At 37.6% G+C, this 280972-nt stretch overlaps 33 protein-coding genes and 1 long non-coding RNA gene across 48 annotated transcripts; 14 read left to right on the forward strand and 20 right to left on the reverse strand.

Annotated features, from left to right (window-relative positions):
* The first annotated feature begins 18969 nt into the window (after window positions 1-18969).
* On the forward strand, window positions 18970-19439 carry LOC108085216 (protein Diedel-like). Its single transcript, XM_017181747.2, has one exon. The coding sequence runs from the start codon at window positions 18992-18994 to the stop codon at window positions 19400-19402; it is 411 nt and encodes a 136-aa protein (XP_017037236.2). The 5' UTR covers window positions 18970-18991; the 3' UTR covers window positions 19403-19439.
* Window positions 19440-19850: 411 nt separating this feature from the next.
* On the forward strand, window positions 19851-20512 carry LOC108085222 (protein Diedel-like). Of its 4 annotated transcripts, none has more exons than XM_017181754.2 (2): window positions 19851-19925; window positions 20021-20512. In XM_017181754.2, the coding sequence occupies exon 2, from the start codon at window positions 20050-20052 to the stop codon at window positions 20452-20454; it is 405 nt and encodes a 134-aa protein (XP_017037243.1). In that variant the 5' UTR covers window positions 19851-19925; window positions 20021-20049; the 3' UTR covers window positions 20455-20512. The 4 variants fall into 4 exon arrangements, with proteins under 4 accessions (XP_017037243.1, XP_017037244.1, XP_070144359.1 ...); XM_017181755.2 differs by having other exon boundaries at window positions 19852-19921; XM_070288258.1 differs by having other exon boundaries at window positions 19858-19925; window positions 20024-20512.
* A 6535-nt stretch (window positions 20513-27047) lies between these two features.
* LOC108085215 (uncharacterized) lies at window positions 27048-31626 on the forward strand. Its single transcript, XM_041775064.2, has 2 exons — window positions 27048-27187; window positions 29980-31626. The coding sequence occupies exon 2, from the start codon at window positions 29988-29990 to the stop codon at window positions 31596-31598; it is 1611 nt and encodes a 536-aa protein (XP_041630998.1). The 5' UTR covers window positions 27048-27187; window positions 29980-29987; the 3' UTR covers window positions 31599-31626.
* A 5-nt stretch (window positions 31627-31631) lies between these two features.
* On the reverse strand, window positions 31632-32092 carry LOC108085223 (uncharacterized). The gene has a single exon (XM_017181757.3). It carries the CDS (start codon window positions 31992-31994, stop codon window positions 31851-31853), a length of 144 nt encoding a protein of 47 aa, XP_017037246.1. The 5' UTR covers window positions 31995-32092; the 3' UTR covers window positions 31632-31850.
* A 12848-nt stretch (window positions 32093-44940) lies between these two features.
* Window positions 44941-45767, forward strand: LOC108085225 (loricrin). Its single transcript, XM_017181760.3, has 2 exons — window positions 44941-45039; window positions 45105-45767. The coding sequence occupies exons 1-2, from the start codon at window positions 44941-44943 to the stop codon at window positions 45765-45767; spliced, it is 762 nt and encodes a 253-aa protein (XP_017037249.2).
* A 3427-nt stretch (window positions 45768-49194) lies between these two features.
* Window positions 49195-50071, forward strand: LOC108085214 (ctenidin-3). The gene is made up of 2 exons (XM_017181745.3): window positions 49195-49268; window positions 49375-50071. Exons 1-2 carry the CDS (start codon window positions 49263-49265, stop codon window positions 49969-49971), a joined length of 603 nt encoding a protein of 200 aa, XP_017037234.2. The 5' UTR covers window positions 49195-49262; the 3' UTR covers window positions 49972-50071.
* Window positions 50072-96452: 46381 nt separating this feature from the next.
* Window positions 96453-98693, reverse strand: tgy (twiggy). Its single transcript, XM_017181743.2, has 4 exons — window positions 98155-98693; window positions 97588-97696; window positions 96855-97136; window positions 96453-96778 (listed from the first exon to the last, which is right to left on the reverse strand). Exons 1-4 carry the CDS (start codon window positions 98691-98693, stop codon window positions 96593-96595), a joined length of 1116 nt encoding a protein of 371 aa, XP_017037232.1. The 3' UTR covers window positions 96453-96592.
* An 8416-nt stretch (window positions 98694-107109) lies between these two features.
* Obp18a (Odorant-binding protein 18a) lies at window positions 107110-107760 on the forward strand. The gene is made up of 2 exons (XM_017181758.3): window positions 107110-107247; window positions 107323-107760. The coding sequence occupies exons 1-2, from the start codon at window positions 107203-107205 to the stop codon at window positions 107647-107649; spliced, it is 372 nt and encodes a 123-aa protein (XP_017037247.1). The 5' UTR covers window positions 107110-107202; the 3' UTR covers window positions 107650-107760.
* A 432-nt stretch (window positions 107761-108192) lies between these two features.
* Window positions 108193-133773, reverse strand: RhoGAP18B (Rho GTPase activating protein at 18B). Of its 2 annotated transcripts, XM_017181762.3 has the most exons (8): window positions 124313-124370; window positions 120210-121977; window positions 119132-119495; window positions 117055-118215; window positions 111572-111746; window positions 109570-109597; window positions 109004-109498; window positions 108193-108934 (listed from the first exon to the last, which is right to left on the reverse strand). In XM_017181762.3, exons 2-8 carry the CDS (start codon window positions 121844-121846, stop codon window positions 108751-108753), a joined length of 4044 nt encoding a protein of 1347 aa, XP_017037251.1. In that variant the 5' UTR covers window positions 121847-121977; window positions 124313-124370; the 3' UTR covers window positions 108193-108750. The 2 variants fall into 2 exon arrangements, with proteins under 2 accessions (XP_017037251.1, XP_070144012.1); XM_070287911.1 differs by lacking the exons at window positions 117055-118215; window positions 119132-119495; window positions 120210-121977; window positions 124313-124370 and adding an exon at window positions 132765-133773.
* A 4645-nt stretch (window positions 133774-138418) lies between these two features.
* Inx5 (Innexin 5) lies at window positions 138419-140598 on the reverse strand. Of its 2 annotated transcripts, XM_041775121.2 has the most exons (3): window positions 140536-140598; window positions 139511-140459; window positions 138419-139198 (listed from the first exon to the last, which is right to left on the reverse strand). In XM_041775121.2, exons 2-3 carry the CDS (start codon window positions 140219-140221, stop codon window positions 138674-138676), a joined length of 1236 nt encoding a protein of 411 aa, XP_041631055.1. In that variant the 5' UTR covers window positions 140222-140459; window positions 140536-140598; the 3' UTR covers window positions 138419-138673. The 2 variants fall into 2 exon arrangements, with proteins under 2 accessions (XP_041631055.1, XP_070144568.1); XM_070288467.1 differs by having other exon boundaries at window positions 139511-140577.
* A 6137-nt stretch (window positions 140599-146735) lies between these two features.
* LOC108085233 (uncharacterized protein C11orf24) lies at window positions 146736-152942 on the forward strand. Its single transcript, XM_017181773.3, has 2 exons — window positions 146736-146838; window positions 151118-152942. The coding sequence occupies exon 2, from the start codon at window positions 151264-151266 to the stop codon at window positions 152233-152235; it is 972 nt and encodes a 323-aa protein (XP_017037262.1). The 5' UTR covers window positions 146736-146838; window positions 151118-151263; the 3' UTR covers window positions 152236-152942.
* On the reverse strand, window positions 147882-149850 carry LOC108085231 (uncharacterized protein F54F2.9). Its single transcript, XM_017181770.3, has 3 exons — window positions 149032-149850; window positions 148767-148974; window positions 147882-148703 (listed from the first exon to the last, which is right to left on the reverse strand). The coding sequence occupies exons 1-3, from the start codon at window positions 149712-149714 to the stop codon at window positions 147987-147989; spliced, it is 1608 nt and encodes a 535-aa protein (XP_017037259.1). The 5' UTR covers window positions 149715-149850; the 3' UTR covers window positions 147882-147986.
* Window positions 152943-155380: 2438 nt separating the features above from the next.
* Window positions 155381-160660, forward strand: LOC108085219 (band 7 protein AGAP004871). Of its 2 annotated transcripts, none has more exons than XM_017181750.2 (4): window positions 155381-155668; window positions 158627-159143; window positions 159207-159372; window positions 159881-160659. In XM_017181750.2, exons 1-4 carry the CDS (start codon window positions 155485-155487, stop codon window positions 160115-160117), a joined length of 1104 nt encoding a protein of 367 aa, XP_017037239.1. In that variant the 5' UTR covers window positions 155381-155484; the 3' UTR covers window positions 160118-160659. The 2 variants fall into 2 exon arrangements, with proteins under 2 accessions (XP_017037239.1, XP_070144734.1); XM_070288633.1 differs by lacking the exon at window positions 155381-155668 and adding an exon at window positions 158343-158536 and having other exon boundaries at window positions 159881-160660.
* A 1302-nt stretch (window positions 160661-161962) lies between these two features.
* Window positions 161963-164569, forward strand: Mec2. The gene is made up of 4 exons (XM_017181765.3): window positions 161963-162205; window positions 163515-164028; window positions 164083-164248; window positions 164308-164569. Exons 1-4 carry the CDS (start codon window positions 162022-162024, stop codon window positions 164509-164511), a joined length of 1068 nt encoding a protein of 355 aa, XP_017037254.1. The 5' UTR covers window positions 161963-162021; the 3' UTR covers window positions 164512-164569.
* Window positions 164570-164571: 2 nt separating this feature from the next.
* On the reverse strand, window positions 164572-165792 carry LOC108085229 (NADH-cytochrome b5 reductase-like). The gene is made up of 2 exons (XM_017181767.3): window positions 165747-165792; window positions 164572-165674 (listed from the first exon to the last, which is right to left on the reverse strand). The coding sequence occupies exon 2, from the start codon at window positions 165603-165605 to the stop codon at window positions 164658-164660; it is 948 nt and encodes a 315-aa protein (XP_017037256.1). The 5' UTR covers window positions 165606-165674; window positions 165747-165792; the 3' UTR covers window positions 164572-164657.
* Window positions 165793-165851: 59 nt separating this feature from the next.
* Window positions 165852-168215, forward strand: LOC108085228 (transmembrane protein 185B). The gene is made up of 4 exons (XM_017181766.3): window positions 165852-166206; window positions 166287-166357; window positions 166429-167003; window positions 167073-168215. The coding sequence occupies exons 1-4, from the start codon at window positions 166169-166171 to the stop codon at window positions 167469-167471; spliced, it is 1083 nt and encodes a 360-aa protein (XP_017037255.1). The 5' UTR covers window positions 165852-166168; the 3' UTR covers window positions 167472-168215.
* A 1045-nt stretch (window positions 168216-169260) lies between these two features.
* LOC108085232 (post-GPI attachment to proteins factor 2-like) lies at window positions 169261-177918 on the reverse strand. The gene is made up of 5 exons (XM_017181771.3): window positions 177519-177918; window positions 174564-174749; window positions 173178-173442; window positions 172888-173106; window positions 169261-172037 (listed from the first exon to the last, which is right to left on the reverse strand). Exons 1-5 carry the CDS (start codon window positions 177675-177677, stop codon window positions 171877-171879), a joined length of 990 nt encoding a protein of 329 aa, XP_017037260.1. The 5' UTR covers window positions 177678-177918; the 3' UTR covers window positions 169261-171876.
* A 1649-nt stretch (window positions 177919-179567) lies between these two features.
* Ulp1 lies at window positions 179568-183736 on the reverse strand. Its single transcript, XM_017181769.3, has 6 exons — window positions 183561-183736; window positions 182204-183431; window positions 181067-181975; window positions 180822-181004; window positions 180550-180751; window positions 179568-180467 (listed from the first exon to the last, which is right to left on the reverse strand). The coding sequence occupies exons 2-6, from the start codon at window positions 183391-183393 to the stop codon at window positions 179853-179855; spliced, it is 3099 nt and encodes a 1032-aa protein (XP_017037258.1). The 5' UTR covers window positions 183394-183431; window positions 183561-183736; the 3' UTR covers window positions 179568-179852.
* Window positions 183737-184264: 528 nt separating this feature from the next.
* LOC108085218 (uncharacterized) lies at window positions 184265-186960 on the reverse strand. The gene is made up of 5 exons (XM_017181749.2): window positions 186585-186960; window positions 186173-186482; window positions 185178-185890; window positions 184768-185116; window positions 184265-184713 (listed from the first exon to the last, which is right to left on the reverse strand). Exons 1-5 carry the CDS (start codon window positions 186750-186752, stop codon window positions 184406-184408), a joined length of 1848 nt encoding a protein of 615 aa, XP_017037238.1. The 5' UTR covers window positions 186753-186960; the 3' UTR covers window positions 184265-184405.
* Window positions 186961-188448: 1488 nt separating this feature from the next.
* Mur18B (Mucin related 18B) lies at window positions 188449-189981 on the forward strand. The gene is made up of 2 exons (XM_017181748.3): window positions 188449-188604; window positions 188681-189981. Exons 1-2 carry the CDS (start codon window positions 188503-188505, stop codon window positions 189824-189826), a joined length of 1248 nt encoding a protein of 415 aa, XP_017037237.1. The 5' UTR covers window positions 188449-188502; the 3' UTR covers window positions 189827-189981.
* A 6137-nt stretch (window positions 189982-196118) lies between these two features.
* LOC108076096 (uncharacterized) lies at window positions 196119-197953 on the reverse strand. Its single transcript, XM_017168819.2, has 5 exons — window positions 197711-197953; window positions 197278-197593; window positions 197144-197220; window positions 196600-197011; window positions 196119-196544 (listed from the first exon to the last, which is right to left on the reverse strand). The coding sequence occupies exons 1-5, from the start codon at window positions 197929-197931 to the stop codon at window positions 196266-196268; spliced, it is 1305 nt and encodes a 434-aa protein (XP_017024308.1). The 5' UTR covers window positions 197932-197953; the 3' UTR covers window positions 196119-196265.
* Window positions 197954-200110: 2157 nt separating this feature from the next.
* On the reverse strand, window positions 200111-202840 carry LOC108076095 (uncharacterized). Its single transcript, XM_017168818.3, has 5 exons — window positions 202601-202840; window positions 202166-202481; window positions 202029-202105; window positions 201451-201871; window positions 200111-201395 (listed from the first exon to the last, which is right to left on the reverse strand). Exons 1-5 carry the CDS (start codon window positions 202819-202821, stop codon window positions 201117-201119), a joined length of 1314 nt encoding a protein of 437 aa, XP_017024307.1. The 5' UTR covers window positions 202822-202840; the 3' UTR covers window positions 200111-201116.
* A 1111-nt stretch (window positions 202841-203951) lies between these two features.
* Window positions 203952-206341, reverse strand: LOC108076078 (ubiquitin-conjugating enzyme E2 S). The gene is made up of 3 exons (XM_017168789.3): window positions 205830-206341; window positions 205053-205523; window positions 203952-204987 (listed from the first exon to the last, which is right to left on the reverse strand). The coding sequence occupies exons 1-3, from the start codon at window positions 205836-205838 to the stop codon at window positions 204838-204840; spliced, it is 630 nt and encodes a 209-aa protein (XP_017024278.1). The 5' UTR covers window positions 205839-206341; the 3' UTR covers window positions 203952-204837.
* Window positions 206342-206840: 499 nt separating this feature from the next.
* par-6 (partitioning defective protein 6) lies at window positions 206841-209788 on the forward strand. Its single transcript, XM_017168788.3, has 3 exons — window positions 206841-207171; window positions 207478-207706; window positions 207767-209788. Exons 1-3 carry the CDS (start codon window positions 207094-207096, stop codon window positions 208525-208527), a joined length of 1068 nt encoding a protein of 355 aa, XP_017024277.1. The 5' UTR covers window positions 206841-207093; the 3' UTR covers window positions 208528-209788.
* Window positions 209789-210269: 481 nt separating this feature from the next.
* On the reverse strand, window positions 210270-212364 carry LOC108076119 (lymphokine-activated killer T-cell-originated protein kinase). 2 transcript variants are annotated; one of them, XM_070287936.1, is made up of 4 exons: window positions 212007-212364; window positions 211131-211489; window positions 210569-211058; window positions 210270-210489 (listed from the first exon to the last, which is right to left on the reverse strand). In XM_070287936.1, exons 1-3 carry the CDS (start codon window positions 212267-212269, stop codon window positions 210580-210582), a joined length of 1101 nt encoding a protein of 366 aa, XP_070144037.1. In that variant the 5' UTR covers window positions 212270-212364; the 3' UTR covers window positions 210270-210489; window positions 210569-210579. The 2 variants fall into 2 exon arrangements, with proteins under 2 accessions (XP_070144037.1, XP_070144036.1); XM_070287935.1 differs by having other exon boundaries at window positions 210270-211058.
* Window positions 212365-212636: 272 nt separating this feature from the next.
* On the reverse strand, window positions 212637-221142 carry LIMK1 (LIM domain kinase 1). Of its 3 annotated transcripts, none has more exons than XM_070287934.1 (7): window positions 220937-221142; window positions 218496-219155; window positions 218191-218256; window positions 216857-218099; window positions 215226-216792; window positions 214814-215169; window positions 212637-214175 (listed from the first exon to the last, which is right to left on the reverse strand). In XM_070287934.1, the coding sequence occupies exons 2-6, from the start codon at window positions 219107-219109 to the stop codon at window positions 214883-214885; spliced, it is 3777 nt and encodes a 1258-aa protein (XP_070144035.1). In that variant the 5' UTR covers window positions 219110-219155; window positions 220937-221142; the 3' UTR covers window positions 212637-214175; window positions 214814-214882. The 3 variants fall into 3 exon arrangements, with proteins under 3 accessions (XP_070144035.1, XP_017024260.1, XP_017024261.1); XM_017168771.3 differs by having other exon boundaries at window positions 220899-221142; XM_017168772.3 differs by lacking the exon at window positions 218191-218256 and having other exon boundaries at window positions 220899-221142.
* Window positions 221143-221382: 240 nt separating this feature from the next.
* LOC108076104 (mitochondrial potassium channel ATP-binding subunit) lies at window positions 221383-224249 on the reverse strand. The gene is made up of 5 exons (XM_017168828.3): window positions 224049-224249; window positions 223578-223944; window positions 222481-223497; window positions 221811-222416; window positions 221383-221740 (listed from the first exon to the last, which is right to left on the reverse strand). The coding sequence occupies exons 1-5, from the start codon at window positions 224096-224098 to the stop codon at window positions 221531-221533; spliced, it is 2250 nt and encodes a 749-aa protein (XP_017024317.1). The 5' UTR covers window positions 224099-224249; the 3' UTR covers window positions 221383-221530.
* Window positions 224250-224408: 159 nt separating this feature from the next.
* MED4 (mediator complex subunit 4) lies at window positions 224409-225374 on the reverse strand. The gene is made up of 2 exons (XM_017168672.3): window positions 225057-225374; window positions 224409-224990 (listed from the first exon to the last, which is right to left on the reverse strand). Exons 1-2 carry the CDS (start codon window positions 225291-225293, stop codon window positions 224451-224453), a joined length of 777 nt encoding a protein of 258 aa, XP_017024161.1. The 5' UTR covers window positions 225294-225374; the 3' UTR covers window positions 224409-224450.
* Window positions 225375-225441: 67 nt separating this feature from the next.
* On the forward strand, window positions 225442-226334 carry Roc1a (Regulator of cullins 1a). The gene is made up of 3 exons (XM_017168663.3): window positions 225442-225628; window positions 225783-225810; window positions 225881-226334. The coding sequence occupies exons 1-3, from the start codon at window positions 225551-225553 to the stop codon at window positions 226099-226101; spliced, it is 327 nt and encodes a 108-aa protein (XP_017024152.1). The 5' UTR covers window positions 225442-225550; the 3' UTR covers window positions 226102-226334.
* A 1202-nt stretch (window positions 226335-227536) lies between these two features.
* Hmt4-20 (Histone methyltransferase 4-20) lies at window positions 227537-236163 on the reverse strand. 4 transcript variants are annotated; one of them, XM_070288731.1, is made up of 4 exons: window positions 235241-236163; window positions 232611-233397; window positions 230872-232540; window positions 227537-228545 (listed from the first exon to the last, which is right to left on the reverse strand). In XM_070288731.1, the coding sequence occupies exons 2-4, from the start codon at window positions 233382-233384 to the stop codon at window positions 228400-228402; spliced, it is 2589 nt and encodes an 862-aa protein (XP_070144832.1). In that variant the 5' UTR covers window positions 233385-233397; window positions 235241-236163; the 3' UTR covers window positions 227537-228399. The 4 variants fall into 4 exon arrangements, with proteins under 4 accessions (XP_070144832.1, XP_017024243.2, XP_017024244.2 ...); XM_070288730.1 differs by lacking the exon at window positions 227537-228545 and adding an exon at window positions 230271-230816 and having other exon boundaries at window positions 235241-236162; XM_017168754.3 differs by having other exon boundaries at window positions 228409-232540; window positions 235241-236159.
* A 229-nt stretch (window positions 236164-236392) lies between these two features.
* Window positions 236393-237704, forward strand: SkpA (SKP1-related A). Its single transcript, XM_017168655.3, has 2 exons — window positions 236393-236674; window positions 236962-237704. The coding sequence occupies exon 2, from the start codon at window positions 236988-236990 to the stop codon at window positions 237474-237476; it is 489 nt and encodes a 162-aa protein (XP_017024144.1). The 5' UTR covers window positions 236393-236674; window positions 236962-236987; the 3' UTR covers window positions 237477-237704.
* A 621-nt stretch (window positions 237705-238325) lies between these two features.
* Window positions 238326-239052, reverse strand: LOC138929151 (uncharacterized). Its single transcript, XR_011445594.1, has 3 exons — window positions 239038-239052; window positions 238567-238973; window positions 238326-238503 (listed from the first exon to the last, which is right to left on the reverse strand). It is a non-coding gene; the product is annotated as an uncharacterized lncRNA (long non-coding RNA).
* A 29386-nt stretch (window positions 239053-268438) lies between these two features.
* Window positions 268439-269793, reverse strand: Or92a (Odorant receptor 92a). Its single transcript, XM_017168688.1, has 3 exons — window positions 268973-269793; window positions 268706-268904; window positions 268439-268651 (listed from the first exon to the last, which is right to left on the reverse strand). Exons 1-3 carry the CDS (start codon window positions 269791-269793, stop codon window positions 268439-268441), a joined length of 1233 nt encoding a protein of 410 aa, XP_017024177.1.
* An 8966-nt stretch (window positions 269794-278759) lies between these two features.
* Window positions 278760-279562, reverse strand: LOC108076043 (uncharacterized). Of its 3 annotated transcripts, none has more exons than XM_017168702.3 (3): window positions 279545-279562; window positions 279231-279268; window positions 278760-279162 (listed from the first exon to the last, which is right to left on the reverse strand). In XM_017168702.3, exon 3 carries the CDS (start codon window positions 279154-279156, stop codon window positions 278797-278799), a length of 360 nt encoding a protein of 119 aa, XP_017024191.1. In that variant the 5' UTR covers window positions 279157-279162; window positions 279231-279268; window positions 279545-279562; the 3' UTR covers window positions 278760-278796. The 3 variants fall into 3 exon arrangements, with proteins under 3 accessions (XP_017024191.1, XP_070144364.1, XP_041630948.1); XM_070288263.1 differs by lacking the exon at window positions 279545-279562 and adding an exon at window positions 279488-279505; XM_041775014.2 differs by lacking the exon at window positions 279545-279562 and having other exon boundaries at window positions 278761-279162; window positions 279231-279398.
* Window positions 279563-280972: the final 1410 nt, after the last annotated feature.

The following is a 280972-nucleotide window of genomic DNA, read 5'->3' on the forward strand; positions in this document are numbered from 1 at the left end:
CACGAATGAGACACAACCCTTCCTTGGGCATTCAAGGGATTCGTAGCACTCGGGGGACTGCCTGAAGTGGCCGTGGACACCAGGCTCCCCAGCTAAAAATGCTCGCAAATGAACTCCAACGTTGACACTGGGGGGAAGGTGGCACCAGGAGAGACTCCTCTCGTCTCGTCTCGATGCCGAGTTATGCGGCAATTAGTGTTGTTGCAGGGAATCTTTTGTCAAGAGCGAGAAGAATTCTCGGTATATTAGCTTTGGATTCTCACATGACGTGAGGGGAATCCCAAACGTTGTCAAGGATCATGGAGTACTCAAAAGGGGAAAGGTTTCTCGACTTTACCAAATTGTGTTTAATTTCCAGCACAAAAACAAGCATCAATTGGACTCAAAATCTCTTACGATTCCTCTGTAAAAAGGTGCCATTTAAGTGACTTCCTTTATGGCCAATGGCTTACGGCTCCTATGCAGGCGAGTTCCGGTAAAAGTCCTTTATATATATAGTAAAAATATACAGAATAAAATACAGCCCCCCCTCCTGAATCAAGTTGCTAATGAGCTGCAATGTCCTGCCGCCCACATTTTGCCCCCAAAGTATTTATGGTTCGGTTTTTTACAACACTCCCTGTGGGTGCTAATAGGATTTCCCTCTGTTTATGTTGATGCTAATTAGAGGGCAAAAACACATTTTTGCTGCCTTTTGGTTAATTGATGAAATGAAAACGAAGCGTTGCGAGTTGCGAGTTGCTGGCTGTCGGCTGTCGGCTGTCGGCAAACTGGGCACAAACAACTTGGCCCAAAGCGTGCAGGCCATAAAAACATGGCCAACTTATCGGACAGGCGACACTCCTCGTGGAACCGTCCTCCGGCACATGCAAATGAGCCCAAAAAGCAGACAACGATGATAAATATCGCTTTAAATGACAAAGAGGTTGAAGGGGGCCAGAATAATAAACCATCAAATTAATTTCAAAGCATAAAAAGCTCTGTCCAATGGAAAAGAAATTAACTAGAATCGAATGGGGGAAGTGCTTCTATATCTATATATATTTTTTAGGAAATTTTCAAAGGAGGATGATTTAAATTAAGCAGAAATCAGTTTTTAAATGGAAGGTGGTAGTATTTCTATGTGTAATATATATTTTTATATATTTTTTAGGAATTTTTAAGGGAGGTTTCAGGAAATTAAAGCCTTGAAATCAGTTTTTTAATTATATTTTTAGCTTTAAATTAATTAAAAAAAATAACTGGAATCGAATGGGGGAAGTGTTTCTGTGTCTTTATATATTTTTAAATATTTTTTTAGGGAATTTTCAAAGGATGCTTTCCTGGTTACCAGTTTTTAAATAATATTCACCTTCCTTTCTTTTTACTTTTGACTTTCATAACTTCTCTCGGATATTTACAATTTAAAATTTAGAATTTCTGGTAACTACTTTCCCCTTAAAACAGGGTATCTTACTGTCAGGCTTCCTCATTACCAGCCACCTGATGCCTCTGGGCCAAGGCGTGTGCTCCTTTGGGCCATCGGTGACTGGTAATTGCCCACCTAATTGGGATGCATCAACATCCGGCATTGGGCGGTTGTCATCTTGGCCAGCACAGCTCGGTTCGAATGCGAAAAATGTCTGCTAGAATTATCGGCACAGGCTGCAACTGCAATTGGAAGTCTGCAAGTCCAGAGTCCTGAGTTCAGAATCCTGAGTCCTGAGCTTGCTCATTTCTCCTTTTTCCTGTGTGGTTTCAGTTGCAGTGGTCAGCATACTGTAAAAAAACCGGTAAAACTCTTTGGTTTTTAGGTAATTTTTGAGAATTTTTTAGCCTTCTTAAAACTAAAATAAAAATTCAAATTGAAATGAATTAAATTTTAGGTTGCTCCTTAAACAAAAGTCCTGTAAAAATACCTTAAATTATAGATTTTACATTTATACTCTCCTACATAGCACAATTTCTCTCAGTGCCTTTGCTCCACACCGCCACCACCGATGTCCTTTTCGGTCAATTATGAAAGCCAATTAACGCGCCTCGATTTTGCGTGCGGGGTACCCAGGTGCGTCAGGCAAAAGCGTTGCAAGAATCCAGAGAACGCGGCTAATTGGAGGACTTGTTGCTACCGCAATTCCTCATTTCTCACCCAGCCAAAGTGCGATGAAGCCCTTGGCCAATGTCTGGAATTTGATTTGCTGCTTACAGGCGAGCGAAAGCCGCAAAATGTTTGTGCCAAAAACAGAAGCAGAAGCAGGAACAGGAGCCTCTCAGCAAGTGGAATGCCTCACCTGAAGTGCTTTTAAATAATCTTTGGTATTCCGTGACGAAAGGCTAATTGTAATTGCTCAATTTAAGCCAAAATTAACTGAAGTATTAAACATTGTTTACAGCTTCCTTTAAGCTTTCGTTTTTTACGGAAGAAGCTCTCAGCCAATTACCAAAATAAGCGCCTATAAATTGTTACGTTTTTTTCCCGAAATTTATGATAATTGTGAAATATGTGACCGGAAAAGCAACTGAAAATCAAGAGCCAGTCAGGTCTTTGGCCAGGTGGAGTGGCATTGCTCCTGCTGCTGCATTGATTTTTTGCTGATTTTCCCAAGCAAATGTCATTGACCACGCGGCGAACAACAAAGGGGCGTTGCAGGGCGTTGCAGGGGGGGCGGTTCCCTGCTCGCCGCAGTCAACAACCACCGAAAGTAATCATCGCAAACGTTGCTCAGGGGCGGAGGCGGATGAGGGAGTGGAAATGGGAGTCGGAATGGTACATCCAGCTGCAAGGACATCCAGCTGTGCGAGCTGCTAGCGTCAAGGAAAACTAAATATGACGGCCTTTGCTCCAGCTTGGACTCGGACTCGAACTGGTCCAACCCTCGCCAGGCATATCCTGGCGCACATCCTCCTCACATATCCCCATTACCAACATCCCCTCTTTCTCTGCTGGACAGTCCGATTCCGAGTTGGAGTTGTTTCCCCGCCGGGAAAACTGCAAGGAGCAATGCGATTAACGTTTCAATATGCGACAGTTGCAGCGCGACTTTTGAGCCAAAGACACTGAGAGAAAAAAGCTAAAGACTTTGATGAAAAAATATGTTTAAAAAAGATAATCAGCAGAAAATGAAAATATATATTTAAGTAATATTTACTTTATATTTTTTTAAATAAAGAAAAACCAAACTATCCTCCTCTTTTTCTCACTGTACTGTTGGGATAAGGGAAAAGCGGTTGACCAGAGGGTTGGGTGTTAATTTACCATACATGTGGCACATCTCGTCTCCGTCTCCGTCTCCTGTCGATTGGGCAGGACCTCCTGCGGTCCATGGATATAGCTGCATTCATAGAAAATTACGCGCTAAGCTGCTGCCCGGATTCGGATTTGGATTGGGTTTGGGATTGAGATTGGGTTTGGTATTGGGTTTGGGTAGCTCTCCGGTCTGGACTTCGGCTGGCAGATTGGTTTGGAAATGGAATTGGTCTGGGGACTGGCCCTGCCGCACCGCGAAAGGTCATTATAACTTTGGCACAGAAACGTTTCAAAAGCAGCAAAGTTTTTTTCCACAAAACACATATATATATGGTACATACATCCCATATACATACGTAATACAGCGTAATGACAATGGCTTAAGCTTACGTAACGTAATGGTTGAGCTGAACTTGGCTAACACTATTGCACAATGCCACTTACTAGCAAGTGAGGAGGCAAGTAGACTTCCCGCTTACGTGGCTGATTAGGTGGAACGTAATGGAAGCTCAGCTGATTAAGCAGTTACGTAGTTGAAGGAGGAGTTTGGGCCTTTAAAGTAACTGCAATATATTTAATAAAAGTTAATGTAGAGTATTTATTTTCTATTTATTTATTTAGGCTTTTTTTTGGATTTAAGAGAAAAATAATTAAAAACGCAGCCCAAAAGATGCTTTAATTTTGTTGCAAAAGGTGAAGGTTTAGCAGTCCCTGAAGCATCTTTTAGGCTGCTGCCACAAAGAGTGCATACTTTCCGGGGGCTGCTTGAATTTCAGCTATTAACAACAGTGCCTTGGCCAAGGATTTGCGGCGCCTAATGCCGAGTCCTGCCCGCTCCTCTGCTAAGCTTGTTAGCTGTCAATTTACATCCCACGTTACGTGATGAATTACATCCTTACGTGGTGGGTGTGCCAGTGTGTGTGTGTTGTGCTCACTGAGTTTTTCAATTAGCTCATTTCTAATAATTCAGGATGTTGAGGCAGTGAGGCAGCAGCCGAAAAGCCCGCCGGCCATTGTTCGCAGTTCAGAGCAATGGTTCAATGCGGTTGGGAGATTACAACAAAAGCCAGCACAGCGAGTGTGTATATGTGTGTGTGCCTCGTGGGCAACTCACCTGACTAATTAATAACTAATAATGTGCAGTGCGCTTATTAGAGAAGCTTGCATACATTAGTCCGGGCCTAATATCATTATACGCCCTGACGGCCTGACACTCCTTTCAATCCAATCCTCCCCCCCCCAGCCCACTGATACGGAGGGGGGGGTGTCCTGTCTCCTGTCTGCCCCTGTCCTGCAGGACACACGCACTCACACACACACTCGGTCGTGTGTTGACGTCCCCGACAGCAAAGCCTTTGCCAATCTAGGAGGCCTACACTGAAAAGTTATCTGAACACAAATTTCTATATGTTTTTTTAAGGATAATCTAAAATTCTTTTATTATATTTTAACTTAAATTAATTAAATAATAATTAATACAATTTAAATTAAAATAAATTAAAGTCAAGCAGGAGTTTTCTTCTACGTTTTCAGTGTACTTGCTTCTCCTGCCTGACTTCCTGCCATTGTCACGTACGCACACTGCAGCCAGGACACCCAGCACACACACACACACTGACAGAGGCTAGACACGCACACAAAGAAATGCAATTATGACAATCAAAGTGGACAAATGCAGTTTGCTGCCGAATGCAGCCTTGCCGGCCCAGTGTCCCAGTGTCCTCCAATCGCTGGCAGGCCCATCAAAGGTGCAACTGCCGCCTGACAAATGACAGGTGCACGGGCCACTCAAAAGTCACCTGTCGGTGTGTGAGATGCCTGGGGGAATTTAATGTTAAGAGGATTGTAAAAAATAAAAAAAAAAATAAAAACTTTTATGGGAAAAGCCTTAAAAATTAATATTAATTTTTTATAACAAAATTTCAATTTATTTTGATTTTTTCAGATATTATTATACATAGGTATATATGTTTAAATAAAAAGCATTTAATTGCTAGTTAATTCAGCCTAAAAGATGCCACATTATTTTTATAGACAATTCCTCTTTTTACTAATTAAATCAGCCCAAAAGATGCCGCATTATAAGAACAGACCATTTTGTATTGCCTACTTTTGCGCTGCAAGTATTTATTATTTAATGCCAGCGTAGTTTTTATACCCAAGCCTGGAAAGCAACCCACAGAAGTTGATGCATACAGGCCAATTAGTCTCCTACCTGCATTGGGCAAAATGATGGAAAGGGTTATACTGGACCGGATTCTTGGACAAGAGAGAGTAAGCAGAGCTATTCCGAAATGGCAGTTCGGATTTCGGAAAAGTCATGGCACACCTGAACAGCTACATCGAGTAGTCAATTTCGCTTTAGAAGCCATGGAAAACAGAATGTATTCAGTCGCTGTTTTCATGGACATTCAACAAGCTTTTGATAGGGTATGGCACGACGGTCTCCTAAGCAAGTTGAAGAATCTAATAACTCCTCAGCTCTTTCTCCTCATTCAGAGCTTTTTATCTGAAAGAAAATTCAGTGTGGTTGTCGATGGAGAAAAGTCGTCAAAACGCCCAATCTCAGCCGGTGTTCCCCAAGGCAGTGTACTAGGTCCGACACTATACTCGCTGTATACTTCAGATATGCCAGATTCCTGGGGCTGTACCGAAGTCGACGATGATAACATGCTCATCGCAACTTACGCCGACGACACTGCTGTTATGGTCAGAAGTCCAAGCATAGAAATCGCAACCTTGGGCCTGCAAGAGTACGTGACACGTTTCGAAAAGTGGGCTACAGAATGGAACATAGGCATCAACTGCAGCAAATGTGCTTGTGTCACATTCTCCACAAGGCCAAAAAACTGCCCAGGCATCTCCATGCTTGGCTCGGTACTTCGGCACGAGGCCTACTACAAATACCTTGGTGTGATCTTGGATAGAGGGCTTACTTTCCAGAGACACACAACGATGATCAAGCAGGCTGTGCTTTCAAAGGCAGCAAGTATGTCCTGGCTATTATCACCACGAAATAAGCTCTCACTGTCCAATAAAGTTAAAATTTATAAATCTGTTCTCAGCCCAATCTGGAAATATGCATTGCAAGTCTACGGCATAGCATCTAAGTCTAACCTGAACAAAATTAGAGTAGCGCAAAGCAAGATTCTTAGATCAATTTGTAACGCCCCCTGGTTTATGAGAACTAGGGATATAGAAAGAGATCTCAAAATCCCAAAGATAGGCGACGTAATACGGATACAAGCAGAAAAGTACCATGAACGCCTTGGTACTCATCCTAACTCCCTAGCGAATAGGCTCATATTGAGACCAAGAAAAAGGAGACTCAAAAAATACCACCCACATGACCTCCCGTTAAGATTTATATAACTGTTTGTAGCTTAATAATTAAATGTAAATAATTAAAATGTAAATAGTATAAAATTAATGTATAATCATGTATAACTAAATTTCGTTCTTCCCCTATAATTTACAACCTGTTTAAGCTGCCACATAGGTAGCAGTATACTTGTTATTATTGAATAAATATATACACATCAAAAAAAAAAAATTAACCCTATAAAAAATAATTCAGGGCACCTTGCCTTAAAATTAATACATTTTTAGCTTAATTACATATTTCTTAATATTTATTTATACCAAAAATAATTATAAAAAAATTATAAACAGATAAAAAACCAACTATTTCACCTTCACCTCCACTGGCATCCCTTTGGTTAACTTCCTTTCTCATTTAATTTGCAACTAATTGCCAGTAATTAAAAAGGCACCTAAAAAATGCGGGAAAAGGTCAGCTAGCAACCAAAAAAAATACAAAAAAATAAAAAACAAGAAAGAGCATAAAACTCAACCCTCAGAAAAAACAAGAAGCTGCTGTGCGAAAAAAAGGCATTTTAATCTAGCAATTAAGGCGTAATGTGCTTTAATTAACCGCTAAAATCTAAAAAGCGGGCATAAATAACCAATTGACAGGGGAGGAGGGGTAGGGGTAGCTCGGGGGGGCTATCTGGAGACTTTGCAAGGCCATAAATTGAATTACGTTAAGCCCCCCCGAAGCATAATGGTCAAAATAACACGCAATTTGCCGGCTGCCCGCAAAGCGCCCAAGAAGAGGCCACCCACTCAAGCGGCCACCCAAGGCCACCCACCACCCACTACCCAGAGCCAAGCTCAATCGATGAACCACCCAAACCCCCCACCCCCACACTTGTGTTAATTTCTGGGAAATCACTTAATCCTTTAAATATCACCCGCTTGCTGCTCTGTGACACCTTAACCCACATTTGCCCCGCGAACCGAAATGACGCGCAAATTTACATTTGCCGCCGCCCCCCTCTAGCAGGGCAAGAGGGGTGAAGGGTGAAGAGGGGTGGCGAGGTGGTGTAAGGGTAGAGCGCCACAAAGTCATCGCATTAGTGACGCTCTGAAGATTATTTACCTAGGAATGCGTGTAAAATGACACCAATGTATTGCGATGCCAAAACCCCTCCTCCTCCTCCTCACCACCACCATCCACGCCACTGTCTCTGTCTGGGTATCACTTCTGACCCCCCTCCTACCATTCCTCTGGGCCACCAAGCGTGTTACTCTATTAAATTTAAATTAAAAATTGATTAAAATGAGCCCGGCCATGGCTCGCCCTTTCGGAAAGGAGGTGCCAAGTGCTGAGAGAGAGAGAGAGAGAGAGAGAGCTCGCAGCTGGAGGATACACACAATTAACGTAAGCTTTTCCCTCAAATTGGAGTATGGAGTGTGAAGGGAGGGGGGTTGGAAATTGGTGGAAAAATGGTTAAGAGTGCAGGGGTTTGGACAGCGGCCGACCGAAATGAATGCGTTGCGGGTAAGCGACTTTCGTCGTTGATGTTCCGTGGCAAAAAGTTCACCAGCAGCCGAGGTTCATCCCAAGATTATATATCCAAGCATCCAAGCATCCAAAAGCATCTTTTCTTGGTGCTGCGTTTTGGTAAATTAAATTTGTGCATTAAGCAAATGAGCAGCCACAACATGAAGGTGATGGACTACACCGGAAATAGTTGTAGGATAATCACCTAAAAGGGTATTATTTTCAATTAATTATTAACTTTAATTAACTTAATATTTATTTTCTATTTTTTAAACATAAACCGAATTATTTTTTGTAAAAGAAAGTGGTAAATATAACCTATATTCTCTAAGTGTAAGCAAAATGCAATGCCGTCGAACCCTTTCCCAGGGATATTCAGTATCTCAGCATCTTGGTATCTATGTTAACCAGTATCTAAGTATTTTAGTATCTCAGTATCTGAGCATCCCAGTACCTTAGCAGAACAGCAACTCAGTGCCCTAAGGCAGCGACTAATGATCCCTGGCCAGGAGATTGGATGGCGAGTGGTGGAAATCGGGGTAAGCGCTGCCTGCCGCAAAGATAATGCTTGTGTTGTGCCCGATGCGCTGCCATTTGATTGGATTGTTGCGGTAAGCAGGAGGAGCAGGAGCAGGAAGAGGAGCAGAAGCAGGAGGAGGAAGAGCAGGAGGAGCAGGAGGAGGAGCAGGAAGAGCAGGAGGTGCGGGAACAGGAGCAGAAGGAGGAACAGGAGAAGGAACAGGAGGAGAAACAAAAGCAGCAGGAGGAGAAGGAGGTGCAGGAGCAGGAGGAGGAGCAGGAGGAGGAGCAGGAGGAGGAGGAACAGGAGAAAAACCAGGAGCAACAAGAGGCCCCGGAAAACCCTAAGTTTCTCTGCAGTTTGTCCTTAAAACCAAGCAGAATCTGCAAGGCTCCACCAACTACTCCTTAACTTTGTTTTGTTTTCTTCAATATTAATTAATTAAAAATTAAAATATATATCTAAAAATATATACAAATTGTACAGATAATCCTCAAAAGACCTCTTCCTTTTGGCCTTTAAAAACAACCTTCAAAGGAAGCGAAATAAAAGACAAACGAGAATGCTTGGCGATTTGATTGAATTTTTGTGGTCTCAGGCGAATTTCTTCGAGAGATTTTCCCGACTTTCCACCCCCGTCCCTGGTTTTCCCTCTCTCTGCGTTTTAATTAAAAAGTGTCGCTTAGTGCGACTGTCCATTTGACTGATGGGTGGCGAGGGGGTGGTGAGTGGGGGTGAGTGGGGGGTTGGGTTTTTAGGGGAAACTCCCGCAATTAAGCCGCCGTGCTGAGCGCTGAAGCCCCCTGTCGCTTGGCTTAATGAAAACGATTATCGACTCGGTGGGGTTGGTGGGTCGCTGCGGGGGCCTGGGTGGGTTACGGAATTGGATTCCGAATGCGAACGGTTGGAAATGGAATTGAAGTTGGAAAACGGAATGGAATGGAGTGGATCGTGGGGCAGTGCTGCTGGTTTTTGGTTTTTTTCTATTTTTTAAAACGATCAAAAGGAAATGAAGTCCCTTTTTTAGTTTTTAAGTAGCTGATTTTGAGTGAAATATATTTATTTTAAATCCAATTAATAGTTACTAACTAAATACTTATAATAAAAAATAAATCATCATTTATTTACTACTTTTAGGAATTAAATTATACATTTTCCATTTTTTTTATATTTTTTATATATTTATTATTTGATATATTTATTTATTTATATACTTAAATATTTGTTTAATCTATTTTTAGCCTCTTTTTGTCTTAAATAATTTGTTTGGCCCCTATCACTGCCTTTGACTGGCTGCAAACTTATTGCTTTTACAAAAATTCCTTAATAAATTAAATGTCCTGCCAGCAGCTCGGATTGCCCGATGATATGCCCATCGGTGAATGGCCTCCTGGATCTCCAATGCTGAGCAACTTCATCATCGACTGTGTGCGACACCAAGGACATGGACACGGACAGAGTCCGGCTGATGGATGGCTAAATGCTTGGCTGCTCTCCGGCGGGCATTGAGTGATGAGGGGGTGTCAGGTAGGAAGCTTGGAATTAAATTAAAACTAATTTGTCCTTGACGGTTTTGCGGGCAGCCCTTAGAAACACGGAGAGAAATAGTACTGTAAGTTGTTTGATTTTACTTGAAAACTAGACAAATGAAAGAAGAAAAAATTATAGAAATTATATGCCAGAAATTATTTTTATATTTATTTATATACCCAACCTTGTTTAGTTTTATTTTCTTGTTTTAGTTTTCCTTTTTAAAGGCTTTCCTTGAAATGAAACCGAAACTGAAACTCAACTCCGGCCAGGACTCATCTCTTTTCTCCTTCTTGGCCGTTTGTCATTTTCATTAAGGCAAAAGGCAACAACTTAATAAGCCGCCTTTTGTGCTACCAATTGTCCATCGAATGCTGGCCCTTAAGCTTGGCCTTTTTTTTTTAACAGGGCATCCCTTTTCCTTGAAGAACTTGAATATGAAAGAGGAAATACCCTGTAATATAAGTGCTATTTTTTACAGATTATTTCACTTTATAAATTCATAAAAATTAAGTTTTAAATGTTAGTAATTTATTTACAAACTTGTTAAGTATTCAAAGGACTCACCCTTTGCTACCCTTTTGAAAAGGAAATGGAAATTAAAACGAGCCACTCAATTACGCAAATTAAAACGAGAATGTAGGCGGTGCTAAGAGAAAAAGAAAAGGAAATAAAAACAAAGCAAAGAAAAAAGAAACAAAACAACACAAAACTGAACCCAAAACAACACACAAAACAAAACAAAAACAGGACGTAAAAGGGCATAAAATATATCTCAAAAGAGAGAGGAATTTTCTTCCCCCTGTTTTTCCATGTCAACATTTTTTTTTTAACAAAATAATAAAGTTCTCGGAGGTCGCCAGGCCGTCATAAAATGCGCCAATTGACGCGGGTCAGCTCCTTGAAGGCCCAAAACCCAAAACCCCTTGCCACCCACTGGGAGGTCCTGCCTGCCTGCCTGCCTGCCTGCCATGCTGAGGGCCAATAAAATCAAATTAAAAGGCGCCAAAGTGTCACGATTATGAGACTTAAGCGAAATCAATTAAAAGCCAAAAGGGAAAACCAGAGAGAGAAAAATTATAAAAAAAGGAAAGACGGAAAACTGGCACAAGTGGGCTAATTTAGGGGGGTGGCTTGGGCAATGGAGACCTTGCCTGTGCCTGTGTCAAAGTCTCTGGCGTCTCTGGGTGCGCCCCAATGCAAATTACAAGGGATAACAAATAGTTGGTTTCTCTTTTCTTTTCCCTCAAAAAAAAACTGGGTGGGTCCTGGAACATGAGAAAAACCCAGGACATACACATGTGCCAGGGAATTTGTGACTCTTTTCAGGAGGTTTTTTGTTTTGTTTTGCATAATTATTTTAAACTTCAAACGAAAGCGTTAGGTGGGGCCTTCATTTTCCTTCATTTTTCAGCTTCAGCTTCGATTTTTCTTGCTACAAAAGGAAATATTAATTTGAGAAAAGATTTTCAGGGGAGCTTTGCTCTTTTTTTTAATAACCCGCAGCAACAACAATGGCCTTGTGTATGTAAAATTAATAAAAGTTTAAATTGTTGTTAAAGGCAGGGGGGGGGGGTGGCAGGAAGAGGAAGTCCAAGAGCAGGAGCTAAAGCTGAAGCAGGATGCCTTGACAGCACAGAGCAGAGCGTCTCCGAAGTCAGTCTCTGGAATGTTTAATGGCCGCATTTCGTTTCATTAAAAATGTATGCGGCCTTAAAAGCTTTCCTTGTTGCCCCCCCTCTACCCTGTACCCCCTCTACCCTGTACTCTGTTGTTATTGTTATATTTTGTTAACATTGCTTTGTTGACTGTCAGGGGGACAGGAAGAAGGAGCGGATGAGGAGTCACCATCCTGGAGGAGCAATTCCAATGCATTGCAATACAAGACTACAAGGAAAAAAAAAAATTGTGTCACAGCTCTGAGAGAGCTGACAGGGCCAAATGAACCATAACTATAGCAATCAGCGGCTGTTCGAAAGAAAGCAAAATGCACTGCAAGAAATAGGGTATTTATTTCTAAATTTAAAATATAGAAAATATATAAGAGAAGAGAAGAGAGGTTTACCTAAAGATTTCCCTGAATTAAGTCTTGATTTTCAGTCTCTGCTTAGTCTCTGGCTTTTTTATCATTATTTTTACCCCAAAATTTCTCTCTGTGTAGAGGGAATAGTTCATCCAGAGCCACTGGAATTTATTGTTGGGGATACTCGAGCCTGGCCATTAATCTGTTTTTATTTATTTCTACTTATGCGTGCAGCCAGCTCACCCTCTTTTCAAGGCGGGGCAACTCGTGCACGAAATTATAAGCAATTGAAATAAATCAAAGTCCAAATGGCAACAAAAATAATGCTTACTTATAGAGTTTATTCGAAAAAGAAACAAACCATAAAAAACTGATATTTGAGACTGGACACAGAGCACATTCCAAGTAGTTATTGGTTATTGGAAAAGAGATTTTCAACTTGTTTAAATTTACTTATTATATTTATACTCTTTAGAATGTGGCTAGTATCCTTGATCCTTTGTAATACCCATCTCTGCCACTCTCCTTCTCTTTAGTTTGAGCTGATCTCTCCCTCTCTTTCAAGTGGCTAGACAATACAATTTATATTTGCCATTCGCCCACATTTATTGCGGTCATAATTCATTTAATTTTCCCTGATTTACTTTGTCAAATGGTTGCTGTGTGTGTCCTGGCTACTGTATCCTGTATCCTAGTCCTTTTTTTTTCTATTTTAGATAGTAGTATTCCGCCTTGGAGGCCACTTGTTAAGAAGGGGAGATTTTCCAGATACTCTTTCGGGCTAAAGATAACATGACTTCAAGCTAAAGCTGGCTACACACAAATAAGTATTTATTTATAAAATATAATGTATATAATTAATTCATTAAAAAAAACTAGGGTAACCTATAAGAAAACCTCCCTTTAAGGGTGTCTTGCCTGCGCTTATTCCCCTGTTCTTCATTTTTTGTGGATTTTTTTGTTGTGCTGCTCCAAACTAGCCACCCCAAATGGGTGGTGGGTCTGTAATTTATGCCACGTTTGCCACTTTTGTCATTTGGCCTGGCTCTATCTCATCCTTGTGCCCGGCTCTACCATTGCTGATATCCTTGGGTATCCTTGTTTTGTTTGCCGCCATGCCGCCAGCCTTTGCCTTTGTTTTATTGACACTTTTGATCTTTTCCAATGCATGCACGATTCATTTATTATGTACGAGGATGGGGGATGAGCAGGATGTGTGGCAGGATATGTGTCCCTGTGTCCCTGATTGATACATAGGCTCGGGTACAGGGCCACGCCCACCTCGAGGGCCCGTAATTTGTTGACAAATGAGTTACAATAATGTCACATTATCAGTTCATCACAATAAAATTATACGCCCAAGGCTATTTCCACCTCCACGAAGGCATCCTTTGGTCAGTTCAAATCCAGCAATTGCCTGCACAGAGAGAAAATAAGACAACTTTCTTTGTAGAAATAAATTTAGTAGAAAAAGATCTACATTTCCCTCTAATTTATAACCCTTTTCATATAGATTTCTTATTTATTACAAAAAAATAAACCCTTTTCCCCTGCTCTTTTCTCTCAGTGTGTCTTAATTGGCACTGGCCGGGTTTATGGCCTCTGGCAGCAGCTTCTTAAGTGCCTCAGCATCCACAACAATCGGTACAATGAGCCTGGGAAACCTGTTAATCATCAGGAGGATGCAGAGAGATCCTGCAGAGGAGCTGGAGGAGCTAGAAGCCACCAGGACGATGCTTTTGCTTGTCATGGAGCGCATTAGGCCCAGATAAATGACCAGCAGGAAATGGCAATTCCAAATTCGCACAAATTCAAATGATATGCCAAAAGATTTGGCAGCTTGTCAGGCCCGAGACCAGAGAGAGAGCCGAGAGTTGTGTGTGTGTGTGTGTGTGTGTGTGGAATCCTTATCGTGACGGAGGCAACTGTACTCCGTCCCGGGGCCAGAGAGTCATTTGACAAATGCCAATTGACAGGAATCGAATCGAAGACAGGGAGACTGCAAAACAGCCAACGAAACAGAGCTCTGAGTTGGTGAAAAAATTCATTTCTGATTGCCAAATGAACGAATGACGAATGACAGAAGCCCAGGAGTTTTTTTTTAGGGGGGGATAAATAATGGCAGAGTGGCCAAAGGAGGAGCCGCAGAGGGAGCTCGTCAATCGGAGTTCGTCAATGAGTGATAAATGCCCTTTTAAGTCTCGGTCGGGAATAATGATTGCTCCACCAGGATCCCGCAGATTCTGTTTGGATTTTCGCATTTTTTATTGATACAGGAAATATTTTTGTAAATGGGATTAGGCAGAAGTGTGCTGGGTTTTTAAAATGTAAAATATTCAAAATTTATCAAAGATTTCATTCTATAAATTTACAAAAAATATGTTAAAGAAATTTTTATATATTTTTTATTTTTCTATCTATTTATCTATCTGTTTATTCGTCTTTCTATCTGTTTTTTATTTATTTTTCCAGCTATCTACGTTTTAAAACTCTTGTAAAATATCCCTAATATAGGCTTTAAACTTGTTTATCAAAGGTAGAACACTGAAAAAATTACACTGTAAATACAAGCTTTTACATAAGATTTTTTTTACATTTATCATACCCTTTCCGGGTATTAAAACTTCAGTTAGAAGCCCAAAACTAAGTGAAAAAATCATTTCCGACCCTATAAATCATATATATTCTTGATCAGCATTGAAAAGCGAATCGATCTAGCCATTTTCCAAAGAATATTTATTTTTATCAATTTTTCCAAAATTTGATAAGGGGTTACATCATTAAAATTGTGAAAATTTATAAAAATATTACATTTAAATAAATTTTTTATACAGTATGCAGATTTATTAGCCTTATAAAAACTAAGACAAAACTGTTTACAGAATTGAATTTAAGGCATTTTTGAATGAGTTAAAGATTTTTAAAATTTTGATTTTTAACCAAAAATTAGCAAAACAAAATTTAACAATATTTGTAAATTTTATATCGGGTTGAAACTTTAAAATTATGGAAATTAAAATACAAAATCGGGTTGAAACTTTAAAATTATGGAATTTAAAATACAAAATTTTATTTAAAAAATTTTTAAATATATATAAAAAATAATTTAAATGAAGCAAAAACCTCTCCAAAGATCGATTACCATCGAAATGCGAGGCAAGGTCTCTCTCTCTCGGCTTTTGTTTATGCTCAAATTTTTATAGCACTTCAGTGCTAGGAAATACTAATGGCCTCGGCTCGAGTGTTTACTTCAGAATACATTTCATTCTTTCCGGGCAGCTTCGTCGCCAGAGATCGAGCCTCCTCGAATTTCCCAGAGCGGCCCTTCCCCCCTACCCAAGTAAATATGTCTCAAATTCACCACAAACTCAGTCCAGTCGCCGCATCAGCGAAAACCAAGGCAAAATGTTTATACATGGCTGGGCTATATACTCGTCTATATAGATTCCCTCGATATATATATATGTAGAGCCGGCGGCTTGGATACATTTTTGAGGGAGTTGTGAGCTTCACTTGAGATCGAGCAGGTCAGCGATTTGCAGCTCTTTTATAAGAAATCAAAGTAGGAAATTTAAAAACTAATTAAAAATTGAAAAATAAACTAAAACTAATTAAAAAAGTGAGTGGAAAATAAAAGGAAATATTAAGAAAAATTTTAAGAAGAGAAAACAAAGTGAAAACTAAGTGAAAACCCATAACAAAAAATTGTAAATAAATAATTTAACTTCAAGTGTTTTACAAAATATTAAAAATAATATTTTTTCTTGCAGAAAATATCTAAATAAATACTACAAAACCTAAATATATAATCTCAAAAATCTTGGCCATGGATACCTTCAAGCCTGAACAAAAGACTCCCACAGAGGAGAACGTGGCGGCCGTGGCCGTGGCCAAGGTTGATGGGGTTGAGGCGGGCAGCAGCTCCTCGGATCTGATCACCCACATTGGCATTGCCAACACCCTCGACATTCTGCCCACCTTCGATGGTAACAAGTTCGGGCTCACCCGCTTCATCCGTGAGGTGCAGAACCTGGTGATCAATCACTTCAAGCATGTCCAGAAGACGGAGTGCCCGCCGCATGTCCTCAACGGCATTCGGATGAGGATCAAGGGCAAGGCCGACATGGCTCTCGTTCGGGCTGGGACCAAGCTCAACTGGGAGGACATTAAGCACACGCTGATCATTAACTTTGCCGATCCGCGGCACACGGATACCCTCATGGCGGACCTGGCCACCCTTGCGGGCAAGGGAATGCCCCTGTGCCAGCTGTTTGATGAGATTCTGACCATCAGGTGTGCCCTGATTGGCATCTTGGAGCGCGGCGACGAGGATGCCGACTATGTGACCACCAGGCGTCGGATTGTGGAGGAGATGTGCGTGGATAACTTTGTGGCTGGGCTGTGGGGTGTCCTCAAGTGGCTGGTGAAGCTGCATCAGCCCAAGACCCTCTTCGAGGCCCATCGCCTGGCCAAGGACATCAACACGGATCTCCATTGGGGCAAGATTATGAAGGAGAATCACTACAAGAAGAAGATGAACAGGATCACCAAAAGCCGGGTGGTGCGTCCCAGCAACACCAATCCATATATGCCGTTCAATAATCACAATAATTTTCAATTTTATTAGAAATTTTTACTTAAAATTTAAAGAGGAAGTAAAGAAGGGAGAGAAGATTTTTAAAAAAAGTTTTTAAATATTTGTAGGAAGAGTTTACACAGAAAATATTATTATATTTTATATTCCATAAATAACAGCCAATAATTAAAGGTAAAGACAAGTTCTTCTCCCTATTTATTGGCTAAAAAAAAGAATTAAATCATTTAAGGAAAATATTTCTTATACTTATAATGTATTTTATACTTGAATAAACATTTAAATAATATCTTTAAAAAATAATACAACTTTGAGCTATTAATTTTCTTGCTTTACAGTTACTCCAAATCGTATGTCAATGCATATAAAAAAATATATAAAAAAAAGAATGAAAGAAGGAAGCCCGGAATATCCTTCTCAAGCTGTTTGACAAGCTCCAACAACGACGACGAAGACGACTTGCCCCGGATTTCATTCACTTTTTACACATTTTTAATAAGTTGCCCGGACTTGGAAGCCGCTGGGATCTGGTCAGGCAGAAGGACATGCCCCAAAGGAGACGGCTTCCTTCCGCCGCTGCCGCCGCCGCCATTGACCATCATTCATCATTAAATTGTTTCGCTAACTGTTTTCAGCAATATAATTTTTTCTGTTTTTTTTTTTTTTTTTGTGTGCTGACAAGCCGCTTCCTGTCGCTCCCGAAATTTGATGAATTTCTTTTTTATTCATTCGGTACGCCCACCCCCGCCCACTTTTGGTCTTATTTCATTTTATTCCCGGCCCGCTTCTTGTGTCTTACAGAATTTTTCTAATCAGTCAGCGTCCACGTCCGCTTGGCATTTTTTTTTTGCTCCCCATGCTCCTGTCTTCGATTTTTCCTTTTACTTATTTTTCCTATTTGTATATATATATATAGTATTTTTTGTTGTTGTTGTCCTGTTGTAGGGCTCCATTGTCATGCGGGCCACTGATTATGACCGACGAAAGGGATGCGGGCAGCCACAGAACTGAAGAGGAGAAGGAGCAGCAGTATTAGTACGAAAAACTTAGGGTTTCTCGATCTTTGCTACTTGAGGGATTGTCCTGGGAATCAAAGGACCTTACATATTTCGAGTTGAGTTTAGTTTGTTAATATTTAAAAAATAATAGGAGTATATCAAAGTAAGAGAAACATTAAATCAGGCAAGGTCCAATGGGAACTTGGGGTATTTCCTGAATTCGTAGGAGCTGCTGAAGGAAATATGTAAATAAAAAATATATAAAAAGAAAATATATGATTAGAGAAAATATAATTAGAAAATCTAAATTATATTTTAGTTACTTGTTACCTGTTTTCCCAACCGCCTGCAAGGGCAATGGTAATCAAAGGCGACAAGTTGATTTATATTTTATTTATTAATCTTAAACCCGTTAGGGCAAGATATAAAATCGGTATTACAAAGATTATTAATTTACACAGCTAAGGCTATGGAGTTACCATTTAAAACTAAACTTAAGGTCTACGGCGGCCGCGGCTTGTAGTCTTCGGAGAGCCGCAGCTCTGCCGCCGCCAAGATGCCTGGTCAGCACTTGGTATCCGACGCATGTCGATCATGCGCTGCCCGGGTGTTCCCCGCACTGCTGGTAAAGTGACGGGTCAGCAACTAGTTGCCGGGCGACGGACTCCGGGCAATTGCCCTCGGAGTGCTTGGTCACCAGGCCTGCAACTCTGCGAATTTGCCTTGTGGGAAATGGGTGTGTTAACTTATATAAATAAAAAATATATAAATAGAAAATCATCAGACTTTCTGCACTTGCTAACTATTGCTAATTTTTATGGTACTTTAACTTCTACGATACCTTATCGTATTTAATATAGTTAAGTACAAGTTAAGTACATGTTAAGTGCATGTTAAGTACATGTAAAGTACATGTTTTAAATTCGAATAGGTATAGTAAAAATTACTCTTAATTATTACTTTATGTACATTTAAAAACATTCTGTTATATTGCACAAATGATAAGCTAACATAATTCTGTTAAATAAAACCTTGCCTTGTTCTCCGAGTCTCTGAATAATCGGAGGAAAAAAACAGATCAATCAGTCGATTGCAGCAAGTGATGCCGAAAACAAGTAAAAATATATGAAAACAATACATATAAATAATATATAAAAATAAAATATATAAATATTATATAAGTAATATATATAAAAAATAAGTATTTAAATAATACAAATTCCTGGCAAGTCGAGAACCCTAAATACCACACCCATGATGATGCCAGTGCCTTGGTTATCCTCACTGATCCTGGCAGTACTCTGCCTTTTGGCTTACCTTCGCTTCTCAGACGCCGAGTGCTGCACCACAATGGCCCACCTGGAGTTCATGATGACCAATGGGAACTGCGGAGTGGTTAATGCCAAGAAAACCGTCCACGGCTGCTCAATTACTGTCTGTGGCGATGGCAGAGCCTTAGTGGGTACCTTCTGTGGACGCGGTCCTTGCAACATCTTTGGTTGCGACTGCCAAGGTGGCTGCCTGCATGGAGACTATGGCCAGAGCTTCCTGGCCAGAAACCAAGACTTCGGCATTACTCTAATGCACACCGAAATCGTGGACTATGCACCAGGAGCTTCGATGTGGTATACGCTTACCAATGGGATTTTCAATAAAATCTTTTGATTTCTATTGGTTTTATTAAGAATTTATGTATTATTTTTAAGGGAAAAAGTAAATAAATGATTTTAATTAAGTACATTTGTATTTGTTTTATATGGAAGTAAAAGGGTTAAGTATGTATATATATATTTTCTTTAGTTTATAAACCAAACTTTGCAATCATAACCTACCCACTGCAAATTGTCAAGTCTCCTTGATTATCTCGTCTATTTTTAGCAATCTTTCTACTATCAAAATGTTTATATAGCACTGAGAAATTATCACCGAATCCACAGATTATTGTTATTACATAAATTACGGCCGTGGAAGATACAAGTCAATGTCTTACAAGTACCTTTCTTATCGTTCGATTGCAAAAAATATACATAGTATATAAACAGCTTGCATTAGTCATTAAAGGTATTATATACAAAGCTGATAATGTACAAATATAGATATTTTCTAAGGTAACACAGCAGTCAGTCGAAGCCCAACTGCAGACCCGGTCAGAAGTGTTTAAGGAAGTGAGACTAAAAGGCCAGAGTAGGTAAAAAACTTGGGCCATTGATTAGTTATAACTTTTCCCTTCAACTGATTCATTGATATCGCAATCGAACTTTGATTATTAACCTAATTTTCCAGAAGTCTTGTACATTTGAAAGCCAGCCATCATGCGAGTGCTATCGCTTTCCTCAATAACCTTGGTAGCACTCTGCCTGCTGGGTTTCCTTCGCTTCTCAGAGGCCGAGTGCTGCACCACAATGGCCAAACTGGAGTTTATGATGAGCAAAGGAAACTGCGGAGCGGTTAATGCCAAGAAGACTGCCCAGGGCTGCTCGGTAACCATCTGTGGCGATGGTAAAGCCTTGGTGGGTACCTACTGCGGACGTGGTCCCTGCAATATCTTTGGTTGCTACTGCGAAGGTGGCTGCCTGCATGGGGACTATGGCCAGAGCTTTCTGGCCAGAAACAAAAAATTCCGCATTACACTGATGCACACCGAAATGGTGGACCTTTCACCAGGAGCTTCGATGTTCCAGACGCTTGCCAGTGTGATTATTAATAAAATCTTTTGATTCCCTATTAAAGGGTTTTTTTTTTCAAAAAATATATCTATCTGCTATTATCTGTAAACCTCGTTGGTAAATCTCCTTATCTATGCCAGTTTCTGTCGCTTTATAAGATGTCCCTAAAAGTTGGTTCGGAAAGTGCCATAAAACACCCGCGAGGATGAACTTTTCGCGCGGAAAGTGCGAGAAAAGTTGGCTTTATGCCGCGGGCATAATCAAGGATCAGTGGGCGAAAACGGACGACAAGGACTGTGTACGTGTCCGCTGAGATGGCAGGACGAAGGACGAGGGACGAAGGACGAACTGGGGGAAATGGTAGAAGAAAGAAATGATAATAATGCCGGGGTCAAAACAATATAAATGCAAATGCAGCGACGCTGGCAGCGCAGTCGCCGCCTCCAACACCTCCTCCTCTACTTTTTTATAGTCCTGCAACGCATTTTAATCAGTTGGCAGTGGGAATCCTGCGACTCCTGGACTACAGACTCCCAGACTCGCGACTCCCAGACTCCCAGACTCCCAGACTCCGATTCCGATTCCGACCACGGTTCCGGCTGCAGATCCCCCTCCCCCTGCCCTGGGAGCACTGTGTCCTGCATGCCAAGCGTGTGACGTCAGCGGGGGACAGTTTACGAGGCGAAAGTTTACACCCGCGGCCTGCAGGGGGCGTGGCAGCAGGCCAAACACTTGAAGAAAATATCTAGGCTTATGGATTTTAAGAAGAATATTTATATTTCCAACGGAATTTTTGGGCTACAAAATTATATAGAATTATTTAGAAGTTAAAAAATATCTTAAATATTAAAATATATGTATATTTAAATAATATTTATAATTAATAATTCTTAATACGAATTATTTCTTAAATATATTTTAAAATATTTATTAAATATTTTCGAAATAAATGAAACCCTTAATCTTTTTTCTGCAGTGCTTTTCCCACTGCACAACGTGTCCTGCTCCTCCTCCTCCTCCTCCTCACCTGTTGCCTCGCATAAATCATAGCCCCCATCGAGGGGGCGTGGCATGCCCCGGGAGGCGCCTTATGCGACATCAAATGGAATTGATTGCGAATATCCCAAGATTGCAGCCAGCTTAAAAGAGGATTCTCCTGGCGTTTCATTTTTTTCGTTTTGTAAACCGTAAATCAATCGCCCGTCCAGGATAATTCCCAGTGAGGCGATTAGCCCAACTGCAGTTAATCGAAGCAATCGATATATGCAAGCGGATATATCGCTAGTTATCGCGTGAAAAGCGCCGCACAATTCGATTTTCGCATTAACTAATTAAGGCAGCTGCCAGGCCAGATGTTGCTGCATTTTCCTTTTGGCCTCGAGGAGCTAACACTCGCATACATGTATTACCAATTTTCCGCCTTGGCTTTGTCGTTGCTTTGAGTTTTCCTTCCTTCCAAGAAGAAAATTTGCATTTCCATTTGCCTGGCAGCCACGCAAGTTGCAGCTGCACAGCCCATCTCTCCTACTCGATGGGGGAAATTTTAATGAATTGCCGAAAATCGCACAAATGCAAAACGAAAATTCAATTTGCAGATATAACAAAACAGGATTGGCGAAAGGCCTAAAATGGAGTTAAGAATAAAGGTAATACCCTGGGGGAAATATAGTAGGTCTCTTAATAAGCTTTAAATACTTGTTGTATAAGGAAATAATATTTATACATTGAATTTTAGCTTGAAATTCCTGAAAATTTATAGTTTTTTGAACTGATAATATTATTAAAATTAATATTAATATTATTTATATTATGATTTAGCAACAAAATCCCTCTATAAATTCAAGTAATTAAGTAGTAAATCTTATAATTCAAATTCTAATAAACTTTAGAGACATCTTTGGCCTAAATAAACTCCCATTTTTTTACGTAATACCTAACCCAAATATTACGTAACCCAAAATTACTGGGTAACTGGAGAAACTGGTAGTAACAATAAATAAATTGCAGCACATTTGCGGACGCCTTTGCAACTCTTGCCAGCAAATGGCCGTTGATTGAATTTATGTGTGTCAGAAGGGGGGCTAGTTGCTGTGTGTGTATGTGTGGGGGCGTGGCACACAAAGATACACAAAAGACTCTTACATGCTTCATTATTTCTGTGGCTAAATTAAAGGATAATAGATTTATATGCTTGCCTGGGCCCAAGCTCAAATCCATAAGATACATACAGCCGACTAGCCGAGTATCTGGCAGATGCAGATGCACACACACACACACAGCCAGCAGAAACTTGGCTTTAAGATGGCTAAAGTATAATAATAATAACAAGCCAAGGATAAAGGCCCAGAAGCATCTCAATTCTGCGTGTTGCTGTTACTGCCAAGGAATTTTAAATGAAAAATATTTGAAATATCAAAAATGTTTATGTTGATTTTTACCACCCACTCTCCACCCCACTCTATCCATCCGGGGGACTTCTCCTTCGACAAGGAAATTGGAAGCTGAAGTATGAAGGTCTGTATGTTCTTCATCGATGGGAAACCTTGTCCTGAGCTGGGTGGATACTATTTCCTAGTTTTGTTTGACCAATTTAAAATAATATTCCAAGAAGAAACTATTTTTTTTTTTTTTGTTATTAATATTTAACTTAACAAATCTAAACATATTGTTTAAATGTAATTAAATATCACAAATTACAGATACATCAGCTTAAGGCAAAAAACTGAAATTTATATCTATTTTTTCTACATTTTTATTTAAATATTTCCAAAAAGCCACAGGACGTGACAAAAGCACACAGGATAAAAGGTGATAATGTGACTGGAATTGAACTTTTACCTGGGCCAAGTTAAGATACAGTGGCCTAAGTATTTTTTATAAATTTTAGACTTGCTTAATTTCATATTTTAAGTTTAAATAAATGATATATTATACATAAATAAATATATAAAAATAAACAAATAATGGTAATACAATAAAATATATTCACAAAATATTTTTAGATATTTTTACAATTTTTAAATAAAGTTTAAATATCTTATAGAATTAAAATGTTGCATAGTAAATTCTAAAAATAATTAAATAATCATTAAACTATTTTTAAATAAATTTGAAATAACTGATAAATTAAAAATGGAAAATCTTAAGTTCATAATTTATGTATACAATTTTTAAATAATTTTTAAATATCTGAAAAATGTAAAATATTAAATAATAAATAAAAAATGAATAAAAAAATATACTTACAATTTTTAAATAAATTTTTAATACCTGATGAATTCAAAATGGAAATTCTTAAGTATATATTTTATTTCTAAAATTTTTTAAATACCTAATAATACATTTATTTCTTTAATAAATAATTAATAAATAAAAAATTAAATAAACAATTTTTCAATAAATTTAAAATACCTGCTAAATTAATAAAGGAAAATATTAAGTTCCTTTTTTTTTAATTTTTAAATACCCTAATACATATAAAATATTTAATAATAAATAATAAAACAATAAAAAAATAAATAAAAAAATTTAAAATAAATTTTAAATTCCGTATTAAATAATAATGGAAAATTAAATTTTGTTATATATTCAACACAAAATAGATACTTTCTTTGGTATCCCCAAGATTGATTGGAGTTGTGCTGTGACTTTGATATACATTGCCATATCCTAGCTGCTTTTCTGCATACTTTTGCCCACTTATTCGAGCATTACAAAAACCGCACTACATTTAACCACAATTTGGCCGCAACTTCAGAGTTCAGAGAGTCCAGAGTCCGGCGGAGGAGTCCATCCCTTCCCTTCCCTTCCCCTTCCAAATTCATTTCGGCTCGCATTTAATTTTTGCTAATTTCTACTGTTGTTGCTGCCTTCGCCTGCCTTTCGGTCGTTAGGCAAATGATTAAGTAATTGCTGCGGCTCAAAACGTGTGGCGTTGCCCCCTTTTTCCTGGGGACAGGGTCGCCGGGTCATGACCATCAGTGGCTCATTAGCCGAAAACAGAAAAAAGGCCGCTCGAAACTCCAAGTTCCAAATGAGCAAGGGAATTACACGGAATGAAGAGTGGCAAATTAAGTGGCAGAGGATGAGGAGTTGGAGGAGGTGGTGCAACTTTAAACTGAAGGAAAAGCACAGCCGGGAAAATGTTGAGAGCCAGCGGACGCGCTTTTATTGCATAAATTAACTTGGCCAAACACAATTTTGCAATTATTCTGCAATTAATAATTAATGTGGCCGCTGCCCCGAGAACCGCAGGCTGTTCTCTGGACCCCCCCACCTCACTTTAAGCGTGCTTTAAGTGGCAGGAAAGCCCTTCTCTCCTACCCCTCTTGGAAAATTTTGCACTCAACATCCTGCGGTCGAGTTGTCATCGTGGCGGATCTCCTCGGCTCCTTGTTGCTGTCTGTCACTTCATTACTGTCACATGATAACTGGAAATTGTTGAGCCCTGCCCTTGGCTTTAAGTGGCTTTCACCTTGACGGCCCCACAGAGCCCCTCCCCCTTGGGTGGCTACATAAAAAGGCCACAAGGGAACTCATTACGGCAAAGTCCGGCTAACAAGTCACATCTCAATGTGGGAGTGTGTCCTTTAGCAGGACGTTTTATGAGTGCCGCTCTCGGTAGCCATTGTATTTGGACATGTGTGTGTGAGAGGGGGGGGGGGGGTTTGAGGGGGAAAGTATCGACTAGGTGAATTCCCTGTATATGTTTTTAGGTGTTTTAGGAATTTTAAAAAATATTATTAAGGCTTATAAATTGAGTTAAATGTTATTATTTTGTTAAAATATAATAATATAGTATAAAATAAAATAATTTAATTTAATATAATAATAATTTAATATATAAAATAATGTAATGTAATTAATAAACATATTTATTGTCATTTGAAATCTCACTTGAAAAGGTGTCTTGTGTATCTGAGACTTTTCGCACATTAGTAAGCAAGCTTAATGTTTGGTTTTTCGATTTTTTAAACCTTTAATTAGCATATTTTATTTGTGTTTACTATTTCCTAATTCAATTAGCAACAAAGAAGCTCTTGAGAGGTGTTATAACCTACTCTACCTGAAACATTTTTAAATACCAAAATAATATATATCTCACTTGAAATTCTCACAAATTCGTGCATACCCTTTATTCTAAAAAAATTCCAGGGTATTCTGAGAATCGCTTCCGCATCTCGCAGACACATTCTGCACATTATTGGAAATCGTGCGCTTCGTTAGCGGCAAATCTGTTGCAAAGTAGCCCCAGACAACAGGCACCTCCTCCTCCTCCTCCTTCGCCGCCGCCCTTGCTGCGATTTTTCCGATATTGACCAGGGAAAGCCTATTTGCCACCCCGACTTGCTGTGACAGTTCTCTCTCTCTCTCTTTCTTTCTCCGGAATCTAAGACGCTTTCTGGCTGGCCTTCAGAATTTTCCCAAAAGAGGAATTTTTACCATCAAACCCATACCCCTCCCTCTCCTGCCTTTGGCTTTGTGCTGCTGCCTCAAAGCTTATCATTTATTGCTGCTGATTGCTTTGGCCGTCCAGCCACCCCCAAGGACACCACCCTCTCTCTCTGCTTGGGTTGGGGTTTTTGCATATGCATATTGCGTGGCAAACGAAATGAAACGAATAAAGAAATTTAATTTAATTTCCAACTTTGAGATATATGTATGTATGTACATATACCCATCTTCTCGCCCAGCCTCCCCCCGCCTCTGGTTGAAGTGGAAATCGAAACGCATTTGTCAGCATTTCGCATTTAAACTTTTCGCCTTAAAGCGCAATTTTCAAACATTTTGCGGCGGATTAAACGGTTGAAAGGAGCCCCAAGAACTCGATTTAACATTTACATATGTTTATAATTTCGCACATTGAAGGATAAGAGGGCGCAGGACATCTGTTTTGGGGGTTTAGGAGTTGTACTCTGTCGAGGGGGAGGGAGTCTTTTTCTTTCCCTGGTGCTTTTCTTGCTCTTAAACTTATTTTTAACTTAAGGGTTAATGCTATATTATTAATAAAAGTAAATTACTTAAATTAAAATAAAATTAAATTAAAATAGCTCAAAGTAAATTACTTAAATTTAATAAATTAAATAATACAAAATTATTTAAAAATTATATTACTCAAATTTTAGTATAAAAATAATTGTTATTTATTTTCCAAGATTTAATAAACCAATTTCAAGGGCTCTTAGGCTGTCTTCAATGGGAAAATTAAAGGCTTATTTTATAAATTTATTTAAAAATCATTAGCCTAAGGTTAAATTTTCTAAATAACTCTTAAAAAAGGAGCCTAAAAGCTTCAATAAACCTTTGAAAAGGTCTTAGGCTGTGGAAAATGTGTTGAAAAAATATTTAAAATTACGGTTACCATGGGAAATTGTTAATATTTATATTTATTATATATTTATTAATATTTATATTCATTATATATTTATTTTATATTTATTATACATTTATATTTATTTATATTTAAGTTTTAGTACTTAAACATTGCTCCTAATTCTCGCTAAGATTCCCCAGTGCCAAAGTCCTTCAGCAAATATCTTTTCTATATTTAAAATTCCCCAGCAGAAAGTCGTAAAGTCTGTTCCCAATCAAAGTCGGCCTGTTTATACAGATATTTCCTTAAAGCCTAGTTGACTCTGAACGGATTGTCACTGGAATTTGTAGACCTTAACGTAGACCCAATACTCACTTTCACTTTCAGTTCGAAGCTCGATCGGTTCGTTTCTAAAGTTAAAGTGTTGCCTGGAAAGTAAGGAAAACACGGAGATATAGCCGCTGTGATTTGGTGAGTGAAAAGCCCAAGATTTTCCACCCAGCCCACCCCTTGGCTTGAAATTGTTGGCGATTTTTATCATTTTAAATGGAGGGAACAACAAGGATGAAGAAAAACTGGTAGGAAAAGCCTGGGGGGAGGGGCGAGCATTTAATGCCCATTTTTGTAGCCTTTTGTTGTTGCTGCGATCTTGAATACGGATTTGCATTATAATTTATTGCAGCATAGCCTGCATACGCTGTGTTCCCAGCTTTTCCACCCAGTTTTTTTCCATTTTTCCAGTCACTCTGCTTCTTGGCTAATTTCGATGCCGTCTCAGCGATAAGGTAACAGCAGCAGCAGCAGCAGCCTTTCTTTAAATGAGTTTTCCTTTAGCGAATCCTTTTGCCTAAGCCTTGTTCCTTGTATTAATTTCCCAGCTTAACTGGGAGATTTCCCTTTCCTCATACACATGTGGCTTCATTTTCCACAACAACAACAACAAAACGGTTAGCTTGGCTTAAACTGTCTCATATTTTTATTAGAGTCAACGGACACGTAGCTTATTAGCAGCCAAAAAAAAACAAACTTTCATCAGGTTTTTGGCTCCGGAAAAAACGTTCCAAGCCCGTAAAGTAGAGTTTTCAATGGCAAGACCAAAGCCAGAAGGGCAATGGGAATAAGTGTATGGCTTAAATGTTAATAGCCCTGTTGGTGTTCCCATGAACCAAAATCATTTTGCTGGCAAATATTCCATAAGCCTTTACTCCCAAAAATATAATATAAAGCTGGTTTTTTGGGAAATACAAAAGGAAAGAGGTACTGGAAAAAGGTATAGTTTTCCTTCTAAAAAGAAGCCTTAAACTTGGTTGTATTTAAACATAAATTGTTCCTTAACAATTTCCAGTTATTTAAAGTTGTTTTAAAATTGATTTTAACTTAATTTCAACTTTGAACTCCAACTTTAAACTGAAAACTCCCAGAGACTCCCAGGTGTGTGGGCCTCTGGTTAGTGTATCGGTTTCGTTATCCATTCCAATTTATAATTTGAATTTTTGGCCTGCAATTAAATACTCACCTGGCCGTCCATAACTCTGCGGTTGATTTTGGCAACCGGGAAATTGTTTAATTATTTAGTAATCCGATGCTTAAAGGCCCAAACGAAGCACTGGCCAAATGCTAATGATGGCCCCGTATCCTAGCGACCTGTCATAATCTGGCCAAAAAATGTTGATGCCGCCATTAAATCAAGAGTCTGGGATGCCAACGCAGGACCTTTGCGGATAAAGTGTCAATAAATGTGGCCAAGCAGGAGCTAGAGGAGGAGCTGGAGTAGCCAGCTGGTGTCCTTAGCCTGGGCAAACAATAAAATATTCAAAGTTTATAATGTAAATTAACCCAAAGTTGCCTGATGTCCTGTCGCTTGGCCTCATGAATACACAATACACATGTCCCTAGCCCCCCCATGACCCGTTACCCGTCTCATATTTCTCCAGGACCTAGTCCTTTTAGCCTCGTCCTGGCTAATCAAATTTTATTGGCCGGCTGAGTGGTTGCCCGGGGGCCCAAGGAGGAGTGATGGGTTAAGTGCAACGAGAAAATGGAACAGGTTTAAGATATTGAAGGAGGACTAGACAACTAACTGGGGTTACATTTTATATATAATTTTTAGTTGAGAATTTAGAAATGAATTCTTGGTTTAAGTCACATCTCTTGTGAAACTTTTTTGGCCTGTAAATTGACCTTTGATTGCTGAAGGAGCGCTCTCCCTCTGCCTCTGTCTCTGTCTCCTCGAATGCCTAACTAGCCGCTTATTCATCAAAGCCCCGAAAGCTTAGGGACGGGGAATGATGGATGCCCCCAACAAATCGGATGAGATGAGAGCAAGTGGAGGAGGAGAAGGAAGACGACGAGTAGCAGTAGCAGCAGGAGTAGCAGGAGGAGAAGCAGGAGGAGGAGGAGTAGCAGAAGGAGGAGCAAGAAGCAAGAGCAGAAGCAAGAGCAGAAGCAGCAGCAGCAGTCCGCTAGTGGTCACAAGTGTTGTTGGGACATAAACATCTCCAGGCCCACATGAAATGTCATCTTTCATTAGATTAACGATTGTTCCAGGCAGCCGGAGGAAGTGGGGCTCCTCTGGCTATGGCCAGACCAGTGGCAAACCTCTCTCTCGCTCTCTCTCTCTCTGCCCAAAATCAAATCTTCAACAATCTGTTTTGTCAAATGCCTTGGCACACAGGCTACACAGGGAGAAATAGTGGGGTAGGTGGGGGTGGTGGGGTTCATTCGCAAAAAAGTGTCAAATGCGTGAAGGGAAGAGGGAAAACTAGGCCTAGGGCCTCGGAATTCAGGATTCAGGATTCAGGACGACTGTCAACTTGAGCCTGACAAAGTATTTGCGGCTTGCCAGTCATTTTTTGTGTGTGTGTGGGGGGAGAAGGGGGTGTAGAGGGGGGTGTAGAGGGGGTGTAGATGGGGATGTAGAAGAGGAGTGAGTAAAGGGAGGTTGTATGGTGTGTGCTTGTACTGAGAGAAAAAAGTAAAGGCTGAAAAATATATTTTTCCTTGTAAGTCTTACCCTCCCAAACTCTAGGTTTTACCCCAAAATATCCCTCACTTCATGACTTTTCTGCCAGTGTATTTGTTAAATGCCCCACAAAGACAAAGCCAAGGGGTCCCGGGACTAGGACAGACTCCCTGGTCAGCAGAAATAAAGGCAAAATAAGGCCTGAACCAAATGCAAATTAATATGTGGCGCCTCAACCACTTTCTCCTCCCCCTCCTCCCTCCCACTGACCACCCTTCTCCCCTCTCTCTCTCTCTTCCAGACCAGACCATGTCCCAGGAAATAGCTGTGATCGCTTCAGGGCCACCGATGACCACCGAAGCTCCCTTAGACTTTGCTGGCGGCCCCTCAACCTCAACCCACTCCAGTAGTGATGTTGGTGATGGTGCCGCCTCCTCCTCATCCGTGGCCATCATCGAGCGGGAGTACGTGATCCAGCCAAACACAATCATCGAACTGGTGGACCTCTATGTGCCGCCCGTGCGCACCGAGTTCCGCATCCCAACCTTCCAGCCACCGGCAGAGGTGCCGGCCTTGAACCGCGACGGCGCCGCCGCCCAAGGGATTCGAGGTCGCCGGCGGGGCAGGCCTCCGCTAGGGAGCAGGCCCAGTGGTGTTTCCGTCCGGAAACCCTATAAGCGCCGAAGCAGGCAGGAGTCGCCGCCGCCACTGCCGCCAGTGCCCAACTATCTGTCGCATGTGATCAATCCGCTGGAGAACGAGATCTATCCCAAGGTGATTGTGCAGCCTGCCTGCCAGCCCTATGTGATGCCCAAGAATCTAAGCAAGAATCCACCGGCAGCTCCTTTAGCTCCTTCAGTTCCTTTAACTCCCTTAGCTCCTCCCATCAAGCCCCAGCTTAGGGACACCGCCAAGGAGGCCGCCCAGCTGCGCGCAAACCTGAAACTCTTTGGACCGAATGTGACCATCAGTCAGGTGACCTGTCACGGCCAGACGCGCTTTCTGGCCATCCAGAAGAAGCCCAATGGCGAGCAGCGCAAGATTCTCTTCAGTGCCGGCCAACTGCAGGCCTTTGTGGCCAGCTGCAGGGCAACCCTGATGTTTAATCGTGGTGGTGGCGTTTCCTGGCCAAAGCTGTTGCCACCCAGCGTGACTCGTCTCCGACCAGGGCCAGCACCCCGGCGTTTGATCGAGCCGCCGGTACCGCAGCCGCCAATGCCGCCGCCGCCGCCGCCGGTGCAGCCGCCAAGGGTCATTGTGGAGCCACCGCCCAATTTTCGGCTGCCCACCATGGCGGCTCTGCGGGCAGCCGCCCTAAATGCACGTCAAGCGGGAGGAGCCGGAGGAGGAGGAGGTGGTACAGCGGCAGGTCCTTTGTCACTGGGCGAACGTGTGGGCTTTGAAGTGGGCGTAGAAGTGGGAGTGGGCGGAAAGCCGGTGGTACGTCCCACGCAACTTGTGGTAAAGGTTCCAGCAGATGTTTGGGTGAAGCCCAAGGTTGAGCAAAAGAAACCAGCAGCTGTCAGGGAGGCGGCAGTGGTTGCAGCTCCAGCTTCAGCTCCAGCACGGGCACCAGCATCATCCACATCGACTCTGGCACAGGCTTTGCCTTCTGTCCAGGCTTTACCTCCTCGCGAGACTTTGCCTTCACTGCAGACTTCGAATCCTTTCCAGACTTTGCCTCCTGCCAAGGCAATGCCACCGTCACTGCCTCGTCCAACTCCTCTAGAATTGTCCCGCTCGAGGGTGCCCTCGATCCTCACCCGCAAGTCCCAGCTGCGTCTGCTCAACCAGAGGGCCAAGAGAGCAGCCGAAAGGGAGGTGGAAGAAGCCAAGAAGCTCCGCCAGGATCACAAGGAGAATTATCTTTTGAACATTTTAAAACACAAAATCCAAAAGCCATATTTACACTCCACTTGAAGTTATTTCGATTTAAAAACATTTTAAACACACTTTAGATCTTAAATATTTTATTGCTTACACATTAAGAACTTAATGATTTATGTTATATTAAACAAAAAAAATAAAACAAAAAACATAAATTAAAGCTGAATTGTTCTTTCTTTTTTTGGGGAAACCTCAACTAAGTCGAGCTTAAAGACAAGCTGGAATAGTTAAGACTTTCCCAAGGCCACACTTGGACTACACTGCTGCTTCCTCCAAGTCGTAGCCTTAATCCTTGGCCACCAGACCCTTGGCCTGCGGCATGGCCACTGGCAGGGAGCGATCCACATAGGCAAAGTTGTCCACCACGCTGATGGAGAGCACGCCGCCCATGACTAGCAGGGCTCCGCTGATGGCAACCTTCGACCACATGGTGATTCAAAGAGGGGAAAGGAACTACGGGAACTGCAGGAATACTTCTGGTGGAGATGCGAACCGAACGCGGAAAGAGCTGCTTGGACTATGCGCGGAACGCACGCCCAGCATGGGGCCTTATATAGTACTTGTATTCCGATCCCAGAGAACCCGCGGGAAGCTTTTCGCCGGCCTATGTGCCGCCGGTCACGTCGGCCAGAAATCGCCTCCAGGTTCCATGGCAGAAAAGCTTCCAGAACCCGCACAACCACTACCACTAAGCCCAGGCAATGCACTTCCTTCGCCGCCACCGCCACTCGCCGTTATTATCGACTCATTAGATAAGAGTGATTCGCACATTGATGGCGAAAAGCTCAGGGGTACACAGGGAGAAAAAACTAGGGGAGTATCTATGTAATTCTAGAAATAAAAGGGAGTAACTTGGATTAAAGAGTGAGCTTATCTAAATTTATATATTTTAATAACAAGGAAAATTTCGATGTTTTCTCTTAACTAAATTGCTTTAAAATAAGTTTAAATTAAATTATTACTTAAATTTTATTAATAATAATTTAAAAGTATTATTTATAATTTTGTTATTATTATTTATAATATTATTACTAGACTTTAAAGACCTAAAAAAAGCAGCCCAAGGCAAGCTAACTATTCTAAAATCTAAACCAAAATCTTTTTAAAATCCATATAAAATCTATAAATATATCTAATATCATAACAAATACGCTCTAATTTCTTCCAGTGCATATTATAAGCACATGTCTGTGCAAATCGGATATTTTTATACATATTTTCGCAATGTTTTGTTTGTTTACCCGCCGCCGCCTCTGTTTATTAGCCGCGTTTATCAAGAACGCCTAATCTCCGGGTGCGTCACTATCCCAACAACCACATTTGTTGGCAAACATTTGATCGCCACTGTCGACAGATTTCCCTTTCTCATATTTGGCTGGGAAATTTACAGTATCTGGAGGAGGAGGGGGAGCAGCAGCTGGGCTGTAATAATTAGGAATTTTTATCGCTGGTAAATATGTACAAAAAAATAAAACATAAATATAAACAAACTAAAGTACACAAGCGATTAGGCAGCCGGCAAAGCTTTTTCCGAAGATTTACAAGCTACGTTTCTACGTTTTTTTTTTACGAGCAGACTTTCCTCAATAAAAAGCGAGATGTGATGTCACCTGTCGGAGGTGTTTAATTGTTGATTTGCAAATATTGCAGGGTAAGGTGAGTGGGTGCAGGGGATTATTATTAATTAAATTATACAATTGAATGGGTTTTTATCTCCTTTAAGTATATTTTTCACATTTTTCCAGGGTATTCTAATTTCAGTCAGAAGCCCAAAACTCTGTGAAGGAGTCATTTCCCACCCTATAAATCATATATATTCTTGATCAGCATTAAAAAACGAATCGATCTAGCCTTGTCAGAAGGAAATACAAATTTTACTAATTTTTGAGAAATTTCATAAGGGGTTACATCATTAAAATTGTCGAAAAATTGGCTAAAATTTTAATTTTTTAAAATGTTAAATTGAAAATGCAGATTTGTTACGGTAATAAAAACTAATATAACAACGCTTTCCGAATGGAAATTGAAACTTTTTTGACTGAGTTATGAATTTTTGAAACTTCAATTTCTAGACAAAAATTTAAAAATATTAAAAAAAAAAAATTTATAAGAAGTTACAACGTTAAAGGATTTTTCTACATTTTATAATCAATAAAATGTTCAAAATTTAAATAAAAAACTGTATTAAGTCAAAGGTTCGTAAAGCCAAAACTCGTAAACTATTCCATTTGTTTATTTAAAAAAATACAAAAAACTCCATAGAATTTCTATATATTTTCTATATATATATTTGTTATTTCCCATTATAATTCCTACTTCGATTGGCACTCAACCGAGCAGATAATTCAGCTAATGGCTTGATAACTCAACTGAATGTGCTAATTTTTTGGCCGCCCTCCTCCTGGCCCTCTTCAATATTTTTGCTCTGAAAAAACAGGGGAAAGAGAAGGGGATCCAAGCTTTTAATCGCTGCAACAACAACAACAACAACAACAACTAATAAACTATGTTTATATATAGCCTCACAGATAGCAGCAACAAATTGCTAGAGGAAACTCTTCCCGCTTGCTATTTACGCGCAAAATTAATCGAAGCTCATAAAGCAGCGTAAACAAAGACACCCCACGGATCGGGGAGCTATATGGTATATGGATATACATATATATGTATAGGGTATATATACTATATAGAAGGGGGTGTGAAAATCGGTTGGCAAGTGGGTGGTAAGTGGAAGCTCGCAGCGACATCGTCGCATGCAGATAAACAGACATTAATAATAGAAATATTTGGCCATACACAAACACAAACACACAACACGCGGATGGAATGTGCAGACAGAGGGCGTGGCAAACCGCACCCACCGCCCCCCCGTAACGGATTTCAGCCCACTTGAGCCACCCAACAGAAGGGCAGACAGATTGCCATCATTTGTATTCCAGGAGCCTCGCAGGACAAGCCAAAGGAAAGGGGACTAATGCCAACGGGATGTTAATATTATTTAGTGAATTTATATTCATAAATTTAATATTTATTTTATTTATTAGAAAATATTTTAAAGGGAATTATAAGTTTATAATCTATGGGTATGCAATGATATTCCATTTTAGTTGCATAAATTTATTTTTATTATAAATTTATTATATATCATATTTTTTAATAAATAAAATAAATTATAAATAAAATAAATTATAAATAAATAAAAATAAATGATACTAAATATTTATAAAAGGTTTTTTAAAAAGCGGCAGAGTTTCAAAGAATTTAAAATTAAGTTTCATTCGAAAGAATTTATTTTAAAGCAAGTTTAATAATTTCAAAAATAAAGGAGCTATTTAAAAAACTAATAAATTTGTTTACTTTAAGTTTAATTTAAATGTTAAGTTAATTTTTTATATTTTGTATGTGTTTTTAAAGCCTTACTGGTATGCCTGTTGATCTTCTTTAAAGCTTAAGGCCTTCCTTTAGAGATAAACATACACAAAAAGACTTCTTAAACTTATAACTAATTTATAAAAAATTAATTATATATTTAGCTAAATATTTTAACCAAATACTATTTTTAAATTTAATGCAATTTATTTAAAAAAAATCAGCTTAGTAAGTAAATAAGATACCCAATTCAAGTCAAACTAAAAAATTAATGTTTAAAGGTAATCCAAAGTTAATCTTATATTTTTTGCACATACTAAAAGTATTTCTATCGCTAAAATTTGTTGCAAATTCTGATAAGATTAGGCATATCAAGGTTGCAAAATTGCAAACACATTTTTGAAGTACTTAAACAAGCCAACGCGATAAGCAGCTTTGGGCTTTACGTGTTTGCTCAATTTTTTCATATTTTTCAAAGAAATCAAAGTATTACTAATAATATTTTAAAAAGTATTTGCTTGGGAAAATATATATAGAACCATATTGGAGGGCTTTTCGCCAAAGCAAATGTTTATTTTCGGAGGCCAAGTCAGCGCTCTCGCAAGTTGGGTTATCAGTGGCTTTTATGCAGAGACCCTTAAACTTTCTCCTCGAGTGACTGGCGACAGCCAACTCAATCGACTTCCGGTTGTGCCAAGACATTTGCGCTGCTTTTCCACTTTTCCGCTTTTCCGCAGAGCCTAAACCGTAACCAAAACCGAGACCAACGCCGTGTATTTGCTTCGCTTGCTCGCTTGCATTTCCTTCCGGCGACTGGCCCTCATATGGAAAAGTCGGTTGGAAAATGGTTGGAAATTCGAGTAGAATTCGGGGCAGGGGTATGGGGGGGGCAACCTCAAGTAAACAGGCAGCAGGCTAAGCCATAGCCTAACCCAACAACACGCTCAGCCACTCGTCCAAACACCATTTTCTTTTCCACAAATTGAATTCTCGCGCGCGCATTTTCATTTGCAACACACTCGCTGCGAGTGTGTGTGTGTGTGTGCATTTGTTTGTTAATTTTCGCACAGGAAAATTGCATCAGTTTCCACAGTTTTCCAGGTTTTTTTTTTTTTATTTTCTTTTTTGCCTCCTGGCCGCAACAGGAGAAATGCTCGGCAACAACTTTCCACGTGTGGCTGCGGAGACTGCAGCTGAAAGGGGGCGGAAAAGCGGGCATGGCTGTGGGTAAAATCCAACAGATCGATAGACAATCAACTAATGATTGCGTGCGAAAAGTTTGCCAGGTCTGTGTGCCGTTTATAGTTGTTAATACTTAATTCATAGAGACCTTTCCCCAAGGTGGCCAGCCAGCCCATTGAAGCTCTTCGATTCGTTAACCCAGATTTTTGACAGCTCGCTGGATATGAGTGGGTATCTGGGTATGTTTCATATTTTTCAATATTTTTAAATATTTTAAAATATTTTTTTATATGTTTTTATACCCTTGCAGGGTATTATAATTTCAGTCAGAAGTTTGCAACGCAGTGAAGGAGACGTTTCCGACCCTATAAAGTATATATATTCTTGATCAGCATCAACAGCCGAGTCGATCTAGCCATGTCCGTCTGTCCGTCTGTCCGTCTGTCCGTCTGTCCGTCTGTCCGTTTCTACGCAAACTAGTCCCTCAGTTTTAAAGCTATCTCAATGAAACTTTGCATATAGTCTTCTATATGCTCTCACTGCTATATATGTCGGAACGGGCCGGATCGGACGACTATATCATATAGCTGCCATACAAATGTTCGATATATTTTTAGAAAAATAATTATAACTTTGCTGTTTTTTAACATTTATGCACCATTTTTTAGATATGGCCATTTTATATTATTTCGAAATTTTGGTAAAAATTTTATGAAAATCGGACGACTATATCATATAGCTGCCATAGGAACGATCGGGAAATTAATAGAAAAAAAATTATAGATTCGTTGTTTTTCAACGTATTTTCATCTACTCCGGGATATAAGCTTATTTTATTATTCTAGAATTTTGGGATAAATTTAAAAAAAATCGGACAACTATATCATATAGCTGCCATATAAACGGTCGGTAGATGTAGGGAAAATGTAAAGCTGGAAATGCAAAACTGTAACTGTCAAACTGTAAACATAATAAGTATAGGTAAAATGTAATGAAATAATATCTGCAAGGGTATACAAACTTCGGCGTGCCGAAGTTAGCTTCCTTTCTTGTTTATATATATTTTGATATATTTTTATATTTTTATTTTTATATATATTTTTAAATATGTTTTTTAATACATTTCTATATACATTTATATATATATATATTTTTTTTAATATTTTTTCATATATATTTTTAAAAATATTTTCATATATAGTTTTAAATATATTTTAATAAATATTTTTTATATTTTTTTATACATGTTTTTATATATATTTGCATATCCATTTTGATTAATTAATTTATTTATTTTTTAAATATATTTTTAAATACACTTTTCTATTAATTATTACATTATATTTTATACATTTTTATTGATATTTTTATTCCGCAAAATATCAATATCTCTAGCATTGCCTGCGGTCAGTGAACGAGCCCGCGATAATAGCAATTCTTATCTCTAAAAAACCCAACAAAGTGGTCTGGAAAAGTGGGTGGCTTTGGGGGGGGTGGGCCTTGGTGCACTGCATTTTAATTTATGGACAAATTTTGCGTATCTAATGCACTGCAACCTGCAGCACTTTGTGGCCGTGTGTGTGTGTGTGCACAATTAAATTTTCAATGTAATTTCATGCACAAATGCCTCCAATTGCCGGTGCGGATAATGTTGCAGTTTGGCCAACAGGAAGACCTCTCTGGCAGCTCTACCTAATATACTGCCATGCCCAGTGACATTTTGGGGGATTTTTTGGGGAAGAATTTGGGAGAAAAGAATAATTTATAATGTATTTAAAGTGGAATAATAATAATAATTTGTTATATATATTAATTACAATAATAATAATAATTGAAAATATATTTTTTAAGTGGATTAATAGTAATAATTTGAAATATATATTAATGAGATGAATAATAATAATTATTTGTAATATAAATGAAGTGGAAAAATAAAATTAATTTATAATAGATATTAAGTGGATTAATAATTATAATTCATATATTTTAGGTGGTATAATAACAATAATAATAATTGTTTATAATATATTTTTACTGGTTAATATTTAATATACTAAAATATATGGTATTTAGGAAATTAAAATAGGCTTAAATCTGTTCTGGAATTTAGTTATTATTTTATTATATATAGTTCCTTCTCATATTTGCTTCTCTTATTTATTTATTTATTTATTTATTTATTTAATTACTTATTTATTAATTTATTTATTTAATAATATTTTTCATAAATTTACCTTCCTCGATTAAAGGTTGCTTACCAATAAACACAGTTGGCCAGCTATCAAAGCTATCAAAGTGGCGACCTTAAAGGCCCCTTCGATAAGGCGGAATAAGTCGATCAGAGTTGGGGAAAGCGGCTTAAGGAAGAGCTCTCTCTCTCTCTCTTTCTCTCTCTCTCTTTATGTCACCCACTGGGCGGAAGTGGGAGTGTGTGTGAGCCGCATTAAACCTGGCCTAAAGGGGCGGCCATAATGACACAGATACGTGTATCGGCGAAGCTGCTTAAGCGGAATAATCAGGCCTGGGAGTTCAGACTGTTTTTGTTTGGTAAAATAATTAAAAAATGTAATTTAAATGAACATTAGAAGTTTAACCATCGTTTTTATAGTTGTTATATATATTTTTATATTATAAAATATTTATTTTAACAATTATTTAGAAAAAATGCAATAAAATAAGAGAATAAAATGGCATTTGGCTATATAAATGTGTTAATAAAACTATAGAAAATCAGGGAAATTAAATAAAATTTTATACAAATTTTAAAACCCTGTTTGCTAGGTTAAAAAAAATAAAAGTCAGGGTTTTTTTTTATTCTTTTAAATACTTTTTTTTAATATCTACTCCATTTACCAACTCTTTACTTTCGCAGTTTTAATTTTTAAACCCTTTTGTTGAAACTTTTCACCATAATTAAGCAAGACTAAAAAACCCTAAGTACAGAATATATTTTTGGGTATTGTTTGATTATTTTTTTAAATCCTTTCGTTTGTTTGTTTGCCTTTTTTTTTAAATCCCCGCTCCGATTACCAACACTACACTTGCATGGCTTTCGCGTGGCGTGAAAACAAATACATTTCCGCACGCTTTGCCGGAAAACAAAAGGCAATGGCCTTTGTATTATTTTGAAGCTCAAACCAACCCCTGCCCCTGCCCCTGCCCCTGCCCCTGCCCCCCCTGGGGGGTGGGTGAGGGGTGGATGGGTGTGCTATGAAGTGTGCGCGTTGTAATGTGCGTTAATAAATTTGATTTTAGATTCTCTCGAACCATCAACTTTAAAGTGTCGCCCTGTGTTCCACCCCCACCCCATTGAAGAGAGAGAGGGCTCTCGTTTTTATCAGTTTAATGGGCGGGTCGTAATGCAATTTGTACCCCCCACACCCCCCTCTCGGAAGCCACCCCCTTTGGCTCCGATGCTGTGTAAAGCAATTTTGATAAATTTATGTGGAATACGCTTTCATGATAAGCTAATTAAATTCAATCGCTGTAACCGACTTGCCCAAAAACCGAAATGCCACTCCACCAGGGTCCCCTGTCATCCCCCCCCCCCCCCTCACTGCTTGCCACCCTTTTCGCACTTGGCACCACTACGCCCATGGGCCTCCTCTCCTTCGTTTTGGTTAAAGCTCAGCGATTGTTTCCATATCGTTGGGTAAACTAAAGTGGCAAAATTAGCGACAAGCGAATGAATTTTGGCCAAAAGGAGAAAATCAAGAGGAGAAGGGAAAGCGCGAAAAGCAACTAAGATGAAAAGTTGCGATTTTTCCAGAGAGCGATTTCAATTGTTAGGATAAGATTTTTGAATAACTTGGATTGAAATTAAAAAAGGGATTTAATATTCATCAGAAATAAGTTGGTTTTGCCTTAGGAATGGCTGAAAATATTGTTGTTGCCGATTGTTTAACGATTTATAATAAGAAATTCGATATACTGTAACAATCTGTATATCGCATTTCACATTATTATTGTTGATTATTTATTATTAATATATATTACTATTGTTTATTGACAAATTAAGCCGAAAATGTATACTTTTTCATTCGGTAAGCATATTTTAATGTAGTTTTTATTAGGTTAGCTTAAAAATTTTAAAGAATAAAATTATATATCAAATTTTTCACAATTTAAAAATTTCAAAAAAATGGGTAAAAGTTTGTGGGACTAACAAAAATTTCAAAAAATATTATTATTATTATTTTAGTTTTTTTATTACCTTAACAAATTTAAATATTTAATTTAACATTTTAAAATATTAAAATTTTTGTAAATTTTTTCCTTTTTAAGTATGTAACCCCTTATGAAATTTAAAAAAAAATGTGTAAAATTGTTGTTCTCTTCCAACATGGCTAAATCAATTCGGCTGTTGATGCTGATCTAGAATATATTTGATTTAAAGGTTGGAAAATGACTTAGTTTTTGGCTTCTGGCTTAAAATAAAATATAAAAATATAAAAAATATCAAATAATACCCTGAAAAAGCATAATAAATGTATTACAAATCTGTAAAAATAACTTTAAAATAAAAAAGCATATATATAAATTAAATACTAATAAAATAACCTATTTAACTTGATATTTGAAAATCATTTTGCATAATAAAACCAGCTGAAATCACAGCTCTATATCTGCTCTCTGCCAAAAAGCCTTCCATGTAAATTCCAATTTTTGTCAAGTACATTCCCCATATTAATTTTTACAATCAGGCTAAAGCACTGCCAATTAGCCAGGCCGAGACCGAGACCAACAACGACACAAAATGTAATGGAATGCAATGAGATACCGCGGTTATTATCGGCCTGGAAATGCAACGAAATTCGCTGATGATTTGGACAAAAATATTGTGTAAATTTTGTGGAAAAACATGCGCCATTAACATAATTATAATTAGGCCTGACAAGCGAATTAAATTCAATTTTCATTATTTTTAATGAAGAATGCGGCTGCAAAAAAACAAAAAAAAGAGCGGAAATGCAAACGGCATGTCCTGGCCCAGGGGGAGGTGGTAAAGGGGTATGGTGGGTAGTAGGTATTGTCGTGGAAAACACGACCACATCAACATATTTATCGCATTTGGCCCGCTCGTGTCTTGTTGCATATGTTTGGGCGTTCATGCGTGAGCCCGATTTGCATATTAAACGCCAAACACGACGATAACGATGATAAATCGAACGGAGACAGGCGGCGGGTCAGGGGGAGGGAGAGTTAGGAGTTTCAGGGAAACTGCGATGCAGGGGAAATATCCGAGCTTTTTCAGATCAAAGCAATCCTTCTTTAAGCTGGAAAGAGTATCTATGAAGTGCCTAATGTTGAGTATTGATGTAAGGTCCTTCCTCACTTCCCAAGTTCATATAATAGAGTTCTTTGTTAAGTTTTTATATTTTCAGTTTTTATTGATTTCATGCGGGGCAGCAGTGGTGGTGCCGCTCCAGCGATTGGATCGTCTCTGAATTTAACAATATTCCCTAAGTTTTAATTTAGGCTAAGTCTCGTAGCTGCGCTGCTCGCAGGCGGCGGCAGAGAGACGGCTGTGTAGATAAATACTTATGTATAAAGGAATGTACTTATGTACATTGCCTATGCGCTCTTAAGTAGAGACGCGAGGGGTATGCATATGCTGTCCGTTCGTTACAATTATGCCGACGCTAGCACTTTCTGTGTGCCGGCTAAGCCATAGCGATCGGTTCATATTTCGGCCACTTATGGGTTATAACCAGGACATTGAAATATGTAAACACTGCAACAAAGTGTTACAGTGCGCACCCTTTAAGTACTCTTGGTACAGTGGGTATTCAATATATGTGCATACTACAGTATATTTTATGGTTTTCCACAAAAATCTCTGGAGTTTTGAAATCTCTTAAAAATACATGGGAAACTATGCCACAAAATGTTAAATGTTAAGAAAATTGTAATTTAAATGAGTTTATGTGGTAAAAAATTAAATAAAAATTTTATTAACATTAATTAGACATAAAAAATTAAATAAAAATTGTATTAAAATTAATTAGTCATAAAAAAAATTAAATAAAAATTGTATACTATAACAAGTATTAAACATTACTTAATATTAATATATAATATTATTAAAACTTGTTTATAAATGAATTAAAGTTTTCTTTTTTAACTTAAAACAAAATTTATACAAAATATTTATATACATATATTTATACCCTTGCAGGGTATTTTAATTTCAGTCAGAAGTTTGCAACGCAGTGAAGGAGACCTTTCCGACCCCATAAACCATATATATTCTTGATCAGCATTAACACTCGAATCTTTCTAGACATGTCCGGAAGAAATTGATTTTTTTGCTATTTTTGCAAAATTTTATAAGGGGTTACATCATTAAAATTTTTCATTTTGATAAAAAATTGAATTTTTAAAATTTTTAAATGAAGTATGCAGATTTATTAACTGTAGAAAATCTTGCACAGAACAGTTTTCCGATTTAAAATTAATGCTCTTTTGGCCGAGTTATGATATTTTTAATTTAAAAAAAAAATCAAGAAGTTTTTTAATATAAAAAATCGATTTTATAATACAAAATAATATTTTTCTAAGTGAAGGAATCATTTCCGACCCCAGAAACCATATATATTCTTGATCAGCATTGAAAGGAGAATCGTTTAAGCCATGTTTGGAGGAAATCAAATTTTGAGCTATTTTTGTGAAATTTGATAAGGGGTTACATCATTAAAATTCGCAAAAATTGACCAAAATTTTGATTTCTTAAAATTTTTAATTTGGTATGCAGTTTTTTTAAATTACTAAAAACTAACACAAAACTGCTTTCCGAATCGAAATTAATGCATTTTTGGCTTAGTTATGATATATTTTAATTGTTACCTGCAAGGGTATACAAACTTTGGCTGGCCAAAGTTAGCTTTATTTCTTGTTTTTCTTTATTTTCTGTATCTCGGAAATTTTACAATATTTATGTTTAAAAAAAATTTCCAAAAATACTTTAAACTTTACTTAATAACTGATAAAAGATTGAAATACCCAAGTCATAAGCGCTTTTTAGGGAAATTTTTAGAAAAATTGTCCAAAAAACAACCTTTCATATGGATTAACTACCTTAATTGCATTTATTTAATTGTAAATTAATTTTTACAAATATTTGTAATTATTTAACCAAGGAATTTAAAGTCACCAGACAATTCTGAAATATAAATAAATAATTAGAAATTTATTTAAAATTTGTAAATTTATTTTACAATTATTTGTAGTTATTTTACTAAGAAATTGTAAGTTCCCAGACATTCCTGCATATTTTATTCAGCTTAAGCACTCATCATGGCATAAAAAAAAATCTAGTTTTGTGGGCTTGGTTTTCTCCCCTTCCCACAATTTGTTTACAAATTTAAGTATATTTGATTGCAAGTCCCCCGGTCATCTCATCAATATTTGCAGCCACTTCATCAGCAAGATGAAGACTGTTGCAACCCAAGGCCAGAAACCGTGTTGGACATGCACTTACTCACATATTGCCAAGATCTAGGAATAATATTTGGCAAAGAAATCATTACAGAATGCATTACAGACATTCGTGATTGCAAATGCCTGTGTTTTATGCTAACGATTACAATGCCAGAAAACGTAAACAAATGTCAGTCGACAGCGAGAAAGTTGCCAAATGGCTTTTAGCTTTTAGTTTTTAGTTTTTTGTAGTTTTGGGTTTTGGGAAATACAACCTCCTCTCTCCGCTTAATTAAGCAACACGATGAGTGGCCGTCTTCCACGGGATTTGCATAATTAACCCATCTAAAGTGTCTTGACGATTTGGTGCACGAAAGTGATTCCAGTGCGAAAAACAAAAAGTCAGAAATGGCAAAGGTAGCAAAAGGTAGCGAAAATTATAGCAAAAACCGGTCTCTAGACAAATCAAAAATCACACCTGGGACACCACCTGTTGAGCGGGAGGTGGGAGGGATTGCATGATTGGGTCACCGGTCTCCAGTCTCCGGTCACCTATGTTTTTTCACAGCTTGTGGATTAGTGTTGTCCAGCATCTAGCTTTTTGGGAGGTTCCAAAATTAGAGAAAATATATTTTAATATATAATAAATATTTAATTAGTCTTATAATTTTAATTTTTCTTTAATAAAAAAATTCCAAAATTAAAGAAAGTAATTAGTTTTTATATTACTATTTATTTTTCTTTAATAACAAATTTTATTTATATAAAAAAATCCTTCTTGAGGCAATTTAGATGTTTCAAAATTATTTTTATGTCTTAACAATTATTATAAAAATCTTAAATAATTTAATAAAAAATATAAAAAATTAATTAGTAATACATCGCAATTAATTCCTATTTCAAATTATTTTTAAAATTTTTTATTTAATTTATAAAGATTTTAAAAATATATTTCTGCTTATTTTTCAAAGTTTGAGCTGAAAATCCCAAGGAAACCCCTTAAAAATAGATTAAAAAATTCCAATTTCTAGCAATTCCTTGAATAAAAACTAACCTTAATGTTTTATAATAATATTAGCTTTATAAGAAATATTTATATATATTTTTTTCTTACCTTAGTCATAGTTCTCACCACTGATCTTCACTCTAGCCCAGAAGGCAGCCTCTAAAAGCCTCGAGACAAATGACAAATGGGCACCCAATGAGTTGGGGAAAAAGCGGTGCATCTGGTTGGGGCTACTGGTCATGCCGCTGGCTGTTACATATGCCGACCCGGGTCAGCCGATGTCACCTTTCCAATTGGTGGGCAGACGACCTCGCTGCGAGGCGCTTGAGGTGGGGGCGAGCATTTCTCTGCGCTGCGCCGTGACCCACATTCGAGGCATATAAATAGTAGCCGCAGGGCATGGCTTACCCATCAGTTTCCGAGCTCAGCTCCCCAATCCCACTTCGTCCAGCGTCAAGCGCCAATTCCCAATCAAGCTCAGCCGACAACAAGATGAAGGTGAGTCCAGAAGGACAGCAGAGTTCCTATTAGAATGGATCCTAATTCAGGCTTTTTTCCTTCAGGTTTTCGTCTGCCTGATTGCCTGTTTCAGCCTGGCCCACTGTGGCTTCATCGGAGGCGGTGGTGGTGGCGGTGGCTGGTCCTCTGGAGGAGGCGGCGGTGGCTGGTCTTCCGGAGGCGGCGGCGGTGGCTGGTCTTCCGGAGGCGGCGGCGGTGGTGGCTGGTCCTCTGGAGGAGGCGGCGGCGGTGGCTGGTCCTCTGGCGGTTCAGGCGGTGCCCCCACCATAGTCAAGGTCATCAGCGAGGATGCTGGCCACGGTCATGGCGGTCATGGTGGATACGGACATGGCCCTGCCCCCGAAGAGCTAAAGATCATCAAGGTGATCAGCGAGGGCGGCCACTCCCATGGCCATCACGATCATGGTCATGGCCACAGTCACGGCGCCGAGGTGAAGATCATCAAGGTTATCCAGGAGGAAGATCACGGACACGGTCATGGTCACAGCCATGGTCATGGTCATGGCTATGACTACTCCAGCGGTGGCCACCAGGCCGAGGAAGTGAAGATCATCAAGCTGATCAGCACGGGAGTCACCGATGGCGGCTACTCTTCCGGCGGTGGCTGGTCTTCCGGTGGCTCTGGAGGTGGTTGGTCCTCTGGGGGATCCAGCGGTGGCTGGTCTTCCGGCGGTGGCTGGTCCTCGGGTGGCTCCGGCTGGAACTAGAGGCAATCCAAAGCGCTGACGTCAGCTCCTTGTTCCTGTTGTCAGAGTTGTCCAGCGTTATTGGCCTTTTGCGATGTTACGAAGTTACTATAATTTTAAGATGCTGCACGTTTTTTGTGTATTTTTTTTTTTGTATTATTTTGTTGCCAATAGTTTACCAAATATAAAAAAAACAGAAAACAAAATAAGTGTTGAACGATTCTTTGTCTAATGGACGGAAAGCCCCCGAAATAAGTGAATACTCATGTTCGGGGATTTTCGAGAGGAGAGACCATCTCGGTTTCGCTTTCCACTTAACCCATTTTGCGACAATTTCGAACACACTCGAGACACTCGAACGATTGAATGATTCAAATTGCATAATAATAGTATTCAAAAACGAGTTTGTCACCTGAGAAGTGACTTGGGGAAAGTCGAAGATATAAGAGTAAGGCCATAAATAAAATATAAAAAAATTATTTCAGGCATTAAAAGGGGTTTAATTAAACATTATAAATATATTTGGGGTGAAGTCTTAATGTATTATTAAATTAAAATTAAAATAAAATAAAAAGAGCTTCAATTTAACATTATAAATATTTTAGGGGTAAAGTCTTGCTTAATTTCTTTAATTAAATTAAATATATAATATAAAAAGATCTTAAATGTAACATTAAAAATATATTTGGGGTAAAGTCTAGCTCAATTATTAATTTAAAATAAATAAATAAAATAAAATAAAATATAAAGAACTTCAATTTATATTTATAAATATTTTAGGGGTAAAGTCTTACCTAATTTATTTAATTAAATTAAATATATAATATAAAAAGAGCTTCAATTTAAATTTATAAATATATTTGGGGTAAAGTCTTGCTTAATTTATTAAATTAAAATAGGTAACGCCATGGGTTAAGCCCAAGGTCGCTTCGTGTTAAGCATCTTGGCAGCATCAAGGGATAGTAATCATTATTGTCTGGTAATTATGTATGTTCATTCTGAGCCCAGCTGTGAGACAAGTATTTCCCCCAAAATCCGTGGATATAATTGCGGATGCGAGACCGTTTTGTTACGAATTTCCATCATTATTTATTTATTGTATATTTTTTTGATGATGCCGTAACACGTTTTTAAGACCGCTTCAAATCTGGTTTCTTGGTTTCTTTGTTTTTATCCGGAGATTCGTCGGGGAGCATGAATATTTTTGGTGGCTTAATTTTATGAATCTGACTAATTAAGATTGCCTGCATCGGTCTTTGCAGCCCATAGATATATCCCTCGGATGTCAAACATAACTCAAACTCTGACTCTAATCACCACCGAAAGGTTACATTAATTTATACACATAATGTATTGGCTTGTAATTAATTATATGTAACGAATGTCTGCCAAGAGATTCGTGTAAAAGAGTCTATTTTTTGTAGTTTTTTGTTGTATTATTGGTTTAAAAATATTAAAGAGCCATTTAATGATCCCAGACACCGTTAAATAATCACTAATTGTATGTAATATGATGTACATTTCAACTGAAGCTCATTAAAGGTAATTGTTTTGGAAAAGATCAGATGATGATGGTGCAGACCTTGGCATTATCTTGGGAAGAAACGAAAGGAAAATGTTTTTATATATATTTAAAACAAAAAAATCATATAAAATGATTTTTAAATTAAATTACAAAGAATATGAAAAGAAAAATGCATTTAAAATATTTTAAAAATCAAAAATGGTTTAAAAACAGTATCTATAAATTTTAGAAATACTTTATAATATTTAAAAATATATAAAAAATATAATATTCATTATTTTCATACCAAGAATATATTTTAAACTATTTCAAAATCCCTTAAAAAACTAGCTCAAACAATCTTCTAGATATTTTTATCCCCAAATCTGGCACTTTTTATGCCTTCAGCCATTCCCCTCGGTTACGAAATCAGTTTTAAACGGCGGAAAAACTTATGGCTCATCCATCAGATCGAGAAGTGAAGGTTGGAGCTGGAGCTGAAGCTGGAGCTACAAATCGGGCTCGGATCGCGGGCAATTAATAAGCATTCTGTTTGACCCATCGGCCAAGAGTTAATGGCAACGAATCAATCGAGTTGGAAATCGAAAATGTGTTGGGTACAGTGATGGTCAAGTAGTGGGAGATTTTTTATAACAAGATTATTATTAAAAGTACCAAGAAATAAGTCTTGGAAATGTTAAAAGAGAGAGAGCTTCATTTAAGCCAAGATTTAAGGCCAGAAAATACACATTTAAGAGGTCTTAGAAGACCTTAGAAGACCTTAGAAGACTTTAAAAGACTTAGAAGACCTTAGAAGACCTTAAAAGAGCTTAGAAGACCTTAGAAGACCTTAGAAGACCTTAGAAGACCTTAGAAGACCTTAAAAGAGCTTAGAAGACCTTAGAAGACCTTAAAAGACCTTAAAAGAGTTTAGAAGACCTTAGAAGACCTTCTTTAGTTGCTTAAAAAACAAGACTTTTTTAGTAAATTTAATTAGCTAAATGTTTGCCTCTAAAGTTTTATATTTTATACAATGTTTTGCAATTATTTTTGCCATAATTTAGTACTTAATTTTAAAGCCTTCACTTAGTCAAGGTAATTAGCAAGCTGACAGCAAGATAAACTATCTCTACGTAAGTTTTTTTTTATAAAAAAAAACATAGAAAAACTTGTATAATTTATTAATTTAAATACTACAAAATTCAAAAAACTTTTTGTTAAATTAAAAAAAAAGGTAAGTACTTACCTTCTTAGGTACAATATGCATCCCATCACTGGTCGGCCCCACCGATCGCTACCTGTTTATTGGATCACGCTGCGGGCTGCCTTTGTTTATTATTTTTTGCAACTTTGTGTCGATTTGGATGAATTGCATAACGAGCTTAAAAAAAAACCAAAAAAAACACTAAACACTCTGAGCTATCAAACGGTTTCAACAAGTGCAACCTGCCGGGAAAGAAGGGATGCCTGTTGCAACACAGCAAATAATGGCCACAAAAGTGGCCAACTTTGTGGGAGTACAGAGAGTCCAGTTAGGGGGGGGCCCTGGGCGGGGTCAGGGCCATTGCACCTTTTGATGACCTCTCAAGTCTGCGGCTGAAAGACGGTAATGATGAGCATCGCGTGGAGCGGCAATTAGTGTCTCATACAGGAGAGGGAACAGTGGGGCAGCGAAAGCAGAAAAATTCAAATAAAAATTAAATTTAAATCAAATTTAAATAATAAAAAATATAACAAAATATATAAATCTATAACAAATATGTAAACACTTCCCTAAACTTATTTTCCATTAAAAATAAAACAGAAAATCATAACTACTTCAACCCACTGTATCTCAACGCCGTTTGGGGCAGGGCAGGGTTAACGCTTAGCTGGTTACCGTCGTGACGGTTTGCTGGCCATAAAAGCCGCTCTCCGTCTATGGCCAGACACAGTCGAAGATCGCCCTTTCAGCCCGACACAGCGGCTGCAGTTCATCCGACATCCGTTGATCATTTAACAGGCCCCTCGACATGAAGGTGCGCCCAGACCTCGCGAATCGTAGCTCTCCTACAAAGAGCTATAGTTAATATTATTTTTTTTAAGTGATTATGTGATTACCAAAAATCCGCCGTATTTTTGCAGGTTTTCGTTTGCTTGCTGGCCGTGTGCAGCATGGCCCAAGCCGGTTTCCTGGGCGGCGGCGGCGGTGGAAGTGCTCTAAGTTCCGGCTGGTCCTCCGGCGGAGGCGGTGGCTATGGTGGAGGCTATAGCGGTGGCCATGGAGGAGGCTATGGTGGAGGTGGGCATGGAGGTGGCTGGTCCTCGGGAGGCGGCTACAACGGCGGCGGCGGCGGCGGTGGCTACGGAGGCGGCGGCACTGTAAAGATCATCAAGGTGATCACTGATTCTGGAGCTGGCGGTGGCTATGGAGGCGGCTATGGCGGTGGCCATGGAGGCGGCTATGGCGGTGGTGGCTACAGCGGTGGCCATGGAGGTGGCTGGTCCTCGGGAGGCGGCTACAGCGGCGGCGGTGGCGGCTATGGAGGCGGCTACAGCGGTGGCCATGGAGCCGGCGGTGGCTATGGAGGCGGTGGCAATGTCAAAATCATCAAGGTTATCTCCGATGCCGGTTCCAGCGGTGGCTATGGCGGTGGCTATGGTGGTGGCCATGGCGGCAGCTCTAGCTACTCCTCCGGCGGCTGGGCTCCTCAGGGTGGCTGGGCTCAGAGCAGCTGGTAAAAGGTCCTTTTGCTGTTTTGTTTATGTTAACAACTAACCACAAAAAACTGTAAATAATTTCGGAAAAAAAATTAACAAATAAAGAGTTAACTATAAAATGGTTTATATATTTTATTATATACATATATTTTTTTCTATATTTTGTTTTTATTTTTATTGCAGAATTTTAACAGTTGTCAGGTGGCTGCTGCTGTTGCTGTTGTTCCCTTTTATTTTTTGTGTTGTGTTAACCCTTCGTTAACCCTGTACGCATGTCGAGCCAGCTGTCCCCCAGCCACACCCACCAAACACGCACACAGACACACATATATACACATATATATATATATATATCTGTATGTGTATTATAGAACTGCGTCCTACGCGCCAGACGCAATTTGTATGCAAATTTCCATGAGAATCTCAACACATGCAATAACAACAACAGCACAAAGGACACAGGACACAGGAGCAGCAGCAGTGGCAACAACAAAAAATTGACTGAGCATGAATGCAGGGGGTGGTGTAGGGTGGGAGGAGGCAGGGGGTTTTGGCAACCAATTGGTTACAAATACATAATAAGAAATGGACATGGATAAAAATCCATTGGGGGGAAGCAACATCCAGGACATTCGAAAGTGAAATGTTAAAAAAAAAAGACTTTAGATATATTCTTTTTTGGTTATTGAGAAGCTCATGAAGAGGCGCACTTTAAGGGTTGGATTTAGGTACAGTTTAGAGGGTTTAAATGGAGGTTGGCAAATATTATAAGGATATAGGATATAGCTACAACTTAGTGGGTTAATCGGAGGTAGGAAAATGTTATCAAAGTTTAGGAGGGGGAAAAGATTAATAATACTTTTTTGCTCTGGAGAAAGCAACAAGAAAATGGGAAAGAGTAATATATAACTCGAAATAAATGATTTAAAAGTCAAATTGTTTACTTCACTTAACATTTATTTAACAAAATATATTTTAAAAAATTTTAAAATCTAGGCAAAGTTAAAGTCGCATAAATAATTTAAAAAAAAATAACAAAGAAATTAATTTAAAAATTTAAATAAATTATTTTTTATTGAAATTATTTATTTTTGTTACAACTTTATAACAAAATGTATAAAAACTCTTTAATTATAAAGAATAAAATATAATAACAAATAACTTAAAAAAATAGCAAAGAAATAATTAAAAAATTTAAATAAAGTATTTTTTATAGTATTTAATTAATTAATCTTTCGAACATTAAAAAATTGTGCATTAAGAAACTTGTAAAAAATTTAAAAATCAAAAAATCTAAACTAACCCAAAGCAACCCAAAGTCCTAGTCTTAAGTAGATACCCTGAGAAGCGCATAGAGAGGCGCTTTTTAACCGGAAGTTCGGATGGCAACCGAATTAGCCAGTTAAATTTGGGGCGTGGCAACCGCATACACACACACACACTCGAACACCTAGGTACAATAATAGCCAAAGTAGCGGGTGTTGGGAATAAAAATAAAAATAAAAATAAAATTAACTTGAATCGTTCGTTTGGCGCCCTCGCACTTAGATAGTGCTACCAGGGGGACTGCAGGGGGGTAGAGTGTGGGGGGAGGGTTTACCAAAGCCACTTTCTATGCAAATTTTTATGTGTTAAATGCATTTTGTTGGATTTAACATTCTCGCTGATTTTTTGGTTTACATTTTTGCATATAAATGAGGGCAAACTTTGCTTTGCTTTGCTTTTGCTTTGCTTTTCACAAGGCCCAAGGAAAAGGGGGCGTGGCCCACACACACACACAAATTAGAGGATTAAGTAGCTTGAGTCCTGCTTCTTCTTGGCAGCCTTGGTATCCTTTTGTCTCTGAAGAAGCCAGAGCTGAAGGCAAAGAAGCAACAGCAGCGGCGAGACAATTACGCTAATTCGCCTGAAATTGTTTTGCATTTTACCAAGCAACCCAACCACCCACTTGTCCTGGCAATGACAATGACTGCTGCATATGTGTGTGTGTGTGTGTGTGTGTGTGAAGGGGGTATCCCCTCCCCCACCGAATCTTTTCATCGCTTGTTTAAACAGTTAAATTTGATTGCGCTGTAAATAAGCGAGGAAATAGAGAAGGACGCAGTCAGTCGAAGAAAACTATGCTTGCAAAGAAGGTGGGAAAAGTGGGTGGTATGGGAGGGGGATGGTGGTAAGAAAGCCCCATTATATCCGCACCAAAGGAAGTTTACTTAATTGTGCAACGATTTCCCTTTTCGCACCAGCCATAAATCGCAGCTCGGTCTGGGTCTTTGGTCTAATTAAAAGATAAGAACACACATCAAAAGAAAAGGGCCACAAGGATGGAAGATCTTCTATCTATATACTATGTATTTCTTAGATGATTTGGTATAGGAAAATAATAATAATAATAATAATAAAAGAATTCAAGATTTTCAAATCTTTGAAAATCATAAACAAAAGTCTGCTATACCTTTAAAGAAGGTTTTAATTGGTAAACTAACTTACTTTAAGGATTTAGCTTTACATTAAATATATATTTATATATTATGATTTATTTTAAGTTATTTTTTTTTAGTTTTCCAAGTTTTCCCAAGAAACCTCTTAGAAAAAATAATACCCAAAAAAATAATCATTATTTTTAGTGCTATTTTTTTACTCAACATAAAACAAATTATTCTTTAAACGATTAAATAAAACTTAAAAATGTATAAATAAAATAAAATTTAAATAAATTAAAATTTAGTAAATAAAAATTCAGATTTTAGAAATTACTGCTTATCTGGAAAGAGCGTTAAAATTGTATAATATATAATTTTTTAATATAGATAATCAACTTTCAGGGTTCCAGATTTTTTTTTATAAATAGAAAATAGTAGAAAAACCCAGAAAACAAAAGCTTAACTTGATCTTAAGGCTTTTAACATTTATAAAAATAGTCTCCAAGCTAAAATAAATATATTAAAATAAATATAAATCATATATGCAAAAATATTAAAACATATAGAATATATACATTATAGAATATATATTTTCTATGATATATTTCAGTCAGTAAATATATAAAAACCCACACAAATCCCACGACCCATTAAATAAATTCCTATTTCCATGCTTTTTGTTTATCGTTTCGCCCGGGGGTTTACCTGTAAAAGCAGCTGGAAAACAAAAAAAAAAGTAAAAACAGCCAAAATAAAAACAAAAAGTTGAGAATGGAAAAACAGGAAAAAGCTGAAAAAAAAGCAGAAAAAACAATTCACTTGCAAGCGAAATATATATATTTTTTGGCCAACATTTTTGCCCACTTTCGACTTTTCCCATAAATAAACATCACAATTATCATAGGTAAACAACAAAATAAATACGCAGGGAAAAGAAGAGCAGCGCCATTGAATTTCCATAGCATTTCCCGGGGTTCCTCTGTTTACATTTTCCCACTCGACGGCAAGGAGGCAGGCAGGCACTAAGAACTGAGAACTGCGAACTGGCAACTCAAACTTTAAGTTTAATTGTTGCTGCTCTCGCAGTTGATTGCTTAAAATTCATAATGATAATAATAATAGTGCGCTCTTCACTAATTGCACCAGCAACAACGCGCCCAAACACTCGAATTGTTCACTTGAGAACGGGGGGAACGGGGTTAACGGGGTGAACGGGGACACTTAAGTCAAAAAGTGGGGGGAAACTTTCCTCTACAGATACGGAAAATTCAAAAGGACGAGGGGATATGCCCATTCACTCACTCATTCATTCGCTCATTCAACCATTTTGCCGCTTGCATTCAGGCAAAATTGTTCCACAAAGATACGAGTAACGAGTGCCGGGAGGAGCAGAGGCAGGACTTGCTCTTCCTGGTAGATCCTAGCTAGTGTCGAGCACTGGCAAAAAATATTGGGAATCTTTTGGGATAAAGTTAAATATTTTTAAATATTTTTAAATATTTTTAAATATTTTTAAATATTTTTAAATATTTTTAAATATTTTTAAATGATTTTAAATATGTTTAAATGTTTTTAAATATTTTAAAATATTTATATATATATTTTAAAATACTTTTTTACATTTTCAAATATTTTGTTATATTTTTATTTGAATATTTGGTAAAGGGGGACATTTTGGGGTAAAATAAATGAGGTTTTGAGTTAGAATTTTGAATGATTTAAATTATTTTTAAGAGCTAGATATATTTAAAATATAAATTTATATATAAATATAACGATTTTAAGGGGTATTTAAGTATTTTATTTAATTTTATGTACTTTACTTTTTTTTATAATTATTTAAAACATTTTTTTAATTTATTTACTTTTTATTTCAAGTTCTTAAAGTACTTCTAAGCTTTTGTTTCTTTATTTAAAAAATTTCCACTGTACCTTATTTCTGGTTCTAATTTTAAAATACCATTTTCTCTCAGTGCCCCTCACACACACACACACTGAGCGAAACAGGGGGACACAAACAGAGCCCCCCAAACACTCCAGCCCCATTCACATTTCGAGTGCACTTCATTGCTGTCGCATCTGCCCAATCCTTGCTGCAAGGACCTTACCCCGACGAAGTCACAGCCGAAGCCGAAGCCAAAGCCGAAGCCTTCCCCACCGTCTCGTCCTTGAAAGCCTGCGAGTCCTTGGCTGCTGCCTGAACGTCGAACGCCTCGGGCGCTGCTTAACTTTAACTTGAACTCTAAAATAACAACCTTCCGTTGTTTTTGGCTTGTTCAGTTTTCGTATAATTTCCTTGCAGGTATTTTCATTGCCCCCTTCTCGTTCGTTTGAGGATCTCCGACGCCCATGACAGCTGAGGAAGGACAATGGCAGGGACATTGACAGCGGTTAAAGCCAGTGAATAACTGACTCGAGTCGAGTCGACTGATGGAGCATATGAATAGCTGCCCATTCATACTATTTGTTGAACTTAAAACTAAACTCATTTTTATTTCTATTCAAGACTCATTAGAAACTGAATTCACTGGCAATCAGCGATTGGGAATCCCTTTTCCAAAGAGTGAATAATTTGCAAAGATTCAGAGCAGCCCAGTAGACAAAAACGTTCGTTATTGATATTGAAAATGATAGTTTTGCGGGTTTCAAGCGGACAAAACGTTCGATTCAGGCTCATAAACGATAATAAAGTTAATCACCTGTCATGTTTTCTATGGAAGAAAATTGTATAATTTTCGGAATCCGAAACATATTTCGATTCCGGATCTTTTACGACATAATTATCGGGTATAATCCGGACATTTTTCGGATTCATCCGCACTAAGTCTGCTGGGAGAGTGTGAGCTTTTTTGCGAGTGTTGGGTGAGTGTGTGAGTGTGACTGCGTGCTGGGGAAAATCGCATTTGATTAAGAAGAAGGGGACTCCCAGTGATCAAATCAGGACACTCGATTACTCATTCACTGCACTCATTACACTTGATGAGTGTTTGCTGCTGCGCTGCTTATCTCAATGCTGTCCCACCCCTCCAACTTGTTACTCAGAGGGAGGAGAGAGGGACGTGGACCGCCCTAGGGCATTACCAGACTGGTCTGCGTTGTTGTCATAATAGCCTCTGTTAGCCACGCCCCTTCCCAGCCTGGCCGAGGGCGTTCTATAATAAAAGAAAACAACTTAACTAAGTAGAGGATGCCATGGGAAAATAAAAGCTTATAAAAACATGCTAGAATATTACATGCAACTATTTAATTTTATAATTAAATTTTATAATATTCGAGACAAGTTTGTTTATGATTTTTTTTTTTTTTTGTATTTTCCCATAGAAAGCAGAATATTCTGTTGCCTTGACAATCAGCTTTTTCAGAGGCGAAGCTGCTGCATCATTGGGCAGCTGTAAGCGGCTTTTGTGACAATAATAAGAGCAACAATAACAGCTATTACAGATACACAGCAGCAGCAGCAGCAGCAGCATTTTCCAGCCAGAGAGCCAGTGGAGCAGCTGCATAAGGAAAAGCGTTAAGCTGCGCAGTCAGCGGTTGTCGGTGGTCGGTTGTCGTTGTTTCGGTTTCGTTTTAAAGTTTCCTTTTATCTAAGATGAATAATCTAGCAGCAGCAGCAACAGCAGCAGCAGCAGCAGTTGAGTCCTGGACCAAAAATACCCAAACCCCAGGCCAACCGACCGCTGACCAGGCCCTCTTTATGGGCCACCCCCCCTTTTCCACCTCATTTTCATCAAGAAAACCGCAACCGCAAACCGTCGCACCTTTTTACATTTTTATTGTGGCTTCGGTGATACCCTGGCCAGGTGAATGGGGGTGTGATGGCACTTTGGAAGCTGGGAAATTTGTAAAAGGATTTTTTGTAATTTCTTAGAGTTCATTAAGTGAATTTTCACTTGGGAATTATAAGAGCTTTCTTTGCCTTTCTGTTATTTTTAATGTTGGGAATTCTTTTATGTATAAAAATGAAATAATTTATATAAAATTAAAATAAGAAAAGTAATTAAATATAGTTAAAAATTGATAAAGGAATTTTGGAATTTCTTGAAATAAATTCACTGAATTTACACTTGGGAATTATTAGAGCTTTCTTTGCCTTTCTGTTATTTTTGAATGTTAAAAATATATTAAAAAAAAAAACTTAATAGAGCTATAATTTATATATTGTATGTAAATTTAATTTTATTAAAAAAATATTTAAATATAGATAAAAAATAAAACTAAAATCTAATAAATTTATATATATTTTCTATGAATTTTGTACTCCCTCTACTTTGCTACTTGTTGTATAAATCTGACCTCACAGAAAATATATATCCCGATACCTTCTCTCTAAGTTCTTGGTAGATTCAAGAGGTAACCCCGGGCTTCTCTGCCTCTGCAGAGACCTGTTCTTGGCCATTCTGCTCCTGCGGAGGCATCTACACTCCGGATAATCCAGCAGCATCTGTAGCCAGGCAACCCCAACCAGCCTGCTCTGGGCTCTCTGGCCCACCTGAAGTGGGGTGGAAGGTCGTTCCAGGGGGGGAGGGGGCGGAGGTTGATGCCACTGGCCAAAAGCGTAATCCTTGTGCGGAAATAACGTTACGCAGAGCAGAGTTGCCACAGTTGCCGCAGTTCTTTTTGTTTTTGTTTTCGTTTTTTGTTTTTTTTTTCCTGTTTTTCCAGCTTTTCTTGTTGCTGTTTAGTTAACTCAATAAACGCAAGTGGCTCCGGGGCGGGGAAAAATAATCTTTCTTCTGCCCCCATACAGACTCTCCCTTTTGCCTGGCTGGAAAAGTGCTGACATTTGCGCAAAAATTCTCTCATGCTCATTTACTTGTTTACGTTATTTCTCATTGTCGCCGGATTGTTTGCTGTTGTTTCTGTTTGTTTGTTGCCGCTTGTTACTAGCTTATTGTTGCTGTTGTTGTTGTTGCTGCTGTTGTTGTTGTTGCTGCTGTCTCCATGGTTGTTGCTGTTGACAATTACACAAAAAACAGTTAGCATTTACCACAAACATACGGCCGGAGTCAGGTTTGAATAGATGGAAATAGCCAAAGGAATGCAAAGGAAAGCGTTAGGTGCACTTGAAGAAATTAATTATATTTTAAGGGGGGGTAAAAATATAATAAGCAAATTAATGTATAAATAAATTAATAAATAAAATTAAAAATTAAATAAATAAATAAATTATTAAATAAATAAATAAATAAAGAAATAAAGAAATAAAGAAATAAAGAAATAAAGAAATAAAGAAATAAAGAAATAAAGAAATAAAGAAATAAAGAAATAAAGAAATAAAGAAATAAAGAAATAAAGAAATAAAGAAATAAAGAAATAAAGAAATAAAGAAATAAAGAAATAAAGAAATAAATAAATAAATAAATAAAGAAATAAAGAAATAAAGAAATAAAGAAATAAAGAAATAAATAAATAAATAAATAAATAAATAAATAAATAAATAAATAAATAAATAAATAAATAAATAAATAAATGAATAAATAATTAAATAAAAAATTAAATAAATAATTACACAATCAAGACCACATTTAAAATATATTATTCGACTTTTACATATAAACTTTATATTTAAATAAATTTCTTGCAAAATTTCTATCTGATATTACGCATACGCCATGTATAACCCAAACCCTTTAAGAGGTTTACTTTATTTTAAAGCTAAGCTGTTTTTTTTCAGTGCAGCGACGACAGTGTCTTGTCAACAGAGAGAGAGAGAGACAGAGTGGGGAAAATGGCCAGCAGTCAGCACTTTTTGGTCGTAAAAGCCAAACAGTTACGGACTGGAGGGGTCCTGGGTGGTGAGCTAACTACCCACCACCACCCACACGCCCACACCGAAGGCCGCCGCCTATCCATTAAAACGTTAAAAGCTTCTTGAGAACGCGTAAAAACTATTTGGCTATCTGGCTCTGCCACTTTCCCAATCTCCAGGCCAAACTCAAACCCAAACCCAAACCCGAATCTGAATCCCCACCGAATCCTGCTCCTTAAGGTCCTGCTCAGCTTCTTCTTCTTCTTCTTCTTCAACTTCAGCTGCGTAACATCATTAAAACTTGAATAATCAGCTATCCATCTCTTTCTGCAACCAAGAGGAAGAACAACAACAAAGTAATTCACTTTTCCGTTTGCAATTTGGTGCTATTTTTTTTTTGGGAACTGGGTTTAGTTTTATTTGGAGGGAAAGTATATCGAAGGGAAATGGTTAGCGAATACAATTGAATGTTAAAGTAAACACAGAATAAGGGGGCGATATAGTGTGGGTTAGAATTCAAGCTAAGAGCTCACTTTTCAATAGGAAAATCGAAGAATAAAATATAGAAATAAATAAGATTTTGCTATTGTTATAATTTTTAAATATATAATGTTTTTAGGTTTAAATACTTTGAATGTTAACTTACACATATTCAAAATATTCACTTCTTTTGATTTTAATTTCTATAAAAACAAAAAACTTAAAATTAAAATTTAATGGAATCCAAAAAGGATGTAAAATCATTTTCAATTAACACACTTCGCAGCCCTTGTGGTTTTACAATTATTCGAATAAATGTTAATGTATTCACATATGAATATTCATGGCGGCGCGAAGAATTCAATAACTGAATAATTACAAGTATATAACCAAAAAAATAAAAATTAAATAAAATAAGAAAATTCAATAATGATTATACAACGAATATTCATCAATGCAAATAGTTCAAAGCTATCTTCTGAGTCGAGTGAAATCATAAAGCAAATAAAAACCGTTTTTAAGCAAATTTCCAATCGAATACATTTGAATAAGTGAGTGTAAATGTATGAATATTCAGGGAATCGAAAAAGGGGTAGTCGCTTGCCAATCGATTGGCCATCGATAATGATTTGTGCCCCCTTTTTTGGGACGGAAATGATTGCCGAATGGCAAGTAAACAAAATAATTTATCATCTTGGCGGAAGTCCCTGCCTGGAGATGGGAAATGCGCCTGCCGAGCCCGGAAAAACACCCTTTCTTCTTCTTCAAAATAAAAAAAAAAAGAGTATGAGAAACCAAACTTTGGCGCAAACAAAATTAACGGTAATAACTTGGACTTGGCCAAGCAAGAAAACCCAAAAAAAAAAAAAACTAAACAAAAATAATAAAAACAAGAAAAGCGAGAAAAGCGTTTCGCTGCATTTGCATGTGTGTGTTTGTGTGTGTGTGTGTATGGCAGGGTTGCCACGTTCTGCGTTGAGCAAATAACCATAATGAAGTTTGCAAAGTTTTTTGACACATGCAACACCCCAGGAAGCGACAGGAAAAATATCAAGAAAAAAAAGAATAGGACAGCTGCAAAGGCAGGACACTGACAAAAAAATTGAACACTTTTTAAATTAATTTTAATAATTAATTTGAAAATTTAAGAATAAAATCTGCATAACTTATTTAATATCTTAAAAAAATGCAAACCTTTTATTTTAAAGAAAAAATTTAATCTTGTAAAATTATGCAAAAATTCGTAAAAAAAAAAAAATTAGTTTAAAAATTAGTTTACCCTTTTTTTTGGACAATGTAAAAGTTTGAAAATCACATAGCTAAGTCAAAAATGCTTTAATTTCCATTCGGAAAGTAGAGTTATGTTAGTTTTTATTAAGTTAACAAATCTGCATACTTAATTTAATATTTAAAAAAAATTAAAAATTAGACAATATTTTTGGACAATTTTAATGATGTAACCCCTTATAAAATTTTGAAAAAAATTTATAAAAATTTTTTCTTTAAAAAATGTCTAGATCGACTGGGCTTTTAATGCTGATCAAGAATATATATGATTTATAGGATCGGAAATGACTCCTTCGCTGAGTTTCAAGCTTCTGACTAAAATTATAAAACCCTGGAAAGGATAAAAAATGTGTAGTTAGCCTTCTGTAGTAGCAAAAGAAAAAAATATATATGTATCAAAATATATACATATATAGATATTAAAATAAATATAAACTCCATTTATTAAAACTAATTAAAAAAAAAATTCAAATAAAACAAGTCATCCATTAATATGGCTTCTAAAAATCTTATAAAAATCCACAAAGCTCTCCAAGACCTACTTAATTTTTTTTACCGTGTAATCGCATGTCCTGCAGGTCCCCGGCCTTTGGCCTCCTTGCTTTTTGGCCACGGCCAAAAGTGTTTTGCGCGACTAGCAAATATTTGCAAAGTGGCAAACAGAAAGTTGGACCAAAGGACTCCTGCGGAGGCAGGACCTCCCCACTTGCCACTCGGCAGGCACCCTGCTGAGCTTGTTTTTTATCCAGCGAAAATATTATTTTTATTAATGCTCGTCTGGACGCTGCTCTCGCCGGCCAAAGACGATGAGGACAATGATGATGGCGTCGTCATCTGGGGGTGAAAATGTGTTTTATATTTGTCAAATAAACGCAGGGGGGGAAGAGCAAAAGACCGAAAAGTATTGGGTGCAAAGTTTTCCTTTCGTTATTCCCAGTTTTTCGTAGGTTTTCCTCAGGGGGAACGGCTGCTGCTGCTGCTGTTGCCGCCGCAGGAAGCGGAAATCGTGCGTGTAATTGAACGGACATTGAATGAAACTTTCGGCGCAAGGTTGCGACAAAACAAGAATCACAAGGGGCAAACCCCCGGCAAGGACTACGATGGGGTCACCATTTGTGGTCAATTTTACGGGGCGCGCTGTAAAAACAAAACGACATCGAAGAGCACCGGCAAATGGCCGGCGAATACAAATAAATATTGAGATAGGCAAGCGCAGATACATTTTGTATTTTTATATGCCATCCATATTTTTTTACGACCCACGGGATTTGCTCGGGGGTGCCGGATTTTAGTGCCTCCAGCTGGGTCTATGCAACTTGCCAGATCGTTTCGGGGCCAATCGAATGGGTCCTTCAGAAACCGTTGGAGAAAAAATAGAGGCAAATAAAACAGAGCCCCCGAAACACTTCCAATAAAATTAATTTACCGTGCATATCTTGTTTGAAGATACTTGTCACATTTACACGTGGGAAAAATTCAACTTAAATAAGTGTTTTTATTTATTTTTAAATTGGGTTTGAAATGGAGAAATTTTGAAGATTTTTTTGGAAAACAAAAAAAAAAAAAGGAAACTATTTAGAAAAAACAAATTATTTATAGAGGTAAATGCTTGACTTTATATAAATATTTTTATAATTTATGGATGGGTTTTTAGTTCAAGTGGTTTTGTTTTAAATTAAGGCCATTACATTTTATTTTTAAATATTTTTAAATTGAATCTTTGGACTAAATCATCAAAATTATTCTAGAATTATTCTATTTAAAAATATAATCCTATGGACTCAAAATGTAATCCTTGGATTCCAATCTATAAATTATAGAATTATTCTATTTTAAAAATATAATATAATGGCTTTCATTTAAAGCTAACAACTGGCCTTAAGTTCAAATCTTTGAATCCCATTTCTTAGCACACATTTCCCTTTTAAATTCCCCCTGTATTCCCCACCATATTTATCAACTTAAATAATTATTTATATACCAAAAGAACTTATTTGTTTCTAAACAGCAACAGTTGACATTTTAACCTTTTTTTTTTTTTTGCGGCATTTCAATAACACTTTTACAGCAGCCAAGGCACGTACATATACCTGCCCCTAAAGGCACTCACTCCTGCCCATCCGTCAGTGCAATCCGTCAGTTGTTTTTCGCCGTGGGCGCGACTGCTCAATTAACAAAATGACAGCGGGAAAATGGGGAAAATGGTGAAGGTTCTAAGGTTCAGGGGGGGAAGGGGGATCTAAGGAAGCGCTTGGGGGCATTCAACGAAAAAGCAAATGTCAAAAGCGTTTTCTAATTTGCGCAACACTCAAAGCAGACAGGGCCAGAGGAGGGGGGTTTAAGGGGGGAAAGGAGGAGGAGGTTCAGGGATAACAACAAAGGCAACAAATAAAGCCAAAATGTATTTAACAAAAAAAAAAATGTTGGGTGGGGGACGCTCTCTCGGCTTCTAAGCTTGACGACTGTACAAAAATGTTTAATTTATCAAATGTCAACGCCTAAAAGACGGCAACATTTGTCGTCGTCAATGACAATGATGATGGCGATGACTACGCCAAGGTCCTTAGGACTTGCGGCAATGTTTTCCCTTCATTTCTTTTTTTTTTTTTTTTTGTATTTTTGGTTTGAAAAATGAACGTGGATTTCCCCATACGGTATTATTTATTACGGCCATCTCCTCGAGACCCCCCAACTTGTGCATTTGTCTAATGAATTTGACAAGCGAAACTGTCCCGGCAGATGGTTTTCCCATAACTATAGGCTTGAATACAAATTTTGAAAATTAACTAAACTATTTCCCTAATTTCCAAATATTTGTAAAATAAATTTAAATTATTTTAAAGCAATTTTAAAGTTAGATTTAAGGCCTGCGACTGTTGAGGGAATTATAAATGGTCAGGCGGGGCACTCCGAAGCCAAACGCTTAATGCTCTACTGGGCATCATAAATATGGCCAGCTCCCCATGTCAGAGCCCCATCTGGGGGGGTCTGAGGAGGGAACTTAGGCCCCCCCCCCCCTACCCTTAGACCCCCCTCTTGTCCGCACTTATTCGAGCAATTAAGCGGCCCTTTCAAAACAAATTGAAATGCAAACGCGCAGCAAATTGACTGACTCCCAGTTCCCAATCAATTGAACCTGGCACACTCGCACACACACACATAGGGACACAGGTGAGGCACAGGTGTATGGCAGGTGTACGAAAGGCTAACAATTGGCAGAAGCCCCAACCGGCCGGGCAGCCTTTCGAATAAATGTCCGAAAAATGATGCAGCTGCTGATTGCTTAAAGCCAATGCAATCGCCACTCGTCTGCACTGCACTGAAAGAAAATTAAGTAAGCGTATTTAATTTAATATCTAAAAGAATAAAAACAAAAACCTTAGAAAATATGGAATGGTTAAAAAATGTATTGGACAAATCAAAGTTTAAAAAAATCATAACTAAGTCAAAGAAATCTGCATACTTTAGTTATTATTTCAAAATTAAAATTAAAAGTTAAAAGTTATGTTTTTAATTTAAACTTAATATTAACGAGATATTTGTGTTTTTATTATTCAATTTTTATTTTTATTTATTTATTATTTATTTTTAATTTCTGTTGGCCCACTTCTTGCTTTTTTTAAATTTTTTTTAAAGAACTTAATGCTTCCCCCAAGATCCTAGATCATATTTTTCCCTGTGCCCCTCATTATATAACTCAAACCAGTGTCCTTGCGCGATGGGAGGGGGACTGAGGAGCTCTAACTAAATGGAGGCCAGAACAGCAGAATAAATCTGATTAATAATTAGAAGCAAACAAGAACAGCCAGTGGAGTTTGCTTAAGCAGCCCGCCACTAAATTAAAAATGTCCCCTGGGCCATTCATCTTGGCAAAGTCGGAAAATACACAAAATACACAAAGAAAAAAATATAATGAAATAGAAAGGAGAAAAAAGAAAAGAGCCAAACAGATGATCAATGCCCCAATGTTGAAAGAGGTGGCCTTAACCCATTAAGTGAGAATTTTAAGTAGCTAAATGAGGATAAATATTAAGAAATAAATAATTTTGGGAGATTATATATTATTTTAGATATTTCTTTAAAATATTATTTTAAATATTAATTTTATAAATTATTTTCTACGTTATTTGATATATTTTCTTATGTATTATTTTTATTTATTTTTTTTATTTATTATTTTTATATTTTATTGTATATATTATTTTAATAAATTTTTTTTATATATTACTATACATATATATTGTTTTTCTATATTAATTTAAATATATATTTTATTATTATTTATTATTTTTATATTATATTATTATTATTTTTATTATATTATTATTATTATTTTATTATTTAATATAATTTTTTTATATATTAATTTATATATTTTTATATATATTTCTTATATATTTCTTATGCATTATTTTATAAATTATTTTCATTCTTAAAAAAATATATATAATTTATTCTACAACTAAAATCAATATCAATCTCTTTCCAGAGCCCATTTTTAGACCTTTTGGCCATCAAAAGGTTAGTCCAAGTGACAAGAAAATGGCAAAAAATAGAAATAGTGGAAGGAGGAGGCTGTGTGGCTTTTGGGACAGACGCTGGAGAGAGCCTGGTAAAGTAAATCCTTGAGCATATTAAAACCCCAAAAGCCTCAAAATGAGTTTGCTTTTCCAGGGGGCGATGGGTGGAAAATTCTGGACCAAGGAAAAAGTGAAAATCAGACAAGAGCAGCACCAGCTCACCCCTCACCCCTCACTTCCCTCATGGCTTTGTGTTTTGAAACCGAATCAGAATCGAAATCAGCCTCAAAGTCCTGCGTGAATGGTCTTAGGACAACATTAAATATCACAGCAGCTGGAAAATATGGGGGGGGGGGACGGAAATGGGTGGAAAACCTAGCCGAATTGATGTTGGAACATGTTGCATGACAAAAAATTGAACAAAGCCAAGGAAAATCTATGGCAAGTTTATTTTGTAACTAAGATTGGAAATCAAGTGGAACACAGAATTGGCTTCAAGTTGATTGTTCAGATGGGTTCTTCTATATATCTGTGAGTATAAAAGAGGCTTTAGTTTCGATTTGAAATTTATAAAGAAATTGCTTTGAAAAAAGGTTTTTAGTTAGATTTTTAGAAAGGAAATTGGAAATTTTGAAATAAGTTTTAAATAAGTTTTTGTATTAAATTTGATTTTTTATATATTTTAGTTTATATTTAAAATATATATTCTTATAAATCAAATAAAGTTCACAGACCCTAAAAATACAATTACCTGATGAACTAAACCAACTTTGTCTGTAGGAAAACGAGGGGTAAGTGCCTGGAAAATGCTCTGCGGTTCTTGTCGAGTGTCACTGCCACTCCCTCCTACTCCCCCTCCCCCTCCTCCTCCCTCCGGATGCGACAATATAAATTGTAATTAATAAATCAAAACAGCAGCAGCAGCAGGCAGCAGCAGACAGGCAGTAACCAGTGATCCAGTGATACGAGTACAGGCCAAAATACAAATATGCAACTTTATAGCCGGCAATCAAAGTCAACAGGGGGGGATGCAAGGGGGGGACAGATACATGGCCAGAGGGAGGAGGAAGAGGCAGAGAGAGAGTACGTGTAGCGACAAAGTTGGCCAAAAGTTTTGGCCCAATGGAAATTATGGCTGCAACTTTTCGTTTATTTTTGCAGCTATACCCAGCTCAGTATTTCTTTTATCCGCAAACTAAATGAAATTGTTTTAAAATTTGGCCAACACACACAGACAGAGGTCACGAAAAGTGGTCATAAAATACGGTAGTTATTCCCTAGACTCGGTTTATATCGCTGTGATTTTTGAAAACATTTATTTAGATTTATTTTTTTTTTATGGTAATATAATTATCAGAATTTATGCTAAAAAAAATCAAATTTAAGGCATATAAAATTTAAATTAAATTATATATAAAATTAATTAAGAATAACAATCTAAAAAAAAAGGGAAAATAAAATACTTTCAAGAGTTTTAATTACTTTAAAAAGTAACAGACTGATTCGAATGCTTAAAAATATTTTATTTTTAATAGAAAAAATCTAAATAAATATTTATTAAATATGAAAATAAAACTAAACTTTTCCACAAATATTTAAAAATTTTAAAAGACCCCGTTTTCCCCCATTTTCTCCGTGCAAACACACACACATGTGACGTGCAGTCAAAAGTTTTCCTTTGCTCTCTCATTAACGCCCCTCCCGAAAAACGTTGCTGGCGCGTGGGCGTGGCGCAAATCAAACGGAAATTAAAAGCAAACTCAGCAAACCGCTTGACACGAAGGCACCCCCTCCCCCTCCCTGATTTTCCAACCCTCCTCCCCTTTGCTTTGGAGTCCAAAAAAAAAACGCATCCAAGGGTAAGCTGTCTGAGCATAACGCATCATTTACGTTGACAAAAATGGGCAACCGGCAGACAGCTCTGGTCCTGGGTGGGTGGAAAAGCGTTAGAGGGGGGTGGGGGTGGGGATGAACCATAAGAATTTGAATTTTCATGCAGGACGAAACAGGGCTGCCTCCTTGGTTGGAAAATGTACAATTTGAAAGCGAAATATAATGAGCCATAGTTGTGCATATTATTTAGGCACTCATCACTGGCAAAAAGCCAGGGACAAGGGACCAGGATAAAGGACAAGGTCCTGGCTGAGCCAAAGCCCCTGCCAGACAGCGAGCGTCTATGGCAACATAAACATTTGCCAACCAAAAGGAGGCAGAAAAGATGGTCATTTGGGAGCAGGTTTTAGGGAGCAAGGAGCAGACAGCTGTTAGCTGGTAGCTGGAAACACGCTGACGTGAACCGTTTAGGAGTCTCGCCTCGAGGTGACATGTTCCCATGGCTGCCAGGATACGAAAAGAATAACATTTGGATTGGATTTTAAATTCAAAGATTTCTGTATCTTTATATATAGAATTCTCTGCTCTATTTGGAAATTAGTTTTGTTCTTATATAAATTAATTATAGCTAAAAAGAAAGCTGGAAATGCTAACACTACTTCGAGGCTTGGTAACACTTAATTATATATATTTTTTTTAAATAATTCTTCACCTTCTTGTGAGCCTCATTATCCACGAAAGATCTTAGGGCCAGATCATTTGGCAGTCGTCCTTGCTGGTCCCTAAGAATATATCCTCACTGTCTGCTCTGTGTTTTTTTATACATGTGTGTGCAGGGGTTTTCTATATTTTTTCTACATTTTTTTGCAGCTTGTTTTGCTTACGACAAGCGACGATGTTGACGATGACGACCATTTTGCCGTTGCCTTGCGAGTTTTTATCACTTGTCTTTGGGCTGCTCTTGTACTTACATCCTCCACCTTGGCTTGTTTTACACCTGGAAAAATTGAATATTAGTTAAAAGCCATTAAAAATGACATTAAACAGTACTTAATTGGAGTTGAAACGGATTGTTAATAATAATTTAAGGCAATTTCTTGTATGGTATAATAAATATTAATATACTTACAATTATATTGATTTATTTTAAATTATATTTTAAATTTAAAAATATATTGTATACTGTATTTTATATTTTAAAATATATTTAAAATTATTTTGTATATTTTAAAATATATTTTAAATAATATTAAATATTTTATAATATATTTTAAATTATTTTAATGCTTTAAAATATTTTTAAAATTATATTTAATATTTTAAAATATTTTTCAAATTATATTTAAGGTTTTAAAATATATTTGAAATTATATTTAATATTTCAAAATATATTTTAAATAATATTCAATATTTTAAGATATATTTACAATTGTTTTTTATATTTTAAAATATATTTTAATTAATTTTATATATTTTAATGTATATATAAAATTATTTTGTATATTTTAAAATATATTTTAAATAATATTAAATATTTTAAAACATATTTTAAAGTACATTTTATATTTTAAAAAATATATATAATTATATTTGACATTTTAAAATATATTTAAAATTATATTTTACATTTTAAAATATATTTAAAATTATATTTGATATTTTATAAAATATTTAAAAGCAATAAACGGGCTTATTTTCTCACAGTGCTGCCCTTTTCCCTGGCTGTCCTGGGCCCAATGTTGTGTAGTTAATGTGGCGTTCTAAAACGCAGTAGCTGCCCTGCCTTCCATCCTGGCTATAATATATGTAAACACTCAACCGCACACACACACACACACACACACACACACACACACCGCACCCACTCCTCCTCCACCCACACACCCACAGCAGGCAAACACACAGACAGGCAGGAAGCGCACATCGCTTATTTGTATAGCATACTTTTTTGCGTAGTTTGTCGTTGTTTTCGCATTTGTTTGCCAAAAAAAAAGTGGCTGGCATCTAGTGGGTGGTGTTGTCAGGGGGCTGGAGTTTACGTTAGCAACTTCATTTATACGCAGGCTAAAGCAAATGTTTGCCAAAACGAAGCTTTCAAAGAATTCCGGCAGAAAGCTAAAAACGGTATTCTATAAAATAAAATTGTAAACTTTTCATATATATTTTATTTTAGTTTATTTTTGAGTTTTTAAAGTGGTTTTCTAGGGTTTTTTCGTACAAATTTTTAGTATTTGTTAAAGTTTGTATTTTTAACAATTGTTAATTATTATTTTATTAGTTTAGTAATAACTTAAAGGGCAAAATCCGGTTTGTGCTTGGCATTTCAAAAGTTTAGGGGGGTTGCTAAAAAAAATATAAAATAAGAAATTCAACCATTAAACAGCGGCATATATTTTGCAGACTTGCCTTACCTTTTCTGGTCCTGCTTTTGACAGTTTTGTGTACTGTCAATTTAAGGCAATGTGTGTGTGTGTGTGCCAGCACTTGGAAAAAAAATAATATAAAATAAAACCGGGTGGCTTCGGTTTATTTTATTTTATTTACCAATTTTTTCAGCCCTACTGTGTGTCCTGGCTTTAAAAGCATCTTCAATTTTTCTTTTCCTTTTTTTTTTTTTGTACTTCAGAGTGGGTGGTGGGGTGGTGGGGTGGTGGGCTGGTAGGAGGGGTGTGTGCTTTGGGCCACGCCAGAAACTTGTATTTGACAGACCCTTGTCTTCATATGCGCCACAACTATCGGTTGTTCGCCTGTTGGTTCTTGAATGTGAATGTCGGCTGTCCCGCCCCCTTGCCCACCTCTGGCCCCCCCCTCCTACACTGACAGAATCCGGACTGTTTAACGATTGTTTATTTCAAATTCCACTCGCAATAAGTAAGAATGGGTCAAGGCGCTCATGCATAAGAAGCACAGGTTTTGGGGCCACCGATCGCCCTCGATCAACGCATAGCCCGTGACAAAGGTGTACATCTTCCTAAGGGTTATACCGGGCTCCTCACCATCAAATAGGTTAAAAAAGGGGGGGTCCTGGTCCGACAGACAGACGCGGCACACTGCCCTGCAAAAAAAAAAGACAGAAGACCTGAGGTTATCATTGATATTTACACTTACGAAATCATTTCGATCGCGGTAGGATGTGCTCCCATTATAAATCCTTTAAAGGCAACTGCAAAAGCTGGTTAGTAATTATTTTAAACAATTTTCAGTGAATAACTTGTCAGAGAAATGTGACTTTGATGATTTGTTTGCCCGAATTTATGGGAAGGAAAGATACCAAGCAATTTTATAGAATTTTTAATGTGTTATGCTTAGTGGAAAGTAAATATTTTTTAAATAAGTTTAAAAATGATATAAGTTTAAAAATGATATAAGTTTAAAAATGATATATATATATAAAAATGATATATTTAATTTTAATGTATCTTAATTTATTGAATTTTTAGATTTTATTGAAATAAAATCCATTTTCAAACAGTACTTTTCTCAAGCAATATTTTAAAATTTAGAATGTGGAAATGGGCCGTTGTTAGTTTTTAATAATTTTAAAAAGATTATAATATTTTTTAAATTTTAAATTTTAATTTATTTTAATTTTCAGATTTTATTTATTTAAATTCCCTTTTCCCACAGTACTTTTTTTTGCAGTGCAAAACTCCTCGGCTAAGCGCCTGCTCGTTATTACATTCAGTTGTGTAAAAAAAAAAACATATATGTATATATATATCATTATATCCGCCTTATAGGGCGCTTTCGAACCCCGCATAAATTGTCGCTGCGGGCAGGTCCTTGGAGCAGAAGGAGCAGCAGGAGCGCCAGAATGCCGCCCCCCTTTGGTGTCATCACATTTGCACTGCATGATTGATCGTTTACAAATAAGCAGAGGGCCTTCCTTCGCCGCCTGCTTAGCAGCTCAGAATACAAAAGGGACAGCAGCAGCAGCGTAGGGTCCTGACAGGCGACAGGCAGTGCAAATGATATCTGGCTAATTTGTCCTGGATAAGGATATGGCGATATTTTTTCATTGGAAGAAAGGGTTATTTATTATTAAAACTTGAAAATAAATGAGATTTATTTGATTTCTATTTAAAATAATATAAAATTAATATAATAATAATATAAATAAAATAAAAATATAAATATAATAAAAATATAAATAAAAAAAAGATATAAATATAATATTAATATAAATAAAAAAACAATAAACAATTAAAATAATATAAAATATAGTTCAAGAAATAGCTAAAGTTGCCTTAAATCTAATAAAAATATATATGTAAAATTATATAAATTATACAAATATACAAAAAAATAATAAAGAATTATATAAATAATAAATAATATAAAATATAGTTCAAGAAATAGCTAAAGTTGCCTTAAATCTAATGAAAATATGAATATAAAATTATATAAAATACAAAATAATATAAATAACAAATATTATAAAATATAGTTTAAGAAATATCTACATTTATCTTGAATTCTATATATAAAGTCTTAATATTTATATTTACTCAAAATCTAAGATCCAAAAGCACCAAAAAAGCCTCGAGATGTCTTCATTTCAATAAGTTTTCCATCAGTTTTTCCAACCAAATTCCCCAGGAGACGGATCTAAACTTTCACCGAGAGAGTGACTCGGTGAAAAACTTCCGTTCCGGAGACGTCTTTATACGCGGCACTCGAAGGATGCCAAAAGGGTGGCGGTCTTAAAATAATTAAATTGTCAGTGGCAACGGACGTAGAGGGGAGCCCCGGCACTCATTAGAGATGTCTATGAGGGAACCCTTTGCCCCCTCCCCGCCCCCCTAGGACTCGGCACACTCACATGGCGCCATCAAAATAAATGCCTGTCATTAAACAAATTGTCGCAATAAATCTGCGCATTTCAAAGTCGGTGGAAAGTAAAAGCCAAAGGCGGAAACAAAGAGCCAAAAGCGAGGAAAGAGGAAAATTCACATATATATATTATATTTTTTTTGTTTATGCTTTGGTGGGTGGGTGGCGACTGTCTGATCATTAGCGCTGCTCAAAGTCAACCCATCGTAATCCGGATGTGAACCTCGGTTCATCGTGGAAAATTCCATGGGCCTTGGAAAATTCACCCCTTGAGAGGAAGAGAGAAAGAGACCGAAAAGAAAAACCTTTTCTTTTATTTGTGGTCGCCGCTGTTAGGGCAATTTTCTAATCACAATAAATAAACAAAAGTCAATCAGACAGCAAAAGCAATTAGAAAATGGTAGCCAAGTTAATTAAGCGCCATAAAAACGACATTTTCCGCTACCCCCCACCCCCTTATGCCAAGCGCTTTTCCTTTATTTTCCTTGCTTTTCCATCCGTTGTTCTTAAGTAGAATGTTGTCTCAATCTCAATGGATAGAAATCAACGTTGTTCGGCGGGGCTTTTTTTATGTGAGCAAAAAAAAAACCGAGCACAGAAGCCGAGCATAAATTAAAATACATAAAGGAAAGGCTAAAAAACAAGGCCATCGGGTTGGGGTAGTGGGCGGTGGAAAGCCCCAAAAGCAAACCAAGGCAAATACATCAGCCGAGCTGAAGGAAGATAAGATGGCATTACAATAAAAAACTGAGACAGAGGAGTGGTGGAGGAGGGGGAGCAGGGCGGTCGGAAAATAAAGCACAATTTTCCTTCGACTCGAAGAACAAAAAAAAGAACAAAAAAATTGAGGGCAGGACTGTGGGAATTAGTTGAGACTGAAAAATACCCTCTAAGGAAATAATTAAGCTTGATGATAACGGGAAAATTATAAGCTTAATTAAATATAAAATAAATTATAAATATAAATAAATATTAACTTAAATATTTAAATATTTTAAAATCAGTGTAAAATATTCTTAGAGACTGAAAAATACCCTCTAAAAATATATTTAGTCATAATGATTTTGGGAAAATATTAGCTTAACAAATTAAATATTAAAATGAACTGAAAACATAAAAAATAAATAATTAAAAATATTTTTTAAGGATAAACAAACTTTTTAGACTAAAAAATACCCTCTAAAGATATACTTACAATCCTTAAAAATGTATTATAAATTTGAGCTGATATCCTAAATATTTAAAAATATTTTTAATGTAGGGAAAAACCTTTTCAGTTCCTATAAGCTCTTCTTACAATACCCTCACTTAGTGCTGGGTACAAAAATAAGTTGGCAGGACATAAAGCAAAAGCAACAAGGACAAGGAGCAGCCACAGCGACAACGACAACTCTCAAGGCAGCCTGACCATCATTGGACTTCGCCTCGGTCGCGGGGACTCCCGGCAAGTTGGCAACAAATTTATGAGCAAATTAATTGAGATTGGAAACGCAAAAGGAAAAAAAAAACAGAAATTGGTACAGAAACAACGGGCAGGAAAAGGACACGGCTACGCAATGTCATCCTTCAGCTGTGTGTATGTGTGTGTTGTGTCCTTGTTAGTGTGCGGTTGGTGGGTGTTTCTAACTTAATTGAGAGACAAGTCAATAAACAGGAAGCGAGTGCTGGGCTAAAAGTCAAAGCAGCCAAACAGGAGAGGAAAAAAAGGAGAAAAAAAGAAAACAAGGAGCCGAGAGCGGAAGGGAAAAAGAAACGAAAAACAACCGGCGAGAGAAACAGGAACCGGAAGACGAGGGTGAGCATAGTCTTGGTTAGCATGTCCCAGATTTAAAACGACTTCAGAAATGGTCTATTTAGGCAGCTAGAATTTTGGAAAACTTTGATTATTTATAATAATGCCATAGGAAATAAATAATAAATAAATACAAGCAAAACAAAGCCTTGAAAGTCTCTTTAAATGAGGTTCTCAGGCTCAGCCATAAGCAGCATTTGATTTTAATGAAATAAATTGAATAAACAATAATATTCCTTGCTTATTAAGGGTCCATTCTGGTTAGTTGGGCCAAAAAATAGGTCATTTTCAGAAATTTTTTGTGGACAAACGAAAAGACATAGAAAGTTCAAACTTGTCATATATTTTTATCATAGTTTAAAGATTATTTAGCAAAATTTTCAAAAATTTGTAGAGCATGTCCTGAAGCAGGACACAGGGCGACGTAAGCCCATGCCCAAAAAAGGCACCCCTCTGGCGACCATCCTGCAGGACGTAAAAATCGACTGAAACAAAAAATTCAAATATGTTCTTGTTTAGTATTAAGGTGGTTATGGAATAGGCTACTTTTTTCAAAATTGAATAAAAAATAAGAAAATGGCGGCGCCTCAAAAATTTTTTTTCGTTTTTTTGAAAAATTTCTTCACTTTTTTGTTGATTAAAAATCCAATGTTTGAGCTATCAATATAATTGTAGCCTATTCCATGGACACGTTAATTACGCGTATTTTTAAAAAAAATTCATTAAGATTCATTAAAAATTGACGGAGATATTATGGTCGCCAGCTCGAAAAATGTAGTTTTCCAGAAAACGCGTTTAAAGTTTTATGTTTCCTCTGTAACTGCTTTGAGTCGGCCGGTTCGGAGGCTCATAACTTTTAAACTATTGCGTATTTCGATTTGCCCTTTTAGTATGATATTCTAGACACCTAAAGCTATCAAAAAATGCAAAAACAAAAAATTCGATTTTTTTTTTCAACTAACCAGAATGGACCCTTAAGTGTTTTAAAATATAATAATAATAATATAAAATAATATCATGGAATAAAAAATAGTATTCCTTGCCTACTGAGTTTTTCTGTACCCTTGCCATGTATTATAAATTTAATCAGAAGTTTGCAACGCAGTGAAGGAGTCAAAACGATCGGAAAACTGTATAAATTAATTATTTTCGGTTTATAGTTTAGATTTGTGTTAAATGATGCTTTGCTCTGCGTGTGCCAAAAAGCGGTGCATAAAAAAATATACAAAGGCAAAGACGGAGAGTGAAACCAAATAAAAAACTAAATACTATAGGAAAAAAGCAATGTATGACTGTACTCCCTCTGTATTTTGTAAATTCCTTTGTAAATTGAAATCCTCCAGAATTTCGACCACAAGCTGAAAGAGAGTGTCCTCTCTCTCTCTCTCTCCGCTCAGAGCTTCCCGTTTATTTCGGCGTCTTTTTATATTCCGCCATTGCCCCTTTATTTCGCTCTCGCACTCGCAAGGATCGGTCGAAAAACAAGTGGCTCCCATAAAAACGCGTGAAAAACAGGGAAAAAAGTGCGGAAAAATGGGAAAACGTCGTCCCGTCGGGAAAACTAGCCCTCCGGAGAGATCGGCAACTGTTTTCTGCGCGAAAATCCGAGTGAAAACCGGGAAAATCAACGCTCGGACTACGCAGTCTTGACTGCCGGTTATAATATGCAAGTGTAAGTGAGATAGAATGAGTGAGCCTGTGCCAGGGCATTTTTTTTGTTTTTTGTTTTGTGCTTGTTTTTGCTCACAGCTTTCAGTTTATTTCGCCGTCCTGCAGAATTCCGCCATTCGCTTTGCATCGGCCACAAGCTGAAAGAGAGTGTCCTCTCTCTCTCTCTCTCCGCTCAGAGCTTCCCGTTTATTTCGGCGTCTTTTTATATTCCGCCATTGCCCCTTTATTTCGCTCTCGCACTCGCAAGGATCGGTCGAAAAACACGTGGCTCCCATGAAAACGCGTGAAAAACGGGGAAAAAAGTGCGGAAAAATGGGAAAAAGTCGTCCCGTCGGGAAAACTAGCCCTCCAGAGGGATCGGCAACTGTTTTCTGGGCGAAAATCTGAGTGAAAACCGGGAAAATCTACGCTCGGACTGCACAGCCAATAAGTGCCGGTTATTTGTGTGCCAGTGGCGTTTTTTTTTGTTTTTTGTTTAGTGTTTAGTGTTTTTGTATAATAATATATATATATAAACTAATATAAAAAGTAAAATGGAATAACGATTTACAGAGGAATTTACAAAATACAAAGTAATTAATAAACTAATATAAAATGTGAAATGGAATTACGATTTACAGAGGAATTTACAAAATACAGAGTGAGTACAGTCATACATTGCCTTTTTTCTATCGTGGATAGTTTTTTATTTGCTTTCTCTCCGTTTTCGTGCATATTTGCACATTCTTTTATGCACCGTTATTTGGCACATGCACGCGCAGAGCAAAGCACAGGATATTTGTGTATGGGTTGCGGCTCACACATATCCAAATATCATTTGCTCTGCTCTCCCGCTCTCTCTCTCTCGCTCACAATTCTTTACTGCCGCCTCGGCTTTTTCGTGTTAGGCTTTGTGTTTCTGATTCTTGCGCTTGCAATAAAATGCAAAAGCAAACGAAAGGACACCTCTCTCACGGTAGACATATACGCCGCCGCGCCACGCAGCCGCCGCCACCGATTTTTGCCTTATTTGACGCGCCGCCGCCAAATTATGAAAATAACGGCGCGCCGCGGCGCGCCGCTGGTGCGGCATCGGCGCAGCTTCAGCGCGGCCTTCAGTGTCATTGTTCTTTATAAAACTTAAAAAAAAATAAATAACTCATTAAAATGGCCTTTTTGCCTTATTTGACGCGCCGCCGCCGCCGGTTCTTTCTGACTACTACGCCGCCGCCGCCGAGTCATTTTGACCTCTACGTCGTCGCCGATGCCTTTAACCATCGGCGTAAACCTCTCTCTCACGGAAGCTACGTTGTAGAATACGATCCACATTTGTGGATTGAATATTTCTGGCGTTTTTTGCTTTGATTTTCTGGCTGTAAACTTTCGTTTTGACTCTTGCACTGCGTTGCCCAACTTTATAATTGATTATAAATACGGTTATTTATAATCAATTATAAAGTTTTCCCAATTAAAAAAGGAAAATATTTAATTTTGTAATATTTAATAATAATAAATATAATAATGTTTAATATTTAATTAAGTGTCAACTCTCTCTTTTTCTCCGCTCACAGCTTCTCGTGTATTTCGCCGTCCTCCAGCATTTCGCCATTCTCTCTCTTCATTTCGCTCTCCCACTCGCAAGGATCGGTCGAAAAGCACGCGGCTTCTGTGAAAACGCAGAAAAAACATTGAAAAACGTTCGGAAAAACGGAAAAACGTCGTCCCGTCGGGAAAACTATCCCTCCGGAGGGATCGGTACCGGTTAATCTCGTGAAAATCCGTGTTAAAGCCGGAAAAAAATCTGCGCTCAGGCTGCACAGCCAATAAGTGCCGGTTTATTGGTGTGCCAGTGCCGTTTTTTTTGTTTTATAAACTAAAAAAAAAACTGAAATGGAATTTCGATTTACAGAGGAATTTACAAAATACAAAGTGAGTACAGTCATACATTGCTTTTTTACTATAGTATTTAGTTCTTATTTGGTTTCTCTCTCCGTCTTTGCCTTTGCATATTTTCTTATGAACCGTTATTTGGCACACGCAGAGCAAAGCAAAGGATATTTGTGTATGTGTTACGGCTCACACATATTCAAATAATAACAAAATTTACTACCGAGATATTAATTGTGCAAACATAAATTTAAAAATTCGTATGTTTACCTTTTGATAAGGGTACTTTCTCAGAGATTTTGCGGAACTTTAAGCAACAAGTATTAAATATTATATATAAAATGATTAATATTTTTAAATATTAGTAAAGATAATTTATTATATTATTTTAAATAAAATATGAATTATAAATAATATTTTTAAATATCATTAAAGATAATTTATTATATTATTTTAATTAAAATATAATAAAATTCACAATTATTAAAATTTTTAAATATCATTAACGATTATTTATATTATTTTAATTAAAATATAAATTATATAGAATATTTTTAATATTTTATATTATTTATTATATTTTTTTAAATTAAAATAAATCCCATCTAGTGTCACCGAAAGTTTCCCTAGAGAAAACCCTCTCCTAGATGCTTCTCCTCATTTTCCGAACCCCCTCCCCCGTTGTAGCGCATTTTGACTCGCATCGCGATGTTCACATAAAAAATAACACTAACACAGAGCGACAGGGATAAAGGGGGTGTCTATATACCCCCCCCCCCACCCCCCCCTATAGATATAGAAAGGGGACATTGAACAAATAAAGCCATAAATCTTTGCCACTCGCGAAAGGGAAACTCAGAGTCCGGCGGAGGAGGAGGAGGAGGAGTTGGAGCGCACTTGGTCAGATCGCTGCTGCAAACAAAACAAATCCCGTTGTCTACACACAACGGGAGCCAGTGGCATGCATGGCAATGTTTGCTCTGCAGCTCTCGACGACGTCCAGTAGAACCACCCACCCCCAACCCATGTGGCACTGACCTCGCCTCCTCTCTAACCTTGCCATTCCCGAGTCCTGGAAGTCTTGGAAGGAGCATTTTCAACTTGAGCTGTGACTGTGACTGCACTTGACCAAAGTTTTAAATGGAATAATTAATTTATATAGTTAAATTTTTTATTTAAATTAATTAAAATATTCAATTTAAATATTACATTTAAATATATAACATTTAAATATTAATTATAAATATTTAATTAATAATAAATATTTAATTAATTTTAAATACGAATTACAATTTGTTTTCGTTCAGTGCTTTCGGTCTTTGGTCCGCTGCAATTTGTGGTGTCGCTTGTTGTTTGCCAGCCGCCTCCACTTGATCCATTATCCTTTCAGCCAGGATATAGACAGAGGACGACAGTGGAGCTCCTGACTCGGCTCCCCCTTTCCCCCTTTCCTCCTCTCTCCTGCCCCCTGTTGTTGTCATTAAAATTCAAGGCATACAAAGTCATTAAATTATACGCGACATCTTTTGTATAGATGCGTTTGTGTTGGTTTAGCTACTGTGTGTGTGTGTGTGTGCGTGTGTTGTTGTGGGTGGTTGGATGTGTGTGTGTTTGTGTGTGCTAGGTGGGCGGTAAAGTGTTAGGCGGGGGGCGTGGCACTGAGCTGATTTCGCAACGACGGCATCGTGATGCGATTAAGCAATCAACCAAATTGCCAGCCCGACACCAAACTTGAAAGGAAATTACACGTTCGCGGGGAATGGGGAAGAGGGGATATGGAAAATCCAGGGGAAGGATGTGATGAGGGGGAAGTATTGCTACGTGGCAGAGATAGAAGATATCGCCAGATATCTTGTTTAAGCAAGCAAACAACAAACTAAGTCAAGTCTTAACAGCGAACCGAAAGAGAAAGGCTGAAAATATGAGAAAGAGAAGGAAAACAATCGGGTGAATGAGTGGCAAAGCGGGAAAAAAAGAGAGAGAAATGGAGGAAAATCTTTAAAGAAAGAGAGAAGATGGGAAAGTGCTCAATAAGGTCAAGTGTGGCGCCAAAAAATACAACTAAATAACTCTAAAGTCGTTTTCCAATACTTTTTCTAGGCTTAAAAGGATATCAAGGGCATTGTTCAGTACTGGAAAAAAGAACTTGAGCAATACTGGAAAGAAAGGATTTTTAAATATGAAATATTTAGGGAGCTCACATACTTACCTTAGCTTTTTATTATTATTATTAAAGTTACTAATATTCGTAAATTTAATAAAATAAAATTATAAAAAAGTTCTGTACTTCCATTCCAAACCGTAAATTAATAAATCAAATTATAGAAAAAATTCCCTTAACTTAACTAGTAACTCCTCCTGCTCTCTCCCTGCCTTCCTAAAGCCCCACAAGTTTGTCCCGAAACTTGCTTGACTCGCGACAACTCGATCAATTTGTTTAGATTATGCTGGCGGGGTATAGGGGCTTACATCCGCATAAATCGGAAGGGGGGAGCCCTGCCTGTCTGCCAGCACAGAACCCCTCTCCAGGCTGCAGGCTTCAGGCTCCAGGGTGCACATCCCACACATAAACCCATCAAAAGTGTCTCGAATGAAGTCGCAATTGCTTTGGCCAACTGAAACTAACAACAACCAGCAAGCTGCCAATTTGCGTATGTAATGTGGAGGAGACACAGTGGCCAGGCTGGGAGGTGGATGGCAGGGGAGGTGGGGATGTGGGGATGTGGGGGAGTCTATGGAAAGCTGCCTTAGACATGACATCGCTGGAGCGTATGGGGAAAACTCTGTTTTGGGAAACAGCAGAAGCGTGAGAAAAACAACAATTCGGCGTAAGACGAGCCAGTAAAGGGTATAGGAGAATGACAGAGTGCAGCGGTAAAGAGATACACTGCTCAAAAAAAAAGGGACTTGTGCTAGTCACAAATTAATATTAATTAATTGAGTTGAGTTTAGTTTCTTTAAGCTTGCTTAACTTTTCTTAGGTTTCTCGAAATAAAAAATATAACATTTTATAAATTAAAAATATATATTAGAAATCATTTTCCATATTTTATTTAATATATATTAATGCTGCGATTGGAAAAGAAAATCTATAAAAATCACCAACACATTTTATTTTTTACTTCCTCAAATATGTATATTTCTTTCTTATTCGTTTATCCTCTACTCTACTTTTTCTAGTTTTCAATTAAGAATTTATGCCTTCTCTCTAACTTATTTCTGTCAGTGTGTCTTGGAGTGACTGCGCCACACGCCAAGACAAATTATGCTGTTGATAAGCGCGACAATGGCGGAAGAGCAGACACAACCTAGGCGGCCCAGACCCCATGGGGGTGGTGTGTGTGTGTATTAGTGTGTGTGTTAAGCGACGGGAAGCAAGTGGGTGGTCGAGGGGTCGGTCGAAGGGGTCTCTTGTAACTGACGCTGACACGCGCAAGTGGCTGTTCCTACCCCTCGTTCTGTCCCTTTTGTTGCGAGCCAACGACCCGGCATTGCATTGAGATTGCTTCTAAAAGGTTATTTAACCCATTAAAAAGCGCCACAATAAGAAGAATATACTTGTAAAATATACTCATTATAATTAGTTAGATTTTAATACCAAAAAAAAACTGTTTAATTCTGAATAGAAATTGGAAATTACAGCTAGAAAGTATCTTATTGTCTTGAAACAGCTTTAATTATTCGTTGTTATTTTATTTTATTTTTATTTTTTATAGAAATAAATATTTCGACATTTTATTTTATGTTTATCTCTCTTAAATTTGAACAAAATTACACAATTTAATAACCGCTTAAGTTGTAAATATTAAACCAGGACTTGCCAGGCGCCCCTCGCAGCCTTTTGACCCTTCGAAAGAAAGACTAAAAAAAAGGGGACAGGGAGCGCGGGCGGCAAAGGGACAGCGACTCGCTCGACCGACATAAATCATCGAGCCAAATAAATCACAGAAAAGCAACCGAGGGGGTGGGAGGGTTGACTGGGAAATAGAAAATCTTTGGCGCAACTTTGAAGATCTAAAAAAAAATTATATTAATAATGCAGCAGGCGCCGCGGCAAAAGGCCGGCAAACTCTGGGAATCTGAAATCTAGGACTCTGGGACCAGCGACAATCAAATATTAAGGATTACGACAATTTACATTTTGGGTTTTGGTTGGAAGCGCAAAAGAAAAAACAAGAAGGAGAAGAAGGCCGAAATCGATTTGAGTGTTTTTGTTGGTTAAAATGGCCCACGAAACCTTGTTGAAAACGATTTTAAAATGTAATTACATTAAAATTAATTTAATTAAAATTTAAAGTCAACATTTATAAAAATTTTAAAATTATTTTTAATAGTATTTTAAAATTAAAATTAATTGAATCAAATTTAAAAGTCTTAAAAGCATTTTAAAAATAAAATTAACTTAATCAAACTCAAAATCTACATTTATAAAAATATTAATAACAAATTTTATTTGTATATAAGCTGTAATAATATTTTAAGAAATATTATTCATACGCAGTGTTGACCTTTTACTTACTAACCAAAATAGATTATATTTATTTCGGTTAAAAGTAAAATTTAATTATTTATTTATTATTATTATTATTATTGTTTTATTTCGGTTGTAAGTACATAAAAATAATAAAAATAATAAATACAACATATATAATAATTATATAAATATAATATACAATATATATATTAATTGTTAATTATTTTTAAATTTTAAACTAAATTTTTAAAGGAGGAAAATATAGTATCACTCATAAGCAGTCTTAACGTCCTACTTTTGACACCTGTGCCTCTCAACCTCAACTTATTTCATATATTTTGTCTCAATTTTCACCGCTTTTGCTTGCTTATTGAATTTGACATGATAAAATATTTATATTTACGGCTTTTATTAAAACGTGAACAACTTATTTTATCGACTATTGATAAACCCTCGCCACGAACGGTTATTTGGGGCATTCAAAGGGAGCCAAACTCTGGCTCGTATATCATTTTTGGGCCTGGCCAAAAGATAAAGGCAATGGCTGTTGGCCATTCAGCCACCCTAGGAAAGACGTCAGGATGGCGATAAGACGACATGAACCGCGAAAAGGGGACCCTGGCAAACATGCAAATGAATCCGAAATGCTACACAGGAACTGGCTTAAAGCCGAGGACTCTTTCAAGGACTAAGGGCCGCGGACAAATGGCTACTTTCTGTTGTTGTTGTTCCAAAATTTATGCAACAGGCTTTTGGCCCATTTGTAAATTATGCGCTGTCATAAAGCAGCGGGCGAGCAACCAGCACCAGCTCCAGTTCCAGCTTGGAGTTGTCCTGCGAAAGGTTCCTGCCAGTCCTGCCAGTCCTGCCAGTCCTGCCAGAACGAGTTGCAGCATTATTGAGCCTGTTCTCCCGCTGCACGTACGGGCATATAATTTTTGCCAAATCAGAATATTTATGCGTCTAGCCACACACATGGCGAGTGTGGGGGGGGGGGTGTTTTTGGTGGGGTGCGCAGATTCACTGAGGACATAAAAAAATTACAGCACGCTTGAAAAAACGCGACAAAAACACGCAATGGATATGACTTTTATACAAAGCTCTCTGGCTGCAGACTCTCGCTTGGCTTGCCTTCCCATTTTTTTTTTTTGAACTCCCCTTTCAGTTACAGTTGAACACTGAAAGAAAATGCTTTCAATAAAACAATAAATATTAAAAATAATTAATAAAGAATTATATTAAAAATTATGTGCATAAAAAAATTGTATAAAAACAAAAAAAATATATATTTAAGAGTAAACATATTTAAAATTTAATTTATTTTTGTTTTTTATTCAACAATATATCCACTAAATATTTATTTAAATATTTTAGACTTTGAAAAGCTTAAAAATATTTCTTACAAATTTCTAAATTATAAATATCCTTTTTTTTCGCTGTGCATGTTGCTGCTCATTGAAACGCATTTGCAGTGCAGCCGGTGCATGTGAGCTCACCGACACACACCAGCACACACAGCTGCACACACACATAAAGTGTTCTGGGTGCGGATATATCGATTATTCGATTATTTCTGACCTCTCATCAAAGGCAGGAGTCTGAAAAAAAATCACAGTGAAAAAGTTGTGCAAAAGAATAATATTAAGTATACGCAGGGGATGCTTTAAAATGGAAATATCTATTATTATTTTAATCCATATTTTTTATTAATATCATATATGGTTATTTATTAACTAATTTTAATATTTCTAAAATTTAAAAATATAAAATAAACCAAATAAAAATATTCTTGCTTATAAAATGCATCTACAAGCCAGAGTTTATAACAAAACCAAACTAAAAACTACAAAATTCAATTTAACAAAAACTTGAGAGATTTGAAACCTTTTAATTTAAGCTCAAATAATATACAGAAATATTTAATAAACAATTTTTTAAACTAGAAAAACCTCTAAAAACTAATTTTATGTTTAAAATTTCCACCCATCTTAATCTTTATATATTTATACATTTATCCTTTAATTAAATATAAAAGAAAATCCTACAAAATTCATTTGAAGAACATCTTATAGGCGGGCTTGGGGTCAACGCAGCGAATGGGGGGGGGTTATACTCCCCTCCCCCGCCGAACAAAGGAGATAAAAAGCAATTGCTTTCGTAGTTTTTTGTCGCCTGTTCAATAAAAAAAGGGGAGAGGGAGAGCACTCACCGGCTCTGGCAGCGGCGATAAGTGGGTGGAAAAGGGGGGGGTGGGTGGGGGCTGGCATGGAGTCAGTGGGGCGTGGCAGTTGTTCAACGAGTGGCAACAATTTCGTTGCATTTCGTCGCTTTTTTGTTGCCTGCCAGCAAACGTTTTTGGCACTTTTTGGGTTTTTGTGGCCAATTTGAAGAGTCGCACCGAACCGGAAGGCGTAGGTAGGCGTGGCATGGTCAACTGTACACCCCCCCTACACACACACCCACACACCCACACCCATACCCACACTCATACAGACAGAGACAACCGTGTGCAAAACCATGTGGCAAATTTTTGTGGTTTGCGAAAAGTTGAAAACTTTGCCAGGCCCTAAAAACCCCAGCACTATCGCCGAATTCCCTCACTGGCACTGCCGCCGCTGCTGCCATTATAATAGTTTTTAGCGAAACTTTTTCAACGCCTCTCCCAGTCCTATAAAATATGTACAGCTGCGGCCGAAGGAGCCCCAACGATAATCCACTTAAATCAAGCAACTAACTAGCTAGATCGGGCAGTTATAATGGGGATAATATAAAGGTGGGAATATATATCACAATTAAATGTAATATTTCTAGATTTTATTTCATAGATTTTACTCCAAAGTTAAGGTATTTCAAACTCGTCTATATACTTCCTACTCCATCGAAACTCCTAGCCCCTTATTGCTTTTTTTTTTATTGCAATTTATTTTGCGGCTGCTTTTGGTTATATTGTTGGTCAGCGGCCGGCAAGAGCTTTTGATTTATATTTAATTCAATTTTTATTGTGCTCCAAAAATGTGTGTATAAAATATTGCATAACAAAACGCTGGAAGTTGGGGTCAAGGGTTGCCCCCCATTCATAAATTGCCAGTTGCCTTGGCTTAAGTTTAAGTTTATTTTGTTTTTATATTAAATTATAAAATTAAATTATATTAAGTACACAAAAAACTATCAAAAAATAAATGATCTTTAAGTATAATTTGGTTTTTTTAAAGCACATAAGCACTTTCCTAGTAAAAATTATCTTCATATGAAGTCTTAACTATTAAAGAAATTTTTTTATACCTACATTCTGAACTAAAATCAAAGTTTATACAAATATTATCTAAATAAATATTATATATAAATTATCTAGATAATATTTCTACAAAGTTTTGCCTGTTGCCTGGCTGCCTTTGACAGCGGCCAATGCAAATTGCGGTTAGAGTGGCCAAAAGGGCAGGCTAAATGGAAAGGTGGACAACAAGAGTGAAGAGGGATGTCTAGGAGGGGGAGAGCAGAAGGAGGAGCAGAGGGAGAAGTTGGAGGAGGAAAACTACGTGTCGCCTTTGGCCACAAGATGTTGACAATGACAATGAACGTGGCCCAAGTCGCACATGGTCAACACAACTGCAGCTCCCCCCCAGCTAGACTGGGTTGAGGGGGGAGGCTTGGGGGGTTGAAGGAAAATCGGGTAAAAGCATCTCTCTGTGTACGTGTGGAGCCAACTCGAGAGAGATTGCCGCCTGTGTGTTTGGGTCAAATGACGCGAGCGTGACACGACAATCGTGATAAACGAGATTAGTTATAGAGCAAACCGAGCAAACTGTCTCATAGTCATGCTGCCTTTCCCCCACTTTCCCCACTTTCCCCGCTTTTCCATTTTCCGCCAAACGGGGCTCGAGCAACAGCTGCGTGTGTCAAGCCGAAAAGTGTGCAATGGAAATTGCGTGAAAGTTGCCCAGACCAAGTGGAGTGGCGGGGAAATTGGCTTAGAGATGACAAACGTACTTCAGTCTTGGCCCAAAACTAAGTTAAAGCTTGTAGAATACTGAAGGGAAATATCTTAAAAGTTTGGGGAAAATATTTAAGAATAAATTTTACTTGGTGTTTTGGTTATTAATTTTAAATTTCAAGAAATATTTTCATTGATAAAGGTAAATAAAATATTCTAGAAACTACTATTTAGATTAGCATTTTTAAATAAAAAAAAAACATTAAGCTTATAAATAAATATTTTAATAAATAAATACATATTTTTGTATGTAAATAAATATTTTAGTAAATATATAAATATTTTAGTAAGTAAATAAATATTTTAGTAAATAAAGAAATATTTCAGTAAGTAAATAAATATTTAATAACGATAATTTAAATTTTTTTTTTGAACAAAATAATATTATTTACACTACAACTTACGCTTTATAGCCCTAAAAACCTCTTAAGTTCTATTTTTAAAATGTTATATTTATTTATTAAACATTTTTTTATTTATTTAAAATATACATTTAAAATTTATCTTAAAGTTGCTTATATATCTAGGCAAAACTATCGTTTTGATCTCACGCTCGCATCCCTTTTTGATGTCCTGTCATAATTTGAATTTAATTACAATTAGTTTTTATTTCAATACTGTTTGGGTCACGTTTCCATTGTCCTCGGAAAATATTTATATAATATATAACCAGAAGGAGAGATACTTTTGAACCAAGCTACAAGCTTTAACTTAGTTTAAACCAAGATATACTTATAATTTATTTATTTTAATTTATTTATTTGTTAATTAAACCAAAGATAATAATATAATAATTATACTTTTTACTTCACTGCACTCTTCTTCTGCATTCCCCATATTTCTTATTATTTATTTATTATTATTTGTGGACATAATCAGTCGAGGAGCTCTTACATTCATTACGTAATGTGGCGCGGCACGAAGCGTAGCGGGTTTTATGTCTTGGCCGACAGACTGACAAAAGGCAGTGGCATAAGGCTGGGGGGGGGGAGCAGGACTAAGCAGTAGGAGGAAGAAGCTGACGAAGGAGGTGAAACAAGGCCAAGGAGGAGTCGAAGGTGGAGGCGGCACCGCAAAATGGCAGCAGCGTCGGCGGCGCCATGGCATTTAAGTCACGTAGCCATGTTGAGTAATGCGACACGTTGTCATTGATGGCCCGTTGACGATGAAGTGCAAGCTGGGAAATAGAAATAGAAATAGAAATAGAAATGGCAGCATCCGTTCAACCCATTTCGTAAGTAAAGAGCTTCTAGGTCCTGGCCCTTGTTTACTCTTGATTTTGCGCATTGATTAGCTAGCCCAAAAAACTGCATTTGGGCTGCACACACACCCGGAGGAAACCACAAACTTTGCATATTTATTATGCACTCAAAAAGCTCAAACATTGCGGCAGAAGGAAAAGTGAAAAGCGGAAAACTTCGCCGGAAAGTGGCGCAGCCTTGCACTGCGGCGCTGTCAAATGCCAAAAAAGAAAAACCCAAGACCTTTCTGCACCTGAACAGGCTGTGGTGCATCGATAACTTGAAGCTTTTTATTGCATTCGCAGCAAGACAATGCACAGGACGAAAAAAAAAACCTTTGAATCCTTGAAGACTAACTTTTAAGACTTGTAGCTATTTGTAGAGCTCCGTTTCGGGCTCTAAATTTTGCCTAGTGTGGAGGTTTCTCGCCTAATCGAAGGCTGGCAGGTGTGGCAGAAGCTTAGGTCCTTGCCCAGGTAAATTGCAAAAGGTCCTGGCGGTATTCTCATAAGCCTGAGCCCTGCCTCTAATCGCAGACAGGCATATTGGCAACATTTGAAAAGAGGCATTCTCGGGGATGCACTTGGCGAATTTTCTAGAATTTTCTACAATTTTTTAGAATTATCTAGAAATTTCTAGAATTTTCACAAATATTCAATAATTTTTAAGAATTTGAAAGAAATTGAAAGAATTTTCAAGAATTGTCAAGAATTTTTAGGAATGTTCAAGAATTTTCAAGCATTTTTAGGACTGTTCAAGAATTTTAAAGAATTTTAAAGAATTTTAAAGAATTTTAAAAAGTCCTTAAAGAACATTTTTTATACCCCTTTATTAATTAGGTTTTAAAAAATATTTTTCTACTGAAATTGACATTGAATATTCCTGTGATTTTCCCCTGTGTGCAAATGAGTGGCTTTTGAATTTTTGTGAACTCATTCTCAGAACTCGGAACCTTTTTGGAAGTTTTCGTAATTGGAGAGACATCACTTGCTGCCATTCAGCACTTATCAACAGCCGCCAGGACTCTGATTTTGTGGAGTGACTTGCGAGGGGCAGTCAAGTGCATAATAATAGTTCCACATGCCTCAGGGTCCTTGGGTCCTGGAAGGTGTTTAATTAAATGCTTTTACAGAGACAATAGACCGGCCGGCCGCTTCCACCAAAAATACTAACTGAGGGGGCAGAGATGAAGCCATGGCAGCAGCCGCTGGCCAATTTGTAGACACGTAAAAATCTTATCACAAACAAAGGACTTACCGCAGGACCTTAACCCCACAGAGAGAGAGAGAGAAAGAGAGAGCAGCGAACGTCATGGCAGCGATAAGCCCTGCACGTTGTCGCCATTCCACTCGCATTTGTCGTCATCAGAGAAGTCGCTACCGGAAACGGTAGCCGAACCCCTTGGCAACCACCGGAAGTGCTCTCGCAGGAGGCTCACGTACGGCATATAAATAACATTTCGATTTGGCCGTGTGACAAACCCAAGCCCCTCTCCTCCTCCTCCCTTTGAAAAAATAATGCAAAATTATGCCAACACCAAGCTGAAAGAGAGAAAGTCAGCAAAATGAAATAAAATCAAATAAAAATGAAAACGAAAATGAATAATAAAAATAGTTTGCAGTTTTGAAGTTTTGAATTTCAATAGGAAGAAACGAAATCACTAAATGAGCCCACAAAGGGCCACTTAATGGGAAATGTCATTCCGGGCCAGGGAATTGTTCGGATGCCAAAATAAAATAAATAAAATAAAACCAAACCGAACAAGGCAAATGAATGGCAAATGCCAATCGCAAAATTGAACAGGGCACAAAAGATGCAGACGAAGATTCAGATTCAGATTCAGATTCCAACAGGGAGTCTGCTTATTTCAATATATTTGTGTGTGTATATATTTATTTTTCTGGAAGAGCTTTCAATTATCAGTCGTTGTACTCATAGTTTTATCAAATTGTCTAACAAAATTTAAAGGAATTGAATTTCTAGGCAAGTGGACTCTATATTTTTCATTAAGAAAGGATAAGGAAAAGAGAAACTGAATTCTTACTTGGGAATTATAAGACCACTCTTTACCTTAGAAACTCAAAAACTCATAGAGGTTTTTTGTGAAATTATTAACATTATTAATTATTATTTTCTAATAAGTAATAGCCTTTTTAAGGATTATTTATACTGCTCTTTTTTTATATAAATATATATTATGCCTTATTGAAAATCGTGGCTAATAACTTTTGGGGAAGAAAAACTGTAACATATTGCAATCTCCATCAGGCGCCATAGCTTAGGCAGGACTTTCAGCCAGCTTCAAGGCGGAGTGCCTTTGAACTTGAAGAGTCCTTTGTCTGACTCCTTGGGAACCCTTTTCCGGCTGCAGCTTCCAAAAAGAAACTTAAGCTTCAATTTCGACTCTATTAGGTTTATGTGTGTTGTGTGTGTGTGTGTGATGAGTGAGTGTGTGATGTGTGTGTGCTCTTTTGCTGCTGAAATCGGCTTGCATGCCAATGGGCCAGGCCAAGAGCCAGAACCCCCCCCCCCCCCCCCCCCAAGTCCTTTTACCTTGAATGCACGAAAAGGACAGCTAAGCACAGAGAAAAAAAATTAAGAAATTAAAAAAAATAAACATTATTAAAGATTAAATAAATTGTGGCAAAAAATTTAATTTATTTTATTAAAATTCATTCATTAAAATATTTTTTTTTTAATTTATTTTCACCTTCTTCCCTGCTCCTCCCTTTTTTCTCACCGTGTATCGTCCTGTAAGCTACTTGAAGGAAATGTGTTGCATAGTTTAAGGCTGGTGCTGCTGCTGCAAGGAGCAGAAACAGGAACAGAAACTGAACTGAAACTGCGGCAGGAGCAGCGGGACTATCAACTATAGTCGAGGAAATTACTTTCAACATTTCGAATCCCCCTTCACAACCCCCTCCCCCTCCCCCCCTCTGCCAGACAGCACAAAGTGTGTATTTATATTTAAAAATAATAAGAAAAAGAGAAATACAAAAGTGAACAGGAAAATTATTTGATTTTTATGCATTTCACTTAAGCAACAAAAAGACGAAGACGAAGATGAAGATGGAGATGGAGAGTTTTGGAAGTCAGGGGGACAGGACATGCATGCATTATAGATGAACTTGCCGGCGAACACGAAATAAAGCAAATAAATGCAATCAGGAATAATAATTCCAGGGCAAGACAGCCGGGGATAACTTGATTTCCAGCGCAGCCCACGACGAGTCCCACCGCCCAAACGCACATAAACAACAATTTTCCTTTTGGGCTCCTGGAGGTTGGATAAAGTCATGCACTTGGCTCGTAAATAAAGCCGAAAGCCTATCTTCAAGGACCTGCCCACAACACAAGCTCAAAGTCGGCTCTAAAAATACAAAAAAAGCAAGTAAAGGATACACTGAAAAATACTGATTTAAAAGGAATATTAAAACTTCAAAAGAAAATCTTTTTTATTTATATTTACAAGAAAATCTTTAGAAAATATATAGAAAATATAAAGAAAATATATGGAAAATGTATAGAAAATATTTGGAAAATATATAGAAAATATATAGAAAATATATAGAAAATATATAGAAAAAATATAGAAAATATATAGAAAATATATAAAAAAAATATAGAAAATATATAGAAAAAATATAGAAAATATATAGAAAAAATATAGAAAATATATAGAGAATATATAGAAAATATATAGAAAATATATAGAAAATATATAGAAAATATATAGAAAATTTATAGAAAATATATAGAAAATTTATAGAAAATATATAGAAAATTTATAGAAAATATCTTAAAAAAATATATAAACCCTTTTTTTCTATGGTGTAGTTGGAAATCTGAAGAGAAATTGGGGGCCAGACGTAACGCCCAGCCAGTTTTTCACTTGGAAAAACTTAATTATGCATGGTTAACACGAAAACTCAATAAATTTTCAAATAAATTCAGGACCAGGCCCAAGGAGAAAAAAAAAACGAAGAGAATCCGCATTGCCTTCGGGTCTATGTAAATTTTATTTGCCAAAGGATTTTTCACCAAGTTTCCTGGCTCTCTGTTGCATTTAGATTTATTTGCAACGTGTGTGCTGTGCGAAAACCTATTAGAGGCTCCACAGCCACAAAATGCCAACCCAACCACCCACTCAACTGTTGCGCAAGCAGAGGACGAGAAGTCCTGAAGTCCTGGCGTCCTGGCACCTTTCGCAAACTAATCGCCTGTTGAAAATGCTCTGCCGCCGCCGCCGCCGCCGCCGCCGCACTGTGCCCAGGCCAGAATTTATTGAGTTCTCATATATATATTGAGCAATGCTATAAAAATAATGAAGCCAAGTCCCAGCCAAGCAGGTGGAAGGCCACCTGCTGGGCAAGGATAACAGGTGAATGCGCTACGCAGGACTTGCTGTGTGATTTTATCTTAGAATAATTATTAAATTTTATTACAAATTGAATTTGTTCTTTAAATAAATATCTAAAATCACACTTTACTCAACAGCCTTTGATTATCCTTTAAGAATTTAATTAAATTAATTATTTAACAGTTTTATTTTATGTTTTTTTTTTAATAATTTAAAAAAATAAAAGGAGTTCCTGGTAACCCAAAATTCCCGATTGGCGCTACGCTTTGTCGTCAACAGCCGGCTTAGTGACACGCCAAAAGCCCACGCAGCTTAGTGTGTCCTGCAAAGGACATCCACCGCCTCTGGTGTGTGGGCGGGGAAAAGGGAAATGGAAAATGCTGCTGTGGATACTTGGCTTTTGGGGGGAAAAAGTGGCAGGAGCAGCGGCAAAAAGTGAAATGAAGCCGAAAGGCAAATAGAGCATAAATTACGCAAATCCAACACGACACTTTACAGCGTCGACGCAAGGCAGTGTATGCGTGTGTGTGTGTACATATATATGTGTGAGTGTACAACAACAACAACCATAGCAACAACTATAATAACAGTAACAACAGGAACAGGAAGAGCAACAAATAAGTTAAGTCAAAGTCGAAAAAGCAAGCAAACAGCATGTGGGGGGGTAAGAGAGATGGCAGTACACACTATGCAACTACACTGCAAGAAAATTGTGTGATTTCATGAAATGTAGGAAATTAATCTAGGGTATTTAAAATTAAAACTTAACTTTTTGGAACAGAAAAAAGTAGTTTAAGTTGGAATAAAATGTTTAAATATTTTTAAATATATTTTTAAATATTTTAAAATATTTTTAAATAGTTTTAAATATTTTTAAATATAATTTTAAATATTTTTAAATAATTTTATACATTTTTAAATATTTTTAAATATTTGTAAATATTTTTAAATATTTGTAAATATTTTTAAATATTTTTAAATATTTTTAAATATTTTTAAATATTTTTAAATATTTTTAAATATTTTTAAATATTTTTAAATATTTTTAAATATTTTTAAATATATTTAAATATTTTTTAATATATTTTTATATATTTATATATATATACCTTCTTTTAAAACCCATTTTTTCCCACAGTGCACTGCACTGCAACAAGAGTGTGGCATGCAATCAGGCGCCAAATGCTCAAGTGTCTCATTGTCAGCGCGCTGCATGTGTGCAAGGCAGGGAAAATAAAGTAAAATGAACAGCAGGAGCAAAAATGTTAAAGCAAGTAAATAAACATTGTATGCCATTATCAGGCACTGTCAGCAGCAACTACAACGGCAACTACAACGACAACGACAACACCAACAGTAGCAACAATCAACAACACCAGGCAACATAATTTGCAGTTGCAACTGAGAACTTTTCAATGGCTTCAAGCCGCACAAGCTGACAGATCCCCCTCACCTCTCACCCCATCATCAGCCGAAAAATAATAATAAAAAAAAAAAAAGAACAGGGAAAACCCAGGGAAAAATCAGGGAAAAGGGCAAACACGAAGGCAACAGGGCATGTTAGTTACAGTGATTCAGGGAAAACGAGGGACCTATTTTTAAGCCTTTTAATTTAAGGCAATGCAAAGTTATATAAGAAAAAAATGTATTATATTAAATATATTGGATATATAAATATATAAAAAAAATATATGTACAGTGGTGCTCATAGACTTAAGCCACAAGACTTCATCCAAGAATTTTAACGAAAATTAAGAAAAGTTTTTATTCCACAGCTCCAATTATTTGTGTCACATTAGTTCTATATATCAGTGTTCTAATGAAAGAATAACCAAGTTATAAAAATATATATTCAACGAAAAATTAAAAAAATCTGAGACCAACCCCAAAATGTCCTGCTCACATACTTAAGCCACCTGGAAGAAAATGATCCAAAAAGTTAAAATTTGCCCAATATTCCTTATAATTTTAATAAATTTAGTTTAATATTAAGTGGGATGACCTTTCTGATTAAGAACAGCGGAGCAACACTTTGGCATTAAGCCCACAAGACGTGCGCACTGTTGAGGGGTGATTTTCTTCAACTCTTCCTGCAAAATATGCCAAAATCGTTTTTTTTTTTGCTGTTTTTTTTTGGCCAACGACTTGTTTAAGAATACTCCACAAGTTCTCTATAGGGTTCAAGTCGGGGATCTGCGGTAGCCATTGCAAAACATTGATTGTCTCTTGGCTAAGCCACGACTTGACTATCTTGCTGGTGTGTTTCGGGTCGTTGTCCTGTTGAAATATCCAGGCAAGTGGCAAATTATCGGCATATTCTCCAGATAAATTGTTAATAAGGATGTCCCTGTACATTTCGCCGTTCATAATGCCTTCTATCTTCTTTTGGAGACCTACGCCCGATGCGGTGAAACAGCCCCAGACCATAATCGAAGAGCCACCATGTTTAACGGTCTTTCTCGTGTATTTGGGGTACAATTGTTTGTTGGGAGGACGTTGTACATATGGTTTACCATCACTCCCAAAGACATTAAACTTGGATTCGTCGCTCCAAACAATCAAACATACACGAAAAAGATCGTTAAACATGGTGGCTCTTCGATTATGGTCTGGGGCTGTTTCACCGCATCGGGCGTAGGTCTCCAAAAGAAGATAGAAGGCATTATGAACGGCGAAATGTACAGGGACATCCTTATTAACAATTTATCTGGAGAATATGCCGATAATTTGCCACTTGCCTGGATATTTCAACAGGACAACGACCCGAAACACACCAGCAAGATAGTCAAGTCGTGGCTTAGCCAAGAGACAATCAATGTTTTGCAATGGCTACCGCAGATCCCCGACTTGAACCCTATAGAGAACTTGTGGGGTATTCTTAAACAAGTCGTTGGCCAAAAAAAACAGCAAAAAAAAAACGATTTTGGCATATTTTGCAGGAAGAGTTGAAGAAAATCACCCCTCAACAGTGCGCACGTCTTGTGGGCTTAATGCCAAAGTGTTGCTCCGCTGTTCTTAATCAGAAAGGTCATCCCACTTAATATTAAACTAAATTTATTAAAATTATAAGGAATATTGGGCAAATTTTAACTTTTTGGATCATTTTCTTCCAGGTGGCTTAAGTATGTGAGCAGGACATTTTGGGGTTGGTCTCAGATTTTTTTAATTTTTCGTTGAATATATATTTTTATAACTTGGTTATTCTTTTATTAGAACACTGATATATAGAACTAATGTGACACAAATAATTGGAGCTGTGGAATAAAAACTTTTCTTAATTTTCGTTAAAATTCTTGGTTGAAGTCTTGTGGCTTAAGTCTATGAGCACCACTGTATATTTAAAATATAAAATTTATTTGTATAAAAATAAAAATAAAACATATCACTCTTCAAGTTAAATAAACAGAAATCCAGGACTGAACTTCTCTTAGAACACAACTTTTCCAAATAAAAACGAAATAAAATAATTTTTTTTAATCAATTATTTTATTTATATTTACTTAAATTTGTATTGCCTTTTTTTAAGATTTTCCTGAATGATCATTATGTATTTTCCTTGATTTTTCCACTGTCAGGCAGGCTTTTCAGCCGTTGGCAGAGTCCATAGCCTGGCATAAAGCCCGGAAATGCCGGCGAACCTGTTACTGTGTGAGTTACATATACATATACAAGGCTTGTGCTAATGTGAGTGAGCGAGGGTGTATGTGTGGGTGTGACCCTGTGTGTGTGTGTGTGGGCGTGTGTGTGCTTGTATGCATCTGCATGGTTGAACAGTCAATGACGGTGCAGCCCAAAAGGCCGGAAGTGCAGTCGAGCAACAACGATTGTGTGTGTGTGTGTGTGTGTGTGTGTGTGTGTGTGTGTGTGTGTTGTGTGTGTGTGGGGGTTATAGGAGATCCTGGCTAAACAAAAGTGGTACTACGAGCTGGCATTGTGGGCGGTGGGTGTGCCCCAAAAGTGAGGACAACATAAAAATAAGAACACAAAAAAAAGAAAAGCCAACACGAGTTGACATAGAAATTGTACAAACTGAAAATGATTTGTGTGTCCCCATCACAAACACCAGGACACACACTGGCACACATACTAGCACACATACTAGCACGTACACTGGCACATACACTAGCGTACACACACAGTGGTACTAGCATTACTTCGTTCGGTTCAATTTACTTTTGGAAAAACTCTTGAGAGCCAAGTAGCCAATTATGAACTTTAAACGGGATTATTAATGATTAATAAATAAAGGCAGAAGGTGCTTTCTTAGACAAAAAGGATGTACTTGTTATCCTGGAATCCCAAAGATACATATATCCTTTTTGTAGAGCAACAATTAATTGGTATTTCCATACAAAATTTTTAAGCTGCTCGGCACAATTTGCGGGCGAAAAGGCATTTAATTTCAAAGAGAAACCGCTGAGCGTTGCCAGAGGATGTCCTGGATACAGGACGGGACCCGATTCTGCCAGACAGTCTGGGAAAGGCATGGAAGGTGGAAAGTGGAGGGACCTACGGCAGACAGTTGAAATTGCAAATTATGTTTTTCGGGTGGGTGGGAAGAGAGGACGCAGGCAGCGAGGACAGCTAGGACAGCGGCGGGGAGTCCACTGTCTGCGCTCTAATTATGCAAACTACCTGCTGTTACTCAATTAATCTTGATTACGTTTGTGTTATCCAAATACAATTATTTTGGTATTAATTACAGTGGCCAGGAGCCAGACGGAGGACCACTTTTACGAGCGGAAATTGTCCGGGTTCTCGTTTGGGCGAAACAATGCCGAAAGCCTTGGTCACCCACACCCACACCCACAAACCCACACCCACACCCACACACAACACATTAGAGGCAAGTGTTTTTCCATTTTTCTCGCTGGGAAATTCGTATTTCGTATGCCACTCGCATTTGATGCGACTGGGAATTTTCCTAATTAGCCTAGAAAAGTCCATTCAAGCCAAAGTAGGGAAAGAGGGCAGTGACCTTAATTAGCGACCATCGAAAATGAGAGTTAAGTGCTTTGGATTTTCGGGTTCGGGGATAAGCCATGGCATAATCCCAATGGTGGTCCACTAAGGAATATAAAGCTATATGGCAGCAGGAGCTATTATGAGATGCGTAAGGACGTTTCTGTAATCTGAGAAAAACAGAGATGATCCCTTATTTACTAAAATCGATATAATATCGATTATTGGCTTTAGCTGGAACTAAATTCCGCTAGTAAACCCTACCTATTAATTTAGTATTAATTATTTTAATATTAACAACTATAAATTCGATTGTAAAATATCGACAAGTGTCTTTAGTAAAAATTTGAAAGTGCGATACATTGGAAATATCGAATATCGGCACTATCGATTGCTTTGCAACTCTGTTCTGAAGCGTATATAAAGGACAACTGAGTTCCCTTTGACATGTAGTCCATAGCTGGAATTAAAAGCATCTGCATCTATTTTTTGTGTTGTTAATTTTTAGATTAATTTATTTTTTACGTTTATTTATTTATTTATTTTTTTTTTTTTTGAGTGCTGTTTTAATTTGATTTAAAATTTTTGGGAATTAAAGTTGGACAAGTTTATACTTTAGTCTTTATGTTTTATATTTAGTTTCTATTTTCTTAAATTGTGACAAATGCACTGCTCAAAAACATGGTGCCACTCTTCTGATCCCCTGTTGTGTCTGCGCCACAAGCTGCTCAATAATGAATACATGGCCTGGGACGTGTACAAGGAAAACTCGCAACAGGACAGCAGCTGGGTAGACCTGCTGTGTTGCCAAATTTTGGCTGTAAAAATAAAGCTGGGAATTGTTTTAAATTTTAACTTGAAAATCTATAAAATTATTTATTTGTTATTAAAAATCAAAGAATCTCGAGAGCTAAGAAATCCATATAAAAAATAGATTTCAAAATAAAAACTCACAAAATTCAACTATGAATAAGGCTGAGAATGATTTGAGGCGGGAAAAAAGCTTAGTTGGCAACGCCGTAGTCTTGGCACGTTCGCCTTATAACCATAATATATTAACTATATGATAAATAAACACACGAAAAAAAAAAAATATATATATAGAGTAAAGCAGAGATTGTTGTGGTTGGTGGGGGAAGCTGGCAAATGGGGACTCCCTCCTAGGACACCGAGTTGTCGCTCTCGGGAATGACCAGGTCCTGCTCCCGGATCTTGGCTGGCAGCCGTTCGGCCACCTGCTGCCTGCCTGCCAGCTGAAACTGGTAGTTAAAGTACTCGTACACGTACATCTGCTGGCTGTTCACGTAGTGAAAGGCCACCGGGTACTCCGACAGGCAGTCCATGCACTAAGCGAAAAAAATTATAATGTTTTTTGTTCGATTAATTATGTAAATTAAGGACCAAAAGGACTCGCTCTCTCACCGTTCGGGCATTGTAGTAGGCATATTTGTAGAGCCAAAAGTCCATGCCCACATTGCCCGAGAGCAGGGCTCCAAAGGGGGCAGTGGGATAGAAGCGATTTCTAAGCTGTTCATCCCGCGAGTCACCGGCCTTGACGTCCAGATTGAACAGACATTTGCCCATCTCTACGTCCTCGGCATGGTCGTCCTCCTGGCGGCATTTGGTGGTATCGTTTAGGCCCTCGGCAAAGGTTTTCAATGCCTCGCGACTCAAGACATAGCCACTGCCACCGGACATGTAGGACTGGGGAAGGGAAGGGGAAGTTGTTATAAATATTAATAAATTCACTTTGTATAAAATAATTTTATTTAAATTAATTTTATTAATAAATGTTTTTTATTTAATTTCATTTTATTTAATTCATTTTATTTAAATTCATTTTATTTAAATTAATTTTATTTAAATTCATTTTATTTAAATTCATTTTATTTAAATTCATTTTATTTAAATTCATTTTATTTAAATTCATTTTATTTGAATTCATTTTATTTAAATTCATTTTTTTTAAATTAATTTTATTGATATTCAATTTATTAATAAATTCATTTTATTGATATTCATTTTATTAAAGAAAAATCATTTTATTAGAATTCATTTTATTAATAAATTCATATTTTTAAATTCATTTTATTTAAATATTAATTTTTATGAATAAAAAAATAGTATATTATTTTTTCTTATAAATTTCACTCACCGAATTCTTTGGGTGCGTTCCTATCATCTTGTAATTGAAACCAAAATAAATCGATGTGTTGGGTGAATAAGGGTACAGCATATATCTGAGGTTTTCCAGAAACACAAAGCTATAAGTAGTGAGAGATATATAATTATGTATATAATAATTGTAATTTAAGAATATTATGTAAATTTATAATAATTATAATATAATATACTAAGTATTTATTATATTTTCTTGAATATATATATATTTTTTTGTAATTTAATTTACAAGAAGCTAACTTCACTATGCCTTAATTAGTTCCAACTGAAAGTAACCTTTCATGTTGCTACATAAAACTGCGAACAGGAAAATGATAAGGGTTATTGCTGATATTTGAAGGTGTCAATGTTTAGACCAAGGAAAGAAGAACTTTGCAAATTCTTATAATTAATAAATTAAAATGCTTCGAACCAGATTTCTATTACGATTATCTCTCAGCTTATCTAACCCATAAAATTCGATGTGAAAACAACCTAATATTCATCTATGAAATATAGATTTTTCCCCGTATCTTTTCCATTTTCACCTTGGAGTACCTACGTGTCGTCGTCGGCCTTCATGAACCAATCGGCCTCGTCGCGCATCTCCTCATAGAGGCGCGTAAACGCCTCCTTGGTCTTGCCCCACAGCACCTCGTATCGATCCGGCTTGGTCAGCACCATGGTGGGCAGTTCCTCATCCGGCTGCGAGGTCATGAATAGAATCTTATTGCAGCGTCTGCCCCAAGTGCGCAGTACATGGGCAGCCCTGGTCTTGTGGTACTTGGGTGTGGTTAGCACCCAACAGAGGATCCGCACCTCTCGATGCAGCTTCTCTGACAGAGTCTCGTTGGCGTTGGCCTCGTGGCGTCTGGCCATGGGAGAGGCGCCAGCCGTTATCATCATTACGTCCCAGTAGGCATAGAGGAGGATCACCAGGGTGCCCAGCAGAAGGGCCAGGAGTATTAAATGCCCGGCGGGCATTCGCTGGCCAACGGAACGCTGATGTCGCCCGGCCACGGAGACGGTGCCGCTGGAGCTATAGCCCGGATAAGCTGGCGACGGCGACGGGTGCTCCACTGCTATGTATTCCCCGTCCATTCTACCACTGATTCCCAAAGCATTGAAGTCGTAAAGTGCGCCATTCGGAAGCCCTTATCGAAGACGCAGGCCCATTTCTTGGGCTGAGATAAGACAAGCTGGCTGCCGAAACTGATAGCCGGTTCCGGAACATCAGAACCATTAGCCTAATGGGTAGAAGTGGATGGAAAGAGAGGTGGGGAGAGCTAGGGAGAGTAGGACACAGGTGGGGAGAAGTATTGAGAAGCGGAGAGAGTGGACTTTACGTTTGGGAGATCCCCCTTATGTGGGATTACGTGGAAGTAAAATCATCAGGGAATCATCAGGGAAATTATTTTCCTAGCCTTCAGTTATTTATTTTAAATTTAAAGATATAATATAATCAATATTTAATTAAAACAAGAAAGGAAGCTAACTTCGGCACGCCGAAGTTTGTATACCCTTGCAGATACTATTTCATTGCATTTTATCTATACTTATTATGTTGAGAGTTTGACAGTTACAGTTTTACATTCCTAGTTTTACATTTTCCCTACACCTACCGATCGGTTTATATGGCAGCTATATGATATAGTTGTCCGATTTTCATAAAATTTATACCAAAATTCTGAACTAATAAAAAAAGCTTTTATCTCAGAGTAGATAAAAATAGTTTGAAAAACAACGAAGTTATAATTTTTTTCTATTAATTTCCTGATCGTTCCTATGGCAGCTATATGATATAGTCGACCGATTTTCATAAAATTTTTACCAAAATTCAGAAATAATATAAAGTGGTCATATGTAAAAAATAGTGCACATATGTTGAAAAACAGCTAAGTTATCATTTTTTTTCTAAATATTTATCGAACATTTGTATGGCAGCTATATGATATAGTCGTCCGATCCGGCCCGTTCCGACATATATAGCAGTGAGAGTATATAGAAGACTATATGCAAAGTTTCATTCAGATAGCTTTAAAACTGAGGGACTAGTTTGCGTAGAAACAGACAGACGGACAGACGGACAGACAGACAGACGGACAGACGGACAGACGGACATGGCTAGATCGACTCGGCTGTTGATGCTGATCAAGAATATATATACTTTATAGGGTCGGAAACGTCTCCTTCACTGCGTTGCAAACTTCTGACTGAAATTATAATACCCTGCAAGGGTATAAATATAATAATAATAATAAAAAGCACCTAAATAAAATCCATACTTAAGGCACACAAACTAATTGTTTACGACGTCAAAAGCCCGTTGGAAAAGTAGCATTTGATATTCCAAGAAAATTTATTTAAATCTCGCCCCGCTTAGAGTCCATTAATCAAGACACTTTTGGACAAGCGAAACACACACCAAAAGCAACAAGCTCCTCGGACAAGCGAAAAATAAAAATAAGAAATTTATATGGAAATAATAAAAGGGGAAGGAAGGAAGGAAGGCAAACGCAAAGCCCGAAAACCCGAAAACAGTTGAAGTTGAGAGAATCTTTCAATTAATCATGAGCGACATGTGGTCGTTGCTGGACGTGGAGCTAGGGAGACCGCCAAGAGCGCCAGAAAAATTATATAGCGTATACGCCCTGTGGAGCAACGGAACCGCGACTCTCGGATGCTCGCGTGCAAACAAATGGGCTGCCATAATAGCGACGAGGCGGCATCCTGGTCGCATCCTGGACGCATCCTTCTCGCCCGCCCTTTTTCGGGGGGAGTGAAAACAAATTCCCATTAATAAAATAAAATGCAGCCAGCGGCTAAGAATGAAAACTATTTGGCATTGTGGGCGTGACCCGCTGCGATTTCCCAACGATTTCCCCCGGACTCCCAGTCGAAAGCAAATACAAATACAAATTTTTCCAATAAAAGCGGCGGCTTTTTCACTCTTTTTCATTCTTTTTTTTTTTGCGCCTGTCAAAATTAGTTTTGGCCAAAGCAAACAGGTCGGCTAGAGAGCCTGCCGGTTTGATAAATGCCTTTGACCTTTCGTTGAAGTGACCCACATGGGGTCACAGGGGTGTTTACTTGGGGCATCAGGCCCAGCAAACCTACACTCCCCTTCCTCTCAGTGGAGTAATAAAACTTACTTGGGTATTGGGCATTTTATTAAACAAGAAAAACTAAGGACTTGACTAGGTCCTGCATCGGAAAAAGAATCCTGCGGAGGATGCTAAGATCCCCTTTAGGAAGCTGGTCTTTATCTACAAGGTTCTCAAGGAGGATATCGATTATCCTTAACAACTTCATCTTGTTCCTGATCACAACTTTGGCCAGTACCTGTTAGCCTGGCCAAGGATCACCAGGGAAAATCTGCGAAAGAAGAACAGCAGGATTTAACAGGAAGAGACAGGACTGAGGCTGACTGCTAAAAAATGGAACAAAATGAAGTATTCGTAAAAATATTAAAAAGATTTCTGTTTATAAATCATGTGAATTTATTTTTTTAATCTCACTTAACCGATGTTTTATCTGGGGATATACATACATAAGTATTCTTGATCTATCTCCTTGATGTACACTCCTTTTCCATATATATGTACTTACAGAAATCTATATATATGTATATATATCTATATATTCTTATACCCGACAATCAACAGTTCCTTTCCATCTGGTTTTCCATTTGCCAGGGCGCTTTTTCAGCCTTTCGCGGCGACACAATAAAAAATCAGCCAACCATCAACCTGGGGGGGGGAGGGATGATGGTCAGAATGTGAAAAGCCTGGTGGGTCGGTCAACTGCAAACTGTGAAAATCATAAAAATAAACCAAAAGTCAAATGTATAACTGCAGATTTTTTGCAATATTGTTAGCCTTTGGATTTCACAAGAGCGCCAAGGCAAACGCCATTTGTCTCGCTGTCTGACTGTACTTCTGCCCCCTCAGCTGGCTTTCTCTGTGTGTGTGTGTGTTTTGCATCGGAGATGACGGCGTGAGGAAACTAATATTTTAAATCTCCAAACTTGTATACTTAAAATTTTTTAAAATAATAAAAACATCCGAATATGATATATTTATGAATAAACGAAAATAATCATCGATAAATCATGGTAGAACAAAAATTTCTTTCTCAAAACATGGTTACTTTATTCAAATTGAATGCTTGGAATTTTTGCATTAACATTAAAACTTTGTTCTTTTTTTAGAGTTTTTGAATTTTGATTTAATAAACCAATATTATATTTTCTTTATTTTGATTTCTTCAGACTATATCTATCCTCTTTCTCACTCTCTGGCATCTCTCTCTTTCATCTCCTGTCTGCGCCACACACACACACACACATATATAGTGAGACATCAAACGTGCAAACATTTGCCATATTTTTGTAATCAAAGTAAACAATCCACTTAACCCAACACGGACATGCACATGCAAAGCGACTGCCAGCTGGCTATTTGCCTCACCACCTCTCCTCTGCTTATTCCCATCTCGCTCTGCTGCTATTCCTATCTCACTTACTCCCAGAGAAACGTCTTTGGCAATTTCATTTCGCCACTTTTGGGTGGGGAAATAGAGGAGACCAGCGATGGCCCTCCCCCTAGTTCAGCAGGGGAAGGACACTAGAAAAATATAACAAATTTAATAAAGTATTTAAAAAATATATATATATAAATATAAATATGTAGTATTTTTTAAATATTTTTTAAATTTTTAGATCAAATTATTTAAGCTTTTATTTTATATATTTGGTTTTTGGAAATAAATTGAGAATATTCACAGATTTCTCTAGTTTTTTTCCCAGTGCAGCCACTGTCCAATGTTCATCCATCTCGTCAGCCATCCGTTTGTTGCTATTGTCACTCCTTTGAAGGGGAGAGGGAGCTGCAGGGGGCATCCTTCCGAATTCCAACAGTTTTTTTCTTTTTTTCTCAGGGAATGTGGATCCTGGGCACGTGATGCCTTTCGATGTCTTGGCTCGTTTTTTATGCAAACAGCATTTGAATTTGAAATGAAAACGCTGACGGGCGCCCGCCAATGCCAATGCACAGGGACCCCGCCGACTCGGACTCGGTTGGTATTGGGATCCACGACCTACTGGTCGTCGTTGTCGTTGTCCTGCAGCTGAAGTCCCTCTCGGCAGGAGGCAGCCGGTTTCATAGCATACTTCTTCAGCGTCGTGCGGTTACTTTTGGCACATTGATATGAGAACGTACCCCGATCCTGTTATAGAAGGGTGTTTCAGTTCGAATTATTATTCAACTAGTAGATTTTTTAAACAAATATTAAGAGATCAAAAGTGCTCAAGGGGCCTCTGGAGCAGCTGAGCACTAGTCAGCAAGGGTTAGTAAAGAGAAACAGGCTTAGATCATGGGCAGATGTACAAAAAAAAATATATATATATAAAAATTCATTTTAAAAATATATAAAATATAAACAGAAAATATTTTTAAAAAAATATATAAAAAATGCCTCAAAAATAATTTTAAAAATTTTATAAAAAATACAAAATTGTTGAAAAATTACTGGCCCATTGACTCACCCTGCCTTCAGGGACATTGTGACCATTGGCATTTTGCTGGTAAACACCGAAGTCAGGGACGCACTGGGAATGGTTACTGGAAGGATCAGAGGGAATGCCTGGGAGCCTGGGCAAATAGTTTTTTACTTTACACACACACACACACACACATGTATAGAACGCAATGACAAAAAAGGCCATAAAAAGCAGCGACGTCGCCTCCAACTTTGTTATTACATTTTTATACCAGTCGCACAGACACACATACACATATGCAAACCGCTTTTATTGGCATAAAGAAGCAAGTGGAACACCTGTTCCAACCTCACCCGACATCCTCCGACATCCTGCTGTCGCGGATTCATTTGCATTTGCATTATTTCCCTGTTTGCAGAGGCAACTCTTTGGCCAGCCCCGACTTTTATTATTTTTGGTTAGTTTTGCTGCATTACAAAATGTGTGTTGACATGTTATGATTTCGATTTTAATTTCAACAGCTGCAGGCAGTGGGGCAGGTGGGAGGGGGGTAAGGGTATATGTATGTATGTTGGTCCTGCAAACATTTGCCAAAGCCAAAAATCTCTGAACGTAGTGAAATTTAAATGGGAAATATGGAGAATCGAGTTGCGCTGTGAAAATTATATTTGTAGAAGCTGTCTGAATAATTCTAAGCAAACATATAAAGAATAAGATGAGTAACGGTTAATAATTTAGCTCTAAAGATATGTAATTATTATTATATTATATTATTATATTAAATTAAATATAAATTAATATTTATTTATATCTTAACCCCTCTAACCCATTAGCAAACTAAATACGAAAACCAAGTTACCCAAACCCTTGTAGATTTACCTACTACATCCATTATACCCTTTATATGCCTCGATATCAAATGTAGTATTTATGTTATTATCCTTATCCACAAATAGCCATAACATATCCCTGGCCATTTCCTTCAACACAAAGCATAAAGGCTGCTGCCCTGCAGTAGCTTAGGATATATTATTACCAGCCATCAAAAGTCTTAGAGCTCATCAAAACACTCATTATCGATAACAAGTACTCAAATAGATCGATTACAACCCACCACCCAAGGAAAAGAAAGGATATGGATATCGTATACTCGAATATATATATACTTTATGTTTGTTCTAGACCAGTTTTCCTCAAAAAAGCTTATTACGGGTATTGATGTCGTCAATATGCCAGAGAGTTCAGTGTGGCAAATGCCTGGGCTGTGCATTATCCTTGCGCCCAGGTATCCATTACATATTGCACTTAATAGCTGAGAGCTGTGCGCTTACATTTATTTAAGGGGAAAGACTCTAGTGAATAGTGAAATTTAATTTCAAGATCTTGCTCTTAACGCTTCATCTTCGGTCTGATCCCCCGAAACATTTGTCAGCTGGGTTGCCTTGGCTTTTAATTAAATATTTTGCTGCGCTTAGGATGTACTACTGGCGATGCAGAGGTGGCTCAGAAATGTCACGAGGAGACTCCTCTGACAGGACATAGACATAGTTGTCTTTCTGTGAATCTCCACGAGGAAGCCGGAACAAAAGTTGTCACTCGGGTGTCAGTCGAGGAAGATAAATAAATAAGCTGTGGCGGGGAGAGTGGGGATGAGGGCGTTAAGCAAGTTGTGTTGTTATCCTTGGTTGCTCCTGCGGTTTATACTTATATTTATGTTTTCGTTGATGCTGCGTTGTTGCCATTGTCCTGCCCGCCCTGATGTTGTTGTCACGCGAGCCGGTCGCGCATTTTCAATAATAATCTCTTGTCCTGGGCATAAATGTCGCATTAAAATGTCACGCACTTGTGGCTTAATCACGCCAAAGGATAACGGCATGCCCGCAGGCGCCTCAAATACACTTGGCGAAACAAAAGGTATGCTTAGAAATAGGGTCTTTAGGAGGACAGTTATCCAGGATTTTTGAATTCTAGGATATTTCCTAACAGTTTAATATAATCAATAAATATTTGTAAAATGTATGGAATAATTTATAGTATAAGCCACCTTTAGGTGATTTTTTTTTACCAGTGCAGCATCGCCATACAGGACATGCTGGACACGACAGGCTAGGCGAGGATTCAGCTCTTGACAACAGCACTTGAATAGTCATCCCCAAGCCCCTCCGTTGCCTCCGTTGTTGTTATCTCAGCGACTTGGACCTAGAATGAAGGACTCTGGGTCTGCAGGATACCGGTTCGTAGGCATTACTTGTTTGCGGTTTTTATTATATCATGCTCATGTCAAACGGGCTCAGGCATTGTCACATCCTTAGCCGCTGCTCCGCCTTCTGCTGCTGCTGCTGATGATGATGATGATGACGCTCTGCCAGCTCAGCGTCCTGTCATGCCGGCTCTTAGTCCAGTCTCCCTATAGTTCATACCCAATCCCCAGCTAAGTCCTGCGGCTCGCTCTTGTCCTTCATCTTCAAGCTGCCAGTTATTACACATTGCCAGCGTCTTAATGTCGGGATTGCCTGACGAAGGCTCTCGAGTGTTTCGTCCTAATTCGCCAACAGGTGGGTCCTTGGCAAGGGGCTGTTGCTGCTGCTGCTACTGCTGCTGCTGCTGTTGCCAAGGCGAAAAGGCCAAACCAAAGCTAGATTAGATGTCCCTAACGAAGTGCAGTGGCAGCAATTGCAATACCCTAAATATAGAGGAGCTTCTTGGCTCTTAAAATATTTTTAAAAAATCTTTAAAATGTAGAACGTTTATTATTGACTTCAAAAATAGTTTATTTTTTCAGTCAAATAATTTTTAAAAATCATAAAAACTCTTTCAAAAATCTAAAAAAATCTAAATCTCTTTAAAAATACTTTAAACTGCAAGATGCATAACGGAGAGAGCGCTCTCTCACCCTCTCTCATTCTCTCTTTTTTCAAGAGATCCTTCAGCCTGTCGTTATGCATCTTACAGCCTTTACTGCCTTTCTTAAGAGCATTCCAGCTTCGTTTTTAAAAAAATGAGGCTGCAAGTCTGCCTGCAATTGGCAGCCTAAGAGTCCTGGCAACATTTTATAAGTTAAGGCACGTTCCAGTGGTTAGGTCCACTCAAAATCCTGGCCAGCACCCCCGCTGGTATGTGTATGTGCGGTCAAAGGGCCAACTGCAGTCGACGATTTTGCCGCAATGAAAACGCAAAGTTTATTTGCTGAGCTGGACCAAAAAAGCCGGCAGCCTCAAAACGACAAAGAGTCAGAATCAGAGAGTCAGGAGTCAGAATCAGGAACCAAAAGCCCCATTTTGGTAAATCAGAAATTGAATTATGAGCCCGAGAAAGGACACTTTCTGGGCGGCTAATTCGATTAGACAGTTACAAATGTTGATTCAATTTGCATTGTCAATTAAATCGCTATCCTGGCTGGGCCAACGTAATTGCATTAGCAGGATATTTGCTTGTCATCAACATATTTTGCCCACAAATTTTCGGTTGACTTCAGCATTTTGCGCAACGCCCACTTTTTCCCTAATCTCAAAAATGTGTATGTGTGTGTGTTGCTGGCTGATTTACAAGTAACGCTTTCTTGGTGATTGGCCAGCAAAAAGTTTCTGCGGCAGCCGCAGCCTCATGTCCTGTATGTATCCTTTGCACTCGACCGGAGCCAAGTCGAGTCGAGAGTTGATGAAAGGCCAAGTCAAATGGCTCACTGATTGCATTGACATCCGAAAATGTATTTCGGTCGGCTTCGGAGAAAACTTTACGTATGATTTGCTGGCTAAATTGAAAATTTTCCCAGCATATCCTGTGGGCAGGATACAGCTTCATTATGCCTTACACACACACACAGAGCCATTGCATTCGGCTTGCATTTCAATTATGTGCAAATTGCAGATCTCTGCGACTTGGTATATTATTTCGAAGTAAGCCTACTTCCTGCCGAATTATGGATGCCACAAGATTATGAGGTTTTGGTTGCCTGTTTTTTGCAAAAATAATTTAAAAAAATAAATAAATAAATAATGGAGATTTAAAAATAAAAACACTGACTACTTTTGGGCTGAATTTTAATGTAATGTTTAACTATAAACAGAAAACAGCTTCGGATCGCTTTCAGTTTGAAAATAGTTGTTCGCCATGAAGGTTGCATTCGCTGTGCTAACCCTCTGCCTAGTGGCCCAGGTAAGGGTTTATTTTCTGAGAAATTTCATACCACTTAAGACCAATTAAACCCCCCAATTAACCCTCAAAACACAGTTACCTTCAACCAATTCCGCAGAGAGCTGTCTGAGGAGGCACAATGTCACAAGCTCCCAGGTGGAGGCTGTGGCTCCCAATACCCCCGTGGCCGATATTTCCTCAAATATCAAATGCTATAGCCTCTGTGTGATCAGTGATTATATTGGCAGTGATAACAAAGTCGATTTGCAATTGGTAGGTACTCGAGCCAGTCCACAAGAGCAGCGAATTTTGGTCGAGTGTAAAAAGCAAATCGATGACAACACAAATCTGGAAAAGTGCGATTATGCCTATCTGATGTTACAGTGCTTGTTTTTGGCAAAAACAAATGGAGGAAAGGCCTAATGAGAGTCATTAATCACATGAATATATTATATATGGTCGATTTATATGCTATATATTAAAATAATAATTATTGTAAATGGTTGAATGGAATAAATTGGTCATTTGATTAGAGTTTTTATTTTGCTAAGCTTTTTAAACTTGGCCAACACGAACAGTGATGCTGATATATGTGATTGTAATAATCATGGGAATATATTTGAATTTTTAGAGAATTCAAATATAATTATTATTTCAGTTTGTTATATTTTTAAATTTAATTAAAACAAATTTTTAAATATTTTTAAGCTTTGCATAGGGTTTTCTATAGGGTTTTCCCTTACTTACTTTTAAAATTAAAATTTTCTTCACTTTAGTTTCTATAGAATCAAAATATAATTATTATTTTAATTAGTTATATTTTTTAATTTCATAAAATTAACTATTTTAATTTTTGTTAAGCTTTGAATAATTTTATATATATTCCCAAAAATGTTTCTCTCTTTTTACTTTTCAAATCAAAATCAACTTTAAAGTTCACTCTAAAAAACAACAACCATATACACATGTTCTTTACTGCACTTTATTTGTATATATATTTCATATTGTTAATTTATAGATATAAATACACATATTTTATTCATGTCTTGCAACAGGGAATATCACATCTCATATACGATGTTGTACAAAAAAAAAAAATAATAATAATAATAATAATAATTAAAATTATTTTGCTGAATATTCCGTCATGTTATGGGGTGCTCACTGTACCGCCACGCAGTCCTTATAACCGAGTTTTCTCTTTAGCTTTTTTTTTTTTTAGTATTAACTTAGTCTACTGTCTTTTTGGTAAGTATTTGCTGGATGACGATGGAACGCTTCCAAATGAATAAATAAACTAGTAAAAACATTAAAATTAACAAAAGGAAACATATGAGATACAAAAAAAAAAAAAAAAAAAAAAAAAGAAAATAGAACTAAAATTAAGTGAAAGAGGATGGTGATGTCTTGAGGCACTTAAATCGATGCTGGGTTTGTCCTTAAAGTGATGCTTGTTGAGGGTGGGGTGATGTTGAGGGGGCGTGGCAGCAGGAGAAGATTAAGACAGAGCAACCGGGGCTTGTATTAGCACACAAGACGCTCATTGTCGGCATGGAAAATGCGGTCATAGTTCTCAATCAGCACCTTGGCCAGCATATTCATGCGTCCAATGTCCAAATGAATCTGATTGGCACTCAGCAGACAGGGGCCCCAGACAATGGCCAGATTGGTGGACGGCATGCGGTTCGAGGCACTGGCGGCAGCCACTCTGGAAAACACACGCACACACATTTTAATAAAGACCCTATTATAGGACACACACAATTAGAGATCTCACCTGGTCAGGTGCTTGATTAGGAAGCGCAATGTGGAGCGATTCGGCTCTGGCATATCGTCAAAGGCCAGGCTCATCCGCTCAATGGCCGCATCGTCGGCCAGGCTTTTGCCCAGACGCTCGTATGCCTCCTGGGTGATCAGCGGAGAGGTTAGCTCCCGGAAGAACTGCTTATGCAAACTGGTCAGCGTATGTATGTCGTCCGTTTGCAGCCATTGGGGATCGTACAGGTGGGTCAGCTTGCGGCGCAGTTCATCCACCAGCACCTTGTTGCCAGAGGCCCGATAGATACCATCCTGTTCGATGCACTCCGGCTTCTCGATATAGGCACACACATCCACCACGAAGCGTGGCACATTCGGATGATCGGTCATGTTCAGCTCCAGGGCATTGAGGGGGGCGGCAAAGAGCGGATACTTTTGCTGTTCATCCAAATACAGGCTGTTCACCTGACCGCGGCGACCCCTGGACTTTTTCTCGCTCTTGGGCGAGCGGTTGCTAAATTAAGAATAATTTAAGGATTAATAAATTATATGCAAAAATATTGGGTTAAAGGGGGAGCTACTTACATGCGAAACACATTGCTGTTGACGGCGACTGCAGGGGTTTGACGATTTCCAGAGCGATTTTGGGAGACATGAAAAGAGAAATTGATAGAAATTATTAAGCAATTGAGCATTTGTTAGCTTAGTTTATTTATATACATTTAAATAATTATTTTATATATTTTTGATATATATTTTATATGTTTTTTATATATTTTTTCTTTGTATTTTTTATATATTTTATATATTTTATGTATAATTTTTTTTATATATTTTTTATATATTTTTTATATATTTTTTATATCTTTTTATATATTTTTTTTATTTATATATATTTTTTATATATTTCATATATATTTTTAATATATTTCTTAAATATTTTTTATATCTTTTCATATATTTTTTATATTTTTATATATTTTTTATATATTTTTAATATATACTTTTTATTTGATATATTTTTATTTATGTTGAGATATTTTTATATATATATTTTTATATTTTTTTATATATTTTTATATTTTTCATATATTTTAATTTAATTGTATATTTTTTATTTATGTGTTATATATTGTTTTTAGTACAGTTTATATCTCCTACATTCCGACAAACGCCTGTCAAAGCGGGACATGCTAATGGAATTTTTCAACATTCCCTGTGAGATCGATTCGTGCCACTCCCGGCTGCCTGCCAAGTGCTTATGAATTTTTCTGTGCAGGAAAACAAATCTGTCCCCGGGAATGTTAGTCAGTCAGTCAGTCAGTCAGTCAATAAGCCACTCAGTCAAGTCGGCAATCAGCAAATTCCTCGCCTTACGCAGATCGTGTGATTCATTTTTCCAGCGTCTCATTTGCATTATCCAAAATAAGCTACCGACTCAAATAAATATATATAGAGAATGAGAGGCTAGAAAACTCCCAGCTAAAAGTGAAACCAGCTTGGGGAAGCTTCATTAACGAAAAAATCCCAGCGATACTACATATAGAGAGAGGCCCAGAGAGATACTTCTAGCATTCGATTTCGCATTCCCATTCATGTGGCAGCTCAATAAGTCATTCAGTCAGTCAGTCATTCGATCAACTCGGTCTCTGTGTGGGCTGCAACGACCTTAAAAGGCCAACACCTCGAATATGTATGGTTGTGTGCACTTGAAGAAAATATGAGCATAAATAAAATGTAAATAGAAGAATTTTAGGTGAATTTAAAAAGAATTTTAGCTGAATTTAAGTAAAATTTAAGTGGAATTAAAATAGAATTCAAGCAGAATTAAAATAGAATTTAAATAGGATTTCAATTGAATTTAAGTAGAATTTAAATAGAATTTAAATAGAATTTAAACCGAAGAAAAATCAGAGAAGTAAGCTATAATTAGGATTTAATGTGGTTTTTAAATCCTAAATATTCCAGCTTACTTCAGTGACTTTTAGACTCCTTTTAGTTGCTATTTTACTATCAAATTTAAAGCCTATTTTTTTTTCAAGTGTTTTCTTGGTTTCTACTTGGTTATGGAGGCTCCCCAGATCATCGCTATCTTGTGCAGACTGTCGGGCGCCCTCCTTTAACCGGTTTCTTGGATATTTACTCGGAAGGAAAGTCATCTTTGGTTCCATTTTAAGGCGATGACTAAAGGCCTCTAAGCGGACATTAAAGTCTGGCTAAGATCTGGATTTGGTTATATTGGGCCAAAATAAATAAATATTTGAACCGGAAGATGACTAGGGTTACATGTGCTAAATATTTATGTGTATTATTAGCTCATAATACTCTGACTTTCCTCACAGCTGTTTCAATGAATTATTAGAAACCATTGATATGTTTACCTAAAAAGCTGACATATTGGTTACCTTTACTTTTAAATAAAGATATATATTTCTTTTAGTTGTTTATCCAGGCAGTGGAGTGAATATAATAATCAAATAAAGACTCTAGGAGCAGGCTTTACCCAAAAAAAAAAAGTCACAAACTAACCCTTAGACATTGTAAATAATTTTAAAAAAAATTAATAAATAATAAACCTAAAACTTACACTTCATCCGCATGCGATTCTTGATAGACTTCTTATCCTCCTCACCGGGCAGGTCCAGCAGGTTACCAATGGATACGCTCTTGAAGCGCTGCAGGATCGTTGACTGCTGCGTCTGCTGTAGCTCATTGTCCTCCTGGATCTGCTGCGCCTGCAGAATGTCAGTCACTGGCACAATCTGCAAAAGACACGCAATGCATAAATATATTCAGTTCGGGAAATATCTGTGGGAGTTGGGGGAAAGAGCTACATGGCATGGGAGTAAACAATTGAGATATACACAATCCGACAATCCGAGTAACGTCTGCAAATTAATTGCAACTTTTCGTGCCATTGTCGATGTCTAGTTCTATTTTTTTCTACGATTTTTCGCCACACAATACCCTTCACGGGGGGCAACAGCACACAAAGGGGAATAATGGTTTAAAGAAAAAATTGTAAAACTATTTTAAATATATTTTTTAAGCTAATATTAGTAGCTTTGAACTCAGGCTGAAATAAATTACTTTAATTAGTTTAATTTTTAAATAAATTAAAATAATTAAAACATAGGTAAAATTAGTGGTAATATTTTTAAAATATTTTTAAAAGAAGCTTTGACTTTAAAATAGATATTTAAGTCCTAAGAATGACAAAAAACTTGCTTAATTAATTAATAAAATAAATTAAATACATTTAAAGAAAGTGTTTGGACGTAAAATTCGTTGCTATATTTTTTAAATATTTTTTAAATATTAAAAAAAATCTTTAACTAAAAAAATAGCTATTTAAGTCTTAAGAAAACCACAAAACTCGTTTAATTAATTTATTAAATAAATTGAAAGAAATTATGTAGTTGGATGAAAATATGGATAAAATTCGTTGCTATATTTTTTAAATATTTTTAAATTATTTAAAAATGAATCTTTAACTAAAAAATGGCTATTTAAGCCACAAAACTTTTGCTTACTGTCACTGCTCTTGAGGAAACTACACCAAACCCGATCATTCAAGAAAAAACACGGTATTTCATATTCGATAATGTCTTGTAGATCTCGGCGGCACAGCACAGTAACTTTTATTTCTAGAGGGGTTCCTTCTCTTTCCTTTCCTTCCTTCTTCACTTTTCAGTATTATTCTTTCTTTCTTTCTTTCTTTATTCTCTCACTCTCTTCGGTTCCGCCCATCGCTCACCGTTGTTAGCCTTCGCTTTGGATTCAATCTGCCCGTCATTTCTTATCTCCTTCGATTTTTTCACTCGCTCACTCGCACACGCTATATATGTGTATATGCCAGCTATATCTTTCTCTGCTCTCCGTCCGGAACGGAACACAAAATAAAAACACACACTAAAAACAATACACAAAAAAAGAAGCACGAAAACAGAAACCAAACAAAAAGGCAACAACACAAAATGGAGCGATATTGATAAGGAATTGATTGCGATTTGTAAGAAATCGTGCAGAGCTACGGCTCCGCCGCGAGAAGTAATGCAGGCGGCAAGCGTCCAAGATAACGGCTAATCGAACAGTGCCGCTCCAAGGTGTTGCAGCGGATGCATTTATCGCCACTGGATCCACCCACCAACGCCCGCTGTCCACCCCGCGGCAGCTGCCACCACCCACTCCACCTTATTTACTGTGGCATAAACAAAATCAGCCGGTTAAATGGGTGACATTTAAAACCGTTCTTACGCTATACATGCAGTAGTTACTGTCTATAGGGGAAATTGTATTCAACAAAATTAATGCATTAAAAAAGAAAATAAAATAAAAGTGCTACGAAAATATATACTAGTTAATGCTGTTAATAATTTGATTATAATATTTTAAATAATTTACTACAGAATTGTTTTCTTTAGCGAATCTAACCTGTATCCATAAAACACAGCAAAAGTTCTAGTCAGTTTTCCCCTCAAATAAAAAAAAAAAAATAAATAAAAACAGCTTAGTTTTCGCACCTGAAGTTCCCCTGAATATTGTCTGTTCCAACATCTGGATTTCTGCTTTCCTGTCAAAGGTAACTCCAACAGAAAAATTCTAAAAAAAAAATCCCTAAGCCAGTTGAAAGCTTTATGATATTATTCTCAGAATCTCGAATGTGTGAAAATTAGAGTGAATTTAAGCAGAATTTAAAATTTATTTATAGTAAAATGCTCTAGGTACTAGTAAAAATTAAAAAAAAAAAAATGTTAATATGTAATTTAAGTTTTTAAATAATTTCTTAAACATTTATAAATACTTAAATATGTATAATATATATTTATTATAAATTATAATATTAAATTTAATTCCCAGTTGGAGTTATTTCTCCTTTTTTATAAGAAAAAAAATACAAAAATAATGTTATCTTTAAATGTTTAAATTATAATATTTTAATTGATTAAAGAAAAATATTTGACAAATATTCGGCTATTAATATTAAAATAAAATAATGAGCAAAAATATAATTTAAAATAACATAATAATATAAAATAATATAATTTTTAGTCTAAAATATTTAACAAATAAAGTAGGAAACCCTATTTCAGAAAGAGTATAGTGAATCGGCTCGAATTCCGTCACATCTGCTGCGATTGCTATCGGAAAATAGAAAAATAAAAAATATATAAATGAGAGCCTTTCCTCTCTCTCTCTCTCTCTCATAAACAATGGAAAACTTTAAACCTAATAATTACCTTCGCAAACAATCGAAATCATCGGGATCATATCACTTTCGATAACTTATAACCCAATCGATAAATACAAGCAATTAAAAGTCAAGCAGCCCCGGACTTGTTAACAGATTTAGAGTCAATTGGTTTTTTGGCCAAGTCGGTTTCGTTTTGTATTTTTAAATATTTTGCGCTAACATTGATTTTACAAGAGCAGCAGCAACAATAATTTCTGCCAAACTGGAATTTATGTGTTGAAATAATAACGGCAGAAGGCAGGCAGGCCAGCCGCCAATTTAATTGATACGACCTCGGGGCCGGTAGTACATGTGTTCGCTTTGCCTTTGCAAAGCCACAGCTACAGCTACAGATACTGTATCTGTATCTGTATCTACATATATTGTTGCTATATCGTGATTCATTGAAAACACCAAAAGAGCCACACCGAAAAAACCGTAGCGAACCAAAGAAAATACACAAATAAACCGAAAGCCAAACAAAGGCGGCTCAGTTCGACCTTTTTGTTTTGGTCTTGTGGCTTTTTTAGCTGAGAGCGAGGGGTTTTTTTGAGTTTTTTTTTCCCAGCCTCTTTCCGTACAAAAAAATTGAGTATAAAAAACTTGGATCAATGGCCCTCACATATCTGCAAAAGTTAATTCGTGATCAGTTTATCTCGAAACCGCTTGACAGGCTGCTTTTCACATTTCAACTAGAAGCGAATTTCTTGCATCTCATAAAGCGTATTAAACGAATTAAAAATAAGCAACACAATGGTAAGAATAAATATAATTATTTAAGGTCTTAATCAGTCTTATTTATAACTGAATTTTAGGTGCCCCTCATCACTAGCTATATATGTATATTATATATATAAATGATGATATATCCGCTAACCACACATCACAAAGCCTGGCCTCTTATTTATGGAACACTCAAGTTCCGTTATGATTTTTTACAATCCAAGCGATAAAATTTTGTGGCTCAGCCAAAGGTTCGGTTCTGAGAAGGCAAAGGAAGGAGAAAATGAAAAAAAAAAAAATTTTATATATATATGAGGCAAAATACAAGGAAAATCATTTCAAGATTTACACAAAATATTTGACTAATGATTAACCAATTAAATGCTGATAAATGCTAAAGCCGGCATATCAATGCCCTTAAAAACTGCTTTAAATAATAATAATGAATCACAACAATATGCCATTTTCAGACATATTAATTACTATAAATTAATAAGTTATTTAAACCAAAAACGAACGTCATGGAGAATACAAAGGTATTAATATACCCCCTCAAAAGGTTATTAAAAACCAAAAGCACATTCCTCTCAAGCGGAGAACCGGTTTGCCAAAAAAGTTTATTATAAAAAACACACAAAAATTTAACTATAGACACCACACACATGTGCACAGAATATATGCAAAGCTCACAAAAAATATAAACGAGCAAAATAAATCAAACAAAATAAATAATTGTTGTTACCCGAAATCTGATACAACATTTTGAAAAAAAGGGGTATCAAAATAAGGGGAAAATCCCCTTTTTTCCCAGCAAAATTTCTATGGAATTTCTGAATGCATCAGCAGCGGCGGCAAATGCAGCAAAACAGAAAGCAACAAACGTGAGAGGCAAAAATAAATAAAGATACATTATGCAGAAAGCAGCAGCAATGTAGGTAGGTACATATGTAAATTTTTATACAGGGTTATAACTATATATATGTATGTGATGATTTTTTTTTTTAAATTATTCAAACTGCTATACCGTTGACTTGCTGTTTTTTAAAGCTTCCTTTTTAATCAAAGATACTCTTATTGATTGAATTTAATATTTGAGCTACAAATGCTGATATCATAAACCTAAATATTCCTATATATTTTTTATAAACCTTTAAAAAACGTAGACATTCCCAGTGCTTTAAGCATTTCCCAAAAACTTTGGTTACCCCAAACAAAACGGAAGGTTGGGTAACTTGTTCAGTTCCAACACCAAAGAGGTTCGCATAGATCGGCTGAAAACAATCGCAATGAAACCGTTCCGTTGAATGTAGGGGCAAAGGCACCGAGATACAGATACAGATACATTTGCGGGATTTAATTGATGTGACAGGTGACATGTGTGGAAACAATGGCCAAATAAAGAAGCCGAGGGAATGTAACCATCATGAATTGCGGGTGACAAGAGTGCACTAAGAAAAAAATAACTAATTACACAAAAATAACTAATTAACTTAAAAATAAATAATTATGTAACTAATTAGACAACTAAGTATATTAAAGATATATTTAACAACATTTAATTTGTATTTATTTTTATTTAAATTTAAAGATACAAATTTTTAAGAAATAAATTTAAATTTAAATTAAATGCAAAATAAATGTTTTTAAATAATTCTTAAACATTTGTTTCAATTACATTTAAATTAAATGTTTTTAAATATTTCTAAACAAATTTTTCTTTAAATTTAATTTAAATTAAAACATTTCATTTTAATTTAAATTTAATAAAATACAAATTAAATGTTTTTTAATAATTCCTTAATATACTTTGCTATCTAATTAGTTAGTTATTTATTTTAAATTTAATTTAATTCCCAGCAAAAGTTTTGATCACGATCAATTAGCAGTCAAGTCACGGTCGCTTGCTTGATGCAATGTGAATATAAAATTAATTTAAAACTAACTATAGAGAGATATATTATATAGAATTATTATTTTTATAACAACAGTTTGTTTTTAAGTTAAAAAAAAGCCACACAAAGTTAAAATTCCTTAAATATTTTAACCCCTAAATTTATTTATATTGTTTACTATATTTCCCACCATTACCTATATCTATATTATCGATTCCTTACCATATCCTCTTCGTCCTCGCAGCAGTGGACATCCTGCAGCTGCTCCCGCCATGCCAGCACCGAATCGGTGAGCAGAAGCCGGGCATTGGAGCGCACTCTTAGCTTGCGACCCGCTCGCGAGGCCACGCCCCTTTTGCCATGCACAACACCAGCGGCCAGAACCGCCCGCGCCCACTCCTCCTTGAGGGGCTTGGGAATGGCCGCCTCCACCTGATCCTCTGCCTCGCAGCTGCAGCCGCTGTCGTCGTTCTGCTGCTGCTGTTGGACTGTTGCTGCTGGCGGTGGCTTCTGTTGAGGATGCTGGGTGGAGGATGGAACTGGTGGCGGTGGAGCAGGACGTCGGATGCGGGTCATGAAGCGGAGGTGGATCTGCGATCGCTGGTACTCGTAGAATATGGCGCTGTACTTCTTGGGCTCCTTGGGGCTGTAGAAGATGCATATGTTCCGCAGGATGGGATGAATCAGGGGTGCCTGCTCCACGGGCACCTGATCCCTTGGCGCAACTGGATGCCTGGCGCTGCTCCCCGTGCTACTGATGGAGCCCATAGTGGCTGTACTGTTTGTGATGGTGCTGCCCAGACTCAGGCTATCGGCCGCTTCTGCTGCCGCCTCGGCCTCCTCGGCGTTTTTGCTTTCCCGATGGAACATGAACTCCATGTCCGTCTCCCAGGCACCCTGGTCCATGGAGGCGGTGGGCGATGGCAGGGGCGTGGGCAGCATTAGCTTGGAGCGCTTTGTCAGCGTGGAAGTGGAAAGCTTGTGGCGAACGCCAGCGGCAAAGACAGCGGCCGCTTGGAGGGCCATAACGTCTGCATCGGCATCGGAGGGCAGGGACTCGTCGTAGTCCTCCAGGACCTCCTCCTCATCCTCATCATCATCATCATCATCATCATCCTGCTCCTCATCATCCTCATCGTCGTCATCTTCTGCGTTTGTAGCCTGGGCCTCAACTATTTCCGGATGCTCCAAAGTCTTGAACTGCCAAATGGGCTGGTAAATGGATTCTTCTTCCTCGTCCTCCTCCTCCACCTCCATATCCATCGTAGGACTATGCTTCTCCTTATCCGGCTCACTATCCGCCTGACGGGGATTACTTAAAGCCGTTTGCGGACTTCGAACCGGAACCTTGGGCGCCGGTCGTCGCACCTTGATAACGCAATTCTACAGAAATGAAGGTGGGAAAACAAAGATCGTCTTCAGGTTGACATATATTTCGGTAGAAAATATTGGGCGTTATCCTTTTGAAATTGACTTAAGGAACGCGGCGTTAGTTAAGGGATTTAAAATATTTATTTTATTTAACAATTATCATGTCCAATTAGATATTATAGTTTTTTCAATTTTTATAAATTTTTAATTTAAAAATTTAAAAAAAATACTTCAGTAATCACTTTGTTATTAGTTTTAAAATTTTATATACTTAATTTTCAATGAGTTAATTTCCTAATTTGGTTTCTTAATAGACATTTGTGGGGGTTTTAACCCTCCTTACTTTGTTTTTTATAATTAACAAGCTCTCATAAATGCAAAAAAATTAACCTGGTTACAAAAAAATAAAGAACAAAAAATGGTAACACTTTTTTGCAATCATCCAAAACCACCACAGAAAAAAAAGAACGTTAATTAAACGCTGATTATTTTATAGTTATCTTTTGTTTGCATAGCAAATTTGCTTGTGTTTCCTCCACATTTCTTTTTTTTTTTTTGTTTTTTTTTTTCATTAATTTAATGGTTGTTTTTAATTAGATAAGTTTGTTTGTTTGTTTTTTGTTGTTGTTTTTTTTCCAATAGCCAATCGAATGTTGGCATCCCTGTCGCACGCGAACCGTTAGTCAATTTCAAACTGCAGTGAAACGCATCAAGTAGTACACAGAGCAAAAACAGGGAAATACACTTGAAAGTTATCAATTTTAAATATTCACATTTTATCACATTAACACTTGGCATAATTATAAAATAATATTTTATATTTTGTAATGTTTATAATATCACTATGTCTATATTTTTTCTCCCTGTGTTTGCTTTATTTTTAATTTACTCTTTGTTGTTGCTTTTCATTTTCTTAATGAATGTTGACCTGTGTGATTTGTTGCTGCTGCTCCTGTGGCTTTTGTTGTTGTTGTTGCTGCTGATCGCTGACATTGCAATTGCTCATGTTGCCGTTATTGTTGTTATTGTTGTTTGTGCTGCTGTCATTGTCATCATTGTTATTGCTGCTGCTATTGCTGTTGTTGTTATTATTATTATTGGGGCGCTCTGCCTCGCCTGTTGTTTTTGGCGCTGCCATCAAAGCTCTGCCGCCTGCGCAGTGGCCGCTGTTGTTGTTGTTGTTGCTGCTGCTGCTATTACTATTGTTTATTGCGCTATCACTCGCACTAACACTGGCACCCTCTCGCGCTCTCCCGCTCGCACGCGCAGCAGCATACACGTCGTCACGTACGCTGAAAAAAATGTTTTGAAACTGTTTCTCAGCTACTCACATCTTTTATACGGCGCCCTCTCAGGGGGCACAGCAAGAGAGAGCCACCAGTGCTGGCGCTTTTTTAATTTCGTTTGATAGATCTGGCTACTATTAAGTAAACTTAAATATTTTTTTAATTCTATTAACCACAAATCTGTAATTTTTTACATTTCCACTAAGTTTTTGTAAGTTTATTACAGCGAAAATATTTTTTTATTTTTTGTTAAAATGTTTGCCTATTTATATATATTTTATATATTGACTAAATATGGACGTTACTATAAACTTTAATTTATTTGTAGAAAAAAAAATATTGAAAGTACCTATATTCTTTAATGTTTCTCTATGGCAAATATACAAAGATACTTTTCTATCCAAATCCAGCAATTTGTACTTCACAGATTGCGGCGGCAGCACTGGTGCCTCTCCGGCTTACAGAAATTTCTGTTACGCTGAGAGGCGCTCTCTCGCTAGCTCCCCATACTAACAGAACTGCTGCTAATCGGAATTCGCGGGATCGGTGGAAGAAACTACATTTCTTTCTTCTGCTGTAAATGTACTGCGAAGAATGCTGATAATAATGACAAATAGAGGCCCCATTAATCAACAAATGAAATGTATATTCCCCTTTGGCGCTCGAATTCCGGTTAACAGTGACTGTAAGTCAGCATTTGAATTAATTTTTAGTTAATACCGTTTGTCAGAGGAAGGCTTCTGGTCTGCTCCCCCTCTGCCGAAGTGGGGGGATATGCAGCTCCGGCCAACAGACATTCCTGTTAAAATGAGAGACGCTCTGCTGCTAACAGAACTGGGGGCTCTTGGGGCCAGAGCACGAGCAAAGAGACGTCGCCCCCGCCCCTCGTGCCTTGGGTCACGCGCTCTCCCGCGATAACCGTTGATCAGCAGGCGTTGTTGTTGCTCCCAAAGCCACTGGCTGAGCGATTTGTCATAGGCACTGAGCGGGCCACGCACACACACGTGCAGGCTGATCGAGAGAGCGAGGCTCTGCATGAGCGGCAAGAGTGGGATTTTGGGCAGTGCCGTCATCTCTTCTGCTCTGCTCACGGTCATTGGGGGCTGGCTCTCTTCAGGCTGGGGGTGGCTCTTCTGGCTGAGAAACTCATTCACAAACTCGGCCGTTATGCCGCAACGACGATCTTGGGGCGGCTCCCTCTTCAGCTGCAGCTTTCTCTTAAAGTCACTGATCAAACTTAGTTTGTCCTCCTTGCGCAGCGTCACAGGTTCTTCCGCCGTTGGCTCCCTTTCGTAGGCGGCTGGCACGCTCTTTGGCAGCTGCTGCCACGCCCCCGCTCCTTCGTCATAGTGATGCACTTGTTGCCGCAATGACGTCATCCAGTGACAAATGCTCTCGTTCAAATACAAGGATGCTGGTGCTCCATCGCCAGCGCTGCCTTCGTTGGAGTCGCTGCCGCTGTCCCGTTCGCTCTGCTGCAGCAGACGCATGCGTGAAAGTCGCGGACGCTTGCGCTCTGCCTTATCCGGCTCTGGCGGCTCCCTTACCCGCCCATAGATGTGCTGATCGCTCTGGCTGGTCTTAAGCTGCAGCTCGCTCTTAAGCTGGCAAATGCGCTGCATGTCAAAGGTCTCCTGGGTGCGAAAAACCTCGTCCACGTTGTGGATTATCTCCAGGGAGCCACCGCCGCCGCCGGCCTTCACCTCGCGCTGGAAAAGCTTGCGCTGCAGGGAGGCCGAGCGGTTGAGCTGCTTCAGGGAGCCAAAGAGACGTGTCAAGGTCGCGGCGCTGCTCTTTGAGTAGTTCAAGAGCGTTCGCGATCGGCTGTTGGTCTTTGCCGCTGGAAGTGACGTAGACGTAGGCGTTGGCAGAGGCGTGGGGGTGGGTGTGGGTGTTAGGGTGGTGTTTCTAGGGGTGCTATAATTGTCTTTGGTGTTTTCTTTTTCATTTTCCTTCTGGCACTGACACTTTTCGTTGTCACTGTAAATGCCGCGGCACAGTTCACAGATATTTTCATAGATATTGCTATCCTGAGGATTCTCTGAAGAATTCTCTGCAAGAGGGGCTGCAGGCACCACCACCCCCCCGCTAACGATGCACTGACAGAAATGGCAGTAACGACCTGGAGCTCCAAATACCCCGTAACCGCAGCCGGCGCACAAATTCTCGTAGATTGCCTCGCGTCGAAAATACTTGCGAAGAATCGGTACAGGGTGATTCTTCGGGCTCTTGGGTGAAGAAGATTTAGGGGATGTACCACCCGGCAGGTTCTCGTAAATGTGTGAGTCCATTCCAAAGTTGTCATTAATGTCAGCCCCCGATCCCTGACAATCGATTTCGTTTGGTAGCGCCGGCATTTCGAATTGATTTCGGAGATTCACTGGCACTGGCTTCTTCTCGGTTCTTTTCCGGAGATTTAGCTTATCGCATGCTGAGTTATGGGACCACAACTCATGGTTAAGTGAGAAAATAACAACAAAATGAGGCACTTGAAGAGATAGTGGTACTATATTGTCAGAAGGAGTGAGAGATAGGGAGAGGGAGTGAGAGTGAGAGAGCACAGAAAGAAAATCCAGATAAGGCACGTGAAATACAAAAAGGATTCAATGATCATTCCTGTTTTAAATCATAAAAAAATGGATTTAAAACAACAAATGTTTAAACTTTATTATTGTATTTTTTTACGGTGTTCAGGCTGTCGCAATTCAATCTCTTGAAAATGTTTAAAACTTTAATGTTTAACTTCCAGTGAAGGCGCTATCTCAGTGGCCTCTGTGGCTGTCTTGCTTCCTCCTGAGCCCAGCGACTAGTACTTATTATCTCACTCACACTGGAGCAAGAGTCACTGCACTCTGCACTTCTCAATGGGCCCCCCACTTCCACTGTCTTTCCAAGCCGAGTCTTCCACATGGCAGCACTCTCCTTGTGCTTTAACCCTCGGAGTGGTCAGTGTTCTCGAATTGAAATGACACTTTTTCTTGAAAAAAACTAAGTAGCATTAATTATGAAATAGAACTCTAACTATAATTAAGAAAATCTAATATTTCAAAACCCTAAATATTCCAAATTAAAAATCACTTTAGATATTAACTCTCTTCTTAACTACCAAAAAGTATAATTTATGATTCGCTTCATTAAATACAAAAAAAAAAAAGAAGTTAATTCTTATCGTTTTTACATTTCTTTCAATTAGGGAAAACCATTTCCCGCGGCCATAGAAAATTCCCCTAAATCATTTTTCCAAACCACCGCCGCAAGGTTAAAACATTAACTGTTTGCATTTCCTCTAGCTGAAAATGTATTGTTTTTGTATATGTTGTGGTGATAATGGGGGATGAGTCACTAACCGAACCGATCCAGCAAACCATGTCGGCCAAAAAGGGGCTTAACCCTCTCCCAGTTCCAGAGCCCAAATTAAAGACCATGAAAACGTGGAAGAGAGGTGAGAAGTGAGACAAGATAACCGAGAAACGAGAGACGTTCATCGAGAGTCGAGAAACCCCTGGAGAAACAGGTTGGCCAGCCGAGAACTGTGCAACATCACCTACGCCTCACAGGTGCCGCCAGGTAAATGGAATGTGTAATGTGAAAATATGGAATGTGCACTCAAAAAAATAATATATATGGTGTATTTTTAGATTTTAATATAATAAGCTGGGTAATTTAATAAACATTTTGAGAGAATTTAAATAGCTTATCTTTTTGAAGGAAAATCGAATATGTGATTTGAATAATTGATAATAAAATATATATTATCATTTTAAAATTTTAATACACTTCAGCACTATATTTTACTCCCTAATTTATACCTAATTTTAATTTAAATACAAATTAATTAGACTCAACCTCTATATGTTCTCTTTTACTACCTTGCTTATACATTGCAGGCAAGGCTTTAAAGATATTTTTGAATACCATAAATATATTACATTTCAACCAAACTTTTTTTTATAAGTGCACATATTTAAAATATAAAAACGGAAGGCGAGAGTGGCCCTAATGGAGTTGAGGAGCTGCCAAGCCACGAGGCTCCGCAGATTAATCTCTTGATCGTCATAAGTGGGGAACATGATGCCTATCGCAATGGGAGATCTTTAAATCTTTTTCGGTTTGGCTTCTTGTTATTAGTCATTCCATAATCTAGGATCTTGGCCATTAATCATGATCGGTTTTCGGTTGAAAAAAAAAAGATGATTTTGATATGGAAAATAAGATGGTTAACGAATTTTTTAAATTAATTTAAATAGAAAACATGACTAATTCTTTTCCTGAAAATTTTCCCCTTTTAAATCAAGTACTTAAAAAAATAAAAAGATATAAAATTAATCCCATTCCTTGTTAATTTTTGTTAATTAATGTCCATAAAATCGTCTATCATCTCTAGGAGCATGGCTTAGCGCTCCACCGATAAGCTCACATCCTTATCACTGGCATACTTTTGGGCTTTGGTTAAAGACCCCAATGATCCCGTCCATAGAACCCTTTCCAATTATGCAGATCCCAAGGAAAACATATGTATATAAAAACACTCATGTAAAACAACAATCGTAAATTATCTTTTGGATTTGCCTATATGCTGACGATGGGATGATTCACCGACATCCATTTGCGGATAGCGACAAATGAATGAACGATGATGAATGCTTACAAAGTATTGCAATTGAAAACACACACGATATGTGTACTTATTTACTAATATATGTACATGTATGTAAATCGTGTACTATATATGGTAAATAGGGGAAATAAAAAAGGGGTTTGGCCCCTGGATTTTCCCATTTCTGTGCCAGTTATCTCTCCACTCTTTACCCTATTTTTCTCACACAATAGATCCACTCTTCCGTTCGATCGATCGATCACGTTTTTCCTTTCATTTTTCAAAACTCGCGAGCACAGAACAAAAAAAAATATAAAGTTCAGTCAGTTTGACTGATAAGCGGGGATTTGGGATGGCGGTATTACGAAATCGGACTTTATTATTCTCTTATTATTTTCTCTTATAGAGTAGATCCTACAGATCGGAGCTGCAGGCGCGACGCGTTCGCGAATTTAACAGAATATCAACTGAAATTGAACTCAAGATGCCGCCGAGCATTTTTTCTTGGGTGGCGGCGGCGGTACGCCTCGTAAGCGTCGACGCTGCTGCCTCTGCCGCAGTCTCTGGCGACGTCGACAGCAGATGTCGGTGGCTATAGCGATGCCGACCTCCGGTCACCCACAGAAAGCGAGCACCACTCCCACACTAGTCTGCAAAATATGGGATTCTTCTTCAAATAAAAAATATATATAAATTTTATAATATTCTCTTTGGTTTTTGACATAAAAAAAATTAATATTAATTTTTCTTTATGCCAAAATCGATGAGAATAATATAATTTTTAAATAAATAAATATATATATTTTTGTGATTTTATATTCTCTAATTAACTTGAACTAAGAGCAAGAAGCTCTACATTTTCTTTTATGAAAAAGAACTTGGGAATTCTAAGCAAACGTAAATTTATATATACATATATTAAATTAGTTTCATTATTATGAATTTTCTAAAATCGAAATTCGAATTTTCGACCTCTAAGTTGGGAATTATAAGCAAGTAAATCAAACATTTACTCACTTATTTCATTTATATATATATATCACATTATTGAATTACTTTTTCAAATAAAAATAGTCTGAATTCCACAAACTGTAAAATGGAAATTACAAGCAATGAATCACACATTAACCACCGAGGTTTTTAAATTTCCTGATGACTAGTGTTGGTCACAGATCAGAGCGATGGGGAGGTAAAAGCCCAGAGCAGAACCAAACCACGCAGGCCAGTGCAGTGCGGAACATGTGTGTAATGGAACATGGACAACATGTGTGCCCCCTTTGGGTGTGTGTTTGTTGAGAGGGTGGGCAAGGGGGGGCGGGGGCTATGGGGCGTGGCAGCGACAAAAGACGCTTTTTATACCCAACGCCTGTTGCCTAATTAAGCATATCGAGAGTATTACCCGCAAGATCCGCGATATCCCTTATATATAAATATATATAGTATATTAGTATATACAACAGTTGCGTAAACCCATTACAATATATGGTTTTTGCAAGCGATTCAGATATGGAAATGAGAGCTGCACTTTGGACAAGCCCCACAGCTCAACTTAAAACAATAGCTTTGATATCAAGCTTATACTTGGGATATGTTTCTAAGATTTAAGAAAAATATTTATATATATTATATGATCTATAACTTTGAGTACATATATTTATAAAATATATTTCAAAATTTACTTTAATAATTACAATTGTAAACCCAAACTTATCTTGAATGCTAACAGTGCGAACCCAGCTGTAGTAGTTGATATATGTATATTCCTGATCCCCATACCATATATATTATAGTCCATATAGCAAGTGTCCGATATTTAGACTGGGCAAACAACGGATTCTGTAGAAGCTAGACCCAATGGGAAATGCTAAAGGGGGAGAAGGGGGGAGAGATCAAGATGGGAAAGCATCTGCCTGTTGGAGAGCGGGAAGAAAATGGGGAAGAAAATCGAAAACGAAACGAGTCTCAGTCTGAGGAAGAATCGCAATGCAGGCAATGTTCAGCATTATGGTCGCTTGATCTTTGAACTAAATTAATTAAGCACAATGAACAGCAGTGTTGTTGTTGGCTCTGCCTCTTGTTTTTCCGCTTCTGTCAGCATCAAATGTATCCAGCAGATACACAGCCGACGACGAGAAAGCAAGAAATGCATTCAGGCTGTGACCAATATTGCAGGCAACTTTTCTTATTGAAAGGGGTAAAGAATTTCCCTTACCCTGTAATTGTAATTAAAATTACAAATTATTAAAATTAAATTAAGGGGAATTTTAGAATATTTTAAAAATTATTTACTTTTAAATATATCAATCATAATTATCAAAAAACAAATAGAAAGAAAAAAGTTACCCTGTAATTGTAATTAAATTTACAAATTGTAAAAATTTAATTTAGAAACATTTTGAAATATTTTAAAAGTAATTTTCTATAAATTATACCAATAGATATTATAATTCTCATTGGAATTGTCATAACAGGGTATTATTTATTCGCAATTATGGAAAAATCAATTTCTTAAGAACATATTTTTCCATGTTTTCGCTTTCAGTTGCCGTCGATTTTCTTTTTTTTTTTTATATTTTTTGTACCCGGCTCATATTTGGTTTGGTTTTTCTGCGGGTCTTCCTCGGCCGAAATAATAATAAAAAAAAACAACAAGAGAAAATAAAAAGGGGTGGCCTTAGGCTTCTGGCCCGTGGATGATGACTGACGGTTGGCCATGTCCCCATCCAAGTCCCTGTCCAGATCCAGACTCGCGTCTTTGGCAGCATTATGTTTTTGTCGGTAATGAGTTGACTGCGACGCCGGCAGAGGCAGTGATGTTGAGAACTTACAGCCAAAAGTGAAAAAGTGTGTTTAAAAAAAAAAAGAACAGGAATTCTTTAAGAAAAATAAAAATAAATAATAAATAGCATAAATAATGTTAAAAACAATATTAAAAAGATGCTAGCTAGAAGACTTTTTATCATTGTTTATCGAAAAAAATCGTATAAAAAATATCGAAAAAATCTCTCTCCCTCTCTTAAGATTTTATAGAATATATCGTATATTTTAATATAATGAATTTTTTAAATATAAAAGTGTCATATTTATTGCTTAAAAGATTTATATTATTGATGTTGTATTTATTTTATAAGTTTGTCTAATTTATTTTAATTTTTTTCCTTTGAATATATCGCAATGTTAAACTATCGAAGTTTATGTTTTAAAAAGTATTTTTCTCTTTTTCCGATTAAATTATTTTAATATATTAATTCTAATTATATTTATTTATTATTTAAATTGATAAAGGATATATATATCACTATTTCCTGCAAACTCTAAGCTAAACCTAATTGGAAATTTTACTACGAAACCAAAAGTAAATATTTAACAGGCTCAAAAAAAATGTAAATAATTATTATTACCAAAATTTAACATAAAACAAGCTGCACCTGTAGTTATATAAAATTATCCACCTTCAAAGTATCATCAATATACATTTTTGATCTGAACTATATAGCCAAGCTGGCCACCTCTGATGCTGCCCTGCATGCCGACTGTGCTTGTATGGGTGCCCACCCCTTGAAGCCATCCCCCACCCACTTCATTCCTTCCACTTTATTATTTTTATTGTTGCTGTTGCTGCTCCGCTTCTCCGCTCCCCTGCTTTTTAATGAATTTTATTAAGCGCGACAGCAACAGATAGATCGAGTGGACCGCATGGGGGGTGGGGGAGGGGTGATGCCAGTGGGGTGACCAGGAGGGGCCTTTGGCGACGCACAGTAGCGCCTTTTCTCATTTAGCGTTGCAAAAATCATATCTTTTGAACCAAATAAGGTAATCGAATAATTTAAACGGCATTGGACAGGTAATTGTTGTAAAATATATATATGTACTGCATAAAGTACCACGCCCACAAATACGCCTTTTTAAAGGGTATCAAAGTGAAAAAATAATTTTTTTTCAATGAAAACAATTTTTAAACAAAAATTTTTATTTAATTTTTTATGTTTATTTTTATGTATTTGCTCAAATAAAAATAATTTAAAAATTGATAAAAAAATTTTTTTTTTAATTCGAAGTGTAACCGCCACGCGCTACAGTTAGTATATTTCTTGAAATGTATGAACTTGTGTCGGTATTTTGGTATATTTTACCCTGAGTTGTTTTGGTTTTTTGCGTTGCATTTCCGCAGACGCAGCTCGACGCAGCCGATGAAAGTTAATTCTGATCCAGGAAAGATCCACGGAACTTGTAGTCATAGTGTAGTCAGTGGCCGGCATTGGCGACAAAAGATATAGACTACTTTAGGCAGAAAAAGGTGAAAAAAATGGACACCTGGCAGGTAGCGATTTACCTGTAGAAGCCCAAACCAAAGTGTCGTTTTTTTTAGGTTCTTTAATAGTTTATGAATGTATCTATCATTTAAAGTTAAAACCATGACTATTGGTTTTATGGTTTTTTTGTAATATTACTTGAAAGTCGACCAATTTACACATTTTTTTTTGTATGATGCTAAAAACTAAACAAAGTTCAACTTTAAATGCTCATAACTTCTACAAAAAAAATCCTAAAATTTATTTTATTGCAGATTTTGAATCCTTGTTAAATTTCCTGTCGAATAAGTATGGTTAAAATCGTTTTTGCGAACATGACTTTTTCGATTTTTGCAACGCTAATTGTTCGAGAGGCGCTACTGTGCGACGCCTCAAATTAAAATAAAGAGCTGGTGGTAAAAAAGCGACTCAAATTAGTTCGCTCTTTTTTTATTGGCCAGCATGAGTGACTCATTTGGTGTTTTATATGGAGTATTCAGGCGTGAAATCTAATCCAGGGAATTAGTCAATAATTGATAAATAAAAACAATTTGTGGAAAATTGTGTGGAATAGGCGATAAAAATGTGCTCAATTTTTAAGTGTTTTCTTTGGGTTTAATGATTAAAGTGGCGCTAAATTAAATTAGTCAGGCTCAAAGATATTTTAACTATTATGTGAAAATATATTAAACTAAATAGGTAAATATGAGGAATTTATTTCAAATAAAATACTGTAGTGTATATTATCGAAATCTTTATAATAAATAACTTGATCTATAGCTTTTACATTTGCATTTATTATTTATTGCAATTTAATTTATCAGTTTTTAGAGAACGTGACAAATGCATTTTGCATACTGCGTCACTTGATATTGGGAAATTCCATAATATTATTCATTTCAAGGAGTGGAATAAGGAAATATATTGCTACACAGCTATTCAAAAGAAATTTTACAAAAAATATAATTATATAAAATTAAAAATTAAACTAAATTAAATTAATTAAAAACTAAATTTAATTAAATTAAAAGTTAAAAAAAACACGGAATAAAATAGATAGAATTAAGAAAAGATTTTAAAATCTGTGTATTTATTTAAATTAAAGGTTTTTCTGAATTTTATATATTTTTAAATTTATTTAAAAATTTTACAAAATCTTCAACAAATTTTAAAAAATAATTAAAGATTTCTTATTAGCTATTTTCTAAATTTGCAGGCAAGTAAATTTTAAATACATAAAAAAAACACTGTTAAAAATAATTATAATTCTCATTCTGAATACCAAAAAGTAAACCCAAATTTCCACTATTTTCCCATAGAACCTACAATAACCCATATATCTCCATCGCCCTCGAATAAACCCTAAAAAGTGACTCATAGAACACATTTAAGATACCAAAATTATAGATAAAAAAAGAAAAATTCAAGAAAACCTAAAGGGACTGGCGATAAATGTGAAAAACAAGTGGCATAAAGAGGGTGAAAATGGAAGCTGAATATGGGTTTTGGGGAAGCCGAATTCGAATTGAAATGAGAATGTCAACTCAAGTGTCAATCAGTTGACGACAATTCCACTTGAAGGAGAACAAAAAAAAAAAACACTATATACAAAATTGAAAGAGAAATTTTGCTGGTGGTGTTTTATTTTGTTGTTGTTGCTATCAGAAGTACGAGGCAAATCAGAGCGAGAAATTGGGAAAATAAAATGCATAAATACAGCCAAATGGGAATGAAATGCACACACAACAGGGTCTATGCGACGCCTCGCATCGTGAACTGATGACAAAATTGTCTCACTCGCCACTCTTGGGCGAACCGAATGATAAGCCCAGTTTTACACGGCTAGAAAATATGGGTATTATAGTATATTTTAAAAATAAATAGAAATATTATAAAAACAAATATAAATGTGGCAAAAATTAATATAAATATTATACAAATAAATATAAAAAATATAAAAAAAATATAAAAAAATATAAAAAATATAAAACATTTAAAAATATAAAAATAAATCTAAACATTTTAAAAATAAATCTAAACATTATAAAAATAAATAGAAATATTATAAAAATAAATCTAAATATAAAAATAAGTAGAAATATTACAAAAATAAATCTAAATATTATAAAAAAAATTTAAAATTTTAATATATAAATATTAATATTATATGATAATATTTAATACCTATAATAAACATGCAAGAAGACAAGAGCTTATAAAAATCCCCAACAGAACTTTACATCAAATACAGGTCCATTCTTGGCACTATAATTCCCAACTGCCAAGATTTGCGCATGTATTTTCAACAAAACCTCCCTAAATCGCATCATTACAACCCTAAAGAGTTCTTAAATTAAATATTTAAATTGGAAAACATCATTTTCGACTGTGTACCCTCATTTCCATCCTCAGAGAAAATTACAGAGTAATTTCTATGCCAATTTGACTCGGTTTAATATTATTCCGGCTTCTTTACTTAATTCGCTTTTAAACCGCTAGCAACTCGCTATGAAAACGCTTGCAAGTCGCCCTTAAAACGCGTGCGCAGCTGCACATTGCATTTAAGTCACAAAGTTTAAGAGGAAAAACAATAATAGTAAATAAAAATATATACAAAATGGAAATATAAATGAAAATGAAAACGAAGACGAGGAGGATGATAAAGTAGGCGAAAGCAGAGGCAAAAACACGCAACTAAAAGCAAACAAAGACACGAAATAAAGACCATGCGCAATGCATTTTGCCATTGCATCAGTGCACTTCCATGGGGTTAAGAGTAGGGGCAGGGGGGAGGAGGTGTATGTGGTCTGTGGTGTGTGGTGTGTGTGGTCGATGTGCAGTGTGTGGTGTGCCGTGTTGAGCACAATGGAAACTTCTGTGCAATCTGTTGGCCCCTCGCAATCGCATTTCGAAATAATATTTACTCAAACCCAAACTTATTTTAAATGATTTACTGCTTGCTTTTTTTCTTTTTAGTACAAACAAATTAATTCAGGCCACATTTTTTGTAATCAATTAATTAGTAAAACCTTACTTCATTATGTAATTTGATGGGTACTGTTTTTTATATAACCATTTAAGAAATGAAATGAAATGAGTCTTGCTTCTTCTGGCATTATTCTAAAATCTACCTATTTTATCTTTAGCCCCTAACTTTTAGAAACTGCATTTAGGAAAACCCGTTTCATTTCACTTTCACCTGAATGTTAATTTTTGGCACTCAACCCTACACAGCTCCTCCAAATAAAAAGCAAAAAGCTCTAACAGACCGTAAACGAGTTTGAATCCGTCAGGCCCAGTGAAATTTGTTGTGGAACAGGGAAAATCCTACGAATCGGTGATAAATCAAACTGATACTGATACAACTATCAGTCCAAGATCGCCAAGAAAGAAGAGTTGCCCCTTTATGGGGCTTTTGTGGGCAAACACCTGTGCCTAATCTACATTTTTATATGGCATTTACTGTAGTATCCGTGGACTTGGGTTATAAATCAGTATTCTTGGGTCTTTAGTTTTCACAATTACAGTTTTCATTAGGTCTCTGATAAAGCAGTGAATGATATAACATAATTAATATTATATTTGTGTCTTGTAATCTCTAACACATATTAAAAATTAATTAAATAAATTATATTGGTAGGTAGATAATTTTAAGGTATTTTATAAGCAACAAAAATATATCGTACAATATCGAAATTATGATAAACTTATACATCAAATATAGAAATATATTATAGTATTTTCAATATATTTTTATATTATATTTTACTTATTTGAAATGCTGTATAATTTAAAAAATATATAAAAATATGACGGATCATATCATCGATTTCTATATCGATTTTCATGTCAAATATCGGTATTTGTAAATATTGAAAAATATGACATTTAAAATATCAAGAAAATATATTGTCACGTTTAATTATAGATTTATATATCTACTTTTAATATATATATATATTTTTAAATATACAAAAATATAGCAAACAATATATCATAAGGTCAAAATATCGAAAATATCGATGTATATATCGTGTTAATACATCAATATTTGTAAAAAGAACCCCTGGGTTATAAGTGAAGATTTAAAGCAAATTTAAAAAAATCAATTTTAAAAAATCAAATATAGATATATAAAATCATTAAAAAAATTGTAACATGAACCTCTAGGGCTATTTTAATTTTTTAACTTCTCGTTTCTATATGGTGATTATTTTTTGTATTTGGCTTTGCCCTTATGAAATACCCTTTTGATGGATGTCGCTGCCTGTGATCGATGGGTGCCTCATATGTTTTTCAAGGAGGACAATTGATATATTTCCCCCCAAGGGCTCGTTAAAATTCAAGGTAATGAATATATATACAAAAAAATGTTATCAGACTCACCCTCAAGGCACTGTGCTGGCGATTATTGGCAGTCAAGTCCAGCATGGAACTGGCTCTTAGCTTCTGATTTTGATCCGGATTAGGTGTAGGACTAGGAGCTGTAGATATATCCTGATCCAGAGTCTTGTCCTGACTTACAGCCGACTCAATCCCAAGTTTTATTTCTTGATTTTGTTCTGGATCCAGGCACTCATTGCAGGATATATACTCGGCCGAGGCCGCTGACGACACAGTGGATGATGCTGTGGTGCATGTGGAAATCGTTGGTGATGTCGATGTCCATGTGGCTGTGGGTGGTGTTATGCTGGTGAGGGTGACTGTCAGCCGGCCGATACTATCATTATTGTTTTCACTGATGATGCTGCCGCTGTTGCTGCTGTTGTTGTTGTAGCTGCTGGTGTTGTTGTTGTTGGTGAGATTGTTGTGTGAATTGTTGTGGTTGTTGGAATTATTGGAGTTCTTGGCATTGGCATAGAACACCTGGGAAATGCTGCGAAAAATGGTGCGATAGCCCCTTTTGTTCTCCGCATCGCCAGCCATGATCACTTAACAAAAAGTTTAACACAACAAATTGCACTTAAAAAAAAGTCTGCTTGGGTCTTTTCACTTTACACTCATGAGGTTTTTTTTTGTTATTTTGTGTTATTAATTTGTTGCGTGGGAGAGCTGTTGTTAAAAATGTTTATAAATAAACTTGTTAACCTAGAAGCTGTACAAATTATCTTATGGCCTTAAGACTCAACAACACCTTTTTTTTTGGCAGTGAAGACGACAAAAGAAATGTAAAGACATGAGCAACACCTTCCACTTGTTATCTCATTATTTTGTGTGTTATTTTTTGGGGAGGTGTGACGACGCCTCTTTCGAGTCTTTGCACAAATCAATAATTGGAACAGTTACACGGCGAGAAATATAATCAAAATTACACGCGTGTGGAGTGGGTGAATTGGGGAACTGAGGTGTGGGGAGTAGAGCACGGGAGACGCGGGTTCGGGCAGCGACGATTTAGAGTAGACTAAATCGCTTGGCGCGACGCTTTTGCTAACCGCCTTGGGCGCCAGCGTCGCTGCCGGTGGAGACGTGGCAGAGAGGCCAGGGCCGGATTTAGATGGGGGGGTAAGTGGGGGGACTAATATGCAACATTTTATACCATAATATGGAGTGTTTATTGCAAAACATGGAATGCAAAATACTTCAAATTGAGTTTTTTAGTAAAAGAAAAATTATCTCACAAATCTTATATTTAAAAACAATTTTTAAGATTTTCTATAAAATTAAATGTTCTCAATTTTTGAAATTTAAATTATTATTTATAATTATTCTTTTAATAAATTATTAAAAATACTCTGAATTATTTTATTTATTTAAAAATATTATTTAAAGACACACAAATATTTTCACAATTATTTTGGTTAACACAGGCACGGTGGAATATTTTTATGCAATATTTGTAGAATTTTTTCCACTATTTTTGTACTGATTTTGTACTAACAAATATGCTTTGATATTAATATTTCTAAATCTTTGTAAATATTAAAAACCTCCCCCTTATTGCGGACCTGGTCATAACAGCCCTCGTTGACGTAATCGCTTTTCTTGCCTCCTCTTCTTTTTGCGTACCACCGTATTGGTCTTTTTGGCGTTTGTTTTGTTTATGAGGCTCTTCTAGGCGCACAGTGGTTGTGAAGTGATTTTCACAGGGCTATAATTATTAATTTTAAAGTTATGTTTTCTTAGCACTCAATTTGTAACTCAGATATTAATTATATTTATTTAAAAATGTTTGTTTTTTCAGTTTCTATTTTAAGGAATTATCTTGCACTGTTTTTCTTACATTTTTCATTTAAGCTTTAATGACAGTTTCTATGCTTGGTGCACATTTTGATTTATTGATTTGGTAAACATGTTTTTCAAAAGCAATCAACCTGCTGTTTTTCCCCTATTTATACTACACATTGATTTTTCCAAGCTAACCACTGTGGGCCAATTATGCGTGTTTCATGTTTGAAAGGTGACTTTTATAAAGGTATTTCTACTATTTCTCTCCCCCCCCAGCCTGGTTAAACACAAAACACCCCGAAAGCTTTCTTCGTCTAGTCCAGCGAATACAAAATCGGACCCACAACAATGTGCGGTATGTAAATATATCGAAAACCGAAAACCGAAAACCTGAAACCAGATGCCAATGACAAAAGCACCGGATTGGGGAGAACAATAGTGACACAAATTGGACGAGGCAAAAAAAAAAAACATATATATACATATAAAACGGGAGACAGAGACTGGGGGCTTTATCAATCACGACTTTCACCGAAAATAGCCAAACGAAGGAAAATAAGCCTCACGCTCAGATGATGCAATTGCCCACTGTGCTCTTAAATGTTTTACACACTTGTCGCGGGCTGTTTATCAATGCCCACCGCTGTTGTTTTTTGTTGTTTTTTTTATTGTTATCGCTGTTATTTTTGTTTTTGCTGCCGCTCATATCACCAGTGTCATGTGTGTGTGTAAGGTGTGTGTAAACGCACAACTGCAGTCAAAATTGTAGCTAATCTGGCACTGATTAAGCACTTGGGAATTATAAAGGAAATTGGGAACTCAAAAGTTGCACAAAAACTAAGGGTATATCAATAGGAGCCTTTTGTTTTTTTTTTTAGGTTTCAAAATGTTTATATATATGATAAATATATGGTCTCTTATAAAAAAAAAATAAAATTTAAATTCTTTACAATACATATTTAACATTTTATAACAATTCACTTTTATATATTTGTAGGTTTTCATTAATAAGTAAAACTTTCGTTTAAAAAAATTAGTCACTTATTTTTTAAATATTTCAAACTTGTAAAAATAATATTTAATGTTTTTTTACGGAATCTATTTTTAATAAATTTATATTTCTATTATTATTTTAACCTCGTCTGTGCCCATTATTGTTATTTTTCGGGACACCTTATGTATTTTATATATTTATAAATATTTTTTATATTATATATTTATTGTTCCATTATTATTTTAATACAATTTAAGTATTTTTATATTTATAAAACTTTTTTTTTATTTTATTTATTTATTGTTTCACTATCATTTTAACCCCTGCTGTGCCCCTTTTGGTGGGTCGTTGATTTTGTATCTCTGCAACAGACCCAATTACGAGTGCATTACTCACTGCGGCGATAGCGATACACTATTGATATTGCCGCGGCAGATGCAACGTCAATTGGCAGTGCAACTGTGCAACACACAACGACACACAGAAATTGCAGCTGCAATCGTCACGTACGCGGCTTAATTAAATGCGCTCGGCACTCGCGCACGGCACACCACGACGCATCGCAACAAAATCAAAATCAACAAGAAATTAACAAAAAGCGACGGTGAGCAGCAGCGAAAGGGACGGCGGTTGACAGGCGACTAAAATACTAAAATAAAGCCAAGCGACTAACTACTACTCTGGCCTGGCCAAGTGGCACACACACGAACGAAGGCACACGGCAACCGAAAAATAAACAAAAAATCAACAGAAACCAAAAACCGACAAACCAAAAAACCAAAAACCGAAAAATCCAAGCAAAACAATACCGAATGGGAATAGGAATACGAATGCGAATGCCATAGAAATGGTAATGGAAATAGATGTAACCAAAAAGCTAAAGAAATACCGGCCGCACCTCTGCCGCCGTCGCAGTCGCTGCCTCAGTCGACGCCAGGCGGCCCACGCAAACGTAAAACGGAAAGGGAGAGACCCCAAAAAGTGGTAACACAGACATTAGGCCAACTTTTGTGATACCTAACAATGGTAACAACATGGGTAGACTATCACTTTTAAAGAGAGTTTTTTAAAATATTCATAAAAATAATTAAATATTAGAGATCAGGAATATATATCCATATAGATCGGTATATTTATAGAGAAAATAAATCACTGAATGGGAGAAACACTTAATACCCGGTTCGTAATAATAGAGATAGTCGTCATTATCCCTGTTTGCAGCTAGAACCAGTTGGGAATCATAGTGCAACGTGTTGGCATTTTTGCTAATAAGAATGTAGTTAGCATTTGTCATTGTTTTTATATTATTTTTTATTAATGTGCCATTATTCCAGATATGTTGCAGAAAAATACATTTCTTTTTTGTTTATATGAATATAATACATTTAAGAAATTGCTAAATATTGAAATATTCATGGTTATATTGCATTGCACTCTACTATCTGGTTATCTGTTATCATTTACGTCTTGGTGGTTATTTGCAATTGAATTTAATTTAAAAATATGATAGGGAAATACACAGTGATGATAATACAATGAAACGTCATTCAAATAGTACAGAGAGCTGGCACATGAGTTCATAAATTAGTTAATCTTTCTGGGGAACTTTTTAATCAGCGCCCAAGTGAGTCACACTGAGGCAAATGGGTGGCCCTCCAGCTGATATGCCTCACGTGTGAATAGGGCATATTAAACGCCACTCGAATGAGTTTTGAATAATATTTACATTTATTCACATGAGTGCGAGTCTCACTGAGCGAGTGTGAGTGGGTAATTTGTGTGCAGAGCGAAAAATTTTGAATATTAAATATAACATTTTGTGATTTATTTTTAATTAGTTTGGAATTTAATTTGAAAAGGGTTTCTTTTTGAAATTTTTTAAAATTTAATTTCTAAAAACAGAAATCTGAAAATAAAAAAGAATAGTATATATTTTTCTCACTGTGCAGCGGAGGTGGCCAAAAACGCGAGCGAGTTGCGTTGTTAATGTGCGCAAAACAATGCCGAAACTTTTGGGGGATGGGCAACTTGGGGGACTGAGGATCGTCTCAGCGAAATATAAATGACGAAATTATAGCAGCAACAACTAGTTATAAACAATGCACATTAAATGCCAGCAGAGGCATAAGAAGCCAGTCGACAGACAATCGTTTCGTATGTCGACTTCAGAAGCAACCTGAAGAAGCGCTCGTGAGTTTTGCGTTCAGGTTCAGAAGATTTGGCAAGCTGGATAGTACACAAAAAAAAAGTCAAGTGAAACCGGAGATCTAATCAATGGAAAATCCAGTATATTATGTAAACTATAACTTTATAGTTTCAAGTACTACGCTTATGGGTCTTAAGAGACCTATTAAAAATGACTCAGTCAACTTGGCTTGAAGAGATCACGCATTTAAAGAATGAATAGGGTTCACTGATAAGTTATGTAATGACAAGAAATTGGGGGTATTTTTTATATTAAAATATTAATTATAAAAATAGAATACAAAAGGAATTTGTTTAGCTAAGGGCATAAGATCGGAACAGAAAAAAATAAGTAGTATATAATTTTTGGGAGAGACCCAGACTTCATCTTCATCTCATAGACTATCCCTCTTAAAATTCGATTTTTTAATATTATATTATAAAATATAATAAAATAAAGATATATCAGGAATCAGGAATATTCATCCCCAAATTCACAAAGAAAATAAATTACTGAATAGAAAAACTCCCAACACTCGTCCTCATCAGTACTGACTTCACCTAGTTGCAGCCAGAACCAGTTGAGAATCATAGGGCAACGTAAGCGGCAAGTTTATTCTTTTAGGTGATATAAAATTTTCATATAAATTTAATTTTAATAATTATTATTATAATTATTATTATTATTGTGCTTCAATAAAGTTGCTGCCTCTACTCAGATTTATTTTTTATAGTATTAAAATATTATTACTTAATTCATTTCAACAAATTTAGACTCTTTGGTATCGAGCTTACAATGTTTTCAAAAGGAATTTATCAAGCTAATGGCATACGATCGGAAGAGAAAATAATATTTAGTATAGCATATTTTTAGTTATACATACACAGACTATAGAAAACCGTTGAATTAGATAACGACGACAAGGGCACGTTTGCGATCCTGATAACCATCCTAGACGGCGCTTTCCAGAATGCTCACCGAGGAGGAGGTACGCAGCTCGCATAGCTCCTGCATGAGATCCCGAAAGAGCATCGGGTTCACATTGACACTGACCTTCATCAGGAGGAACCAGTCACCGATGGTCAGGTCCCGCAAAGCGCGCTGCACATGCCGCATGCTCATGAACCGCAACTGGCTGCGAATCATCTGTTCGCGCAGGTAACTGCTCAGGATCATGGCCAGCCGACAGAGCAGATTCAGGCCGGACATCAGGGCCATCAGCAGGAACCAGGCCCACAGGAACACGAAGATCTTCTCGTTCAGGATATTCAGCGGCAAGATGCACAGGTTGTCCATGATGGTGGCCGTGCCACTGGCTCCGAACTTTAGCACCTCGCATTTGGCGATTTTCGGGAAGACGCTCGATGAGATGCGATTCCAGTGGTCCCAGTCGTACAACGGTATAGTGGCCAGGGCTTGGAGGTACTTGGTCCAGAAACCGTTGAGAAAAACTTCCAGGACTATTATGTTCACTATCTGCAGGTTGGCAAAGGCCGTCATTAGCTGGGTTTTGGTGGTTTTTAAACAGAAAAGCCTTCCAAGAAGATGATTTTTTCGGGGTATTGTTGAAAATTGGAATACGTTGGCCATCATTAACTGGTTTAAGCTGAATTTTGTTAGCAGAAAACCCTTCTAAAAAGATGATTTCTTGGGGTTGTGTTGTGTTGTTAGCTAGTGTTTTTGTTATTGAAAAATTGAAATACATTGCTGGACTGTCGCTGTTGTTGAAGTGTGTCTTTAAATTTGTTGTTGAAAGTATGCCGGTTGCTGCCCGGGTGTCCTACTCACACTGATTAAGAAATTGAGGACCTCGCAGAAGACATACTTGGCCATGTAGCTCAGGTGCATGTCCTCGTAATCGGTGGTGAAGTACTTCACCAGCAGGCGCAGCCTTGTGTTGTAAGTCTCCTCGGAGAGCAAAGCCTCGCCAACCTCCGAACAGAGTTGCTTCAGTCGCTGACCCTCCCACACCTTCCACAGGCACGAGGGGAAGTAAAAGACGAACGCCTGGAAGAGCAGCAGGATGATGACCCACTGGTAATAGCGCAGATACACCCGCTGCGACTGACCACGGATTTCGGGGCCCACGCCCTCGGCTATCGACATGGCCCGGGCATACGCCTCGTCGTAATCCCCCAGCCGGCGGAGGCTTGATCGCTGGTAGGAGGAGCGATAACGGCTGCGGGAATTGACCTTCAACTGGGATTTGTTGGCTACCACCTGGTCGGGATAGGGTGGCGGGAGGGGAAGCTCGTTGTAATTGTCCAGCCTGAGGATGTAGGTGCCCATGGTCCAGCAGTAGGATTGCACATACTCGATGTTCTTCTCCTCGGTGATGCACTGAATCGGATCCCCAAAGTACTGACGCGCCGACAGGAGCAGGGAGCATGTAAGCAGAATCACCACCGTGCATTTAGAGTGGATGGTGAAGACGGCGTCGTAGATGCGAATCGATTTAAACTGCAGATATTTGGACAGCGGCTTTACCGCCGAATACATTTCTTCTGCCTCCGGAAAGAGTTCTTCGAAGACTGCTTCCAATTCTCACCGCTCCGTTCCGCTCCACCTTGGAGCGCTATCCTCGTCTGCGTGCCTGTCCGCCTCCCAGTTCTAGTCCACGTCCACGTCCACCACGTCGTCCTCGAACCCCGCCTTGTCCTCGTTCCAGCCTGCTGAGTAGCTTGCTTGTGTTGGGTCCTTGGATCGCTTCTAAAGCTCAGATGCAATTGCCGCCGGCCTAGGATGGTAGCCAGTTCAGAGTTCAGATCGTCGCTTGGCTTAACATATTTTTTTGTGCGTGCCGTCATTATTACCTACTTATTTTTTTACCTCATTTCTCTCTCTCTCTGAGATCTGTCACTGTCAGACACAACAAAAGACAGCTACAAAATCACTCAGCCAGGCATGAAAAGTCAATCGAAAATCTTTGAAATTATAAAGTTAATGAGAGTTGTTGCCTACTTTTGGGCATTTGAAATAAAACCAATACTTCAGCTTTGCTTCGATCACATTGCCTTTTTTATTTATTTATTATTTTATTATTCTTAACCACATCTAGATCCTGATCTAGAGAAAAATAATAATCATTATTCTCGCGATGCAGCGCTTCAGCCTTGGCTCTCGGGGTCAGCTCATCGTCGCTCCATTTCGTCAGTCCAAGTTCAGGAATCCAATTATCGAAGGTATCTGCAATTAGGCAAAAGGTGTGTGCACAGGGCTAATTACCATAAATCAAATAAATTTATAACGCGACCTTCAGGGTCCAAATAACTTGGCATCACCTTTTTTGTTCACAAAAAAATAACAATAATTGGTGAAGAGATGTACCCAAGGTGGTGGGTTTTTGTATATTAAAAAAAATGTTGAAAACTTGAAAAAAAATATTAAAATAAATGTTGATATTTTTAAAAATATATTTACAACTTGAAAAAAATATTTATGTAAATATATATAACTAAAAGAATAGAAAATAAATTATTTATTTATTAATTTTGCTCTTAATTTCATATCGAAAATATCATAATAATTAATCGCATTGAAAATTAAAATATTAATATTATCGAAAATATTCTAAAAAAAATTTAACTTAATTTATTTTATTTTCGATAATATTTTAAAATTAAATTATAATTTAATTTATCAATTTTTTTTTATTTATATATCATTTTATAGTTTTGATGTTTAACAGAATTTATTGACCAACACTAACAAAAAATTCATATATTCTGACATTCAAATTTGCTTAACGTTTCTCTTGAATTCCATTTTATATTTTTTTTAATAAATAAATATTTAAATTTAATATATAAAACCAAGACTTATTAATAAGCTAAGATACCACAATATAAAACTATATCTCATATGCATTTTTCAAGCCATCAATTAATTTTCAAGTGTATAAACTTAATTAGGAAGTGGCAAATTAAGACTAAAGCTAAATAAAAAAAAAAAACAATATTTATTTGCCATCAATTTCCTGGCAGCGGTGCTCTTTGTCCAAGTCTCTAAGTACTTGTGCAAAACAAAACTCCAACACCTCCACTTCCATGGAGCTTGAAGCTTCGGCAAAGCAAAGAAGATGAAAATCAACCATAAACTGGCGGTGTTCCCTGAACTTGACCTCCATGGTGGGAGCCACCACTGAAAGCCACTCGAAAAACCAACACGAACACGTCACGATCGCTGATCGAGCGGCGGAGCACCAAATTGAGCGTTAAGAGCTTCTCGTTTGGCTTCCTTTTGTAATTTCAATACTTATTAATTCTTCTTGTGTTCTTTTTTTTGTTGTATTTTTTTATGTCTGGCCCCAATGAGTTGGCAGGTTTTTCTTCTTTATTTTGTTGTCCAAATTAAAAATTCAGCAAGAAGTATGCGGAAGTCGAAGAGGTATCTGGTGGATACGACTAAGCTTTTGAATTTATTTTTAGAACTAATTCTAAAGTATATATACTTTATAATAAACTATTTATTTAATTTAATTTTATAATTTTTGATATATCTTAGCTGCTCTTTGTCTCCATCTGATTCTGACTTGTCATTTTCCCATTCTAATTCCAAATCCGAGACATCATTGTAGTCATCGTCATCGTTCCGCAACGCTGAGCTCAGTAATAATTAAGATACTGGAGCGCTAAAGGCACAGATACTCGTACTGTAAGATACTTGTACTCTGAGCTACTACTCGTACTGCCAGATACTAGCTTCTACACAGTCTTGATATTCCTTGGCTAGTTAGTAGTAGCCACTACTGTACCATATCTGTTTCTATATCTCTTGAAACTACAATTGTTTATTATTCACGAGAATGGCAGGAGGCGGTAGAGCCTTAGGACCATATCTCAATGTCCCCCACAACATATGCTGGCCATTATTTTTATTTTTGTTTTTCAGCTGGTCAAATCATTTAGGCACAGTGAAAAATATTTAAATAAATAATTAGAATATTTAATTCAAGATTTAATTCAACAAAATATAATAAATAAATATTTAAAGTTAAGAGTAATAATTTTGTAGGCTCGTTAAAAGTCCTTTAAATATATTTAAATTTATTTAAATTAAATATAAAATATTATTAAATAATTAAATGTATTTTAATTAAATATAAAATATTAAAAAAAAATAATTAACATTTTTAACTATTAAAAGTTATAATTTTAGGCTCTTTAAAACCAGTTTAAATTTATTTAAATTTATTTGAATTAAATATAAAATATTGAAATAATAAATTAAAATATTGAACTACAAATTTAATTCAATTAAATAGAATAAATAAATAATTTTAAGTTAAAATTAATAATTTGTAGGCTCATTGAAACCCCTTTAAATATATTTAAATTTATTTTAAATTAAATTAAAATTTATTTTATCATTTTCCCCCTGTTAGTCTGGTCTTTCAGTGTTGTCCCGATTGCCACATCCACCTGGCCAGGTGTTTTGTGGCCGGAATTGCCTGGGCTAGTTTGCAGAAGGAAAGTGAAAGATCTTGGATATGGCAGACCGAATCAGAGATCAGTGGAACCCAATTAACCCCAAAAAAAAAAACTAAAAAACTAAAGCCAATAATCGTTGCTGCCCCTTAAAATATGCACACGATATAAAGCTAGCTTCACTATTATTATTTATATTTATATTATTTTTATTTTTATTTTTATTTGTAATTTTTAGCTTAATTTTAAGACAAGTGCAACCTTCATTTGGCAAACGCTAATAAAGCTAATTGTCTAAATAAAAACAAAATAAATTGGATCAACAAAAGCTCTGTCTGAAAGAGCTAATTAGCAACACGCTTCTATTAGGTAACACACTTTCTATTAATATAAAGTAAATAAATAATTATATAAAGAATTGAATGAATTTAAATATTTTGAAATCTAATTTTGGCTCTAATACATATTCAAAATCCAAATGTGGTTCAAGGTTCAGTTTAGTTCGTTGAGGTGAGAGGTGAAGTTCACCTTGGCTAACCTTTGCTACCTCAAAGTGCAGTCCAGTTACACATACGATATTTGGCTTTATAATTATATATAAATATACATAACATATATATACTTGCTCAATTAGCAAACGATGCTGTAAGCAAACTCAAAACTCAAACGGGAAATCACTGAGAAGTACGATGGCCCTTTTTGGCTGGTAACTGGTTTCACTTCCGCGCTAAACAAATTTGATTTATTTTATTTATTTATTATTTCCCGCTCTCTATTCAAGATGAATTATGTTGGCTATGGCCCCCAAAAACCTTGACCATGCCCCAAAGTCACCACATCAGTGTGGAAACCCCTTCTCATACACTAATTAGCGATCCAACAGATCAATGCTAACACCATTGGATGGATGCTACTCTGCACGCTGCATGATTAGCGAATTTCGATCAAAATTTTAACTATAAAACAAGAAAATTGGTAGAAATTGGCCTGAAGTTTTATTAAATACAGATTTTATGGTCTAAATATTCTGTATAAATAATTATTAATTAATTTTAAAGAATTCCTAGGAATATAATATAATATAAGTTAAGTATATCTTTAAAAAAATGTGTGAGAAATATTTTAAATTTCTTTCTAGAGCTTGAATAATAAATAAACATTTTGTACATCATCTCATTTATCACCCAAATGCTAAGATATCCATTTTCAGCTTTTAAACAAATTATTTTTAGTGATAAATGCTAAGTAAAGTTTATTAAACCACAAGATGAGTCTAAGAAATTTGTTTAAATTTCAATAACTTGTGCTACAGTATTTATTTTTTATTAAACCATTATTATAAAAAAGAAAAATAATTATAAATAATGGCTTTGAGAGTATTTTTAACACTATTAAATGCCAAGTGAAGTTTATTGAAGTCGAAAAAAATTATTAAAAATTTTATAAGTGTACTCTCTTAATTTTTTATTAAAAAATAATTAGATATAAAGTAACTGATTTTAAAAGCGTTAAAAAAAATATATAATTGTTAACCTAAAATATTAAGTAAAGTTTATTAAACCACAAGAACAGTTAAAAAAAAACTTAATTATTATTGAAACTCCAATAACTTAAACTCCAGCAATTTTTTTAATTATCAAAAATTTCTTTTTTAATAAAAAAAATACTTGAAATAAAAAATATAAAGGATAAAGCCTTTTAATAATATTTTTAACACTCTTAAATGTCAAGTAAAGTTTAGAAAAAATGTGTAAAAACTATCAAAGCTGATACCCTAAATATAATAATAAAATAATAATTATAATAATACTATTATTTTACAGAATAAATTATAATTATAAACTATTCTTTATCATAACTAATTTAAATTTAAATTTATTTAAGCTCCCCTCCAGTTTAGTCTTTAGTCTAGAATTTTTTTGTATACCAGCAGCATAAATTTATGTTTTAATTACACACGTTCTTCCGTCCCCTTAACTCACCTTGGTGGTTATATCGTCCTCGGGTTCCTCTTGGGGCGGGGCCATGCTGAGGCTGGGATCTGCTCGGTTCCTTGGGTTAATTGCAAACTATGATGATCTGCACCAACAGTCCATAAATTGTCATTTCTTCTCAGAGAAAAACTCGCAAACTCAAACAACAAATAAACAAAAAAAAAAAAAACAGGTGGAAAAAAAAGTGATGTGTGTTGTTTCTAGGTTCGCGCTTGATCTAGCAAATTGTTGGGGATTTTATTGGCCAGGTAAACAACCGCCTCGTTTGGCGCTCCGTTTGCGACTGACTCCGACTTGCGATATTATCGATAAAGTCGCCAAGTTGAGCGCTTATAGCCGCTTTTGGCCAATAACTGGTTCTGGGTTATGAGTTCTCGGTTCTCGGTGCTCGGTTCTCGGTACTCGGTTCTTAGTTCTCTGTTTTGCAGTTCTCTGTTCTCTGTCTTCGGGCTACTTGGTCTTCAGAAGAATCAAAATGAATTGGACCCCCACCAGCCCACCTGGCGTGACGTCACGTGAACTTGCCGCTTGAACTTTGAGTTGAAGGCCAAACCTGAGTCAGAGTTTAAATGGAAATTCAATGAAAATTAAATGTCTAGCTCAGTCATTTTATTATGATGTATATTTTATTTTTAAAAGCTTTTCCACCTGCAACTCAGAAACTGCAACTGGAGTCGCCCTTGAAATGCTAGCAAACCGCTTCGAATGGTTTTATATATTTTTCTCTTTTATTGTTGTTGTTTTTTATTGTTTGTCTTAGTTAGTTAATACCTGTCGGTCTGGTTAAGCTAATAAAGCCAACTTTTATTAAAGCTTATCATAGTTATATTTGCAATGAAGCCCCAATTGGTCTCTAACGAATTTTAATTGACTTTTGCTTGGGTGTAATTAACGCATTATTTTTGGAAAAATCTATAAAGTGTAACGAGTGATCTATAAAATTTTATTTTAACTTGGGATTAAAGAGAATTATTAAGTATTTTTTTTTTTATAAATTTGTTTGTTTTTTCAATTTTTTAATTTTATTATAAATTCAAAAAAAAATATATAAAATCCCATTTATTTTTAAATAAATTTTATTTTTATAAATTTAAAAATTAATGAATACATTTATAAAATCTCATTTATTTTTAAATAAATTTTATTTTTATAAATTAGAAATAATAAATATATAAAATTACATTTATTTTTTAATTTATAAAAATAAAATTGTTTAAATATATATATAAAAAAATATATATATATGAAAAAAGTTAAAAATTAATTAAAGTATATATTGTAAAATATATATATATATGTATTACAAATATTATAATAAATATTTATAAACATTTTATTATTTATATATTTTTTTCAATTTATTTATATATTTTTTTATATATTTATAATAATTGTATAATTCATATAAATAAACATTTTTCGCCTAAAAGAGCCTACACTTTAATGGGAAAATCATTTTGACAATTTGGTTTGATTCCGTTGCGCCTACACTTGAGGCTTTTGAGTCTTAGATTTCCAATTCGACTTTGGCTTTTGAGTGATTCAACGGGTTCTCGGCTTTAAATCGAAGCTGGCCATGTTTCTAGTGCACGCTGGTTTTAAGTTCATTGCAAACACGAATGGTGACCAACCAAAATTGGGAGGAGACACAGCCACCGGCTCAGAGTCACAGTCATAGTCCAATAATTATCAAAATGTAAGTTGAGTGTAATTAAAAGCAAATCGTTCCAAGGTTAGCCACACACACACACACACACAGACTGGCTAGTAATCCGACTGGCAGCCATATAAATAATGAATACGTATCTTTGATTAAACATTTTCGGGCGCCGAAAGTGCTTAACTTAACTTTTATAAATAATAAATCTGAGGAAACTCCACTTTGATGGCTGTCAGGTTCAAGCCAACTGAGAATTATAATTAGTTAGCATTCAACTTGGATGGATGGAGTTTAAAGCTGCATTTCGGCTATCAACTTTAAAGCCATGTTCGCGGCGAGGAGATTAGAATGGAGTTTGTACGTCACCGAAACCGGGGGTATATAATTTAAAATGTATTCTTGAAGAGTTTCTTACATATTATTGGTTAAGAAATAACTTTTAAAAGAGTTCAAAGGGATATTTTTAAGTAATATCATTTTTTTTTATAAATTTTGAAGGGTTTTTTTACATTTTTTATAATTTTTACAAGAGTTCAAAGTTCAAAGGAATATTTTTAATAAATTTAATTTTTTTTAATAAGTTTTTAAAGAGTTTCTTAAATTTTTTTCGCTCAGATATAAGTTTTAGAAGAGTTCAAAGGGATATTTTTAATTTATTTAAATTTTTTAATAAATATATATGATATTTCTTGGCCAAGAAAACCTACGATATTTGCATTTTATGATCTTAAATCAACTTTTTTTTTTTAAATACATTTTTTACAAATTAAATTTAAAAAGAAAGCCTCTAAAATAGAAGAAAGCAAAGGTTAAAATACTCACCGAAGCTTCTTGAGGAATTTAAAACCTCTCCAAACTCTGCCAAAACGAAGAATTCCAATCTCTTCCCATTACACCCAGCAAAGAGTCGCTCGTTGTCCACTTCCTTCCACAGTTCGTTTACTTAGCACAGGAATCAATCGACATTTAGATTTGTTTACAAAATATAAGTATGTACAAAACACAAGATAAGCAAGGAAGAGGGGAGGGGGAAATGGCAACAAAAACAAAAAACGGACAATGGAGGACACTCAATATGGTTCCAAATGCTAGGTCAGAGAGTTTTTAATGCAAAGTATAAAAAAAATTCAATTACAACTAGGTTTGAGCCACGCGAGGAACTGCCGGAGCAGGAGGACTGGTATCTAACTGATCTCGTACTGATATGCATCGTCCGAGTCCTCGCCGCTTGAGAGATCTCGCTTCCGGCGACGCTGCTCCCGCTTGCTTAGCTTTTTAGTGGCAGGCGCCGCAGCTGCTGGTGCTTCTGCCGGCGGCGGCGGCGGCTCGTCCTCTGGCAGCACCTCCTCAACGGCGGTCACATCGTCGCCTGTTGCCTCGTTGGCCTCCTCCTCGGCCCGCTTCTGCGTCTTGACCAGCTCGCAGAGATACTTGTAGCGCACCAGGCACTCTTCCTTCGTCTTCTCTGGCACACTGTTGGCAATCTTTTGCCAGCGATCGCCGCCAGCCGTCTTCCGGTACTTGACGATGGCCGCCTCAAGAGCCCGCTGCTGCTCCTGCGTCCAGTTGGTTTCCGGGATGAGCATGCTCTTCTCCCCGGAGGCGGTAGTAGCGGCGGCGGCAGATGTTGCCGCCGTTGCCGCAGACTTTTTGACCTTTTCTTTGCGCTGCGCCTGCTGGGACTCCTGGACGAGAGTCTCGGCCACGCTGTCCGTTTGGCCGGGTATTCGGTAGCCATTTTCCTTCATTTTGGCCGCCATAAAGGTGACCTCCTGAACACTACGATTCATGGACTCGGCAATGGTGTTCCAGCGGCTACCAGCTCCGCCGGGATACTTCTTAACTAGGCGAATTAGCTCGGTGAGATCCTCGTCTGTCCAGAAGCCACCACTCACAGAGCTCTGTAAGATCGAAATTGTGTAGAATTTTCACAAAAAAACCAAGAAAGAACCCAGGAAAGATACCTTTTGAGAAGCGGGACGCACAGCATCGTCGTCGGTCATCTCGCGGGCCTGGATTTGCGAATAGCCGCGCAGTTCCTCCTCGGTTTTCTCCGGAGCCTTGGTGTTCTGCTTGCGCTTTCGCAGGTTCTCCTTGTGCTCCTTGCGCAGGCGTGCCTGCTCCTCGGCCTCCCGTTCCAGTTCCTCTTGGCGTCGGGCGGCCTCCAGTTCCCTGCAAATTAAACATTAGAAACTGTTTTTTTCCTTGTCTCCCTTCCCCGAAACTCACTGCCTGCGCTTCTCCAGCGCCAGCTCCTTCAGCTCGTTGGCCTTGCTGAAACCATTCTTGATGGTCCGCGGCAGGTTCCATAGCGCCAGCGGTATCTGGATGGGCAGTGTGTTGAGCAGCGAGGGCATCGGTATTTCGCTGAGTATCACGTCCATGTCAATGTTCTTGTTTTTCTTCTGCAACTTCTTCAGCTTGGTGCCGAACACCTGCTCGGCGGTGTACTTCTTTTCGAGGTAGGCGGCCCAGGCGAACAGGTACTGGCCCACGGTGGTGATTAGGAACAGGATAAAGGCGCCCTCGTAGAGGCCAATCTTGCGCATGCGACGGTAGTAGTACAGCGCCGACTTCCAGTTGGGCATGCCCTCCTTTAGCACCCGGTCGTACTTCTCACGTCGCGACGGATCCTTGAGGACCTCGTATATGGAGACGAGGTTGCGAAACTGGATATTGGCATCCTCGGCGGGATTCTTGTCCGGATGCAGGACAATCGATAGTGTGCGAAAGGCGCGCTTCACCTCTGCCCCGGTGGCTGTCTGGTTAATGCCCATGAATTCGTAGAAGTTGCGATTCACCTCCTCGACCAAATCGAAGATCTCCAGCTCCTCCGAGTGCCAGGCGTGGGCTCTGCCGCTCCACAGCAGCAGGCTGCCTAGCAGCGTGCACCACACAGCTTCCACTCGCATCGCAGCCCCTTGTCCCGGTCGGAAATCCAAGTCGAAATTCCAAATTTTATGCGGCAGAGAGACCCACGCACGCACAAACACGCACACACACGCACACACAAGCTCACACGGCACACGGACACACCAGCTGGCAAGTGGCAACGTCAGCAGGCGAAAGGGGATGGCGTTGCCAGATGAGTGCCGCTAGTTTAGCGGGAAAATAGCCAAGACATTGGAAAATAGCCAAAAATGTATATATATTATAATTTAATATATACATATGTATTTTTTAATTTAATAATTTATAATTCAGATTGCAACAATTATTCTCTGTACATGTATAACTTTGTAATTGATTATATTCTCATCCAAAAAAATTCTAAAAGTATTGAGCTAACTTCTAACCTTCTTATACAATTTAAAGGATATATTTTCTAAAATATTGGGAAAATACCACATTTTTTTACAACATATTGTAATTATTTTTATTTAATTTATATTTAATAACAAGCATGGTGCCTCGAGTTTAGCGAGAAAATATTATTTCTATTAATATAAAAATTATTATTCCTTGTTAATTTAATAATTTATAATTCCATTTGCAATAATAATTCCCTGTACTATGTTGTTGTTTATTTTCTCATACATAATTTTGATTTACAAGAAAAAAAATATTCAGCTAACTTCCAAGTGACTTCTAAACTTCTTATACAATTTCAAGAATATTTTCAAAATATTTGGAAAATACTAAAAACAGCGTTTGAAAAACTACGCTACTCCCGTAGTATTTCGTTTTGCTATTGCTACCGCTCTCGCTATGACGAGAGCCGTAGCAGAGCCGTAGCAGAAGATCGGCAAAGCATATGCTCTGCTCTGCTCGTAGTTTTCTCGGATCAAAAACTACGGCTATAGCTATAGCAAAAAATAAATAGCAGTGCTCTGCGTAGCCGTAGCAAAAAATTGAGAGCGAGATGAGAGCAGAGCAAAAGGAGTTTCGTCGTATGCTACCTGCTGTCGCGTGCCCCTGTTTCTCTCTCCTTCTGTCCTCCTGTGTTTTGTTTTTGTTTTCTGCTGCAGCGACAGCAGGTAGCATATGACGAAACTCCTTTTGCTCTGCTCTCATCTCGCTCCCAATTTTTTGCTACGGCTACGCAGAGCAACTGCTTTGAATTTTTTGCTATAGCTATAGCGTAATTTTTGATCCGAGAAAACTACGAGCAGAGCAGAGCATAGGCTTTGCCGATCTTCTGCTACGGCTCTGCTACGGCTCTCGTCAAAGCGAGAGCTGTAGCAATAGCAAAACGAAATACTACGGGAGTAGCGTAGTTTTTCAAACGCTGATTGATTCTTAATAGTCAAAGTTAAAAATATTTTTTTAATTTTTATTTTTTTAATTCTCTTGAAATATAATTTATTTTTTCAAGTGCATCCACCGGCATCGATGCCATAGAGTGACCATACGTACAGAGGTTTTTTCGAACGGGCAAACAACGGTCACACTGGAAAAAAAGCAACTCAAGAATCAGAATTGCGAATTGCCATTTGTGATTTTGGGTCAAATCAACAGACAATGAAGCTGCTTCCATTGCTCTGGCTGCTGTGCGGCCTGCTCCTGGTAGTCGCCGACCAGGATCCACCGGTTGCCTCGGCCCCCAAGGCTCCCATTGCTGGCAATGGCACTGTTGCGACATTGGGAAATGCCACTTCGCCTGCTGCTGGCGCAACAGGAACTCCCATAGCAGCAGGAGCGCCTGCAGATAAGGCTCAGACCAACAACAACCAATCGCCGCCCAAGGCTACCCAAGTTGAGCAGCAGCAGCCCAAGGAAGCCACTAAGACCTCGCCAGCGCCGGAGAATGTGGGGAAGAACAGGAAGCGCACGGATACGGACACCCCCAAGGCCGCAGGAAACGCCCCAGTAGCTGCCTCGACTCCCAAGCCTGCCGCAGTGGAGACGAAGGCCAGCACACCTGCTGCAGCAGCAGCCCCAGCATCAACAGCATCTTCCTCCAAGCCAAAAGCAATCGAAAACTCTCCAACGGTCACCAAACCCGCGACGGCGGCCAAACCGACTGCCGGATCAGCCATTGTGTCGGAGGGCCAATCAATGAAGGATGTCACCAAGGCGAACAATGCAACCACCCACTCAGGCAGCACCAGCACCACGACTTCCACTTCCAAGACCACCATTAAGACAACCGCAAAGCCCACTAAGCCACCTGTGGTCTTCAGCATGGGCACTCACGGCGAGTGGGAGAAGGAACAGGAACAGGAGAAGGGAAAGCCCGGTGACAAGCCGCCATTGCCCAAGCCCGTCTCCACTCTAGCCGAGCCAATGGTGGTGCCCCAGGTGCAGGAATTAACCGGAACCCTAGCTGATCGCGGCGACACCAGCTACGTGGTGCCAATTGTGACGGTGCTGCTGACAGTACCCCTGGCCATTGGCGTGGGGACCATCATGTATCGCCGCTTCCGTGACATGTGGAGTACCCGGCACTATCGTCGCATGGACTTCCTGGTGGACGGCATGTACAACGACTGACGAAGGCGAAGTCAGACAGGCAAGAGCAGCGCCGGCGGCTCCTCTTCTGCGCCAGCAATGCCACGAATTTGTTAACCCCCTGCGAGGAGTTTCAGCCATCTGATAATTAGTTGTTAAAGTTGTACGTTGACTTGATGCTTGCATCAAAGATGCAAGATCTCTTGATGGGACGCACGAAAGAGTGAGAGTGAGAGGAGAACTAGGATATTGCTCAGTCAATTAAAAAAGGAGAAACGAAACGAGGATAATATTCGGCTAAATTGTAGCGTGGCTGGGGGGGAATCCCCCCTCTCCAAGCGGCCAAATTGAAAGTGAAACTGATTTTAAAAAGCAAAAATTGAGATGTCAAGAATTTTATTTTAATTTTTTTTGTGTGCGTACGTTTTAAGCATTTCTTACCGATAAGAGAGCGCAGACATACATTTGTATATGTATCTGCTCAGAAAGAGACTATTGCATTAATATACACCAGCTATTGTATATTGTATATTGGAAGCTGCGACCAAATTGTATCGAACTATCATCCATCAAGCGCAATTAGCAATCACTCATTCAGTCTAGGATCTTAACATTAACCGAAAAGTGCCTTACGAAGCATCTATATATATGTATACACTCTCTGCTACAACTCCAAGGCGACAGGACTTTCTTTCGAGATGAATTCCACGCATTTACTTAACTCAAAAAAAAAAAAAAAAAAAAACAAAGCAGCAGCAGAAACCAAAACAAAAACACAACTCAACTCACAAGCAATCGGCCTGAAACAAGCAAAATTTATTGCATTACGATATATAATATATTTAGTATATACATATATTTTTTGTTGTTATCAAATGTAACAATTACAATAAAGCGAAAGGCAGTCAAATCAAATTTCAAGCGAACCGTGCTATGGTGTTTTGTGTTTATTTCAACAGAAATATATAGGTACTTGCTTTTCGCAAGAACATTGGTCTTATTTACGCTTTCAGCTTGAATTTCATATCGCTGATTAGGCAGAAGATGTACTTTAATTTAATCATCTTTGCCAGCAAAGCTTATCGCTTGTGAAGAATTCAAGGTAATTTTTTTTTAAGTGGAAAACCCAGCATCCAAAATAAGTCTTTTGTTTTGGGTTCATTAAGGATTTAATTTGATTTTTATTTTATTTATTTTATAATTTTTAAGGCAATATTATTGCTAAGAAAATATTAAAATATTTACAAATTATTAAATATGTTTATGATTTAATAAATTTGAAATTTGTTGAGTTATTGAGAATGTATTAAAATATTTTAAAAATGTATTAAAATATTTTTAAAATGTATAAAAAAAATTTTAAATTGTCTTAATATTTTAATAAATATTAAATTTATTATATTTTAATAATTTAAAATATTTGAATATTGTCTTAGCTGAATATTGTAATAAATGATATAAATAATATTTATAATAATTATTATTTTTAAGGCAGTATTTTTTCTAAGGCATATAAATATTTTCAATTTATTTATTTATATTTTTTATTACAATATTATTGCTTAAAATTATTTTAAATATAATAAAAATATAAATATTCATTTAATTTTAAATTTATTTTATTTTAAAACATTTAAAATTAATATAAAATATTTTTTATTTCTTTATTATTGTCATAATAATTTAATAAAATTCAAATTTATAATATTTTAGTAAATTTAAAATATTTTAATAATGTGTTAGCAATAATATTGTAATTAAAAATATAAATAATATATAATAATATATTTTAATAAATTTAAAGTATTATTAGATTGTCTAAATAATTTAACAAATTTAAAATGTATTATACTTGAATAAATTTAAAATATTTTTATATTGTTTTAACAATAATAAATTATATAAATAATATTTATTTTTATTTATATATTATAAAATATTTAAAATTTATTAAAAAATTTAAAAGTTAAGTTTAAGTTCTCTTCGAAATCGCTCATAAATAATGATAGACTGCCGTGTGTATTTAAATTGTTGGTAGTAAATCTTTTGGTTTACCCATTAATGTCAGAATTTATGCTTTATGTGCGGCCAGAGATGGATACCCACCAGATACACTCCCCGGAGCCTGATCCCCGCGGTGATTTGTGTTCCCGGAATATGGAGAAATAAGCAATTGTTAAGATTTCCTGCTACTCCTCCGCCTTAGCCGCCGCCTGTGACCTTTGGCGATAACAGATCACCAGCGCCTGCTTCTCCATGCTTGATTTAGACAAATGAGCAACAACACGGGGCCTGATGATGGCGTGTCCCCCCATCCTCTTCGATATGTGTGCTAACCATATCTCACCTCGCTACCACTCCCACTCTCACCCTGTAAGTGGAGCAAAATAAACCAAGTAGTGCCTACTGCATCGCTCGCCTCTCTCAATGAAGTGCCTTATAAATGATCTGCATCGCCGAAGTTGTTCGTAGTTCGTTTCAATAATTTAAACAAAAACTAAATCAACAACAAAACGATGCGCGACCTAGTGCGTGTGTTTGTGTAAAGTTAAAATTTGGAAAATTTGGGAGAGAAAAAAGAAAAAGATTTTGGTTATGGGATTGTGTGCCTAGGATGCAGTTTATCATGTCCATTAAATTAATGGTATATTAGGGTAGACTGTGTAAGAGTACCCTGTAAAAATGTAAATTTATTTATTTATTTATGAATTTATTTATTTTTTATGAAATTTTTAATTTTTTATTTATTTATCTGTAATTTATTTTTTATTCATTATTTAATTTTTATTTTTTATTTTATATTATTATTTGTTTAAATGAATTTATTTATTTTATTTATTATTATTATTTTTTTTTTTAATAATTTTATTTATTATTATTTGTTTTAATGATATTATTTTTCTTTTTATTTTATTTTTATATTTTTTTATATTTTTTTTTATTATAATTTTTTTTAATTATTTAATTTAAAATAAAAATTCCAATTTAAACTTGATTAGTTTCAGTCAATTTACTAAGCCTAAGCATTCATTTTATTTTTAATTTAATTAAATTTTAATACATATTAAGATTTAATTTATTTTAAAATGCCTCAGACGTCTGTGTCTATTATGGAATGGTATTCCATTGTTGGAACGCCGCTCGCTGGTTTCCAAATTTTCTTCTCAGCTTCTCCGTTCGGGAGGCGCTCATTCGAAAACGTGCGCTGGACGCGGGCAGTTCTATCGATCGATCCGCCGTGGGTTTTTGAAATCTCATCTGATCGGTAACGGTATCTTGTCCTGGAAGACCATGCATCCAGCCTCGCCGCACCAGCATCGTTCGCGTCTGAATGTCGGCTCGCCGGGATCGGGTTCGGGCTCGGGAAATGTCCAGGCCTCCTCCTCGACGGAGACATTTCCGCTGACACCGCAGCATCAGCATTCGGTTCATATACCACCAGCCACGTCACTGCCCTATCAGGGACTAAAGACCTGTAAGCAATCGAAGGGATAAGGGTTATTAAGGATATAGATACTCACGGAGATGAAGAAATTATAAATATTTAGAAATATCTTGTGGAAAAATATTTTTTTTGTATTTTTTTATTTGTTTTGTTGTTATAAATATTTTTGGTTTCTTGAAAGTAAGAAAAACCAATGATAAGTTGTGTTTTAAAATATATAAAAATATAAATAATTAATCTAAAAATATACTAGGGATGTTGTAGAAGTTGTAAAATATTTAAAAGTTTTTTTTTAACATTAAACATTAAAGTAAATAATCAAATAATATTTTTAAACATTAAAGCAAATAATCAAATAATATTTTTAAATATTATATAATTAATATATAATATTTTTAAAATATTATATAACTAATTTATAATATTTAAAAATATTATATACTTAAAATATTGCTTAAAATATATATTGATATTTAATTAATGCCAAAATTTTATTTTTAAAAATAAGTAAAAATTTTTAATTGAAGGATTTCAAGTTCTCATTAACTTTAAAAATCGAATACATTTTTAATTTATTTTATATTATTATTTAATATTAATCTAGCTTCCCTTAAAAATCTGAAATTATTGTGAGTTTTTCTATATATTTTGATAAGTAATTTGGAATCCATAATATTTTTCTTTAACCCATATAATTGTTATCCCTTTTTCCAACTCTAAATATTATTCTTTGTCCTAGTAATCTCGAATATTTTTGGTAATAAGTAAAGATACCTCTATTTCTGGGCCGGATTTCCAGTTGCACATACAAACATTTAACAAAAACATTCGCTCGGCGCTTTGATTAGCTCATAAAACTACACGCACATTGACTGCCAGATACAAATAGTTTTTCCACATGACCTCACATACATACATACATACATACAGGCTCCGCCAAGACCTCCATGTGCCCCAGAATAATTCATAATTTATAAATGAAAGGGGGGAATGTGAAATTGATGCGATATTAAATCATAAACACCGCGCGAGGTGGGCAATAAATCAATGCCATTGAACCGAATCTCGAACTGAATGGACCCCAGCAGCAGCATATTGAATCGTATCGATCGTAGGCGACCACCTATGAAGTATGCAATATAAACTGTGCGCCGACATGTGAAAATAAATAGCGATTATCGGGCATGCCAGATACCATCTCCAGGCACAGATCTGCACAGATGAACCGACCTGTATCCGTGATATAAATCGTATTGTCGAAACCAGCCAGTAGGTAAACAGAGGAGGATGGCAAAATACATACTCAGTCGTACGTAAACATGGGAATAAATAGTCCCAGGCAGTAAGGGATAAGCTAAACAATTCTCAGAGATCATATTCACGAACGAGGTCTCTACCCATAAACAAAACTAGTCGAGCATACAAAAAAAAAAAACAAGAAATATATATAAAAAAAATATTTTGAACTAAAGAAATCCATAGCATTCCCTCTGGGTATTTATGGAATTCTCTCTAGTACATTTCGTACCAGATCAAAAGCAATTTGTACAAATTAATTGCCATGGAATATGCTTGGGGCAATTGGAGGAACGAACGCCATGCCCCAGAAACTACTTTTCATAATACCAATCGGGATAAACAAACAAACACAATATATATACAACAAGAACTGACTAAAAAATGTTACGAAAAATAACAAATTATAAACGAAAATTGTTAGGTCAATGACTTTTGAAATTCAACAATCTGGTTTTATTACTAACATATAGCTTTCTATACATAATGTTTAGTTTAGGTGTGAAATAACTTTAAACATATAAGGAAATGAAAAATAAATAATAAATAAAATATAAAAATAAATATAAATAAATAGTAAATAAAATATAAAAATAAATAATAAATTGAATATAAAAATAAATATAAATAAATAATAAATAAAATATAAAAATAAATATAAATAAATAATAAATAAAATATAAAAATAAATATAAATAAATAATAAATAAAATATAATAATAAATTAATTACCCATTAAAAATAAAACAAATAAAAATTATTATTTAAAAATAAAATAAATGAATAATTAATATGATAGATTATAGACTATTTTTTATAAAAAAAAAGAAAAGTTTAACCCAAGACTAAAAGGTAATGGAATATAATAAAATATATATACTTTACCCATAAATAAATAAAAAATAAATGATAAATAATAATAAGAAAATAAATTAAATAATAAAATAAAATAAAAATAATTATTATTCTACCCTAGACTAAGAAATAATAACTCTATAAAATATATTATTATTATTATTTTTAAATCAAATTTAATAGTTTTAGAATTTAATTGAATAACTGTTTTAAATATAAATAACACCTAATTATGCTCTAGGTAACCTTATTAACCCAATATTACCCAATAACTCCAAAGAGTATTATCAAATTTCCCATAAATTGTCTATTAAAAATCCTCGCACCTGCTAAGAAATAATATATATATATAATATACACATATATCTCACAGATTACCTTTATGTTATCAAAATATCAATCACAATTTCCACTTGTTTGCTATATAATCCACATTTGATTACCCAGAAATTCTCAAATTAAATCAACGAACGGAAGTGAATTTCATTTGAATTTAATTTCAAATAGCAACAAGTGCTCCAGTTGAAGGCGGGAATCCGAAACGGAATCCCAAGTGCCTGGGACGGACAGGCGGAGCGTGCCAGGCGGGATATGTACATATATATGTATATATTATATTCGCCTCCGGAGTCTATATGCCAGATGTTGCCTTCGATTGCCTTTCAATTGCTTGTGAAATTCGCGGATAAACAATCGACGAAGCGAGCAACGAGGATCCCTTTCCATTTTTACACAGAAAAAAATGATGTAAAATTCAGGGAAACAGGGAAAATAATAAACATATATCATATTATTATAATAATGATCATAATTATTCAAATTGATTTATTTTTGCAGCTGAAAACGATGACATGGGCTGCGTGGAGATCCTGGCCACGGTGGTCTCTGTGCTGATCATGGTTCTTACCTTCCCAATCTCGGTCTTCATCTGCTTCAAGGTCGTCTCCGAGTACGAGCGAGCGGTGATCTTCCGTATGGGACGACTGCGCAGCGGCGGAGCCCGTGGTCCTGGCGTATTTTTTGTCTTGCCCTGCGTAGATGACTATTATCCGGTGGACCTGCGCACAGTCTCCTTCGATGTGCCGCCGCAGGAGGTGCTCTCCAAGGACTCGGTGACGGTTACTGTGGACGCGGTGGTCTATTATCGCATCAGTGATCCCCTCAAGGCTGTCATTCAGGTGTACAACTATAGCCATTCGACCAGTTTACTGGCGGCCACCACATTGCGCAATGTCCTGGGCACCAGGAATCTCTCCGAATTGCTCACCGAACGCGAGACCATATCGCACACCATGCAGATGTCCCTGGACGAGGCCACCGATCCCTGGGGCGTCAAGGTGGAACGTGTGGAGATGTGAGTTGGAGTTTCGCTTGATTCTCTTGGTTGCTTTCTCTGTAATCTTTGTCTCTCTCGCAGCAAGGACGTCTCTCTGCCCACTGCCCTGCAGCGGGCCATGGCCGCCGAGGCGGAGGCGGCGAGGGAGGCGCGTGCCAAAGTCATTGCCGCCGAGGGTGAGATGAAATCCTCTCGAGCCCTTAGAGAAGCCTCCGAGATCATTTCAGCCAGTCCTTCCGCCCTGCAGGTGAGTTAAGAATTTTATTTTAATAATTTTTTTTAGATTTATAAAAAAGATAAAAGTAATATTTATTTTAAATATTTTATTTTTATAGATTTAAGAATTTTTATTAATTTGTATTATTTATTTTATTTTATTTAATTTTATTTTATTTTATTTTATTTTGAAAAGTAATATTTATTTTAAATAATTTTTTTTTTAGATTTTTAAATAAAATAAGAATAATATTTATTTTAAATTATTATATTTTTTTAGATTTATAAATTTATTTTAAATATATATTTTTTTAGATTTATAAATAAAATAAAAATAATATTTATTTTAAATATTTTATTTTTATAGATTTAAGAATTTTTATTTATTCTATTTTTAGAAATAATTTCATTTTAAATATTTATTTTAAATATTTTTTTAGATTTCTAAATAAAAGAAAAATACAATTTTTTTTTAAATATATTTTTTTAGATTTATAAATAAAATAAAATAAAATTAATATTTTTTCTGCTCCCCACAGTTGCGATATCTGCAAACTCTGAGCAGCATTTCCACCGAGAAGAACTCAACTATTATCTTTCCGCTGCCCATGGAGCTGCTCACGCCCTTCCTCAACTCCCACGCCCACTCGCAGCAGTTGCAGCTGCAACATCAGCAGCAACAACAGCAGCAACAGCAGCAGCAGCAACATCAACACCAGCAACATGTGGCGCCTGGCACGCCACTCCACCGGCACCAGCATCAGCACCATCAGTGACGCTCGATGTCGGTGCTGCAGCCATATCTGGAGGCACTGCATCGCTGCGAGCTGCGGCGCCAGCGCCGGCAGCTGATGGTCGGCGCAGATGCAGTGCCAGTGCCAGATGACGATGATGATGACATCGTTGGCTATCTGCTGTAGCGGAGCAACGGCGGCAGCAGCGGCAGTTCAGCGGAAATTGCGGGGGAAATCCCCGGAAAATGATTCATCAGTGTGTTCGTATCAATGCCCTTGCAGAAGGTCTTTATATAAGGTTTCTGATAGGAAATGTATGCTCTTTCTAATAATTATTTACATTTTAATTTCAAATTTTAAAGTAAATTAACATAATTTTATTTATTTATATAAAACTAGCTAATTTTACTACCCTGCAAGGGTATTAATGCAAGTTAGCCATCTTTTCTTGTTTTTGTTGTCATTTATTGTTGTAAAAAATAATTTTTCTTTTTAGTTTTAGGCCAGAGACGTTAGTTTTAAATCGTAAAAAATTTAAAAATAACATTTAAATACCTGAAATACGTAGAAAACATTTTTTTTAATAAATATAAATGACATTTTTGGCTATATGACCCAAAGTGTGATCATAAAAAATGTTATTTATTTTTTAAAAATAGATTTCTTCCAGGAAACAATTTTATTTAGTTTTTAAAAATAGATTTCTTCCCGGAAACAATTTTATTTATTTTTTTAAAATAGATTTCTTCCAGGAAACAATTTTATTTATTTTTTAAAAATAGAAAATGCCACTTAAGAGTTACTAAGTTAATATTTACAAAAATATTACACTCTTTGGAGAGCAGCTGACAGAGGCATTAAAAAATAAACACGCTCTATTAGTCGAGGTAAAAAAAAAACTCGTATTATTAGAGCTGCAGTTTAAATTTGCATAACACCTATAGCAGCAGATAATATTATATTAAATATGACTTTAGCCTCAGTGTCTCAATGTGACTCATCTCGGCTCTTGACTTTCCCAACGTCTAGACGTGTCTTTACCCTCTGATATAGCCTTTTGCAGGTTATTATTATTTCAGTCAAAAGCTTGAAACTCGGTGAAGGAGTCATTTCTAAGCCTATAAATCATATATATTATTGATCAGCATCAATAGCCGAGTCAATCTAGACATGTTTTAAAGAAAAAAAAATTTTTTAATTTTTTTAAAACTTTTGTAAGGGGTTACATCGTTAAAATTTTTAAAAATTTGAAAATTTGAAAATTTTTTTATATGTTAAATTTAGTATGCAGTTTAGTTAAGCTAATAAAAACTAACATAACACCACTTTCCGAATTGAAATTAATGCATTTTTGGCCAAGTTATGGTAAATTGAGATATTCGGTCTCCTGATGCAAACTTCGGCTTCCCGAAGTTAAAATTCTGCCTTGTTAATATTATAAATTGATTACAATAATTATGAAATTGCGAGCGAGTTTTTAGCAATGATAGACGTTTGTATAAACCCACTGAGAGCAAAAGTGGTGAATCACTAGCATTAAATTTGCGATCTACAGAGCTGCTCTTTGTTGGAATTTTTGTATTTCCCCAGATAAATACACTGAATGAAAAAATTAAAATAATTAATAAACTAATAAATTATGAAATTCAATTAAAAATGGCATTAAAAATAAATTATTTAATATCCTTCCTATAAAAAGTAATCCTTAATTGAGCCAAATAATACCCTTTGATATTATAAATATTTTTTTCTCAATGCTCGCTTGAAAGCTTGATATCCGCTATCTCTGAGAACCCAACGGTTCTGGCTGTGTGTGGGCTTGCAGCTTGGGTCTTATCGCATGTTTGCGCTTTTTTCCCCTTGGGCAAATGGGCTTTTGCAGCTCAACCGGCGACAGTTTCGATTGCTTCGCTGAACGGAGGAGAACTAGAACGAGAGCGAACAGCATGGAGTCGCAGTCGCAGCAACAGGATTCGCCGGTTTATGCCAACTACGAGGACATGCGCAACTCTGGTCCCACCAGCTCGACGGCCTACATGATCAACATGGGTCCGGGAGCAGTGGCAACCGAGCAGCCGCAACAGCGCAAGCGATCTGGACTCAATCAGCAGTATCGTGGCTTTAAGACATGTAGGTATTTATATTTAATATAATATTTATACAAGGTGGCTTTAAATGATTCTAATTATAAACATTCATAAGAGATATCATAGACAGATAAAAGGTATATAAATAAATCCCCAAGAGATAAGATTCTGTTCTGTTCACAATCTAAATCTAATTTTAAATTATTTAAAAATTACAAAAATGCAAACATGAGTTGTTTAATGAACTCTTAAACAGCAGCTGCTAATTTTAAAAAGCTTTTAATACTTTATATGAACTGTATTCATTTTTAGAGCCTTTATCAGTTGAAATCGATACACATTTCAAGCGAATTTCTTAGGAATCGCAGCTTTAGATAAGATTAGGGTCAAACAAAAGGTGTGAGCAACTCTGTAGTGACCGCGTGAGAGAGTTCTTCTTTTCTTTTTTTTTTTTTGGCAATATTTCAGACATGCAATATCGTAAATCAATAACAGCCTTATCGGGGCGATAAAAAGGGTTAAAAAGGTAAATACATTTCGAACAAATAATTGATAAAAACTCAAATAATGGATTATTAAGGTCTAATGAACTGAACAAGTAAACGAGTAGGAATGACATTTATTATCAAACAAGATAAGATTTTGTTTGGTTTATATACGGTATAATTATTTTGTATTTTTTATTAAATAAATTTAAATTAAATAAATTTAATAATTAAAAAATTAAAATTAAAATTGATTCCTTATTTGTAACATTATTTAAAATTGGTTCAAAGTTGAAATTTATTTGAATACAAATATTTAAATTTAAATTTAATAATTAAATAAATTTAATAATTTAATTTAAATTTAAATTAAATAAATTTAATAATTTAATTTTACATTTAAATATTTTTATTTAAGTAAATTTCATCTTTCAACCAATTTTAAATCATAATAAAAATAGAGAATCAATTGATTTTAATTTAATTTTATTAATTAAAATAAATACTCCTCATTCCTCTCCTCTTTCTGGTAACCCCTCTGTCACCTAACTATATTTCTCAATGAATGAAAGATAAGTTGGCTCAAGTAGGGCCGACTTCCCGGAATTACGAAATTACCTTGTGCCGGATATACTTGAAAAGACAGGGAGATTGAACCAATCTTATCGATCGTCTCCAATCTTGGGCAATCTGAATTTTATTTTTGTAACAATTTTATGTTACTTTGCCCCATGGTTTTCTCCCAGTGCAGCTTGTACAAACTCCAAAAGGAGGCTTTATCTCGTGTATATATTTATATAAAAATTCTTTACCGATATTAAACATATATCCTCTTGATCTCTATGCATATATCCCTTTCATTTCCAGCTGAAAACGAACCCCGCGGCTGCATGGAATGGCTGGTGACCATCCTCTCCGTGCTGGTCTTCATCATCACCTCGCCCATCTCCATTTTCATCTGCTTCAAGGTGGTGGCGGAGTACGAGCGGGCGATCATCTTCCGATTGGGCAGGTTAAGTGGTGGAGCCCGTGGCCCTGGCATGTTCTTCATCCTGCCCTGCATCGACGAATACCGCAAGGTGGATTTACGCACAGTCACCTTTAATGTGCCGCAACAGGAGATGTTGACCAAGGATTCGGTGACGGTGACTGTAGATGCGGTGGTCTACTATCGCATCAGTGATCCCCTCTATGCGGTGATCCAAGTGGAGGACTATAGCCTATCCACCCGCCTGCTGGCGGCCACCACGCTAAGGAATATTGTGGGCACACGGAATCTCTCGGAGTTGCTTACCGAAAGGGAAATCCTTGCCCATCACATGCAGGCCACTCTGGATGAGGCCACCGAGCCCTGGGGCGTTATGGTGGAGCGTGTGGAGATGTGAGTTGTTTTGTTTCTATGCATTTTGGGAATCTCTTAATCCCCCACTTCCAGCAAGGACGTTTCCCTGCCAGTGTCCATGCAGCGAGCCATGGCCGCCGAGGCCGAGGCTGCCCGTGATGCTCGTGCCAAGGTGATTGCCGCCGAGGGTGAGAAGAAGTCTGCCACCGCCCTAAAGGAGGCCTCCGATGTGATATCCTCCAGCCCCTCGGCTTTGCAGGTAGGTCTATCCTCGAGGGAAAGGCTTTCGTTGAGTTATAAGCAAGTTTTTCCTTTCAGCTGCGCTACCTGCAAACCCTGAGCAGCATTTCGGCGGAGAAGAACTCCACCATTGTGTTCCCACTGCCCATGGAGCTGCTGACCCCGTACCTGGCCAAATATGCACAGTTGATGCCACCACCGTCAACCCTGCCTCCAGTGCCGGAGAAATCAGACGCCGAGCTGATCAATGCAGCGGCCGCCTGGCCAAAGACCAATCTGTAACCAAATTCCAGAGATCCCAAATATTTAGTATTTCCATATATATTTTTTTTTATAAAAAGTAATTAGTTTTTATTTACAAATTTCCTAAATTTAAACTTAAAGCCAAGAGTTTTGCTTGACTTCCATGACTTTAGGGTCCTTGGAAATCACAGCAAATAAACATGGGCAGGATCTATGGCCAAGGCAGTGGCTGCCACTTCCTGTATAGCCTTTTGGAAGGTTGAATCTCCTGCCACAATGAGGGTTCGCTGTCCAGGAATACTGGGATTCATGTGACTGGCTAACTCGATGGCATCCAATCGGGCAACCTTGGCCACCTCCTTGTAGCGTAGACTCCGTCTGAGTTCCTGGCACTCTGCAACGCAGTGACCCGCCTCCTGGCAGCCGGGGGAATCACACTGTTGGTGGGGCAGATAGAGACAGCACCTGTAGTTCCAGCTGTGGCCAAATTCCAGCAGCTTCTCGCGGAAAAAGACATGCTCCAGATCCCGGGCGCATACCAAGTGCCAGATGCGACTCATGTCCTCCTCGTTCTCCAGCACGTCCCGAACTAGCGGCATTGTGGGTGCAATGGCCACACCTTGGGCCACGATAAAGATGCACTTGGTCAGGCTGGGGTCATTGGTATAGTTCCCAATGGGACCACGGAACTCGAGCAAATCGTTGGGCTGCACGGCAGCCAAGTGCCGGGACATGGGTCCACCCGGCTGCAGTTTCACCAGAATCCGAAACTCTCGCCGCCGGAAATCGCTCCAGTAGGGGGAGTAGGGACGCAGCAGGGAGCCCATACGCAGCATTACATGGTGACCGGGCGGAATGTCCAGCACGGTGTCCTCGGCGACGTCGTCGCCAGCATCTGCAAAGTGGAGGAGCAGCACCTGGTCATCGGTTTGGTGGGTTGCCTTCTCAATTAAACGGAATTTCGTGTAAGTCAAGAGAATGTTCCGCTTGCCGGCCAGCAGGATGCGCTTGCTCGGCTGGGGCTTGTTGTCCAGGATGCAGTTGGTGCAGCCATTGCCACAGCAGTCGGATTCCTGGATCTGATCAAGATCCTTTTCCCCCTTCTGTTGCTCCTCCTCCTCGTCGAACACCATGACGCTGCCAGTGTTGGTCAAGTTTTAGCTAGAATCCGTTATAGCTAAAAATAGCTAAAACCAAGCAAACTAATTTTTTAATTAATTTAAAAAAAAATGCATGGAAATTATTTAAAAGCATACAATAATGTTAAATATTACCAGGAAAAACAATTTCGTTTAGTTTGGCTTACAAAAACTCGCCAACACTGACAGCACCCCCGCTAGTGTTGCCACCTATCGGACAGTCATCGGTATCGCTGTCAGTGTTATCGAAACGGAGCACAACAAGACAACACGAAGACTATGCCAGTGGAAGAAGTGTGTAAATAACGTAAAGAAAGAGGAGAAGCTGAAAAGGAAAAGGAAACAAATACAAGGCAGGCAACGCAGCAGATCCGGCTCCCGTTGGCGGGGAGTTAGTTCTTTGTCCCAACCCATAGACAGTCCGTGCGACGGAGGAGGAGGAGGTGGGGACTACGAGTGGATGCAGTGTGTGCGCTGGAAGAGCATGAGCAACTAGTGTCCAGTTACGGTCTCCCGTGTCCAGCCTATATAATCCCTCCTATGCTGGCATCAGCAATATGAACCTAGAATCGCTGTTCCGCGACTTCAATCCCTGGTGAGAATCTCTTTGGAACGGATCTCTGAGAGGGAAGCCTTTCCTAATCTTGAATTCGCGATGTTTTCATTTTCCTGCAGCAAGTTCATCGTGCACTGCAGCCTGTTTGCCTTTGTCACGCTCTTTGCCCTGCGCCTGGACAACTATATTGGTGAGTAGTAGTGTGGATTTCTGCCTCCTGCTAACCAAATCCACTCTCCCAATCCATTCTCCCCCCTGCAGATTGGCCTTTTTGGGCCATTTTTACACCGCTCTGGATATGGAAGAGCACCGCCATTTTGGGGGCCATTGTGGGCGCCATTGTCTGGTGCCGCTATCCCCACTATCGCCTCGAGGGCGATGCCTATACACAGTTCAAGGCCATGCTCATATCGCTGGCTTTGCATCTCATCCTGCTAATGTTCGAGCTGCTGGCCTGCGATAAGCTCACCTCGGATCGTCATCTCTGGGTGCTGGTCTTCATACCGCTGATCTTTGGTTCGGTGGTTAGCGTTGGCGCCTGCGTCTGGGCCGTCAAGCATGATCGCTCCTTTGAGCTGGAGCTCTTTCTGGCCGTCAATGCATTGCAGTTTGTGTCGCTGCCCTTGAAACTGGATCGGTTTGTGTATTGGAACTGGGATGTGGTGTTTGTGCCCATGTGGATTGTGATTTGCCTGAGCCTGGTCAGCGTTCTGTACAATATTATCTTTTGTGGGATCATGATGCGAACGCCGGAGGTGTCGCTGCAGCAGAAGAAGGCGGCCTTGAATGCGGCTGTGGGCAATATATGCACGGTGCTGCCGCTGCTCTGCTTCCAGGTGAGTGTGTCCTAAGAGTCCCATTTTTATGGCATCAGATCTCTCAACCCGAAACCTCTCTGGGGCCAGGTGGTCATCTGTGACAAGCTGGATGGTGAGCTGAAATTCCCCTATGTTGTGGTATTCTCCCCGCTGCTGGTGTCCATTCTGGCGCTGATTATACTCAGCTTTACGGCCAAGGGTGGCAATATGTGGTGGTTTGGCATACGCAAATCCTTTAGCCAGTTCCTTTTGTCGGCCATGCCCTTCCTGCAGGAGTACGGCAACATAAGCTATCATGCCGAGGATATTAGCAATGCTGGGCAATCGGTGCCGCTGGATGCCACCTCATCGTCAACGAGCACGGGGACGGGGGGCAGTGAGCAGCTGCATGAGTTTGGGAGGCATGACAAGAAGTCGAAAAAGGCGGCCAAGAATGATATCCTCAAGCCGGTGGTGCCCTTTGTTAGCATTGATTTGCCGGACTAGAAAAAAAAAATACACACGGACTAGAGAGAGATAGAGAGAGAGAGAGAGCACGCAACAACAACAACAACAATAAATAGCAAGAACCACTTAGGCTTAAGGACAGACTCTCAGCACAAACACACACACACGCGCACCTTTCCAGGTGTTTATATTAAACATACTCCTCCCCCCATCACCACCTGCAGTACCAGACCTCTGGAATTCATGAGGAATTCCCAAGGATTTAAGCAATTTCGAAAGGAATTCCCGGGGATTTTTGGAAGTTTCCCGAGGAATTCCTTAGGAAGTTCCTTAAGGAATTCTGGTACTGCAGGAAACATACTCCAACCCCCGCCCCCCCCCCCCCCACACACACACACACTTACACACATCGGCCGTAGCTTTTAGACTCGTACTGAATTTTAATTGTAAGCCAAAATGCTAACACCAAGCCCATCCATCCACATCCCCCAAAGCAACCATCTTCCCCACCCGCCAGGCACTCTTAGCATATAATAATTGTATATACATACATATATGCATATTCCCAAACCAAATCGGCGCTTTTTGATCTTGACAAACGAAATGATTACTATTAAATATATGAAAATGTATGTTTATATGTGCAATTATTATGTGCTTTTATCGGCTCACCACGCTAAAAAAATGAAACGCCGCGAGAAAAAGTGTAAATAATTTACAAATTAAATGATTAAACAAAAGAAATATCTACTTAAGTGCTTCCAAAACACACACAAAATGAAAGCGTTGACTATTTGATTATTTCTTTGGGGGGGAATATGGGATACAAAACACCAGTATTACTTTTTCGATTTCAAGGGTCTTCATTTTAAATATCCTGAAAAGGGTATTTTGACGTCGTCATATTTTATTTTTTTAATTTTAATGGTGATTATACCCTGCCAGGGTTTTATATTTTATTTATTATATTATATTATATTTATAAATTCTAAAAAAATTTATAACTTTGCAAATTTTTAACACATTTTCTTAAATTTTGAGATATGCCCATAATTTACTAGTTTTTAAATATAGATTTTAATTTTATGAAAATTGAAAAACTATATATTATAGATAGCATAGCAAAAATTCGGAAAATTTGTAGGAAAAAATGTAGAACTTTGACGTTTTTCAACATTTTTGTATATACTTTGAGATACAGCAATATTTATAGGTCTATAATTTTGGTTTTAATTTAATAAAATAAATAAAATAATTTTATAAAAATCGGTCTACTATATCTAAAAGCTATCATAGGAACATTCCGGAAATTTTTAAATAACTTATAATAACTTTTCCGATTTTAAACACATTTTCCTAAACTTTATTTTCATAATATTTAATTAGTCTAGAATTTCGATTTTAATTCTATCTATCTAAATCGGTCTAATATTTCTTAAAAAACATATATATATATATATATATATATATTCCTTAAAATCTACTTTAAAATAATAAATTAGGTTCCTTAAAAAAAGTATTAAAAAATATAAAAATGTTTAATTACTTACTGTAAGGGTATTTAAACTTTGGCTTGACAAAGCTACCTTCCTTTTATTTATATTTATTTTGTTTTATAATTCTGTTAACCATACGTACACATCAGCTGGAATTTAAATAAATTAAAATAAATATAAAATATAAATATAAATATAAAATTTAAATATATATATAATATATAACCCCTTGAAATTAGTACAGAATTCCAAAATTCTAGAATAGAATTTTACACGAAATTCTTCCGGTCTTCCGATTTCCGTATAATTAAATATATATCTCTGGATCTTTTTCTCAGGATGGAAGAAGTTTATTATTATTTTAGCCACCTGCATTTTGGTAAACATGTTTTTGGAAATTAAGCCTAAAATAGAGTTGTTTAATTAAGATCTTGTCCGATATATATATATATATGTACATACATATATCTTAGGGAGTATATATATATATATGATCTAACTTATATTCTTGATCCGCATTCACCAAACATACTTATTATTGAACTAAATCTCTGAAAAACCATGAATGTTTCGAATTGTACGTATCAATAATTGTGGTATTAATCTTTATTTAAATTAGGAAGCTACAAAGTTTACATATTTTCATAGTTAATTTCGCATACGTTGTGTTCTGTGTGTTGCCTAAAAAGTTGTTTGCCTTTTAAAAACTGCTATATAATTTGTTTGTATACAAAAAACAAAAAATCAATCGAAAATAGAAGCCGCTGATGGATATATCCGAACTTGGAAGTACAGATTTTCTAGAGAGAGAGAAACGGAACGAAACGTTTTAGCGAGAAAGGAGGGAGGCGTGTAAACATTAACAATAATTCAAGTATACCCAGCAGACAAAAACTTGTGTTTCCAATATTAAAAACGATAGTTTTGCGGACCATTTTTGAAGCCACCCCCGCTTAAGGTCCGTTTCTTTGTCTGCTGGGTGTATATTTTGCAAGGTGCTAGCTGGCAACTCAACTATTGCCTAACATATATATCAATATATATATATATAAATCGTGTGAGAATTAACAATTGTTTCATTGATTTAGCTACGCATGTATGTGGGTTTTTTTTTTCGGGAAATACACAAGTACAAAGGCTACTTCTCCTCCTGGCTAAGGTTATCCAGGATGTTACAATGTGGTAATAATAATAATAATAATAATAATCATTTTACTTATGGAATAAAAGCTTCCGCTTGACTCTCTTGACTCTGCTTGCCCGTCTGAATGTGTGTATAGTACAAAGTTTAAACACGTAAAATACCTATTTATGGTTCTTTGTGGCCGTAAAAGTATTATGGTTTACAATTCGGTTAACTATAGCTACATACATGGTGTGGAAAGTATTTGTTCGATGATCGCTCTAGAAATATATTTGGTTTTTGGTTGCTGCCTTTTTTCGATTTATAGTACTCTTTTTTGTTGCTATTCAAATTGGCTAAAAGAACAATTGTTTATTTTCTACACTTGCCGCCACACACAATATGAACAAGACAGAAAGAAAGAATCACCCAGCAGACAAAAAACGTTCTTTTATGATATTGAAAACGATAGTTTTAGGGGTCCGAGATTCAGGCTCATAAACCATAATAAAGTCAATCACCTGTCGAGGGTTTTGTGGCAGAAAATGTTATAATTTTCGGAATCAAAATAAGATTTCGATTGCGGACCTTTTACGACATCATTATCGGGTATAATCCTTGCTCGCTATTCGTCCGTTTGCGTGTCCGTTTTATGTTTGATTTTCATATTTTTAGCGAACATTTTTCGGATCCAACCGCACTAAGTCCGCCCTTTGTCTGCTGGGCAGTTGCCAAGTCACATTGTAATTTTGTGGCTAATTTTTGTATTTTAATTTATTGATGTCCTCGTTACCGTTACTCATCTTTGTATGTAGGTTTCAATTCAATACCAGGAACAGTGATGGGAAAGGTACTCTATATAGTACTTGGAAAAATAAATAAAATACTTGAAGACTTTGGTAAAGATAGTTCTATGATATTTCAAATACATCATATTTTGAATATTGAAATTAAATTGGAATTACTTAAGGAATACTGATTGAAGTAAGGAAATTGGTGTTTATCTACAGAGATCATTTTCATATATTTTAAAAAAATGAATCAAAATTTAGAAAATCTTTAAAAAATCAAATATTAAAATCGATTTTTACCCAGCTAGATTTTATAATATAGACTTCCCATCACTGTTGTTTTATCCCATCTATATTTGGTTTATATTTGTTCATTCGTTGTTGCAGCTTAATGTCCTATTGTCTGAATTCTGAATGTGTGGTGGTTGGAGGAGATGATGGGCCGGGCCAATAAGGCCAATACTGGCCCAATCTGCTCGCTTTACATTTTGTATAAACGATATGTACTAAGTGGTAAGTAGGTAATACAATCTCTATTTTTATTCACTTTACTTTAAGTTACTTTTACTTTTACTTTTAATTTATTTTTTACTTGACTAACAAATGAAACACTCTGACGCGCTCGATTCGAAATTGACATGAGATCTGGCGAGCTGCGAGCTGCGATCTGCAATCTGCAATCTGCTATTGTTGGTTTGGTTTTTGGGTGCACTTAGTCCTTAGTTAACTTATATATCGTGTGTTCAGAATGTTTACATAATTTTTGTATATTTTATAATTATTATAAATTGCGGAACTCTATGGAACATTTCGCTTTCGCTTAGGTTATCATTTTTCTGGGTCTTTGGTTTCGTTTTTTGGTTAAGAGGAGAATCGAAGTAAATAGAAGAATTTTAAGGGGATTTCTTGTTGTGGAAGCGCTTAGTTTTTAAAGTTGAAGAAGTTCGTTAATTGTACGTTTCGTATGGGAATTATACACACACACACACACTCACACACACACACACACACACACTGTGCGACGATCCGAAGATCTAGTCCACTTTTGGGCGATTGCTCAAGTACTGGGCGAGATTCTTGCGGGGTCCCTGCACAATTATCATGAACTGTGAGGGGAAGTCCCAGATGATGGTGAAGTGGAACAGCATGTTGGCGATGGCGATTAAGTACTCGAAGAAGGCGAACCAACTGAAGGCTATAAAAGGAGATGAGAGTGAGATTTTAATACAAAGTTTATTTAATTTAATTCAAATTTAACTTAATTTAATAAAAATCAAGTGTAAGTCTAATTTGAATATATTAATTTAATAAATATAATAATTACCAAATTATAAAATATACATAAAAATAAGAATTATAAAAAAATTATTAATTTAACTAAAAATATATATATATATAAATATATAAAACACTTATCAGAGAATTTTAAATTAAATAAATATAAATATATAAAAATTAAACAAGTAAAAATAAAAATAAAAAAAAAAGTAAAATGAAAATAAAATGTATATCAGAGAATTTTAAATTAAATAAATATAATAAATCTAAATAAATATATAAAATAGTCATTAGGGAATATATAATTAAATAAATATATTTATTATAAATATAAAAAATATATAAAAGAAGAAAAAAAATAGTATTTATAAAATACTTATCTCAGAATATTAAATNAATTAAATAGATTGAATATAAATATTAAAAAAAATTAAAAATTATAAAATATTCATTTGAGAATCTTAAATTAAATATGATAAATATTAATAAATAAAATATATAAAACACTTATCAGAGAATTTTTTAATTAAATAAATATAAATATATAAAAATTAAACAAGTAAAAACTAAAATTATAAATCACTTAGCTGAGAAAAATATATAAAAAAAAAACCAATATAAATAAAAATTGTAAAAAATCAATTTTCTGAGAAAATAAAATTTATTAAATATACTAATGATAAATATATAAAATTTAATAAATAAATACAAATTTTAAAACACTCATTTGAGTAAATTAACTGAACACTACCACTAACTGAACTAACCCAAATCGTGACAGTAGAAACGGTGTTTGGCAAAGAACACCAGCAGCCCGATGGTGCTCAGTATGGAGACGATAAACAGGATCTTCTTCCACTTGATGGACTGCCGCTGATTGTGGCTCAGCGATTGTCCGGCATTGAGGATGCCGTTCAGCTTAATTGTGGCCAGCATATAGCACAGCGAACAGATCATGAACGTGATGAAGATTCGCTCGTGGACAGCTATAAAAAAAGATGACAAAAGATCAACTAAAAATCAGAATCTCTTCTATTGTTCAAGAAGCTAGACCTACGATAATTCTCTCGATTCGATATATAGGTAACGCCGCCCAGGGCCGCTATCTCGATGCAGTTTAACACAAGAATCACCGTGATCAGCAGGCTGGTCTTTGGCACCAGGGCGGGACTGATCCGCTCCAGCTGCGAGCGGTAGTAGTTCTTGTAAACAAAAGCTATGGGAATGCGGGGTCCGATGTGCAGCGCAATACTGAAGCGCCAGAAGTAGCGCTGCGGACTGACGCCGGTAATTGCACTTATCGAGGGTATTATGTTGTAGACCTACGGAGAAAAGTTTAAGGAATTTAAATTAAAACAAGAAAGGAAGCTAACTTCGGCACGCCGAAGTTTGTATACCCTTGCAGATTGGTTTCGATGTTTATATTATAGATTTAAATGCTGAAAAGACTCACAAAACAGTGTTTCATTACATTTTACCTATACTTATTATGTTTACAGTTTGACAGTTACAGTTTTACATTCCCAGCTTTACATATTTTATACATTTACCGATCGTTCTATGGCAGCTATAAGATATAGTTGTCCGATTTTTATGAAATTTATACCAAAATTCTAGAATAATAAAAAAAGCTTATATCTTAGAGTAGATAAACATACGTTGAAAAACAACGAAGCTATAATTTTTTTCCTATTAATTTCCCGATCGTTCCTATGGCAGCTATATCATATAGTCGTCCGATTTTAATAAAATTTTTACCAAAATTCAGAAATAATATATAATGGCCACATCTAAAATATGGTGCAAAAATATTGAAAAACAGCAAAGTTATAATTTTTTTTCGAAAAATATATCGTACATTTGTATGGCAGCTATATGATATAGTCGTCCGATCCGGCCCGTTCCGACATATATAGCAGTGAGAGCATATAGAAGACTATATGCAAAGTTTCATTCAGATAGCTTTAAAACTGAGGGACTAGTTTGCGTAGAAACAGACAGACAGACAGACGGACAGACGGACAGACAGACAGACGGACAGACGGACAGACAGACAGACGGACAGACGGACATGGCTAGATCGACTCGGCTGTTGATGCTGATCAAGAATATATATAGTTTATAGGGTCGGAAACGTCTCCTTCACTGCGTTGCAAACTTCTGACTGAAATTATAATACCCTGCAAGGGTATAAAAAGGCACAAATTTAATCAGAAATTTTATTGTTTTTATCATGAAGTAGAAAAAAAGCAAACGTAATTTATTACTTTACAAAAAAGCTTCTGGTTTTTTGTTTCCTTCTAAGCAAAAAGTGAATTTGCGTGTCTGTTCCCCCCTGGGGAGACCAGTGATTTGTTGGCCAGGGGATTAGCCGAGATTGAAAGCAGATTAGCCAAGGAAACACTCCCAATTTGGACAACAAAAACAAAAAACAACAACTCACGCGGCAATGTGTCTCGTGTACATCGTCGTACTGGAAGACGTAGGCGGTCACAAAGCACGTGAATAGCGTCACCAGTGGCAGCAGGGCGGTGACTACGCAAATCTCATGGAAGCTGGCCAAAAAGTGAATGGCAACCTTCTGATCCTTCTGCTCCAACTGCTGCATGGAGCCAATCGTTGTGCTAATCTGTAATTATTAAAAGTCATTAAAATCAACTTAGAACTAAGCTCAGCAAAGGGATAACTCCGCTGTAACAATACAATATATTTTAAATGCGAAAATGATTTCAAAACAAGAAAGGAAGTTAAATTCGGCATGCAGTTTGTCAAATTTATAGAAAAAATTAACAGGAAATGTATAAAAGTTATATATTTAAATATATTTAAAAATATATTGAAAAGCAGTGAAGCTTTAATGTTGTTTTCAATAAAATTCCAGATTGTTCCTATGGCAGCTATATGATATAGTTGTCCGATTTTTATAAAATGTATACCAAAATTCTGGAATAATAAAAAAATCTCAGAGTAGATAAAAATACGTTGGAAAACAACAAAGTTAAATCTTTTTTCCTATTAATTTCCTGATCGTTCCTATGGCAGCTATAAGGTATAGTCGTCCAATTTTCATAAAATTTTTAACAAAATTCTGAAATAACATAAAATGGCTGTATCCCAAAAATGATGCAAAAATATTGAAAAACAGCCAAGTTATAATATTTTTTCTTAAAATTTATCAAACATTTGTATGGCAGCTATATGATATAGTCGTCCGATCTGGCCGGTTCCGACATATATAGCAGTGAGAGTATTCAGAAAACTATATGCAAAGTTTCATTGAGATAGCTTCAAAACGGAGGGACTAGTTTACATAGAAAAGAACGGACATGGCTAGATCTACTCGGCTGTTGATAAGAATATATGATATATACTTTATAGGATCCAAAATATACCCTTCACTGCATTGCAAACTTTTGGCTCAAATTTTAAAAACATAGAACTACCATTTTCGTAAAGTCACAGTGGGATTAACCCTGAAATATGGAAGAGTCGTTGATGGATGACGACGGCCTTACCTGGCAACTGGGTTTTAGGTTCTGTATTCGATATTGTTAAATGCACAACAACTAAAAAGCGCTAAAAACAAAGGTAAGAAACAGAAGAGGTATAATATAGGTGTGAATAAATCAATAAACAAAAGACAATGACGGAGGCACGGCTATATGGAAAACTATGCGAATGTGCCAACTGAGTGTAAGCTGAATAATGCATGAGGTCCCGCATGGCATCCCAAATTGGATGAGCCGGAGTTATAAATAAACCAGTCCTTCAGTTTGGCCAGGGAATGGGTCTGGTATGGGTTCTGGGCTCTAGGGGGGGGTGGCAAGGCCGCCTTCCCGCTCCTGGCAAGGCCTCTCTCGCCAGCTATGTGGCTCTCTCTCCGGTTCGGAGCGGAACCAGCAAAGGATTAAGAGCCAAAAATAGATGAGCTTTGCCTGACGTAATCATCATCATCATCATCATGATGAGCAGCTGCTGGCCAAAATTAATTAGCACCAGGCGTTTGTTAGAAATGAAATTGAATATGCTCGGCGATTAAATCCAAGCCGGAAGCAGGAAGCGGGCACAAACGATGTGGGAGTTGTTAGGAAAATGGCAGAGAGCAGGCCACAAGGACATGGCCAAAATCGAATAAATGATTAAAGCCAAGAACACAACAAACAAGCAAGGAGCAAAAGTAAATATAACGCATTTCCCAAAAATTAGTCAGAGGAAAAACTGAATGTAGGAAAACAACACACGTGAAACGTTAAGATGCACCCTAAGAAATATTTTATTCAAATATATTATATATTTTATTCAAATAAATTATATTCAAAAATTAAAATTATATACAAAAATATTATAATTAAATTTAAATTTAATAGAGCTAAAAAAAGAATAATAATAATATTTATAAAAAAATGGTATTAAATAAATTTTAAAAAATTGAAATTATTATAATTAAATATAAAAAATATAATAATAATAATATTTATGAAATAATACTCTTAAATATATTTAAAAGTAAACAAAATATATCAAATATTCTCAATATGTCAAAAAAAATGTTTTTTATTAAATTATTAGAATTAAATTTAAATTCAATAAAATTAAAAAAAGAATAATAATAATATTTATGAAAAAATTATAATAAATTTTAAAATATTTAAATTATTATAATTAAATTATAATAATATTTATGAAAAATGGTATTAAACAAATTTTAATTATATTATAATTAAATTAAAAAAGAAAAATACTAATATGTATTTATGAAAAAATGATAATAAATAAATTAAAAAATATATAAATTATTATAATTAAATTTAAAAAAATTAAAAATAATACTAAACGCTCTCAAATATATTTAAAAGTAAAAAAAATATATATAAAATATTCTCAACAAGTCAAAGATTTTGCAAGTCAAGACATGAATGAACAAGAACTTCTGAGGGCTTATTCAAGAGCTGATAAAAATCCTTTTTTTTGTGTTAAATATTTTCCCGCTGTGGAAAACAAGGACCAAGAGCAGGACGTTTGAAAATGTGGATGTGGGTGGCGGGGTGGCATGCGCGGTGGCTGCGGAAAATTACAACAAACGAGCCGAGGAGCATGGCAAATAAAACAGGCGCGCATACACACTCACACACACAAACACGCTGCCACACTCCCACACACGCACACCCACACACACAGGGGTTTTTCATGACGACTGTAAGGGGAGGGCGTGGGTGCGGGGTCAGGTCACTAAGCGTGCGCTGCCTTTCGCTTAATGTTATATAATTTTTGGCCAGGCCAAACAAACCGTAAATATATATACACACACACACACACATGCACTGTTAACAAAAAACTATAAAAAAAAGAACTTTTACGTAGGCAATTGTAACGGGATTTCTCCCATCACGCCTCTCACCGCTGCTGTATCGGCGGATCCTAGGCCACCGCCGGAGGAGGAGCAGCTGTTCCCGCCGACTCCGCCGGATCTGAATGCCGCCGCCTCCGACTCCGATTCCGCTCCCTTCCCGCTATCTGACGCCGATGATGACGTCGCCGCGTCCGTGCTCCGCTGCATTTTCTGCGTCCGTTCGTTTGTCGGCTTTGGCGTTGTTGCTGCTGCTGGTCGTGTGTCCGTGGATGCTACTATTTGGCATAATTTGCATGCCCCAACGCCGCCGTCACCAGGTTATGACCGCGCGCGCGCCTCTCTCGCAACTGCTGCTCCCACGGTCGTTTGTTCTGTTCCGTTCCGTATTTTTTCCTGCTTTTCTCCCACGCTTTTCTCCAGCTTTTTTTTTGCTCTCGTCTTTCTCCTGGCTGGCCCCCGGGTGGTGGTCACACTGGCGTCACAGAGTGGGGTTACACTAGCAGCCATGTACCGTTATCTTTTCTCAAGAAATATCGATTGCATGCGCATCGATAGCTGCAGGATAAGCGATGATTCTTAGAAAATTTAGCAACAATTTGTGTGCATATATTTTAAGGGAAAAACTTTGTTTTGGTAAACTACGAGTGTGGGTTTTAGAAATATATTTTATAATTTTTTTTCTATAGAAAATTATAATAATAAAAAATCATAACTTGGCCAAAAAGTGCATTAATTTCAATTCGGACAGCTGTTCTGAATTAATTTTTAATGAATTAATAAATTTGCATAGGTTATTTAATTGAAGTATTTATCCATAATTTAATAAAAAAATTATTTGGAAAAGGTAAAACCTAAAAATAGCATAACTCGTCTAAAAAATTACTTATTTTAATTCGGAAAGCTGTTCTGAGTTAGTTTTTATAAGCTTTATAAATCTGCATAATTAATTAACATTTTTTTTTAACTACAATTTTTGGTCAATTTTTTGTTAATTTTTATGATGTAACCCCTTATAAAATTTTGAAAAATGGCAAAAAAAAAAATTTTTCCTCCAGATGTGGCTAAAACGATTCGGCTGCTGATGCTGATCAAGAATATATATACTTTATAGGCTCGGAAATGATGTCTTCACTAAGTTACAAGCTTTTGACTGAAATTTTAATACCCTGCCTAACTTTGAAAATTCATAACTCGGTCAAAAATGCATTAATTTTACTTCTGAAAACGGTTTTATGTTAGTTTTTAATAGGTTAATAAATCTGCATACTTAGTTAGAAATTGAAAATTTGATCAAATTTTGAGAATTTTAATGATGTAACCCCTTATCGAATTTCGAAAAAATCACAAAAAAATTTTTTTCTCCGGAGTTGGCTTAAACGATTCGCCTGTTGATGCTGATCAAGAATATATATACTTTATAGGGTCGGAAATGACTCCTTCACCTAGAAAAAAATATTTTTATATATTATTTAAACTGATTTTTTATGATAAAAAAAAACTGATTTTTCATGTTAAAAAAACGTATAATCTGATTTTTTTATGTTAAAAAAAAACCTAATAATCTGATTTATTATATTAAATTTAGTAAAATATTATAAAGTTATTAATTATTAAATTATACATTTTTTTTAAATTGAAAATCAATTGACGTCTTCACCTAGAAAGAATATTCTCGTATATTATATAATTATTTTAAATTAAAAAAATTAATAATTATTAATATTTTAAAAATTTAAAAACACATTTTCCTGCAAAATTAATTTAAGACACGCTATAAATATATATATACCTGGTAAAAAAAAAATGCCAAACTAAAATGTGGGAAGTAAGTTTATTATAGTACCAACTAAATTATATGTTAAACTTACAAAAAATACAAACAAAATTATTTCTAAAAAATAAACAAATGTGCAGACTCCAAACTAAAGTATAAGAATTAACTGAAATATAGCTTACGAATTAAGATTACACAACCTAAACTTACAGATTTAAGAAAAAAAAAATAAAAACATATTTTGCAAGTTGTAAATTCACATACAAGAAAAAAAAAACATGTACATTTGTTTACACAGTTTCATATTCAAAAATAAGTATTACTTCTCTCGATTTTAGATTCCGTTGTTTTATTTGAAAAACTAGTTACTCTTTTACTCTGTTACAATATGGATGTATGCTTTTGTGTCTTTTGTTTACACATTAAGAAGATGATTTGACAAAAATATCTGGAATATCCGGCTCAAGGGGTTTTATTTTCAGAGGTTACAGATCGTTGCAAGAGGTGTTTATGTTTATGCTTCTGCTTGGGACACACTTATGTAGCTATTCAATAAATTAGGATCCCCCCCTGCGTATATCTTATATTTTTTATATATATATATTTATTTACTTCCACAGCTTGCCCTCGGCTATCTCCAGGACCATCTTCTTGCGGAAATAATCCATGTGCTCCTGACTGAATGTGATCGGTGCATCGCGCGTTATATACTCGGCAAACATGCAGCTAAAGACGCCACAATCGCTGCCATTACTCTGTTGCGGTACATTCGCCACGCTCTCGATCTTAAAATCGCTGGTATCAAAGGGCTGCTTGCGCTTGTCGAGCGACTCCAAACGCAGGTACATCTCCAGTGCGTCCAGCACATCCTGGTTGGGCTTACCCATTGAATCGTAGTAACGGATCGTCTTGTTGCGCATATGGATAATGGCCATGCACCAATGCACACCATTGCAATGCACTGGCACCGGTATAATATCCTTGCTGAATAGATCCACTTTGCGTGTCCAACGTTTCACGCCGCCATGTCCAGTCTGTAGCAAACGCGGCACAAAGAAGGTATTCATCGCATATACCCTGGGCAGCTGATCAGAGCGTAGCTCTGAGCGTTCCGTCAAAAGGTTCATATAAAAATTGATGACCTCGTCGTTGAGCCAGCTGCTGCCAAGCAAAGTCCGTATATCGCTGCGATGAATTTGTAGACTAAATTTGTTGACAAGCACCTGAAGAGCAGGGGGAACAGCAGAGAAAGAAGGTTTACAAAGTCACAAAAGTTTTGAAGCATTTTCCCCTGTAGAAACTCACCTGTTGAGGAGGACCATTTATCAGTTCACTGAAACGCTTCATGTGCTCTTCGGTAAGCGGTACAAACTCGGGCTCCTTTTTCTCCTGGGTTTTCTCTATGGAACCGATTACCAGAATCGGTTTGTGGGTTAGACGCATTTGGAAAATGTTTGAGCGCAAATGCTGCTCAAATTCGAGGCGTACGGCGCGTGATTTTTCAGCTCTACAACAAAAAATATACAAAACATTTAAAAAAAAATATAAAATATAGAATAAATCATATAGAAACTCACTGAATCGTGGCCAATTGACGACGTTGTTCCAGCTCCTTTTCCTGTCGCTCAATTTTCTTCATATGATCCTCGGCAAAGGTGTCCTTGAAGAAAACACAATTCTCCAAGCTACGCTGCAGCAGCTCATGACGCGACACTGTGGTATTTAGCTGATCACTCTTTGGTGATGACTTCAAGGAAGCACTGAGAAAAATAATAGTTGGATTTCAAACTAGATTACAATATTTACAAGTGAAACTACTCACATTTTGTGGTTGGTCAGGTTAGCAGGAGCAGCAGCTGCTGCCTGATTTTCATCGGAGGCATTTGAGCAGCTATCTGAGGAACTCGATATGCTCTCCGAGATGGATATTGTGGAGGCATGACTGGTGAGGCTCTTGGCACTGCCCAAGCGTATAAGCGGCGGCGGTGGAGGTATGTTCTTGTGCTGCTCTCGATTAAGCAGCTTGGCATAGTCCTCAAAATCACGGTTACTAATCGGTTTTGGCGGCTGTGGCTTCTGCTGCTCCTGGCCCGCTGGTGGTGCCTTGTTGTTGGCCAATATGGAGCCCCAGGTGCTAGAACGTTCAGCGTTTCTGTTAATTACCCGCAGCGGCGGAGGATTTGTGTTATTTAAAGCACGAAGCGAGGATTTGTCCGAGCAAAGATTGCGCAACAAGGCCAGATATTGCTCCCGCTCCGAACGACGCTCCTCCTGGCTTAGCAAGCTATCATCGCCATGTCCCGATGGTTTATTGGGATGCCCATTCATGCGACTTTCGGCGAAACCATTCTGTCCCAGACGCACTGCATCGGAATACAGCATTTGGGGACGCATGGTGGTCGAGGAATCAGAGCCAAGCGGGGCGGCAGATGCCGCTGCCGGCGGTGGTGGTGGTCTATAGGAAGCACCCGGTCGAAAGAGGGGCACCTGCTCATCATCATCCGACAGATCGATCTGTATGTCGGCGGCATTGTTGCGAACACGCTGCTGCGTTAGTATCGGTGCATTGAATATGGACAGTCGCTTGGCGTACTGCCGCTGAGTTTCCCTCTCAGCCATGGACCTGTTGTTGGGCACGGGTTCCTCGGCAGCCGCCTCATTCGGTATGAAGCGCGGAAAGGAGTTGTCCACGCGACGGTATTTGATCAATGGCGGTTCGTCCTCTGCGATGCTGTGAAGAAATAAGGTAATTTTAATAATAATAAGTGAAGTAAAGAGATAATTTTAAAATAATAATAAGCAGAGGTAAAAGCAAACTTCAAGCAAACAAAAAAATTTTTAGAAAATTCTTTAGATATTTTTAGGGGTTGTGTAGAATTTGAGTTAGAAGAGAGTTCAATGATTTTGAAAACAAAATTATATTTAAAAAAGAAAGCTTCGCTTTGCTCAAAATCCTCACCGTCGCTTACGGCTGTCACGCTGTTGTTGTTGTTGTTGTTGGTCCCCAGCGGGACCAGATCCGGAACCCGCCTCCTCCGGCTCCAATTGTGCCTCGTTGCTCCTATACCAGCCAGATATAACTTTGCGTATACGATTCAAAAGCTCCAAACCCATTGAATAGCTTGACTTGGCGCAACTATTATTGACCCTTGCCACCTGCTGCCCCAAGTCCTGGCAGACCTGCGAGGCACCTTCTATGGCCAGCTGGAGTTCCCTGAGTATGGGCAAGGCTAGCGGATCGGGATTATCTATTAAAAGTGGCCGCAAATTGATCAGTTTCTGGCGCAATCTTAAGATCCCTAAGATTTGCGATTCAATAAGTTCCGGGTGGCAATCTGGTGTCAGGTTGAAGGTTTCGCGTAGGATGTGGAAACTTTTAGACCCAACGATGGCTATACGATTCAGCAGGTGATAATTTTCAGTTAGATCTTCGATCTGGTGCTCTCTGCTGGAAAGCTGAACAAAATCCAAAAATAATTTTTCTCGGCTGATCGATGATTGAGTTTCTGCTTTTTGATGATGGATTTTCTTCTGTCCCAAGACACTTTTCTGCTGCTGTTCCTCAACGGTAAACTGTTGCTGTTGGTGTAGCTGATCCTCGGCTCCTAGTTTTACCTTCGATTCTGATACGGCGGCTGCCTGTTGTGGCTCGCCTAGTGGGATATGTGGCTGCTCGTTAAGGAAATTCTCTTGAGAGGCAAACTGTTGTTGCAGGTAGGCTAGCTGCTCCTGGTTGTAGGTCTCAAACTGTAGGCCAAGTCCAAGCAAGGGTTGTGTATTGTACTGGGGCTCCTCTGCCTCCGGCTGCTGGTAGTCTACTTCGAGCTGCTGGCTCTCTGCCGGCAGATACAGCTGCTCCTCTTCTGTGGCCGGTTGCAGTTGCTCCTCTACTGTGGCCAGTTGCAGTTGCTCCCCTACTGTTCCCAGTTGCATTTGCTCTTCGGCATCATTGTATTCCGGCACATGGCTGGACGTGTAGGAGTCGTGGTTTAGATTGTAGAGCTGGCGCTCCTGCTGCTGCTGCTGCTCCTCCTGGCCAGCGCTGGCGGCAAGCGAGTAAGTTGCGCTTAGCACTACAGATTCGTGTGGGCCTGCGTTGGGTTTGGTAGCGTACGCATTATGCCCGAAACCATCGGGAGTCAGCGACATGCGTGTGGGGATGTCCGCTTCCTTGGAACCAGAATTCTCTGCAAGGAATCGAAGAGCGTCTCTTGTGAGAAAAGCCGGCTTCCCGCTTTTCTGTGCCGCGGCTCGGGGAAAATGTCGCCTTCAACACGGGCCGCTGGGCTACGGTACAGACCCGACCGATCACTTACCGTTTTGCTACGTTGCTGGGGGACACTTGGGATATGTGGCCGTTAATGTTTATAAATCGATCTAAAAAGGAAACACGCAGGCAGACACAGAAGGAAACTATGAAATAATTTCTACATCTGAAAAATTCGCGTTTTTTGGCGTGCTGCTTGAAGGTGTGACCGTAGGCGGAGATCTTCAAAAATCTCACAATCTGAGTTTTAGGACATGGCAGCGTTGCCAGACTGTTGTTATGACTACTACTGTTGAATATTATTTTTAAAATATATATATATTACTCATTTTTTACTATAAAAATTAAAAATGAAATAAAAAACATTTTTTAGGATTTATGGCAATGGTCTCACAGTGGTACACTCCATTTGACCTATAGCTGTCTCCCTCTAAATTGTGCAACTCGCAGGGGAACACGAATTAGAAGAAACCAGCATCACTTTTTCATTCTACTAATTCAACAAAAATGTTAACAGTTTAGTTCATAAGAAAATAAGTGACTAAATTAAATTTTTATAAAAATAAATATAAATATTTCCTCTGTTCACCTTCAGTACTATAAATGGTATTTTTGAGTGGCAGTATGCCGGTCACAATGGTATTTTTGAATGGCAGTACTCTGGTCACACTTTAGCGGAAAACATTTTTATTTTCAAAGATTTATCTATAAAAAATTATAAAATTGTTTTAATTAATTTTAGAACGCAAAACATAGATATTTTTGTTATTTATTAATATCACTGCACAAGTACAACAACTACCGACAACATTAAGATCAACAACAGACAGACTAGGCTCCCCCAAGATCCTTTACTCCCAGAGCTTAAGCTAACCGAGATCGCGCCGCTTCCTCCTAATCCCTGCCCTGGCAGCAGAAGAAAAGAAAGTTCCAGAGCAGCGAACTGGCTCCGTAAAGGGCGCCGGCAAGGCCAACGGTGGCCTGGAACGAGTAACGTTCCACCACCCAGTGGGCGAGGGCACCCCACAGGAGCACCAGCAAACCATTGGTGAAGTGTACGGGTCGCCGGATGGCCGTCCAGTTGGCCCGCGTCATGCCCATCTGAAAGACAAGCTCCTGTAGAAAGGCGGTGACCACCTGGCCGAAGCCCAGCAAAACGGCAGATACGCTGAGCAGCAGCTTCGAGGTGGAGAAGCTAATGACTGAATAGAGTTTATTAAGTTTTAGGGTCTCAAGAAAAAAGAGAATCTACTCACAGATCAGGGCCAGGCACTTGCAGAGGCTGCCCAACGTGTGCCACTGAAGCTTGCGCTTGTAGAGGCTCGTCCCGAAGCGTGGCGTCATCAGGGAGAAGCACATCCAGGGAAAGGCCAGCAGCGAGAAAAGAAACGGAATCTCGGCATTCTTCAAGGCATGATGACTGACAGCCAAACCCGGGAGCACCGTCAGGCACATCACATAGCTGAAAATGTCCGCCGAGAGCAGCAGTGTGGTGGCATACAGTTGCGGCACTAGCAACGCCTGCTGCAGCGGCATGGCAATCTTGTCCAGCAGATTCCACCACAAATGCGAGGTTACCGCCCGCGACATTCGACGGATGCGTTGCTGGAAGAGATTTCAGGTTCCAAATCAATGGGAATAGCACACAACATAAAGCCATACTCACCAGATTGGCATGGTCGGGCGGCAGCGGGGAGGAGCTGCCGGTTCCCGCTCCCGTGACCGTGGGATTTAGAGGCGTCAGCGGATAGAGGCGTCCATTGGAGAGGGACTTGTGCGACGTTTGCGAAGCAGACATGCCATAGTTGTCGATTGTCGCATTGCTCGATCGCATCATGGACAGCGTCTCGTCCTCCTCGGGTATGATCTCCATGATCTCCACACCATTCGGATTCACGTAGGTCACATAGGCCTCGTCCGTGGCCAGCATATAGTTGCTGTGCGTGTCCACCACGGCGGCGGCCACTGCTGCTCCCGGCGAAGCACCCATTTCGGTGGCCGGATTACGCCATGACAGCGTGTCCAGGCCATCCAGTTGATCTGCCACCAAATTGGCGGCCAAAGCGGCTCTCAACGGCAAAGCAGCGAAACCCGTCTCCGCCTTAATTACCGAGATGCGTTTGGTGGTAAAGGCATCCTCCCGATGCTTGGTGATGATCAGGCTTAGCGGTATGAGATTCACCAGGAGGGCGGACATCAGGACTATCGACTGGGCGGTGCCATACAGTGTCCGAAGGCTGGTGAAGACGAACGAGAGGAACAGCTGGCAAAAAGCCTCGCCGCACAGGTGGATTGTCTTGCGCACATACTTGTCCTCCCGCGGACGCACTGCCTCCAAAATGACGTGCGTCTTCCACAGGTACAGGCTAGAGCCAATGCCTGTGAAGGTAATATTTTTTAAGAAATTAATCAATTTTGATTTGAATTTAATTGAAATTTTGTTTAAATAAAGAACCTGCTTAAGGCAACTTTTACTGTTTAAAAAATGCCTAAATTTCCTGTTTTTGTTTGTCACAGATAAGGTTAGCTCTGGGCCTCCATAAATGTGAAATAAACCAAATCAAACTGATAATAAGCCTGAAATATCGACCCGTGCACACGTGTTGTGTGCGTATACGTGATATATTGCGTATACGCAGCGTTTTTCATTGGCAATTTTACCTGCAAAGCAGCCGTAAAAGACAATGGCCACCACCTGGGTGGTGGTGGTCACCACTATCCAGGCGGAGGAGAACAATATCCCAGCCACCATTAGCGAGACGCAGGCAATGAGGGTGGCCAAAAGGAAGACCCGCCGATACTGTGTGGTCTCCCGAGATCTGCCGCTATATTCCGTATCCAAATGCTCCATAATGGAGCGGCACAGCTCCCCGGTGGCCTGGTAGACAATGGCGGGCCAGATTCTAAGCACCAGATCCTTGTCGGATTCCACCACATTGCCGTACAGGTAGGCGGGTGTGGCCAGAAAGGCCTGCGGAGGGGAAAGCAAATAAATAAAATATTGAAAAATATGCTAAACTTTAGAGAGTGAAAATCTCTAGGTTGGCGTTACGAAAGAGAAGCTGCTATTTACGTGTATGGCAAAGCCGCAGAGCATGTACTTCTGTTGGATGTGCTTCTTGACCACTCGGCGTCTCTGGATGCCCGCGGTGGCCCTGGCTGTGGGCCGACGAACAGCACCGCCGGCTGCCACGCCCATGCCCACGCCAACGCCCACTCCGCCGATCGATGTGGTGGCCATGGCTCTCCGCTCTCTCTCTCTCTTCTAGCTGCTCTGGCACAGTTTCCGTTGACTGAAAACAATCCTGTCCTGGCAAAGGCTCAACTGGACTGCTGACTGCTCCCTGTGGAACTTGTGTGTACACTTTGTCTAGCCGCTGGCATTCATCATTCCAGCCACAAGCCAAGCAAAGCCCGCAAACCAAAACCGAAACCCAAATCCAAACCCAAAAAAAAAAAAAAAAGAAAACACCGAAACGTTTAGATATAATGGCGAACAAAAAAGACTGGCTGACAACGGATCCGGAGAGCCCCGGAGAGGGAGACTGATAACCATCGGGGAGCTTATCATGCCGCCAGATAGATATATCTGTGTCCACACAACACAGAGGCGCAAGTGTATCTGCGCAGCTGCGTATCTAAGTATCTGAGCCAGCGAGTATCTATCTGGCCAAGTATCCGTGAGATTAACGTCAGATATGTAAAGCGTTTGCGTTCTGCGTTTGCAATTCTGTCAGCGGAGCAGCGGATTATGTTTATGGCTGGAGGATACGCCGGAGATGAGCACGCTAAAAGAGAGGGAGACAGGGATTCTTTTTTGAAACCGGAACACTGCAGTTTAATTGTTTATAGTTTGTTTATTATAGAGTGCCTTTAATAGCTCAAGGTAAGCTTAATTATATGTTTTTTGGTGATATTTTGAAGCTAAATTCCATTTAAGATATCAACTTTTCTAACTCTTAGTTAATTTATGTATAATTTGGGTGTTTTTTAAGCGCTAAAGCATTGGTTGTGAGATAAACTTATCATACTTTTGGGCGCCTTGCTTTAAAGATATAGCTTAAAGCTAGAAAATTGATAAATAAGTAGCACTTGAAGAAAAAAAAAAGAGTTTTAAAATGTGAAAAGTGTTTGAAAAGTCTAGGAAACTATATAGTTGATAAATAATTAACTAATTTATACCTTAAATATATATTAATACAAGGAATAGTGAATTTAATAGAGCTCTCCGTTCAAGAGAGCTGTCCTTATAATGACCTTCTATATTTCCCTGGAATCCGGGACATAAAAACTTTAATCTTTATAAATAATTTTAATAGTTTTCTGAGACTTTATAAATAATTTTAATAATTTTCAGTCTTTATAAATAATTGTAATAATTTTCCAAGATCTTATAAATAATTCTAATAATTTACTATATCTTGATTATCCACTTGCAGTTCAATTATACTCCAAATTTTCAAAAATCTGCCAATCCTCGAGACCCGTTGAGGCTGCAGCAAAGCTGCAAAGATTCCATTTTCGGAATGTCAACCGGCGATCAGTCCCCAGATGCGTCACGTTTTTTGTTGTGGTGCCGCTGCTCTGGAAAGATCCGCGAAAGATAAACAGATGGACAAACAGATATGTACATAGGTAGGTACGTGCATAGGTGGATCATATATAGTATAGTGCAGCCGGCGTCCTGACCTCCCCCTTTCGGTATTATCTGGCGCGATGCGAGTTATCTTTACACACTTCCGTTTCAGATCCGCGGGGGCAGCTTCTGGGGCTTTATGGGTTTACAACTGTATTTTGCAACCCGAAAGAGGCGACGGATACGTCAGAGCGGAGCAGAAAAACACCCGCCAACGGCCTGGCTATCTATCAGGCGAAGGTGCTAAGCCGTCAGATAAGGCGGTCCCAGCATCCCGTCCAGATTTGGCTATATAATCGTCGGCGGCCCTGCCGGCAGCTCATACAACGATCGACCGACGTAGCCACTGGCAACGATGACGATGCAAACGACAACCAACACCACCTTTACCGTACGCAAGATGACCGGCCGCCGGATCTCCAAGCTGTCCACCATCCTGCTCTTCTGCGCCGCTTTGGTGAGTATCTTCGGATGAGTAAAGATCCCTGGTTGAAGGATCAGATATCTGACACCTGACCGTTGCTAACTTGCAGCTGCTGACCAAGTCCTGCGGCATTGTGGCCCTCAGCGGCGACGGCGAGTCCGCCAGCTCGGGCCAGGGCTTGGCCCAGGCAGAGCCCTGGAGCGATACCACCACCATCACCACGCTGCAGCCAGGCGAAGAGGGCAGCGGCGACTGGGATACCACAACCTTAACCAATGAGGAGACAACCGAAGCTTCGGCGAATGAGGAGACCCCGATTACCACGCTATCGCCCGAGGAGACGACTCAGCCGGAAGAGGAGACCACCAAGGCAGACATTGATGATGAGACAAGCACCGCGGCCGCAGGAGGTTCTGGCAACGGTGAGACCACCACACCGGCCGAGCAGGAGAGCTCTTCTAGCGGCTCTGGCGATGGAGAGACCACCACTGATGCTCCCGAGAACTCCTCCTCCACCTCAGCACCCGAACAGTCCTCCTCCTCGGTGGCCCCAGAGAGTTCAGCCGCTCCCGAAGATACAACCACTGTGGAGCCAGAGACTACCAGCTCCACCGCTGCTCCGGACACCACCATTGCACCCACGCCGCCTACCTTCAACTGCCAGACGGCTGGACTCTTCCCCGACATCAACGGCAACTGCCAGCGCTATCACAACTGCCTGCTGAATCCTGTGCTGCACCAGCTCCAGGATGTGGAGGTGACCTGCCCCGATCTGACCGTTTTCTCGGCGAGCCTCAAGCGTTGCGTACGCGATGTGGCCGAGTGCCCGGATGACACCTTCCAGTGTCCCGGAGTGGGACGATTTGCCGGACACGATGATACCTACTACTATAGCTGCGTGGCCAGCTTGCAGGGTGGCTTCCACAAGTTCGTGGTGCGCTGCTCCAGTGGCCAGCGATTTGAGGCCACCATCGGTGGCTGCTGGCGTTACGACTGGACCCAGATTGTGCCCGGACAGGAGGCCAGCGAGGTCAGCGATTTGGCGGCCATCAAGCGGGAGCTGAAACAGTACAAGGCCGAGGAGAAGCTGCGCCTGAAGGCACAGAAGCAGCAGGAGAAGCTGGCCAGGAAGCAGCAGAAGCTGGAGGAGAAGGCCGCCAAAAAGGCGGCCAAGGAGCAGGCCAAGCAGCAGGCCAAGGCCGACAAGGACAAGGCCAAGGGCGAGTCCATCGAGAGTGCCGAGTCTGCGGAGTAGGCTCCACCCAATGAGCCACCACTTCTATGTTGGTCCCTTGCCCTAGTCTAGAGAAATTATCTTTTCCCAGCTACTTTTTTTCTTGTTATATTTTTATCCTCTCATTTTTTTTTTATTTTTTGCTTCCTGGTATGAATAAAGATCTAAAAAGTATATATATACATTTTTTTTAATTGTATTTCTTAGCTGGAAACTAGAAAAAGGCGAAAGGCTACCATAAATAGCTTAGGAGATAACAGTTTTTCCCCAGATAAACCCTGAATACGCATATAGAAGGTCGACAACTGGAATTTCTGAGAGGTTTAGCGGAAGATTAGGCAGCTTGAACAGGTGTGAAGGCTTCTGAATGCAAATAAACCTCTTGATTCTAGAATATATTTCTTGATTTCCAGGTATTTAAATTGATATAATTCATTTTAGTGTGGAAAAATTTAATTTAAAGTATTATCCCAAATGTATGTTTTTAAAAAGTAGTTTCAGGATTATCCACAAGTCACGTTTAAGTGCATTATACTTTTTAATCTCACTTATAATTTAAATAAATATTTTTACGCAAATCGTCTAGTTCTCTTATCTGGGATATATTGTGTTAACAACACACTATCTTAATGACACAAAGCAAATAATCAATAAAAGAACATTTTAATTATATACTATTTTATTTAAATTCATATTAGTTTTCCCAGAAAAGAAAAAAAAAGAATTAAAACTGAGCATTAAGCAGTTTTGTTAAGCTTAGGAAAACTAAAAAAATATAAGCATAAATAAATATATAATATAAATACAAATTATTGCAGCTCTTTTTTTAAAAAATAAAGCCAAAATACAACCAATAAACTATTTAAAACCATATTTACTTTGTGTTTTATTATTTTTAGGCTATATCTATATTTTTTATACCCTTGTATGGTATTATAATTTAAGTCAGAAGCTTCAAAAACAGTGAAGAAATCATTTCCGACCCCATAAACCATATATATTCTTGATCAGCATCAACAGGCAAAACTTTCTAGAGATGTCTGGAAGAAAAAAATTTTTTGGCCATTTTTGCGAAATTTGATAAGGGGTTACATCATTAAAACTTTCAAAATTTGATAAAAAATTTAATTTTTAAAATTTTTAAATAAAGTATGCAGATTTATTATCTGTAGAAAATCTTGCACTGAACAGTTTTCCGATTTAAAATTAATGCTCTTTGGCCGAGTTATGATATTTTTAAATTTTAAAAAAATCAGATTTAATAATACAAAATAATATTTTTCTAAGTGAAGGAATCATTTCCGACCCCATAAACCATATATATTCTTGATCAGTATTGAAAGGAGAATCGTTTAAGCCATGTTTGAGGGAAATCAAATTTTGAGCCATTTTTGCGAAATGTGATAAGGGGTTACATCATTAAAATTTGCAATTTTTGACCTAAAATTTTTTTTTCAACTAAGTATGCAGATTTGTAAACCTCATAAAAACTAGCACAGAACAGTTGTCCGATTTAAAATTAATGCATTTTTTGCCGGGTTATGATATTTTTTAATATAAAAAATCAGATTTTATAATACAAAATAATATTTTTTTAAGTGAAGGAGTCATTTCCGACCCTATAAACCCTATATATTCTTGATCAGCATCAACAGGCGAATCGTTTAAGCCAACTCCGGAGAAAAAAAAAATTTGTGTGATTTTTTCGAAATTCGATAAGGGGTTACATCATTAAAATTCTCAAAATTTGATAAAATTTTCAATTTCTAACTAAGTATGCAGATTTGTTAACCTTATAAAAACTAACATAACGCCGCTTTCCGAATGCAAATTAAGGCATTTTTGACAGAGTTATCCCTTTTTTAGTTTTTAATTTGCTAATTTTCTCTTTTCAATTACAGACTTTCCCCCGTCATTGCCATCGTCATCGCTCCTAGTCATCAGTATCAGTAGACCTGATACCCACCCCGGCCAAGAACCAAGAGAAAGGACCAACGACACACGCAAAAGGATTGTTGACAAGGGATGGGAATGGAGGAAGAGGGATCAGGAATCAGGGATATGGAGAGAGCACCGCCAGTCAGGTCTGCCGGCTACTTTTAAACCAACAGCAACGAATACAACAAGCAACATTTAAAATACTTTATTTTATACCATGTTAATGAACTTAAATAAAAACAATGAAATACATTATTTTATATTATTTTGTTTTATTTTATTTTTCCTATATAAGAACAATGAAATGAGCATCGCTTAGTCGCATTTATCGTTATCAATTGGCAGCGCCAGCTTTTCCTAATTGCCATCCAACAAATTTTGTTTTGTGTTGTCGCTCCCCAAAAAACCCCCCAGGCCCCCCCCCCCCCCATTTCCATGTGCAAAACGGCAGCCACAAACTTAAGCTGCTTAAAATGTACAATTGCAACATGGGTCATAAATATGATGGCCGAAGGGACAAGCTGAAACCAGCAAAACTATGGTAAGTATGCCTTTTTCTCCCAATATTTTTAATATAGCTAGGTGAGCGTGGCTCAAGCTGCGCTCCCCTTTCCCCAGGATTTTCCCGCTTTTCCACACATGCACTCTGCCAGCGGCAATTGCTTGAGGAGGCGCTAACAATGGGTGCAGGTTGCCCTTGCGGAAACAGTGGGGCCAAATGGATATTTATAAAAATAAAATGAAAATAAATAAAAAATAAAATAAAACATATTTAGAGTGTTTTTTTATGGTCTAAAAAGTTGTTGTGGTAAGTATTTTAGTTGTTGGTAAGTACCTAGATTTTTGTAGATATTTTCTAGATATTTTTTTATTTTTTAGATTTTTTGTTCGATTTTTTAGATTTTTTAGATTTTTTTTAGATTTTTTAGATTTTTTTTGATTTTTTAAACATATTTTTGAAAATTAACGGCCAAACTCGAATTTAAATGTAACGTCCAGTTTCAGTGTGCCCAGGTGCATTTAGCAACATTTTAGACAGAAATTAACAATATGGTCACATCTGGTTTGAGTCTGTGCTTATTCTTGATCAGTATTGAAAGGAGAATCGTTTAAGCCATGTTTGAGGGAAATCAAATTTTGAGCCATTTTTGCGAAATGTGATAAGGGGTTACATCATTAAAATTTGCAATTTTTGACCTAAAATTTTTTTTTCAACTAAGTATGCAGATTTGTAAACCTCATAAAAACTAGCACAGAACAGTTGTCCGATTTAAAATTAATGCATTTTTTGCCGGGTTATGATATTTTTTAATATAAAAAATCAGATTTTATAATACAAAATAATATTTTTTTAAGTGAAGGAGTCATTTCCGACCCTATAAACCCTATATATTCTTGATCAGCATCAACAGGCGAATCGTTTAAGCCAACTCCGGAGAAAAAAAAAATTTGTGTGATTTTTTCGAAATTCGATAAGGGGTTACATCATTAAAATTCTCAAAATTTGATAAAATTTTCAATTTCTAACTAAGTATGCAGATTTGTTAACCTTATAAAAACTAACATAACGCCGCTTTCCGAATGCAAATTAAGGCATTTTTGACAGAGTTATCCCTTTTTTAGTTTTTAATTTGCTAATTTTCTCTTTTCAATTACAGACTTTCCCCCGTCATTGCCATCGTCATCGCTCCTAGTCATCAGTATCAGTAGACCTGATACCCACCCCGGCCAAGAACCAAGAGAAAGGACCAACGACACACGCAAAAGGATTGTTGACAAGGGATGGGAATGGAGGAAGAGGGATCAGGAATCAGGGATATGGAGAGAGCACCGCCAGTCAGGTCTGCCGGCTACTTTTAAACCAACAGCAACGAATACAACAAGCAACATTTAAAATACTTTATTTTATACCATGTTAATGAACTTAAATAAAAACAATGAAATACATTATTTTATATTATTTTGTTTTATTTTATTTTTCCTATATAAGAACAATGAAATGAGCATCGCTTAGTCGCATTTATCGTTATCAATTGGCAGCGCCAGCTTTTCCTAATTGCCATCCAACAAATTTTGTTTTGTGTTGTCGCTCCCCAAAAAACCCCACAGTCCCCCCCCCCCATTTCCATGTGCAAAACGGCAGCCACAAACTTAAGCTGCTTAAAATGTACAATTGCAACATGGGTCATAAATATGATGGCCGAAGGGACAAGCTGAAACCAGCAAAACTATGGTAAGTATGCCTTTTTCTCCCAATATTTTTAATATAGCTAGGTGAGCGTGGCTCAAGCTGCGCTCCCCTTTCCCCAGGATTTTCCCGCTTTTCCACACATGCACTCTGCCAGCGGCAATTGCTTGAGGAGGCGCTAACAATGGGTGCAGGTTGCCCTTGCGGAAACAGTGGGGCCAAATGGATATTTATAAAAATAAAATGAAAATAAATAAAAAATAAAATAAAACATATTTAGAGTGTTTTTTTATGGTCTAAAAAGTTGTTGTGGTAAGTATTTTAGTTGTTGGTAAGTACCTAGATTTTTGTAGATATTTTCTAGATATTTTTTTATTTTTTAGATTTTTTGTTCGATTTTTTAGATTTTTTAGATTTTTTTTAGATTTTTTAGATTTTTTTTGATTTTTTAAACATATTTTTGAAAATTAACGGCCAAACTCGAATTTAAATGTAACGTCCAGTTTCAGTGTGCCCAGGTGCATTTAGCAACATTTTAGACAGAAATTAACAATATGGTCACATCTGGTTTGAGTCTGTGCTTACTCCAAGATCAATGGTTCGAAACTTGGACTTTTTATAACAGTTTATACCAGTTTTCAGTTGCTTGCTGCTGGTTTCTGTTCGCCTGGTATCCCAGTTTGGGAAACGGCCAATTTGTATGGAAAATTTCAGAAATTTGGATGGGCTGCTGTAGGGATGTTGTTGTAAAAAGGTTGTTATTCCCATCAAGCTGTTGTTGTCGGCAACAAATAGGTATAAATGCATAAAATGAAATATAACAGTTTATACCAATTATTATTTTTGCCCATAAGTTTTTATAACAGTTTATACCAGTTTTCAGTTGCTTGCTGCTGATTTCTGTTCGCCTGTTACCCCAGTTTGGAAAACGGCCAAATTGAATGAAAAATTTTGCTCACTTGCATCAGTGATGCTCATCTGGCTATATTTCAATATTGGGGGGTTTAATGGCAGTGATGCCCAAGTGCATCAGTGATGCTCATCTAGCTATTTTTTTGCATTATTGGTAGAAAATGGCATCTATCTCACTAGTTGCCAGTGATGCTCATCTAGCTATTTTGCATTATTGGGACAAAATGGCATCGCACTAATTGTCAGTGATGCTCATCTAGCTATTTTGCATTATTGGCACAAAATGGCATCTCACTAACTGCCAGTGATGCTCATCTAGCTATTTGCATTATTGGGACAAAATGGCATCGCACTAACTGCCAGTGATGCTCATCTAGCTATTTTGCATTATTGGGACAAAATGGCATCTCACTAACTGCCAGTGATGCTCATCTAGCTATTTTGCATTATTGGGACAAAATGGCATCTCACTAACTGCCAGTGATGCTCATCTAGCTATTTTGCATTATTGGGACAAAATGGCATCTCACTAACTGCCAGTGATGCTCATCTAGCTATTTTGCATTATTGGGACAAAATGGCATCGCACTAACTGTCAGTGATGCTCATCTAGCTATTTTGCATTATTGGGACAAAATGGCATCGCACTAACTGTCAGTGATGCTCATCTAGCTATTTTGCATTATTGGGACAAAATGGCATCGCACTAACTGTCAGTGATGCTCATCTAGCTATTTTGCATTATTGGGACAAAATGGCATCGCACTAACTGTCAGTGATGCTCATCTAGCTATTTTGCATTATTGGGACAAAATGGCATCTCACTAACTGCCAGTGATGCTCATCCAGCTATTTTGCATTATTGGGAGGCTATAAAATCGGGCTTAATGGCAGTGATGCTCATCTAGCTATATTGCAATGTTGGGAGGCTATAAAATCGGGCTTAATGGCAGTGATGCTCATCTAGCTATATTGCAATGTTGGGAGGGTTTTTCTGATTTTTTGCTTAAATTTTTTATAAATTATAGGTAAGTATTTTAGCAAAACTGAGTATGCAGTTTTGTTAAGCATAGAAAAGGCAACTCAGAACAGCTTTCCGAATTGAATTTCATGCGTTTTTGGCCGAGTTATGAGGGTTTTTCTGATTTTTTGCTTAAATTTTTTATAAATTATAGGTAAGTATTTTAGCAAAACTGAGTATGCAGTTTTGTTAAGCTTAGAAAAACGAACTCAGAACCGCTTTCCGAATTGATAAGAAATAAAACAGAAGAAAGCTTAGAGTATGCAGATTTATTAACCCCATAAAAACTAAGACAAAACGCTGCCGATTTATAAACCTTACAAAATCCGAATTGATATTAATGCCTTTTACGATATTCTTAAGTTTTACGTTTTCGAAAATGCCCTTATAAAATGATTATCCTATTCAAATTCATCATTTGAATCGGTCAACACCTGTGGAAATTTTCCTGAGGGCTTATACCCCAAACCAAAAACCGGTGCAACGGTTGTGGTCGAGGCAGCCACATCAACATATGCACCAGGGAAATTGTCCAGCTTCTGGGCCACGTCCTCCACGCGGCAACACTGAACCAGGCCGTAGGCGGGGAACTCATGGAGGCTGGCGAACAGAGTGCCCTTCAGCCAGGGCACCTGGTCGCACATCGAGGAGCACAGGGCACTCGAGTTGTCGCTGCGGAACTGCCAAGAAAACATCCAAATAGTTAAAATTCTAGGCCGAAACTCGGGTACATACGAAAGGTGAATTGTGGCCGATGAGGACAAACTCGTCTCCGGCTCCTCCTGTGGACTCCAGGGCGCGCACATGCGCCCAGATGTGGGCGGGCACCGGCAGAAAGGTGCCATCACTGAGTTCAATGATCATAGAGCTACTGGGACTCACGGCAGCCACTGGTAACTGCAGCGTCCCGGAGACGCCTATTCGGACGTCGAAGTCATCGCCAGCATCGGTGGCCATGCGCATAGCCGATAGCCAGTGAGCCCAGTTGCCGGAGCGCAAAACTCGCAGCCAGACGGTGCCCAGCATGTCCTCGTAGCCACCCAGCTGTTGCTCATCCTGGGCCAGGCTGGCATACTGGAAGGCATTGCTGACAAACAGCGATGCCACTTTCTTTTCCGTTGACATGAAGGAGTCTATATCACTCTGGCTGCTCAAGCAAAAAAATTAATAATAAAAAATTACGAATTATAAATTGTTTTCAAAGACATTGACTATTTAGTATAGAAACTACATTATTCATCAATATATATAACACTAATCTAATGCGATCTCAACTCACCTGATGCTTCTGATAAGATTTTTGTTGTAGGTCACATTTATGTCCAATCCCAGCTGATACAGCTGGCCAACTTGGGTCTGTAAACGGAAGATTAAATAAGGCAAGGAAAATATATATATATATACCGCTCTTACCGTCTCCATAATTCGATTCTTTGGGATGGTCGTGTAGCCAAAATATTTTTGCTTAGCTTCCAGGATGTCATAGCATAGGGCGGCGTTTTTTAGGGATCCGATTTCACCGAAATCGTAGCCCAAAACAAGGGTCATATCCTTTTCGCAATTCGGCAACTTGATTCGACTCTCAAACATTTGATAAACTCTATTCAGGCAGTGGATACTTCTTAGATAGTTATCCTGGTGTTCATCAAGAGAATAAAACCAACCATTTGAATCGCAACGCAAAGTTATTTTTGTTTTAGAAGTTGTTCTGGTTTGGTCTCCATAACGTCTAAAAAATCACATAAAATATTTTATTATCATTTAACACAGTTCTCTTTAAAGTTGTAACCCTTGACAATGTTGTATCATTCCACAGTACAAAAGCATAATCAATAAATAAACAAACCCGTATTTGTAAGAGAATCCGCCCCCGCAATGCAGCTCAATATCATCGCCATCTTCTCGTTCGTATTCACTGGCTTTGGCGTTGACGAAACTTTTTGAACCGAAAGTAGTAACAACCAAGGGCGCAGGACTTAAGGTTGGAATCGAACAACTTCCTTTTACATCCTGCGGCAGTCCACTAAGAACGAAGAGTCCCAGTAATAGGGCAAGTAACGGCAGCATCACGACGGATTTTACTTTTCAACTGAATATATTCTCAACGGGGAGGCCCCTTATATAGGCGCCAATACTGCTGATTCTGCAGAAATCGGATCACTACGATTACAGAGCAGGGTCTCCTCTGCATAATCATGCGGCGACAGTAGCGATAACCCAAGGGATCAGTTGTAATGGCAACAAACTCAGCGAAATATATTAAAAGAACGATCTGAATAAAAAGACTTCTTCCAATACAAATTGCTAGATTAAGAACCAATCTTAATATATAAATATTAATAAATAATAAAAATAAAATAAAATCAAATGAAGTATAAGCTTGTACTTAAGCTGATTAATCAGTTGCTCCTCATTCAAGCTGTAAATAATGGGATTCCCCGTTTTGCTATTTACATTATCAGAATTTTTCTATAGCTTGCTGATAAGAAAATCTACATTTTCCTCGGGCAAACGAGCTGTTTTGATAATGGCCTGTACTCACCTAGGTAAATAAATTATTGAATAAATAAAATCATTAATTGAATTAATTAAATAAGTAAATAAAATAATAAATTGAATTAATTAAATAAATAAATAAAATAATAAATTGAATTAATTAAATAAATAAATAAAATCATAAATTGAATTATTGAAATAAATAAATAACATAATAAATTGAATTAATTAAATAAATAAATAAAATAAACTTTTTCAAGTATTATCAAAGAAATTACTGTACCTGATTGAAGACCTTTTACTCTATAAATAATTTATAATTTTTTTTCCAACTAAGTATGCAGATTTATTAACCTCATAAAAACTAACACAGAACAGTTTTCCGATTTAAAATTAATGCATTTTTGGCAGAGTTATGATATTTTTTAATATAAAAAATCAGAGTTTATAATACAAAATAATATTTTTTTAAGTGAAGGAGTCATTTCCGACCCCATAAACCATATATATTCTTGATCAGCATTGAAAGGAGAATCGTTTAAGCCATGTTTGAGGGAAATCAAATTTTTAGCCATTTTTGCTAAATGTGACCTAAATTTTTTTTTCCAACTAAGTATGCAGATTTGTTAACCTCATTAAAACTAACACAGAACAGTTTTCCGATTTAAAATTAATGCATTTTTGACAGAGTTATGATATTTTTTAATATAAAAAATCAGATTTTATAATACAAAATAATATTTTTTATAGTGAAGGAGTCATTTCCGACCCCATAAACCATATATATTCTTGATCAGCATTAAAATACGAATCGTTTAAGCCATGTTTGGAGGAAATCAAATTTTGAGCCATTTTTGCGAAATGTGATAAGGGGTTACATCATTAAAATTCTCAATTTTTGACCTAAATTTTTTTTTCCAACTAAGTATGCAGATTTGTTAACCTTATAAAAACTAACATAACACCGCTTTCCGAATGCAAATTAAGGCATTTTTGACAGAGTTATGCCTATTCTAGTTTTTAATTTGCTATTTTTCTCATTTCAAATTCCATCGTCATCGCCATCGCTCATTAGTACCACCCACCCCGGACAAGAAGCAAGGAAAAGGACCAGCGCAAATATTGACCAACATTTTTTTTTCTAACTAAGTATGCAGATTTATTAACCTCATAAAAACTAACACAGAACAGTTTTCCGATTTAAAATTAAGGCATTTTTGGCCGAGTTATGATATTTTTTAATATAAAAAATCAGAGTTTTTAATACAAAATAATATTTTTTTAAGTGAAGGAGTCATTTCCGACCCTATATACCATATATATTCTTGATCAGCATTAACAGGCGCATTTTTCTAGACATGTCCCGAAGAAATCGATTTTTTGGCCATTTTTGCGAAATTTGATAAGGGGTACCATCATTAAAATTCTCAAAAATTACGAAAAAATGAAATTACAAAGAACCCAAAACGTAGTATGCAGTTTTGTTAAGCTTAGAAAAAGCAACTCAAAACAGGTTTCCGAATTGAATTTCATGCGTTTTTGGATGAATTATGAACACTTGAAAATGAGGTTTTTTTCTGGCTGAGTTATGAACGTTTGAACATTACTTTTTTGCTTCTTATTGTTTAAAAAATTCTTTAAAAATTCCAGATAAGTATTTCAGTAAAACTGAGTAAGCAGCTTTGTTAAGCGTAGAAAAACGAACTCAGAACCGCTTTCCGAATTGATAAGAAATAAAACAGAAGAAAGCTTAGAGTATGCAGATTTATTAACCCCGTAAAAACTAAGACAAAACGCTGCCGATTTATAAACCTTACAAAATCCGAATTGATATTCAGGCCTGCTCCGGTAATCGTAAAATTTTTTCGATTTCGTTTTGGGCGAAAACGAACCGTTTTCGTTTTTAGCTGCTCCGGTTTTCGGCAAATTTCTGCTATCGGATGTTTCGTTTTCTCATTGTTTCTCACTGCTCAAGCAGCTAACTTGTGTTGTTGGTAATAAGCAAACAACGTAAAGTACTGCCTATTATATTTACAATTGCCCCTTTTCTAAGCCAGAAAAAGGCAAAAAAATGGTAGAATTAAGCAAATCCAGGCACCTAAGATGCTGCCACACTTTTCACAGTTCTAATTCCGGTGGTCTTAAATAATTATTTGGTTAATTTGGACCATTTAAGTAATCACATTAAATAGCATTATTTATAAACAACCATTTTGGCGGTCCTTTAAAGTTATTAATGTATTCATTTATATTTTATAAGTATTTTTAACTGGATGTTTCGTTCCACCAACAATATGGCAACCTTGGCGATAACTTTTTGCGGTGAACTTATCGACCTATCGCCAAACCGAGAAAACTGGTTGAACACGGCAAAAATTTTGTTGTCAAATCTGAGGAGGGGTCAGAAATAAATTTTTTATAAAATAACTAAGTGCCAGAATGATCTTGTGGTGGTGTGGAATAAACATCAATAGACCACTGAGTAAACTATTTTTTTCCTTTTGTAAATAAGATCTGATTTCATTTAAAAAAAGCCATTTACTTTTCATTCCGGCCAGAAAAAGGTGCCCGTTTTTCAAATCGAAAAAATCTTTCGATTTCGATTTCCGGAGCACCAATTTCTCGTTTTCAAAAACGAAAACGAAAAATTCTTGCCGCTTTCGATTACCGGAGCAGGCCTGATAAATGCCTTTTTGGCCGATTTACGATATTCTTAAGTTTTACGTTTCCGAAAATGCCCTTATAAAATGATTATCCTATTCAAATTCATCATTTGAATCGGTCAACACCTGTGGAAATTTTCCTGAGGGCTTATACCCCAAACCAAAAACCGGTGCAACGGTTGTGGTCGAGGCAGCCACATCAACATATGCACCAGGGAAATTGTCCAGCTTCTGGGCCACGTCCTCCACGCGGCAACACTGAACCAGGCCGTAGGCGGGGAACTCATGGAGGCTGGCGAACAGAGTGCCCTTCAGCCAGGGCACCTGGTCGCACATCGAGGAGCACAGGGCACTCGAGTTGTCGCTGCGGAACTGCCAAGAAAACATCCAAATAGTTAAAATTCTAGGCCGAAACTCGGGTACATACGAAAGGTGAATTGTGGCCGATGAGGACAAACTCGTCTCCGGCTCCTCCTGTGGACTCCAGGGCGCGCACATGCGCCCAGATGTGGGCGGGCACCGGCAGAGAGGTGCCATCACTGAGTTCAATGATCATAAGGCTACTGGCGTTGCAGGGACCCACGGCAGCTACTGGTAACTGCAGCGTACCGGAGACGCCCATTCGGACGTCGAAGTGACCGCCAAGATCGGTGGCCACGCGCATAGCCGATAGCCAGTGAGCCCAGTTGCCGGAGCGCAAAACTCGCAGCCAGACGGTGCCCAGCATGTCCTCGTAGCCATCCAGCTGTTGGTCATCCTGGGCCAGGCTGGCATACTGGAAGGCATTGCTGACAAACAGCGATGCCACTTTCTTTTCCGTTGACATGAAGGAGTCTATCGCACTCTGGCTGCTCAAGCAAAAAAATTAATAATAATAAATTGCAAATTATAAATTGTTTTCAAAGACATTGACTATTTAGTATAGAAACTACATTATTCATCAATATATATAACATATATATATATTCATCAATATATATATATAACACTGCGATCTCAACTCACCTGATGCTTCTGATAAGATTTTTGTTGTAGGTCACATTTATGTCCAATCCCAGCTGATTCAGCTGGCCAACTTGGGTCTGTAAATGGAAGATTAAATAAGGCAAGGAAAAAATAATATGTATATATACCGCTCTTACCGTCTCCACAATTCGATTCTTTGAGGGGAAGGTCGTGTAGCCAAAATATTTTAGCTTAGCTCCCAGGATGTCATAGCATAGGGCGGCGTTTTTCAGGAATCCGATTTCACCGAAATCGTAGCCCAAAACAAGTGTCATATCCTTTTCGCAATTCGGCAACTTGATTCGACTCTCAAACATTTGATTAACTCTATTCAGACAGTGGATATTTTGTACATGCTGATTCTGGGATTCATCAACATTATAAAAATGATCACTTGAATAGCAACGCAAAGTTACTTTTGTTTTAGAAGTTGTTCTGGTTTTGCCATAATATCTAAAAAATCACATAAAATATTTTATTTTCATTTAACACAGTTCTCTTTAAAGTTGTAACAAGGTTGACAAGGTTATATAATTGTACAGTAGAAAAGCATAATCAATAAATAAACAAACCTGTCATAGTAAGAGAATCCGCCCCCGCAATGCAGTTCAATATCATCGCCATCTTCTCGTTCGTATACACTGGCTTTGGCGTTGACGAAACTTTTTGAACCGAAAGTGGTTATAACCAAGGGCGCAGGACTGAAGGTTGAAATCGAACAACTTCCTTTAATTTCCTGCGGCAGTCCACTAAGAACGGAGAGTCCCAGTAATAGGGCAAGTAACGGCAGCATCACGACGGATTTTACTTTTCAACTGAATATATTCTCAACGGGGAGGCCCCTTATATAGGCGCCCATACTGCTGATTCTGCAGAAATCGGATCACTACGATTACAGAGCAGGGTCTCCTCTGCATAATCATGCGGCGACAGTAGCGATAACCCAAGGGATCAGTTGTAATGGCAACAAACTCAGCGAAATATATTAAAATAACGATCTGAATAAAAAGACTTCTTCCGATACAAATTGCTAGATTAAAAACCAATCTTAATGTATAAATATTAATAAATAATATTAATATTGTAGTAAAATAAAAATAAAATAAAATCAAATGAAGTATAAGCTGTACTTAAGCTGATTAATCAGTTGCTCCTCGTTCAAGCTGTAAATAATGGGATTCCCCGTTTTGCTTTTACATTATCAGAATTTTTCTATAGCTTGCTGATAAGAAAATCTACATTTTCCTCGGGCAAACGAGCTGTTTTGATAATGGCCTGTACTCACCTAGGTACATAAATCATTGAATAAATAAAATAAATAAATGATAAATAAAATAAATTAAATAAATAAATCAAATAATAAATTGAATTAATAAAATAAATAAATAAAATAATAAATTGAATTATTTAAATAAATAAATAAAATAAACTTTTTCAATTATTATGAAAGAAATTACTGTACCTGATTGAAGACCTTTTACTCTATAAATAATTAAAATTTTTAATTTAATTTTTAATTTAAAAAAAAACATAAAAAGCTTCAAAAACCCTTTCAAAATCCAAGTAAATTCTTGTTTTTTTTTTTTAATTTTCTGGAATTTTATTCTTTTTTATTGCTTTTTACTCTCCGCCCTCGACTTATGTGTGTGTGTGTGTGTGTGTTAAAGAATGTTCGAACGAAAGAAGTGACAAAGAGAATGAGAGACAGAGACAGAGAGAGAGAGAGAGGGAGAGAAGGGGATAGAGAGCAGCAGGCCTCCTTATCAGTGCAAAGGAGATGGCGGACGAAAGGATAAGGATATTTTCAAAGCACTTATCACCGTGCCATTCCGTTTCATTGCCCTCCGCTTCGCTTCATTCCGCATCAAGTGTTTTTACAGCTATAAGTACTTAGCCTAAAATCCCTACAGAATGTGCCAGCGATCGCATTTAGTTTTTTTTTTTTTGTTTTTCGTTTTCATTCATAATTTGCTGTATTTTTGTGGTTGTGTGTTGGATGTGTGTGTGTGTTGTTGGTTGGTTTGTTTCTAGCTTAAAACCTATGCAGGACAAATCAAGGATATATTTACTTTTAAAACTAAAAGGTTACAACTTTAAAATAAAGGACACAGAATTAAAACAAAAGGATCATTAAGGTAAGTTGGTGATGCTTTTTTAGAGAGAATTTGGAGAGGTGATGGTGGCATATATGAGGCGATAATGTTCTCCTTGTTTTCTATAATCTAATTACATAAATTATGCTAGGATATAGCTCATGTGTGTGTGTGTGTGTGTGTGTTAGAAGAAAAGAGAACTACATAAATTACTTAGAAGATGGTTTGCGTTTCCCCCATTTCTCTTGGTTGCTTCTGGTTTGTATTGTTTCCTGTTTCTACATGCTAGTTCCTTCGGCCGACAGTTGCTATTCTGTCACCAAAGTGTGTGTGTGGTTTAAATAATCGTATATATGTATATGGTAACTGGATGCACATTTCTTTGGAGTGGTTCTTCCTTGCCGATCTCCTCAAACGATCTCTACCGGAATAACGCCTTAGCTTTCTTGCTCTCGTTTTTTGTGTTTTTTTGTTTCCTAATTTTCGTCTTCTCCTTTCTTTTGTTCAGATCAGTGTAAAATTTCATAGCGCGCCTGCTCCAGCATAGCTCCCGATCCACGCCATCCATCTTTTGTCCTATCGTTTATCTTAATCTTTCTCCACCTCCCCTTGGTTTCCGTTTCCGTTCGCGTCGTTCTACTGCTTCTGCTGCCTCTCCGGCTTCTGCTTCTGCTCCTGGTTGATTAGCTAGTCCATGGAACTCGGCCTTATGCCTCTCATAATCTCTTCAGCATGCGCTTCTTCTCCTTGAGCAGCTTCTCCTTCTTCTTGTCCTGCAGTTTTTTGTCCAGGCCCGCATGCTTCTTTGTCGAGGGTCCATCATCGTCTTTGGCATCGCCAGCAGCGCCCGCACCGCACTTGGCCGGCTAGAGTTAAAGAAAATAATTCAAAATACACATAGTTTTTTTTAAAGATATTTTGCAGATTCTACCTGGGCGTGAATCTCCGTCATCATGCGCGCTCGCTGCGAGTAGTCATCATAACGCTCCAACAACATTTTGCCAGCCTCCTCATTTAGCGCCGACTCCGGATTCGGTACAATCAGCAGGCATTTGATGGTGAGCAGTATGTGCTTAATGCCCAAATCCGGCTTCCAATCCTTCTTCAGTGTGTTCACACAAATCTCACCATTGGCGGCCACATTCGGATGAAAGATCTTGGTAAGGAAATACGCCTTTGGCGGCGTCTGTGGGAAATCTTTGTTCAACGTCAGCTTGACCCTAAAGATGCCGGCGGCATATGGAGTGCCGGCTGGACCATCGATTAGAGCCTGGACATCTGTCACATCACTCTCGTTGATCAGCACCTTGATGCCCTCTGGCGGCGTGGTCTCCATCTCCTGCAGTTCCCGCATCACCTGACGTATCGTCTGCGGTGACAGGTTTTCCACATTCGAGTATTGCTGTAAATATGAATCAATAAAATGGATTAGTTTTGGTTTCTTTAAGAGGGGGAAACACTTAATGAATAATAAAGAGTAAACATAATTGTTTTATTTTTAGAGAAACTGTTAAGAATAGAGCTCGAAAGAAAGGTCCTAGAAGTATCTGCCCATAACCTAAAATAGTTTTTCCTGTTTTTAAGTTAAAGTAGACCTCATTGGGATAATTAGGGAATCGCTAGCTTATTGCATAGCTTCCAGGCTTTGGGTATATGTAAATGGGGAATCTGCTTTTGCTGCCCTTGTTTAATATTTTGTTTACTTTACCGAACTCATGGTGCCTGCAGTTTCAGTTCCAATTCCACTTCCTGCTGCTGCTGCTGCTGCTCTTGCGCCCGTGTGTGTGTGTGTGTGCGTCAGTGCGTGCTTGTACGTGTATGTGTGTGTGTCTCAAGGTTTCGCGTCAGCTTATTCCTGCAGCTGAGCTACCGAGTGCTTCGAACGTCGCAATTTCACCGCCCGCCTTACGGACGCTGGAGAGGACGCCTGCCTCTTGTTTCTTTCAGCTGCGTCGTGATCACACTGGGCTTTTCCTAGTCCCACCTTCCGTTGTTTGTGTTTTCCTCGGCTGTTTTCCCACGCTCCGCGTTGGTGGACTCGTCGAGCACCCTCGAATTGGTCGTGTTTTGATTTCAATCAACTGGCAATTAGGTTTTAGATTTGTTATTGTTTTGAAATCGAACCCGTTGTTGTTGTGAGGGTTTTTTAAACAAATTCCCAATTCATTTGCACACTTCACGCTCAACAACAACACACAAAAACAGTTTCCCATTTACAGAAACCCTCGTCTTGAGCGATGCCCTACCTGTGGGGAGTATGCGAATAGCTCGGGTCGTTTGCTTCAACTGGATTATTAAACACTTTTAAACTTGATTTAAAAGAAATTTTTAACTTTAAAAATTAGTAAATAATATAGTGGTAGATATGCAGTAATTAATTATTTGTAAAGTTGGCAGTTACAGCTTAATATAAGACATTTTTTCAACTGTAGCGCATTGCTAGGTCCACATGGCCAAAGCAAACAAAGTGTCTCTACACTAATGCGCCGTTCAGGGCTGCTCAGACTCTATCGATATATCGATAGACAGCCATTAGCTTCGGTGGGGCTTGTTTTGCAGTTTATATAAAGTCAAGTTAATTAAATCCGGCTTATTTAACTAATAATTAGCCTGGCATTAATTGTTTCAATAATAATTTGGAATTATTCAGCACTAGCACTACAGCTTGACATATCGATAAAAGTATATTTATACCGTGCCGATAAATAATACCAAACACTCGCCCGAACGAGATTTAATACCATCCACCTCCATCCATTTCTTTTATTTAATTAGTTTTTAATTTAGACTTCTAACTCTAATTTATTGGCCTCGCAGCCTTTTAATTTCGGTGCCCCCATCGCCCATCGGTTCGTTTCGGTTTCCATCGTCCGGATCCAGAAAGATCAGCTCGGTTTTTCACAAGCAGAGAAACTGAACTTGGCAACTTTGGGTGTTGTGTGTGAAAATTGCGTGGAACGGTGCAAGGAAAAATGTCAAAGAACAAGATAAACACAACCACTGCCACGGCGGCCACTGGGGAGACGATTCTAATCGAGGTGAAATCGAAGGTGAGTCCCGGCTTCGCGTCCGTGTCCCTACACCGCCAGAGAATCCCACGCGCCGCCCCCTCCGCCATCCACGCCCCGATGCCGCCGCCTGAGCTGCTGATTCATGCGCATAGAAATTGGATTTCAATTGCTTCTGGGATGTGTGTGAAACTGGAGGCCACGATATTGATATATCAAACCTTGGCGCAGCTCAAAACGACAACTACCTGTGGAGTTTGATTGATTATTCCGTGGGAAGGGAGGGAGGAGAGATAGAAAACCCACCCCAAAAAGTCTAGTTATTACATCTTGATCATCTTCTCCTAGTTCGATGCCGAGTTCAGGCGCTGGAGTTTCAAGCGGAATGAGACGGAGCAGAGCTTCGACAAGTTTGCTGGCCTCATTGAACAGCTCCACAAGCTGGCCAACATACAGTTTCTCATTCTGTATATCGATCCGCGGGACAATGATCTGCTGCCCATCAACAACGATGATAACTTTCTCCGGGCTCTGAAGACGGCACGTCCCCTGCTAAGGGTAATAGTCCAGCGGAAAGGTGTGTACAAAAACCTTCCTCCTTTGACAGGTTCTTATATCTTTCTCTCCTAACCCACAGATGACCTGAACGAGTATTCTGGCTTTGGAACGATGAAGCCGCGTAATCTTATAGGCAGCATTCTAATGGGACACACGCCCGTAAAGACCAAGGCCCCATCGATATCGATACCCCATGACTTTCGTCAGGTGTCGGCCATTATTGATGTGGATATAGTACCAGAAACGCATCGGAGAGTGCGTTTGCTTAAGCATGGCAGCGACAAGCCGCTGGGATTCTACATTAGGGATGGCACATCCGTAAGGGTAACGGCCAGCGGTTTGGAGAAGCAGCCGGGCATTTTTATATCCCGTTTAGTGCCGGGCGGTTTGGCCGAAAGCACCGGTTTGCTGGCCGTCAACGATGAGGTAATCGAGGTGAATGGCATCGAGGTGGCTGGTAAGACGCTTGACCAGGTCACCGATATGATGGTGGCCAATAGTTCCAATCTAATCATTACCGTAAAGCCGGCAAATCAGCGAACGCTGACCTCGACACATCGCGGCTCCTTTTCGCGGAACAGCCAGTTGTCGAGTGGATCGCATCACACTAATAATACAAACACCTCCGATGAGATTGAGCATGACGATCAGGATGATATCGTTGATCTTACGGGGGTGACACTTGACGAGAGTCCCACAGCCACTGGCAATCACAATCACAATCAAGCGGCATCATTGCAGCCATTATCCTCATCACCCTCGTCGCATCACCAGCAGGCAGCCTCCAATGCGTCAACGATAATGGCCAGCGATGTCAAGGATGGAGTGCTGCATTTGTAGGATTAGCCTAGCCATCATCATAAGCATCATTTTTGTGGTCATTAGATTGGAAAGTCGAGTCAATCTTGTAAAGTTATGCCAGCTAGGAATCGCTTGAATCCGCTGCTCAACGCCGGCTTTTGGTGAGGAGTATCTGTAAGGAGAATATCCTTGTTAATCATATCCCTTAAAGGCGGCGATCCCATTATTATTTGTGCAGAGTTTCCCCCTCATAAACATTCCACACAATTATTCATTTGCACGTTTTTTTGAATGCAGTTCCAGTCAGTTGTCCCCGAAAGATATATTTATATATTTTTGTGTGTGTGTGTGTGTATTTAAATTTGTAAGATTTACGTCTTGTTATTATTAGAGTGAGACGGAGCATCAAATGCAGAAGGCAGCCAGAGTGAAAGAGATAGAGAGAGAGAGGGAGAGAAATTTACTTAATTATTAATTTAAACAACAAAGATCATTATACACAAAAGCACGACTAATTTATAACCAAAAAAAAAAAAAACATTCCATTCGATGTAGCAGAATCTATATATATTTTTTTAAATGTGTGAGACAATTTATTAAACTCGGTGTACTTTTTATCCCAGCTTCATTTTGTTTATTATTTTAACTTAATATATATACTTTATATTTTTTTGTTTTATTTTTGTTTACTTGTCGTCCTTTTTTTATTTGTATTTTTTCTTTTCAAATTATTTTATAAACAAAAACCTTATAAAATAAATTGAAAGTAAAAGTATACTATATAATATTGTCCCAATACTCGTTCAATTTTGTTTGTTGTAAAAATTGTAAAAAAAAGACACAAAACTGTGGAGACAAAGTTAACAAATAACAAAAAAACGAAAAACACCAACAGCGCCTTCGCCTTCAAGAGAGCAATTTCGAAACTTTTTTATAATATACATATATATACAAGAGAATATTATACAAAATCTATATAAAAAACACACGTATCTACGTAGATCTAATTGTAAAGTCTGTGTACGCTTTAGTCAACAAAATCAAAACAAATCGAGCAAAGACACTGCTAAGGCACTCACCTACAAGTACTAGATAGCAAGCGAATCTGAAAACTAAGATGCGTAACGTAACCCAAAACACCCTCATTTCCCTCAAGAACAAGAGCGAACCTTGTGTATCCCAAAACTACCCCCTATATCCATATATACGAAAAGTAAGCAACAAGCGAAAAAAAAACTTATATATTTTGATGTATGTATTATTATTTTTTAATAAATCATAAGTGAGCCCTGTAAAAAGAGTTGTGGGTGTGTTTTTTATTCATTTAATTTATTTATAATATTTTCCAAAACGCTTCAAGGTAAACCCTATAAAGCTGGTAAGTAATATAAATAAATTAAAATTTAAATTAAATAGATTAAGTTTTAAGATTATTATTTTTTAATAAATCAAGAGAACTTTCTAATCGAGTTTTGTATTTTTTTTAATTTAATTTTATTTATTTATAATATTTCCCAACGTGAAAAGCTGTTTAATATTATAAAAACAATTAAAATAAACTTGATTAAATTTCCAGATAATATATATTTTTTTTTTTTAATCAAGAGAACTTTGTAATCGAGTTGTTTTTTTTTAAATTAAATTTAATTTATTTATAATATTTCCCAGCTCTACAAGGTTACCCTTTTAAAGCTGTTAAATCTTTTAAATAAATTAAAATTAAATTGATTAATTTTTCCAAAAAACCCAAATAAAGCCCGAAAAAACCACAAGCCTTGGGCTTAGTTTTCATACTTAGTTTAATCAAGGTCAAAGCTCATTTCGTAGTTTATTTAAACGGAATTCAAATTACAAGATTTAACTGGATAAACAATGCCACATGACATGATAAATCTTGTTTGCTCTACTTTTTACTTCCCTTTCAGCCAGAGATATTTCTTAATTTCTTGCCACTCTCCTTTGACTTTCGTTATGTACATTTAAATTTAACTTATAAAGTGCCTAATTTGGCATTAAAAAAAAAAGGAAATGTAAATATTTTGAGGAAGCTTCTGTTGTGTTTAAAATCACGACGACTTACATACAAATCACTCAGTCAGCAGTGGAGACATTTGCCGTATTATTCTCGAGGCACTGCCAAATGGTCTTGGCCGCGGGTCGATCCTCGCTGAGAGCATTTGTGCACAGATAGAACAGCTCCACGATGCAATTATAGTCGTCGCTGAGCTGGAAGGCCACGGGTAGAGGCGGTCGCGTGCCATAAGCAGATTGTAGATTGTTCAGTGAAAAGTCAGAGACATCAGACTCGTCATCAGCATCTTCTTCTGATTGCTCCTCTGGCATCTCGGTGTCGGAATAATTAAGCTGCTTGCCCTGCAGCTTGTCGTGATCATCGGTCAAGTTGTGGGAATTCTCCAGCTCCTCGCCCAGCGCTGCATCCAGTTCTAGGGTATGTGGCGGCACCAATGCCAGGGTTTCGTATATAACCAGGCCAAAGCTGAAGATATCCGCTTTGCTGTCAATTATACCCACCTCGTCAATGACCTCCGGTGCAGACCAAAGCCTAGTTCCTTAAATAGGTTTCTCCATGAACACAATTTCCCTCTTTCGCCACAGGTTTCCCCCTTCAGGAAAATACTTACCCACATAGTTAAGCTCGGGATTCTTGTCCATATTCACCTCGCCGTTCTCGTCTAGCGGCAGAGATACACCGAAATCGCAGAGCTTGCATATCTCAAATTCTCCCTTGACCAGAACATTGAAGGACTTGAGGTCACCGTGCAACAGGCGGGCCTCATTGTGCAGGAAATCCAAGGCCATGGCTATGTCCATGATTATTTTCAGTGTGTTCTTTGGCGGCAGCGGCCCCAGATCCTCATCGTGACGCTCCTCGAGAATGGAGCCCAGCGATGTGGTGCATAGTTCCAGAGCTAATGTGTCCACGCCCTCGGCGGTGGAGACCACGCCACGGAATCCAACGATATTTGGATGCTGCAGCTTTCTGAAATTACAATTTGCGTTGTTAAATGGAATTTCTAGGGTAAAGGTTGGGAGGGTGGAGTTGAGGCTAAATTTTGGGGGATCATTTTGAAGAAAACTTCAGGGGGTCAATGTGCTCCTTGCCCATCCTTGGATGCAGTCTGTGTCTGTCGCAGGAGGAACTTAAGCACCCGCTACGCATGCACACTAGGGTGATTCATATTTTTTAATATTTATTAATTTTTTTAATTTTTAATTATTAATATTTATTATTTTTAATTCCATTCTTTTGGGAAGACACCCTATGATTTGATATTGACCCACAAACCGAATCACCCTATGGCACACGCAGCATCAAGCCACCAGGAACAACGCATTGCGACACACACACAAGCACAAACACGCACACAAACACACACACAAGCACAAACACGCAAACACCCACGTACAGGAGGCGGCACACGCACACCAACAGGCGCTTTCCTGTGCGTCGACTGGAATATATAGGCCAGCCGCAGCGCCAACTGACATGGACTTACCGCAGGATCTCGGCCTCGTAGACAATCCGCTTGTTGAACAGAGGATCCTTCCTGATCCGGGGATTCTGGGTGATCCGCTTAACCGCCCACGGCGAGCGGATCTGTCCTTGGCGCGGCGAACGGTCCAAACGATAAACGCTGACGCCGGTGCCATGGCCCAGCAGCGTCTTCAGCATCGGTGACGGCGGTATGCAAATGGAGGTGCTGCTGTTCTGTACATTCTTCAGGTGCAGGTCGCGCAGCTTTCGGCGCGGTGTCTCCATTTGTTTTCTAATTTAATTCAATTCAATTGACGGGTGAAATCTTGTTGAAAAGCGACGCGCAAAACCTCACCAAGTATTTTAAACACAGCAAACGGTCACATTGGTGTGGTCGCCAGATTTACCGCTTATAATGACCTAATGAGGGGCTTTTTCCCTCCACAGCCGCTGGTCACACTGCGTACCAGTTGGGAGGCGGGAAAAAATAAAATTTCAAATTAAAAACACATTTCCAAACTGTAATTAACATTTAAAAATTAGTGTTCAAAATTTAAGGAGAATAATTTTATTAAATCACCGAAAAAATACTCACCCTAAACTGTTATAAACTTATTCCAATAATTACACAAACCGCTTTCTTTTCATTCAGTTTTTTTTTTTTTTTAAATTTATTTATTATTTTCTCACGGAGGGTTTTTTAGATAAAAACAAAAAATGGGAAGCTGGGTAGTCGAAATACAACACATTACATTTTTCATTATTAACAGCATATAAAAATATCGCACATATTTGTTGTTTGTATATTGTGTATAATAGATTATTAAATGCTAAAAACAGTTGGGCGGAGTCACTGTTATACTGGCCTAAGTGGAACAGCGCGCATAACAGTGGCAAGGCTCAAGTGTTATACAGAAGCTGTTAATGGCAAAGCGTTTCAATTCGATCCTGTATAGTGGATACATATACATATATAAAGTACAGTTTCAACAGTATAACAGTTATTAGGCTTGAGCGTGTGCGTGTTTTGTATAACAGTTAGCATTGTGTGTGTGTCTGTCTTAAAACTTAAATCGCCTTTGAGCAATACATTTTCGTATAATTATTTATATAACTTTATATTTTTATTGCATTTTGTTTTTTTTTTACTTTACAAGTTAGACTTTTTCTCGTCAATACAAAAAATGTGTACCCTTAGCATGGTTAATTATTGTTCATGAAATGGGGTGAAACGATAAATAATAAATTAGATTTAAGCACTAACATGGAATACGTTTATCGTTAATCTATATAATTATGGAATATATATTATATATATATGTATATAAAAAAATATGTAAACCACAATTTACCTAATACAAGTTCTTTTCGTTCCTTTGTCGTTTGTCTTTTGTTTTTGTTTTTGTGGGTGGGTTATCCCCTTTCCTTTCCTCAGATTCTTCTTTCGCTCAGCTTCATGGCACAATTTTCATTTCTCCTCTCTTTCTCTCTCTCTCTCTATATCTTTCTCTTCCTTTTCATTGAGGTCCTGTCTGTTATATTACCCGCCTAATCAATTATTTAGGTAATACATAAACCGGGCCTTATAGTGGCTTTAAAAAGTAATTGCTTAGCAGTTTAGTTGAGTTCTCGTTAGGTTAGCAGATAAGTTAGTCGGAACAGTAGTAGTCGCTGTTATATAATACCCTGTAATCTTAAATACTATAATTATTCGCTTGGTTTCTATACAATTTGTTATGTAAATATTGCAACTTGTTGAATTTTACTTGCTTAACAGGCACTTAACCTTCGCTATAACGGTAATCATCAGCTTAAGCCTAAAAAAAAAATATTTGAAAAAAAATAAACACTTTATAGAGAGCTGGGTATAACAGTTTTCGTTGGGCTTATTGAGCATTTCTGTTATATTTAGCTGCCTCTCTCTTTTTTCTTTTTTTGACAGTTTTTTTTAAAACTGTCGTCGATTTCGTTATTCGTAATTGCTTAATGGAATCTTGTAGCTTTTATTTTTGTAATTGATCGGTAATCCAAGTGTCGATTATTCGCTTTTCTTTCGCTATTCGTTTGTTCTTTTTTCGTAGTGGGTTTCTTGATTTGTTTTGTTGGAATGTTTTCAGTTTGTTTAGGGGGGAAAAGGGCGTGCTGCATGTGCGCTTTTTAACAGTGCAACTGTTTTGAATTGTCCGGCTTCCTGTGGGAAAAGTTAAATGGTAAAGAACACAAGCAAATTTTATTTAAATAAGAAATATCGATAGATAAAATTCCTATAATAATAATATTAAAAATCTATGATGTAAATCCATCTAATTTAAATGATTTTCGATTAAGATTTTAATTGATTTATATGTATTTTAACAAAAATATATAAAAATCGATATATTTAAATGATTAAAATACAAATATCGATAAATAAAAGAAACAATAAATAATAATAAAATAATAATAGAAAAAAAATAACAATAAAATAAATAACAAACAAAAACACAATAACATGAAAAATCTATGATCTAAATAATTTAAATAATTTTCGTTTTCGATTAAAAAATCGATTTACTTGTAAATTTAAAAAAAATTATATATATATGTAATCGAAAATCTATTTATTCAAATTATTTTAATACAAATATCAATATATAAAATTTATATAAAACAAAACGAAAAATCTACGATCCATATTTATAATAATTATAATTTAAGTTATATCAATTTTCGATATAAATCGATTATAATCGATGTAGTTTAAAAAATAAAATATATATTCATAAAAAATCAAAGTATTTCCAGCTCTCCTGCTAAGTATATATGTATATATTATGCCTTAAGACTTACCACAGCCTTTTTACATGAGCTCCCTGAGTGGAGGAACAGCTTCCCGAGCTGCCCCAGTATTTCCGCTAGCTAGCAACGCGTATTGAAATGCGTACGCACAGGCGGCGGTGGTGCTGCTCTTCGTCTCCTCTCACCCGTCGCCGGATTTGTTGCTGCTCCTCCAGTTGCACTAGACCGATGGACACCATTACTGGCTCCCTGGGAGGCACTGCCGCTGCCGTTGGCTGCCTCTTCCCGAAGCTTTTGCTTCTGATCCGTGAGTCGAGCGCCCAGGCGATGCACTTTCTCCGGACTGAGAATGTTCAGGCGTGTTGTTCTCGAGGATTGCTGCTGCTGTTGCTGTTGAGTTGCAGTCACTGGATAGAAGCAAAGTTTAGACTAGAAATTAACCCAAAAATAAAGCTCTTCTTACCATTGGTCAGTCGCTGGGCCGTGGCGGCGGTATGCCTCTGCGCCAGATGCTTGCTGGGCGATCCCGGCCTGCTGCTGCTCCTGGTGGGCGAGGAGGTGTTGCTATTGCTGTTGGCGGTTGTCCGACTGGAGGTTGGCTTCAGTGGCTTCCCCTTGCTGTTGCTGGCCGGCGGCAGGCGGTGATTGCTACTGCCGATTCGCTGTGGCGTTGTCGGGGTATGCGTGGGCGGGGGTATGGGCAAAGTGAGCCTGTGCTTTTTGGGCAGCCAGTCTGGAGCGTTGGGCGGCAGGAAGAGTGCCTGAGGTTGGCTACTGCTTGGATTGCTTACCGACACGGTTTTTGTTGTCGTTGTTGTTGTTGTTGTGCCTGCCTTGCTTCTTTTGGGCGCCGGTGCTGGCTTGGTAGCCAAATGCTCTAGGGACTCGGCCTGCTGGAGCTTTTGCTTATCCATAGCTTCTACCGCTGGCGGATTGCGACGGCCAAAGATCGGCGTTTGATTGATGCGCTGGGTGCGTGGCGGTGGAGGCGGCGGACAATTGTGGCCACCATTCAGGGCGGCGGCCTCATGCTCTAGGCGCTGGAACATCTTCAAGGCCACCGGCGGTGTCTTGAAGAAGTTGCGCATGGTGTGTTGCGTCTGACTGAGGTTCCGTCTGCTCTCCTCCTCCAGTTGCTCGAACATGCTGCGGCATTGATGCAAACGGTTGCGCATATCCTCGATGGCCAGGCGGTGGGGGGAAGGAGTCGTGTCCACCATTTCCAGTTTGTGTGAAGGCTTCTGCTGCTCCTCCACCTTCTCCTCCACCACCTCCTCCTCCTGTTGAGCTACTGCCGGCTGACTGTTGACCTCCAGGTAATTCAAGCTGGTGTCGCAGCTGGAATCCACATCGGAATAGGTATTCAAGTCGCGCACATCCTGCAGCTGCAGCTCACCACCTGGCCGCAGATCCACCAGGTAGCCCCTTTCCCCAAAGGGCCGGCATTTGCGCAAAGCCTGCTTCAAAGCCCGCTCCTTGGACTCCGTTTCGGGTGTGAGGGTGCGTCTTTGCTCCTGGGCACCCAGAAAACGCTGGCGACGACGCGCCCGCATGCTATCTCTCAGTCTTTCGCCGCTCGGCGAGAAATCCTTCCCCAAATGCGGTGATTTTGGTATATCCTGCGGCCGTATCACCAGATTTTCCTTCTCCGTCTCCGTTTCCGTAGACTTTTCCTCTTCCTGGAGAGGTTCACTTACCAACTGATCCAGATTGTCCAAACTGCGCTGTGAGGTGGGCGACAAGGCATCCTCGGAGCTGGCATAGCACTCCTGGAAGTTCTCAATCTCATGGAGCAGCCGTTCCGGCGGCACACGCTCCACGGCCAAGTGTTCGCCCAGCCGCTGCAGCCACATGTGCAGGGTCTCAAAGGAGGGTCTTAGATCCGGATTGAGGTCGCAGCAGACAAAGGCCACTTTGACAAAGGCCTCCGGGCACGAGTGGCAGAACTTTTCGCGGAACTCCTGCTGATTCAGGCTAAAGTCCGAGTTGCGTGGCATGTAGTCCGGGTCAGCCTCCACGCGTCCAATGATCTGTGAACCCAGAAAGTTGAAAACATAACCAGGAGGAGAGGCTCTTTCCTCGCTACACACTCACCTCACACAACATGATGCCAAAGGAGAACACATCCACCTTCTCGTCGTACTTGAGACCCTTCATCATCTCGGGTGCCATCCAGTAGGGATTGCCCACCACGGTGTAGCGCTGCCTGCGCTGCCGGCTCTTGCTGCGCCTTAGGGTGCCGCCCGGTGACATGGCCGCATCGCTGCCAGCACCAGATCCATAGCCGCCGCCAGCCGGCGTTCCCTGGCCACTGGAGGAGGAGGAGGATGCAGGCATACCACCAGGTAATCGCGGTGCATCCACACTGCGTGCCAGACCAAAATCCGCCACTATAACCGAACGATCCTCGCGCACCAAACAATTCATAGAGTTGAGATCTCGATGGATAATGTTCATCGAATGGAGGTAGCTCATCCCGCAGGCAATGTCCCTGGCCAGGCATACCCGTTGCGACCAGGTTAGAATCTGGGCGGAATCGTGTATTAGCTCCTTGAGGCAGCCGCCAGCCACATATTCGGTGACCATGTGCAGCTTCTTCTCCTTGTAGAGCACACCGATGAACTTGAGGACATGCCGATGGTCGAGCAATCGCAGGACGGCCACTTCTTTGATGAAATTCTTCTGGGCCTCCTCGTCCGCCCGATGGAGTTCCTTGAGAACCATCACCTCGCCACTCTGCCGATGGGTGACCTTGAATACCTTGCCAAAGAAGCCCTCGCCTAACTTCTCGCCAATGACCAAGTCGGAGGCACGAAAGATTCGCTGTGGCTTCTGGACAACGCGACAGGATTGCGTCCTGGACAGATCGTAGAGCTGCGGATGCGCCGATTGCTGTTGCGCCTGATGCTGTTCGTCGAGCAGCTTGGACAGACTGGAGCAGCGTTCCTTCTCTTTTAGCTGCGTCATGGCAGCCGCTGCCACGGGTATGGTGGTGGCCGAGGCATTGCTAGCCTGTCGCAGCTTACGCGCCTTGGTGCCCTGATTGGGTTCACCATTGGGTGTCTTATACAAACGCTCGCGGCCACCAACTTCCACACTGGAGGCCGAGGTGCTCAGTGGCAGGATCAAGGTGGAGGCGGAACAGGCTCGCTGTATATCCGCCTGGCTGCAGGAGCGGCACACCTGCACCGGATCATGCTCCACGGTCAGCTGTAGCATCTTTTCATTGCTGCGTATCAGCTTGTCGATTTGCTCCACCGAAGAATCACTCACAGGTGTTCCATTCACCTCCAGGATGCGGTCGCCAATGTGCAGGTTGGTTAGATTGACATCGATCCTTGGGAGGATAGAGGATAGAGTAGGGTCAGGGGGTTAATTGGGGGAGCTTGGATCTGGTATTTAGGTAATCATTTTAATGGAGAGGTTACCTATAGGAGGCACCACAGCACTGCTCCGCCATCGAGGTCAGCCAGAGGAAGAATTTGCAGAACAAGCTGCTTCCAAATTCATTTTTTTGTTTTTTTTTTTTTATGTTAGTAAGCATGTTTTTAGGGGGGGGGAATGCAGAAAGAGGAGGCGCCAGTGGAGAGCCACCAGCGGGATTAGTAGATGAAACAGAGACTTGAAGAGGAGCGGGTCAACGTTAAGGGAGAGCTTTCCCAGCTACCTCAAGGGGATTCAGGGTATAAACATAATGAAGAATGAGGAGTTCACTGTTAATATTAATACTTACTCCGTTATCCGAACAGTGGGACAGCCATCGTCCAGCGCTACACCATCCACCCGCAGTCCCGGAGTCGCATCCTTGGGTATCTCCACCAACCTAATGGAATGCATCGGCTTGCCGGCCGTCGTGATCCTTGCCTTGGCATCTGCCGGCTGGCAAGATCGCTTCCCATAGCACTGGCCACAGTAGAGCTTGGATCGCTCAACCAAGGCATACGATTCACCCTCGCCAATAAAGGATCCGCAGGCGGCACAGCAAAAGCACTCAGGATGAAACTTATGCTCACCGGCCACCATGACAGGACCCGTAATGACGGCCGTGCACTGCTGGCAGGCATCGCCGAACCGGGCATAGTAATCCTCGCGACAATAGAGCAAACCCTCGCGCTCAAAGTACCAGTTGTGCAGGTGACCCTCGCACACGGAGCAGCGGAAGCAGTCACAGTGCCACTGCTGACCCAGGGCCATTACAATGGGCTCCTCGGGATGCGGCAGCAACTGGCCACGACAGTGGGCGCATAGTGAGGCTCCAGGACCTGGTCCTGCTTTGGTTCCTGCTCGCCCTCCTCCGCCATTCGGCCGAAGGCGTTGCTGATGATACATGGAATGTTTTGTTTCCATTTCTATTTCCTTTTTTGTTGTGGAATCGGCCAAGATTAAGTTATAACTGTGGAAAATGGAGCAATGAAGGGGGATTAGCGAATGACGGAGTAGGCATTAAATATAGCAAATATATCATAGACTTGAAGGGTGGAGCAACAGGAGTATCTCATAATATTTATATAAAGAAACTGAGCACATAATGTAACTTATCTCGTATCATAAATAACAAACGTCGGTTACAGATGGAATAAAGTGTCAGCAAGCTGATTTCTATAATTTATCAATCAATATCCTTGTTTCAATTTGCATATTTCAATAGCTAATGACAGCTATAGGATATATCTGATGTAAATTAAACAAAAGATTTATCGATTTATATAGTATTATCCCGCTTTAATTATTTTTTTGTATTCTATTGTTTTCTTAAAGCTTTTTTTTAAACACTCTGCCAAAAGGAAAAACAATAAAATTTAAGTATTTATATAACCTAACTCATGTATGTATATAAAATACGTAAGTCGGAAGTTGATTGGACACACCATATCGCCACGATATAGATTACGATCCTGAGTCAGCTTTACCTTCGCTGGAATGCGTCTTAACTTGCCAATCGATGATTGCAATAATTAAATATAAACTAATGAACAAATGTATTTTGTAAATATAAATTATATAAATAAATAGTAAACTATCAGATACAAATGGTTTCTAAGTAATTAAGACAAAATTTCCGTAGAGCCTGAATCTTCTTAGATCTTGGTTAAATCTTAGAATCTTAGGTCTTAGAATCTTAGATCTTGGTTAAAATGTAAAAATATCATAACTCGGCAAAAAATGCATTAATTTCAATTCGATAAACTGTTCTGAGCTAGTTTTTCTAAGGTTTATAAATCTATGTACTTTATTTAAAATTTTTAAAAATTAAAATTTTTTTCAAATTTCGGCACTTTTAACGATGTTACCCCTTATAACATTTTTAAAAAATTGGCCATTTTATTTTTCTTGCAGATATGCCTAGATCGACTCAGGTGTTGATGCTGATCAAGAATATATATATGATTTATGGGGTCGAAAATGACTTCTTCACTGTTTTAGAAGTTTCTGATTGAAATTGTAATACCCTGCAAGGGTATTAAAAAGGGGAGGGCATGGAGCAGCCATGGGCGCTGCAGCGCTAACTGTAGTTGTTGTGCTTACCTTCCCCCGCTCCTGCCCCCGTAAACGCCAGGGCAATGACGAATGCGCCATCAAAACACACACTCACACTACCGGCCTAAGCACAATGGGCAGGTGGGAAAGAATTCATCAATTCTATAAACATTTAATTGGTGTAGCTATTGTTTCTAAGGCTTTAATTATTATTTTTTTTTTTTTAATTTAATAGTTTTTTAAAGCATTAACAAGCCAACCTTATGTTAATTGACTAATCGCTTTTATAGTTACTGCGTTTAATCAACTGTAACTAACAACAATTTATGTTAATTAATCCAATTAATGCGCAAAAGCAGCCCAAATTCAAGCACATTTCATTTGTTTAGTTTATGAGAGAAAAACTCCCAAATGTACCCACTGTGCGGCCGCTCAGCGCTTACACACACACACACGAGTACTCGTACAGGTGCTCACGCTTACTCATACAAACACAGCAAAAACACACTGCCCGAAAATGTGAGTGGGGGAACGGGAACAACAACGACATTAGCAATGCCCCAAAGCAGCTCCAACAGCAACAACAATAGCAACAACTGGTCTGTTGTACAATAAAAAAAATAAAGCAAATACAGCGCGCATACACACACACACTTACATAATTGCTCGTTTGTATTTGCTGTTGACTTAACGCACATTGTACATTTGTTGGGTTTTCTGGGAAAATAAAAACGATTCCCGCCGCCACACAATTTACGCCATGCGATTTGCCGAAAATAATTAAATACGCGCACAGCAAAACTGGCAAGGGCCGAAACCGAACTCAAACAATAAACAAAAAATTCATTTGTTTAAAAAAAACAAAAATGAAACTAGCGTTGGGGCACTAGAGATGAGCGTTACTGGGGCCCCCAACCTGTTACTTGGTCATGCAGTCAATCGATAGTCACCTCACGGGTTGGTATTTTTTCTTGGTGTTATCGAAATTAAGACGCTAGAGGGCGCTTTTAAATTTGAAATTAATTTTATTTTCATTTAAAAAATTAAAGTTTTTTAATTTGAGTTTTTTTTTTTAAATAATTTTAAATGTTTGTTTGATTATGACAATGAAATACTGGTTTTATAACAAAAACAATACTGTCTTCAGCGTCTATTTTATTGTAAACTTATCCTTACCATTTTTTTTTTTGTCATTTGAAAAAAATAAAAAAAGAGGTGAAAACAAAAACAATCTCAACTAAATTTAGAGGGAATTATCATCATCATCATCAACAATTTGCCTAAAATCGCTTAGCCTTGGGCGGTGTTTGTCCTGCCGCTGGAACTGCTGCTGCCCCCCACTGTCGCCGGCGCTTCACCGGGCGCAGACTGCTGCTGCTCCTTGACGGCCACCGCCTCCTCCACGGCATCTACCTGCTCCAGGATTTCACGCCTTTCCTGCTGGCGCACTAGCTCAAAGTATAGGCCGCGCTTGACCATCAGCTCGTCATGTTTGCCGGTCTGAAAAAATAACAAAAAAATATGGAAATTAAAATAAATAATTTTAAATTGATTTCCAAAAAACTCTTACCTCCACCACACGTCCCTGGTCAAGGACCACTATCAAATCCGCATTTCGTATCGTCGACAGCCGGTGAGCTATCACCAATGTCGTCCTATTCTGCACCGCCGTGTCCAAAGCCCGCTGCACCTCCGCCTCGCTGGTGGCATCCAAGGCGCTCGTCGCCTCGTCCAGTATCAGGATGCGCGGATTCTTTAACAAAGCTCGGGCTATGGCAATGCGTTGCCGTTGACCACCGCTCAACTGGGTGCCACGCTCGCCCACATGCGTGGCATAGCCCTCGGGCAAGGCGGTCACAAAGTCATGGGACTGCGACAGGCGTGACGCAGCAAAGACATCATCCTCGCTGGAATCCGGCTTGCCATAACGAATATTCTCCAGAATGGAGGTACCAAAAAGCACCGGTTGCTGTTCAATGAAGCCCAAAACATTGGCACGCAGCCAATAAGGTGAAATGTCCGAGAGTTTGTAGCCATCGAGCTTGATGTTGCCCGCAGTGGGTTCATAGAAACGTTCCACCAGCGAGGCTATTGTGGATTTTCCTGAGCCACTGGCTCCCACCAGGGCCACTGTCTGGCCCGGGCGGAGCGTGAGGCTAAAGTCCTTGAGCACCACCTGAAATGAAACACAAAAGATAAGAGATTTCTTTAAAGGCAGAGAGATTCCTCTTGCCACTCACATGATCCGGTCGCATGGGATAGGCAAAGGAGACATTCTCGAAACGAATCTCGCCATGTAGCCGCTCCTGCGGTATCACATAACCCCGCAGCAGCTCCACCTGCGGCTGCAGCGAAAGGAACTCAAAGACCCGACTCCCAGCAGTCATGCCCCTGATCATGGTTCCGAGGAGTATAGAACCCTGGGCCAGGGATCGTTGCACACCCTGCGAGGCCACCAGGAAGGCCATTAAAGCACCCGGCGACAAACTCTCCGTGGACATTAGATGGCCGCCCATAAACAGGGTGGACAGCACCAAAGTATTGAGGAAGAAGTTTGTGAGTCCCTGGAAGATGGCAATCCCATAGCCCAGTTCCTGGGCTAGTTTAGCTGCCTCGTTGGTCTCCGTCTCGAACAGCTGCATCTCGCGGTATTCGCAGGCACTGGAACGCACTGTTCGTATGTTGGCCAGCGCCTCCTCGCACACACCCGTGGCCCTTTCCGCCTGGGCCTGTGAGCTTTTGCTCAGTGAACGCAGTTTCCTGCCCAGATAGGACATAAACATGACCACACAGGGAACACTGGCCAGGGCTATGGCCGCCATGTGTGGCGATATCATAAAGAGGGATATACTGCCGCCAATAAGCTGGGCGGCACTCCTCAAACCCTGGGCCACAAACTGCTTGAACGAGGTCTTAAAGTCTTGGACATCGGCGGTCAAACGATTGACCAGCTCACCCGTACGATTGTCATCAAAGAAGGCAATGTCCTGGACAACAATCTGCTTAAACAGATCCTGCCGCATCTTGGCCGCCATCTGCTCACCGACGCGGCTCAGCAGGTAAATGTACATGAAGGTGAAGCCCGACTGGAGCATATACAGGCTCAACAGGTTGCTGGCCGGCTTGCTAACATCCTTCACAAAGGAGTTGTTGATGGGATCCGTCACATAGGTGTTGGCATAACGGGCCAGCGTGTTGACCAGGTCGCCGAGCAGGTTTGGTATGCGTATATTGATATAGGCCACTATCAGGGCGGCCTGAGGGAGGAGGAGGAGGAGGAGGAGTAAGTAAACCAGTGATTGGAATAGCTCTTGGCTTTGTAAGGCAAACTACTCACGCATACGGCACCGATCAGCTCCCAGAGATGTGGCTCCAGATACGACCATAATCGCAGCCAGTCAAACTTCTCCTTGTCCTGATCCTCCTCCAGCGGTTCTTTTCTTACTGCCAACCGGCTGCCTTCGCAGTGAACAATGTGCCCTCGTCCTGCCCACCAGGAGCGGGCGCCCAGTCCCAGGGTGAGACTACCGCCGCCCCACAGAAGGAGGCGTGTGGTGTGCAGCAGGCGAGTGGCAGGAATACCAGCGGGCGTTGTGGACGTTGCTCCTGCCTTGGCATTCGTACCTCGGAGGTGCTGTCTCATCAGGCGGGCGGCATTCTGGAGGCGTGGCAGTGGCTGCTGCGTGGGCTGGAGCAGGTGGCGACTGAGGGAGAGAGAGAGCCGTTGGAATGATGACATAACCGGGAGAGAGAGAGGCGAAGGCGAGGCGCGGGCCAGGGTCAGGTGCGTGGTTAGCATCATCCTCACCTGAACAGGTCGCTGCTGCGACCGCAGTTGGACACGAGTAGGCGCAGCATCGGGGGCTTCTCCTCTCTCGTCTCGCGTGGCTGGCAAATAACAACAACAACAACAACAAAAAGGAAAAACGCAAGCGCTAAGGCATCAGAGCGGTGTTTTTGTTTTTGTTCGCCGTTGTTTGGCTGGCGCGGCAGTGTGACCAGACCTTGAACTTTTTCAGCCAAAACAATCATTGCAATTTCGATTAATCTATCGATTACAATGTGAAAAAATACTAAAAACTGTTTACCTCTCGCTCGCTCTCTTGAAGTTTCTGCACAAATTTTAAATTATAGAAAAAATTCAATGTTTCAACCTTTTTTTGTACGAATTATGCTTTTAATTATTGTCTAGCTTATAATAGATTATATTCTACTGCGAGTCGCTGGAACTAGAGCTGGAGCTGTCGGTGGACATGACCTCCACATCGTCCTGGGCCCGAGTTTCCAGGGCCACAGTGTTCCCCGATGCGCCCATGGTCATGTGTAGTTCACCAAGATTCCAGTTGAATTGATTTTGGAAGGCATTCGGCACTTCGCCGCCCGCCCCACTACCACTGCCGCTACCAGCGCTGCCGGACAGAGATCGTTGCTGCTCGGAGGGAATCCCACTGTTTTGATGCGTGGCAGGTCCTCCATTGATATTCTGCTCGGATTTGCCCAGCAGACCGTTTCTCATCTCAATGTCCGTGGGATATGGTCGTCGTAGGTCTCCAATGCACCAGGTTAAGGGAGCACTGACCGCATTTGCGGAACTAATCCGATGGGCATACTTGATTAGCTCCTCGGAGGAAACCGGTCGCTTGTTGGCCTGATTTATGCTGGCCAGCTTCTGGCGAGCCTGGAATATGGCTGTGGATAGGATGAGCTCGGCATCCTTCAGTGACTTTTGTAGCTTCTGTATTTCACGGTCCTGATTCGTGTGGGACAAGTTATAATGACAAACTGTAAACCACTACAAAATAAGATGAGAACTTACATGCACCTCCACCTTGGCCCGCAACTTGTCCATGGCCTCCTCCACTTTGGCCTGCTCTTCCGCCAGCTCTAGCATTTTCCGAAACTCCTCATCTTTGGCCACCAGCAAGTCCAACAGATCCACCAACTCTGTACTGGATACCTTCTGGTGGGCCTGCTCGATCAGCTCCTTGGCTATTATCTCGATGTCGTCGATTAGGAGGAGCAGGCGCTCCTTGGTGCTCAGGTGAAAGGACATTATTTCGCTAATTTGCAGACTTTTATGCCGGTTTGCAATTTTATTTTCATTTACAAGCTGTCAAGAAGTCGATAGAAAGTTATCGATTGTTAAAAATGCTCACAAAGTAAAACCTTATCGATAGCTAGTATCGATTGGTTTTCATCGCCTTTGGCTCATCTCTATCTACCTTCTCAGGAAATTCGACCATTTTGCTAAACTTTGCAAATTCATTTTGCATTTTTAAGGCAGGGAAAACTTATTAGCAGAGAGCCAGGATGGAGGTCGATGATGAAGAGTACGAGGTGCCCTCCAGCAGCAACAAGGGCGAGAAGAAGCGCTTCGAGGTGAAGAAGGTAAGTTTGGTTGAGTGAGGCCCCGCACACAGTCAGCGTTTTTTTTTTCCGGCGGTCATTGCCTTGAGGGAAATTTCATTGATCCGATCTCTTTGTCTCTCTCCCTCTCCCCTGCTTGCATTTCTGGAACTCTTTTCATCCTGGCCTCGTTCAGTGGAATGCCGTGGCTCTCTGGGCCTGGGGTAAGTACCAAGTAGCTACCAAAGCCACTGCCTAACAGCAACACTTCCTAACGCTCCGCCGTATCCCTAGACATTGTCGTGGACAATTGCGCCATTTGCAGGAACCACATCATGGATCTGTGCATCGAGTGCCAGGCCAACCAGGCCTCCGCCACCAGCGAGGAGTGCACCGTGGCCTGGGGCGTCTGCAACCATGCCTTCCACTTTCACTGCATTTCCCGTTGGCTAAAGACGCGTCAGGTCTGTCCCCTGGATAACCGCGAGTGGGACTTCCAGAAGTATGGTCACTAGACGGGAGTCACGGGAACGATGATGCACCACCATGCGATGCATGCCACAACCCTATAAAAAATACCTTCTTAGATCTTAAGCGAGCACGGGAGAGAGCTACACATGGCGGCTGAAGTTGCTTTCCCGGAAAAACCACACACACAAAAAAACAACAACAAGAACAACAGGAAACCTTTTTGTAACGCTACGGAATAAACAAAAAAAAATGTACAAGTTGGAGAAGTGAAGCGTAATTTCAGGAGTCATTTTTACTGGGGAAAAGGGAAATTTTGGTAATTATTTTTCTTGTTTTTCTTGAAGATTAAGCAAGTAACTACTTCCAAGGTTCAACAAACAAAAAAGAAAGTAGTTAGCTAAGCATAAATAAATATTAAATTTTAATCAAGTAACTTTAAGGAAAATTAAAAAAAAAAATTAAGAATACATATATAGAGCAAATAGTTTGAGGCAAAAAATATATATTTTAAAATATTAATCTAAAAATTTGTTAATTATTTTTAATTTTTTTTCAAAAATTTAAATGAAGGAGTCATTTCCGACCCCATAAATCATATATTCTTGATCAGCATTAACAGCCGAGTCCATCTAGCCTTGTTTGCCAAAAAAAAAATGTACCCATTTTTTCAAAATTTGATAAGGGGTTACATCATTAAAATTATGAAAAATTGAAAAAAATTTTAATTTTAAAATATTTTCAATAAAGTATGCAGTTTTTTTAATAATACAAAAACTAACTTAGAACAACTTTCCGAATTGAAATTAATTAATTTTTAGCTGAGTTATAGATTTTTTTAATTTAAAATTTTTTCCCAAAAATTATTTAAAAAAAAACACTTTTTCAAAATTCTATAATGCTTAAATTTAAAAAAAAAAACGTAGGGGAAAAAAACACTAATAATAAAAATAAAAATTAATTTAATTATTTAAATTAAAATAAAAATAAATTGAATTATTCAAATTAAAATAAAAAGTAATTTAATTATTTAAATTAAAATAAAAATAAATTGAATTATTTAAATAAAAATTTATTTAATTATTTAAATTAAAATATAAAATAAAGTTAATTATTTTAATTAAAATAAAAATTAATTTAATTATTTAAATTAAAATATAAAATAAATTTAATTATTTAAATTAAAATAAAAATTAATTTAAATATTTAAAGAAAAAAAATGTAATTATTTGAATTAAAAAAAAAATAAACAATGAAAATAAATATAATAAAAAGAACTCTTAAAAACACAAAAGCAAAAGCTCTGTGATGATGATCTGCTGAAAAGCCTTGATAGAAACGTGAAACTCGGTGTGGAGTGCAAATGCAAAAGAAAACGAACATGCATTTTGCAAAAGAAAACTTAATTTTCTTGTTTAGTTTATTTATGAATGTTGTTGTTGTCGGCTGCTGCAGTGTCTCTTAGGAAATAATACACAGTAGTTACACAGTATGAATATAAAGTATATATAATATATATGCATATCCGAATATGATTTATGTATAATTATACAACTAAACTAATTTACAATTAAAACTTAGATGGTAAACACAAAAAAATAAACTAAAAATAAATCATAATTAAAAAAAAAAAAAGAAATTTATATATCGTAATAAAAACAAAATCGTATTCATGATATATTTATCGTGATGGGTGTGTGTGTGTGTGTGAGCAGGATGAATGGATAGATGATGATAGACCCCCTATGAATCCTTTCGACTTTTCCTTTTCTTTCTTTCTCTTTTTTCTTTCCCTTTTCAGAATATATTTCCCATCATTAGTTGTATTTGCTTTTTATTATTATTTCTCTCTCAACTTGTTGTAATTCTTTTTCGCCTTTTTTTGTATATACAATTATATTTTCGGGTTTATTGTGTTTTTAGCTTTCTTCCCTCTGCATTTATTTATATATATTTTGTTGTGTTTATATAATTACTTAAAATTGAGTTGTTGATTTTATATATTGCTGTTGTTGTTGTTTCTGGTTTTGCTGGTTGCTGCGCTATATGGTTGGCTCTTGTGGGACTTTCTAAAGTATATCCTTCATATATATATATCGATCTGTATTTTTTTGTAAATATATATATATTTATATATATATATATATATATAAGGTTTATAAAGTTAACATTAAGGTTGGTAAGGCGTCTAAAACCGCTGCTAATTGCATTTGTTTTTGTGTTTTTCTCTTGCATGGCTTTTATTTATTTTTGTTTTTTATTATTTGTTTATTTACTTTATTTTATTATTTAAATTATGGTTGAATGGCTCCTCCTCCTGCTCCACCGTTGTGTCTCCCTCTGTCTCAACAGTACATGATTTGTATGCGATTTAATTCTATTCTTAGCTTTTTAACTATCAAGTTGCCGCTGCTGTGGTGGCTCCTTTTCCGCTTCCTTCGGTTGCTGCTGCTGTTGCTACTTTTATGCTTTAAATCTTCTCCAACTTTATCTGCAAAAAGAAAAGCACACACACACACACAAACACGCACGCACACACACACACACACACACACACACACAACATAGACAACACACAATGAGAGAGAAAATAGAAGAAAGCAAAGAAAGAAAGAAAGGTTATCATCAGATATATATAAAAATATATCCAAAATGTGGCATATATATCCTGCTTTCCTGCTCTTCTGCTTGCCTTCCTCAAGGGGTTTATATAGGGGATCTATAGCTAATATATATGTTCTTGTGTGTGTGTGCTAAGGCTAAGGTCTAGGGGGCTTAGTCTAGGGGGGGGGATGGTAGCTACAGGTCAGCAGCAGAGGCAACGCAACACGCCAGCAGTGCAACAAGGCTCCTCCTCCTTGGCCTTCTTTTCCTTCTCCATCTCCCTTGTTGTGTTGCTCTTCACCTGCTTCTCTTCCTGCTCCTGCTGCTCCTCTTCCTGCTCCTGCTGCTGCTCCTCTTCCACTCCTCCTCCTCCTCTTCCTCCTCCTCCTTCCTTGAGCTTAGTCAATTTGCTTGGAGATCAGTCGTTGGTTATTTCTGGCCATGATGATGATTGTTGTTAAGATGAGTTGTGGATGTTGAAGTGGCCACCACCACACCTCCTCCTACTCCTCCGCTGGACTTTATCTGTTGCTGTGCCGCCGGCTGCTGCTGCTGGAGGCTAGCAAAGCTAGTGGGCGCCAACAGGGCACAAGTGCCAAATGTATGCTTGGGCATGCTCAGGAATCCTCCAGCTCCTGTGGCTGCTGTTCCTGCTCCTGAACCACTGCTACTGCTAACTATGGCCTGTCCCTGGCCGGGACTCGAGGTGCTGGCAAACTTGCCCAACTGGTAATAGTGCAACGCATAGGACTCCTCGCGCTGCTGCTGCTTGCTCCCGTTGGGAAAGTAGCTATTGCTGTTGGTGGTCGACGTGCAGGCCGATTGAAAGGAGCTGGTGGTGGTGGAGGATGGCGATTGGGCAGCGGTGGCATTGGCTGGAACAACACTGGACGAATCCACGGCCTCTACAGAAGATGTGTTGGTGCTGGTGCTGGCGGCACTGTTGCTGCTGGTTGTCTGCGAGGAGGTATTAACCGTCAGGCTGGTGCTGCTGGCATAAGAGGCATTGAAGGACTCATCATCGCCGCCGCCACTGCTATTGAGCTCATCAACGGTGCCCTCTGATCCAGCTGCTGCTGCTGGTGGTGTTACTACTGCTGCTGGTGGAATGTCTATGGTGTGGGACTCGTTGCCAAAGATCAAGCGGAGTCGCTTCTTTTGCGGTGTGCCGTACACAACACTGTTGCTGGGAGCCGGCGATCTCCGCTGGCAGCTCCTGCTCCTACTGCGCTGTTTTTTTCTTTGCTTTTTGGCCAGCGGCTCGTAGTGTGGCGGCTCTGGTTCTTCCTCTTCAGGTGCTTTTTTTTGTTCCTCTACTTGACTCTGCTCCTGCTCCTCCTCCTCTTCATCTTCTTGCTCCTCCTCTGTATCTTCTTCCTCCTCCTCCTCCTCTGTATCTTCTTCCTCCTCGTCATCATCGTTGCCATGCTCCGAGATGCCCTCCATCCGCAATATCTCATACTCAATGCCATTGGAGCTACTGCTGCTGGTTAGATTCAATGCTCCTCCACCATCCGTTGATGCTCTGCCTGCAGCAGTTCCTTCTGCTCCAGCTCCTCCTTGCAGACCTGCTCCTCCTCCTCCACCTCCACTCGCTGCTGCTGCTGTTGCCCCACTGCGGCCCAAGACGCTGCCATTGTGCCGCATCGAGTGACGATGATCGTTGCTCAAACTCGTTCCCAACTCAATAACTTCGTCCAGAATGGGCGAACGCTTCATGCGCAAGGTAAGCTTTAGCCTGCGCTCCGGCGTCTTTAGCAGGGGTTCCAAGTTGGCAGTGGCAAGGGGAGCAGCTTCTCCAGCATTAGATCTCTTTCGTTGGCTATTAGAGGCTCCACGATCGCCGCCCGCCGCCGCCGCTGTTGTTCCCAAGGCATCACAGTGTATACTTTGGGCTGCTGCCAAAGCGGCCGCCCGGCGACTGCGCTTCTGCTTGACGAGGGGTATGGCTCCTTCCTGCTGCTGCTGCTGTTGCTCCTTGGGAGGATCGAAGCTGGCCAAAAGGTTCTTTTTATAGGCGGGACTGTGGCTGCGACTGCGACGCGTTGCCTGCTGCTGCTGCTGTTGCTGTTGCTGCTCTGAGGATGTGGCTGAGGTTGAGGATGTGGACGAGGCCTCACTTGGTGCTGGCTTCTTTGATTTAACACTAAGTCTACCGCTAAGATTAGAATTATGGTTAATTCTACTGCTATTAGTACTATTATGATTATTACAATTTGTAATCGTTGCTTTGTTGTTGCTGCTGCTGCTGTTGGTTGCCATGTTATTGTTTTGGGCAGTGGCTAATCTGGCTCCCAATCCTCCTCCTCCAGCAGCACTCGCTCTTCCCGCACTGTTACGCGTCACACGCTTCTCCTGCTGCTGCTGCTGCGGCTGCTGTTGCTCCTCCTCCGAAAGTATAAACATTTTGCGCTGCTGCTGCTCCCGCTCCCTTTCTCGCTTCTTTTTTTGGTGCTGCTGCTCGCTGGCATCGCTGCTCTCGCTATCCGTTTGCTTCTCCTTCTGCCGCTCGCTGCGTCTCAGCTGGCGTTGCTGTCGCATCTTGAGCAAAGCTGCAATTTCCGCGGGCTTGCAACGTGGCACCAGGACCATCAGTGATGTGCTCGTAACGGGAGGCGGCACCACCACCACCTCATCGGTGGAGGCTGTGGAAATGCTGCTGCTGGTGCTATTCACACGCATCGATTTGCGCAGGCTGCTGGAGCGACCGCTGTTGCTGCCATTCACTTCGGAGCCTGCTCCGCTGGCCACGCCTGCTGTTGCTGTTGTGGTTGCTCCTGTTCCTGTACCGCCGCCTCCCGTTCCTCCTGGCTTTTGCATGGCCATCTGCTGCACGGCTGCCGTGGCCTCGGCCCCGGTGCTAGCATGCTGGCCATGATTGTGCTGCTGATGGTGGTGATGATGATGATGATGGTGGTGGTGGAAATGATGCTGGTGATGATGATGCTGCTGCTGATACGCAGCATTGGCCATTATCATTTCGGCATCATACTTGGTCATGCCTTTTTGGCGCAGCTCCTTCATTGTCAGCGGGGAGACAACCACATTCGTTGGCAACTTTTTCTCTAGAAGAGAGACGGCGGCAGTGGCCTCCTTGCCTTGATGAGATGGTAACGTTAAAGCGGAGCCAGTAACTGGAGGTAAAGCAGGTGCCGCCGCTGCTGCGGCTGCTGCAGTTGCTCCTCCTCCACCACCACCATTCGTGGTGCTGCTGCTACTCTCGCTGGTGCCAGTGGAATCATTCGTGTTGCTATTACTGTTCGAGGTGCTATTGGTGGAATTGGCACGGCTCTTGATGCGATTAATACGATTATCCGTTTCACGGAGACGATAGCCACCGCCATTGCCGGCACCACCGGTGCCCAAACCGAGACCCAATCCTAGGCCCGAGCTAAGACCAAGCATTAGGCCATCCTCCTTGCCGGCAAAGGCACCCATATGCCGTCGCTCGCATGTCTCGCACTCACAGTAACGATTTGAATCACCAAAAAAGTCCTCGCCATAGAAGCAGGTTATCTCCTCGCCCACCTCAATGTCGCGCAGCACTTTAACGCAGGCAGTGTCACGTCCGGTGGCCAAAAATTTGCAATTGGCACGACAATCATGATTGATGTAGGCAGCCGGTCCTAGCCACAGCTGGGCACAGTTCTTTCGGCAGCTATACATCACCGAGAAATCATTCTTGCCCGAATGCAATAAAGCCGCTTCCTCGGATTCGGTCAGCTCAGCGATGCAGCCCACTAGGCATTCGATTTTGTCATTCTTTGACCAGCGCTTCGTTGAGCTTATCTTGGCGCCGCGCTGCTCCTCCAGCGAGTAACGATAGCAGGCCTCAATCGCAAAGCCGCTGTCCTTGTCAAAGACCCGCAGATAACGAACGATCTAAAAGGGATAAGGAATAATAGATATTATAAGTTTATTGCCTCAATAAAATCATCATTCTGATACTCACATGATCGTGCAACCGCTTGGTGGCTATCTTGTTCTTATTCTTGAGGTGGCGCGGTATCCAGGGGCCATCGTAGATCCGCTGTATGGCCACATCATAGTTCTGCGTGTGTATAAAATCATCAACAATGGCTTTTAACTGCTGCGTATCCACTTTAAGCGGCCGGAAGCGTATGTTCATCTTGTGGGTTTGGAAACCAAGATGCGGATCAAGGATCAGCGATGTGGCCAGATCATCGTTCTCGGATAGTTCGCGCGGCGACATTCCGGTGGATTGGGACAGACGACTGACGGCGCTGCCGTTGCTATGGCAGCCATTAAGAACACCTGCTGATGATGATGATGATGATCCTCCCGAACCTGTAGCCGATCCAGCGGTTCCTCCATTCGAGTGATGATGGTGATGCGTCTGCTGATAGTGGGCATGATGGGGATGCTGCTGCTGGTGCGGATTCGAATGCGGCGGCGGCGGTTGCTGTTGATGCTGCTGCTGCTGCTGCTGCGCGGATGGTGGTGCTGCTGGTGGTGGCGGAACATGACCTTTGTGGGACATTGACGACAACAGAGCTGCCGCTGCCGCTGACGCCGCCGTCGCCGTGGGATTTGTATTGGGATTGGGGCTGGGGTTGTTGGCTAGTGAAGACGTTGCGCTGGTGGTTATACTGCTGCTGGCCGAGGAGGCTGCTGTGGAGCCGCTGGAGCTGCTGCTATTGTTGTTGTTGCTTGTAAATCTGCTGCCAGTTTCACCGCGACGCGTGTGATTCGAGCCGACGACCATTCTGCAGGACAGTCTGAAAGTGGTAAAAAAAAAAATTAGGATTAATGAGATTTTCAATTTTTTTTATTTTTAATTTTATTTTTAGATTTAGTAATTGGTTAAAAAAATTAATTAAAATTAAAAATTAATAAAAATTTTTAAACATAAAGAAAACCTTAACAAAATATTTTTTTAATTTTAAAATTCTCCATTTGGCAAATTATCAGCTGTTTTTTTTTTTTTTTTTGTTGATTCTTCTTATTCCTAGCATCTGGCAACGCCATCTGTTCTTGGGTTACATGGTTCAAAGCGAGATAGCTAGAGTGCTAGAGAAAGAGAGCATATGTTTTGCAGCAGGACTAGGACAAGTGCAAAGTATTTGCAGCACTTACACACACACACACATACACACACTTCCTCTCTCTCGTTCACTCACTGCCCCGAAATACAGGCTAGTTTTGCAGAAATTATTAATCTACAGTTGTGTCAAGTCAAGGGGGTGGCAAAAAACAGCTGTTTTGGCACTAATCACATTGTACAACACCTCAGCTTTTACTTATCTCTTTCTGACACACACAAAATAATATGATTATTATTATTTTTTTATTTTTACGCATACAGCTTCAGCGGGGAGCGAAAGAGCGAGGGAGAGGTGTAACTGCTTGCTTGCTGATGGGGTCGTCGACAGACAACGCTCTCGTTCTCTCTCAGTCTCGTTCTGGCTCTCTCCCACTCCAGACAAGTCTCGCACACACACACGTGCAAAAAAAAATCAATTAACTTGGCAAGCACATGTGTAACAATAAAAAAAAAAGACCATATCGATCCACGAAAATCCTGCACTTATTCCAGATATTCCACCCGCACACACACACTTACGAGGCCAACTAAAAGTATTGAACATTATTGCTATGCCGCTCGCTCACTCAATGTCCATCGCTTGTGTTTGCAAAGGCAACCAAAAACAAAAGCCAAAACGAAGAAAAAAAGGAAAGGAACAAAATGCGGACACAACAAAAAAAACGTATTATCGATTTGCATGCGCAGCGATCAGCAATTTGCAATTTTGCATGTTCTTGTCCGCCTTTCCGATTCGCGAGAAGCTGCGCGGCGTGGCGGCGTTACAATATAACTGTGACTGGGCGACGTCACAGTTATCGCTGCTCCACGCCGACGCCAAACTCTTTTTCGTTTTAGCTTTAGCTTTAATTTCGGTTTTAGTTTCAGCTTCTTTCGCCGTCACCTCTTGGTTTGTGTACAAAAGTCAGTTTGGCAGAAGTAATCAGATCATGGGATAGCATAAAAGAAGACTTATAGCAGGGGGGAGAGCAGTGGGTGGCAGCTAGGCAAGTGTGCGAACTTTGTTGGAAATTGATATTTGTTGCTGCCCGAATTGTTCTGAATGGATTTCGATTGCAAATTACTCTCAGCTGTTTACAACGCACACACACACATGTATACACGCAAACGCACACGCACCCATATGCACGAGCGAGAGAGCAGCATATGCGCAGTGAGAATAGGTGAGCAGCTGAAAAAGGGTTGCCAAATGTCTGGGAATCGGCTTTATAATTATTAGTATCTTTATAGACTGGTGACTGCTACAAAAAACAGAATCACAAGTTTATTAGAACACAAAAAAAAAAATTAAACAAGCCACATATAAGTTTCACGCTTCTTGGAACAATAGCTGGCAGCTTTCGGCACCTTGCCAACCCTGGACGAACATTTGCAGCGCTCGTTACATGGGAACGAAAAATGGCGGCGCCTGTTACACACTCTCGCACCAACACACGGCACACAATCACACTCACACTCTGATATGTTTATACTTCTTGATTTTCTTTTGCACTTATTCGATTGTTTTAAACATTTACCTTAAATGAATTATTCACTAAGGCGCTACTGGCTGCTGCTTCTCGGCTCCCCACTCCTCTCCTATCTCTCTCTGTCGCTCCAATGTATGATGCTTTGTCCACTTCGTCTGTGTGCGTGCGTCTTTTTCAGCTTTTTGTTGAGACATACACACACCAACACACTCACAACAAACGGCACGTACACGGGCTTGTTTAATGTTGTTGCTGGATTGGATTGGATGGTTTAGCTTTGGCTTCGTATCCAAAATATATCACAGTGGGCCGTAGCTGATGCTGGAGCGCGTGCTGGTGGGCTTGGAGTCGTCCCGGCTGCTGCTAACGTTGTTGTTGCTGGCGACTCCGGTGCGGTGGCAAATCATTTTAACGCCTTTGTTCCCAAAACATCAAAACGCCGTCGTCCATAGCTCTCTTCGCTCGCTCTTTACCTCTCTCCTGGCTCTCCTGCTAGAAGCTGCAGCCACCACACGTCTGTGTATGTGGATTTGTGGACGCACACACACGCACGTCCGGATACATATATTCCTTCGCAGCGGCGACGTCGACGCGTTTGTACGTGCGTACGTGTGTATGTATGTATGCCTTTTTCTTGCCTCTTCTCCACGCCTCGCTTCACCTGGCAGAAACTACTTAATTCTCGCGTCTACCGCTGGCGACGTCTCGTGGAGGCAGCGCGCCTGTGTCCCTGCATTTGTGGAGCCTGCGTTGATTAAATTAGCAAAGTGAGCTCGACTTGGGGCGCTGCGATCTGCTTTTTTCGCGTTGATTTTCCGCGATATTCCGAAAATCCGTTTTTTTTTTCGCCACCCGATAGAGCTGACAAACCGAACAATTGATGGCGCTATCGATAACAACAGTGGCTTCAGCCAGCCGGTATCTATCGATGGTTTTCTGACAAGGGCGATAACATCGCGCAATTCTGTATTTCTTGATTATTTAATTAAAAATTCACTAATATTATAAATGGAAAAATAAATACAAATAATATTCAAGGGCGGCCATTTGGTAAAGGCCAAAAATTACTTTTATTTCTATTAAGGTAGAGCTTAGCATGGTTCCGCACCTTTTGTTCAATGTTCCTTACTATTTTTGTCATTCTACCAATCTAGTGCTCACTTAGGTTAAGGAAACTGCTTTGACAGCTCGTTATATACAAATAAATATTTTAAATTGAGCAATAAATTAAATGATTTCGTTCTGGTCCTAAACTAATTTGTACTATTCAATTCCTCAAAAGTTTTCCACCATTTCTTCAGCGTGACCAGCTGCCGTCGAGGAAATAACCGTTCTTCTGGCCATTTTTGGCTACTTGAACGGTGACCACACTGCTGTCTTTCATCCCTGAATCTTCGTTTGTGGAAATTATTTTTTCTGGAAAACGCAGGCAAAGACGCTTCGCAATTACGTCTCGACGCAAATAGTTCGCTGTACGCTAAGGTAAGCCACCGTTTTCCGAACAAGTATTAAAGTATTAAAAGGAATCGGTAGAGAAAAACGCACGGCAAGCAAACGCCATTCGAGATGGCCGCTGTTGGGGGGCAGGGGATAAAAAAAAAATACACGCACACCGATACACCGACTGCATATACTATGTATGTGTGTGTGTGCATTGGTGTTCGTGCTTGTGCATGACTATTTGTGTGCGTATTTTCTCGAAAATGTTTTTGTTCGCTCTTTTCCAACGAATTTAATCCCTGTGTCTGCATTTTTATTTGGTATTCCAGAATCCATCCAGTCCTTTTGTGTAAACATGCCGAGCATCAAGCTACAATCGTCCGATGACGAGATCTTCGACACTGATATTCAGATTGCCAAGTGCTCGGGCACTATCAAGACCATGCTTGAGGATTGCGGCATGGAGGATGATGAGAATGCGGTGGTGCCGCTGCCCAATGTCAACTCGACGATCCTACGAAAGGTGCTCACCTGGGCCCATTATCACAAGGATGATCCGCAGCCCACGGAGGATGATGAGAGCAAGGAGAAGCGCACCGATGACATTATCTCGTGGGATGCTGATTTCCTTAAAGTCGATCAGGGCACACTCTTTGAACTGATTTTGGCGGCCAACTATTTGGATATTAAGGGTCTATTGGAGCTTACCTGCAAGACGGTGGCCAATATGATCAAGGGCAAGACACCGGAAGAAATCCGCAAGACGTTCAACATCAAGAAGGACTTTACGCCCGCCGAGGAGGAGCAGGTGCGCAAGGAGAACGAGTGGTGTGAGGAGAAGTAGAGCAGTACGAGCAGAAGGAGCTGGAGATATGGAGGCCAAGTTGAAGTTGAATATGCGCGAAAGCAGCATAATCTTACTTTAGTTGCTAATTTTATAACTCATTTAATCCCATTTAAAAAATTTTTTTTCTGTAAACTTGTCTTCTTCTTCTCTCTATGATGAAGCCTAAATAAGAGTATAAGACCTTATGATTTCACCAGAATAAATATTATATTATCCAAACCAAAAGTGTTTTTTTTGGGGCGAAAGGGTGGAGGGTTTCCTTTTGAAAATTAAATTGGACAAGGAAGCTAGTCAAAATAAATAAATAAAAAAAAATTTTATGAAATATTAAAATAAAAAAAATATTTAAATAAATTAAATATTACAATAAATTAAATAATAAAATATTAAAATAAATAAAATATAAAAACCAAATAAAAATAAAATAAACATTAAAATAATTAATATAAAAAAATAAATAACAATAAATAAATAAATGAAATAATACAAATTATATTTAGTATATATTCAAGGGAATCCATTGAGAGTAGCATTATCTCTCCATGTTATCAGAACTATTTGCAGGTATGTATGTATATACATATGTACATATATACAACATATTTCTTAAGAAATTAATATTAATCATTAGTTTTCAAAGAGTTGGACTTTGGAGTAAGCCACTCTCTGTAAAAGCTTCTATTGGGGAAAACCCATGATTCATGCCTATAAATTAAATAAAATAATTTAAGCTGGTAATGTTTTGTTTTTTTTTTTTTAATATTATAAAGCTATTTAATAGTTTTATTCAAGATAATATTGTTCATATTATGAAAATATGTAATATTTTTAATCAAAATTTATTTTTGAAAAATAAATCAATTGAGATCTGAGTTTACAAATATATGTAAGTATGTTATTATACATATTTATTTATTTTTTTTTTTGTTAAATTGTGAAGAGTGTCAAAAAAAATATATTTTTTGAAGTAGAAGCCCGTCCAAATGTGATTCCTTCAGGTATATAAAGTACTATATGGCTGCAGCTAAAAGGCAATTTAACAATAGTTAATTTTAAATATTATATATATATGTATATTTCAGCTTGCCTTATTTTTTTTATATTTTTTAATTAAAGAGTTTGACGACAGAGCGGGCAGCGGGGAAAGGTCATGGAGTTGCTAGCGAGCAGGTTCAGGCAACCAATGCAGAAAATGTGTCCGCATTGGGTTATGGCAGGCTCCTCGAAGGGCAGCAAACATATTGGGCAAGGTAAACCCAGATGCGGATGCACAATGGTTGGTCCTCCTTTCCCAGAACCCTTGCCCGATACCGATCCTGATTCCTGTCCGTCGGCGTTTTCTCCGGACTTGTTGGTCTTTTTTTTCTGCGATGAAGACATTTTCTTTTTTTTTAGAGGTCTCTCTGATTTTTCGACTTGAAAGTAATCAAAAATGTTGCGTCTGACCACGTGATTTGACAGACAACAAGAAAGAGGTTCCATTTCCCATTGGTTCTATTTAGGAAGAAAATCTTAAGTGTTAAAAAAAACCATTTTTTCTCATAGGGCCCCTACACACTTTGTGACATCTGCAAAAAAAAGCTGCTTTAAATAATTAAAATTATATGTTTATACCAAAAAAAAAAGGAAATTTCTTATACATTTTCTTTAGTAGGTTTTTGATACGTGTTTTTTTACATTTTATATTAATTATAATTACATTATGGGCTAAACTTAAAAAGTGCGCCAGGATTATAATCGATAGACAGATAACTTGCGTCTAACAGCGCTAAAAAACTGTTACCAAGTAAATTAGCAGCACTAAAAATGATGTCAGTTAACAGTACTTAAAAAGGATGGTTAAAAGTTGATAATAAATACAATTAAAAATTTATTAAATTGTTCAATAAATAATATTGCTTTTTAGTACAAGTTTGATTTTGGTTTTTTGATTTTCTGTTTTTTTTTTTAATCTAACATCTCTTTAAATCTTTAACAGAACTGTTATCTGGACTTGGCCTCAGCGCCATCTGGTGCTATTAAATGGAACCCCATTTTCACTCAAACCGCTTTGAGTGAACTTATGCGCGCGCGCGTTTTTAAGTTTGAGATCAAACCAACAAGTGTTGAGTTATTATTATTATTATTTGTGTTTTTTTATAATAATTAAAATAAAAAATATAAAAACAAATAAAATAAAATTTTAGTTATATATAAATAGTATAATAAATATTAATTTATTAATAAAAAAAAATATAATAATAATTAATGAATAAATGTTGTGGAGTTATTATTATTATTTGTGTTTTTTTTTTATACATTTGTTGCTTTAAAAATATTGTTTTATAATTAATAAAATAAAACAACTAAAAAAATTAAACAAATTGATAAAAAATTAATATTTATTGATTTAAATAAATAATAAAAAAAACTAAAGCTGATAGATAAATATTAAAATAATTTTTCTAACGAAATTGCAAATATTTTATGAACCAAAGAGTCTATTTTTAGTAAACCCACTTTATTTTTATTTAATATTTAAATTAATATATTTTATAAAAATTTTAAAATCATACTAATTAATATTTAAATAATTAACCACATATTAAAATGAAAATTAAAGTAAAGTAATATTTTAAAAACCCCAATAAAACACTGCCAAAAAGTTATAAAATACATTTTTTGGTAGCCCCAAAAACTTGGTTTCTTTTTTTGTAGCATACTTTCTGTCCACAATTTTCAATAGATTTCAATTGAGGATATCAAATTTAAACAAATTCACTGGCCAATTGGAAATATCCCCGTGGAAAACAGAGCACAAAAAATCGCTTCTTTATCTGTTTTCGCTTTTGTTGTTGCTGCTGCTGCATTTTCCGTCTGCATTTTCTTTTGCTACGTCATTTTCTTTGTAGTCGCGCGCTCATTTCGCTGGCCTGTTTATGCGTCTCGCTTGCCAATACCAAACAAAGTAGATAACGGGGGGCTTAAAGAGGGTAAACGAGGTGTCACCCCCCAACGTCCACCTGCCTCCCCCCAAGAGGGGGGAAAATGCCAGAATGCGAATAGCATCGAGAGCTGGAAAACGTATTGAACAATCGCTTTGAGTGTGCACTTGGCTTAAATGTCCGTGCCAGACTTTGGGATTGATCGATGGCCGAGAGTCGAGAGAGCGAGAGTCCAGGTTGGAAATAGGTAAAAATAATAGTAAAAATAATAAAAAAAAACAAGGGAAAAATCGAAGAAGAAAACGTTGGCAAAATGAAAAGTTCTGCCAGTTTTTAGGTGAATTTTTGGTCACTTAAATGATTTTGAAATTAAGGCAGGAAAAAGGTACAAAATGTAAACATTTTTGTTAATTATTTTCTTAAAAATAAATACGAATAAATTATAAATATAATTAATTATAAAATTATAAATATAATTAAATATAAATATAATTATAAATATATTGATAAATTAATTAAAAATTGAATGGAATTGAATTAAAAATTGAAAAAGTTTTACCTTTCAAATTGATATTAAAACAAGAAAGGAAGCTAACTTCGGCACGCCGAAGTTTGTATACCCTTGCAGATATTATTTCATTACATTTTACCTATACTTATTATGTTTACAGTTTGACAGTTACAGTTTTACATTCACACCTTTACATTTTCTCTACATCTACCGATCGCTCCTATGGCAGCTATATGATATAGTTGTCCGATTTTCATAAAATTTATACCAAAATTTTAGAATAATAAAATAATTTTATATTTTAGAGTAGATGAAAATACGTTGAAAAACAACGAAGTTATAATTTTTTTCCTATTATTTTCCGGATCGTTTCTATGGCAGCTATAAGATATAGTCGTCCGATTTTCATGAATTTCATTTTTACCAAAATTCAGAAATAATATAAAATGGCCATATCTAAAAAATGGTGCAAAAATTTAAAAAAACAGCAAAGTTATAATTTTTTTTCTAAAAATTTATCGAACATTTGTATGGCAGCTATATGATATAGTCGTCCGATCCGGCTCGTTCCGACATATATAGCAGTGAGAGTATATAGAAGACTATATGCAAAGTTTCATTCAGATAGCTTTAAAACTGAGGGACTAGTTTGCGTAGAAACGGACAGACGGACAGACGGACAGACGGACAGACGGACGGACAGACGGACATGGCTAGATCGACTTGGCTGTTGATGCTGATCAAGAATATATATACTTTATAGGGTCGGAAACGTCTCCTTCACTGCGTTGCAAACTTCTGACTGAAATTATAATACCCTGCAAGGGTATAAAAAAGGTATAAATGTATTTAAAAGAAAAATTTTAAATATCCTATGGAAAATATACTTTGATTTTTTTATATTATTTATTTTGTTGTATTTTTTTTCTTTAAATATTTTTTTGATTTAAAGATTTTTGCGGCACAGCGGGCAGCGGGGGTGGGTGGTGGCGATGATGACGAGCGTGTTCAGGCAAGCAAAGCAGAAAATGTGCCCGCAGCTGGTGAAGGCTGGCCGATCGATGGGCAGCAGGCAAATGGGGCAAGGTGAAGACAGATCCGGATGCTCAGCTCCTGATTCTCCTTCTCCAGAATCCTTTTCCGAATCCGATCCTGATTCTCCTGACAGGTAGGTCAGCCTATAATGCGTTGTAGACATCTTTTTTGCTTTCAAAAACTCACAGGTATTCAAATTGAAAAATCCAAAAATTATTCGTTTGACAAGGAAAAGAGTTTTGACACAAAACTTAAGGAAAAGTGATGCTTTTTCAACAGAAATACGATTTTAAGTGTTAATAAATATTTGTAAGCCCGTATAGTTTTTAAAAAGAAATACCAGTAAATGTAAAAAAAGAAGTAAAAAATATGTAACCAATTATTCAAACAATTTCCCAAGAAAGCTGATAGAATTCCAAAACAAATTGCTATTTCTTGTGCAAATTATAATTGTTTATTTTTGAGAGACACTTAAAATTCAATCGAAATTGCAATTTTAATTGGCCTTTTGTGTTTTGATTGCGCAATGTGGCCAGTTATTAATATTGTTGGTTTATTATTATTATTATTTTTTGTTCTCTCTCTTTGCCTGTGACTGTGGCCCCTTCATTCCCTCCCTCTCGCACCCTAGGGGCGCAGCTCGCCATTTCAATTATCATAAGGGAGGTCTCTCCCTCTCTCTCTCTCTCTCTCTCTCTCTGGTCTTGAGTGAAAGAAAAAAAGAAAGAAAGGAAGAATAAAAGAAAAAAGAAAGCAAGAAAGAATGCAAGAAAGAAGAAAGCAAGGCAGAGAGCCAAGAAAAAAAAAAACAATGAAGAAAAAAAATGGTGAAATGGCCTGAGCAGAGGAGCGTGAAAGTAAAAAGGGTTTTTCCACTGCCAAGGAGTAATTAGTGTGCATTTCCGTTTCAATCCCCCCCCCACACGGCTCCCCCTTTTTCCACTTCCATGCGTGTGTGTTTGTGCAACATTTGCTTTTCCACTTCGTTTGCGACAATCAAATGTAACAAAGGAGCGGAAAAAAAACGGTTGCACACAGAAAAAATCTGGCCAAAAAGGGGGAGGAGAGCCAGAAACAGCACAGGAAGATCGGGAGCCAAGCAGGAGATACACAGAGAATAAAAAACATGAAAAATAGGTCGTTATGGGTTAAAGCCCTTTTTTTTGGGCAGCCAAAAATATTTAATAAAAATGTTTTGGTTTAAAAAAAATGCATAACAAAGTCAAACAATATATTAAAAATATTTATATGTATTTTTTCTGCGTTTTTAATATTTCATTTATATTTATATTATTTTTTCGCAGTTTTTAATATTTAATATACACAAAACTAACAAAAAATTAAAGATTTTGTAACAAAATATTTTTTTAAAATATTTGTTTTCGCTTTAAAATGTCTACAATTTTTTTTTACAATTTTAAAAATAAATTTTGAGTAAATTAAAATTTTGTTTATATAAATTTGGCAACAAAAAATCATAACAAAGTAAAAAAATATATTTAGTTTAATTTGAAGCGCTTTTATATGTTATTTCAGTTCTTATTATTAAATTAATAAAATAAAAAATTTCAAAAAATTAAAGTTTTTGTGATATTATATTTTTATTTAATTTTTGGCGATTTAAAATGTCTACAATTTTTTTTTGATAATTTATTTATTTCATTTATGTTAATTAATTATTATTTTTTTATTATTTAAGTAATTTATTTATTTATTCTATATTATTTATTTATCCCTTTTTCTTTTTTATTTATTTATCCCCAAGAATTTCATATAAATTTCGAATAAAATATATATTTTATATATTTTTCAAGGGCTTCAGATTTATAAATAAATATAGTAAATACAATTTTTTTTGTAGTGCATAACCTGAAGCACCTGGCATTGCCATTGCACTTACCTGGGCTGGGGCCCTTTTATCATCTAAGTCGTCGTCCTCCACTGGAACGTGACATTGAATACGTCTGCATCCTGGCTGCTCCATCTGCTCCTTGCGCTCCTTGTGCTCTTCTGCTCCCAGCTCCCAGCTCCTGCTCCTGCTGCTCCTGCTCCCCCCCGACGCTTTCTTCCACTTTTCAAGCCCTGGCCATGCTAATCTCTCTGTAATTAAGACTGTCACTCATTCAGGCATTTGCTTGCCATTCAGTTGGCCCATCTTGGTATGGAGTGCTCCTCCTGGTCCTCCTACTCCTCATCCGTCTCCTCAATTGCATCCTTTTGCTCCACCATTTCTTTTTTTTTGTTAGCAGGCTGCACCAGGGGCGTGGCCCATCTGAATTGCCTTTAATTGCATGTTGTTGTGCATCCTTCGGCAGTTCCTAGGATCAACCGGGGGCTTCAACGGGGGGGCGGTGGAGGATACAGGCAGAAATTGGCTGGCTAAATTGTTTGGCCAAGAGCCTAAATGTGATTTTTATTTACTTCCACTTGACTTGGGAGTTGAGTAAAGAATATTGAAATCACACACAAAAGGTTGTGAGGGGGAGAGATTTAGTAATTAAAGTCTTGTCTTCTTTTTTGTATTTTATTTTTAAAGATTTGAAACAAGGGAAACAATTCATTTAGATTTTCAGGGGGTAAACTCTCAACAAGGTAGGTTTAATTACAAAGTTGAAAAGAGGCCTTTGTACTAATCATTATTGAATTTCGATTAAGGAGTCACACATATGATAGGCATATTCCGCAGTATTTATATATAGATCTAAGGTACACTCATAAAAATTGTTACCTATAATTGGCCGTAAGTCTGAGCCTGTGTAGCTCTTTCTCCATTTGTGTCTCTCTTTCACTCACGCTCTTTCTTTCTTTCTCTTTCTCCCCTCTCTCACTCTCACCTCCTCTCTCCATCTCTCTCTCTCTCACTCTCTCTCCATCTCTCTCTCTGCCTGCTCTCCGCCTACACAAGCAGAGACTATAAAATCTTAGCTGACACCAGTCACTTCACTTAAATTGTGTTAAAACCAGTTGGGAATCATAAGCGCACTTGCACGAAATTTATTTAATTGTTGTTTTTTTTTTTAGAAAAAAAGTCTTTAATTTAAGAAAAATATAAATTTACTACTGAAAATTATATATATAAATAAATTATATATATTTTTATAAATTATATATCCCTTGAACAAACTAAAAATGACATAAATTATTGTCTCGCAATTAAGAACACCAACAAAAACAACGATATTAACACGCTGTGGAACTAGGCAAATTAGCCACCAATTTGTGGAGGTCACCTCGTAAATTGTCAACCGATAAATGAGACTATAAACAGATTTTTCCTGCTGCTGTTTAGCTTTTATTTGATTTTCCTTTTGTTTTATATCGATTGAGAAGCAAGTGTTTTGGGGCTGCTGCTGCTTGGCCATTAAGTTTGCCTTATGATGTGCCGCCATAAATTAGCGCAAAACATTGGATCAGCCGGAGATGGAGCAATGGAGAGAGAGAGAGACTACGACTTGGACTCCTCCACTGTCGACTCTATTAATATCCGAGTGGAGTGGAGGAGTAGCGAGAGGAGACCCAAAGATTTATGGCCACCGAGGGGAATGTGCGTGGGACGTTATCGTAGGACTCGACATCGCATCGGCAAATGCATAATCCACACACATGCTTATGTAAGTGCGGATGGGCGATGGCTATGGCGATGGGTAAGTGTAAATTTCATCTGGCCCCCGAGAATTGCCCCGCATGCAAATGTAAATAATGCAACTTTTGGTTGCTCCACAACAAACATCCCATCTATCAAAGTCTTGGGGTCTTTAGTATAGAGAGCTCCCCCCCCCCCAGCTCTGCTTCTCTCCTCTTCTCGAGGTTTTGTGACTAAAACGTTTTGTTTATTGTTGGCATCGCCTTCTGTCGGCCAACAACTCGTTCGCTTTTGCTTCCGCTTCGCGTGCATTTTTTCTAAAGCACTCGTGACACGAACTAGAGATGGTAGTGAGTTAAGAAAGGGAGGGACAAAGGAGAGATATAGTCCTAATATCTTATTCTTGAGCTACCATTAAGGTATTTTTTTTGACCTAGCTGCTCAAATAGTTTTTTATAAAGCCACAACCTTTAAATTTCTTTAGATTAAAATATATTTAAATTAAAATAAAACCCCACGTGACACGAACTAGAGATGGTAGTGAGTTAGGGAAGGGAGAGAGAAAGGAGAGATATAGCCCTAATGTTTGATTTTTGAGCTAAAATATTAAAAAATTATTAAAATTTAATAAAAGTTACAGTTTTATAAGAATCTTTAAAAACAATTCTGGAGTAAAAATTAAAAAACAAAATCCTAAGAAACAATAAAGCTGACTTTAAGATCCCTTGGCTCGTTAAACAGGCACTCCACCCATCGCTATATATACCATATTCAACCCTTGCCACAGCCCTCGTGTATAAATGCTATTTTTAAGCACTGTACTTCAAAGTACATAAGGGGAAGAGGAGAGGGTCGAGGCGGAGATTCACGTTTGCGAGGTGTTTGAAATCTTCAAAAGGGGCACTTGAGATGAATTTTCATAGCGATCATTACTTTTGGGAACGTACTATACTACCCCTCCCCCCCCCCCCCAAATCTTTATTTCTTCCCTATTTCCCCCTTGTTTTTTTATATTCGCTTCACACTAGTTGATCAATGTGTTTGCTTTGCACATTTCTTGAATAAGTTTTTCCCGATTTTTTCAGTTTCAAAGTCCATCTGTTGCCCACTAAGCAAGCATCTAAAAATTGTAATGGTCAAACAGTACAGTGCGTTTCATGAAATATAATTATTTTTATTTATTTAAAAAATTTAAAAATTTGTTCAGAAAAAATTTAATTTTAAATTTTATTTTTTAAGTATTTCTAATATTATTTAAATAAAATTTAAAATTTATTTCTTAAAATTTAACAAAAATAAAACTATATAAAATATATATAACAAGAAATCCTTAAAACCAAAATGTTTTAATGTAATTTTCAAGTTTTTCCAGTATTAGCCTTAGAATTCCCAAAGGGTTCTGGCTAAAGTTCGATCTCTGAATATCGTAAATATTTTCTTTGAATATTTAATATACCAAGAAACACGCTGGTGTATCGCAGCGTACGATTTAACAGATGCTTACTATATATCTTATGTGCATATATGTTCCTGAACAGTCATAAACAGAGCGTGCTGAATGCAGCTTTAGTGGCGTCATAAACTTCACCTCCGCCTCCACAGCCCTTTACATTTTTTTCCGCCGTAAAAATTGCACAACAATAAAAGATAAGAGAATGACTACGTAGAACTTTACGGAAGAAATAGTGCTAGAAATTCAAAGTTTTATAGACAGAAACAGAGAGAGAGAGAGTGTGTGTACTATTCAAATCACTTTTCCCCCTCGATTTATTTACTTTGTCTGGTAACATAATTTTTATATTTTTGCCCTGCTTTGCATATATTTCAAAATGTTTATTTGGCCCCAAAAATATATGTACTTTCCGTTCGATTGAATATTTTGTTGCAATTAGCCTGCATGAGTGAGAGAGAGAGAGAGAGAGAGACAGGAGGTGGTAGAGTGCGCCTGACAGCTGTTTCCTTCGAATTTCCAATCGAGTTTTCCCGAATATCAAATCGAATCGTTTTGAATCGTATTGAGAATTCGAATTAGTGGCGAAAAGCAGGGGAAAAGCAGGGATTGGGAGCTCATTTGTTTATACAGGCAATGTGTGTGTGAAAACTGGTCAGGCGTCCATGCAAATTGTTGGAAATCACACACACTCAAGGCTGAGGGGGGTGTACAATTGCAAGGGGGGGCACTGCGACAGTTGCATGGACAGTTGTGCATGAAATTTACATAAAAACTAAAGAGCCAAGAATGACTCTAAGAAGGCTCAAGGCTAACTTTATGCACACACTGAACGGCAAAGTCTCTTTCTTATAGAGAAAAAACATATAATATATTTAAGCATTATTAAAACCATATTTATCGATATTAGAATATTTTATAAAAAGCATATTTATCGATATTTAAATATTTTAGAGTTCACAGAATATAAGAAAAATTTTATAAAAATTATATTAGGAGTATTGTATTTTTTTAATATATTTTATTATATATTTATTAAATATTTTTAATTATATTCTGTGAACTCTAAAATATTCTTATATCGATTATAAGAAAAAATACAGTTAAAGAAATATATTAGAACACAACAAAATTTTTTAAAAATATTTTTGGGGCTTTAAAAAAAAAATTAAATAGGTATAATTATAAATATTATTTGAATCTTCAAGTTAAAAATATATTTTAAAAGCAAAAAACAATAAAAAGTATTTAAGTAATATTTTTAAAGCCAATATATAAATAAATTAAACTTTTTATAATTTATTAAAAATATATAATATATTTTTATAATTAAAATTATATTTTTATAATTAAAAAATATATATATTTATAATTAAAAATATTATAAGAAATATAATAATATGTTATTAGAAATATAAATATATTAAAAAAATAAATATATTTTTATAATTAAAAATATATTTTAATGACTGAGAAAAAAAAAGAACTTAATTGTTGTGTTTCCTATAATAAATTCTAAAACTGCTTTGTCTTCTTTAGAAACAAAGCTTAACTTTTTATAATTTTCAAATTTTTCTATAATTTCTAAAAACACCACCAAAGGCACTTTGTAGCCCATGTTACCTCTTAAAAATTTCTCAAAAAGCCGTACCAAGATTGGCAGCAGCTGTTCCTGCTGGTCCTTGTCCATCTTTCCTTTTACTCCCGAAAAACGGCATACCGTTACCGCCCCCCAAATCATTTGAGCAATTGAAGCCAAAGATTGGATTGACTGGCCAGGGGAATTTTTGGGGCTCCCTAACACCACCACCAAGTCCTAATCGTGGGATATATGGACATACACACTATATATGGTGATCCGTAGGGAGACACACATCTGCTGGCTGGACACAAGGACAATGTCTTTGTGGAGCAACTAAAAAAAGGATATGGACAAAGGTGAAAAAGGATGTGAAAAGGGAGATGCTTTGGAAAATGCGGGCAGCAACGCAGCAAAGTATGCAACAAAATACGAGAACACGCCGGCAATGCAATCGAGAGAAATGTATTAAAAAAAGTCACTCTCTGTTTCTATCTCTCTCACAGTCTCAGATTTTTCCAGGTCGCCAACAAGATAGAGATCCTTGAGATAGAGATAGCCGGCACGGGCCAAGCCGGTTTCAGTTCGTGACCATCCATGTAACCGCCGGATTTGCATATGGACAAAACAGTGAAAAGTGAAAACGGGAAAACGGGAAATGGGAAAGTGAAAAGTGAAAAGAGCTTGGTCCATTGATAAGCGGCTTAGAACCGTGTGCCTCTGCTGTTAATGAGTCAAACCCTTAATAAAGCCGGTATCTATTTCTCTCCCCTAACGCTGCATATTGTATCTGGCAGATACATATAGTATTCAGATTCCTGTTTTCCACCCGCTGGGCTTATTAGTTTTTTTTCGTTTTTGGAATTATATACCCTTTTCAGAAGGGTAGTAAAGGTAATGAAGTCTGTGATTTTGCGGGTTGTATATTTATCGAGGGGAATATATATATGTATAACACATATATCGATAAAAAATCGATATACTCATATTCAACAAAATTTGGAATTTTGATCAAAATATAGCACACAATAAATTAAAAACATTGTGAACTTTAATACATAGATTTTTTAAAATATTAAAAATATCGCATTTAATTTAAAAATATCGATTTTAATCGAAAAATAAATTCAACAAATTTTTTTAAATAAATAAATACATATTTTTAGTTTATTTATATATATTTAATTTTTTGATTTGATTTTTTTATTTTATTTTAATTGTAGAAATGCGATATATCGATTTTATCGAAAAAATATCCTTAAATTAATATTTAAAACACTTTTTTCTCTCTGCCACTTTATATAAGACTGATTTTTAGATTATTCGCACAAAATACTCTTTAAAAAATAGATTTTATCAAAGAATATGCTTTATATATTAATTTAATATTTTTTTCCGCCATTTATCTAGATATAAAATATAATTCGATTTCGATTATCGATCAAATTAATTGATTCGAATATATTCCTTGTTTTTAGAAATTTTATAAATATTTATTTATATTTTTCAAGAAATTTTTAAATTTCCTTCAAGTGAAAGAGATAGCGATGGTGAAAGTGAAAGAGAGAGCATACAAAACCTCATTGACCGCATTTATCGCCTGTTTTTCCCCGGCTTGAAGTCGACGCGTGTTTTCCAAACTTTTGACAGCAGCCGCCGCTCACATCATGTACCCCTTTCGCCCTCTTTCCCTGCTAACCTATCCTCCCCGCCTCAACCCTTTTTTTTTTCCTGGGGAAAATAAAACCCCTTTAGCCGACTCCAAACGAACCGCAACTTTCGCCACAAAGTATTCAAAATTAGCACGCAGCCCTGGCAAACCGCACTCGCATTCTCGCACTCTCATTCCACGGAACACAAAAGTTACTTCTTGGCGCAAAAACCATAAAAGTGAAATTGATGTCAGTGGAGGGACAGGGTTAGGGGTTGGGGGGTGGAAACTGGGGGATTATGACACGTAGCTGGTGCATATATTAATGCCTCCTTCGGGCTGCCAGTTTGCTGCTGTCACCTCATCTCGCAACCTCAAGTCATCTGGCGAATGCTGAGATTTTGTGCGGTTTTCGGGGGGTTCATTTTAGAGGGTATATATTTGCGGCTCAGAAAAGGGGTTGAGTGGGTTGCCAGAATAGCAGGATAACAGGACATGGCAGGACAGGACCCTTGAGCCTGGTCAACGTTTAACCATCCATTATCCATTAACCGCAGCTTGGACTTGGAGCCATTAGCGTTTAATTCCCAATTCCCCATCCATTGCAGAGCTTTCTTGTTCCCAGGATATAAATAAGGATCTTTTCAAGAATATATAGAATATATATACCTTCGATTACAATTGAATTTGTATCGATAGCAGAATTCATCAGATATCAAGTGCCTGGGAATCGAGTGCAATTTCTGCTAAATTGAAATAACTCTGAGATGCAATTACCCAAACTGAATGAAATGGTCAACGATAGAGGGGGGGGGGGGGGGATGGGGCTGGGACTGGGAGATGTTTCAGAGTTGGGGGAGTGACTGAATGGCGGATGGAGGCAGGAGGCAGGAGGAAAGGGGAGTCGCTGCTGCCAGGTGCCTGCCAGAGTTATGCAATCCAAAGTCATTCGTTTTGCCTGGCACTAAACAAGCTTCGTTTATACCGGCAAAGCTGACCAGTGATGGGCTATAAAAAATAAATAGAAATTAAATAATAATAATAAAATTTAATACAAATAACATATAAAATAATTATAAATATATATTTAATATTAAATAATATTAAATGAATTCTTACAAGAAGCTTTTTAAATCCAGTTTACACCAAGATAGATGATATATCGATACTGTAAAAATATTTCAAGCTGAAATCGATGCAGAAAACGATAAATTCTAACAAAATAATTGCGATAAATCGATAGTTTCATGAATATAATGAATAACTAAAATAAAAAATTAATAAAACAAATTAAAAAATATAATAAATAAAATAGAACAATTTTATAAATAAATTAAAATATTAAATGAAAAAAAAAAAATAATAATTATAAAATAAAATAAAAATAATAATAAATTAAAATAAAAAAAGAGGTAATTAAATTAAGTTAAGGGATTTGCAAATTGTTTAATAATCAAAATTAATTTCGATATTTTAAAAATCGATATTTTTGATATCAATATTAAATCAAAAATATCGATTTTTTAGATATCGAAAAGGCCTGAAATTTGTCTATAAATTAATTTAGATATTTGCTCTTAGTATGAACCTTTCTAATTTTCAACTTAAATTTTTAAATAAATAATTATTAAAGCTAATAAATATTTGCTAATTAAAAAAAATAATAATACAAAAAATAAAATAAAATATAAATACTATATATAAAATCCTGTTAAAATTCATTTTAAACTTGGCTATAAAATAGCTTGGCCTCCAGCTGCCCCATAAAATGTCGCCGTACCTGTTTCGCTCTCACCTTTTACCTGCCAGGCACCTCTCACCTGGCTGGGCTATTCGCTCTGCTCGCTTGTTTGTTAAATTGAACAATTTATTTTATTTTATTTTATTTTATTTTTATTTTTGTCCTTTCCTCCCCTCTCACCATTTCAATGTTTGCCGCTCGACTCCCAGCAAAGGATATCCTGCTGCTCCATAAAGGACAACGGCTCCTTGCCGCTCGAATCCAGCTTCATCCTGGCCAGGGGAAATGGCACTGAAGTGCGATAGTTTAGCATTTGTTTGCCTTGCTTTTGTTGCAAACGAATGCGCTAGATTTCACTTGCATTTTATTTGCAAACAATGTTCAATGTCCTCCATGCTCCTGGCTCCTGGCTCCTGGCTGCTCGCTCTCCACCGATTTTTATTTCTGTTTGCCATTTTCCGTCTCTCCAGATATGACAGCGAAAGTTGTCAACTCGGGCCGGAAATGTCCTGAACCCAATTAAACAAAAAGATATATATCTCGGGCAAAAGGTAAGCAACAAGGAAATGCAAAGCATTATTTTCTTCTTTTTTTTAAAGGGGGTCTTTATGGCAAAAATATATTTTATAAATAAATGAAATATATTTCTTGTATTTCTATATTAATTGGAGGGTTAACCAATATTTAAGAGACAAGGAATATGATTAACTATTCTTGCAGGATTTTATAATTTCAGTCAGAAGCTAGTAAATGCTGTGAAGGAGTCATATATATTCTTGATCAGCATCAACAGTCGAGTCAATCTAGCTATGTACGCTAAGAACATTTTTTTTTAATTTTTCAAAATTTTCTAATTGTTAAAATTGTAAAAAATTGACAGAAATGTTGATTTCTTAAAATTTAAAATTCATTTTGAAGATTTTTTAACCTTAAAGAAAAACTCCAAAATTTTATTCGAATTTAAATTAGTATAAATATTTTTGTTAATTAAGAATGCTAAATTATAGAAATTTCAAACACAAACATAGTTGAAGAATTAATATAAACATTTAATTATTAATTATTAAATAAAAAAAAAAGATTTCCCTGAGTTATAAATATACATTTAAGAATTTTTAATGCAATTTTAAATTTAGAAAGAACTGAATTTGTAAGAATTACACAAATAATAATATTTTTCCGTAGTTCTTAGACATTTAATAAACAATCAGCGCGAGACTATAAACATTTGATTAAGCCAAATCCTTGATTTTCTTTATGAACCTTATTCCCGCTGCGACTTGCAACGACTTGGGCGTGGCATTTGGTCCTGATTAGGCCCGCATATGCGGGGGGGCGGAAGGGCGGAGGGGAACTGTGGCTAATTACCGACTTGATGCCGGTCATTAAGCTGCAAGTGGCTCCCAATGGGGCTGGACTTTTGGCCTGGTCCGGTCCGTGAAAAGGTGGGCGTGGCAGCGGCCACAATTAGAGCAAGTGCAGCGCGCCTTTGATTTTCCCCACAGCTGCTGGTGCTGCTGCTGCTGTTGCAGCAAACTCGAGTTCGTCAACGAGTTCGCGTGTTGTCACGCCGGGTCCGCTATTTGATGACAGGCCATAAACAGCAACAAAAAGAGCCTGGCCAGGCCATAAAGGAGGGTCACGTCGGGTTTAAAGGGGTCGAAGGATGGCATACCCCTTGAGGGTCCTCAGAAACACAAGAAAAAAAAATATTAAACATTATTTTTAAAACTTAATAACTATATTTTATATTTAAAATTTTAATTTCCATTCCAGCTTCAATAAAAAATACAAATCAAGAAAGAAAGCTAAAAAAACATTAAACATTACTTTTAAAAAACATCTAATAGCTATATTTTTTTTTTTAAATTTTAATTACCATTCCAATTGGAACTAAGCTTCAATAAAAAATACAAATTAAGCGGTTGATCGTGCTTTCTTTGGTCCTTCCTTCGTTCGTAGGCGTTGCCAACATCGCTGAAGGATGGAAGAGAGAGAGAGAGTGTCGCTCTCTGCGCTCTCAGCTTACCGCTTATTATGCCGTCTACAAGAATTTCGCAATTCCCTTTCAATTTCATTTTCGCCTAACAATTTTTCAGTCGGAAAACGCGTGCTCCTTTGAAAATGGGATAAGAACGTGGTAAAAACAGTCGGAAAACTGCGGAAAAACATCGTCGCGGCTTGAGAAACATAGCGTAGCCGTTCGTTTTTATAAGTTTATTCTGTGCAAGCGCAAGTCCGAGTGCGAGTGGTAGTGCCGGTGACGCGATCAAGTCCCGTTAGTTTTCGCCTTGCTTTCGTTCTCTGCTCCTTCGCTGGATCGGCAAAAGCGAAGCTGAGCATAGAGTCAGGAAGAAGGTGGTAAACGCTTGGTCTGCTTAAAGTAAAAAAAATGACAGAGGATTTCATTGTTTTTGTTTTTTCGTCTATAATAAGGAGAGATATAAAGAGGAAGGTAATAACAAGGTTTAGATACAACAAGCAGCGGGTGAGTAAAGATAATCCATTTCTTTCCCATAGTATTTAGTTTATTTTATTTTGTCTCTCTTATTGCTTTTGCTTTTTCTGCATTTCTTATGCATCGTTATTTTGAACAAACACTTGCGGAAGGAGCACAAAAAAATATCAGCTGCTCTGCTCTCAATTTTTTTTTACTACCGCTGGCTGATTTTTCTAGTTTGTGTTGTTTTTTGTGGTTTTGATACTTGCCCTTGAGAAGGATATGTAACACAAACGAAAGGAAACTGTTCTCTCGTGGGAAGCTGATCCCGGAATACGATCCACATTTGTGGATTCGAAATTTTAGGCGCTGTTTTTTTTTATTGTCTGGCTGTAAACGAATGTCTGTGTTAATGAAGCTAAAATTCTATAATTAACACAAAAAATAAATAACTAATTTACGAAATATAGCTATTTAAATATTTATTTTATTTTATTTATTTATTTTATTATTATAAAATTTATAATTTATATTTATTATTTATTATATTTAAATATTTATCTTAAATTTCAATAGTTTTCTATATTTAATATTCAATTATATAAGATATATATATATAAGATTCAAAGTTTATCTATATAATATTTATATTCTCATATAAAACTATTCTGTGGATGCACATATGTTTACTCTTTGATCTGCCAATGAAATCGGCTTCAAAATAAATATCTAAATCTGTTTATTTTGCAATTTTCCCTTTTTAAAAATATATTTTCTTAAGATTTTCTGGTTGAAGTGTTCCGGCATACCCACATGAGAATTGTAAAGCGCAATTGCAAAGAATAAAGGGGCCATAAAATAAATCACACATACGACCCATGGCCAGTTGGGAAGTAAGGAGTTATCCAAGAGCAGGGGGGGCAGAGAACCCAGGCCTTGTCCCAATTGTTTCCCAAAAGGCAAAAAGGAGTAGGAGAAGGAGCAAAGGAGTACCGCTCAGTATCCCATTTCAAATAGTTGTAATTGAAGGAGTCCTGTGCGCCATGTGGCAAATCCCAAAATATATTCTGCGTCAATCTCTGGTTCGCCGGCTGTGCCTGGGGGGGTGACCCCACCTCCCGGCTCCCAACTCCTATCCAGACTTGAGACTCCCCCACTGCCTTGCCCGAGGGACTTAGCCTTGGCTCAGCTTTCCACTTAACCTTTTTTCGCTTGGCTAAGGCCATGGCTCGAGTTTGGCTTTGGTTTTTGGCTTGTCTCGGCCTTGTCCTCTTGTCATCCGCGCTGCTGCTGTCGTCGCTTCCTGTCCCAAAGATTTTCCACGATTTTCGCCGATTTTCCTTGCGCACTTCCCTCCACTTTTTGGGTGCTTCTTTTCTGCATGTTCTCGGATTTTCACTTGGCAATTCAATTGCATGAAAAAGTGGAGACTGAGACTGAGACTGCCTTGGCTTCCATTCTTTTGTTTTTTTTTTTGTCTTGCTAGGAAGCTTTTCCTTTTTGGTGTGATATTAATTCTATGGGAAATCCATTTCCAGCATAAACGTGCCCATTGAATCGCGCTCTAGCAGCCGTCAAATGCTTGGCGCCAGACTTTTTGCCACCACTGTGTGTCGTGGCTCCTTAGAGGGAAGTCCTTCCGCCTTCCTTCTTCCGGTTTGCCTTTGTTTTTTGTACTTTTTTCACGATTTTTTTTTATTTTAAGTTTTTTTTTTGTTGCCCGTTTGTGTGGCCCTTGCTTCATTGGCTGCACTCGCACTTCGCATTCAATTGGATGCGACTCGTTTCGGACTTGTTAGAGCGCCATTACGAAGCGAAATGCAAGGATATCGGCGTTTAACAACACTGGCTGCAATGGGGGCCGAAATATATTTGTGGGGGGGGGGGTTACCGATGGGGATTAGCGGAAACGGAAGTGGATGTGGAAGTGCCATGCATTTCTATCAAGGGAAATGCATTTTCCAGGAAAGAACCTGAAGAAATTAAGCATCGATTTAAGGTCCTTTCAACTGTTGTTGTTATGTAAAATGATAGGCGATTATTTTATCTACAATTTTAGTTTATCGATAACTAAAAAAAACACCTTGAACGCATGATAAAATGTTGTCTAGATTCGAATAAAACTAATAAAAATATTTTATATTTTATTTATAAATAAACCATTTATCTTCAAATAAATAAGTATACTTTGATACATTAAAGAAACATTTATCGAAAATTTATTAAAAAAAGACTAAGCTTTTATATGTAATCTTCTCATTTCTATTTTCTACACAATTTATTTACTTTTCACTTCACTTTGCTGAAGTTTTCCTAGAAATTCAATTAACTCGATGTCATGCAAGTTCGATTAAACCACAATGTGAGCGATATGCCGATGAATATTCAATTGACATTTCGATGCCACACTCAATTGAGTTTCGGTTAGCATTCGATAAGCAAGTCGATTCCCATTCGTCAAACATTCGATGACAGTTATGTGTGAAGAAAGGTTAAAAAAAAAGAGGTATGGAAAGGCGGTGCAAATCGAGACACATACCCATATCCCATATGCAATATCCAATATCCCATATCCCATATCTCGTAAACTGTAAACCCCCCTCCTTCTAGTTGCATCTACATCTATGCTGCGAACAATCCATCTGTCTATCCTCCATCCCATCTATTCGTCACCCGCCCACTTTACTAGAACGGCATCTGCATGCTACAGTTACGCCCCCTTTTTTGGTCCTACCTCACATACCCTCCCCCTCCCCCTTCCCCTTGGCCGATTCACACCATCCCTGTTAAACTGTTGAGTGACTTTCAACGATTTTTGGATGCATCGCATCGCATGGCATGGCATGGCATCGCATCGGCAGTGACGCAGTGACGGAAGCTGCCTGCCGTCTGTCGTCGTCTGCTCGCCCAAGATAAACCCGGCAAGCCAGCTGTGTCTGCCTTCATCCACCCCCTTTGTTGGCCTTCTTTAACCTCCTTTACTCCTTTGGCTATGCCCCTTGCATATGTGTGTGTGTGTGTGTGTGTGTGTGTGTGTGGGGGGGGGGAGAGAGTGGGATTCTCCCTTTTCGGTAGGAGTTGAGCCTTCACCTGTGCCAGCTTGAAAATCTCAAAAAACTTTGCTTGCTTGATGAAACTGTTGCTGCTGCACTGCAAAAAAAACAGGGAACCATTTGTAAAATTTATATTATATATATATAAATTATCGATTCTTCTTCAAATATTTTGTCATATTTGGCTTTAATAACTCATTGATAATATTATTTTTTTGTATATAAATTTCCTATAGAATACTTAGATTTTTTTTTCCGTGTAACTCCGTTCCTGCTTGCAACCTCCTGCTGCTTATGCGGGCTCAGACTTTGGGGGGATCCGGGTATGGTGGAGCTGGGTGTGGTATAGTGTGGAGTAGATCGGGATCGGGATCGGGGGCCCGAGATTGGGGTGCTCCCCTCTGGGCAGAGAGTCGTGCAAAAGTTAAGCAAATCGCATATTTTATTCATGTGTTCATTAGGCAGCTACAATGTGCGACCGAAAATGTTTAAAGGCAGCTACAGTGGCGGGACAGGTGGAAGGTGGGTGTATGTAGGGTGTGTTGGGTATGCGTGTGTGTGTGTGTGTGTGTGCAATTCATGAGGCAGCAAAATGGGTCGTCGTGGAACTTCAAAAGGGAAACCGAAAAGGATGCTGGGGACATATTCAGGCACCTTCTGCCAATAGAATGCAGACGGTGAAGATGTGAGTGCAATGCTACACATACACCCACACATTCTCATATTATATAAGCCAAAAAAAAAAAAGGAAAAAAAAACGGGGACAACCCGATAAAGTCACTCTACACGGCAACTGTTATCCTCGGGATGTGTGTCCTTAAAGCCAGCACATAAATTTTTACGTAAATTATATGAGGCAAAATGGGAAATATTTAAACCATATATGACTTGAAATATGGCTTAAAATCTGGTTTAAGGGTTTAAGAAAACCACTAAAAAATAATTGAAAATAAGGTAAAGTCTTGATTAAAAAAGATTTCACACATAAAACCACTATTTTAAAAAGAATAAAATCCCCCTTATTTCAAAGGATATCGGTAATCGCATTAACTCCAATCTAATTACCCCTTTTGCCTTGCCTTTGCCTATCGATAATTATGATAGGTTTTCGCCAGGCAATCGACACCATCAATCGTTTAGAACAAACGCGGAAATTCATGCTGTGGCAATTATGGTACCTCTCCCGCTCAGGAGCCTAATGAGGCACCAGGCCAACGATTCGGTTCTCTCCAGGCTCTCTTGGCTACCAACTCTCCAATTCCCAGCGCAATCATTAACCAGCAACAGCACCACTTCCACACCTGGGGGGGTCACCAGCCCTGCCGTGGCCTGCCCACCTGGTGTGCGTCCGATTATCGAATGGCCATAATTAAACACCCTTCGAGGTGAACTTAATACATTTTACAAATCGCATTTTGCATTTCACATTTAGCGTAACTTTTGCATATACATTTCACCCAAATTTTGCATCTAATTACAGTCACATTTATTTGAGTTTTCGGGTTTTGTGGGTTTTTTTTTTTGGCAGTTTTGGATTATGGTGGGATTTTCATAGGATTTTCATTAGATTTTGTTGGTATTTTGGGTTTAAATTAGTTTTAAATTTAGCTTAAATTTCAATGGTCTTTTAAGCGTATTGAACTCGCCCAAAACTTGACCTGAACTTTGGTAATAGTTTTGGTGTTTTGTTCACGTTTGTACTGTTTTTTTCTTTTCTGAGAATTCCTTTGGCAGAGTCAGCGGCATAAATATCACGTATACGACTTCAATTTCGTCTTAAATTTAGCTTAAATTTTGATGCTCTCTTAAGAGTTTTAAAATCTCCCAAGACTTGACTTGCTAATTGTTTTGGTTTTTTGTTTAAGTTTTTTTTTCTGCTATTATTTTTTTTTAAATTCATTAATATCACGCATACGGACAGGTGGGACGCTCATAAAAATGTTCTTGTCATTTTCTGGCCTGATCTTTTTTTTTGTAGCCGTGTGCGTATATTATAATTTATATATATATTTAAATATATATATATATATCGCGTTTTTTTTTAAATAAATCGTTGCTGTTGCTGCTGCTGATGTTGCTGCTGTTTGCATAAATTAAATGTTGCATTTATGCACATCAGTGCACATTTAAAATTGTACAAATTGATTAAGAACGATTCGCATTAAATATTTTCAAATTGGATGAGTTGCGATGGCTGTTGATGTTGATGTTTTTGCTGTTATTATTGTTTTATTGCCGCCCGCCAACCGTGTCTCTGTGTTTTCACTGTGTTTGTTGGTTGGCTCTCGCATTGCTGATAAATGATGTGAAAATCAATTAAAATAAATTACCAGACAGTGCAGTTCCAGGGGAGAGCGAGAGAAATGTCAACTTGCCCAGCCAAGTGCGAAGCAAACATGCAGCACAGAGGAGAGTCTAGGCGATATTTTCAGGTATGTATATATATTGATATTTGTTAACCCCTACTAGTGATGCTTATTTATAAAATATAATAGATTAAGTATATCAAAATATCATATTATATCGAAATAAAATTGGATATCATATCGAAAATATGGCAAACTTTGACTAATTGAATTTTTTAAAATATTGCATTAAAGTTAAAAATATTGGTTTTGTATATCCGTAAAATGTTTTTTAATTTATTTGTTTATTTTAATGAACAATATACGAAAGAAAATATCGATTTTATGTTTAAATATCGATATGTTATAATATCGATTTATATGTCGACATCTTCATAAGGTAAAGGCAATTTCAATTTTGTTTTTAAATAGTTTAAAAACATTTTAATTAGGGACCAAACAACTTTTGACTTTCCTCTACACTTTCCTATCTTATCAAGTGCTGTATTCTTAAGGGATTTGACTCACCACTCCTATAATACCATTCCTGATCAAACTGATTGCTGGCGATATGTTAATATGCTGACTATTAAATTAATTTCACATCATTATTGAGACGGCAACTGACAGATTATCCCGCTGGTTACTCACATTTATTGGCAATTATTAAACATATTATAATCTTTAAATCTTATCGAATTAAATGGCACAAAATAACTTCTTAAAAAATGAGCAAACATTTTCGGCTGCTGATCCCAAGCGGATGGCCATCTTTGATTCAGCACTAGAAATTTCCATTTTAATTGTTTTACCATATAATGTTATAAAACTTAACTCTCAACGCGATTTTCCTTTGTCATTGTAAGCGCATTAACGGTACATGAGAGCAGCAAAAATATAAAAATTAAAAAAATATATATAGCATAAAAAAAAGGCAACAAAATGTTGATATGGCTGACAAAGATGCTTTGCCCGCCGGTCGTCCATGGCGATTATTTATGCATATTGTTCAGATTTGCATATGGCGAATGTTCAACAACAACAGGATTGGTCTCGGCGAGGAAGGAAAGTAGTGTGAGAGAGGGCGTGTCACGGTGACACAGTGTAGCATTTTGTGCTGTGTGTTGCATGTTTTTAGGCGCTCTACCGGCCATTCGACGTGCATATCCATTAATAATAAACCAAATTACCTATACTCCATGCACTCGCCCTCCTTTTGTGTTTGCCATATCGCTTACACTGCCCCTTTCCTCCCCACTTTATACTCTCTATATTCTATATGGTATATCCTGAATTTTCTGTGATTTTTAACCTCCCCCTTCCGTGGCTGTTGTTGTTGTTGATGTTTTTCCCGCCCCGTTTGTCCCCTTTTTTTTAGCGCTTATCCGCTCTTGCCCCGTTGCAATTAAATTATGCAGGGACCGTGCCGCCGAAAGGGACAGGAAATCGGGTTTCTATATAGAGAGCCTTTTCCAACCGCAGCTCTGTCTGGACAGGAATGGCACACGGTTGCCCGGGTACACCACCCACCGCGGGTGCTTACATAATATGCATGCACACGCAGCACATTTGGGAGCAGTTCGGCTTCGTTCCTTCTTCCTGATAGTTTTTTCAATTTTATTATTTTAATTTTTGTTTTTTTTCGCTGTTGTGTTGTGGCTTGGCAGATGGCGGAATAGCATGACCCGAATGTGGAACCAAACACCCTGGTCAGGGAATCGAGAGAATATTGGGTTTGCTCAAGAGATTTATATCGATAATATCGAAAACTTGGATATATTGAATTTTTAAATATAGAAATATACGGAAAAATAACAAAAAAATATTATTTAAATTATTTTTCCTTTTCCGTTTCTTTATTTAATATAATTAAACAGATTATAGATTTAAAAAATCGATTTATATATCTGTTTTTGCTTTAAATATGTATCGATAAATCCTTATCTTACTTTTTCTTTTTGTAAAATAATAAATAAAACTGTAATATACATAATAGTAACTTATTTGTAATTATTCTTAATTTATTCTTAATTTTCCCATCACTTTGGGACACTGTCCATTTTGTACTTTTGCCACCTGTTGTTGTTGCTTTTGTTAGATATTTTTTGCTGTTAGCGCTGTTATCCTGTTGTTGTTTGTGTTATGCATATTTTGCTCATGTTCGACAAGTAACGGGACATACATGTCAGTTTTTTGCGCTTATATGGGCCAATTATTTCTCTTCCGCTTTCTCCTCTCTCCCTCTCTCAAACTCCACTTGACCTCTCCGTCTCTTTCCCTCGGCCACCCAAGATGGCCGCACTGGGCTCCATTAGCGGCCATCGGGATTTGCATGTATATGTAAATAACCATGCGTACGTGCGTATGTGTGTACGCGCGAGAGAGCGTGTTTCGCTTTTACTTTCACATTAATTGGCCCCTCACGCCCCAGAGAGAGGGGGAGAGAGAGGTGAGGGAGCAGAAGGATAGCATGGAAAGGGAAACCAGAAAGCATTTAACGCGCGTTTCGCGTGAATACCTTCCTCTCTCACACACTTGTGGGTCTCATGTCCCACCCATCTCCCTCGCACCAAAGTGACCGCATTGGGGACTTTAATTCCAGAACCGTTGTGTTCCACTTTCACGATCCCAAGTGCAATGAACTGTATTGTGGTAGTTGTTGTTGTTGTTCGTACAAAAATCCCAATGATTAACCCTTTGATGGCCAACTTATTAATGGCTTTGGCTAGCCATTTTATTTAAAAATTGCATAGATTATAAATTTTATGGAAAACTTACAATTACTGCATTATTTGGTATTTACAAATACTACTAAAATAGTAATAAAATCTCACTTGCTGAGATTTAACGCTTTTTCTTTCTCGGTGCTCGTCTGCTGTTTCCTCTTATTGTTTTCCCTTGATTTTAGCTCTGACTGAACGCATAAATCTGCGGCTGCGTGCGACTTTTGCAACAACAACAACACACCCTGCTGCCGGAAGACGTGATAGAAATCTTTGTTTTCGTTTCGGGAAATGCTTAAATTATGTTGCTTAGGCCACGATGGTAACTGCATGGGAAAACCAGCAGCAAATGGCAAATCTTCCGGGGGAGATGAGAAGTTCGCAGAGCGGTTGACAGGCAAATGGAGTGCAGCAATTTACATAGTCTCCAACATGCACAGAAAGCAATGCAAAAATGCAGAAAACTATGCGAGAGAAGGGCCACCAAAACCCAGAGATTCTAATTCTTTGCCCTGGGAAAATATCGAAGGGCAAAGCTCCAGTTAATTCTTCTTTGTTTTGTTTAGATTTCCAAGTATTTACTGTTGCTATAAGCCAAGAAATTTAGTGTTTTTAATTGGGTAGCTACGATGAGTTAAAAAGAGGAAAATTATTTTTAAAATTCAAGCTAAAGAAGATAAAAAGTATAATTTCCAAAAACCTCAAAGAATATTCTGCCTAAAAAGTTGTACTTGTCATTCTTGTGCTGTGTTGTCCCATTACTGCTGCTCCGTTTCTTCTTGTTGCCAAAAACGTGTGCGCATAAATATTTAAATGCCAAAAAGTCACGTCCTGAATAATTGTTTAACTTGCCAAGAGGATGGGGTAAGCAGGGGGGTATTAGGGAGCCGGGGTTAGCTTTTGCTATTGCTATTTTAAGAACTTTTTCAACTAAGTGCAGCTGTTGCTGCCTTTCTGCGCCACCCTGCGTCAACGCAGGCCCAAGGATTCATTATTATGAACGCAAATTACTCAAACTCCCACACACATACACACATCCATGCACAATTAAGTAATGCGTGAGTGTGCGTGTGGAGAAGGGGTTGGGCTAAGCATGTGTGTGTGTGTGTGTGTGCTGTTAATTTTCATATTAAATCCGTTAAAATGTGCAAATACCCAACAGGCATTCACTGAGCACGGACACGAGGCAGGTTGCCCCAGCTAGAGATGGTTGCGTGACACGATAGTCGATTTTTGTTAAGAAATTCTTAATTTAAAATATAAATAGGGCTTGGTTTTATAGATAAAAGTCGAACTTTTACTTTTTAAAATTAAAAGAAGGGCCGATTTTGTGAGTAAAGTTGTATGTTTTTGGGTAATGAATAAGTTATACTATTTTTATAGTTTTTAGCTTTTAAGATGGTTTTTATTTATATAAGGAAACCGGTCTGTATCCCTTGGTAATATATGTATTTCGTGTAAAAATCGTTTGTTTTAAGTGATTTGTCAGTTTTGTTCTTGTTATATTGAATGCGTTTCAAGCGTTGTTGTTTTTAATTAAGTTTAAAAGCACTCTAAAGGCTTATTATTTAAATCTGACAATTAATAAACCCTACAGCAGATAACTCATCTCCTTGATGGTAAGTAACTCTTGAAAAATTCCTAATAAATTCATATAAATGGGTTTATCTCTCTTAAATATTATGAAATCACGTCAACATCTCCGGATCGAACCGCACTAAACATAAAATCCATTCAAGATGAGGCGGCAAGGCAAAGTCAAGTCAAGAAGGACGACCGAGGACGACGATAACGATGATGATGAAGGCAGGCGCGTGCCAGGCCCCCGAGTGGGGAATTTCAATAAACGAGCATCGTGTAAGTAAAGTTATTAAAGGTACTTATACAACCGAAGCCCACAAAACCACACCCGTCACCCGTACCCCCACACAGTTACCTACTTACCTGTGTAACTACTTACATTATGCATATTACTTTCACCCACTTTCCACAACATTTTGGCTCCTGCTGCCTGTTGTTGGCTGTTCAAATGCGCGATATGTAATACCTGGTCTGGGTCGTGGTCTGAAGAATGGGGGTAGGGAAAAGGCGCTAAAGGCATATACTACTTTACACACATCCAACATAACATTTGGAACCCTAAACTCTCCTGCCTCTCAAACAATTTCCCTGCCTAATGGGGTAGAAAGGAAATGTAAGGATTAAGTCAAAATCATGGTTGCTGCTGCTGCTGCAGTAGGTTCTACCGAAAATTACCGAATTTTACGAAACTAATTTGGGTATAATTATGGTCGGAAAATGTTGTGCTATGAAGTGGAGGAGGAAGTGTGCATTATCTTCCAATTAATCTATTTAAAAAGTGAAGATTTAAGCTAGTTAAGTTTTAGTTGTATTTACAATTTACTTACAAAAAGTAAGTACAATTTCCTCCCCCAAGTTGCTATATTTTCGCTATATTTTTGCTATATTTTCGTATATTTTTGTTTCCGTTTCTAACCGGGATCACCTTGACCGTAACAACTTCCAGATAATTGTCAATTAAATGGGTCAGCATATGTGCAGGGCTGCATTCCGGTCCAACAAGCATGTGCAGGTCAGCAACGTTTGACAGAAACAACCTAAAAAAAAAAAGACAAGCACAACTGTACCGCGCGGAGGCAACATTGTGCCAAGCCAACCGAATTGTTAATAACTGGCAACTGGCACGTGCTTACCTGCAGCTAACACGGCTTTCTCCAGCCGCCCCACTTACTCCTTGGCCTTGGTCAACCCATGAAGTTACCCCTTTTGGACCATCCTGAGGATAAAGATGGTCATAAAAAGGCTAGGGGCAAAGAAAACACATTTCCACATGCCCACAAATTAGTGGCACATTTGGGAGAACACACACACACACACATAGTGAGTGTGTGTATGTGTGAGTGTGTTTGGCAATGTGTGTAGTGTGGTTGCATGTGGGGGTGTGTGTCTTTTGCGGCTGTCATGCAGCAAAGTTGCAACCGGCGAACAACCCACAGCAGGCCACAAAAACAGCATTAACTAGCTGACAATCCTTAAAGTGGGCGGAACAAGCAGGAGCAGGAGGAGGAGCAGGAGGAGGAGTACCAGGGGCAGAAGCACGAACAGGAGCAGGGACAGAAGCAAAGGCAGGGCCAGCAGCATGAGCAGGAGCCCGTCCAGGTGCCAAGTTCACAGTAAAATGGATGTCAGGACATTACGTGTGCGGTAAAAGAACATTAATGTAACACTATGTAACCCAAATAGTTGTTCCTTAACATTTAAATAATTTAAGTGACAAGAAAATAAACACCAATCATTAATCTATAATGTTATTTTTTTTACACAAGTCTATATAAGCTTTCCAAAGGGTATTTGGAAATTCCCAAAAGCAAACACCTTTAAAAAAATATTGGTTTCCCGTTTACATTTCTGATATTTCACAGCTTAATTGAAAACCAACAAAGATGTTAATGAAAAAGAAAACCCCCCCTCTCAATAAGCGTACGCAATTTGCAAAAACCATTTCGTGAACATATATGTTTTTATAAAACATTTATGTATGCGTGTGTGTGTGTGTGTGTGGAGCCAGCTGTCAAGGACATGAAATCGGTAGGTATTGTTGTTGACTCTCTCTGTGTCCGTCCGGGCAATGAATAAATCAATAAAGCGCCTTTGGCGCATATATTCATTCCGCCAAAGCTCATTACAAACAATAAACAAACAATAAAAAAGACAAAGCATAAATACAAATAAATAATAAAAAAAAATACGCACAAAAAACCACTTCAAGAATTGATGTATTTATAAAAGTTAAATGCCAGGTTAATAAGGGTGAAAAAATATTTGAAATAATTCAGAGATTTGGGAGTTTTAAAATATTTATTTAAAGTGTTTTTTATTAAGTTTTTGCTTGATAAGAAAATTAAAATAAATAAAGCAAGATATTTTAAAATGTTTAAATATATTTTCCATCATGTAAGTTGATTTTTCTATTGAAAGAAGTGGTTAAAAATTAATCCAACTTAGGTAATGAGAAGTCCATGAAACTGTTCGCCTGGTCTTCAAGTTTAAATATTTTTAATTGCTTAAATTAGTATTAGCCTAAACTTAATATAAAGATTAACGAGATCTTTAAGGTAAAAAATATGTTCTGTACTCAAATTTGTCTTGGTCCCTCCTATGATTGATCAATCTTCTTGGTTTCTCTCTGATCTCAAAGTCTCTCCGGTGATATCTGCTCGTTTATATTATTTATTTTTATTATTTATATTTTTAATAGAAAATTTGCTTACTTATAATTTACTGAGAATATTTTTTCAAGCTTCTATATTACTGAAAAAATTCAAAGCAATAAACAAACTTTTTTAAAGCTCCAAGCTAAGGATGCATACACTGCGTATGCTTGATGTGGGCGTATGCTTAATGTGGGCCATCAAGCATACGAGCCGTGTGCCGCCAGGCCATCAAACATAAATAAAACTGTTGGTCATCATCATTATCACACTCACTTTTTAAAGCCAAAGAAGAAACGATGGCGGCGGCGGCGGCGGCAGGCAATCACACATTTTATGGGCTTTGATTGCTTTTGACATTTATTGATTTATTTGGACAGAGAGACAGAGAGAGGCGGCACTTGTGCGTTCGTGTAAATATTTATAAATTGCTGATATGCAATTAAAAATTACAGCAACAAACTGACAGCTGCCTCAGGTGCAGGCACATGCAAATCCTGTATATCTGAATATTAAGCTTCCATGCAATTGCGGCTTTAGTTTCAGTTTCAGTTTCATTTACCAGTCTCAGTCTCAGCTCTCTCAGCTCTTTAAAATGCAAATTTTGTGGGAAAAGGATACAGAGAGTTTAAGACGGCTCCAATTTTCACAATTAATAATTTTTTAAGAACAGGCAGCATCCTAGGCAGCTCTTATTTATTAAAATAAATATTGAATAGATAAACAAACTTTTGCCTGTGAAAATATAAATATTTCTGTAAATAAGTGAGCTTCATCTGTGCAGCCTTGTTATTAATTATTTGCTAAAATAAATATTAAGAAGATAAATAAACATACAAATATCTCTGTAATTAAGTCAGGTTTATCTATATTTAGCCTTGTCTATAATTATCTTTATTTGCCAGAGCTGTGGATGCTTTTTGCTTTTAATTGAGTTTTGGTTTACAAAGACTGCAAATGAAAGTTTCAATATTATTGCACTAACTAATTAGCTTAATTTGTAAAGGTAAAGGCAGGAGATGCCTCTGCTGCTTTTAGATATTTAATTGCCATTGTTGACTGAGAATCAGTGAGAGTTTAATTGCTATATTGTTTTATATATTTTAGAAACAGAGAGATGGAGAGAAAGGGAGACTTAGGGTTTAAGGTTTAATGTTTTAATAATTCTCTTGAGTTTAAATAGCAATTTAAAAATTGTAATACTTAAATAAAAACTCTATAAACTTGGTAAGCTTCAGCTTTATATTTATTTAAATATTTAATTTACTTAAACAAAGACCAACGGATGTTTCTATTTTTTTTCTAAGAGAATATAATATAATACAAATATAAGAATATTTTCATTTTTAATATAAAATATAATATTATATAATATTATGTAATATTTTAATTTTTAATAATATGATAAGAATATAATTTTATTTCAGAAAATCCCTCGTTAAAATTGTCAAAAATGAGAACAACTTTTCATGTTTTTAAATATAAAATTATTTAAAAATTGTGTATTCTGATCTAATTACCAACTGTAAGGGTATACATACTTTGGCTTCTTTTCTAGTTTTTTTATATATTTCTTTAATAATTTTTATATATTTTTTATATATTTTTTATATGTTTTTTAAATATTTTTTTATTTTAAATAATTTTTTTATATACTTTTTTGGTTAGGGAATTAAAATATTTGTAACTCCCTTAACCATAGTATGTGGTTCGCAGGAGAGCAAAAAACTGATACGACATGCTGATAACCTTCATAAAAGTGTTAAACGAGATGGGCGGAAAAGTGGGCGGTCTAATAGAGGCCGGCTTCTGACTTCGCATTATAATATACTTCAAAATACGCTTGTATTTGCTGCTGCAGGGCAACCAATTCTGATTAAAGGCGGCATGGCCAATGCGAGAGCTCTACAAAGATATAAAATTGTTTAAAAATAAATTTTAATTTTAATAATTACTCACTGATGATATCATTTCATCGCCATAATAGCAAACCACAAACACTTGCACCAGCGAGGCTGAAAAGAATATAAAATACAGCACAATGTCCTCCACATTGGAGGCTGTGATCTGAAAGCCAGCAAAGCATATAACCAAAGAAGCGGCTATAAAGTTCCATAAAATTAAGAAGCTAAAGATGTTGTTAACCTCCTCGCTGAGACTAGAAAAAATAAAGAGAAAATATATAAAGATAATATTTCGTATATTTCTTAACCAAAAAAACCTTACTCCAAAGCTCTTGAATGATACACAACCAAGTCATGCAGATACTTGATATTCTCCTCATCCGTGTGCTCGCCGCCATCGTAGGCCTCCAGGTTATCCGCCAAATAATTAAAATGCATTGTCAACTGGGTAATGGTCGTGATCAGCAGAAGATCCACACAGACATAGGAAACACCAGCCACATAGGCACAATGGGCCAAGCCCCAGTAGGAGAACCAATAAACCGTGAGATCCGTTTCCGCATCATAGGGAAACTGTATATGAAAGCCATAGTTTCGCTCAAAGATCTCCGAGCCCATCAGATAATACTTGATGGTGGATTTTATAGCCGGATAGAAGCTAAAAGATGAAGTGTACGTCATGCAGAGTATGGTAAATAGTGTCATCACACGATTCATGTGCTTCTGGTAGTAGGCCACATGGTAGACGCGCTGACTCTCCGCCTCCATGGGAAATATTTCCTTGAGGTCATCCAGTAGCTTTACCAGACGCTTCCGGTTTACCGTCAGACCAAATTGCTTGAAATCCGCCATGAAACTGAAGCCAATACATGGAGCCACAGCCGTGGCTTCCAGCAGGGTCGTCGTGGAGGTGATGTGCACTATGAAGTAGGCGATTTCACCCACCACATAGGCATTGAAGTTGAGGAAACCCAGGATCAAATAGAAACGCAGCAAATAACGTCGTATTAGATTCGGATCCCGATCCGAATACAGATCCTCGCCGATGGTCTTGTAAAATGTCATCGGGAAGCGGGTAAGGTCCTCGAAGGTCCGCACCTCGTTCTCATCCTGCTGCTGCTGCTTCCGCTTGCGAAACAACATGGCGCCGGTATAATCCCGGTTACCACTGCGCCTATGTCCTTTTATATATATTCCGGGCGCCACGGCGGGGCCATTAAATTGTCATGAAACCAAGCTGACCAGCTGACCAACTGACCTCATAATTACTTAATTGAATTTCGGGTAATTGCAGACACCTGCAAGCCCACAACGGCTTGCTAAAATATTTAGCCCCCCGGAGGTTACCCGCAGGAATGTCCACATGGGCTATATACTGAAGAAAAAAAAGAGAATATACTAGGAATTCTAGATAAACTTTGTATATAAATGATTGTTTAAACCTAAAGGTTTAGGGGGAAAATATAATATTTTATATATAATTTTCAGTAATTTCCTTTTTGGTACTTATAATTCTCAAGTGTAGATTCATTTTCTAGATGGATTTTTTATAAATAAAGGGATTGTCGAAAGGAAAATGAATTTTTCGGTCACTTCAAGTTCTAGAAATAAATAATTCTGAATATTAAATAATACCAACATAGGGATAGGGTAGGTAGGTAGGCTTAAGTGGTTGGGCTCCATCCCGGTAACCTTCAATTAGAGCCAAGCTCTGTTTCCGTTTCCACACCTTCGTTGGGGGAGCTGTCAGCACAGGATTTCAGTCCCTAACTGCCTTCCCACTTCTTCAAGTGACTCTTGGTGGTGTGCTTTTTAGACTTTTTAATAATATTACATATTAATATAAGTTTTAAATATTTCTAAACAATTTTTAAACCATTTTTGTAATCTAAATATATTTATTATAAAATAATTGCTTAAAAAAATGGTTATAATTTATGATGATGAAGTGCTTTTTATACCAAAACTAACTAATATTAAATACTGTTAACTAATTTAAATTTCAATAAATTTGTAATACAAAATTCCTCTTAATTTGCTTATAATTTTATAATTTTATAATTTTCAAGTGTAAGTTCCCTAAATAAAAATTAACAAAAAGTAATGGGTTATAAATTTCTTGAAATGTAAAATAAATAAATATTTAAAGGCATTTCACTTACATTTATTTGTTGTTTCCGTGTGTACTAAACCCTATTTCCGATACAGAATTAATTCAATTAAATTTCAAAAGGATTTGGCGACTGCCAAGCACCAACCAAAGGCAGAGTGGGAGGAATTGACATCAAAGACAAGTTGGCCAATCAAGTGGCAACTGTAAGTACCATTGTGCCCCCGGAGTAGCCCCCTTGAGCCAGTTATATATCTATATATATATATCCCTACTTGGGTTTTGACGAATGCGGCTTCCATAACTCCTCCGCAACTCCCTTGTCTCCCAGAGTCTCCTCTTCACATTTGGCATTTCGATGTTCAAAAGGTTTCCACAGAATGCTTCAAATATTCATTAGAAATGCCAGCGAGAAGCGCCTTTTGTCGCTAATATATACATACGTATATGGTTTATATATATATAGGGTTTATACGTATATCTTAATCTGCGAACAATATGTTGTTGTGTATGTTAGGTACGGAGGTGGATTTCTCATTGGCCGTAAGTGAGTAAGTTGAGGATTTTATCGAGTGTTGGCCAGGCAGAACAAAGGCCGAGATTCAGGGATTTCCATTTGCAGAACAATGGCATCCTAATGTAAATTCACTAATAATGCCAAGCCAAGAGCTATTGACCCGCTTAATTATATGATGTATTTCATAAGATTTCAAGTGGGGATTACAGTTGGGAATTTAATTAGCTAAGAACTAACGGGGGTTATTTTAAAATAAAGTTGAGTTTAAAGGGAAATTCTTAAAAACCAGAGGTTTTTTCTAAAAAAAGAAATATAGCCATTATACTTAACTTCAAGAATTTTCTACATATTATAAGTCTTAAATTTTTTTAATTTAAAAATTAATTTTAAATTTTACATTTTATTTAAATAATTTTCAAGTTTTAAGAATTTATAAACATATTATAGACTTTAAATTCTATTTCATTTTTTTTATTTATTTATTTTATTTATTATTTATTTTTATTTTATTTATTATTTATTTTTAGTTTATTTATTATTTAATTTTATTTTATTTGTTATTTATTTTTATTTATTTGTTATTTATTTTATTTATTATTTATTTTATTACTTATTTATTTTATTTATTATTTATTTTTATTTTATTTGATTTTTTTTATTTAATCATTTTTTTTACTTAAAAAATTTTATAAATTTTTTTTTATAACAAAAAAAAAATGTACTTTGGTAGAATAAATATTAATAAAATTATTTAATTTGAATTTACTCTTAAAATTTGACTAAAATCACATAAAGACAAGCTTTCAAACCCATTTTAATATATTTTTATTTGTTATTTAAATTTTGGGTACATAAGTTCGATCCAATTAGACATATGTATGTATATATATTCATATAATTACCAACACACAGCATAGCACAAAACACACACAAAATAGAAAACATTCCTGATCCTGGGACACTGGAAATTACATCGAAATTCGATGATTTGTTTACCTTACGCTTAGTTTGCGGTTAAAGTTTTGCAATTAAATGCTGCATAAATTACATGTCTGGCGAATGCGTCAAATAATTTACGGCAAATTGAAATTAATTTGAGTTATATATTTACAGACATGCACAAACAGATATTCAAATACGCATTTTCTGTCTCTGCAAAATCATATCAAATGTAAACTTTAATAATAATATTCAGGCAAAAAAAAATCGGACAGAAAGGGGAGGCCAAGGCAGCAGATACAGACTTGCAGGCGCCACATTATGACTCTGGTAATTAGTATAAAAAATACTTAAATATATATATATTTTACGCTTGTGGGCTCTGAATGTGAAAATGAGAAGTGTATATGCAAATTAGTGTCTGTGTGTCCGGGCAAACAATTACATTGGAGATATCAGTGCTCATTGGGCTAATAATTGATTTAAATATTTGCACATGGAAATTCAAAACGACTCCGGGGCCAACGGAATATGCCAGCAATGAGAATATATTTTAATTCGAAGCGTTGACTCAATTATTAATGCAAATTAATTGTGTTGCCAGTTGCAGCAAGCGCATCTGTCACGGTGTTGTCCACCACGTACCATGTACTGAATGTCCTTTGTTTGTTTTTTCAGCTTTTCCTGAGGTAGGGAGGCGCTCCTGAGATGGTAGAAATTATATCTTTTTAGATAATTTAATAAGTTTAAACCTGAGAAACGTTCATTAATGTTTTATATATATTTTTAAATAAGATGTATGACAGCTTTTCTGCTTATTTAATTGATTTTTTCCCCTGCCAATTCCAGTTTCCTATTTTAATTATTTAAATAGCATTGAAAAAACCATCTGTAGTTGCTCAATTATAAGTTATTAGTTATCAAAGTTTGATTTAATTGCCATTAAATTGTTCACAAACTTTTATATGCTTGGTCAATTTCGGGGAATCCCCAGGATTGGCAATTTAAAATAACCCCTCCCCAGTGTGTGTGTGTGTGTGTGGTGTGTGGGAGGCAATTGGTAGAAAATTCTGCAACTTTCATAGGCCGTTGGGCTTTCCGATTTTGTCCAAAGGGCAAACACTTCCATCACTTGTCGATATTTTCCCAATGCAGCCAGAGCCCAGAAATTTCTATTACAATTTTTGGCTCCATTTTTTTTTCTTTTTTTTTTTACCGCTTCCAGGTTGAACTATCAAAGGCCAAAGGCACTCTATGTGTGTGTGTATGTGTGTTTTCCTTTCCACGCCCTTTTCCCCACCAGCATTTTCCCATTTTCCAGCTGAGAATTGAGCTGTCGGCTGTCCACACAGCAAAAGGAAATGCTGTAGGAAAGGGTATTCTCGACCATCAAATTATTCTGAGACATTTTCGAGGAAAATCCCTGGGTAAAACTTTCCCCATAAATTCCACTTCAAGTGGTCTACATTCCCGGGGACCAAAAGGTATTTTGCAAAAATCTCTATTCTTTGCCCCAGCTAATTTTAGTTATTTTAGAGAGTTTACTTTTGGGATTATATATATATTTTACTATAAAGTTGGAAGGAGGAGGTTATTTTCATAACCTTGGAAGGATTATAGTTTAGGTCTAAAGCTTACAACTCAGCAAAGGAGTTATTTCTGATCCTATAAACCATATATATTTTTGATCAGAATTAACAGCAGAATCTTTTTAGACATGTCGGAAAGAAGAAATAATATTTTGAATTTTTTAAAAAAATTTTTAAGGGGTTTAAGCGTAAAAATGGTAAACAAAATTAAAAATTTTATATTTTTTCAAATTATAAATTTAGCATGCTGATTTGTTTACCTAGAAAAAACTAGCACAGAAAAGCTTTCCAAATTGAATTTAATGCTTTTTTGGCTTAGTTATGGAATTTTTAATTTTTTGTTAATTTTAATTTTTTATCTTTTTTTTTATATAAAAAGTTATATTGACTTATTTAATTTATATTTTCAAAGAAATAATTGTTAAATAAAATTTAAAAACATTTTTAAATCCCCTAAAGAGCTTATAAGAATATTAAACTAATAATATATATAACAAAACATCGATTAATTTGAATTCTTGCATATGTGTTCAAAAAATAATATAAATGGTCCGTTCTATTCTAAAGAAAAATAAAAAAAAATGCCCTGAAAAACCAATATAATACTAGTTTATTGCAGGACTCATTGAAAAATCGAATGAAGAATTCCTTGCATAGCACATCCCTTTTTGCGAGAGCATCAAACTTCGTTTTACATTCATGTGTTTTCTTCTTTTTTTTTATTACAACCAACTATGTTCTCCCCTTGTTTTCCTCCCGGGTTTTTTTTTCTTTTTTTTTTTTGTTCTTTGTTGGCATAATATTCAAATTGGTTGGCCGGGCAAAGAAATGCAAACTCAAAGAAGTCCTTTCTGCTCGCGTACCTTCGATGCACATTTTCCATACCTTCGGGATGGATTTTAGCAGGTGAAGCTGGGGGGACTGCTTCCGACACTTTCGACCTTCTTCTTCCTTGGCCCCAACATTGTTTTCGAGAAGGAGCAAAAAAAAAAAAATATATCCGAGAATGTGGCCTCAGTCAAAGGCCAGGCAAATCTGCCCGAAAGAGCGTAAGGAAAACCATTAAATGCTCAATTTGACACACACGCAGGTGTAGAATAGTAAGGGGGAAAACTCCATTTAATTGCACTTTGAGCATAGCATTTTCTTGGAATCTCTACAAAAGGTGAAATCACCGAAAGAAAATGCAAGAAAATCAACTTAAATTGCTTAAAAATTCTTCACTGCCATTGCCTCCTTTACTTCCTTTTCTTCTTCTTTCATTTATGGCTACTTAACGGTAAAAGTGGGGTATCTTCCGCCCAACGGAATACAAGGATATAAAGAAAATTCTTGCAATTTATTGACTACCACAACTAGCGGACAGCGTCCATTGATTGCCAATTGATTTGTCTAGTGTGTTTTTTGCCTGTGTGTGTGTGTCTGTTTGTGTGTGGGCGTGGTCGAAAAGGGGCGTTTTTCCTAGGGGCGTGGCAGGCGGTAAAGTGTGGCCAAACTTACAGCACAGAAGTCAAAGTTGATCGTTGCATTTTGGGGCGTGTGTGTGTGTTTAACAAGCTTAACCCTTTAAAGGTTCTTATTATTCCATTATCCTTGCAGAAATCAGTTGGGAATTATAAGCAAATGAAACAACATTAAATAAATAAAATAAAAATTATCAAGAAATTATATCATTTTTTGTAGATGTTTTAAATGTTCTTTTTTTTAATAATTTTTTTTTTTTGAGAATACCTTTTTTTATTTGAATATATTTTCTACATGATAGAACCACTTGGGAATTATAAAAAAAAATAAAGAAAATATAAAGAAATAAAATAATTCAAATTTATATATATTTTTATGTAGATTTTCAAAGTATTTTTAGTAATTATATTATATTAATATTTATTTTATATTTTCTTTACCTTAATTTGTATTAAATAATTTATTTTACTTTAATTTTTTTTTTGTATATAGTTTTTAGTTTAAGTTATATTTATTTCCCCTTGTGGGTTAAACAATTTCACACTTAACTTATGGGCCATATGAACAAGAGGAGCTGTCCAGGACTTACATATTCGTTAAATTTACAGCAGAGAGACCGAGGACGAGGTCGTCCTGGACGTGAATGGAGACAGGCACACCAACCGCATAGCTTATGCAGACGAGACCGAGAATGGCGAATGGCGAATGGAGAATGGAAGTGGAGCCCCCAGCTCCAGTCCGGACCCGGATCCGGGGCCCATAGCCGTATTCTCGTATCCGTGCCCGGACTCGCACACCGGAGCGAGCCGGAGGAGTGATGGCTCGGGATCCCCCTTTTGGCCCGGTACAGGAGCAGCGGAAGAGGGATCCTGAGCCGGAGCAGAAGGCAGAGAAGTCGGTGGCAGTTGGTAGTCGGCAGACAAAAGCACGCAAAAACTTTGTTGCAAAACACTTAGCACACACATACTCCACGAACACACACTGAAAGCCTAGAGAATGTTGACCAGGCGGCCAAGGTTTACAATTCATATTGCCTTTAGGGGTTTATTATTGTTATAATTATTTATTTATTATTATAATTATTTATTATTATAATTATTTATTTAGTATTATAATTATTTATTTATTATTATAATTATTTGTTTATTATTATATATTATTGGGTATTTTTACCCCAGAGTTAAATGTTGTTATTTATTTAATTCTTTTTAACTCCTAACCTTATTTTTTTTGCTAAATCTAAATTAAAACCAGACCACAGCCGTCACTTCATTACTGGGATTCTAGAACAGGTTGAGAATTGTAAGCGCCCTACATTTGAGAAAAATAATAAATAAACCCTAAACTTCGGCACCCCAAAGTTTGCAATTGGATAATTAAGAATTAAATTATTGTTATTGTTAACTAGAAAAATAAATAGCAAATAATTGAATAATATACATTTTTTTAAACCTGTAAATATATTTTTAAAATAAATTTTTAAATTTTAAATATAAATTCCCTATGCCAAGACATGGTTTTCGTTACACTTGTCGCCTGATTTTTGCATGTTAAATGCGCGCCGCCACACATTTCTCATTGAGTGCGGCTATGTAGAGTGCGAGTGCGAGTGTGCCGGCCTGGGTGTGTGTGTGTGGTGTGCGTGTGTCTATGTGTGTATTGTTGTGCATTGTCTGGTTAGTCCTTTCCGCATATATTTGAAAATAAAGTTACGACAAGTTGCACTCAATTTTCAGCATTTACTGTCAGCGCACAGGCACGCCACGGCAGCCAGTTGAGCAGTGCCAGGGAGTACAGTACAGTACAGTACAGTGAAGCCTGGGTGGGAGATGGGTGGAAGGGGTACTGGGGGGACTCAACAAAAACTGTGTCAGGCTGGTTGGTTGGTTTGGTTGGTCTTTGTTGGACACTGGGCAAAAACAAAAGCCAAGCAAACGCATAAAACGCTTGAAATGAATACGTGTATTAACCCCCCTACAGCTGCTACTACCCTTAACCCCCCACTCTACAGTCAAAGCAGCCTTGCTATCGTGTATTGCAGGCGCATCCGCAGAACCCCAGCTTGGCCACCTCTTGTCCTGGTCTGGCTGGTCCTATGCGATTTGGAAACATTTTCATTATGCCCTGCTGACATGGTGGAGGCTAACAGCAATTTGATTATGGATATGTATAGTATATAATATATATATTATATACTATATATATGATATATATTTATATAAAGTAATCATATCTCTTAGAAACTTATAAACAATATTTATTACATTTATTTATATATATATATGCTTTTTTTCAAATTTTTAAAATTATATTTTTCACAAGTCCTTATTTTCAGTTGTGAGATTACTAAATATAGGGTATTTCAACTTCTAATGCATTCGTAATACGTTGTCCTAGTCGAAAATTAACCCAATTATTCCACCTGATGGGATTTCTCATTAAAACTGAGCTTCTTAATGCACAGAAATGCACAAGACTAGTAGCTTAAGATCCTTTAGTCTTAAAGAAGTTAGACTTTTAATATTGTAAAGGTATTTAAAATATACAGTATTGGATTTTGGGTACAGTTTATCTTAAGATTCTTATTATTTCAAACTATCAGTTCCTAAAAAAACATTTTCACATGTCTTAATCCTTGGCCTTTTCCTGTGTGTCTCAAACCCGGAATTCATTGATCCCGGAAGAGTTGACCAAGTCAAAGTAAATTCCTTGAACTGCTGCTGCTGCTGCTGCTGCTGATCATGATAAGCGACTTTGCCAAGGACAAAGCAGCCAGGACACACACACACATACCAAGTGCGTGGAACGGTGAAAAGGATGCGAGGGATGTGAGGTTTTGTGAGGATTGTGGTGTCTCGTGTGGTCGGCGTGACTTGTCACTTGTCACCTCGGCACCATTCTCAATGAGTCCGAATGCGGTTGCACTTTTGTTGAAAAAGTGTCGCTGCAGGACTCGGCCACCGGAGATAAGCTCGGCAGGTGGTCCTTTAGGTACTGGTTATACTTCTCCTACTCCTCCAACTCCACCTCCACCTCATTCCCGTTCAGATGCATTTGCATATGGAATTATGTCTGCGATGCGTGTGGGAGGTGAAAAACCCTGGACATGTGGAAATGGAAATGAAACTCATAATGGGCCAAACACACACACACCCACTGAAATGTGTCACAACATGCTGGCTGGTGGGATGCCAGCTGTCACAGCCTCCCCGGCAGCTGCAAAGTGTATTTAAATCTCCAACAAATTAGCTTAGAAAATTAGCTGCTCATAAATCTCTCGGCGAACATAAAAAAAAGAGCGAGAGAGAGAGAGAGAGAAAGGAGAAAAGCGGGAGGAAAAGCGGTGAAAAGCTGAGAAAAGCACAAAGAGAACACGGCCTGACATTTCAGACACGTCTGAGTGGCAGTTGCGACAGCATCTGTCATTGGTTTCAGCTTGCAGTCTCTTCATTTTCCATTTTTCATTATCCCATTAAGGATTGGATTTCCTTTTAATGTCATTTGTTTAAATAACATTTATTGTCTGCTTATTTGGGATCCATAACCTGCGGAGATTCCTTACGCTCCTGAATATTCAAACGTGCCATTTTGCTGTAGACCTCCAACAGGCGGAGGATCGCCTGGACATGCTGACGATGACGCATTAGTTTCATTAGACCCTTGCGATCTCCAGCCTCCTTGGCACTTTTTAAACCCTTATTGATGAGATGGAGGGCATGAATTGGATGGATAACAATCTTGCCCGGCTTGCGTCTTGGTGGACCCATAATGGCGTCCAGTTCCGGGCAACTCATGTGAAAGATACACGATTTCTTGGTCTTGCGCTTGGGTTGCCGTTTCTTCACAATCTTGGCGAGTTTGAGTTTCATTCGCATCGCATAAAACATGATGACCTTGAGAGGGGTTTAATTTCAATTTAATTTAATTGAAAATCTTAAATAATAATTTGAAATAAACTCACCTTTTTGGGTTTCTTCTTGTTCACCTTTTGGAGCTAATCTAAAAATTCATAAAAAATGTACATAATTAATATCAAAGGAATGGAATTTAATGATGGCCAAGTCTATGATAGCTTGATTTAAAAATGTCCGGAACTCAAGGCTTCCTGGAGTTAAGTTTTTTAGTTTTATTTTTCAATTAAAAGTCAGAGCTTTGGTTTCTTTTATATTTGCAAATAAAATGCGGGTTTTCTGCTTGTTTTTTTAAACTCAAAATTACTTAAGTTTGTTTTTATTTCTAGATTTTATTTGATAAGTTCTCTTTATGTTACTTTACAGTGGCACGTGCTTTTCGTGGGTCAATCGCAGACTGACCAGAGTCTCAATTTTTACTTAATCCCAAATTTTTCTTTCAATAAAAATAATATTTTATATTATATTGGAACAGCGAAATGGAAACATAAATGTGAAAATGTTACTTTAAGAAGTGTCAAATGCATTAATATTCATATTATTTTATTTTTAAATAAATAATTAATAATATTTATTTTATTTTATTTTTAGAATTACATTTTAAAATTAAGTTTTTAGGATTAAAAAATTAATTATGATCTTTTTAAATAATATGTAGAGTTTTCTTTATTTTATTTATGAAAAGATATACCTTTTATGTAATTATTTATTAAATTAAAATAATTGTTGAATAATAATTGTTGTTTTCCCACTTTTTCCCAATTATATTGTTCGATACATCAAATATAGATACATATATTTATTATTATTAAAAATAATAAAATGAAAAGAAAATATGAAAAAATCTTAAATTAAGATTTTAGCTTTTCTATTCTAAATCCGCTTTTCCAATTTTATTGTAAAAATAAAAATAAATAAATTAGAATCGAGATTGATAACCTGAAAACAGTCTTAAAAATAATAATTAAATTAGAATTATATTAGCCATACCTTGACTTAAAATCCAGAATAATTTCAGCTTCAGAAGCTTAACTTTAGGCATCTTCAACCTGTTTTTTTGTACCTTTTTTGCAAGCTTCATTTTAAAGTTATCACCACAGTTATCAGTTAATTAAGGCTTATAAATTGTTGAATAAATTTTTAATGATTTTAGGAAAAGTTTCGCCCCATTCGTTTTGATTCACTTTCACTCCTCCCCCACCTAAAATGTTGGCCCTTATCAAAACGAAGTTTGTTTCCTCATTTTCTGCATGGCCAGCACGAGGGCAAGACAGCTTTTTCCTTCATTTTTCGAGGGCGTTGGACACCGGACTAACTTGCGAATGCAATGTACATTAGTTGCACACACACGTTCCGGCTACCCAAGCACCACCCCCCTGAGAACAGAGGCGTAGGGGTATTTTTTAGAGGACTTAAATACTTAAAATAAATTTATTTCATAGATTTTTGGGTATTTTGACAAGATTTTAAAATAATTTCAAGCTTTTTTTTTCAATTTTTTTTCGTTGATTTAAATAATAAAAATTAGTTTTTTTTTTGTTTTAAAAATTAAAATATATAAAAAAAATTTAAAAAAAAATGTAAATAAACCATTTTTAAATACAAAACTTGACCCTCCCTCTAAGTCCCCTGCCACTGCCCCAAATAAAGTAACATTTTGCCCAGGACCTTCTTGGGGGGTCCTAGCACATGGACCATATAAGGACGAAGTGGGGGACAAGAAATAAGTTGTAAACTGCAGCACAAAGAGGGGTAAAGTGGGGGGATAGAGGAACTTGTGACGGCAATTTCC

This window comes from Drosophila kikkawai, chromosome X (assembly GCF_030179895.1).
Source record: "Drosophila kikkawai strain 14028-0561.14 chromosome X, DkikHiC1v2, whole genome shotgun sequence".
Classification (NCBI taxonomy): domain Eukaryota; kingdom Metazoa; phylum Arthropoda; class Insecta; order Diptera; family Drosophilidae; genus Drosophila; species Drosophila kikkawai.

Excerpts from the sequence above, each read along its gene's own strand:
- LOC108085216 (XM_017181747.2), top strand. The coding sequence starts at position 18,992 with ATGATGATGCCAGTGCCTTGGTTATCCTCACTGATCCTGGCAGTACTC.
- LOC108085222 (XM_017181754.2), top strand. The coding sequence starts at position 20,050 with ATGCGAGTGCTATCGCTTTCCTCAATAACCTTGGTAGCACTCTGCCTG.
- LOC108085215 (XM_041775064.2), top strand. The coding sequence starts at position 29,988 with ATGTCCCAGGAAATAGCTGTGATCGCTTCAGGGCCACCGATGACCACC.
- LOC108085223 (XM_017181757.3), bottom strand. The coding sequence starts at position 31,994 with ATGTGGTCGAAGGTTGCCATCAGCGGAGCCCTGCTAGTCATGGGCGGC.
- LOC108085225 (XM_017181760.3), top strand. The coding sequence starts at position 44,941 with ATGGCTTACCCATCAGTTTCCGAGCTCAGCTCCCCAATCCCACTTCGT. Across the intron at positions 45,040-45,104 it reads CAGCCGACAACAAGATGAAG|GTTTTCGTCTGCCTGATTGC; the intron begins GTGAGTCCAGAA and ends TTTTTCCTTCAG.
- tgy (XM_017181743.2), bottom strand. The coding sequence starts at position 98,693 with ATGGACGGGGAATACATAGCAGTGGAGCACCCGTCGCCGTCGCCAGCT. Across the intron at positions 97,137-97,587 it reads GAACGCACCCAAAGAATTCG|TCCTACATGTCCGGTGGCAG; the intron begins GTGAGTGAAATT and ends TCCCTTCCCCAG. Across the intron at positions 96,779-96,854 it reads CCTACTACAATGCCCGAACG|TGCATGGACTGCCTGTCGGA; the intron begins GTGAGAGAGCGA and ends TTTTTCGCTTAG.
- Obp18a (XM_017181758.3), top strand. The coding sequence starts at position 107,203 with ATGAAGGTTGCATTCGCTGTGCTAACCCTCTGCCTAGTGGCCCAG. Across the intron at positions 107,248-107,322 it reads CCCTCTGCCTAGTGGCCCAG|TTACCTTCAACCAATTCCGC; the intron begins GTAAGGGTTTAT and ends CTCAAAACACAG.
- RhoGAP18B (XM_017181762.3), bottom strand. The coding sequence starts at position 121,846 with ATGCCGGCGCTACCAAACGAAATCGATTGTCAGGGATCGGGGGCTGAC. Across the intron at positions 109,499-109,569 it reads AACAGCAATGTGTTTCGCAT|CAACCGCTCGCCCAAGAGCG; the intron begins GTAAGTAGCTCC and ends TTCTTAATTTAG. Across the intron at positions 108,935-109,003 it reads CTAATCAAGCACCTGACCAG|AGTGGCTGCCGCCAGTGCCT; the intron begins GTGAGATCTCTA and ends TGTGTTTTCCAG.
- Inx5 (XM_041775121.2), bottom strand. The coding sequence starts at position 140,221 with ATGTATTCGGCGGTAAAGCCGCTGTCCAAATATCTGCAGTTTAAATCG. Across the intron at positions 139,199-139,510 it reads TCCTCAATTTCTTAATCAGT|ATAGTGAACATAATAGTCCT; the intron begins GTGAGTAGGACA and ends GCCAACCTGCAG.
- LOC108085231 (XM_017181770.3), bottom strand. The coding sequence starts at position 149,714 with ATGCGAGTGGAAGCTGTGTGGTGCACGCTGCTAGGCAGCCTGCTGCTG. Across the intron at positions 148,975-149,031 it reads GCGCTGGAGAAGCGCAGGCA|GGAACTGGAGGCCGCCCGAC; the intron begins GTGAGTTTCGGG and ends TTTAATTTGCAG. Across the intron at positions 148,704-148,766 it reads TGCGTCCCGCTTCTCAAAAG|AGCTCTGTGAGTGGTGGCTT; the intron begins GTATCTTTCCTG and ends TCGATCTTACAG.
- LOC108085233 (XM_017181773.3), top strand. The coding sequence starts at position 151,264 with ATGAAGCTGCTTCCATTGCTCTGGCTGCTGTGCGGCCTGCTCCTGGTA.
- LOC108085219 (XM_017181750.2), top strand. The coding sequence starts at position 155,485 with ATGCATCCAGCCTCGCCGCACCAGCATCGTTCGCGTCTGAATGTCGGC. Across the intron at positions 159,144-159,206 it reads AAGGTGGAACGTGTGGAGAT|CAAGGACGTCTCTCTGCCCA; the intron begins GTGAGTTGGAGT and ends TCTCTCTCGCAG. Across the intron at positions 159,373-159,880 it reads CCAGTCCTTCCGCCCTGCAG|TTGCGATATCTGCAAACTCT; the intron begins GTGAGTTAAGAA and ends TGCTCCCCACAG.
- Mec2 (XM_017181765.3), top strand. The coding sequence starts at position 162,022 with ATGGAGTCGCAGTCGCAGCAACAGGATTCGCCGGTTTATGCCAACTAC. Across the intron at positions 164,029-164,082 it reads ATGGTGGAGCGTGTGGAGAT|CAAGGACGTTTCCCTGCCAG; the intron begins GTGAGTTGTTTT and ends CCCCACTTCCAG. Across the intron at positions 164,249-164,307 it reads CCAGCCCCTCGGCTTTGCAG|CTGCGCTACCTGCAAACCCT; the intron begins GTAGGTCTATCC and ends TTTTCCTTTCAG.
- LOC108085229 (XM_017181767.3), bottom strand. The coding sequence starts at position 165,605 with ATGGTGTTCGACGAGGAGGAGGAGCAACAGAAGGGGGAAAAGGATCTT.
- LOC108085228 (XM_017181766.3), top strand. The coding sequence starts at position 166,169 with ATGAACCTAGAATCGCTGTTCCGCGACTTCAATCCCTG. Across the intron at positions 166,358-166,428 it reads GCGCCTGGACAACTATATTG|ATTGGCCTTTTTGGGCCATT; the intron begins GTGAGTAGTAGT and ends TCCCCCCTGCAG. Across the intron at positions 167,004-167,072 it reads TGCCGCTGCTCTGCTTCCAG|GTGGTCATCTGTGACAAGCT; the intron begins GTGAGTGTGTCC and ends CTCTGGGGCCAG.
- LOC108085232 (XM_017181771.3), bottom strand. The coding sequence starts at position 177,677 with ATGCAGCGGAGCACGGACGCGGCGACGTCATCATCGGCGTCAGATAGC. Across the intron at positions 174,750-177,518 it reads GATCCGCCGATACAGCAGCG|ATTAGCACAACGATTGGCTC; the intron begins GTGAGAGGCGTG and ends TAATAATTACAG. Across the intron at positions 173,107-173,177 it reads ATCGAATCGAGAGAATTATC|CTGTCCACGAGCGAATCTTC; the intron begins GTAGGTCTAGCT and ends CTTTTTTTATAG.
- Ulp1 (XM_017181769.3), bottom strand. The coding sequence starts at position 183,393 with ATGTCGCTGACTCCCGATGGTTTCGGGCATAATGCGTACGCTACCAAA. Across the intron at positions 181,976-182,203 it reads CGTGACAGCCGTAAGCGACG|CATCGCAGAGGACGAACCGC; the intron begins GTGAGGATTTTG and ends ATTTCTTCACAG. Across the intron at positions 180,752-180,821 it reads CGTCAATTGGCCACGATTCA|AGCTGAAAAATCACGCGCCG; the intron begins GTGAGTTTCTAT and ends TTTTTGTTGTAG.
- LOC108085218 (XM_017181749.2), bottom strand. The coding sequence starts at position 186,752 with ATGGCCACCACATCGATCGGCGGAGTGGGCGTTGGCGTGGGCATGGGC. Across the intron at positions 185,117-185,177 it reads CGCCCGACCATGCCAATCTG|CAACGCATCCGTCGAATGTC; the intron begins GTGAGTATGGCT and ends AATCTCTTCCAG. Across the intron at positions 184,714-184,767 it reads CAAGTGCCTGGCCCTGATCT|TCATTAGCTTCTCCACCTCG; the intron begins GTGAGTAGATTC and ends AACTCTATTCAG.
- Mur18B (XM_017181748.3), top strand. The coding sequence starts at position 188,503 with ATGACGATGCAAACGACAACCAACACCACCTTTACCGTACGCAAGATG. Across the intron at positions 188,605-188,680 it reads TGCTCTTCTGCGCCGCTTTG|CTGCTGACCAAGTCCTGCGG; the intron begins GTGAGTATCTTC and ends GCTAACTTGCAG.
- LOC108076096 (XM_017168819.2), bottom strand. The coding sequence starts at position 197,931 with ATGCTGCCGTTACTTGCCCTATTACTGGGACTCTTCGTTCTTAGTGGA. Across the intron at positions 197,221-197,277 it reads AGAATCGAATTATGGAGACG|ACCCAAGTTGGCCAGCTGTA; the intron begins GTAAGAGCGGTA and ends TTCCGTTTACAG. Across the intron at positions 196,545-196,599 it reads TCGGCCACAATTCACCTTTC|TTCCGCAGCGACAACTCGAG; the intron begins GTATGTACCCGA and ends TTTTCTTGGCAG.
- LOC108076095 (XM_017168818.3), bottom strand. The coding sequence starts at position 202,821 with ATGCTGCCGTTACTTGCCCTATTACTGGGACTCTCCGTTCTTAGTGGA. Across the intron at positions 202,482-202,600 it reads GGATTCTCTTACTATGACAG|ATATTATGGCAAAACCAGAA; the intron begins GTTTGTTTATTT and ends GTGATTTTTTAG. Across the intron at positions 201,872-202,028 it reads AATCTTATCAGAAGCATCAG|CCAGAGTGCGATAGACTCCT; the intron begins GTGAGTTGAGAT and ends TTGCTTGAGCAG.
- LOC108076078 (XM_017168789.3), bottom strand. Across the intron at positions 204,988-205,052 it reads TGACGGAGATTCACGCCCAG|CCGGCCAAGTGCGGTGCGGG; the intron begins GTAGAATCTGCA and ends CTTTAACTCTAG.
- par-6 (XM_017168788.3), top strand. The coding sequence starts at position 207,094 with ATGTCAAAGAACAAGATAAACACAACCACTGCCACGGCGGCCACTGGG. Across the intron at positions 207,172-207,477 it reads TAATCGAGGTGAAATCGAAG|TTCGATGCCGAGTTCAGGCG; the intron begins GTGAGTCCCGGC and ends ATCTTCTCCTAG. Across the intron at positions 207,707-207,766 it reads GGTAATAGTCCAGCGGAAAG|ATGACCTGAACGAGTATTCT; the intron begins GTGTGTACAAAA and ends CCTAACCCACAG.
- LOC108076119 (XM_070287936.1), bottom strand. The coding sequence starts at position 212,269 with ATGGAGACACCGCGCCGAAAGCTGCGCGACCTGCACCTGAAGAATGTA. Across the intron at positions 211,490-212,006 it reads TACGAGGCCGAGATCCTGCG|AAAGCTGCAGCATCCAAATA; the intron begins GTAAGTCCATGT and ends TTGTAATTTCAG. Across the intron at positions 211,059-211,130 it reads TCCCGAGCTTAACTATGTGG|GAACTAGGCTTTGGTCTGCA; the intron begins GTAAGTATTTTC and ends AACCTATTTAAG.
- LIMK1 (XM_070287934.1), bottom strand. The coding sequence starts at position 219,109 with ATGGAAACAAAACATTCCATGTATCATCAGCAACGCCTTCGGCCGAAT. Across the intron at positions 218,257-218,495 it reads CCCACTGTTCGGATAACGGA|CTTGTTCTGCAAATTCTTCC; the intron begins GTAAGTATTAAT and ends ATTTGGAAGCAG. Across the intron at positions 216,793-216,856 it reads TTGGCATCATGTTGTGTGAG|ATCATTGGACGCGTGGAGGC; the intron begins GTGAGTGTGTAG and ends CTGGGTTCACAG.
- LOC108076104 (XM_017168828.3), bottom strand. The coding sequence starts at position 224,098 with ATGCTGCGCCTACTCGTGTCCAACTGCGGTCGCAGCAGCGACCTGTTC. Across the intron at positions 223,945-224,048 it reads CGCAGCAGCGACCTGTTCAG|TCGCCACCTGCTCCAGCCCA; the intron begins GTGAGGATGATG and ends TCTCTCCCTCAG. Across the intron at positions 221,741-221,810 it reads ACCAGGGACGTGTGGTGGAG|ACCGGCAAACATGACGAGCT; the intron begins GTAAGAGTTTTT and ends TTATTTTTTCAG.
- MED4 (XM_017168672.3), bottom strand. The coding sequence starts at position 225,293 with ATGTCCTTTCACCTGAGCACCAAGGAGCGCCTGCTCCTCCTAATCGAC. Across the intron at positions 224,991-225,056 it reads GGGCCAAGGTGGAGGTGCAT|GACCGTGAAATACAGAAGCT; the intron begins GTAAGTTCTCAT and ends CACACGAATCAG.
- Roc1a (XM_017168663.3), top strand. The coding sequence starts at position 225,551 with ATGGAGGTCGATGATGAAGAGTACGAGGTGCCCTCCAGCAGCAACAAG. Across the intron at positions 225,629-225,782 it reads AGCGCTTCGAGGTGAAGAAG|TGGAATGCCGTGGCTCTCTG; the intron begins GTAAGTTTGGTT and ends GGCCTCGTTCAG. Across the intron at positions 225,811-225,880 it reads CGTGGCTCTCTGGGCCTGGG|ACATTGTCGTGGACAATTGC; the intron begins GTAAGTACCAAG and ends CCGTATCCCTAG.
- Hmt4-20 (XM_017168754.3), bottom strand. The coding sequence starts at position 233,384 with ATGGTCGTCGGCTCGAATCACACGCGTCGCGGTGAAACTGGCAGCAGA. Across the intron at positions 232,541-232,610 it reads CCAAGCGGTTGCACGATCAT|ATCGTTCGTTATCTGCGGGT; the intron begins GTGAGTATCAGA and ends TATCCCTTTTAG.
- SkpA (XM_017168655.3), top strand. The coding sequence starts at position 236,988 with ATGCCGAGCATCAAGCTACAATCGTCCGATGACGAGATCTTCGACACT.
- Or92a (XM_017168688.1), bottom strand. The coding sequence starts at position 269,793 with ATGTTGTTTCGCAAGCGGAAGCAGCAGCAGCAGGATGAGAACGAGGTG. Across the intron at positions 268,905-268,972 it reads TATCATTCAAGAGCTTTGGA|TCTCAGCGAGGAGGTTAACA; the intron begins GTAAGGTTTTTT and ends TATTTTTTCTAG. Across the intron at positions 268,652-268,705 it reads GCGATGAAATGATATCATCA|AGCTCTCGCATTGGCCATGC; the intron begins GTGAGTAATTAT and ends ATATCTTTGTAG.
- LOC108076043 (XM_017168702.3), bottom strand. The coding sequence starts at position 279,156 with ATGTTTTATGCGATGCGAATGAAACTCAAACTCGCCAAGATTGTGAAG.